Source organism: Serinus canaria, chromosome 2, assembly GCF_022539315.1.
Source record: "Serinus canaria isolate serCan28SL12 chromosome 2, serCan2020, whole genome shotgun sequence".
Taxonomy (NCBI): Eukaryota; Metazoa; Chordata; class Aves; order Passeriformes; family Fringillidae; genus Serinus; species Serinus canaria.
In genome coordinates this window covers 76,035,776-76,324,133 of record NC_066315.1, presented here as the reverse complement: position 1 = coordinate 76,324,133, position 288,358 = coordinate 76,035,776, and the positions used below count along the sequence as shown (strand labels likewise).

Below are 288,358 nucleotides of genomic sequence, written 5' to 3'. Positions count from 1 at the left end.
TCAAGTTGAACATGTGGAAAACATGCATATAGATCTGGTCTGTTTTTTGAAGATTCATTGTCTTAAATAAGCCTGCTGTCTCAAGTCAAAATCCAAACAACTTTCCCATCATAGATATTTTGCAAGAGTAATTTTTAGATATAGTCTAAGATGCCAGAATGTTTCATGGGGCTTATAGGATGTATAAAACTGGTTCTGTTGCATTTCAGGAAGGGTTTTTTCTAGTAGTTCTTACAGACCAGAAAAAGTTTTAAATCCTGATGTTTTAGTCTCTGTCGGTTAACTACTGTGTGTGGCACATACTCTTGTACTCGTTGCAAAAACCTGTAAAAAGACAATGATGGAGTTTTCTTCAGCCTTTTCACGAGTGTATTTGACTACAGAATGTGTATGCCATGATGAAACAGTCCTCGTGTGTTTGATGTGACAGTGTGATCCCATATCCTTTCTCTCAGTACGCCCTGCAGTTAGAGAACTCTGTTTTTTCCTCGTATCACCAGCAGACATGTCAGTGGAACTGTGTGCATACCAAATACACATGGCAACACTGGAATCTCAGCACAGTCCTGACAATGGCAAATGCAAGAAGAATAACAGCAATTGATTCATGGCAGGCACTGGATTTTCAGACAATATTCATGGTCAAATTTTGGAAAATCCATTAACTTTCAATATTTTTTCAGCATATTCTGATTATTTTACTAGCTCTGGTAAACATAAGGATAATTGCTTTGAACCCAGCCACCTTAGAGATGTTAAAAATTTCAGAGAATACAATAATTTGTGCTACTGGGAGAACCAGAGAGAAATAAAAAAAACCCCTGTAATATGGAAATACACTGTTTTAAAAAGGAAATAAAAATAATAAAATCAGAAGTGGTAATTTTATTAAACATTCTTGAAATATTATTTTGTCTGTCACAACTGAGTTATCTGGCATCTAAACAAATAACTGTCTTACATCCCTTTATGAGAACTACTTGCACTCAGATATATAGTGACCTTCTTTTTAGTAGATTTGTTCACATATTACTAAAGAGATAAGCATCTTTATCCACAGATTACAGATTAATAGTGAGAAACAATAACTTCCCTTCTTTTTTTAAGACCCATATCCCAGCCTTTAAAGACACTTGTGAAAGAAATAGTTCAACTAGAAATATTTGTTTAAAACATATTCCTTATGCAAATTTCCTCAAAAGCTGATATCTGGCTTCCAGTGCATATTGTTGCAAGAGAACCTATATTAATGGCAGCATCAAACAATCATTATAGGAAGTACTAAAGACAAATATATACTTGCAACCTTTAAAGGATGCTTTGGATTTTACTTCAAAAATACTGTTGTTGACATGTTAATTATCTACTTCTATGAAAACTGGGTTCTCTTTCAGTTTCTGGCACTTTTTACGTTCTTTAATTTTTTCTTACCTCATCTTCCATTATATCTTCTTTTTATTGAGAAAATAAATATTGCAGGATCTCAAAAAAATTAGCCCAACAAAGACATAAAGAGCAACAATTCCTTAAATGGGATGGATTATTTTATATTGCATATATATGTACTCATAGTTCAGCCATTCAATTAATTTTCCTTTTTTGCAGCCACTTGTTATCTTTTTGGGAATGGCAGACCATGACTTGATACTTCTCTACTGATAAAAGGCAGAGATTATAACAATAAAATATTAAATACACATGTAATATTCATTAAAGAAAAAATAATAATACTTTGAAATATATTGATATCAGATTTCAATAATCTAACATCCAAGAATTCAGTCAACCAACAAAGCTATACAACTAAAGCCATTTTTCATGATCTGTGCTGGTGAGCAAGTTGAAAGTGAATCAGAATTAGCCAATTTTATTGCATACTTTAGAATCATTCCACGTTGTTGTTAATTATTGCATCTACTTTGAAACATTCTCATCCACTAGAAATTTCTGAATTGGAGAGGTCTGTAAACCCCTTTTATGCTTTTCAACTCCAATTCCCTTTTACCAGTAGTAAGAAGGTTTCACTATGACTTGATGAGAAGCCAGGGAGACTCTAATGGTGAGGAGTTTATATACACTGATAAAATGTGTTCTGGAGTCTCCTGCCTGATGACTGTGATCCATCTGCAGAGCTACACCTGAACAATGACTCGTGGTCACAGTACAAGAGAGCATTTTTTTGAGTTAGCAAACCCATTGGATCTGTTTCTGCACTTAGTGCCCAGAGGTACATACAGGCTGTTCCTGGAGCTGTGCTCAGTCTCAAGGCTTGGATAACTGGTCAGCTGGACAGTCTCAGGGCATAAACATTCTAGCAGAAAAGACAAGGGTATGCACTTAAACAGAGGAATAGCTTGTTCTTTACCTCTGGAGAGTAAGGAAGGCAGCTGAGAAATAAAAGTCTGATGAAACACATTCAGCAGCTGGCACGGAGCTAAAGTCTGCTCAGTGCCAAGAATATTTCTGTTATTAATAATGCATGTCATTTATGTGTGCATTTACCAATGTCCTGACAAATTCTACTACCAGTGTTGACTAATGAAAAATAAATTAAGATATTTAAAATTTGCATATTAATCATGTGTAGGAAATACCAAGTAAATGTTGCTCTAATTAATTGTTTGATTTGCCTTTTTTAACATTTTCATTCAGCTGACTTTGGCCTGACTACACATAAAGATAAAAGCTGGTTTTCTGGTTTCAAGCTCAGCAGCTGAATATAAACCCTACCGATAGTGTGTGCTTTCAAAGGCAGGCTTCAGAGTTAATAAGTTGGCAAGAAGGTGAGAACAAATGTGAGACTGCCAAAAGGTGTAATGTCCACTATCATACCCCTAGACAACCTACCAAGCAGTAACATGTCTGACATTAAATCACCATTAGTGTCAGTATTATTAGGTTTCAATCTGTTTGCCTAAAAGATCTCTCTGTTAAATAGCTTTCATACTATTATGCATCCTGATTAAGTGGAGTCTCTCCCTCCAGAGACAGAGTCTGAATTTCTGTCTTTTTTAGGATCATATCCTTGCAACAGTCTTGATCTTGCAGCTTGGGATTAAGGTAGGACACCACATCTTACACTCTCTTATTTCTCTCTCTGTTGGGAATATAACTGACTTGTTTCCCCCAAAGGTGTAACTATTTTTGTACATTTGTTTGTGCACATAATTTGGTGCTTCATGGAAAACTTGACTTAAAATTTAAAGCAACAGTAGATGGATGCTAGGAAAACACTGCCCACTCTCCAATTTATATGTCTGTATCTCATATATATTATACCCAAATATTTGCAATAAAATGCTTGATATTGTTTAACTGTTTTCAAAAAAACAATGGTAACTGTATCAGAGAGGCAGAAAGAAAAAAAGAACCTGCTATAAAGTTCATAATGTTTCTATGTATTTTGTTGCTACCCTAACATTTAAAAGAGATGAAGTCAGATAATACCTGCAGTGGAACACATGAAAAAGTAGGAAGAAGAATCTTTAAAAATTTTAGTTCTACATTACTTCCAAGAACTATTATCAATTAGACTTCACAATGGCTAGAGAGATTAGGAGCCCCTAATGCAGATGCAACACATGATCTTACTGACTTAAGTGAGTCTCCACCAATATATTGAATAAAACAATTTAACACCATTAAAAAGAACCTATGTAGAAATTAAAACGTGATAGGTGGCTAGACTTTTCTGTACACTTCCTGGATTGCATTGAGCAAGTCATCTGGCCTACCTCTAAAAAGAAAAGTACTGTGAACTTTTAGAAATTATAACATTGCCAAAAGTTAGGAAGATTTGTATATAGACAACTGTATAGTAAAACAAAAAAAAATTCTACTGCTGAATCAAAAAGCCATTAGGATGTACCATTTTAGTCCAGAAAAACATTCCTTCTCAATCTATTTCTCCACTTAACTAGTAAACTAAAGAAAATGAAAAATGCTAAACCTTCAACTAGATATAGAATCAAGTTTTTCTTTATTTTCTAGAGTTATAGTCAATCCATAACATTACCAGTGGAGAAACTAAGTTGGTATTCTGTTTAAATGGACTCAGAGTTTTTAATTTCTTAGCAAATGTACTTCGTTATCAACTATTAATTTACACAGGCACTTTGGGTTTGATTAATTACAATAATAATGGTTATTATTCGCATGAAGGTGATGTGATTTTGATGTCGTTTGAAGTTCTCTTTTGTTTTTGTTAAAATTTTTTTTGGAGAGAATATCATAGTTTCTATGATTTCTCCCTTTTTAGCATTCAATGGAAGACTATTTGTTCACATGTCTTAGAGATCTATGGCACAGTTGAACAATATCAGCACTCCTGATGTTTCCAGTGTGTGAATGCTACATTGATGTTTCTGACAAAAACCTGCATGATATTTGCTTTACAGCATGGGTCTACCTTCCGTGACACTTCTGATAATAGTCTTTCTTAAGGCATTTATTCTGGAAATGACATCAGAGTGTATCCAAAATAATTCACTATAATTGAAATAGCAAACACATGGACTAATGCTCCATGCATTCTCTGAGCCAATGAGAAATCTGCTGACAAAGTAAGACTGACATTAGCAAACTTAGCTAATTCACTATGTTGTCCTCAGGGAGTAATATTGATCCAAGCATAGTCAAGTGGATTGAGAGAGAAAGTAGTTACAGCAGTAGGCAGAGATTTCCTGACGTCTCAAGACAATGAATATTCTTGCAGTAATGTTTATCTGACATAAAGGTCTAAACTGCTGCTCACATTTCAATCATTATTCTTCTGACTGGTTGTTTTCCTCTGCCTATGAGGTCTACTGGCCGAAATATTGCATAGACATGACATTAGTGTGAATCTGGAAAAATGTCACACTTCGCACAGGGACTGTCCACGGTAGACCCATTACTGTAGGGAGGAGAAACACAATTTGTGTAGGCATAGAGTTGGTATAGTACCCATTCCTCACAGAATGATCTGCAGCAGTCTCATAGCACATGTACTGGGTGAGGAGAACCGGTCTGCTCACAGTAGTCAGGTGTATCCAAGAGTCTACATCACCAGGCATGTCCATCCCAATGGGGCAGCTTTGAGTCAAGCCAGGAATCTGAGTCAGCAAGTCAGGGTCAGGATGTGCACATCTAGAGCAGCAAAATTTTTTTTGTCGGTAGTGGTGAAGCATCACACTGTGACTTTGCTCTTTTTTGCTTGTTTTGAGCATCAAGACCATAACTCTGCACTGAAAGTAGAAGAAAGAGCCATGAAAATAAAATCTTGCATCTATATTACCTTTTGGCAACCTTCTTTGAGGTACACTTGCCCTACCTTCTGCCCAGGTACAAATTCTTTATTTACAACACCCTGAGCAGCAATCTAAAACCCCTGCAGTTGAAAAGTAGAGAAAAACATTCCATCTGGTAAGATAGTCAGACATCTTCACAGAACCTTTTTATGCTACAGTCTTGTGTTATTCTGCTCGTAAGCCCACAGGATGGCAGAAACAAATTTTGGCATTGCATTGAGTGCATAAAAAAAGACTGCATCTCCTGTTGGCAACTTACACTTGACAGACCTGAGCTTTTTGCTTGTTAGTGGAAAACTCATCTTCAGCTTCTACTATCAGAAACCTGCAACCTGGGCAACCTGAACCACTACTGCCTTACCACCATGGACATATGAATGAGCAGCATACACAATACCTAGATGGGCAGTTTGCACACATGCCTGATGTAATTTTATGTTTCAGCACTCACTGCTCACAGGTCCAATTCTGCATAAGCTCCCTGCCTCCACGACCCCCATGACCCTTTCAATTAGAGAGACCATCTCAACTAGCTGTGGTGGTTTTGGACAGGAAAATGTGCAACTAACATACACACAAACAATCAGAAAACTCAGGCAGAACTTCTATTCTCTGATTAAAAACCATTTCCCAGACTGCATGAGTTTATTTTTGTTACTAGTATCCAAAGAAACACTGTCAAATTCCAAAGAGAGGAGGCATGGAGCCTATGGCATGTATGTACTCAAGCATTTACAGTGTAAGGGAGACGTAGCCTGTCCTGCTTTCTATTTAGTTGGGTCAAGTCTTTGTATTCCAGTCAAACGAGCTCCAACATATGGGGCTGATAATCCCTCAAGCAAAGATGTCTCACAGCTCAGTATTGAAGGGATTTTTTTAAATGCTTCACAGTCAAAATTGCCTCTTTTTGCTTGCCTTTTGCTGTAGCATTCTGTGGGATAACAGAATGAGTTTTCTCTCCTGTATACAGTAGTGTGTGGCATCAGGGCTCAGTGACAGGAAGGTGTTATGGCAAGCAGGAAAAAATGGTAAGGGACTATTTTGAAAAAGTATTGTGATCTTCCAGGGCACCTCAGCCTTAAATACTCTGTAGGATACCAGAGACTTAAAAGCATTCAGTGGGAAGGCCAAGCTCAGATTTTACTTTTAAAGTACTTTCTTCAGGCCAGAGCCTCTTCATTATATGCAGGTTCTGTTACCAGATATACAAATTTGCAATCTGAAAGAAATGTATTCCAAGAGTGACTAGATAAAACATGCACTGCTCTTAGATGTTATACCTTTAGCAACTCATTGTAACTGCTCAGTCTAGTTTTCAGACCTCTGAGTTTGGAATAGTGGAATACAGTAGATGTTTACCTGTGGAATACCAAATGCTTAAAAGTTCACCAAGGTCTGATGCATGATTTAATCCCTGATTACAAATGCATTTGGCCCCAAAAAGAGAAGAAGGAGGGAAGCTTTTGACAGCATATAGACATATCTTAAGGCATATGCCAAAAGGATTGGGTGAGACTCATTTTTGTGTTGCCTTGTGACAGGACAAGGGGCAATGGGTACAAGGCGAAACACAGGAAGTTCCAATTCAATATGATGAAAAACTTCTTTATGGTGAGGTTACAGAACATTGGAACAGACTTCTCAAAGAGTCTTCTCTGGAGATACTTAAAACCTGCCAGGATGTGATCCTGTGCAACCTGTTCTGGGTGAACCTCCTTTAGCAGGGACTTTACACTACATGATGTCCAGATGTCCTTTTCAATCCCAACCATTCCCTCATTAGAATCAGAGAATATTATCACAATCTATTTCAGAGGAATAGGACTCAGTAATTTACAGGCTGTGATTACTATACAAGATTCATTACTGCTGCTGAGAAGGCAAAACTGTAATTTAAAATCTAACAGTACAAAAAGCAGAGCAAATGAAAGCATTTTCCCAAAGGTGCATGATTATAAGATAAATGTACCTTGAGACTGAAATCATGCAGAGTTTTCTAAAACTTAATTAAGTGAAAGTCCAAGTGGTAAAAGAAAACCCGAGTGGATAAATGACCTTTATTTTGGACCCTGCAGTGTTAGCTTACAGTTTCTTAAATATTAGCATTCAGTGTGGTTTGTGTGCTGAAGAGGTGAAAATAGAGACAAACTTCAACAAATCTGCCTTCTCTTCTGCAAGTTAACTATATAAAACTTCCATAAAATCAGCTGATTTTTCTCTGTGACCAGTACTTTTCTGTCATGATTTATTTTTTTAATAAAACATAGCTACTATTTCATCTTCTCTGTATGGTTTATTTAAATAATGTGAACTGTACAAAAGAGGTGGGAAAATGAATAAAAAGAAGGAAAATGACTTTTCCGTTTAAGTTCTAGGGGTCCCTAGGGTTTGCATTTCAATCTCCAATAGGAAAAATTGACTTCCTGTTCCTAAGGGAAACAAGAAAATCCATAATCTTTGCTAGAAAATAGGAATAGCAGAATCTTTTTCAGTTTTAGACTAGTGGTTCATTCTGATTGCTAACCACTACATTGTGCAGCCCATTGTTATTTCTTGAAACTTTCTATCAAGCCTCTAGTTCTGATATTTTATATTCTGTCAGACTAATACTAGTGACAGAGTATTTTCTCATTTTCATCTCAAAATGTGAAAATACTAGATAACAGAGTATTAGACACAACTCTGATGATGTGTCTGGCTGATTGTTGGTTTGGATATTGTTAATTTTGAAATCTTTGTAATTATCCAGGCATTTCTATGTACATTATGTTGGCTATGACTTTGTTTCTCTCAGTAGCTTTTTCTTCTGCTCCCCTTTTTCATTTATTAAGTATCACCACTACATCATCCCATATTTTTATTATACACTGAATATTATATATTGAAAAAAAAAACAAATTATAAAAGCTTTTAAAAAATACATACACAAGTAAGTAACCTGTGGTTGCCTTTGCTCCTTCTGTACAATTTTGACATTGAATAAATCACACATGAGGCTCCTTCCCAGAAGGAGCAGATGTTCTCTTCCATGCACATACCTCCAGTACCCATACAGGTATATTTCAGATCTGGTAGCTTCAAAATGAAGGAATAAACTATTGAGGTGAAGAAAAAACTTCAAAAAAATCCTTGTTAACTGGAACAGATCAGGAACAACAACAGCAGTAAGAGACCCCATTATAAAATGTTTCTATCCAGTGAAATTAGAAGTATGGAAGAAAAGAGATATAGGAGTCTCATATTCTTATTTCAGATAATTCCTCTACACTGATTTTAGGCAGAAGAGGTAGTTAATTCCATGTATCTCTAGTATGTCCTTGACATGGGTGTGGAAATCCATGCCAGTATTCTACTTTTGTCCAGTATTTTCCTTATTTTAGTGAATATATCATAATAGCTCAGTTTATGAGGAATAGAGGATGAGCATATAATTACTTATGCAATACTTATAAATAAACACTCACCTTAGAACTCACTGAAAACATTCTTCATTTTATTTTCTTAAAAGTTAGAAAACCTGCTTATTTTTTCCTTCCCTTCATTGGCTTAACTTCTTAACAAATCTTACCCTTTTGTATAGTTTATCTTTTCTTCTTCATCTTTTTGTTCTCTGCTTTATATCTAGCATCTAATGGTGACCTTCATTTAAAGTCTGTACTGTGTTCGGTCTTTCCCTGACAAATAGTGCTGAGAAGTGGATTTTAACAAAGTAAAAGACTTCCTTTGCAGCAATCCATTAAATTTACAAAGGATACAAAAAGCTGCTTACACTAATGAATGTCACTAAAGAGATAAAAAAAAAAAAGAACTTTTTTCTCCCAATTCATAACATATATGTAGCTTTGCCATCTCGAGGCCACTACTCAAGTTTCTGTCAGAGATACAAAAAAAGGAAATTGTTTTAAAAGGAAAATTGACAGGAAAAACCAGCCTTTTTAGAAAGGTGATCTCTCTAAGGATTGGTATGAGGATTACCTGCATGGCAATTATTTTGTTAATGAGGTGGTATCTTTTAGTATCAAAGGAATCTTTTGTGTGTCAAACCTTTCAATCATAGACTCATAGAATCATTTAGGTTGGTAAAGACTTCTATGAGCACCAAGTCTAAAGTTAACCCAGCACTGTCAAGCCTACCACTAGGCTATATCCCTAACCACTACATCTACAATCTTAACTTTTAAATACTTTCACAGTTGGGGACTCAACCACTTCCCTGGACAGTCCATTCTGAAGATTAACCTTTTTAGTTGATTTTTTCCTAGAATCAAACCTAAATGTCCACTGGCACAATTAGAGTTTGTTTTCTCTTGTCCTATTGCTTGTTTTTTTGGAAGAAACTGACACTCACCTCACTGCAATCTCATTCCAGGTAGTTGTAGAGATCAATAAGATCTTTCCAATATGAATAATAGACATGAAACTGTGCTCTTTTTTTTCTGTCCAACTTGATCTGGGAAAGATTACTAGAAGTTACACACTCAAAATATATATAATTCTGATTAATATTTTCAATTCAATATAGATAATAGACAGCTTGCAATACAAACATTGGTACGGTAAATTCTATGTGGTGTACATTACCAAAAGTACTAAAAAGGATATTTCTTATTTTATTTTTACATATGCAAGCAAGAAATTATTTGAAGGAAAAAAAGAACAAGTTGCAAATGTAGTTGCTTTGGAAAAAACCTTTATTCCTACTAGAGCTGAAATTTAGTCCTTAAATTTTAGATCTTATTGACAATGAGTATGGCTACATTAAAAGAATGATAATCAGACAAAAGTAAAAAACTCAATAAAGTTAACTTTTCTTCTAGTAAATCTTATGTCCTCAGTCACTGAGAGAATTTTGTTTTAAGCTGTTCTGGTCACTTATGTTGTCAGACAAACCTGTATTATCCTCTAGATTCTTCATTTCTGGAGGACTGAAAACAAGGAATCACTTTTTGGATAGGGGGTACATAGAAAAGAATGGAGGACATAGAAGAGTATGGATGACATAGAGATTGCATTATAAGCATTCCTTTTCATAATAACAAAATCTACATCTGCATCAAGCAGTTCTTAGATTTCTTACCATCATGTAAAAACTGAGCAGATTGTACTGTATGGTGCAATTCTTTTTCATGAACTGAACCCCTAAAACGGCCTTAGGAAATCCTGGGTTGATTCAGACTCCAGGATTCTCAGCTTAATATCATCAGTTTAAATGTTTAAAACTATTATCAGAATGGGATAATGAGGATTCCATATTGATAACATAATGATCTGTAGAAGGGAACAGGCTCCCCAGGGAAGTGGCCAAAACACTAAGCCTGGCTTCAGGAAGTGTTTGGACAATGCTTTTAGGCACATGGTGTGATTCTTGGGGTATCCTGCACAAGATCAGGAGCTGGACTCAGTGGTCTTGATGGGTCCCTTCCATTTCAGCATATTTTATATTTCTATGAAATATTTTTCCAGTGTTGATTGGTTAAAGTAAATGTGAAATTACTTGTGCCAAAAAATATCCACCCAATAGATAAATTAGTTGTTAGTGTTTAGCACAGAAAGAAGCTAAGATAGAAAGGAGGTAAGATAGGAAGATCAAAGCTGAATCTAAAATATAAGTCTTTACTAACAGAAGCATAAGACAGTGCTTCCTGAGGAAGTGACACTCAGCTTTACAGGAAAACCACATCCAACACTTTTCAGACATGCTTTAGTTCTGGCTATTTTTCTAATATCTTTTTGAATAGCAAACCAGACAGTGAGATGTAGCTTAATCCTCACAGAAGAGAACCACCAGCGTGAATAGTAAAAGCTGTGAATCTAGAGACAGCACATCATTACCTATAGATATAATTTTAAAATGGTTTGTAAAAACAGCATGATCTTAATGCTGTCAGGAAGGGAGGCTTTGGTTCATAGGAATGCTGGAGTTGATTGGTTCTATGGCAGTTTCATCTCCTCTTCTACACACTTTGTTCTGTCAGTGTGTCTCAGTCTTTCAGCATCCAAAACTATCAGCAGAAGAAGAAGTAGATGCTCTTTCAGCTCTGACTGTTGCTCAAGTGGTTCCCAGTGATCATCTTTACTGGATGTGAGATAAAGATTTTGAAACTTTCCGGGGGTTCCCTTCGTTTTCTACAAGATCATTAATTTTTTTGGTAAATACCCATAAAAAAACCTGTATGGTATCATAAACCAGGGGTCCTTCATTCAGGTACTGAGTAGCAAATCAAGTTACTTTTCTGAAGATGGTCAGAAAGGAGCGGAAGGTATTTCCCAAAAATCTCTTCTAAATGCAGGCAAAATTGCCTGTTTTTCCATAGGACATTAAAAAAGTCTTCAGTAGGTTATTCAGGTCATCCAGAAAAAGTTGTGTTTTAGTTAGGATTGAAATAAAATGTATTTGATCTCTTGTAGCTACAAATAGACCTGAAATGTGGAATTAAAGGAGGGTGGTTCTAAGGAACTCCCTAAAGTATCTTTTATATCATTCAGATATAGTTCAGATAGAATCACTGGAACTCACAGTGGAGATGGTATTTTGCTACTCTTCTCCTCTATCCCTTGGTCTTGAAGCTCATAGCAGGTTTCCATAGGTCCCTACAATCTATAAACTATTTCCAGTCAGTGTCTGTAAAAAATGAAAAGCACCGAGAAATATAGAGTAAGTGAGACAGAATAAGCAATATCTTTGTATTCCTCCCTTACAGAGAAGTAAAGACTGAAGTTGTTCCTGAGGTCCTGACTTCAAGGATAAAGAATAAAATCTCAAACTTAGAGGTCCAGGCACTTTTCTAAAAAGATTGAAGAAAAAAAGTGTTTCATCCACAGAATCTTGACTGAGCAGGTAAAGAGAGAGTGGCTTTTCACCTTCTCTTAAGTATCAGATGGGAATCTAGAGGTAGAGGCAGGGCACTGAGGACGGCAGAATTGCTGGACTGGTGAAGTTCATTAAGTGCTATTTCTTCATGACTCATATTTTGGAAAATGGATAAAAAGAATACTAAAGCATTGAGAATAAAACCTACCTTGTTTTCTCTTCAAAATATCTTTTGAGGGTACAAATAAAGAAAGCAATTTACTGAAAAGTAGCTTTATATGGGGTCATGCTGTCAGACCCCCTATATGTTAAACACCATTGTATCTTTAAAGAAGCTTGAAGTAAGGTATCAAAGACACCAGGTACATGTTCATGTCCTGACACCTCCTTGGGGATGAGGATAAATGAGAGGTTTTGTGGAGACCAGCTGATGTGCCCTGAAAACTGAGCCATAGTCCTGACTAAGATTCTATGATCTGTCCTGATGTATGCAATATTGTGAGTAACAATTCTGTCAACAGATGTTTGTTGAGTTCCAATAAAGCCTTAAATGTCAACAGATTCTGAAAGATTATAAGGAAATTATTTGCATCATGCTAGGCATCTCAGTCAAAATAATGAATATGTGCTGACATCAGTGCTCATCTATGTCATCTGCAAATGCAGTTTTTACACAGAGCTTCTGTATTTCAAAATCCTAGGCAGTCCAATAGAAACTAATATTTTTTTTGCTTTTTTTATTCCTTCTGCAGGAAGAAATTTTGGAACATACTCAAACAAGGATCTACGCAGATTATTTATTTCCACAGAGAAAGAAAGAGAAAACCTTAAAAGTTTTCAGTTTCCCCAAAATGTTTTTATTCAATTGGTTTTGGTTTGCCATCTGTTTTCCTTGTATATACAACCAAAGAGCTTCTCTTATCTAGTGGTAACTTTATTCTTTGACTAAAGTATGGATTTTTAAAAAAAATATTCATTAGAATTTTTTTTTCAATTCAGAACACCAGTCTTTTTTATTTGTCTCTCTTATAATCACCCCTAGAGCTAATAAGCTAATTTTGTAAGAGGAGGCCAAACTATTCACACCCAAAGGAAATTGAATTTCATCCCCATTTACAAAAATATGTATGTACACATTTCAGGTATTTATTGAAGTTATAAGGTGAGATTCCCTTGCTGAACATCCACCTGTCTCCTACATTTTCCTCAGCTTTTTTTTTTTTTTCCTAAAGTATTGTGTACTTTCTCAACTAAGAATACCAGGAAAAATATAATAAATATCCTAATTATATTAAATGACAGATGTTCCAAAATCTCAGTCCTCTCCTGCTGGGGTTGGATCTAGGAAAATGCATCAGTTGCAATGCAGATGCAGTTAGGCAGTAAAGATGCTGTATAGGAAAATATAGAAACCTTGCTTCAATTTCTATATCTTAATTTTAACACGAATTTTTTTTGCAGAACTTGTTTTATCACTATAAACAGATATTTCACTTGGAACTGTTAAGAATCACTTATATTTGTTTTGAGATAGGATACTTTAAAATCATCTTTTCAGGAAAACATTTTGGCAGTGTTAAAGGTAAGAGTAGTGCCTATAATTCATGAGAGATTAGGTATTTACTTGTATTTTGTGGCTCCTCACTAGCAGTGTCATGTCATTATTCTGACTCTAGTCCCAAGAAGCACAGAGGAAATCATTCTGCTCCTAGAAAAGATTCTGCCAGCTTTGTCATAGAGAATTGCTTATGCTTCATACCCTCAGGGAGAGGCAGATTCCTCTAAAGGTCTGATGAATCCCACGTGGTCTTTCTAAGTAGAACAAACCCATTTATGCTTATTGCCTGCTAATTTTGCAGTGGAAACACAGGCCAGTCACCATGGGTCTCATAGACCCGCAAAAACTCATCACCATGATCCATGAACCTAAAAGAAAATTCTCACACTTGGATTGGAAAAGTGCCTCAGCTCAGTACAGGGAAAAATTCTCTGGGATACAGTCACACAACTGCAGCAGCAGTTTTGTCTCACAGGTCAGCAAACCCATAGATTTCTATATAAATACTTGTACCCAGGCTAAATAAATTTAGTTACTGTACATCAATCATCATGTCCAGATTTGTAAAATACTAAGTGAATAGTCAAGATATAGGAAAATTGCCTCAACTAGTAATCTCAAAATGATTTAAGATCATTGTGGCTGGTATTCATCTAATGATACTGGGACTGTTAATGTTTACCATCAGCATTAATGGTCTGATGGAGAAGAAAACAACCTCAGGAAATACAAAGGTAAATCCAAGTTGAGGGTGATAGTGGCGCCCTGGAAAATGCTAAGATAAACTCTGAAATGTCAAGCCTTGTGTTTTACCTGCATAAGTAGTATAATTGCTAGCTGAAATGATTGTTTAGTAATTAAAATAATTATTGTATAATCATAAGAAGAACAATGAGAAACTGTATGTTCCTAGTCTAAGGTGGCCATGCTTGGGTGAAATCTATGGATACTATAGAACAATGTAAGTTTAATAATTAACATGAAAATTATATAACGATAGAATATAAAAGCATATCCATCCCGAACCTATGTCGGAGTCAGATTTGGGTCTTTACCCCTGACACCCAGAGCTCTTCAATAAAAGCATCTGCATATAATCATTTCTCGTGATTATGTGTTCCTGAACGCTAACAAGGGTAGTGAATGATATGCTGAAAAATAGGGCTGTTGTGCAGAAAGCCCTTAGAAGCTTAGGATTGAATGTACATCCTACAATCAAACAAACAAATATAAATTTATTTTATTAATCACCAATTTGTTTTTTTTCTTTGACATAATAAAATTCTGAAAATTATTATTCTTTATGTGTCTATGGTGCCTAACCATAATTATCCTCATAAAGAACCAATTTTATTTCTGTGAGATATAGATTATGGGATCTGCTAATACTTTCCCCAAAAATGTGAAGCATTTGTCCAATTTCTACTGCATTTAGCACAGAAGTAGAGAGCTCACAACTATTAAGTTCCAATAAGTCTCATGAAAACAGGCATAGGAGTATAAAGATTATTGCCCCTACTACAAGAAAAAAAAGTTCAGATTCAGCTCAGCAGGGTTGCCAGGCACACAGAACATAAAAGCCTTCATGGAGGAGAAAAAGAGCTGAGGACAAAAGCTAAGGTGCTAGAAGGCAAGATTGGAGACAAAGTAGTAACAGTTTGAGAAACATCTAAAAAGCCTGTGTAATACATTCACATGAAATTGGACTTAATCAGTTTCATGAAATATCTTGGAGTTGGAAGTTTGAAAACTTGTAGCACAAAGTGAGGAAAAGAACAGACAGAGACTAAGCTTACAGAAAATGAAAATAATTGACAAAGCAGAAACAAAGTATTCTCCCCCATTCACAAAAAAAAAAAAAAAAAAGCCATTGCAATAAAATTGGGTATGAATCCTGATCTTTCATGGAATCACAGAATATGATAAGTTGGAAGGGACCCTCAAGGATCATCAGTCCAACTCCTGACCCTGCACAGAGCACCCCAAGAGTCACACCATGTGCCTAAGAGTTTTGCCCAAACACTTCTTGAGCTCTGTCAAGATTGGTGCTGTGACCACTTCCCTGGGGAGCTTCTGGGGTTCCAGTGCCCAAACACCCTCTGGGCAAACTTGCAGTGTGTGATGACTGAAGAATCCCAGTCCTGGAAAACTTACTGGAAGAATAAATAATTGATGTTACTATAGGGGCTCATTATGATAAAATGGTGTGAAATGAAAGTGGCAACACTTATACAATTAAAATGTCAGTAACTTTGAAAAGTTATTACTGACCTTTGAATCAGCCAATATCACCTCTGCCAACCTCTTACAATGGAAATCTTCAGAACTAAAAAACCTTTGATGTAAATATAGTATTTCTTCTCTTAAAAGAGTGAAATGATAATCCGTGAAAGGAGTAGAATGAATACCTGATGCATGGGATTCTACCTTTCACAAGATGCTACCCACAAAAATAATTGTTTTTTTTTAAAGTATTCAGAATTCTGAAATTTGAAATCCCTTGTTATTTTTCCAGCACACAGCAGCATAGACCTTTAATCCTTTACACCCATCAATTTCCTTTGCATGTCTCAGTTCTTTAGTCTGATGAGAGCAAACTTTCCTCTTTGTGGTCTACTGGAAATGACGCAGCAGCTATGAAAATGTACTGCAAGTATCAGACACCTTTTCTGATGAAATGAAAGTACAGCTTGATTCAAGAAAATCAATGAAGTTTTTTAGCTCTGCCAGTTCTTGTCCTTCATTCCTGGTCATTTATTTATTTCTCAGGAGGAGATTCATCTGTTGTTTTGTTTTTTTTAATGGCATTCTTGGTTCAGTGGGCAATTGCAGGGTTAAAGCTGCATCTGCATCTTCATCCTGGCAAGTGCCCATCCTTTTTCTGCACCCGTAATGAAGCATGCTTATTATTCCATGCTAGAAACAGTGCAGCTAGCAAGATAGGAGAAGCAGATGTTTTCAGAAAGGTCTGGGGACAAGTAAAATGAGCAAGATGGAATTAGAGTCTTTGAAGGAGGAACCTAGAATGAAGATCCTCAATTCCTTAAGGCTTTGTTTCAAAAAAATAAATATCAAGGCTGCTTCTTAATTTAATACTACAGGGTTTGAGCAGCTACCCTTCTCCCAAGATATTTAGTACCATCTTGGCTGATGAGGTCACCACAGCTTGTAAAAAGAAAATATTTAGTGAAGTAACAGATGAGTATACGATTGGACATAACAGAATGTTGGATTGTCTGTCAAAAAAACCATTTTCAGCTTTCTCCAATCTAAAAATTTAACTTTTACTGGTTTGAATTAGTTCTCCAAACTAATGTTTGAGGCAGTCTCTATGAAAGGGTAGGAGATATATTCAGGTGACATAATGGACTACATGATTTAATTTAAAGCTCTTCTTCACTGGACAGGTTTAGATTATCAATGCGTAAAATTTCAGGGGAGGTTTCCTAATAAGAATCAACCTTAGACACATACTTGTCACATTCTCAAACATTCCTTACGAGCCTATCAGGAATATTTCTGTGCTGAATTTAAACATCACCTGCATTAGTAAGTTCACACTGGTGCAATTTACTTGCTGTTGTTCCACAGTGAACCTACACTGATATATTTTAAGCATGCTTACCTAAGGCTTTCAGTCTTGTTTAACTCCCTCAGAACAATATCAGAGCAGATTTCTTTAAAGATAGTAACAATTAATATTCTGCCAGCCTAAGCAGAATAAAATAATAGTTAGGGGAAAAAAGTGATCCTTGACAAAACCCCAAACTAAACCAGATGTTAGCTGAATGAGATAGTAAAGCATGCTCATAATTCTGTCTTTGTTTCCAACACACCATGACAACCTCAGCATCCTGTAGAGGGTTCTGTTGTCGCTGTACAAATGCTCTAATTTTAGATGTCCTCAGTGCTCTCTTTGCAGAGTGTATAAAGTCATGAGCCAAAGAAAAGTTAAGGATGAATGTGGAGAGCTCCCATGGTCTGTTGTACAGGCATTCTAGTCATGAACATGAGGCAGGTACTGCATGAGGTGCTGGAAACACAACTCTAGAAGAGGGAGACGAATGAACTGCCTGGACACAACCTTCTACAAATCATTCCGTGTGTGGGCTGTTCAAGGACTCAGATGAGTTGTACAGGCATAATTTATTTATCTCATACATTTTTAGATGTCTTTTGGGGATGAGATAGCTAACTCAATATTGTTTTTCATGCAATATTCTTGAAGACAGGGAACAGAGATTTTTTTTCTGGATTTGTCTGGATAAAGAGAATATCAGATGACATGAAAACATTGAAGACATTGAGTTTAGGGAGAAAAAGTCAGATATGTTTTTAATATCATTGCACATCAAGGACACAAATTGATCAATCATTTTCCCAATTGATATCACATACTGGGGTTTTTTATTAAAGTAGCGATTATGAAGGACAAAAGAATAAAACAGAAACTCCCTAGACAAAAAGGTATCAGAAAGGGCAGTTGTGGTGAAGCAGTACCATCCAATACTTGCTTGAAATCTTATGGATGAGGCCCATTAGGGAGTGTCAGACAAGTAAGACCTCACCCAGAGATATATGACCTCAGGCAATTTTAGTGTGAATCTTGAGTTCTAAATATAAAGTTCTAAATTTGCTGTAAAGATAACTGAATTACTAAAGCAAAAGTGTAACATCTTCACCCTGTATTCCAAGAGTAAATGATAAAAATGTTATTTAGTATCTACATCAATACTGAAAAATGAGAAACAAATGCTTCTAAATGGTGTGGCTTTCTGCCTCTCCATTAAGTTGCAAATTATAATTGTGTTAAAATGTGTTATGATGCATTAACATGTTTTTATGATTTTTCAAGGTTTCTAACTAGAGTATGAGAGACTGAGTCCCTGAGAGCAGTATTGAACAGTATTTCCTCTGTTCAGTCTTGCAGTGACAGGAATGGAAGGAAAGTGCAATCAGCACTGAAGGTATCATAGGTCTTTCAAAGACCTAGAACAAACAGACTAAGGAAACAGTCTTCTACCAAATAGCAGTTTGTTTTCTTTTTTAGATTAGTAGTAAGCAAATATTTCCTAGGAAACCTCCTGCAGGTTGAAAATTTGGAAGCAGAGCTGCTCTTGTTAGGCTGGCTCTTCCTATTCAAGAAAGAGTAGTGTTTCTTAAGCTATTTTAAAAGCCTCTCTTAATTTTCAACTGCTTCTTTCTTTTGCTCTGGAGGGTCTTGTGTTTGACTTGCAGCAGTTTACCCAAAGGCAGTTTCTACATATAGGAATGACTTCCACTCACAGTGCCTGACAAGACAGTGCAGATTCTGAACTCCCTCTTCAGTGAGTGCTAACCTAGTGCGGGCTTGGCAACAGATGGAAGAATGCTTCTTGGAGAGCTGCCTACCTGCAACCCTATGCTCCTTTGCACATAACACAGATTTAGAAAAGCATTTTATTAGGACTTTAGTTGAAGTGTTCCTTCATGGAGTGAAATCATGTTCACTTGATCTGGTCTCACTCAGATTTGGTTGGCTGATTGTTGTACTCATCCAAAGTTCATATCTGCATGACACTGTGTTGCAATTCCAGACCAAATACATTCTGTTGAAACCATTGAAGGATTGTCAATGTCCTTGTCTGCCTAGGAGATCATTGAGAGAAAAGAAAAAAAGGACAAACAAACAAAGAAACAAACAGAAAAATGCCACTTTTTTACAACACAGGTGTTTGAAGCATTAGCAAAAAAGAAAAAAATATGAAAAACCAAGACATTAAAAGTCCCTGGTATGAACTGCAATAAGGACTCAATTAAGGCTCAGTAGTTGTAAATAAATGAAAACATTTACTAGTTTATTTTTGATAGCTACATTGAAGAAAGCATAAAAGTATAAAGTAGTTAATGTGGTCATCCTTTTTTCGAAGTTACAGGCAGAAAATTGTCTTGCAGATCATTCCATCTCAGGCAGTTCTGCTTTTCTTTCTAAGAAATTATGCCATGCCTCCTAAAAATTGTAGCTTGGGTCTATTTTTGCTTTCTGCTATGTAGGTGGTACTCTCAAAGTAAGGGCTTCCAACAGAATGTGATCTGAAATTGTATGTTTCAGTTGTTTTATATTTGTTTGCTCTAATTCTGAATTTTAGTAAAATATTTACACATTTTCCATAAAAACACACCAACAGAAGGATTCTAGGACATACTTAACTATTTTCAATTTTTACATAAATAATTCTGATGCATTCCTTGAAGTTCTGACAAAATGACATGAAATATGACTATATATATTCCCCATCATGTGAATTAAGAAAATTTACAAGGGCTGTTATTTTTGCTGCAGAAACACACAGCATTCAGTGTTCATCACTACGGGGATTGTCGTTTTAAGGAGAATGACTTTGTCCTGCTCATAACATTCTGAAAACATCTGAAGGATTGTCCCATAAGCACTGATTAGTTACTTCCTTTATCAGCAGTTACTGTAAAAAAACCCTAACAAACAAACAAACAAAAAACTAAGAGGGAAAACAAAGAAAAGCAAAAATCACCCCCAGATATCAGTGTATAAATACCAGCCTGTGTAGACATGTTTCTCACTACCGAAAGGGTTCTTTCCAAAGCAGCTGGTAGGCATTGTCCTATCATGACAACTGTTGGAATCTGCCAATATGGATAAAAAACCAGCTGCAAATGGAGCTTAGAAGTGTGGAGATCCAGCAGGCAAAGGATAGCAAGCCTGGCACTGAGGTGGTTTGTTTCATGTTCCTGTGTAAAGCACTGCATATTTGAAGTTACCTACTCCATAGCAAAGAACAATGTTTTGTCCATTTGCCCATTATAAATGGAGTCACTTTTGCAAAACAAGAGAAAACACAGGATATTTGGAAAAGAGAACTTTGGTGCTTGACCTCTGGTGCCAGAATTGCTATTGCTTCCAGCTGGCTCTCATTTTTATCACAAAATATGTGACAAGAAAAATCCTACAGTGCATGAAACTGGAGTTAGGGCAAAGAAGATAAAATAACTGCCCATAAGGCTCATCATGAGAAAATCTTGCTGTGATTTTGAGAGTGTGAGCTGGATGTACAAGTGAGCACATTTATGGCTCATTTATCAGGTAATGAACCATCATATGATGTGATGAACCTCCTTTTTCCCATCAACTCCACACAAATTGAAGAAGCTCTATAACAGGTCTTGTTTCTCAATGCTTTTTCTTCTTGCCTAAACTTTCTTTACTTTGAAAAAATGCCTACTAAGCAGGACAAACATCTCCTATGTTAAACATGATTACACTATTCATAAAATGAACCTTTCACAGACGGCTGTCATAGAAATCATATATTTAGATTTGAAATTGCTGCAATCAGACTGTACTGCAGTTTCAAATTGAACAGAAGATAGATGCATTTTCCTCCTCCTCCTGAAAAACAGAATTGTGGCCATTCACTGAGATAGCTCTTTCTGTAGCGAAATCTAAGTGCAAAGAACAAGCATGGTTTTGTATACAACATATTTAATTTCCCTTCAAAAACCAATCGCAAATGTTGCTCTCTGTGATGGTGGTATCTGATCTGCTCACAGTTAATCTTTTCTAATAAAAACATGGCTGGGCAGAAGAAATCCTGTTTTCCTTGCTCTGCCTGCTAACCTCTGCATCCAGCAAAACCCTCTAGAGAACAAGGGTGAGCAATACCTCTGCAGAGCATGCCTCACACTGCTCATATGGGTGACTCTCCTATGCATACAGAGTACAGGCAGCAACAGAAAATAAGCAGAAGAAAATGTAAGACCTAAAGAAAGACTTTGGAGAACAACAGAATAAATAAATAGGTAAACGTCAGAAGTGACAGGATGGAAAAACTTTTAGAGAACTAGACAAGGGGTGTGATTTTTGCTGAAACTCAGAAAAAATGGTTAACTCAATATAGGACTAGTTAAAATATAAAGAATGAAGTGAGGAGACAGAATAGTTATTCTCAAGTCATTTTACTGTTAATCTTCCCCCTAATTTGTCTATGTTTCTCTGTTTAGAAAAGTGAAATCCTTTGTTGCAATAAATCTTTATCCCTGGAGATGCAGAGCTGTAGTACATTCAATTTATGGAAATGTGTATGAAAATTTTGAGCAGAATTCTGGCATAGTTCTAAAACCATGAACTTCAATAGGGACTTATTTCTGATATGTTTAGAAGATTAAGTGACAGGAATATAAAAGTCACTTCCCCTTCAAAGGAAAGAGTTAGTGTAAATGCTAATCTTGTTTCTCTCCCATAAATACACCAGGAATAATTGATTATGTCATGCTGCAGTAGTCTTCTCTCTGTCAGACAAGACAAATTTCCAAGTTGTTTCTCAAAATTCATTATCAAGACAAACAGTGTGTCTGACAGTAATTTATAATATGTGACTGTACTACTGTGGTTTGGCAGCACATTCACCTTAAGAGTTTCACTTCCTTCCTCCACTTACCTTTACAGTTCCCCTCATTTTGTTAAAATAGTTTTAATCCAGACACCTGAATTGATCTTGGTTAAAAAAACAAACTCTGAAGAACCAAGGATTGAGGAAGGTTAGTATTTTCTGTTTCTATTTATTCTCACTAAAATATTAACCTTCCCTAAGTATCCATTTGGCCTCTGCTGAGAAAAAGGGATGCAAACTCCAGTGCAGAGTCAGCACTGAGAAGTGGTAAGAATTTCTTCATTTGGTGCTGCTGTTGAGTCCCTTGGCTCATGGAACTGCACTTTGAGGTGAGAGTCACAGGACACTCACTTTGCAGTTTATGAAGTCTTGATCCAGGGCAACACTGCTGGAATTCAGTATCATTCCCAGTATGGCTGTGTGCAACACCTATTCATCCCATCCTGCAGTGACTGATGGCACAAACAGGAGATAGAGGGGGATTATACACCAAAACATTTAGAAAAATTTGAATTTTATGAGAAAAAAGAATGTTTCATTTCCTTTTTCCATCTTAAACAACCCTCAGCTAAATAGCTGAATAGTTTAAGGAGGAGCTACTTCATTCTGATCCGTGATTTCTTTTCAGACAAACATCTGCACTAATAAACCCTTTATGTGTACAGTAAAGCTCTGAAGCCATGATGAACAGTGAATTTCTTGATTTTTTTTTTTTTTTGGTACAGAATAAAACTACCAGTACAAATGGGTCTTTTATATCACCATATTTCAGCTGGGAAAGAATGTATCACTTATAAGACAATTCTGTTGAGCTTTCGAGCCACAAATCCAACAGTCCTTTCATCTTTCTCTCAACTAATTTTTATACCCTCTTGGTTGGCAAGGATGTGCTTCAGAGTGTCAATCTTTGACCCTCTGTTCTTTTTAATTTAAAACAAGGTTTGGTGCTACTGGTCTTGGCTATTTGCCTTCTGTCCTTCGTCCTTCTACAAGAAAATCAGGCATCAAATGTTCTGCCAGCTGCTCCCCAGGGGAAAGTGAAAACATTGGCATTTTACCTGCCTTGGAAGAGGTTATGAGCAGATAATTGTTCAAAATCCCATGCACGGAAGGCACAGTACAGAGATAAATTATGAGTCTAGTTGCAGCAACAGAATGATAAAAGGCAACAGCAAGGAGGGAGCTGCTGCACAGATGTCTAATTGCTTGTATGCAACAGCTGTTGTAATTGAATTTATGACAAGACCCTGGCATTAATGCAATGATTCTAATAACTGGACAGACCAATGAAACCTAAATGAGGCGTTCCCATTGGCAGGACAAACTGAAACAAAAACTGCAATTAAATAACACACCAAACAAAAGAGAAATGCCACATGTACTGCATTTTTAGGAAAAAAACCACAAAAAACAAAAACAAGTTTGTGTTATCAACATCACAAAATATTAGAATTTTCTTCAGTCTCCTGAGATTCAGAGTACCCCCCCCATCTTTTTGAATGAGTATTCTTCAAATTTCTGAAAATCTTAAGTAGAACTCTGTGTTCTGGAACTGTTTTCAGAAGAGGACAAGTCAAGTCCTAGTCATGTAGGTTCACCTAACCTCACCCATCTTAATGAAGCAATCAATAGCTCCTTGCAAAAAATGTACATTGTAGATAACTTTCAGAAAGCTCTTTGTTTTCAATTTTCTTGACAGCTTTAGGTTTATTTTGAATAAAAGTTCTGAAAGTAGTAACTGAAATATAATAAAAATTATCGAAACATACTGGTTATAGAGGTATATTGTCTGATTTTCAGATTATGATTCTAAATGAACACATTTTTTTACTTGATCATAATTGGAACTGGCATTTTCTTAATATAAAAGAAAAGAGGGAGTCAATAAAATGCAAATAAAGAGGAATTCAGTGAAATGCCAACAAAAATGTATTAGGAAAAGTGGATAAGCTGAAGTGTTCCTCCAGAGATAACATCTAGGATGTATTAATTCATAATATTAGTTATTGTTGGTCATGGATTTCCTAGTAAATATTTGCAATATTTGACTATAATTTTACTTTGGTGCTTGATTTTGCTTCATTGTAAAACTTTACTTCATTTTCAAACTGTATCAATAACAGAAGCTGTATCTTAAGTATTTAAAAGAAAAAAGGGAACCATATTATCTCCCCAAAATAAAATCTAGGAATTATAGTTTAATAGTAGCTCTAATATAATACTTTTTTTCCCATTTTTTCAAGAAGTAGTATCTATATTATATAATTTTCTGTGCAAATCTTTTATTAGTACTTATACAATAATGCCTTTACCTTTAGTAGGAGGATGCAGCCTTACCCCAATGCTCAGGGATGTTATGCAACAGTCAATCTACCTGCTGGCAGTACTGCTACTGCACCTAGAGAGGAGCCCCAGTTTGTCCAGGTTCCTTCTCCAAAATGCTGTGTCTGGCACCTATTTTCTCATGATGATACAAATCTCACTGCAGAAAATACAATTTTGATTACATAGGCTGTTTGCCTGCCAATGAGTAATTAATGCTGTTATCACCTAATCAAATGTTGTTTAAGTGCAGAATGCAAACCACGTCCTTGGCTTTGTTCTTTTCTCTCTGAACACCAGTAAAGACAATAGGCTCTCCTATAAAAATTTCCCATGGCTCAGACTCTTGAAGTGTCAGTACACAGAGGACAGGAAGAAGATATATTTTGAGAATTCACTTCTTGCTGTACCTAAGGAATTAAACACTTCAGTATTTTGGTGTATGCATTTCCAAAGCTGTTTCTTCAAGACCTGTGTGAGAAAAAAATTTATTTGGAAGAATTTTTTACTTACTGGTAAAGACTCCTTATAATACAAAATTATTTTAGTAGACACTTCAAGGAACATTCAGCTCATGCCAGGAGACTGAATTTCTTCTGACATTGTGCAGTTAACTTTTATTTTATGCTGCAGTCTTCTCACTTATTTCACTCTGAAGAGCAGCTGATGGATTAGCCATTCCTGTGTCTTTTCTAGAGTAAAACCCAGGGCTAACAAAGTTGCAGTCATGAGGTAAGTGATAGCTGACAGCAGCAGCAGCAGCACTGGGGCAGCACACCCCAGACTGGACACTGGGCTCTCACAACACCCTCAAAATATCTCCTCTGCAGCCTAAGACATTGCCTATCAGCTGCCTGCTCAGTTTGCAGCATCCCTGGCCAGTTTTTTCACTGTGGATCATCCTCTTGTGCTCTAAGAAGCTTTTTCCACTGACCTGATAAAAAAATTGATAGACTAAGCTGTTTCTTTTCCCTTTTATTTTCTCCTAGAAGTAGAAAGACAATATCTGTACAACAAGGAGTCCTAGTTGGCAGTGTGGAAGACCCTGAGGGAAGATCATATTTTGAAGTTTTCTCACATTTTTTCTTTTATCTATTGATCAGTCAGAATTAGGTCATTCTCAATCTCTCATGCTAGAAAAAAAAAAGCAGGGAAAAAAAAACCACCATAATAATGAAAGTAACCTCTGTCATCTGAGAAGATCTGAGGCAGAACCTAGATAACCACAATGACTAACAAATAACCACAATAGCCACAATGACTAACAAATCTATATGCTTCAGAGATAGTCTGTCTCTCTCTCTCATCTATCAGTTAATTGGGCATCTTTGAATAAATGTATTATTATATAGTTTGGAATTTTATTTATTTATTTATTTATTTATTTATTTCATTTTGGTTGTGGGTTTTGGAGGGGGTGGGGGAGGGGTGTGTTATTAATTTTGGTTGGGGTTTTTTTTTTTTTTTTTTTTTTTTGTTTTTTGTTTTTTTTTTTTTACAAAATCGTTTACTATTTCCATCCAAGGCTTTTCCAGGGGGATACAAGCCAGGAGCCTTTTCATCATCAAGCATACAGACAGTTACTGCTGGGAGCCTCAGATCAGATCTGTCTGGATTCTTGGACTACAGAGGTCTTTGACAGCTTTTCACAGTAAGATGCACTTCACCTCATCTTCAAAACCCTACTATGTGCTTCAGTGCAGGTAAGTCAGAAGGTCAGCCACCAGCAACAGGGTGAATTTTCATTCTGCCTGGCCATAGGACTTGACAGTAAGAGCTGGAAGACAACAGTACCAAACCTGAGATTTAATTGATTAGTTGTATATAAACCAGATACTTAAACTGAGTTTTTAAATACTGCAGACTTCCTCAGAAAAGTGACAGGAGTATATTTCTGTTTAACTTCATTACTTATGTTAAGAGTTTATAGCAAAAAAGAGTTTTAATTTAGATGCAAAAGTTAAATACCTAAAATCAGAAATATAATCCCCATACATCACTGCTCCTCTGCACAAATACTTTTACTTTACTCCCTTTATTGAAGTAATGAATAGAGTTCAAAATATTTGAAAAAATCAGATCAATTCAACCACTGCAGACTCCCAGAGCTTAAACAAAGCTCTTAGAATGGCATTGACCAAAAGGACTGCCTGTGAATCTTTCACAAGCTGATATAATTTTCATTTTTATCATCAGATTCACAATTAGAAGAGCTCTTGTTGGTTTATTATTTTGTGTTACAAAAGAAACCAAAATTTTAAAAAATGCTAATTTCCCTATGCATGTTAAAAAATTTATCAAGATAAGTTTCAGTTAAAACACTGGTGATGTTTCTGACACCTTGCTTTTCTTAAAGGTAAGAGTTTAGACTTATGTTGCAATCCCTACAATATTGGAAATTGAAAGTAATTCCTGGAGGTTTGAGTCATATTTGGAGGTGTTAACAAGAACCAAAGGTTTTTCAGTCTTTAAACTATTGAATCTGAATTCACCCTGATACTGTTTTTTTCACATCAGGTCTAGTTTTACATAATGTACATTCTTTCTAGATACATGATTGAAGCCAGGTATGTAACACTGGGAGTTTCTGATTTCCAAAACCAGTGAAAGAAATGAAAGCATAAAGACAGGAGAGTAAAAGCAAGACCCCACTTGTCCACATATACAAGATCAACAGTAAGAAAAGCTTCCATCCTACATGTCTCCTTTCAAATTTCTTCAGGAAACTCCAGCAGTGCTCTATACAACCAGCACTACTTGGAGCATAAAGCTGCCTTTTTTTTTTCAGTCAAAAGACCAAGAGAGACTGAATCATTTCAACAATTCAAGACACAATCAATTAAAATAATTTGTGCTGCAAAAGACATCACACATAGTAGTGTGGAGGCCTGACTAGACACTGTTGCCTTCTATTCCAAAGTGTGTTTCTTCAGTGTAAACCAGGACATTTGCTTTTATTAATGTGGAATGGGTGATAGAAACCCAGATATGATATTTTAACAGAAAGGGTTGCATCTTTATTGGGGCTTAGATTCTGTTCTGCAAGCATATATAACGAGTGATTTGGCAATGATAATATTTGGCCAAATTACTCTTAAATTGCCTAATGTTGATGGGCAGTTACTGGAAGAGAAAGTGTTAAGGAACCTCATAAACCAAAATTGTGTGGACAAAGAAGTAACCCCATAGTACCAATGTGCTTTCATTTTTTTAATTAGACTTAGAAATTCATTCAGAGTTCAGTGCCTGATGTTTGTTAATGAGATAGACTCTATCAATTGTCTCCTCATCATTAATATATTTGCTTCAGACAGATTTGCTAAATTTGAAGAAAGTCTCATGTCAAAGTTCAACTTCCTGACTTTTTAATTTTTCTCCAGGGAGGAAATGATATGTGTCAGGCTCTTATCAGGTTTCATTGATAAGGATCCCTTGGTCAGTGTGCTGGAATGTTTTTGCTGGCACAAACAAGTGGTTATAGAAACAAGTATTTCTATGAACAGTAGGAATAATGAAGCCTGACTTGATTTAAATTTATGTTTCAAAGGATTTTCTTACACACCCAGGAAGAGTCTCAATTGTGTGTTACAAAATGTCCATATACACCTGTCACCGACATGTTTTATGAAAAATCCTTTCCTTAGGATTTTTCCCCTCCTGGGAAGCTGAGAGGCCTCAGGAACAAACTGTAAACAATTCTTATCTGCTGCTGTGGAATGCAACAGGGAAATCTCTGATTGGCCTCATCTGGCTGTTTGCAATTAAGAAGCAATCACAGATCACCTGTCCGGTCTGTCTCGGTCTGAGAAGACCTTTGTTTACATTCCTATTCTATTCTTAGCTGAGCCTTGTAGTGAAATCTTCTCTTCTATTCTTTTAGTATAGTTTTAATATATTATCTATCATACAATTATAAATCAAGCCTTCTGAAACATGGAGTCAACTTTCTCGTCTCTTCCCTCATCCTGGGACCCCTGAGAACGAGGTAACATACACCAGCATTACACTTTGGTGAGCTGGGATGGAATATTTCCGGAACAGGGAGAGTTTAGCTCTATTTAGGGTATGCTCTTGTATCCAGGCTTATAGTGTATAAAGGAATTTTTAACTCCATTTGTTCACTCGTCAAATTTGGGTAAAAATCATCATCTCATATCTCTGATACCTGGCATAAAAGTTTTTCTGAGGCAGGGAAATATGCACAAACAATTTATCTCAGCAAGGGATACAGTCTTGCAGAGACTTGTTTTCTTACTTTCTTGGAGACTCCAGCTTTAACCACCTACCAGTGACAAAGCATCTAATGGGATGCAGAAAAATTGACTTTCTAAAATAAGAATAATCTTCCAACATTTCCTTACCATTAATGTGAATTTTTAAAAATATATAATGCTTCATTTTTTAAAAATTTTCTTTTGAGCTCTTATTCAAAGCTTTCCTGGAGCTAAACAAAGTAATAACAAATCCTCCAAATCCTTGAGTCAAAGTTTTTTGTACTGTTAAATGGATCAAGCAGGTAACTCATTAAGCTAAAATTAATACTAAATATCATATCTAAAAATCTAAGATCTAATTTCCTTATCCTGGCATTCAGAGAAAAAAGCAATACTAAATATCATATCTAAAAATCTAAGATCTAATTTCCTTATCCTGGCATTCAGAGAAAAAAGCAAATATATTGAGTCTCCTGTTTCCATTATGTCGCAAAATATGGAACATGTGGACTCTGTTGTCAGGTTTTGCTAACTTAATTACCATTTTAACTAGAAATTTTGCAGTGCATACATCCTTAAGATTTCATCTGCGAGACACCCTCAGAGACAGAAAAAATAAGGAAATGCCATTTTTTTAACCAAATGTTTAGAGCTAGTTGTTGTTCGCTGTTTAGGCTATTCATTGTCAGTTTGCCAGATCTCAGCTCTGTTTCTGTCCAAGCCATTCAGATATCTTACTATGCAAAACACAGAATCTGGTACCCTTTTGGAGAATATTGTTTTACACATAATTGCCATCTATTTCACCATAAATATTTATAATCCAGCTACTATTTGATTAAATGTATCAACTCCAATCTTTTATCCCCAGCTTCTCATCTTGTCTAAGAAATAAAAGTTGCAGGTAAAAAGAAAATATTGCATCAAGCATTTTAAGAAACATATGTCTGACTAGACAGCATGAATTGCTCTGGCAGTTTCTGTCCCAAAATTACAAACAAACCAAACAGAACAAAACAAAACAAAAAAAAACAAAAAAAAAACCTGAACTGATTTTGAAACAAAAGATATAAACTTAGAATTAGAAATTCAAATTTCAAAAGAGGAGTATTTCCAACATTCCTTTGACTAATTTGCTTGGAATATTGTTATTGTTTAAGAGTTGTCTGCAGAAGAAGCCATCCATTTAAATCCTTATTTCTTTAATTTTTTTTCCTTATGTTCTGTTTTTAGGTTCTGCATTTTTCTTTCTTTATAAGCAGTTGTCTGCATGAATGCCAGCAATTATCCTTATTTCTTTAAATAATACATTTTACAACAGTAGACACAATTTCACATCCTCAGCTTACTTTTTTTTCACAAGCTTCTCAGGCTTTCATTAGAGGAGAGTGTGCAGACAGATTTTTTGAAACAATTGAACTTAATATTTTATAAAAAATACTACAGCCTAAAAGAAATGTTGCAAAGCACAATTTTAGTTTTATTGTGACAAATCATAATGAAAACATTAGATTGGGGAATAAGAGCTTCACACCACCATATCTGTTCTACAGGCACAGTATAGGAAAACTGATTTTTTGAAACACTAAGCTATTTGGCCAACTAATATTTTTCGTAATACTCTTTTGCATGTGCATAAAAGTTCTGCTTCCCATTCCATCCATTAAATAGTCAAGAGCGGGAATATATAGCTCATTTAAATTTAAAATGCAGTCACTATATCTCCATGTCCCTTAACCACTTTTGCCTTCTAACAAAGGCTTTAAAGTTCAGGAATATAAATGTATCCTGAAATGGATTAACCACACTCATGAGGAAAAATCAGTAAATTACTAAATCTTAAAGATGGAGGGTATCAATTTTTTATGTGGGAAGAAGGCTACAAAGGAAAAATGAGCGAGGGGAAAAACAATGGTTGGGTGGATTTTCCGAAAACTTTTATTTCCTTTTCCACATGATGCCCAAATTAAGTGGGCTAAGAGTATCAGACTTATTCTTCTAACTGGAAACATTATTATTACTAAAAATAACAATGCAGAATTTTTTTAGAACGCTAGAATTTTTTTTAAGCAATTTTAAAACTAATTTGCTTATAAAAGTGTTATGAAAGTTGCACTTCATTTCCCAAAAGCATCTGACATAATGCTTAGAATTATTTTAATTTTTATAATATGTTTATTCTAATCTCTATTTCCTCAAGAGGACTTAGAAAGCCAATTTCATCAAGACCTTGTTATTTTATTTCAACCTATAATTGCAAACTGTTGAGTAACTATTACTCTCTCTTATGCAGTCACTCAACTAACAGAATGTACTTTTAAAATAATAAAATCTTCAAGTTTCATTTCAATACAAAATTTGGGATTATTTTATCAAAAGTTTCTTATTAGTGGAAATAATTTGTTAGCTGTATCTGAAATAATTTCTCTGCTTGTTTAACTGCAATCTATTCAGTTAGTGACACTGAAAGTATAGAATAAAAATGCTAAAATATAAAAGAAGAAAACAAGTATGTTTCCATAGTTGTTTTATTTTTTAAAATCTTTATGCTTTCTAATTATGTATTATATATAACAAATCATTTGGTCTCACCATAATAAACAGTATGTGACAGATGAAAACTCTGCATGATCAGAATAAAAGTTGCATCTTACCCAGTTTCATACATGTGAGAGTGAACTATAGTTAGTTAAAGAACTACCCTTCTCCTTCTTTATCTTTCTAACTTCTAGTTTGGGGTCTCCTAGAGCTTTGAATTTCACCTAAAGTTTTATTTGAAAAAGTCGCTGTTTGTTTCTCTCCTCCATGTACGTGTTTAGTGCTTTTTCAAATCAGTTTAGACTAAGCTGAACGTGGGGAAACAAACCTTACAGATATTTTTAATATGCTCATAAATTATTCCTTACTGATCTTCTCCATGATGTTGCCTTTTCTATATCTAACAAATACTCCATATCCACCTTCCATGATGAAGACACTTAGACAGTGCAGGCTTTCCTAAAATAAATGTTCATTAAAAATTTATTAATTTTGTTGCTACTTCCTATTTCCATGCATAATTGCAATCTATACATATGAGGAGGGAATTGAAATGCACATCATCAGTAAGATAGAATCACAGAATCATTAAGGTTGGAAGTGACCTCTGGAGACCATCCAATCCAATCCCCCTACCAAGGCTAAATCCCTTAGAGCAGGTTACAACAGAATGTGTTCAGGTTGGTTTTGCATGTCTCTAGAGAGGGAGACTCCACAATATCCCTGGGCACCCTGTTCCAGTGCTCTGCCACCCTTAAAGTAAAGAAGTTCTACCTCATGTTGAGGTGCAACTTGTGTTTTAGTTTATGGTCATTACTTCTTTTCTTGTCACTGTGCACCACAGAAAAGGATATGGCACCATTCTCTCAGCACCTGCCTTTGAGATATTTGTATGCTCTCAGTCTTCTCTTCTCCAGACAAAACAGGCTTACCTCCCTCAGTCTCTGCTCATCAGAAAAATGTTTCAGAACCCTCATCCTCTAGGGGGCCATTCACTTGACCCTCTCCTGTTGCTCCTTGACTTTCTAATATTGTGGAGCTCAGAACTGGACACAACACTCCAGGTGTGACCTCCTGGCCACAAGGACCTCAAACTGGATTTTACTCCACTGACTATGACCTCTGAGCTCTGTATTCTATTAGTTCTTGATCCACCACGCTGTTCATTCATGTAACCCACATTTCCTGGCTTTGTCTGTGAGGATGTTATGGAAGTAAGTGCCAAAAGCCTTGCTGAAGTCAAGGTAGGCAACATCCACTGTTCTCCTCTCATTGACCCATTCTGCCATGATAGCCAGCCCAGCAGGCTGTACCTGGTTCCCCTGGCAGGGCCCAGTGATTTAAAACCTTGTCAAAATCCATGGTTGTTTGAACAAAGAGAAATTAAATGAAATGTGTGCTGAAATTAACCGGAACTGAAGAGGACCTGTGGACAAACTGAGACAAAATTGATGGAGCCATCTATGTGCTTGACCTGACACAAATCAGAGCAGAAAGATGGGAGCTGTGAATGAGCTGGAGGCAAAATCAAAAGCTGAAATGAGCTGGAGCCATCCAAAAACTGGAGCTGTCCATGACCTGGACCCAAAACAGAAGCTGAAACAACTAACCCAAAGCTAACACCTTGATGCCAGAGTTGATAACCAGAGTTGAATTCACTCTGAAGTCAGTCGTGAGCATCATAAAGAAATGGTAGAAGTCAATTGCTCCCTAAATGCTTTTTCGGTTCTGTGAGTATCACATCAATAGAAAGGTATAACAATGAGCAGCCAATGGACAAGTACAAAAAGCACAGACACTTGTATCTCACAGTCTGGGTTTCTCCCTGTGTAGTGGATTATGTGAAGGAAAGTTCAATATGTCTTATAGAAAAAAATATGGAAACAGATCATGAATTGTCTTAAAGAGACTGTCAACCCGGAGTAGCTTATGATTCTTGTGTTTGTTCTCTAGGGTCAGAACAAGCTACAGACTTAAAAAGTTTAACCCTTCGTATAACATCTATAACATTTATTTGTGACCTTATTGAAAAATAGCCTATGATATTGATTCACTAAATAGAAATAATTCATAAGACCATGCATTAAAGGATGTCTCATTTTCTCACTATGAAGATTCTAAGGGGCTGTTAAATGGTTGCTCAACTTTAAAGCTGACCTTGCTTTGAATGGGATTTGGAACAGAGATCAAGGTAAATTGTTTTGTGACATTGTAGAAGACAACTGTTCTGCCAAACCTCCATTTACAAAATTGGTTTTCTAACAACTCCTAAATAAGACAGGAAGCTGTTAGTTTAGTTAAATGCTTCCCACAGTATATCAACTGAATTAGAGTGCCTACATATAGGAAACTGCATCTGCATATCTATATGTGAGATAGCAGTATCGTATATTCTCTGTCCACTGAAAGTTTTCTCTTAAAACTAGGTTGTTTTCATGGAGAAATAACCCAGAAGATATAGGGTACAGAGTCCCTGCACCAGTGGATTGGGACACAAATCAATCTACACAAATAAAAAAAAATCTTTCAGATCTAGTCGTGGTATAAAGAGTTTAAAGAATGATTTTCTTTCATTTCAGTTTCCAGCTGTGTTTTTGGAGTATAACATTTATACTCAGCTGTCAAATAAAGGCTAAAATGCCACACACCCTTGAAGTTGTTCAGCACATTATAGCTGCTGCTTCAACCTGTGACAAAACCTTTAAGGGGCATACAGGATATCATCAGACCAACATTATGTGTAAAAAACACAAACAACTGAGACTGTCAGATGCTGTATGCAGACAGATAGTATGGCATAGTGAGAATAGCAACTATCTCCAGACAAAAGTTGCTAGAGGCTTTTGATTAGACATAAAAAAAAGAAAAATATTTTAAAAATCAAGAAAAACTGCCAGTGCAGATTGAGAATGGAAGTGTTGATAAATGTAATGCTATCAACAATGACTACATCTTTCAGAGGCTACAGTAAAAATATATCAGTTCAATATACTACAGGCAACTTGAACTCTTTCTTCTCATGTTGGAAAATGGGGTGATGAAAAATATTTAGTTTCTGAATATGATAAGGCAGTCATGCTAACATACCTTGCCTTTCAGCAAGGTTGCCTTAGATTTAATGCCACTTTTTCTGGTTTTTGAAACTCACATAGAGTTTGTTCAGGCATTTTTGTAATACAAGATTTGGACATGTCCTTAATGCCTTTCTCATGAGTAGTCTTCAAAGCAAAAAGACCAGTCCAAACAAGGAGATGGTTATGGTAAAACAATCAAAGGGAAGAAATAAGGAAGGAAATGTTCTTGGTAAGGCAGCAACTCAACATCAGATATAACACAGAAAAGATTCTAATAGTATTACACTGAGATTGAGTTTCCAGTAGGGGAGAGAAGCAATAGCACAAAGGAAAGTACACAGGTAGACACAATAGGTAGGTGTGTGCCTTAAGTTTTACCTTTCATATTTTCCAGATTCTGTACTGCATTAGTATAAAACTCTGAACTTCATATAAAATGTTGGCAAGTTCTCTTTTCAGTTTCCTTAGACAAATCAATCCTTTTCCAGCCTGACAACCAAAGACATCACTGCAGGTTCAGGCCCAAAAAGTATAAACAATGGCAAATTGAGGAGAGCAAACTGGGAGGATGGGACTTCATAACCTGAAGCTGTAACTGGACAATTAACCCCAATATGTAAACAGAACAAAACTTATTAAAATATGAAAACATGTGACCTGTCATTCATCTTGGGTGTAGCCTCAGCTGGGCTCTTGTATTGCCCAAGGTGTCCTTTGAAGACCTTTTAATAAATGCCTACTTTAACTCTCTCTAGTCTCTGTTATAGGTAGCCTCTCAAGGCATCAAGGCCAGAGGAGGAATATTTTCCCATTTGCTGATGGTAAAGTGTCAGTTTACAAGGTCTGTGTGGATATTTTCATTACTTTTGGAAATTTCTGAAAAACAATATTATATTTAGTGAAATCAGTCATACCTTAAAGGAATTTCTTTCAGGCAGAGATAAACAGAGAGAAAGTTTTTCTCTCATCCGTGGGTCCTGGCAGAGCCCTGTGTCAAGAGATGAGCAGTACACACCTTGTATGTGTTCTCGCTCCTTGCATAAGCCTTTTCCTCTTCCCCTCAATCCGTCAGTAGTGCAGTTTTTCTCTTGTGCACACAATAGGCCAGACATGATTTGGGAAAAGTGGTACTTTGGGACACCATGTTTCTTGAGATGAAGGAATGAGTGCTGCAGCCAGGTGGAAAAAAAAATACCTACCTGGCAAAAAAAAATTGGAGAATGTGATATAATTGAAATACTGCTAAATGTTAGTAATAGTAGGAAAAGCCATTAAAATCTACTTGTCCTGCTTGCAATTAATGGGTACCGAAAGCTCAACAGAACATTACAGTATGCTTGCTTTTGGAAATCTGCCAAAGGTCCTATCTACCAGAGAGCACCAAAGCAGAGACTTTTAGGAGTTTTCAATAAAAAGAACTCAACTAGTCCTTCAGGATGCAATGTGATGAGTGGAACTTAATCTGAAATTGGTGCTTTGCTACTATGCTGCAATGCAAAGGCTCTAAGATTTAGAAGACATTCCAAGCTTATCCTTTTTTTTAGGTTATTCTGTCAGAAAAACAAAAATAATAAAGTAAATATGAATTTTTTTTAAATTTTCCCTGTGTTTCTCACTTTAATGAATTTGAGAGTGTCTTCTCACTCTTGCCTTCTTACTTATTCAATGCTGTACAATATATACTATGGAGTCATTCTCCTATTCTATATTAATATTTTTATAATGTCATTGCATCTAAGTCTCCTTTAAAAATTCAGATTATAAGAAAATTCACAGATTTATGCAGGAAAATAACACAGAAGATACCAAATTGCATCCTAGCTCTTCCTACAGAGTTAGAAATAGCTTCATTACAACAGCCAAAATAAAATATCATGCAGATGGAAATTGAACTATATGGAGTTTTTTCAATATTATGAGGAAGAATATTGATCAAACAGGAGAGAAAGAGGAAGAAGATCATTCAGAATGTCTCTGAATTCTTGGTTCCCCAGATGGACTGAAGAAAATTAGTTCAAGTTTGTAGCCTATGAGGGAGCACAAGGGTTTTTGGAAGACATTGCCTTCAGACAAAGGAACTAAGAGCTACTGACAAAATAATAGTCAGGCTTACATTTGTAGTGTCAATATTATGTTGCCTGCCGTGCCTTAATTTAAGAATAGCTAATCCATGCTTTAGAGGTTTTTACTCTCTACCCAATAAATAGAGACAATCAATAAGCCCATATTTACTCTGCTGTTCAAATCTTTTAAACAAAACTAGGGTTTTGAATGAGACTTCTTTTTTTTTTCCCAGTTTAAATTACATCACAAAAATGAGCCTCCATCTACTGTTTCATATCTTGGATAGGTTTGAGTGTACCATAAAAATTTGCCAAAGCCTTTAAAAAATGGTATTTCAACAGGACTTTGTAATTTAATTACTTAGCTTGAACTGATTGGTGTAAAATTTTTCAGTCATATAAACATCTATCTATTCTGCTTTTACTAGCGTTATCCCTGTGCTTCTAAGCACTGCAAGAAAATGAAATTAATAATTAATTATTATTAATTAATTAATAATTAATTAATGATAGTATGTTGGTTTTTATTTTCCCCAATCTTAACATTATGACCAAATATTCCAAACTCATATATTTCTAGTTGAGGATATTTTCTTCACTGATATTCACCCATAAAAGGAAGCATAATCATCACAGGAGAGAAGCATCCTTTCTACCTTCAGTAAGTACATCTGAGAGCACCCCTCTTTGAAATCCTAGGAGGAAAAATGTCAGTGTTGCAAGGCAAAAAAAAAATCTTATCTTTGAGAGAAGGCTTTCTATCAGCTAATGACTGCTTGTTCCAGATTAATATGAGGAATAAATGAATGAGCATGAGATTTTTAAGTTCTGCAAAATATTGGCTTGTATATATTTATATATATAATGGAACACAACTTTTTTTTTAATATGTTTAATATACTGCTTAATATTTTCCCAATAAAAATTACCCAAACCCACATTTATCCTATGCACCAAAAAACTTTTCATTTCTAAGATACAATATCAAGATTTTCTGCAGTTTTTGAGGACTTGAGTGATGTGTGACAGTATTTTGTGTTCTGTGCTGATATCATTGTGTATCAGAATAAGTACTGACCTTTCTAGCAGTGGAAGTATACAAATAAACTATTTTTTTGACAGAATTTCATCTTCTTTTGATCTTGTAAAGATCGCATGATTTACATAATTAAAAAAAAAAAAGAAAACAACAACAAAAAAAAAAAACCAAAAAAAAAAAACCAAAAAAAACAAAACCCAAGAGAGTAGCACCATTTTATATGTACAGTACTAGCAGTATAAGCACATTCATTAATAAAAGGTGCCTTTTTTACTAGTGTAACAATAGCAAAGAACAACCAGAAATTTTGCACAGTTGGTTTAAAAAAAAACCATATGCACAGTATTTCTGCTTGTAATTTTGGATTACATTTTAAAACAGCAACAGGTTTGATACAAATTCATTATTTCTTTCTGCTCTAGGCATGTCATCCTCAGCTACCAAGTTCACTTTTGAAGACAAGAAATATAAGAGGAAAATTATTTTTTTTGGTGGCTGTTTTCAGGTCTCAGCAATTATCTCTTAAGCAATGACTAGTTGAGACAGAAAGCAGCTTTAATGTGTTCCCACTAGAGCATCTCGTTCTGACTACTCTGTGATCCACCTCAGTTAAAGCAGACATTCTTAGTCTTTTTCTTCTAACTCAAAATCAGCTGCCAAGACTTCATGACACATGTATTTAGAGAAAACATCTCTTTTCAGAACTTACAAAAGTATTATAAAATGGATTCTTTGCCTTCTTGTACCATATTTAAAATTTTTGCTATTAGTCTATCTCTCTTGAACTCAGAAGACTAATGCTGAGATAAAACAGAGACACAAAATCAGGAGTTCTGACTAATTGCTTGTCAGAATTATTTGTAGCAGAAATGCAGCAGTTCTTGACTGTATAGTTTCCTTTTAAAAGATGAATTGAGTTGTCTGACTAGTTGATTTCCCCTAGTGACTTTTTTGAGGAAATGTTTTACAAGCAAGAGATCATGTAGCACAAAAAAGTTAAAACAGGAATTGCAGATGAAGAATAGATTTGTCATGGTCCCAAGAGGTTAATTTAGTTCTGTATAAGAATAAGAAACTAGCATAAGAAAGTACATTAATTTCATGAAGTCTTTTTTGAAAAATATTTTTAGTTCCCCGAACTATGCCCTTATTTATCTAATGAGATAAGGCAGATAAAAAATGCATTACCTACTCATAGCTGCATTTTTACAATAGAACCATTGGCTTTCAAATTCCAGTGGGAATTGCAAAATAGTAAGCTGTAAAATAGTAGCTAGACAAGTTGGAAAATTTAGATTTAGACTCACCAGAGAAATCTGAGTAAGTGAGTGGTCTATATAGTCATTGACTGCAAAACAAATTCTGTTTTTTCCTCTGGTAGATGGTATTTGCTGCAGATGACAAGAATAAGATGCAATTACTCAAGAAAACATGCTGTATATTTTATCAGCTACAAAAATCACACACAAAAAAAAAAAGGCTTCTCAATAATTTTACTTTCCGTTCACTAACTCATGCATCGTTGTTGTTTTCTATTCTATAGTCCCAGGTAAGACCCCTAATTATTTCAGAGACTTCAATTTGGAGTCTTTGCCAGCAAACAGAATCCCCTGGGAGCCACTCAGGAAGGACCTGCAATACATCTGCTGATAGGCTACCTCTGCTCCCTACAAACTCTGCAAAATGCCATTTGACTGGAGCATTCGAAAGATCAATAAAGTGAAATAGAAGTAGAGCAAAGAGCTACATTCGTATTAAACTGAAGCTTTCCCTTTGCAGCCTAAACTTTTGACATCTTTAAATATCTTCTAGATATATAATAATTAAATTTTCTTAGAGAAAGAAAGCTCCTTTTGCAACAGAACTGTTAACATTTTCTAGAAGACTAAGAAATTTTCTGCATGAAGGGTAGAATTTCAGGATCAAGGGGCTGAATAAAATAATATACCATGATGAAAAAAAATGTAAAGAGTAATATTTCTCACATATACACACAAAAAATAAAATTTCATCAAGCTGATTTTTTTGTTTGATTGCTTCGAAAATGCTTTCTTCCTTCTTATGCCTTTGCAGAAGCAGAGCCCTGAATCTTCCTCTTCATCCAGTTGTATGAAAAAGTAAGTTTTTGCTGCTTTATTGTTTGAGATATTGTATATCCCAGGGCAGTCATATATACAGTCCTACAAATCTAGAGTGTTCAGTTCTACTTGGCTGCCGTGCACAGACTTGTCCTGTTCCTTATGCCTGATCATGATTCCTGCATAGTGGCAGCCAGAACCTGAATTGCAAATACTCAGCCACCTGTAGTCATGTAGGTGTTAAAAAAGAAACCTTCTACTACTACAGAGCTCAGAGTACAGTTGTCTTTGAGTAGAGAAGGGTTCAGTATGTGGAATCTAATATAAAAAGGGTCAAGTTCTTGAATCAAAAGTTGTGTATGCCCCGGTCATGGGTCATGACTGTTGGCTTTAGAGCCAGCTATCTTCAAGATATCTTCTCTAAAAATACTTGAACTCCTTTGTCTATAATTCACAAATATCAATTGTTCAAAAAAGCAATTAAAATTAACACCACCATAAAAATCCATTTTAAAATGGATTAGAACCCTAGAAATAATAAGAATATCTGCTGGGGTTTTGGGTTTTCTCTGTTCATTCCCTGTTGCAGTGGATCTGCTCTTTTTTTTCTTTATGTTAATATATTATCTGATTTCTTTGTAACAGTAGCTCATCCTATCTCATAAATAAAGGCATCAGGGAAGCATAACAACCCAACCAATTATTATTCCTGGTGGCTAGTCTGTCTAGGACCTATGTATAAATAAGAGAAAGAGCATCATCTAGTGAATGATTTGGGACACATAACTTCAGTTCCTATCTAAAATTACTCCACAGGGGAGCCTCTCTGCCTTTCAGCAGTATCTATGCATGTCAGGCTCCAATCTCACTGTGATTAAAGTGAGCTGGTATGAAACTCCCCTATGTTTTAAGGCAATGCATGAAGCAAAAATCTTCTGCAATCTTAACTCTGCATTTCAGTTTCAAAACTGTGTTTTCTGATTTTTGATTAGTGGCTACCTAGGTTTAAATATGGGGCAGGGGAGTTATTTTGGGGAATTTTATCCAACAACTGCTGAAGTATAACCTGGTGGTTGCCTAATGCTGCTAGGCCAAGAATAACCAAATGGTATCAGTATATCACCTCCACATGATATGTTGCTAAAAACCCCTAGAAGCAAACCCTGCATTTCTGCTGTCAGTATCTAAAGAACCAATTTTGAAGGAGAATTGCACTTTAACCTTGTTTTGTGAGGACTTCACTCCTGCACAAACATCTAACTTATCATTCCTGTAGTTACTTTTAAGACTCTAAATGCCTGGTGAGCTTCAGATCACGTATATTTAATTATTGAAGAACTCTTTTGTTCATTGACAGAGAAATGCTGCCTTTTCCCTTGCTGTACTACAGTCATACTGTGACCTCATACAGAAAATGAGAAGGTGCAGAGAAGTTTTACAGAAGCCATGAAAAAATCATTATGCAGACACAGTGCTGATCTTTTATTCCTTTTTCTTGCTTTTGCTGTCACTGTTTTCTATCTACATTTTTGGCTCTATCTCTTGTTTCTTCTGAATAATTGATTTTATGATATCACATAATTCCAATGTATCCTCATTTCCTGCTTTTCCATTTAGATGCTCTTTCATTTTAAATGTTTTCTTTCAAAATACTAAAAAGTCTTTTGCTTGTTTTTGGTTTTTTTTTTGTTTTTTTTTTTTTTTTTTTTTTTTTTTTTTTGTTTGTTTTTTAGGGTTTTTTTTTTTCCTACAACCTTTAGTCCTAGCCAAATAATACCAACCAGTACTGCTCAGGGATGCTTGGACTAACAGTAAAAAGAGGAAAAGAAATCTTGGAAGAAGGGAGATAAATGCATTTTAATTTTCTGGGTCCTGTAAAGTTTCACCTCTGCTCACATTTAATGCTCCACAGACAAATGTGTTTTATTCCCAGAACCTCTACAAGTGTCTCTACACACAGCGAAGTTTCTGTCAAACATTCCAAGTGTCTGGCATTCCAAACTAGTATGTAAAGGACACTTTCAAAAATTAAGGTCCTTGTCAGCCTAGTCATTTCTAAAACATGTTTAGTTTGACTGCAAGAAAGTATTATTCCATCTCTGCCACTGATTGTGGATATGGCTGTTTTAAGATGCAAGTGTTTTGGTACTATCAAGAATAGGTAAAGAAAACCAAGACAGTGCAGTGTAATTGTGGGTCAGATCAATTGTTTATACATGTAGTGCTATCACATGAAAATCATTTTAGTGCCTGAGTGCCTCCAGTAGTGTATGAGCCATGCATAAATGTTTGTCATATTTGCCCTCTCCGCTTCAAGAGTCTGTCCATAGAAATGTTGCAAATGGGGAAAATAATAGGTTTAAATTTTTTATGTGAGCGATAGATATTTGGGATTTGTTTGTTTTTTAGTTTTCATTTTTAAGAAAATTTCAAGGATCTTAAAATTTAAGATTTACAATATTTTAGACTGACTGGATCTGTCAGCCTAAATTTCATTTACCATAGGCTCTCTTTCTCCTTCACGTATTTAGTCAAGCAAAACTGTTGGGCTAATGTCTCATTTAATTTTTCTAGATAACATCAGGTCAGGCTAAAAAAAATCTAGATATAACTTGCATATAAAAGCAATTTTCAATAAATGCATTCTGGGATTGTTACTATTGTATTATTAACCTTTTAAGAAAGGAAATTAGATTTTTTTGTGCCTTTTCACTGATTTCTGAAAAATACGTTGTCACGTGTACATCCGTGTTCCGACTATAAGAGTTCTTAACTCAGCTCATGTTGCTCCAAAGCAGAAAGCTCATAGAAAATCTACAATATATTTACTTGTCCTATTTTTTTTTAAGTGGGATGATATCTCTCCACAAACATGACATGCAGCTCAATTTAATCCCTTATGCTCTGCATAGCTAATGGTGAATAGTCCAAGTAATTAATTAGTAAACATGTCACAGGCTGAGATTTGCAATTCCAGATAAGTCAAATCTGAATATTTAGGTACTCTCAGTTACTTAGGCATTTGAAATTGAGATTTGAACTCCTGTATCAATTACATGTTGCTTTTTATTTTAGCCTAAATATTTTTAATTCTTTTGCCTAGAAACAGTGTGTAGCTTTTATAAAGTATATTGGTTTTTTACTTTCTTCATTAGCATTTCAATATATTTATACATACATGTTGAAAGAATACTGAACTTCTTCAAAATACAAATAGTTTATTAGAATTCTATGTATTCATTACTTCACATAGGAGGAATATCTAGTTTAATCAGTAATTGCTGATATTTTTGTATTTCATGTCTTTCACTGTGCTAACATAGTTTCTATATCATTACTTTTTGTTATGTCTGCTGACTACATGCTGACAAGCATGAATGTCATTTACTCATTAAAATTAAGAAAAAATAATACAGTACTGTATCATCCCCTATCATTTTTTCAATCTTCACACTGAGTTTTTAGGGACTCTCCTAAATGGAAGAGTTTTTTGTGGTCTTAGGTAAAACTGAGTTGCATAATAAAAGGTAAAACTGAATTCTGGGACACAGAAATGCAAGTATTTGCAGCTACAACTCTAAAGAGATTTTTGGAAGGTTTATGTAGTAGCTCCTTTCAGGAGCTTCTTACCACATTATTGTACGGGAACACAGCACTGTATGAATTTAGATGTAGCATGACACCATAAAAATTTAGTTTCCCAAGCCTAGTACTTTCTGTACTTTCTTAAGAAGCCATATGTCTTTAAAAAGGAAAGAAATGTTCAATTTCTATGCTTGGTAATCATGACAAAATTGAAACACAGAAATATTTTAGGGTTGGACAATCCCATAAACATATTTTATTTTCTTTTATCCTGTTTGATCTGCTCCTATTAGAGCATTAGCTTGCAGGTGGCTACGGGATGCATATATAGCTGTTAAGAATTTTGTGTTGGTTTCTATGTTTCAACCAGTGAACCTATGACTGAAATCAAGAGAAGGAGTTTTTCTTTTCTTCTGTCTTACTTAAAACTTAGGGCTTGAGAGTCTGTTAGAAGAACACAGTAGGTGCACATGGATAGTGATGGGAATTTCACTGCTTTCACTTCCAATATGCCCACAAGCCAAAGGCTGTGGTCTAGCAGAAAGCCAGTCCAGAAGGAAAGGCAAGATAAAGCCCCCCCGCCAGCCAGCAAAAAGGTGAGTCAAACCTATTAACTTATAGAGCAGAAACATTATCCTAGAACAACATTACTGTCTTAGATGATGCAGTCACCTCTCAGCTGAAGTTCCTCTGCTCAAGTAAGTATGAAAAAGCAGTGACAACTGAGTGAAGCTAAATTCTGAGCTGCATTGGTGTTCATCATAAGGAAACCTGCCCATTTGTTTTTTCATTGCCAGACACAGCTTATGACTATGAATTATTATGGGTGACCTTTGTCTAGAAACCTTTGTGATTTTCTGCATACATGTATATGTGTGTGTATATGTATGCATTTATATTATATATATCTTGTGTGTATGCAAGTGTGTAGTAGAATAACTTGAAAAGGGAAAAGTCTGCTTGTAAAAGCTGGGAAGAATAATGTAAGAAGCAACACATGGAAGAATTTTTAATAATTAGAAAAAAAGGGGGAGACTGGGACTTGTTCACCTGAGTCCTAGTACAGTAAAGAATTGATAAAAGAGAATACAAAATAAAATAGAGAAAGGACAAAGAAGAGAATGAACAATCAGCTGCCAGCTCTATTTACATAGACTTAGAACCAGTGCATAAATCTTGGATGAGATGATTTTTAGGACAAAAGCTAAATAATGAAAACTCAGCCTCAAGGAGGCTATAATCCTAATAACATTTTTGTTATTAAAAATCTTGAAGTGGAGAAAATTCCCAGATATTGTTTTTTCTTCATGTAGAAAAAAGATTTCTTTTGAAAATATATTTGGTTTTGAGGAGTGCCAAACTTTGGATCTTTCCCTCACCAAGATGAGAACAGTAAGATCAGAATGAGATTGTTGCACATTAACACACATAGGTAAAAATATGGAATGACATAGTCATGTGTGACTTCTGAAGGTTGAGACAGTTAAGGGGGTTAAAGTCAATTCTGCCAGGTAGCTTAGAGAAAGCATTTCACCTCCTCTTCCCCCTCCTAGTCTTCTGAGGTATTCCAGACCTTCAAAATGCTAGGTGCTTCCTCCATACTACCTCGATTTATGTTCAAAAGTGTGTTATGAGCAAAAACAGAGCATTTCTCATAGACAGAGCTATGGATTTACCAGTGATACTGGTGGCATTCTTGTGTCTCATACTGCCATATGGCAGAAGTCATTACTTTCTGAGGCAAAGTTAGACCTACACAACACACCAGTAAGCAAGATTGCTCCACCAAAATAAGAGGGGAAATTAATCACACAGTTAAATTATTAGCAGTGTACCTAACAGATGTCACTATTGCATGAACTTCTTTCTTGCTGTTTGTTCACAAATGGTTTCGTAACTCCTCAGGCAAGTGCAGGTGAACAGAATCCGTAATGCTCTGTTAACTACAGGTTTATGGTGGAAACTTCTTCAGGTCAACTTCAAATTTTTTTAATTATTTTCTTCTTTTTTGCGTTGGCATTTGTCAATATGCATCTTATCCATTTGGTCTGCAACGCTGTAGTGTAAAAATGCTTTTCTTATCATTGCTTGATGGACCTTTGAGAGAAATGGTACAGGAAAGTAAAAGAAATGGTACTGTCATATATGCTATTGGTAAGCATTAGCTCAAATAATTAAGCATTGGATAAAGCCATTTAATAAACAAGTTTGAATAACTGCAAAGATTAAAAATAGTGAACAAAGTCTTAGTTTAACAACAGTCACCATTTTGTTTTTTGAGTCGACTTTAGCCCCACAAGTGTTTCATAGCTAGTGCAATAAAATATTAAAACAAGACAATTCCAGACTTCAATTTTACTTTAATATGTTTGGCACCTTCCCATGAGAGTACAGAGTTTCAGGGAAGAGATTTCATTTGAATTCACTCAGACTTGTGTTCTGCTAGTAATATGCTATATTCTGTCTTAAAAATTAAAAACAAGTGGATGACACTGTCTAAAGAAATCAAGATTTACTCATAGTCTTTTGTGGGAATTACCATTATAGGGGAAGCATTAATGTTCTGGAAAGTTTCTACAAATATTTCATTTGAGTGTGATATATTTTATCATCATCTGGACTTTAGTAATAATATAATCAAATAAACATTATTTTCTAAAAGGCCACTGCCATCTGGTGATTAATGTCTGTTAAAAGCACAGTGATATTTCTTGTCAAGTGAGCCTTTCCTAAATCAATAACACTTAAGAAAGCCCATCTATTATAAATAACAACCTTTTACTTATTCAGTGTTTTCATTTCATTGAGTTTGTTGCAACTTTACTTACCATTTTAGCAAAACTGGTCTGACATTCCTAACATCCTTGCTAGTGCATGCATAATTAATAGTAAGCAAACAAGTTCAAGAAAATTAATAGTGACAACCAAAGCGCCAAGACCATTTGCTCATCTCTTTTGCCCGTACACATCCAGAAATCTTTCTTAGAGACTAATGTAGACACAACATGGTATCCGAGAATCTCATAAAAACAGATCTGTCTCCAAGAGAAGAAAAGATTGGAAGGGCTAAATGGAAAGTCTATGCTTTAGGTTTATCTGTACATATTGCAGCTCTGGAATAACTTCAATATGAACTCTCTAATATGTTCTTTCTCTGAATTTCTGGCTCCTAGAAAGAAGCCATTGATGAGATATGCATTTCTTAATTTTTTAAATTCCTTAAATCTTAAAATACATGGAATTTCCAGAGTTTTTTTTTTTCCTGACATGTTTGTTTGTTTTGTTTTGAGATTACTGTTTTTGGTTTGTTTTGAAATAATGAAGATTGTATCTTTAGTTCAAACAGCAGTGAAAAGATGGAGAACAGGAAACATTTCCAAAAATCTTAAGATGCTGCTTAACTGCTTTGTGGTTTTAATGGGGGTCTTAGCCCAAAAAAGTTTGGTAAAAACAGTTCATGTGACAAAATCTACTGGGGTTGTTGGAAAACGGTTTTGTGAAATACAAGACAACAGACAGCTAATAAGACACAAAGCACCAGGCATCCAAGACAGACCAGTGAGCAACTACACTGGAGGCAGAGAATTTGTAAAGACATGAGTAATGAAGAATCAGTAGTGAGAGTGAGAACTACAGAAGGGTAAAATCCCTTTTCTATGACCAGACCCTTTTCACGTATTTTTTGCATTGAAATGAGTTATTAAGGAAAGAATGGTGCCAGCAAAGTCTACAGTTTTATATCTAAATGTTCCAAGGCAAGGATGCCCACAGGTTCAGGTCATTACTCCAGTTAATAATACCAACAATCACATGGTCTCATAGATTAAAACACTAATCTCTAGTGAGTGTGTGTAAAGAGCTGGATTTATTTCTATTTTATTATGATTTCTGGGCTACGGCAAAGTATTTAAGCGAATATATTTCATCCAGAAGTGTATTCCTAGAAAAGAACAGATGACTAGCAAATTAAAAACTTTAATCCTTCAGAAGTATGCTTCTATGTATAAAATTATAAGTGTATAAAATTGTAATGTTTTTATTCACTTTCAGTTCTCTAAGTGAAAAGAATTACATGCCATTATAGCCTGTATGCATATATATGTGCCTGTATTTCACATGTAAATTTCATTGTAGCTTTAGAAAAAAGTATGAAAAGTGCTTCACTATAACAAAGAAGAACAAACAGCAAAACATTCACAAGTATCAACTTTAAAAAGAGCTTCTGGGGTTACATATTTGCATTGAAATATCCATCTATTCAGCTGGCTTGTTTTTCCCATACTTTTGAAAAAAGCAACCAATTTTAGACTTGATTTGGATAGCCAAGTGAACATTTTATGAATTTTTAGGAAAACACTACTTTCTATAGTGCGTCAGGAACTTTTACAAGTACCATGCATTTATTTTCTGATAAAAATTTTCTTTGCATAACTTATAGCATAGATGTAATGTCTACATCATCTGTAAACCAGTCTTATGAGGCATTTTTTACACTTGCATCATTAATTTGACCATATTCCAGGAAAGCATCTCTGATCATCAGTGCAGTATATCTGTCACACATTCATTTTCACTTGAGCTGATGACATTTAAATAAATGCACTTAGCATAATATAGAAAGCATGACATAGTGTTCATGTTGCAGAATAACTTATTTATTAGAAATTAGTGGAAATTTCTGGAGTTTAGAAAAAAAGGCAAGTGTAATACTAAATTTTATCTGAGTAAAACTGCTCAACTCTCATCCCTGACACAGACTCCAGGTTGAAGAGATGCATATCCTACTGAGGTAAGCAAGTGCTTCTATCTGGCTCCTTAGGAAAAGATTCAATTTACTATGTTAAATAAGAAAAAGCTTTGGCAAGTACAGTTGGTCTTCCTATAGAACCATGCTTGCTATTTAACATTAATTTTGAGGAAATAGACGACAGCAGACCAATCCATGGCCAGTGACAACTGAAGCAACATATGTGTCCAAAAGACATGTCAAACTATTTGTGGTAGTCCAAAAAGGAAAGAGGGAAGCTAGGTGGTAGACCACAATGCAGGGTGAGAAGTGAGAGGAGTGAATGCTTTTTCTGAAGGAGAAGAGTCTTGCTTTAACTTTCCTATTCAGCTCATCAGCTCCCCTTTCTTCCTGCTGGAGGAGTCTTCATCTTTGTGTGACAGAGGTATTGTTGCAGGTTTTACCTCTTCATATTGTTTTATCCTCTCCATCACTACCACCCACTTTCCAATTAAATTAAATTAATGCCTTCATTGGCTGTGTCAGAGATTTAATAACTGTTCACATTACAGAAGATTATTTTAATTTTTTTTTTTTAATTCTTTTTGTTTAACTACCTGTGCTGGAAGCTGAACAAAAGAATGGTTCAATTGATCAATTTTTAAAAACTATCTTGTTGCCTGGTTTTCAATGGCAAATCACTGTAGCAGAAATAGTACATAGAGTAATGGTAGATAGTCCTAAAGAAAGTATTTTAAATAACTCAGACAAAACTCCACTGTCAATCAGTGACAGCTTAGAAACTGAAGTTTACCAGAATGTGTTTATGTCAGAAGGACAAGAGTGTATATATATCCTTTTTATCCACATAATTTATCAGTTCTTTGTGATTTGATTAGGTATAAATATAGGGAGCTTCTTTAAAGGAATATGCTACTGATTTCATTGTACTATTTAAGAAGTTAATAGCTAATGATCATCCTCTACTGAGTCTCTCTACTACTTTATTTCAGATAATTTCTAAACTCAAGCAAAAAATTCCATATATATTTGTTTCTGAGGGGACAGCAAAGTGGGATATAGGAGTGGAGTATTTTTTGGTTTTGTTTTATGAATTTTGTTTTTATGAATTAGTTTTAAAGATCTTCTCTAAAGAGTTGATTGTCATCAATATTTCTACAGACTTTTTAAACTTAACCCAATGTCAAACTTATATTCTTCATATTCAAATTATATTACAGAAAACATTTCTGCTTCATTTTGCTTTACCTTCTCTTGAAATAAGGATATAGAGATTTGGCAGAAACTACATCCCCTTGACTTCCAGATGGTTCTCAGGGATCAGAAGGGTTGGGTGTGGCTGGGCCTAATTTCTGACTATAGCCAATTCATTACTGCCACTCTGGTTGAGTTTAATAAAACTTTCACAATCACTGATTCATAAATCATGCAGTTTACAAATCCAATACATAAGGTCTGGCCAAGTTCCATAAGAGTGAACACAATCCAGATTCATGAATAGTGCAGTTTATTGAAACAACAGAGCAGCAAGTGTTTCTAATTATTATGCAGCTGTCAAATTGATTGCTATAGATTCTATATATTAGCTATGCTTCTTCCTTTTGCTGAAATCGTATTTCCCACCACGTTTCTAAACTATTTTTTTGCACCTCTATGTTCAAGGCTGTTTAGTGTTCTTTAAATATCACTGTATTTGTTATCCTAGCTCTCACCCACTGAAGAAGAATTTGCACCACATATACATCAAATGCTCCAACCAATCTTATAAAAAGTTTGTTTTTAATAACATTCTTAAATTACTCTGGAAGGATTTTCCCCATGATGTAGGCAGTTTCTTTCTTACAACCTGGAGCTCTAGTTTGTCGTCACAGATCGGGGGGGATTGGTGGGGAACTACAGAAGCTGCAAGCTGTTGATGGAAAATACATAAAGGCTGTGGTTATTTTCAACAAATCAAACAAATTTTCTTTATACAACAAACCTTTCAAGATCAGCTGGCCACTCAGGAGTTTAAGTGAATTAATTGTCTAGCTGTGAGGGAAATGAGAGTTATCTATGTCTGTTCCCCCACAACCTCCCACTCCACTGAAGGGTCTACTTTAAATAACAACTAGCAGGGGTTTTGTTGGGTGTTTGCTCATCCACTGAGGCTTCTGTCTGATTTGTTTATGACTGTTTTGCATAACGTTGTGCAAAATATCACTTGCACATCATTTTTTTTCTCCTTAGTTGATGTCAACATAGAAATTAGTATAATAAACAGGATTTACAGAACACAAATATAGATTCCTGCTATTTTAGCTGGGTTTGCTTTAATATGAATTCTGAATATGAAGATACATGAAATCACAGTTGAAAAGAAGAACTCCATGAATTTGTTACTTTTTTGTATTTTTTTTTTTTTGTGACACAAAATGAACAGATGACTATCATTACCAGCAGAAAAAAAAGGGGAAAAAATACTTTGGCAATTAATTTCATAAAACAAACAAAAAAAAAGATACTAGGAATAATGAGTTATTATAATAGTGTCAATCACAAGCATTTTTTGGTTGCACTACATTTATGAAGGTTTCAAATTATTTAGGCTGTGTAACATAAAGTATTTCCAGAAGTAAACTCAAAAACATAATAGCCCAGTGCTGCAAGTAGTTTGACTAGCCATGCATTATAGCTTATTAAATGCAAGACCTAAGTTCCTGTAAAACATATAAATCACTTTTTAAAATTTTATTATTTATTCATTCATGTTTAAGTGCAAAAGCCCCAAATTTTTGCATTTACCAAAAACAATGACCTTTTAATTTTTCAGCATTAAAGGTGAAATGAGAATTCAATGCCTACCTACATAAAAAGTTCTGTCTTCAGATAATAATTTAATCTGCAGAAGTCTGACTGCTTTTATGGAAGTGATCTTTTAGACAGAATTTGGTACTGTGTTGCTACACAGCTGCCTTTTGATCTTTTGGATGTAAACAAGAGTTCCAACTATGCAGTGATGGTGAGAATGGATCAATCAGAAGTTAACCTGTGTTCAGTGAAGTTCAGAGTTTCCTGAACTTACACTACTTTTTTCATCCTTAGAAATAAAATAGCACTAATATTTTAGACAGCTTTATGACAGTGTAATGCTTTTACACAGATGCTTAATCTGATACAGAAGGAGCCCTTTAGTAGAATAGACACGTTCATGTTTTTTTAAACAGCAAATGATAGAAATAGCTAAACAAAACCAGTCATAAGTCAGAGATAAATCTGGCAACAAACAAAGGCTTCAAAAATAATTCTTGACTTTATGATTTGGAGAGTAACAGAATGAATAATTCAAAATTTAAACATTTGACTTACATATGACAAGGAATTTGTTAACTCTCTTGAGTTTATCAAGTAAATATCAGGTTTTAATTTCAATCAATTAAAAAGAAGCTTTATAATTTGTCTTGAAATCAACCATGGTTAAGGTTTTCAGTGCTAATATTTTTAGATTCAGTGTCCCATCATAAGTATCTGAGGAAGCAAGGACTTAACATCATCCCAAACATCCTCTCTACCGAATAACATTACAGTCTTGGCCAGCTGCCTTCCTGCTGATCTGGGCCGAAACCAGGACAAGATGCCAGGTTTTGTCTTCTGAAAGCAAGGTTGGAAGCAGGCTATGAGCTTTGAAAAATGCAGGGAAAAAAAAAAAAATCCAAAAGAGACACCATTCAAATTATAAAAAGAGTGACCAGCACTGGAACAGATGTCTCATCCACTTCCAATCATGTTTCTTTCCAACACACCATGTATTTTATTCTGAATCTTAATAAATTTAAAGAATGCATCCCCATTCTACTAAGTTAATGAAAAAAATTCAGCAGAAATTCAGTTTTTTGTTGTGAAATTAGGGATCCTATTCTGTTGCTAGTGGGTTCTATATGTATTATCATTTATATTGTGAATACAGTGCTAATATGAATAATAAATTGCTTAGTAATTTACTTGTTGTTTTCTTCAAAAAATATGCCACATTTAAGAAAAAAAACTAAAAGGTAAAACTCTGACTTTTTTTTCAATGGTCTATAATAATAAACAGTAGGTTTTCAGCTGCAGAATGGGATCTAACGCCATGCTCAAATACTAGCATACAACAGAAAATGACACATCATAGATTATTGCTGACTCACTGACTCAAAGAAAGAAAGAAAGAGGGGGTATTGATTAAAACCAGTGATGGTTTAGACCGGAGAGTTGCCAGGGAGGGGGAAAGTATACAGATAGATAATGTCCAGAAGAGCTCTAACATTGAAAGGATTCCTTTCTGCCTCTCTAATAAGAAAATTTGGTCTGTGACAAGAGCAGTCCATTACCTGACATGACCTGACTGGGTTTCTTGGTGCTTCTAGCTGTCTTATTAAGACAAATGAGAGGCAGAGAAACTATGACTGCACAGTCAAGCAGATCACACCTGAGTGCATGTGCCAGATTAATGTTTTTCACACTGCCTGACTAAAACAAAGGTTAAAGTTCAAAAAAAAGTCAGTCAAGCAAATGAGGGGATTATAGCTCAAGATGGAAAGATGTGGGAGAATAGGGAGGTATGATGAATGCTGTTTTACCAGAGGAATTACAAACAAATGTAGTTTTTTTTGATAAAGTATTTGATTTTCCTTCTTGTTTCAGGTCATTTAACAAATAAAAAAAAAAAAAGGGGAAAAAAAAAAAAGCATGTTTTAGAATGACAGTACTTACCTCATAATTTAAGGTATGTGTCAAAACAATTACTGAGTTGGCTACATTTCCCTCAATACATGAAAAAAAATATATGCTTTGAAATTAGTTGGGGAAATGAGTGGAGGAAAATAAAATCTATATTTCTCTAGGACAGTAAAGAAAAACAATTATGATATAGAAAAACTGTAACTGTTAACACTTTTTTCATTATTGATGCCAAATTAAAATAATATTGTAATATAATGCAAATATTACATGAATTGTTGTAAAAATCAAATGAGATTATTGCTTTCTCCCATTTAGAGATGGAAACTTTAAACCAGAGAGAAAAAAGCACAGAGAACAGTGTTATCAGCTTATTCATCAAAAGCAACATACAAGAATCTGTGTATTTATTTCATGTTGCAAGATTTTTGTAGTTTAAGATACACTGCAGGGGTGGTGGTCAGAGCTGCACAGGTGTACACCCTTTTGCAAGAAAGTCCAGAATGAAAAAGGAAATTTTTGAAAAGTTCCTCATAACAAATAAAACTGCTCTGGAGTGAAAAATCATCAGAAACAACCAAGAATTTCTAAAAAGAAACTATATTAAAAGCACAACTTCAAAGTACCCCTTTTTAAAGAAATATGGGAGCCCTAATGAGAGAGAAGATGTTTTTTTCATGAACTATGAACAACTTACAATGACTACAGACAACTTACAAAGTGGATAATCACTTCAACTAAGAAAAAAGTCTGCAGGATAACATGCACATTGGGATCAAAAGTCAAAGTAACCTCTTTCTTCCCTTCATTTGTCAGAATATTTATTAGGAAATTCACTGACAACTTTTATGAGCAAAATCTATTCCACATCTAATGGTTCCAAACATTAATTTCTATTTTGAAATGAATGGAAGATAAGCAATATCTCAGAAAACTAGAAATAGTTCAGCTGGGGGATGAACAAATTCACATCAGTCCTGTAGAGAGGGACTTGGGGGTGTTGGTGGGTGAAAGGATGGACATGAGTTAATCATGTCTTTTTGCAGCCCAGAAAGCCACTGGTGTCCTGGGCTGTATCCAAAGCAGTGTGGCCAGCAGGGTGAGGGAGGGGATTCTGCCCCTTCGCTCCATCTCGTACGACCTCACCTGGAACATTGCATCCAGCTCTGGGGTCCTCTGAGGAAGGAAAGGTGAGGACCTGTTGGGGCAGGTCTAGAGGAGAGTGAAAAAAATGATAAAGGGAATGGAAAACTTCCTATCAGGGCAGTCTGGGGCAGTTGGGATTTCTCACCCTGGAGAAAGGAAGGCACCTTGGAGACCTTTTTGTGGCCTTTCTGATGTGAGAGCAGGCTTTAAAGAAACAAAGAGACAAAATTTTAGCAGGGCTTGTTGTGATAGGATAGGATGTAGTTGTTTAAAACTGAAATAAGATCAATTTGAATTAGATAGGTGAGACACTGACGTATGTTGTCTGTATGTGGTAGATGACCTATCCCTGGAAATGTTCTTAGACAGGGTGGACTGGGCTCTAAGCAACCTGATCTAGTGGAGGAGCACTGGAACTAGATGATTTTTAAAGGTCTCTTCCAACCCAAACCAATTTTGTTTCCAATCAAACAAAAACACTCAAAATACAATGTATCAATCACTTGAGGTCCAATTCACAGCAGAACTCTGAAGAAAATAGTCTTACAACTTATTTGTATCAGCCAAAATTCGGTTGGTGAAGATATTCCTCTGTCTATCCAATATTACACTATCTACAATGAATTGACTTTTATGAATAAGTAAAGACTGGGATGCTCTTTCATGTGATTTTTTTGGGCAGGTTAAGGGAACATAACCTGACTGCAGTCTCAATCAAATGCATGCAGAACTTATCAGGAAACTGTTCAGAGAATAGCCAGCTGAACATCACAGTCAAAAGTGCAAATAATGGGTTGAGTGCTTTTATACAGAAATTGGACCATAACCCTTTACTATTCACTATCTGCAAGCTCCATAATGATGAAATAGCAGGTACTCTTAGCAAGGAGGCAAACTGCACCAAAACAGAAACTACTGAAAGCTGTGTTGGACAATATCCATTTTATTCTGTTGTTTACACAGTTGTTAGATGTTCTGCTTCCAATGCCTTCCATAAATGCTTTGTGCACAGCCATGCCACAGTCACTGATCTGCAGACTGTAACCCTTCTTTTTCCTCTGCACTTTAGTCACTGAATGCTCTTTCTGTCTAAGTACTATACAGAAAACCTATCATTCTGCTTCTGTTTCCAGAAAGGAGGGATATGGTGTGCTGCACATCACTTGATGAACTTTTACTTTACTAATACCTTGTTGGGCTTTTTCCATCTGGTTTGTTTTTGGGTTTGGGCTGTTTGTTTTTTTTCATTAAAAGCCTTTAATATGGATTAACCTTTGACTGAAATCCATACTGAGTCACCATTTATTTTTCACTTGCTTTTCTATATTTAAAAAAACAATAAAAATTCTAGAATTATCACATTAGCATGTAAATTATATTAAAGTACTAGTATATACATGAAAATTCTGTAAAAATACAAAGGAAAAATGCCCTGAAACCTTTTAAAAGAGAACAACATTGGTTCTGATTTGGTTTAGTATTTAGTTGTTCAAATTGGGTAATGGCCAAGAAAAGAGAGGGGGAAAAGGTACCCTGATGACCTGCTAATAAACTCTAAATCCCGAAATCAACGGCAGACAAAGGGTCACTGTCTAATCAAGCCAACTAAAGGATTTTAAAGCTTTCAGCTACTTTCAAAAACATGAGAGGCCACCAACTGCACAGAAACAGAGTTTCAACTCTATTGACAAAATGAGCAAAACCACCGTGTTTCCCATTGGTGAGCACATTAGTAAAACAGCAAGGAAATCAACTGATGTTTCAGCACAGACAAATACTTAAGGAGCTGTTACTTTTCATGACTGTTCTGTGTGTCTATCTGACATGTAATCAATTCACAGTACCAAAGAAGGATATAGCAGGACAGAGGGTTTTTTCAATTTGGTCTTTGCAAATCTGTACAATTAATTATTTCAAAAGGTACATTTGACATATTTGTACTCTTTAAGTCAGTTAATTTCTGAAGGTGGCTATATTTTCTAGAAAATGAAGCATGACCTTTCTTAGGAAAACTGCCTAAGAAATATAAAGCAAGTTCTGAACTTTTATAGCAGGCTATTTTTAAAATTTTTCACAGGTCTGTATATAACCAAGACAATTATTTCTAATCTACTTTTCCCTTGAAGTCTACTTTTGTCTTCAAGTTTAGTTTTATTATAGTGGTCTGTTCAACAGTGGAGGACAAAGAAGCAAAAAATCATAGTCAAATTAGCACAAAACTAATTACTTCCTAAAAGCACAGTTTTATAATGAACTTGGTCTAATTCAAACCGTAGGTGAATACTTAACACTTTTAAATACTGAGTCTTAGAATGATATGGAACTTGAACACTTGACCGGTAAAGAATTTCAGTTGTCCCAGATGACTGTCCCACATAGTTATCCTAATAATGCCTATAAACATCTTTAGATACCCTGGAGATATTGTTCATGCACAAAGAATGAGTGCTGAGTATGGACACCTGCCTTAAAATGCCTAACTGATGTGAACTGAATGTGTACAATTGTCAGTGTTTTTTCAAGGGAACTAACAGAACCGGAAGTCCTTGGAAAGACCATAATCTGAACAACTGCTTTCCTTCGTCAGCTGCAGGGGTAGATGTGATTTGACAGCACTCAACAGGTCATTTTATTGGGAACCCAAAGACTGGTTACAGTCTTCACTTTATCACAGACAGTCAGCAAAGGGTACAAGGATGAAGAAGGATACAACCTGCTGAATGAACTTTAGGGTTAGGGGGAGGAAAAGTATGTGAGTGATAAATGGATGCATCTGGACGTCACCTACCACTGTCTCTCAGCTATAATGTTCTGAAAGTCATTTCCTCTATGGCAGAGGATCAACCCTTTGAATGATGATTTAAAGTACAGAAAGGCAGCCTATATATCTGAGGCTTTTATTTAGCATACTTGCATAATGAAATTGAACTGATCCTGAAAGAAGTACTAACAAATTTGAGTGAACTGGAGCATTTTTTTGAAATGAAAGTTAGAGAATTTAGCTTGAAATCTGAATTTCATCACTTGTGGAGCCACTTTACTATGCATCGTTGACTCTTGACAGTGTTAACATGTAAAGCCTTTTCCCTTCAGGAATACCTGAATTCCATTCAGAGAAGAAATTTTTTATTTATGAATCTTGTTCAGGGGGAAAACATGGACTTTTAATTCAAGCTTCAAATGTGTTGCATGACTACTTTGCTAACACAACACATGGGAATAGTAATCTCCATCAAGTGAAGCAAAAATGACTGAAACTATCTGAAAAGTGTTGCAAGAGCTTCTTTGAGCCTTGATCACTTCTGTGGAAAATATGAGGGAAAGGAAGCAATGTTTAAAATAGACCAAAGAAAGAATTTTTTGATGTCTTGTTCTCTGCACAAAACTACATGTAATTTTATACAATACTCTAAGGAATTAGATTTAAAGGAACAAGAAAATAATTCCTCTTTCTATGCCTGAAGTAAAATTTATGTTGTCCTCTGGCAAACATAAGACAAATGGTGATGTACAGTAACAACTTACTCAGGAATTACACCATGTGTTATGCTCTTATTTTGTCCTTATTTTGTCCTATTTTTATACTTTGAAAGACTGTACAAAGAAATTTTGCAATACATAGGGGTTTTTCTTTTGGGTCATGGTTTTATCATGTTATGTTTTAGAGGCTTCTCTATCTTCATTCACATTAAGAAATGGATCACACTTCTGTTTGTGCTACTTCAGATTCAGTTTGACATTTATAGGAGTGGCAAAATCTAATGGCAAGGAGAGAATGACTTTTCCTCTCTGCAGTTCTGTTTGGCTTTCCTGCCAAGCAGAAAACCATTGAATATATTCTCTGAGCTAGATGTATTAAATCACATCTGCTGCCCTCAAGCTATGAAAAGCAACAAAATAAGAATAGTTAGATGTTGGATGCCAGACATCCACCAAAGCATCTCTATCACTCCCCTCTGCATCTGGAAAGGGGAGAGAAAATATAAGGAAGGATTCATAAGGTGAAATAAAGACAGAGAAAGATCACTCAACATATACCGTCGCAGAGAAAAACAGACTTGAATTACAGATATTAATTGAATTTATTACTAGCAAAAATCAGGATAATGAGAAGCAAAATAAGACCTTAAAAAACTTTCCCCCCTCCCCCCCACCCTTCCCTCCATTCTCTTCTCAGTGACAGAGTAGTAGTGGAGTAGTGGTTACAGGCAGTTCATGACATGTTGTTTCTTTCTGCTGTGGATGGAGGGGAGTCCTTCCCCTGCTCTGGAAGTTCTTCACAAACCTTTCCAATGAGTCCATACCATAGGCAACAGTTCTCCGCAAACTGCTGCAATATGGGTCTCACTTCCATGGGATGAAGTCCTTAAGGCACAGTCCACAAGGACCATTAGATCCTAATTTCTACCTGTAAACCTGCTCCAGCACGGCTTCCACTGTCCACAGGTCTACAGGTCCCTGCCAGGAGCCTGCTCCAGCACAAGTGTCACACATGTTCACAGACTCCTCTCAGACCTTCCCCTGCTCTGGCCCGAGTTTCCTCCATGGACTGCCGCTGGATGTCTGCATCCATGAGCTCTTCCATGGGCTGTGGGAAGACAGCTTCTTTACCATGGTCTGCACCACAAATCACAGGGGAATCTCAGCTCTGGTGCCTGCAGCACCTCCTCTTTCTCCTTCCCACTGAGCTCGGTGTCTGCAGAGGTGTTCATCTTACATGTTCTCATCCTGCTCTGCTCCAGCTGCAATTACAACTGCATAATATTTTTTTCTTAGTTCTTCTTAAGTATGTTACCACAGAGGGTTTACCACCATTTCTTATTAGCCCAGCCTTGGCTGGAAGTGGCTCTGTCCTGGAACTGTCTGGCATTGGCTCTGTTGGACATGGAGGAAGCTTCTAAAAACTTGTTACAGAAGCCACCAGTGCAGCCTCCCTGCAACCAAAACCTGCCCACACAAACCCAGTACACCGGGCAAATGATGCACCATCTGAAGCCATTTCTTGTCTGATCAGTAAACAGGAGGTACTCACAAGTTTACAGAATGCAAGATGTAAGCACACTTAATTCACAGGGCAGCCCAAAAGGCAACAATGTTTTTATTGGCTTTTATAGAAGTTAGCCTGGACAAGATATGAATGAGATGAGACAGTCTTTTGGAAATCACAAAGAAGTCTCTGAGAAAAGAATGCGAGGCATATTCAAATCATGGACAAATCATGGCTGTGTTGTGTCCAGATGTCCAGACTTTGAAAGTAAGGGAGGGCTGCAGGGTTGATCCCTTGGTGAAGTGCCCAGGATTTGAGCCTGAGAGTGGCTGCTTAGTGGTGCCTATGGCCAGGAAGTGTAGGGCTGTGGGGAGAGGGACACCAGCCCTGCTGCAGCATTTCTGGGACAGGGATGACCCCAGTGCATGGTTGTCAAGTTAAATGTGCAAGAACACAATAATATAAATCATTATACAACTGTCTGCCCAAACTTGATAGTAAAAATTAATCATTAAATTTTTGAAAGCCTTTGAGTCGCTAATGGTTTATTTTCCACAAACTGAAGAATATAAGAAAAACAGAATTTCAGGAAGTGTTTTTCTGCTCTAGATTTCCTATTTGCTCATATTTCTGCCATGCCTGAGAGTCAAAACATACAGCAAGTTAAAATCAAGTTTACTTACAAAAAAAAGAAAAACTAGCTAGTGGAATTGTATTAGTGGAGCCTGGACCTTGTCCACCCAGTCTTGAGGCTAACAAATGAAATCAATTCTTCTGTTAGACAGAGGTCTAAGTGCCAAGCCACATAAACAAATACCTCAGCTCCCAGGAGCACAGGAAACCAGAGCTTCTTATTCCCTCATGCTCATATTCCATGATAAGACATCAACAGCTATGACTCCCAGGTGATGAACTGTGTGACTTTTTCATACAGAAACCTCTTTCTCAGTGCTATGCCTCTAACAACAGTGTGAATACACTGCAGTTGGATGTGTGACTTACAGCAAAAATTCATTTAGAAAGCCTGCCTTGCTGGGAAGCAGTTTATCCAACAATATACAAAAGGTAGCTCATCATGCCGAGTTGCACAAAATTTTGATTTCAAAAGAAGAATTATTCTGATGTAGGTCAGGCTATCACTGTGCTTCTGCAGGACAGAAGGACAAAACCCTCTCTCTTTTCACATAACAGCCTTGATGTATAGGAAGTTATGTATATTTTGTCTCATTTAGACTGGTCAAAATAGAAAACTTTTAAATAAAAAATGTTTGAATCTCACATATTAGTCATATTTTTCACATTTATAATATTTTGTATGCTCTACAAGTCTCTTAGGTAATGTAGATACATCAGTCATGATTAAAACATAGATCAGAACTGTGGCCACCTCAATTATTTTGTAACAGAAGATTAACTGCCTCTGAACACACACCACCCACTGTCTTTTCTACCCTAACATGCCCCCAACATCTTGTAACGCAGAACAATTTTTTTCCAGGAAGGCTATCAGGCTGTATTTTGTTCCATCTTTGGGAAAAAAAAAAAAAAAAAAAAAAAAAAAAAAAAAAAAAAAAAAAAAAAGAGCCTATTTCAAATGGAAGCAGTAAAGAAAAAGAGCCACCCCAGAACTAAGTGCTCCCTTCAGTCTTGTGATTCATCCTAAAAAAAAGACACATAAGTATAAATACATCATGCAGAAATAGTCTAGCTCCAATGTTATTTCAAATGGATAAGAAAGAATATCCCAGTCAGTTAGTATGTGTCACCAATCAGAAAGTCTTTCCTTCCACCTGATGGAAAAAAAAACCACCAACTTTACTTCTATCAAGTAAACAGAATAGTAAAGATGATGCATTGAAACTTTTTAGTACAAGAATAAAACCTCTTTATTTTGACACAGGTACACAAAATTTGTTCCTCTGCTATGACTTTGCTTCTCTCTTCAGGCCACTGTTTCTTACTCTTTATTCAAACCAAGTTTGTAATTTTACCATATATTTAATATGTTTAAAATTAAACAGTATATCAGGGGAATGTATGTGGGATGTGACTCTGGGGGAGGGGGTATCTGATTTATTGAGTAAAATTGGATCTGGAAGCAGAACTTTGTAATATAATGCTCTTACCTTAGAATACTCAAACTATTCTAAATGAGATAGAGTTTTTTATTTATATGATCATTATTTTTGCTTGCATTTTGTGCAAAGCATATTACATGCCTTATGCCTAACTGGGTTTTATGACTGTTTTGGTCAGGACATTGGTATGAGTTCTGTATAAATAAAAAAGCTCTTAACCATGGATGATACCTGTCCCATTTGCAAATGACACTGACAGAGCTAATAAAATGCTGTAAGCTATAAACAGGCCTGGGTAGAATGATGAATTTTAAAGACAAGAAACAAATAAATGGTTGACTGATCAAGAAGGAAGGAAGAAATATCTCACTTGATAAAACAATCAATACCCCAAAGAATTTTTGCATATTAGCAGTAAACTTTTAGTAAGCAAAGAATGCAATCTTCATTCTGCAAGAGGAAATCAGAATTATAAGTTTTAATGTATTTATTTGATATGTTTGCACACAGAAATGCCTCCATAGAGCCATTTGGAGTCCCAGTCCCATACATCTATTTTACCATAATCAATATGATTATACTGCCAATTGTTAAAGAAATGCATGCGTTGCTTTTTTTTCTCAGTGAGCAACAAGGTTTCTTTATCTACAAAACAGTCTATTTTTACATAGGCCCTATAAAATTTTATCAGTGAATATAACTGAGTGATTTTTTAAAAAAGCTTAGGCACTGGAAAAAGAGAAGTAATTATAACAAAATCACTTACTAATTTGCATGTAAGAAGCAAATATGTTTTGGCCACACATGTTTTTTACTTCTTCATAATATGAGTAATTTATTTGCTTAATACAATGACCATGTAAAAATTATAATTTTGTACACTTCAAATAATAATTTTCTTTCTTTCAATTTATCATATTTGAAGAAAAAGATATGGTAGTTCAAAGCATTCTTCTAAATTACCACTTTCAACAATGGATGGATTTAAATGGTTAGTTGGGTTTACTCTGAATTTCTCAAGTTTTAACATATATAATTGGAATAATTAATTTCAAAGCTGGCTTTGAGCTATCTTAATACCAAAAAAACACATAGCTGAGTTATTTTCCCAACAGGTATTTCCAACAGTCTCATGCATAAAAGGGAAGAACCCCCTGAGTGTCACAGGTGATGTGATTAACAGTTAAGAAACATAGTGGTTCATATTTCTGCTTCTCTTTAAAAATAATTCTCTGAATATTTTATGTGCTTTGTCTGTAATCTCAGCTCTCAGTAATTTAATTAAGCAATGACTCACTTCAGAGCATTTTGAATGGGATAATAGAAGCCTTTGGACTGTACAGTGTGAGTGGAGGCCAGCAGTTCATTGACTTCCATTTCATAACTCATTGGACTTTAAATGAACTTGTGGGTTCATTTTCCTGACTGGTATTATCTATGGATGAACCAAGTCAGCTGAAAAGGTTCATGAACTGCTTCTGTAACTGGGTGACTGGCAGATTTAAAAGATGCAGAAGAGGATGGAGGTAAGTATTGCAGGGCTGGAAATTAGTTGATGGTTTCTTTGTATTCCAGACTGCTAGGCAGGACAATACTTCAGGTCAACAACACTGTAGACAAAGAAAAAAATGCAGCTGTGTGACTTCCAAAGTCACATCTGTCATGGAAAAAAGACTGTATCATCTCTTGACTTTTATCACTTGGTTATATGCCTTGTGAAAAGCTATCTCATTTTGTTTATTTCAAATCTGTTAACGAAAAGCTTTTTTTACAATTCCTAGTTTTTTTCTTTTCACTTTTCTATTGTGAAAAATAATAATAGTAGTTTTTTATTTATTTCCCACATGTCAGTTGTAATTTTGAAATTTTAAACTTATTAGATATTATTCCCATTGCTCATTTCTTTTCTGTATTGAAGAGTCCTAACTTTTAAAAACTCCCGATATGCATATTGTTTTGCAACTATTAACCATTTTCTTGATTTTTGTGTGATTTCTCTTGTCTTTTGAATGTCCCCAGCCTGGTTTACTGAGTAGCTGAAATATGGAATCACTCTAAATTTTTGAAATAGCATAATGACACTTTTAATTGTTTTTTCTCTTATTACCTGATACATTTTAATACCAGATTTGTTTATATTGGTTTTGGTCACTACCTAGCAGATATTTAGTTAGAAATAGCAACTCAAAATATTCTCCATGAGTAATAAATTTATTCTGAGTTCAAGGAGCAGGTGCCTTTTGGGTAGGTTTTTCATTTGCCCATTACCTTGTATTTTTTTCTGTTTCAACCACAGCTTCAATTCATGTAGTAATGGTCCACTATTGCTTTTCAAGTAGTCACAATTGGGTTTTCTAGATTATCTTTGGCTATATCAGAAAATTCCTCCCCCTAAAAAAAAGCCTAACAATACCTTTTACACTGAGAAACCTTACAAAGTAGTCCTGCCTATTTTCCTGTCTTTCAAATCTGTCTTTAATATCATGTAATTATAAGTTTGAAGAAATATTTTTGATTTTTATCAAAATCCTATTGGAAATCCAAATGAAAAAATCATATTACCTTTATTTAAAGGTTTATTGAGTCCTTCATGAAAACCTAGAAGATTAACCTTCCATATAAACTAGGTTTACTCTTAACTTGCATATCCTAGGAATTGCCATGTCTGCCTGATTTTGCTGTTTGTGGCAAATCTAGACAATTTCTAGATTTTCTAGATTTCCTAGATTTCTAGGCAAATTCTAGACATTTTCTAAGAATATTTTCAAAATAGAATATATAGGTTTTGGCACTCAGGTTCTTAAATTACCTAACAGAAAAGGATTTTCAAAGCTGATCATTAGCTGAGATTCTAAATCACTTAGATTTAAGGTTCCAAGTTATTAGCAGAAATTATGACTTGGAAGCTTCTGCACCTCTCCTTTTTAGCATCTTCTGCTTAGAGTACATTTATATATAGAGAGGATTGATTTCAAGAAAGGATATATGAACAGTCAAGCCTAATTTATTCTCGACTGGAAAAAAAATGCTTTACTAATATGCATATATTAAGGTATTTTCTTAAGGACAGATAAGGAATCAATGACAGAGACAGCACAGTATATTTGTTCGTGGATACATCATAATTTCTTTTTATGGAAGAGAATTTTGCTTTTAGCATACTAACCTCAAGAGACAAGTTTTCTTCTATTGTACTGTTCTTATATACAAAATATTTGGCCTTGACTCTATATCATTGCATAAGAAAGAGATTTTTTTATCAATAAATGAACTGAGTCTCCATGTCTATTATTACTGGATCCCATATGGTTATTCCTCTTTCTTGTATGCATTGTGTAGTTATCCTTTATCAATTTAAAAAAAGTGTAAGAAGGACTTTTGCTCATCCATAAATTTTCCACTTTGAATAACCAGATATATCAAGCCACCCAGAAGCATCAAGTTATTTATTCCACTTCTCTCAAAAATGTTTTAATCTTATCTTTTCCATAGTTCATCTGTCTCTTGGCCTTCAATTACAAAACATCATCCATTTTATTTTATTCATGTTGTTGCTGTCAATATTTGGATGAAAGTGTTTTTCAGTCTCTTGTAGATGTTAAGGTTCCCGAGGCAGCAAATTTCAGCTGGTGTTTGCTCAGCAGCAAGAAGTTCAGATCCTTATCATCTGTAAATTCTTTAGTTCCACTGCAATCTGGGAACAACAGCAGTGATATTGCAAGGGTGGAAGGTGGAAATGGAATGTTGAGCTGAATACAGACATAATGCTTTTACTGAAAATTTGGATATGTCTGTGACAGGATTACTTGTCAGATCCCCAGAGTCAAACAGGAAATTCAGAATATAACTAGGAGCAGACAGGCATATGGTGATCATACTGAGTGACTATTTCTTTGGCACTGCCTTCATGGAGGTTTTCTGCACCACCACCGAAGTGAGAAAAAATTTCCTGTAAAGAAGTAGTCATTTACTGCTACGCATATTTACATTTCACATTTCCATGTCAAATATGAACTTTTGACCTTGAAATGAAATGCTCAGAGTTTCATGGTATTTCTTGAAGTACCTTTACCACCATACTCGTATTAAAAGGTCTGTCAAGAATGGGGTTGTCCTGATCAGTACCAGAGACCACGCAGCCTGCACCATCAACAGGAACTATCCAAAGTACAAAGACAGATTGACTATCACAACCTCTCACATTCAGGACAAATCCTTTCAAGCATTGATAATGTTTGTCATAAAACGCCTCAAAAATAAACAGGATCTTTTCACTTTCAGAGGCCAAAAGTTTTCTTTGCCACAGTAACACATCATAGCAGCATCTTCCTGGCTAGCAGAATCATGTAGAACTCTACCAAGTACTCTTTCCACTCACCTAAATTAGGATGTTTCTGTCATCTGACCCATTTTGATCAAAAGGTGTTCTTCCTTTCTAAAATATAACTTGAGAACACACAGTTTGAGTTCAAGTGTAAACTGCTGTCCAAAGTCACTCACCTTTCAACTGACACACTGCATCTTTGCGTATGCACATTAAAATTATTATTTCATTGACCTGACAGTAGAGAATCCAGTGTGGAGGTTGATGTCCAAGACAGCCTGATTTTGCCCCTTTTCCTTTTAGGGATAAAGCTGGGATAGTAAGCTAAATATAGCATGAGGTCATGTATGGTGCATTTACGTTCTGTGTTTCATGTAATGTCTATATTTTTTGTGGTTTTTTTTTTTTTTTACACACAAGCTAAATAAAGTGTGAGAAATGAAGTCATATTAGACTCACCTAACCTTAAATTTAAATAGATTTGAAAGAAATAGAACAGAGTCAGCAAAGGTTTTCTTATCTACATCATGACCACAGCTTTCTCCAGTGCCTTCTGAGCTCTGACAATATTTTGTATGGACACAAATCAGGCAAAAAAGTAGTAGATTCCTGTAAGTAGGCACATAACTGTTTTCACCTGCAGCCATTTGAGTAGCTTTTGTCACTTTTCCTGCAGTCTATAATCTTTGTCAGAAAAATTAAGATTCTGCTCCAGAAGTGAGGAAGTTGTAGCAGCTTTTCATTAGAAAAGTACAGTCCAAAACTTCCTGCAAAACAAATGAAATACTTTCAAAAATACATGTTGAATTGACAAGACAAAAACCTAGGCATACCAGGGAGAATTTGCATATATATGACTGATCCAGTATTGGTATTCACAATATCAGCAAAAAAAAATTCCATAACCTGAATAATATAAAGAAACACAATAGGAAACATATAAATAACTTTTAGTTATGTCCATTTTTCACTGGATTTTTTCTGTATTTCCTAACCTATCCCAATTTTATATCACATATAACTTATGTTTGTATTAACTTAAAGGGGATTAGTAATAGAATATTACAATTTTTGTTCATGAAATTTACAATAAAGATTGTAATACCCCACTGAAAAATCTGACCTGTATCACTATGTACTTTATTTTGTGATGCATTTCTAAAAATTTCTGTGTAATCACATCTATCCTGTGGTGTTTATTTTCTACTACCCTTCCACTGCTCTTAATGCTTCCTATAATTCTCTTTCCTCCCTTGTAAGTCTTTACTTTGTAACACTGAAATCAGAAATTTTTATAGCAAGCAATTACTTAGGGAAATAATATAATTTTGTCTGTGACCTCAGACATTAAGGTCTTGGGCAATATAAATATTAAAAGCCAGAAAGATTTTTAAAGTTATAAGAAAATTTTTTTGAATTTTGGAATATCATGCAGGAAAAACAAGGTGAGGAATTCAGCTGTGATAAAGTCCAATCTAAATGTTTGTCCCAGGGTACAAAAATGAAGATTAGTACATCTGGCATCAGATACCACTGAAAAGTATTTCCATTTTTTCAGAGAGATAAATTCTTAAATACCCCGGATATTCTTAACCTTAATTATTATATTACAGTGCTCCAAGCACTCAGGGCAAAAAGAGGGCATTTGAGAGTAGGGGAAAACAAAAGAAAAAAAAAAAAAAAAGAAACAATAAAGCAGGAAAGCAGGATACAAAGTGAAAAAATGTGTAAGTCATGTTTTCAGAATCCCTCATCCCCACAAATCTTGACAAAAACCAGAAATGTTGTTTCATTAAAAAATAATCAAAAAAAAAAATCAGTAAAAATAATTGAAACTTGTAATGTGGGATTATGATCAAGAAATAACTGAAGTGGGAGACTCTCATGTAACATCCTGCTCTGAAGTCTATCTTTCACATCCATGATAAAGTGCTTTGACCAGGTAGTTATTGATTAATCCTTGCAAGATTTTGGTGAGAAGTTCCATCTTGGATTTGGTCAAAGAACTGTCCTTTTGATAGTGTTTCCATCAAATTCAAAAGAAGTGATTTCATAATACTCTGAGGAAATCACAAAAAGAAATTTTGTCAATAATTGCAGTGAGTCTTACTGAAAAAGTAAAAAAATTATATTGATAAATACACATGAAATGGTCATTTGTAAAGGACAACATATCAAGTGAGCATTAGAGGCCATTTTTTTTTAGCACTAAATAGGGTGGAATATGTTCATGAGGTGTTGGTCTCTGATACACTTATATAGCCTGAGTTTCTGCTTCGCATACAAGATTTAGAGTTTTACTTTATATTTAATTTCCTTCTCTCAGAAAATTGCATGCTCTACTCGCAGTTATATTACCCATTTAGCCAAAACTTAAGGTATATTTGGCATTCTGAATTTAAAAAATCTGCTAAAAACAAGCAAGAACAGTAACATAATTATTTCTATTGTTATCAATATCAATGGAAGTGACTTGTTTTTCAGAATTGATAATTCAATTTGTATCATAAAGAAATATGTTTTCAAGTTTTCTTCTTTTAAATAGTTGGAGCAGCTAGACATTAAAAAGATTTTGATCTCTCAATTACTATTCTCCATGTTACTATTTCTCAGATGAAAATTTATGTAGCATAAAGCATTGAAACTATCTGGAAAATGCAAGTTTGATTTTTGAAAAAGGTAATATAATTTGCAAATAGTACAGATTATGAGCTATGTTTGCTTCTTTTTAAGAAATACAAATGTGTTTTATATGACATAATCAGGATCATAAACATATTCACTTCAAGCATAGCTTTTGATCAATAGACCTACACTAGCAGAAACAAAATAATTTTAATAGGATGAGCTTTATTTTTCATACACATGCAGTGTTTGATTTTTGTCCAGCTCAAATCCAATAATGAAGCTGGCTGTTAGATGTGTGTGCTTGAGACTTCAAAACAGAGCTTAATTTTAATTGTAGGTTCTTTATACCCAGATTGGTTCCAGAAAATAAAGGGAATAATTGCTTTTAAATCAAGGATATAATTCAGATTTAAAGAAACAATGCATAATCTTAAGATCCAGTTTGTTTCAAGACAGTTAATGTGGTAGGTAAAGTTATATGTAATAACTGCAAATGTCTCAGAATTATGTTGACACTGTTAGCCTGAGAAATGTATTAAGACAGACCCATTCCTGCCCAGAATTCTAGCAGAAGATATGGCAGTTCTGAAATTTGAGCAGTCCACTCTTTTACATGTACCTATACAGAGCTTTCCACTGAACTCACCAGGTATTTGGGCATTGAACTTGCATGATGACAAGGTCCACTATGGTGGGAGTTCCTGTGGACCCTGGTTTTATTCAGCTTTGGCTAGGAATCTACCACTTTCCAAGGTCTTTGTGCCCCATGATCCTCTAAGAATGCTAATCCCAATGTCCATTCTTGCTTTGAGGGTATCTCAGCTGGGTAAGTACATTTCTGCAGGTACTGACTCCCTGCCAGCTCTGTTGCATGTACTCCCAGAACAGACCAGATTACGAGACAGATAGTGTGGAAATTCTGTTGGATCTTTGGGACTTCCTTGGTGGAGTTGTGAGGAGTTGCAAGAACACAAAATGCTACATGGAAACATGAAACCCACAGAGGAAGTCTACTAAACTTACAAGCCAAATGTTCTAGCTTTTGAAGACTCTCTGCACCTAAGTATAAATGATACATTTGCCACATATATAAAAGTAGTATAGACTCCAAACAAAAATCTAAATCAATCAACTAAAAATCAATTTCAGGATAATATAAGATGATAGCATTGCTAAGACCAAAAAAAATCAATATTGAATATAAAATATTATCTAAAATATTTCTCAAAATTCTTTTGAAAGTTTTAACACTTCAACTGAGGACTAAAACAAATACCACAAAACCTCCCTGAACTTGCTTTCAGATTAAGGCTGACAATATTTATCTTGCAAATATTATCTTACCATAATTACTTTTTCTGTGTTTGTGGTGAGGCACATGTGAAGATTGCATAGTATGGTGATACACAATCTAAATTGACTCATGGACAATAAAGTAGAATAAGTAGGGTTCAACAAGAAAATTCTACTTCTGTTTCCTGCCCACCCTCACTTCATGTTTGAATTTTATGACAGTCTGGGAAAGACAGCCTTGCTTGTAACAAGTTTGTTGTGAGCTATGGTGTCATTATTTTCTGAGATGCCATTTGTTGATAAAGACTGTTAATTCCTTTGAGAAAGAATTGTTGATTTCTGTGAACTTTTGTTACAGGTGCCTGAGCTTGAGCGTTGTAAATGTCCTTGTCTTCTTTCACCTTGTGTGTTAACTTGGGATAACAATTATGGCTTTTACCACCAGTTTGGATTCATAGATGTGCAATTCCCCAATTCACTCATGTGGTTAATGTATTCATCCTATAACACTGAATTTCAGTTTCAGGACAGTGATAGTTGGAGAGGAACAGTTGCCACAAGTAGAAGTAATGAACCATTTGGCAACTATACTGCAGTCTGTTGTAAAGTATCTTATGGTGTCTCTCTCCATCCCTATCCATCTGTAGCAATAATCATGTGAGACAGTTTTTGAAATAGGGGCACAACCAAGGGACAATACCAGGAATTTCAGATGCAGTTCAAGTTCCCATACCGTTTTTGACATTGGCCTCATTAATACAACTGTGTCACACCTGGGTCGTAAAGATGGAGCATCTGTAGATGTTCTGGTTCCTTGGTGAGTATAGAATACAGGAGTGAAGGCAAAACAACACATTCTGGTTGTGATGAGGAATACAGTAACCCATCACCGTAGCAAAGAGCACATTTTATTTGAAAAATACGAATAAAAGATTTTGTCCCTTTTGTTTATTAAAAGAAAATGTAACAATTTTCTATCAGTAACACTTGCATAAGGAGGTATACTTTACATTACTCTCTTGTTAAAAAAAATATATATATATTTTTGGAGACTTTGGAAAAATAAGAATGGCCCAAAACTTGTAACACACTTCTAATATTCCTTAGAATGCACTGTGCCATTTATATGTACTGGAAGTACAAGGTCTTAGCACTTTATAATCCACAAAGTAACATTAGGCAGTATAATTTCACATCCTTCTTTGCATTCAGAATATTCCCTTTGTTACCCATGTGTGAGTTTATGAGTTTGGTTCATTCCAGACTGGTCCAATACTTATATTTTCTAAAGGATGATTTTAAAAATTTTTAGACCACAAAAATTTTGTAATTCCTTTTAAAAACCAGAAATAATACTTTCCCATAGACATTTTCTTTCAGTATTCACAATTTAAACAATTGCATCAATTAGAATTAAAACTCAAAAATGTTTGCAGTTATTTTAGTTTTCTAAAAAGAATGCAAAAAACTAAAGTGCATAACAGAGTGAAGTCACTTTCAACTTTTACAGTATTCTATGTGTATGTGATAAATGGTAACACTGATAAACAAATTAATTTGTTTTCAATGTACGAATCTTAATCTAATGCCAGCTGAATTCAAGCTTTTCCTTGTTCTTAAAGTGCATTAAATTACATTTTTAACAAGTTTTAGTTTGACAATTAAGTTTCACATTTTACAATTCTTATACTGACCATTTTTTCAGATTATTTTGACTTGTCGAGATTACAGCATACCGAGTGCCCTCACCATTACAAGAAAGAGGCTTTATTTGAAGGAATGCAGCTAATTATTTTGGTGGAAATGTACTATTAGTTGAATGGTTGTTGTAGAAATCAAATTGTAAATAGAAAAGCCCTTAAGTATCACTTTGCATGTGCCATTTAACTTTACTCAGTATTTTCAAACTGGCAGTTTTCAGCATTTAGTTGTTAAGCAGCAACAGGATTACTATTTAGGCTAATAGGAAAATATTTGAGAATATGGGTACACAAAAGATCCATGAAATCTTTAAGCGTAATCTATATAATCAGACTTAACCATAAATTAAGAAAAAGTGTTCCACAATACTTTCACTGAATATATGCTGTGTTTAAATCAGCAATGCTACAAAAATGATTGTGCCATCCAGTGTTAATATTCTTCCACTTCTAGGAAGGTCAGCATAGAATCTAGGTCAACAGCGAATTTCTCAAATATAGTTTAAATTTGGTTTTCGGATACAAAGGACCAAAGGAAAAAACATGTGAGATTGGGATACTAAAATTTCAAACTTGTTATTTCTGCACTGTGAGGCCTTCTTTTCTGGCCCTGAAGATTTAACATTCTGTTATTTGTCATGCAAACAACACGACATTGTGATGTGTATTTGAATAAAACACAGTAAGCATAGCAAGCATGCAGACATATTGTGATAGAAAAGCACATTTTGCGATCACTGTGGATAGGACGAACCAAACAGGACACACCACAGCATCACAGAAGCAGCGTCTCAATAACCCTGCAGAGTTTTAAAGGATTCAGGTTCCCTGGGGTATGATGCATGTGCAGCAAAGAGAGCGCCAGGAATGGTGAAAAGGGAAATATTATTTCCCTTTGGTGAAAAGGGAAAATGGTGAAAAGGGAGATATTATTAACTTAAACTGACCATTAACAAAAGGGATGACTATTTATTTGTGTCACTGCACTTCTGTTGCCTGTAAGCCTGAACATTCTGTGATGTAAATAAAAAAAATAACAATGGCCCAAACACTGCTTTAAACACAAAATACAATTGATTTTCCCTGCTTTGGTGTAGGCCCAGAGGGAATAGACATAAAGATAACTAATGCCTAGCTCTCAAAACTATAATACAACAATGAATGCAATTTTCATGCAGCTGTGATACAAAGTATTATGGTAGAACACGCTGCTCATACAGTATAAAAAATTTAGATGTTGGCATAAAGCAAGTGTGACTTAAATAAAAAGAAAATTGCTCCTAATAAAATCACACAATACTAGTTGCTTTATTTGGGACAAAACTGAAACATATCCTAGTTCTATTCAAAAAGACAATAAAAGACAACCATTCTCAGCTTGTGTGTAACCCTTACTGCATCTAACATCACTCTACAGTCAGAAAGCCTCCTTAAACGCTTTTCTAAAAGATTTTGTATTTCATAAAAAGCATGTAAAAATTAACACAAATTATTAAACTACTTTCAAATCAACAGCAGAATATGTTAGGGTTCAGGTGTTTTTCCCTACTAAATTTTCATGTGGGTTCAGATTCTGAAAGAGAGAAGAGTAATTACAAATTTTAAACAAAATAGTATATGGAAAAAAAGTCTGGAATTACAGTACAACTAAATGCTTTTCAGAATGCTAAAATTGCTTACAAAGCTACTTGCTATTTTTTCCAGAAGGCTGTTTAAACCAAAAGCAGTCAACTGCATCTCAGGAGCAAAAAAAATCTCTTCAAAGTAAACTGATCAGAAATTTCAGTCATGTCTAGGACCTATCTAACCATAGAGTAAAGAAAAGAAGGCTTAATTATCTAGTTCACCTGTGTGGCTCACAGTAGATCAGCAATAAATATAGACCCATCTTTACTAAACTGAATATAAGTGGCACCTAAAATGCAGAGGGAGGAATCTACTGCAGCATACAAATCTGTATCACTCTGCACACCAGACCACAGAGTAAGGAAAAAAGTACACAGCTTCTACTCTGGATGATTTTCCAATCAAATGGAAGAAGTCAATTTGCCTAAAGTGGATCTAGAATTAGAAGCAGAGGACTGTTGATAGTGATCGTGAGTATTATAGGTCATAATTTCTCATGGGATGAGTTCCTGTTCCTCTCATAGTATTATCACCAGAAAGAAAAAGAAAAGGTTAAAAATACAAACAAAGGAAAGGAAAAATCTGAATCTGCTAGATGAGGCGCTAATCAGGCTGCTATGTTAAGCAGAACTGTTTAGCAGTTTTGCTGCTGCAATGCTAAAAAAAGAAAAAGATAATTGCTGGATTAGGTGTTAAGCAGCTTGCTATGTTAATGAGAACTATCATTTCTGCAATGCTACAAAGTTACTAATGTAAGAAATCAATTTACTTAATCCATAGGAACCACAGTAATGGTATATTTCCTTCACTGACTTAAAATGCTCTTGTTTCCATGATGCTTGAAATAGGGAAAAAACCATCTTGTTCTGCTGAGGTGGCAAGTGCTCCAAGAGAAATAAATACCAGTAGATTGAATTTAAAAGAAAAAAGCATCATCATCTTATTCTCCTTGCTTCAATTTTCGCTATCCCAATGTCTTACCAGCAGCTCTATTTTGCTTTTAGTCACACCAAGAAATAGAAAAAACATTGTGCTTAAGAACTCTGGGTTTTAAACAGACTGTTGTAGCTTCTGGACTCAGACCAGCAAAAGTTTTAAAAAGCTTCAGCTCTTGACATAAGTGAAGCACAGAGAACCAAAAAACCGTGTAGTTTAATGGTGCTGCCGTTGTTGTTTTTATCAAAAAAGCCTGTGCTTCATCTGCTTCGCTGCATAAAGAGTACTTTGGGCCTACTCCGTTCAGATGAATGATGTTCCCACGAAAGGACAAAAAGAAAGAGCACAACACTGGAAACAGCAGTTCCTCCAGCACACAGTAACAGAGCAGGTCTTGGGTTATAGGCTAGAGCTGTGTTTGAGCTACAGATAATGATGCCCTCCATCTGTTAGCTGGTTATGGATGGCAAGATAATGAAGGACGTAATGAAATGACAGCTTCTCAATGCAAGTCAATGAGATTAAATCATCAAAGGACCATTAATTCAAGGGGACAGGTGTGGCTTATCACCTCTGTAAAGGAAACAGCCTGGTAGCATTTCTCACACTGATAGTAAACCTCATTGTCTACCTCATGTTGGGATCACAAGGTCTAGAGCACAGCTAGAAATGCAACATCACAACTATCTGCAAGAGATTTGATCCTCTTTATCTCTCTTCTCAAACAGACATGACCATAAACTCACTGCAGCTTGGAGGTGTATGCATATTGCAAAAAAAATGTCATTTCTTGGCTTTACTTTAGGTATTGTTGCAGATAAAGTACCAGACACTTTAATGAGCAATTAAAAAAAAATACACAAGGGACAATTGATTCTTTTTTCTGTATTTTCCAAAATTTGACTTTCTTTCAATTGGAGAACCCAGTTTCAAATATGAAAAGGGCACTTGTTCTACAGTAACTGCATACAACTTACTCAGTTCCAAGTACTGTATTCACTTTTTTTTTTTTTGTTACCATTGTTTCATTATCTGTCCAGTTGTTTAGGAACTTCTCTGTTCTGGGAATTAAAACTAAGTTGTTCTTTCTGGTTCTATTTCCCCATAGAGTTCAGCTAGCTTCTTGAACTCAGGTCCCCAGTCTCCAAGGTAATTATAATCCTGGTCAGAGTGTGTCGTTGCTGAATCCAGAGAGCTGATAGAGCCAGCTTCTGATCTATGACCCTCGTAGGCATATGTCTGCAGGGAGTCATATGGGGGCACACTGGGGTCCAGATCAGCCTCTGCCAGTCTTTGATTAAGGAACTCCTGAACATCTATACTGTCAAGGCTCAAGGAGGGGTGATGCCTGGACAGAGGTTTCACTTCAGGCCGAACATCCCTCCGGTATTTTAGCTCTTCAGCAGCAGATGGATTCCGCAGTGCTGTGATGTCAAATGCTTCCGTGTCTTCCTCTCCACCTCCCTCATCATCATATGTCACAACGTTTTCCCGGACATCTTCTTCTGAAATGATCAAAGGCTCCTTCTTGCTGCGTCTTAGGGTGATGAAAAGGATCACAATTGCTAAAGAGAAAACTGCAGATATTAGAGGAGGTTTAAAGTTTACATCTGAGTATGTTACAGAAATAGCAGACACTAAGTCAAAAATACAGAGGTGCAATATTTTCAGGCTGGTATTTTCGGTACTGGTATTCGGGATCATCTGCTACTGAGTTTATTAGGGATCTCATAAAGGAGATAAATGGAGAAAACATTCTTTCAGGTAAATGAAAAATGAGTGACTAAAGTTGGCATTTTTCAGAAGCAAAATCCAAGGCTTTCAGTACTTCATTAAAACCAATGTTTAGCATATAAATTGAATTATTATGTAAAACTTTTTTTTCTTATGAATATTCAATTTTGTGTAATAAAATACAAAATTAAAAGATAAATGTATAACTATATATTTTAAAGCAGCCTTCTGACAAGAAAATACTGAAACAAGCTGTAAAGAAAGTATATCTTTGAAAATGTAGTTTTGGGGGAAAAAGGCCTCAAAATATCCTCTCAGTTACACTGCAATTGCTATTATTTCTTTCCGTCTCTGAAAGAATGCAGAAAATCACATGAGTAGCACAGAGTCATGTATGCAGCAAGTTGTGTCTCTGACAGGAAAAAAAAAACAACAAACCAAAACCAACCACAATATTAACTAATGGATAACATTGGAACTGGCCTGGAAAAACAAAAAAAACTAGAAAGAGTCAAGAGGAAATGCACTTGCAATGGCATTAATCTTATGAGTCTGCTTGTAGTCTCCTATGTCCCTTACCCCTCTGGATCATGTTGTGAATTGCTATCAGTTTATTCCACATAGGTAATTAAGAAATGGCCTCTGTAGAGTGCTAATGATGCTTCTTACAGCATAATGCATTTCAAAAAGCTTTGCCCATCTATTTTCTATAATTTTTCACACTGTTCAAGACATGGTATTAGAGTAGTTTCTTTTTGAAATCTTTCCAAATTATGGAAAAAAAAAAGATCTCCAGTGGTAATTACTTGACCACCTCAGAAAAAAATTTCTACTGGATTCCAGATATTCAAAAATGTACTTTAAAGGCACTTTTTCCCTATTAACTCTAAACCTTTACCCTCTAATCACCCCCATGTGTTTCTAATTGCCTCCTACTAGGAGGCAACCACTGTTTCAAAAGCACACCGTATTGAAACCTTGTGCCCTGCCAGGTTCTGAGAGGCACTGGAGGGACAGCATTACTTAGTATTGCAAATGGCTCACCAAGAAGGATGACAATGCAGAGCAGGATCGCAATTAAAGCTCCTGTGCTCAAACCAGCCGAGGAGAGGAAAGCTTCAGCATGGCAAGTTCTCACTCGTCCATCTCTCTCACAGGCACAAACCCGGATGGTGAGGGTGCTGCTGCTGCTGAGAGGGGGCACGCCGCCATCAGAAATCAAAACTGGCAGGTAATAGATATCTTGAGTGCTTCGACTGTATCTCCTTCGTCTTGTCAGAATACTGGCTGTATTATCTGCAATATCAAAATAAAAATAACACTTCAGTGAAGTAAAAAATGAAAAAAAAAAGAAGTTATTTACTACTTGTTTCCCATTAAATGGAAGCATGGGGCTTCCAAAAACTAGCAAGCCCTAATCTATGAAAATGCACAATCTAGAACAAAGATTTGCCTGGAAGCCTTTCTGGTCAATAGAAGAAAAACGGGAGGAGTTGAAAAGTAACTAACAAAATATAAATAAGAGTATTTATAATTCTTCTTTTTTTGTTGGAATCAAGTGAACTTTGACAAACGTTTTGGGCCAAATTTGCCAGTCTTTTATTCTGTGTTGTGCTGTTGGTAGCATATGAACCTTTGTCAAATTGAACACCTGGAATCATATTGTGAAATTTTTGCCCAACACAAAATCCAAAATCCTCTTGACTCTCAGTAGAATATTAAAACTCTTTTAGTAAAAACTAAAATAAGACTTTCACGTTTTAGTGTGTATTAAAGGTTTAATGAGCTTTCAGAAAACATCTGAAAGGACAGTAACCAAAGACATGAGCTTTGAAGAGGTCTGGAGGAAGAGGGAAGGCAAAGAAAGGCAAAGGAAGGGCAAAAGAGTGGATATTGCATGTTCTAAACTATTAGAGTTTACAGATAAAAAAGAAAGGGAAAAATAGTGACATGAGACATTTTCACCTTTCTGTTACCTATGGTTCCATTTGTCATAGACAGACAAAGAAAACCTTGTGCTTATTACACACACATTGCAAGAGCATTTGTAGGACTATAGAGAGTAGAAAGTTGCCATATATATCCTTCAAGTCCAAGAAATTAGGAGGCATAAAGAGCATGCAGGGGAAGAAATGCTGCAAAAATATATAGTTATAGACAATATTCATATATGTAAAATTCATTTTCAGTTTGCTGCCACCACTATATCATTACTAGTCTCTGAATAAAAGTCAGAGATAAATTAAGAAAAAAATTGGAAACAGTGAGAATTTGAAACACAAGCAGTTATGGAGAGAGAGAGAGAGAGATGGAGACTGATAAATGCAAAGAGACTTTAGAAGAAAAAAGCTTTCTTCTTGTATTGCTTGCCACATGGTTTCCAAATTGTGGGGTTATGAGATTGGAGTATTTTAGCAAGCAATAGAAGGGTGATAAGTACTGAATACATCTGCCAGGTTTATCTTCCTACTACAAACAAACAAAGAATAAAAATTTCTTATTTTTCCTTATCACTATAGTTACACTATTTAATGGCTTTATCATAATCTATGGAAAAATTAAATCCATGTCACTCTGTGAAAATCTAGCGCAACAATATAGCCAGTGTGGCATATATTTGCCCATTGGACTGCTGCACACACATTTGAGTAAAAGAGTTAGGTTTTTTGTTTAAACTGGATACAAGATCTGTTTCAGGTGGTTACTCTTCATGCTATATTTTCTGTCAACATCTGTCCAAAATCTTAAAACATTCATTTTAACCCACTTTTGCCAACATTTTTATTTTTGCATGGTGTCTGACAGTGATATTTAGAAAATATCATGGTAATATCATCCCACATCAGCATAATATCACAATACATTTGGTAACAGGTTTCACACAAGAAATAAATATACTAGCTGGGAAGTGATACAATTGTTGATAAGCCAAGAAGTCAGCACTGAAGTTCTGTAGCTTTACCTCTGTACATAAGCAGCACCTACAACACACATCCACACTCTCTCCATTTTCAAAGTAATGAATATCCAGCATGGTGAGTTTGTTAAAAATTCATTAAGTGTTCTTTTCACTTGGAGTGGATGCAATATAAGGTATTTATTTATTTAATTATTTGATGTAGGCCTTGGATATGATAACAGTATGCTGTGGATCTGCAATGCAACTTTCACATTGTTTTGTGAATTCAATAGAGAAAAGCCCAACTGATAATGACATCTGGGGTCCGTTGGGCTCTACAGAGTCAAGAGGAGGTGCAGGGCCGAGTGCTGTGCTTATTGCCTGTGACTTAAATTTTGAAAAGAGTGAATGATCCAGTGCACAGCTCCAGTAGCAGCAATGAAAATGATTGCTGACAGCAAAAGCATCAGAGACTGAGCATAATGAAGAAAAACTGAGGACTCCTGATCAGGGATCTTGCAGTAATTTTAGCACAGAGACTATTGGCAAAGATGTAAAGGAAAGAACATTGAGATGTGAGAATGTATGCTACAAGGGTAAATGTGGACAGATGGGAGGAAAATTGTGAGGAAAAAGATATTAAAGCTAAGAGAAAAAAGAAAAGAAGAGAAAAAAAAAAGAAGAAATGGGAAAAATATGCAATTCAATGCTACAGTGAAAAAATGTGAAAAAAGCTATAATTAAACCTCCCTTCTCTGGGAGGAAGGTCTTGTCAAAAAAAGAACTGATATTTTTATACTGTCAAGAATAAATACAAATTTTTAAAAAATAGACATTTTTTTCTTTCAGTGTTGTATTTTTTCATTCAATAATAAATTGTTTTTCTTCTACTATTAACATTATAGAAATAAATATAATATCCAATGAAATATTGGTGTAAGACACAATTAAGGAAAAAGGGAACCAGTACAAAATTTTTAATTTCAAAGAATAGCCCTGATGAATTTTTATTTTTTGTATTCTCTCGGGTAGTAAGTAGATTTCTGTAGAAACAGATGTTACATGACATACCCAGAAGTTTCTGTAATAACATACCCAGTGATAAATATTCTCAAAGAAACCGTGTAAAGTTTTCCTCTGATGAAATGTCACAAATTTTAACACAAATAAAATCTATGATCTTTGAGACACAGGCTTGGAAATTTTCTGTTCCCAATATCATCAGAGGTCTTATTTCTCATTATTTCTCTATCACAGATGTAAATATGGTAACTTAGTGCATTATGTTTACATATAAGTAAAATACTGGAAAGTATCTGAACTGTCACAAACTATTTTTTTCTCATTAAATTTCTTAGAACATTTTACAAAGAAGATATCTAACATTTTTTCAAAAAAGGAAATCTTGTCTGATTTTCCAAAGGTCACTGAGAATCAAGCATAGCAGAATATTATCAAAGTCATAACTCAGTAATTACATCTCTGGTTTTCTAGTCAGAGATCCAGACCCATTCTTGAGGACAATTACATGCAAAGATATTCCAACAAAATGAATGGAGAAAAAAAAAGTTTATTGCAGCCAAACTGCAATATTGAAACTGCAATATTGACTGCATCCTGAAAACCATCCAGCATGCTGGTGTTCTGAGCTTTCAAATTTCAATTGCTTTTGTTCCTTGTCAAAAACCATTATAGGAACATGTTGAGAGAAGAGCTAGAAAGACAGTAACTTTTAAGGGCTTTGCACAAAACAAAAAAAATCTCTCCATCTGTAAAACCTATAGGAATCCAAGTATAGAGTCTGACAGCGATGACCTAGAAAAGAGTTTATTGAAAAGGGGAAAAAAGTTATATCAACAGCAGTAGTTTGAAAGGGAGCCAGGGGGTTATGCAGTGAGAAATTTCTTTGGTATCTGAAAAAAGATTCAGCAAATAGTTGGGGAAGGCAAGAGTATAGGATAGCAGAAATAGCAATAGGATGAGGAGCACTACAGATCTCATTCTTCTAGACCTGGAAGGAAAGACTTTTTTATATCAATAGATTTAAATGGTGAACTTCACACCTGAGGAGTATGATAAGAACCAGGACACACTGGAGATAACAGGACTGACTGCTAAGGAAAATTAACAATTCCCCCATTAAGAAAGAAATATTTTTCTGCTACCTTGTATTATACATTGCTCCATTTAATGATCTAAACTTTCAAATGACCTAAACTTACTCCTGTTTGGGCTGCTCTTTGCAAATATGTCAGCTAGAATTAAGCTTTATCCTAAGCGAGTTTGAGATTATCCATGGGAAATGCTGGATGGCTCTAACACAGCAACTCTTCACACTCTGAAGATGTCATGGTTTACTAATCCAGGCTGCACACTGTACACAAGGCCATTATCACAGTCTTTTTTCCATCATGTCTGCCATTTTACATTGAGCTTCTAAGCTAAATAAGGAAATGAGGGCATAGGAAAATCAAGGAAACAGAGATACAATGGTGAGGCCATGGAAGCTGACTGCTGGAGCGCATTGGAGGATGCTCATTTATTATTCACAATTTGAGAATTCCTTTGACACATTAAGCATTAAAAGCAGAGACAAGAGAAATGGAGGTAAAAAAAAAAAAAAGTAAAATCCTATTTATATCTTAAGGCATGTTTCAATTTTCAGTTCTGCTTGTGTCAGCAGTTCAACTACTATAAATTTTCTGAGAAGTCATAAACTAATTAAAACCAAAGAAGATATATTGGACTGATTTGCATTTCTTACATTTCTAAAGTTTGAGCTGTTAATTTGTTTATGCAAACTACATGATAGGCATTTCTGTTTCATTTCTTTATTGATAACTCTTGTAAATATTTTTTCTCTTTTGCTGTCTTCAAAGCCATTGCCAATGGGCAAGAAGCTGTTATAAGTTTCTAGTTCAGTGGGTAGCAAAAAACAAAAAGTAACATAGAACTCATTTTTGGCCTGAAATATAGTTATTTGCTTCTAGTTGGTTTTTGAATCACCAACAAGTTGCAGTCCAGAAAAAAAATGCAGAACCTCTACACTATGCACTAAAATAACTTAACGATCAATCTTAGAGCTAAAATTTTAAATAAAAAAATTTTCAAAGATGTTCAGAGGCCTGAAGAGGGAAAATGTCTTCGCTCTACAGTAGCTGCTCGTGGTGTTCTGGTGTAATCATGGTAGAATTCCTTTTTAACTTCCATATGTTGTTTCTGTGATAATACTTACTCAGACACTCAATCCATTTACAGTAACAGTACTTGTGGACTGTACTTACAGTCACCATGTGTGATGCTATCTTTGCACTTTCTCAGATATCATTTCTCTCCAGTTACAACTTGTCTTCTTTTCAGGATGATATTTTACAGAGGGTCAGCAGTAATTCACAGCATCACATAACCAGAGCAAGCACGACTCTGTGATGTAAATGGAAGCCGGAACTATGCAGGCGTTTTCCTCTTGTGATGGGTTTCAAAGTAGGGGCTTCAATCCAATAATTTTAAAAGCCACTTTAGATGTTCTAGAACAACTAAGTCATGGTGTGGTATCTGGCATACTCATTTGCAGCTTGCAAGGCTCTGAAGTTAATTCATAGACACATTGTCCAATATGGTAGGAAATAAGAAGGGCAGAGTGGTAAAGAGAACATTCTGCAATATATTCACACTGGGAGGGGATCAATTACTCTCTGGAGGCTGTTCTCTTTCTAAATAAAAGCAATGATGAAGAAATGTATCTTTTTTTTTTTTTTTTCTTTTTTTACAATTTTTTGATTTGGGACAAAGGGAAAAAGGTTAATATATATCACAGGCATGGGTGGATGAATACATTAAAAACTTCATTTTATACAGATGCCATTGAACTCATCATGCTCTAAATTTTTCAGAAAAACACAACTCCACTTCTGTGGGTGTTAATGGATCTTCTGACATAAAATTAAGAAAATGGAATCTCCAGAATTATAGTATCAGAAAAAATGGCATACCTTTATTCCAATTCCAGAATATTCTCCATCACTGGGCAATAATCAAAGGGCCAGATCTTTGAGATAAGTGGGTAGAGGGGAAAAATAAATTGCAAATGCTTTTGTGATATGAAACCTTTGTCCTGAAGAAATAAAAGAAGAGGAAAACAAATGCTAAGCATTCTCTAGGGAGGTGTTCTTCATTGAAAGTAAGCTAAACTCAGTCTCCTATCAGAAGTCAGCAATCTCAACTTATTGAAGTAAGAGAATGCACAGATCTCACTGGCAGTGTCAGGTGAATGTGTCCATTATCTGCATAAACCCTTTTTGTTTAAGAAATTTACAATACCACTAAGTATCCAAAGAAAGCTGCATATCTCATGATTAAAAAATAGCACCAGCAGAGCAGTGCATTACAGTGCAGAAATTTCTTAAATGCTCTGAGTGAACTGTTCTCTGAGGGGTCAAGCTTTTTTTATCTCTTGAAAAATATTATGTAAGTTCTGAAAGAGAAGTGACTCTACACATTAATGCTTGGAAATATGATAATAATGACACATTCAGATGCATTTTCCATCAAACAAACAAAAAAAAAAAGGCAAATATATCCGCAATTCCTTAGGCATCTGGAAAAATATTATTATTTTTAGGATAAGAAAAAAAATTATTCTAGAATTCATAGAAATGGATCTATTGGGAAGAACTTCTGTTGTCCTTATTCTGATTTCTGATTTCCAAACAGAAGGTGGTTTTAGCCCCATATAGTTATGGGAAATTTTTAATGGGATATGCAAAAGTAGATATTTCTGATTATGTAAAATGCATAAGTTTGTGATATTAGGATTAAAAAAATTATCTATGACAATATCCTAAAAAAGAAAGTGAGGAGAAGAGAACACAGACAAGAATTAAATGAGTTATGTAGAATCTAATTTACAGTGTAAAAGCACAGCAGGAAAAGTACTTGGCTTCTCAGGTTTTAATAGAAATTGTAACAATTTTGTAGGCAAAATAAATTGCAAACAAACCTGTTTTCATTAAAAGAATTTCATAAGTTCAATTCTCAAACAAAAAAGAAAGGTTTCTTCTCTGGGTTTGCTCTCTAAAGCTGCAGAAAATTATTACAACTTAATGCAATTTCTTAGTATAACAAAGAAATTCTATTCCAACTCTTGTTCTGCCTTGCTTACATGAGCATAGATACTGCATCATTTTATATTCTGTCCTCTTGTTCATACTCGTAAGATTTTACTCTCTCTGAACAGTACTTTTAAAGTATGCACTAAAACTTAAATAGCAACAAATAATCTCATGTACCTTAAGAATACAGTAGAGAAAACCTATCATATTCATATTTTCCTTTTGGTTTTTTTTTCAAATGAAGATTGTAGCACAAACAGAATACAGAAGGGGATCCAAGGAACTCTTGATTTTGCTGGATGCTATATGTTGTATAGCCCTGTGACTCTGTCCTGACCTACATTTCCCTGAGGGTTTTAAGCTCTGCATTATGAGGGTGAATATTCCACAAATAGAGATTTGACATTGTGGAGATTTTCATTTAGGAAATGCACAAGTTCAGGCCCAAGAGGTAAAAGTTTACCTGGTCCAATGACCAATTACAGGGACTGAAACTTTAATACCTATTAAGTTTGCTGAAGCCATAGAAGATTATTGAGCTGAATCATACCCACACTGGGATTCTATGTTGCTGCAGTCTGTACAGGTAGATAGGAACAAACTACAAAATCTTATGCTTGTACAAGCCCTAGATTTCAGTCCAAGTGTATAGATATAAGCATAAATATTTCAAGATCTAGTGCACTGCTGTGGAGTATACTGATAATAAATGAGTAGGGGTACATTCATGAAAAGTGTATTTAGGGTCCAAGAACAAAACTATTCTTTTGGATTATGAAAACAAAGGGGAAAAATGTCTATTATGATATTTTTATGAAATGGAACCCTTTTCCTGAAAAAATAAAAGGAGAGGATGACTGAATTAGAAGGCGACTGCAAGAGAAATATAGTTTTGTAGAGACAGATACAGCTACTACTAACTACCATTTCCTGTGTGAAATTAAGAATTTGGGTTTTATCATTCTACAAAACATTTAAAAAAATTTTAATGTTTTGTAGAATAATAAAACCCCTTAAGGCAAGTTTTGTAGGTTTTTTTCTTTAAAAAACATAATAAACAAAAAAAATAAAACCCTCCCAAAATACCAGTCTTTATACAATTTGGAAATCCAGAGCAGCTGTCTTCTGTTCAGAGCATTCTGATTATTTTTAACGCCTGATGCTTGAAAACACGAGTTTTCAAAAGTGCAAACTTGTCAAAGACATAAAAAAAGCCTTTCCTGCCTACCTTCTTTCTGTTATTTCCTATAATAGAAAGCAACAGAAAATCTGTTTCTAAATCGAAGTAGATGAGAAATATGAAAGCTGTAAATGCTAGATAGCTGCATATTGTACATGTACTTCATAGGTATTTTACTAATATTTTATGTGTAGATGGTGTCTCAAAGAAAAGGTCCCAATAAAAGACAATGTTTAAACAATAGATTCAAATTGCCTTGTACCAAGAAAAATCATAACTATGTATTTACTTTTAATAGAAATTTCTTGTTGTGATTTGAGTCAGGTAGTATTTTTTAATTATATGGCCAGTTTGGAAGTTGCATTTTTGGAGTCCCTATATGTTTAAGAATGTTTATGTAAGACACTATAGGAAGTGCATAATTTTGTATTTCCTTAGGTGAAATAAAAACCCAATGCACAACAGGCTTTTGTCTTAAAAGACACTTTTTCCAGTTCCTTCCTCTACTTCCCCCCATAAAATCCAATTTATGGTGGTCCAAACATTGCTTTCTGTTGATTGCTAAGTAATTTCTCACTGATTTTGGAAAAGTGAAAAAAAAAAAAAAAGCAGGAAGGGCTTTTATCCAAAGTTGAATATTTCTATTCAAATTATGATATTGTTGAATCAAATTTTTGTTAGTAGTTCATGACCTCTTATAAATCTGTGTAGTTAAATAATTTAGGTAGCAATGAACAGACATAATACAGACCCAGCTTTAAATATGTTCAAAACCATTAAATATCTACTTTTTCACAAACCACAATTTTAGAAGAGCTATTCGAAAAAACTTCTTGATATACATATCTTGTATAGAAATGAACATGCACATGGTCTTTCACATGAGATCACAGTCACATACTCAAGGAGTTTATTGGAAACACAGACTAAAATACAGAAATATTTTAGTACTTGTCCTTCATTTGAGGAACAACAATCTGGCTTTTTCTATAATGTTCCATCACAATCTCAGTGGGATTGATATATTAATCTGGGAAAATGCTGGTGTCTCACTTAGGGATAAGTTTTAATATATTATTTAGCCCTTCAATATTTATGATATTTATTAGTATCGATATATATTTATTTATCTCATTTAGAACTTGAATATGAAATCCATTTATATATTCTAAATAAATAGCATGATTTTTTTTATTCTGTAAGTATAATTAAACACTGGAACAAATTATTTAGGAAGATTATGCAATCTCCTTCCCTGACTGATTTTACAAACAGATAAAAAAGTCTATAAAGAATTGTTGCAATATCACTGTATGTACCAAATGTACCAATGATGGAGCTAATGCATTACAGAGCACTAGTGATCTGTAAGATCTCAGAATGTATTCCACAGCAGTACTACAAATACATGACTGTAAAACAAAGCAAATCCCACACACTTCCACATAGGTGTGCAAAGAAAGCCCCACAATACACATACACAAATCTCAGGAGGAAAATTAAGACAAACATTTAAAGTTTACTCTTATTTTCATCAGGTTTCAAAGTGGAGACCCCAAGATAATACTTGATCAAGAGCAAGGCTGATTTAGGCTGATTTAGGTTTGAGTTTTGGTGGTTACACAGTTTTTCACTCAAGAAATGTTCAGAAAAACTTGTTTGGGAGACTCTGAGGGCTGTTTTCTGTCTGTGACTACCTGCTACGAATTTCTGATTGCAATGTTGAGGAACAATTTCTTAGGAATGGCATGAAGAGATAGATTACAATCCAGGAACCACAGAAAGATCTTCTCTTGATTTCAAATCTTTAAAAGTAAGCATGAATTCCAATTTTTATGCCCCTTAATTTTTTTTCTCCATTAAGCAATAATTGGCAATAACCTTGACAGTACCCAATCAATGTTATTTACCTAAAAGTAGAACAAATTTACATACTTTTCATTAATCCACTTTTCAAAAAAATTCCTGAAAGTATGAAGCATAAATGCTAAAATAAAGAATAATATAAATACAAAATGCAATCTATTATTATTCATAGTTTCCAATATATTGTGTACACATCTCCTTGATATCCAACAGCTCAGTGATGACATATTACAGTATTCTGTTTCTGTCAGGAAATGCATGGAAATTGCTCCATTTGATTGAGACAGCCCAGATAAAACAGAAGCCCATTTCTTTGAGATTTATGTATTTGATTTACCTTCATTGTTCCTTAGAGTAAAGTTGGGATTCAAAGAAAGCCCTTCATCAAGAGAAAAATGGAATCTTGCACCATTCGCAGAGTTATCTTTGTCTGTAGCAGCGATAGTCTGAATTACCTGAAATAAAAATTAACAGTGAATGTGTTGAAATTTGAACTTGACCCATATAGTGCCTGACTTCAGCAGGATGCTCAAGTTTACCTTATTTTAATTTTCTACTTGACTGCTGCTGAATTCAACAGATTGGGTTGAATTCAGCAGCAGTCATGGGGTCATTGACTGGGTCATTAACTCAATTTCTCTAGCAGGAAATATTTCAGGAAGCACACTTCAGAGCCAGGTAAAATCATCTAAAGGATCTATACTTTCTGATGTTTTGATATGGTCAGGACCTGGTGTAGAGATTATCACCATCTGCATTGTATCCTGCTGACTTCCTGAATTACAGTTTTAGCTAAATGCCTGTTTTTATGGACCCAAAATACAGGCTGAACTGGGACGGTCTGTGTGAAGTGTCATCTGCCTGCTGTCCCAATAATTGAATGTTCTTCAATATTGCTAAAGAAAAATAATTAACTAAAGCATTTCTGCAAACCATATCTCTGCTAAAAATTTCCTGTTAAGAATCAGTTTTTAATTGCCAGAGAACAGAACAGGAAGAACAGAAGCCACTCCTGGCTTTAGTTTAGTTTGCCCAAAAGCAACAGAACTGGATGTAGCCAGAACCATGACTGAGAGAGGTATTTTTGAAAGGTAGGACCTTTGCCTTTGAAAGCCCTGGTGGTTTTTTAAATTTACTTTCAACTAAAATTGATCTAAGCTCTTGGAATGTGGGACCAAACAGTATTTCTACCTCTGCTTTCATTTTCATGCTGGGTCTTGAAACTCAAGTGCTAAAGTGGAATCCAATAAAAGTTGTTCCTGTGATATAGGCAGTGAAGCCCACACAGACTGCTGCACAGAGCTCATAGATATCCTGAGGGAAACATAAAAGTGGGGAGGGAAAGTGCTCTTTTCATAAGAATTTTTCTGTTCAGTGTTCAGCTATAGTCTGTCTGGACTGAACCTCAAACATGCACAGCACAAACTCCAGAGGCTTGGTCTGTTTTAAAACTGAAAGACACCACAGAGATCTCTACCTCCATTCACATAAGAGAAGCAAAACAAATTTAATTTTTTTATTTTTTAAGCTGTGTTCTGGGTTGGGCTGGGGTAGAGCCAATTTTCTTCACAGTAGCTGGTATGAGGTTGTGGTTTTAGTTTGAGCTGGAAAAAGTGTTGATAACACAGAGATGTCTCTGCCATTGCTGAGCAGGGCTTGCACAGCGTCAAGGTCTTTGCTGTCTTGTACAGCCTCACCAGCATGGGGGTGGGGTTCCAGGAAAAGTTGTGAGGGGCACAGCCAGGACAATTGACCCCAATGGAACAAATGGATTTTCCATACCATGTGATGTCATGCTGACTTTTAAAGATGAGGGAAGAAGAAGGAAGGAGGGGACATTTGGAGTAATGGTGTTTGTCATCCAAAGTCAGCCTTGCTACACATGGTGTTGCTCTGCTTTTCCAGAGATGGCTGAAGACCTGCCTGCCATGGGAAGTGTGTCATTTCCTTGCTTTTCTTTGTTTGCATGTGCAGCTTTGGCTACATCCATTACAGTGTCTTTATCTCAAGATAAAGAGTGAGTGAGTGAGTGGCTGTGTGAGGATGAGTTTTCAGCTGGGGTTAAACCATGACAACTCAATAGGGTATAATGCTTATTCCATTTGCTATATAGAATGAAGTACACTGCATTGACTCTACCCATCTGAGACAATTAACAGCACTTAGGATGGTTGCTAATAATATTTTACTAGTTTGTAATAACACTCTTTGCTGAAGTGGAGCAGAGTAAGATCAATCTGAAAAAAAATCTGAAATATCTATAATCACGTGTATGACTTTTACCTAAGTCATGGCAATACTGGTTGACAATTTTGGCAAAAGCTAATTTTTGAATTACTACTGAATTTTGCAAAGGTGACACAACTGTTGGTGAAACTATCATGTCAAACCAGAAAGATAGGATTTTCTTAGCTATATATATTTAGTTCATAATGTTGAAATTATATTTGGCGCAGAATGACAAAAAAAGGGATGATGGAACACTATGTTCAAAATAATTGATTTCTGTTATTATTCAAATACTAGAAATGTAATTATATGTCATAAACATCTGTAAAAACTTCAGGTAAGACCATAAGAAAAACATATTATTTTATGAAATATTTTTTGTAAATCTCCAGAGTTGTTTCTCAGTAAAATATAAGTCAATTTGCCATGCAGCTTCAGCTTTTATTTGACAGCATGGTGGATTAATTTTCATCCTGTTGCCCTATGCTACATAAAACATTCAGTGACATTTTACAGAATGCTGCTTCAAGAGCATGCCATTGTGCAACAAAAATACCTTTGATCAAGGACTCGGCGACACATGACTTGTGTAAAAATTATGTGGTTTTAAGACTAACTTTCTAACTCAAAACATACTGTCTATATTCCCTGATTTCACACATGTAAATTCAAGTATTCATTGAATTCATGAATGTATGTAAAAAGCAGAGCACCACATGTTATAAAAGTTATGCTTTTTCACTTAGAAAATAAATATTTTATGTTTACTATGATAGGTCAAAACATTTTTAGAGACCTGTTTTTAAACAAGAAGTTCACACATTTTCAGAAAATGTTTTCAAGACATTCATTCATCAGTGAGAAACAAAAGTACACATCATCTTGACACCCAAATGTACTATTAACCCATTTCTAATTAATTGGCCAGGTACTTAATAGCCTATTAGCAGACCTTAACAAGTACCATGCCAAGCCTGATTAAAATAAAAGACATAATCTCAGCTTCAGAAAAGCCCAGCTGACAACACTGAAAGGATGAAACTGAAGGGTCACGATATTTTTTTAAAGGCAAGACATGATGAGAAAAGAGAATTTCAAGATCTGAAGAGAACTAATTGAAGAAGACAGAGAGCAGGTGTTAAATTCCACTCAGAATCATTTTAGAATTGAATCAATAAGCAAGCAAATATACACATGACAAGCACATAGCAGAGGCTTTCCTTGCCAGCCTACATTGATTTCCTTTCTGGAAGATGGCAAAATGTCATTTTCCTACACTGGCTAAATTTCACAGTCATTCACAAAATCAGTATATGTCGAGAAGTCAGTATTCTGAGTGTCATTTAAGATCAAATCACAGCTACTTTGTCTACTTTAATATATAATATCAACCAAGCTTCACTTGGAATCTGTTGCAAATACTTAGTCTATCCTCTCAACTATATGATTACTAAGTGACTAAAGCTGTCACTTCAGCCTGGAAATGATTGTCTTCTCATAAATATTTTCTTTTTGACATGACTTAGGTTTGGTCATTTAGGCTTAAGGCTCTAGAATTAAAAACATGAAGTTTTATTTTTTTTTTTCAAAAAATAGAGCAGTGGAGGGAAAAAAGCAGGAGACAGGCTCTGAGATTAGATGATACTGTGAATTCACTCCATAAAAGTTCTTCTGAAAATAAACAAGCAAACACAAAAAGTCTTTCAATGACTATCTACAGGTTAGTTTGTCTCATACATGAAAATTTCAAAATAGATGTGCTGTAGAAAGAAATAGTGAATCTTACAGGAACAGTACAACATGGAAGCAGATTTGTTATTTAGGCATAAATCTTATGAAACATTCTCACAGGATGATGGATAACTCAAAGTTATACTGACTTTTCAGTGATTTAGAACCACCCAGCTCGGAACACTTTATAGCATACAGAACACTTGTCTTTTTCTGCAATCAGTCTATTTGCCCCTCCCTAATATTTGTTGAACACCATCTAATTTTTAGCATTTTTTTCCTTAGATTAGATTATGACATCTGAGCAAGACGTGTACTTTTGTGTTTTGTTTTGGCTTCTATTTAGTGTTACAATTGTTCTGAAACCTTGTTGTGAAATGCAAATAAAAAATATTTCATTATACATATGTAAAGGAGCCCTGTTAGCTGAAGAACACAACATCAAGATGGTCCAGCCTTTGGTACTAAACTGCAGCTTGTAGGGTCCCCCATAGCAGCACTAATCTCAGGTGTTAAACTGCAGTGTGGCTGAGATCGGGAGTCATTCAGACATGCAACAGAAACTCAGGGAAAGGTACAAGGCTGGCCCAAACAGTGAGCAAGGGCTGTTGTATCCCTTAAAGGTCTTGCCCATTAATTATCATTTGACAAACTACTATTTGAGAATTAAAACTTTGCTACAAAACATTAGCTACTTACCAGCACCAACAGCCCCAGCAGCCCCAGCAAAGAACATTTCTGAGATAGCTTCAGATTTGCATGATGTACCTTATTTTTGGTTATAAGAGTTTAACATTAATTGTTCAATAATATATTTTTAAAATATCAGGAAAAGTTAAATCAGTTGCAACTAATGCTTAAAGGGGATATTTTTTCTTATATTAGCTTTTTTACAAGTTCTAATTATTCTATATTTGCATTTATTTGAGGTTTTCAGAACATTATTTTTAATTTAATAAGCATTTAATAAGAGATATTCAATTGACAGACAGACCTACTTGGATTTTCCAGTGTCTCAATAAGATCACTGAAGAACACTATGCAATCATTAGATAAGAGGGAAGGTTCTTGCACACATAATTGCTCTAAAGACAGGAAATAGGATCTCTTCTGTAAATTGTATATTACACAAGGAGAGAAAGCCACAGTGATTTCCTGCTTATACTGGGCCACTTGTTGATCAGTGATCAATAATAAATGTATTTTTATAAAGAGCATGATTATCAGCCCACCAAATCTACTCATGATATTGAATTGTTCAAAGAAGAAAAGGGCTGGCTTTAGACCTTGCAATATTCAGTAGCCGGGTAGTACAAAGACAGAGAAAATTCATTATACATAGACATAAAGTCTTAACTTCACACATGTGATGGTGATCTCTGGTCTAACTGCTATCTTTAAAGATATTGGTGTTATGGCAGGCATAGTTTTGTGTATTCCATGCTTACTAGCGGTTAAAAAGCAAAGTCATTCTTAGAAATTGCTATCAAAGTACTAAAGATCAAAGCAGAGGTTATCATATACTATGAAGTAGGAAATATTATAAGAATTTTAAACCGCTGCATACCCGCAACTTGAATCTTGATTCTCTCTCAAGGTGAATAGAGAGGAATTGGAGAAAGTTTAAAGGAGGAAAAGATTTATGATCAAAAGTCTGGAAGGGCTTTAGCATCAATTGCCCCAGTTAAGTAGGACTGACTCAGTCAGGACAAGAGACAGCTAAGGGACAATGTGCTAGAGATTTATGCATGTCACAGTGATAATAAGGAGAGATCAACTGCACTCCCTCTTTCTCTCCCAAGAGAACTGGTAGATATTGAATGAAGACAGTATAGAAATATTAAAAAAAAAAGTTAAGTCTCATTGAAGCATGCAATTAAACTCCAAAATTCTAGGTGCATGAGGTGGCAGATACCAAAAATTTAACTTTTCTTGTAGGAAAAGTTTTACAGGTTCATATGAGATGGTTATTAAAGGATTATCAAAAAATACATAAACCACATTTAGATCAGGAAATGACCTACAAATGATCTCATACCAGGGAAGAATTTGTGGTAAGTATCATACACATTTGCTCTTTTCTTATATTGTGCTTTAGGTGCCAGTTTTTGGCTACTGGTGGAGTGAAGATAACTTTGATCAGGCTGCAGTCAGATGGTGTATAGCATTTTTATAGTCTCAGCTTTAAAACCAAAAATATATCACTATTCATTTGTGTACACTCTTTTTAAGGATTTGATGAAAATAATGTTATTACTAGCAATACATTCCTCAGGAAAGATCATAATTGAAACACACAACCTGTGGAATAATGCAGAACTAGCACAATGCTGTGCGTAAAACTCAGGCCATGCAGAAAAGGAAAAGCACTTTGCGAAACTGTCAGACCCTGGGCTGCAATGACGTGCATCAATCAGAGGAGCAGTGGCTGGAGTATGATTCAGCTATTCAGCTGCAGTTCTGGCCCTTCCCATCCTCATAGCTGTGAGAAACCCATTCAAGGGTTTCTCTTTTTAAAGGTTGCCTTTTATAGGCGAGGGCAACCAAGAAGCAAAGAGTGAGGAAGGGAGCCATGCTCCCCAGCCACTTCAGTGAGCTGCGTTTGAAACATTGCTACTGTGTGACACTTGGGTGAGAGATTTTAAGTCTGCTGTATTCACTTTGTTCAGGATAGTGGCTTGTCAAATTCTCTCCCTTATCTGACAGGATTAAAGTTTTACCTGTCTTTACAGAAGATAGATTGAGTATTTTTTTTTGCTGCAATAAGAAAGAGATATTGAACAAATGCCAAAATTTTCTCCTTTTTGCCTCATACAATTAAAATTTCAATCAAGTACAAGATGCTAAAGTAAAATCAGAAAAAGTTATGACACGTTCCACACTTCTGACATATGTGGCATTAACAAAGCAACTGTTCTTTATCTCTGGAAGAAATATAGCTGTGAGAGTTACCTGACCAGGCTTTGTGTTTTCACAGACGACTACATCATAATCTCTGGCAAGCTCAGGAGGATTGTCATTGACATCCAGGATTCTAACACCAACTGGAACATGGCTCACTAGCTCAGGATTGTCTGCAAAACACACAGGATGGTATTAAGCCTTTTAAAATACTCATTATTGCATGTCATCCTCAATTTAAAAGTGGTTTCTTAACACAACAACTAGATGAAAACTGGGGATGCAGCTACAGAAATTTAGGTAACAACATAATAACATGTTTGCTGTTCTTCATTACCTGTTTTGAAAAAATAGCAATTAAAATGAGTGGGAAGTATGACATGAGTCTTAAGTCACTTAAACCAAATATAAGCTACTCTGAAAATGAAGTGGGAGGAAGCTGCTGGACTTATACTGTCACACTCTCTGATAAAAATGGTCAATTTCTTGGTAATTAATGTTAAACTGTCATTACAGGGTTGAATTAAATCTAATGCAAAAAATATTAAAACATTTTTCTTTTTCACAGTTCCTCAAGGGGTTTAGAAAGTAAAATGCAAATATAATTTAAAAAAACCCAAATAGACATATATAAATTTCCCCCAAGACGGAGTTTTGGTTTCTCACAAGTTACCATGGCATTTCACACAGTTGTTAGTAGGTGTGGCTTTAGCAGAAGAAAAGCAAGAAAGTTTAGCAGAAGTGAGCCTGGGTTTTTCACAAAGAAAACAATATTTAAGTACCAGTGCCTGAGGCTATGATCTGTACTTTCATGACAGCTCACCCTCAGAAAGATTACACCCTCAAAAAAGCACAATAAATAGAATCCTTTCAACAAGAATACACTTTCCATGAGAAAACAGGAAAAAAAAAAAACCACCCCTACAATTTCTTTCAGTCTGTAAAACCCTTGTTTTTACTTCTGAGTACTAAGGGGATTTTATTTTGTTCAAAGAATTATGTATTTAAACTTTTTATGATTACCTAATACATGCCTTCTGGAGTCTGTAGAAGTATCAATCAGATGACAAACTTCATCTTACATTCACACCAACTAAATGCAACTATCAGTAGAAGACAGTAAAGTCAGTCTTTCAAATGGAACAAAATGGAAGAATGGGGTATTATAGATTGACATTTTAAAAGTTCATATATGTGTTCATGAGAAGGAAAAACAAAAATAAGAGAAACATTAGCAGTCCAAGCTTCATTCATTGGTGAAAATTCATTCACCATGGTTATTTTGATCCTAGTTAATCTCTGCCATGTTTCTGTTTAAAATGGTCACTTATAAAGTGCCTTATATTTATCACACCTTTAATGATCTCTGCTCAGAATTCTGGAAAGCATTGACTAGACACATACTTGGCTTTAAAACCACCAGTGATGTAGGCTCCCAGTGAAGAAATATTTGAGAATGCTGAAGTTTTTTTGACAAATGGAGAGACTTCTCTTTTTCTTTTCTCACATGGTATACTAGCCAAAGGATCTAGGTCTTAGAAGTTCCCTCAGATTTTTCACATTCTCTTTTTAACTAACATGTATATGTTCACACAATGACTTTAATACATTTGAAACTTAATAGAAAGATAAAAAAGTCAACAGAAGACTTAACTATCAGAGGAATGCTATTCCCAATTACCATTAACATTAGAAGTTAGAAGAACATGCTCAGAAGACATTTGTAGGCTTGAAAATGCCATTATCTTGCTGAATTTTTCCTTTACTGTTTTTTTCAGCTTTACCGCAAATCTATCAATATCTTTGCAAGAGGTGAACTAAGAGACAAACTGGACTAGCTCCACTGTTTTTATGCAAGAATGAGGCTCTCTACTGCCATCTAAAAAACACCTCTAGAAGAAGACTTTGAGGAAATTTTAAATGCTAAGGATATATAAGTGAGGGAAGAAGTACACTTGGCTGTCCACTAAGTATTCAGGAGAAGGGAGCCATTTATCTGTCTTTGCTGTTTTTTCTGAAGGAGGCAATCTTCTCTCCAGGAGAACACTTGCAGCATGAGTAGTAATACAAAAAGATGTTTGTTCCTTTCCTGGAGGTAGGTCAAAAGATTGTGCAGAACAGCACAGGCTGTATAGATTTAACATTTCTTACTGCTCACTTAAATGTAGCTTACAACTCGTTTAGGTAATGTCCTCTGTTAATCCAATCAGACAATGAAATTTAAAAATCCTGCAATTACAATTACAGAATATTACATCTATGACTCAAAGGAACTTTGATTTTGAGGCTTTGTTGGGAGGTTCTTGAACATAGCTTGTGAGGAATGTGAACTAGAAAGTGGTATACATGAAAGGAAGGACACAATATACACAGAGAGTACATAAAGCTTAATAAGGAGCTGGAAAGCAGGGATTACTGTAAAGGGTTAAAGATTAATAAAATAATTTTTTACAAGATTCATAAACTATAATGAAGAATTTGAACATTTTAATACTACAGAAAACCTGGAAGAGTCTTAGCAAGAAGGCAGCAGAAGTTGTAATTATCAGATAATCATCGGATCACTGAAAAATCTTATTTGAAAGGGACTGGAAGTCACTGGTCCAATTTCCAGCTCAAAGCAAGGCCATCTTCAAAGGTATCAGAGGGCATAAAACATCCAAGAGGATGCAGAAGAAAGCAGAGAGAGCACAGAGTAGTGGGTACCACAGATAACGGACTGCTCTGTAGGCCTGGCATGTAGTTACTGGGGAAGAAAATAATCGAAGTTTTTAGTCCAGTGCATGACAAAAAGAGTTAAATATTTTTGTTTCAGTACAGTGCTGCAGACCTCTTTGCCCCACCTTGAATGTGTCTTCTTGTATGCCTGTCGCTACTACCCAGAGCAATCTTACTCAGTCAGTTAGATTCAGTAGTTTTGGAGAGATATTTTATGGAGATTCAGAAAGTTTATTTTTATTTCTTTTGAAGCTGTTTTACAGTAGGAAGAATTTATAAATACCTCATCAGTTTGAAAGAGCTCTTTATGCACAAGGTAATATTAGGAACTCTCTGGAAGCCAGTACCTCATGGAATCGCTGACATTTGCAGGCAAATTTCCATTCTGACAGGATACTCACTACAAAACGCTAATGGTGCAGTACTAACACCACTTATCAAAACAGTCTTGAACAGTGTGAATAAACTTAAATTTGCATACAAGGCAAAAGAACAATTTATAATGGGGGAAGAGAATGAGAAGGAATTGAAAGAAATACATTTCTTTTCTTTTTTTAAATTTTGATTTTGAGAATCAACATATACTCCAGTCTTTTTCAAGAATACAATTCACCTGCAATCTCCAAACCAATCTAATAAATGGCACTTTTAATAGTACATTTTTCTTAATAAGACAAATTTCTTGCAGCAGTATGGCAGATTTCCAGTTTTAAGATGATCATTGCTGACATACATTTCAGGCCTGTGCATCACAAAATATTCTGTGACCTGTTAGCATTATGCCTCAAGAGTATATTTTTTGAAATGAGTGCTCTCTGTTTTAAGGGGCAACTGAAGCAGAAACACTGCTCTAATCCACCTATGCTAGGGACTTACTTTCTTATGCTAAAGACTTTTCCCAGAATAAATAGTTCTTCTTCCAGAATACTAAACATCTGTAAAGTAAATAAATTTCATTATCCAGATCCTGATATTCAAAACTTCCATTTGCAAGTCCACTCTAAATATATAGAAGACCCAATTAACAGCCAAAGCCTTGTGAAACCTTGAATCTTCGCTTCTATTAGTTTCTGTGGGCAAACTTTTAAATCCCTATTTAGGATGAAAGATTTTTAATACAGTTACTGATGTCTGAGAGTTTCTTTTCACACTAACAAAACTCCCATAGATTTCATAAAAAAATATTCAACCTGAATGACTTTCAGAATAGAAGTCCTGACATCAACAATCTTTTGTGGGTTTGTTTATTTGCATTTTTGTTTGTTTTGTTTTATTGGTTTTTAATTTTTTTTTTTTTTTTGTAAGTTAGCTAACTGTAGACTGGTTCATAGTGTTTACTGTATAAGCCCATTTGACCTCTTTTCAAGACCTTACAATGCAAACCAATACTTAGGAAATTCAGCTAGCTCTCTATACCCTTACTTCTTAAAGAGAAGTACAGAAGTCTCATCACATTCCTCTAATAAAGCTTAGTTTTAACTAAGAAAAATTTTTAACATTAGAAGAATAAACATAGATCTAGGAAGGATAAAATACACCGCCAGAAAAAAACCTAAGTGATGGAAAAATGTCCAACATGCAAGTGACAGTGGCAATATCAACAAAATACTGGGTTAAATTCAGGATGATGTACACGTGATAAACTAAATTTTCCGGCAAGGAGAAAATTATGGAGAATCTAAGAATAAGTTTAATGTTCCAGGTTTAATTTTAGGAAGTGGGTACTTCTAAATAATGCTACCTGGTGGCAAATGCTTTTATTTTTTTCTTTTAGCAAAATTTAACTTTTTACTGATAAATAAATAGCTGAAGGCACTGCTCACTTCTCTTGTATCACAGTAGTAGTGATAGCAGCAGCAAATACAGAAGCAATAGCAATAATCATAGCACTGCAGTAGACCAAAAACATTTAGAGTTTTCAAGCTGGAAACCTTCTATTGCTGTAATTCAAGCAAAATTCTCACAAACGATGTTGGTGTTGCCTGATTAGAACAGGGCACCCCAAAACATACTGGTTCTGTGGCCAGAAATGTCCATTTTGAAATCTCTGTCACAAAGTTTCAAAAGGGAAGTAAATGCCATATGATTCCAAATTCTATCCCTTCTCTAGAGCCCCACCTTGGTAGCTAGGAAGAGCCATGCTCTACCCCTCTTTCAGATGATAACACAAGAATATCTTCATCTTTGTTTTTCCCAATGAAACAGGAGAAGAAAATCCAGCATGCCTAGAAGCCAATGACTAAGCCAATATAAACAGGGAACAAGCATTGAAATTGGAATTAGATGCATAATTCCTTGAGCAGGCTGGAGAACTAATTGCTTTTCAACAACTGTAAGATTTTTTTAAATAGCTTTTTGGTAGGCTTTCTGTATTGCACTGGTAAGCACATTCAAAAGAACAGCAGATGCTGCTACATCCACATGATTTTTGAAAACTCCCAGAAACTGTTATTCCACTGCTTCTCTGGGCAGCTTGTTCCAGTGCCTGGCCACTCTGTCAATGAAAAACTTTCTCTATATCAAGATGGAATCTTCCCTGGTACAACTTTAAACCATTTCCTCTTGTCCTCTTGCTTGTTACTTGGTAGAAGAGGCCAACCCCCACCTTGCTGGAACCTCCTCTCAGGCAGTGGTAGAGAGCAATAGCATTTTCCCCAAGAGTCCTTTTCTCCTGGCTAAATGGTTGGATTCAATGATCCTAGAAGTCTTTTCCACCCTTGATGATTTTATGATGCTATAAGTTCATATTACTGTGATGCATTAGCAGGCAGCTTGCCAAGCTTGAGGGTAAACTGTGCATCATTGGTAAGTTTGGACCGGGTACAAGTACTGTGTCCAGCTCTCACCAGTAAAAAAATAGCAGCTAGTAGTGACAATTGGTGTAGTGTCAATTGGTCATTGTCACTACACCATGACCAATACAGTCTCAAAACCCTGTAGTTTTGTTTTTAAAATCTACTTTAATCTCTTTCAGATTTAAGGAAACACTTTTGTGGCAGATTCTACTTTCTGGGAAAAAAAAAATGTTACCAATACCAAAACTCTTTCTGAAACTAAACTAGAAGGCAAAATGCAAGTTAGGTCAAAGATAAAGAATGAATGTGATTTTTTTTGCCTAGGTGAAGTAAGGGTTTATGGTAACAATTTTATTTCTGTTTCTGTAGTGTACCTATAGAGATAAACATATATATTAAAAACAACACAGAACACAGTATTTCCCTCTAATGAAAGTAAAAAAAAAAAAAAAAAGTGAATTTAATTCTTTAAGTCCATTCTCTACTGCTACAAAAATTATCAGTTTTGGAAAAAAAAAAAAAAAAAACTGACACCAAAAATTACTAAGGGGACATTTTCTATTTATTGCAAGAAAAAAATCATTTCAAAGAAAAACTGACGCAGGAATCTAGCGAAAAACTCACTGTTATTAAACAATCATCCTGCTGTCCACCAGATACAAATGGATAGGGGTTTATAAAACTGCAATAGCATTTTGTTCTGATTTAGATTATTTTCCTAAAGATATTGTAAAGGAAACATTTTCTAAAAACTGATTATTTGACACAAGCTATTAGAGTCATTCTTGGTTATGTGGAAAAAATTAAAAATGAGAAAATAAATTTTCATAAATTCTTGGTTTTTTTTTTTAGTGTTGTATGCCAGGAAGGTATTTCTCCAAAGAATCATTTCCTTCAGGCAATGCATATGTTTCTTTCATGTATTTCAAAACAAACAAAAAACAATTGTGTATTTTTGTCTTTTGATTTCACTTTTTGTAAAGTAAATCAACTTGCCTCATAATAGTATTAACAAAAATACAAAGTATATTTTTTATCTCCCCTCTAGCTTCAGTTATCCTTCTCCATATGACAGCCTTATGTAGAGCTATCAGGAGTAATATATTTTAATATCCTCCCCAAATCTTAGTAATTTCTTTTCTGCAAATATAAAATGTAAAAAAGAACTGTCAATTCTTCTCATAACCTTGCTGTTTAATGATGGTAATATGGGTAGCAATATCCCTGTGATTCTAAGGAACAGATATAACCACACCTCACTATAACAATACACCTTATCTGTTTATTTATTGTAATTTTAGGACTTTCATTATTTAGCAACTCAAGGGGGTTCATATTTCACTGCTGCATATTATTAGGTGTCTCTGTGGATCTGGTCTTCCTTTGAATTATGTAATTTTATGTTTCTGTTATTGTTTTTACCAAGATTTAAAAAAACCAAAACTTATGCTACAATTAGAAACGACATTTTAACGTTTTTTACTCTAAGTCTTGTAAAATGACTGTTCCAAGCTTTTATTCAGGTGAGTTATCCCAACTTTTCACATATTTAAATTCTGAGCAGGGTTTGTTGGCACTCTATTTAAATGTGTTTAAAAGTTATTTCTTTGAGTAGATTTTTGCAATTTCTTTTTCCTGGTATCCTTTTCATAGCACATAGCATATTGCAGAGTTTGTCAATGAAGTACTGCCCTAACTCAGCACCTTGGCATTTTTTCCCCTGAAGATCATAAGGAATACCCATGGCAAAGTAAATATAGATGATGTGTAGACAAAAGACAAATGTATTTGTTTGGTTGGGTTTTTTTCCAATATCTGATTTTTTTAACACCTTGGAGATTTATAGTGTTTTTTTCTGTAAAATCAACTGCATAATGATGTCTCTTCAGTATTTTGTTTTTAATCCATTACAATGTCAAAGCTCTATAAGTACAGGTTCCTTTAAGGTGGTAATTTTTTGCTCTCGACTGGATTTCATCGAGTCTAGGGGATCTGATAGAACCTGGCATGACACACCATTATTTCAGTTCTCTCTTCTATACAGCCTCTCCACAGCTTTACAAATTAGGAACTCTTTATTGTCCCTTCAATCACAAGTTTTTTCACCCATTGCATTCAAGTTGGTTCTTTTAAGCAAATAGTGGAAAATGGTCTGATTTTCCATTTTCAGGCACTGCAGAGCATTTTGGAGACAATCAGGAGCGCCACAACTTGATCCCCAAACTGCTGATGATCTAATAAATCCAGAAATCCATTCTAGACACTGTTATAATAACCAGATGCATAAGAGAAATACGTGACAAATTCCCAGTTAAAAGGTACCTTTAAAATCTTCAAAATATAAACACTTATCTTGCTTTTAAAAATCATATTTCTAATGAGAAGCCCAGTTATTATCCATCTAAATATCAGTATTTTATGAACTCCAATATCTTTTCGATGTTAACATCACCTGAAAAACGTACCAAGAAGCTGGTTTGCTCCGTTTCCTTCTTTTATTTTCTTCTCCATATTAAAAACACAGTTCCCAGTATCAAAAAATCACAGAATCATTAATTTTGAAGGTGCCTCCATGGTCTTGTAAGTCCAACTCCTTTGCTCAAAGTTAAATCTAGAGTGTACATTGCTCTGGGCCATATTCAGTTGGGTTCTGAATGTCTCCAAGACAGAGAATCCACAACCTCTCATTGTGACCTGCTCCAATTTTTGATCAATCTTATTGTAAAACCATATTTCTTATTTGGTTTAAATGGAACTTTTCTGTGCTTCAATTTATGCACATTGCCTCCTGTCATTTTACCATATACTACTCAGATGAATCTTTCCTAATGCTGATCATCTTTAGTCACCTCTTCAACTCCACCTAACAGTTATTTAAACACATTGACAAGCTCTTACTGAGCCTTCACATCTCCAGGCTGAAAAATCTGAGCTTTTTCAGCCTCTCCTCATATGAAAGATACTCCAGTCTTTATGATTTATGCTCTGGACTTAGTTCAGTATGTCCATGTCTTTTTTGTACTGAGGAGCCCAGATCTGGTAGCATTCCTCGTGTGGCCTCACCAAGGCTGTATGGAGGGGAAGGATCACCTCTCTCAGCCTGCCTGCAGCAGGTTTTCTCACCCAGTGCAGGATGACGTTGACCTCCTTTGCCACGAGCACATCACTGGCTCATGCCCAGCTTTCATCCACCAGGATCTCCTTCTTTCAAATGCTGCTCACCTGCCAGTTGGCCCTGCATGTGAACTGGTGCATAGGATTATTCCTCTCCACGTGCTCAACTTTGCATTTCCTGGTATTAAATCTCTCTTCATTATTTAATTTTCCTGTTAATAAATCCCTTTTCATTTCCTGTTCAGCCATTTCTCTAGCCTATTGAGATCTTTCTGGTTGTCAACATGACAGTCTGATGTACCAGCCATTATTCCAGTTTTGTATCATTTGCAAAGAGAGTGACAGTGGTTGAGGAAGCACTCTGTTCCGCATATCACATCATTAGTTAAAAGACTTTTGTATCCTGCATAAGCCACTGGGAGTACTTCCTAGTGATTGGACTCTACCTGCTGTCTGGGCTGCTGGTTACAGCCCTTTGAACCTGCCTTTCCAGACAGTTTTCCATCTACTTCACCCTTCAGTTAGCCAGCCTATTCTTCTGTGTGTCTTGTTCTTACATGAATGTCTCTCAATCTTCTTTAATTCTTACCAGCTAGGGAGGTAATTTTGGAATTTGAATCACTTCACTTCCTATCATTGAGTGCTATCATTATAATGAATTCTAATTGACAGATTTTATGCTAGTCCTTAAAATAGCTCAGCTTTAAGTTTTTCCACTTCCAGAGGGACAGACTGTATTCTTGGTATTACTATGCTATGACTGTATTTTTTTCCTCTAAATCAGTCTTTCATGTGTTATAAAACATTGTGCTTTTGCTCTGTACTTTTCTATTCTCATTACTCTTGTCAAAGACTTGTTTAAAAACCTTTACTAGAATCAAGCAAATTATATCTTCTCCCTCTTTCAAATAGACTTTTGTAATTTTTTTTCTAGGAATTCTAAGTCAACTAAATGGCAATAATTCTATGTGAATCTGTATTTTAAAGTATTAGTACTACTGTTAGTATGACTGCTCCTTCCCCCAACCTCAGATTTAGTCTCTAGATCCTTCAACATAAACTATAGTATTACTTTATCATCCTGTTTCCTAATACTACAAAGAGGCTTCAGGAAGCACCAGTGTTGAAACAATCAAAATAACTGCTCCTGGACATGAAAGTGCTGCTGTTTTAGAACAATGCATGCTAAAGAAAGAAAAGGATTGCCCAATAATTTTAATAGTAATGGTGTGCTTTAAGAAGTAAGAGCACAAACAGAAAAAAGCCTGTGGATAATTACATTACCATTACTCCCACAGAGCAAAGTGGTAGGACTTCCTCAGATTTCAGAGAGGACATTTGACCAATGCAGACAGTATATATCACATACAGAGGTGAAAAGTGAAAGTAAATATCTTATGAAAGGTTGAGAAAGAAAGAGGTTGAAGCATGAAGATATCACACAATTGGGGGTAGAAATATAATGTCAATTCTAAATTTCATTTACCTAAAATAAGCCCAGTTACAAATCGTGTCCAAAAGGATGACAGGTGGAAACTGAATTCTATCAGTGAAACATAGCACAAAGTGAAGAGAAGAAAACCCTTCAAGAAACTAACTACAGTCAACACTTTATACCCACAGAGCATCTCTTGTCATTGAAGGCACACAATCTTTATAGGCCTTGCAGGTTCTGCTGTGTTCTTGGACAAGCAAATGGTGTCAGAAACTGCAAATGCCTTCTGCTGCATCAGATGAATTTGAGGAATACCACCTCCACAGCTAAATAACACTTTTCATAGCCTTTGACTAATATTTAAACTTTAGTCTTAGTTTTGCAATACCTTGTGCTTGAACGTAAAGGCAAAAACCATAAGACTAGATATGGGATAGAAAGCACTTAAAGGAAGAGCTTTGACTATACACAACATATGGTCCTTGCTCCACCATAAATTCAATATTAAGTTCACAATGGATTTGGAAGAGAAAAGTGTCGTAATTTCCAAATTACTGCAAAAACCAAAATTAATGAGGAAGTAGACACCAGGAAAGGCTGTCTGCCATTTAGGCTACCTATCTGTCTGTCTGTTATCCATCTCTTCCTCACTACTATATCTTCCTTTTTTCATAAATGAAATGTTTCTCCAACTGATGCTATAGATTTACTTATTTTTTCAACCCCAGCTTTAACAGTAACTGTAACAAAGGTGGTGCAAGGGACAAACAATCAGATTCATGTTTTCCTATAGCAAACTGCACCTGAAACAGAGACTTTTAAGCAGAGCATCTAAAAAAAAAAAAAAAAAAAACTAAAAAAAAAAGAAAAAAGAAAAAAAAGAGTAAAATTCTTATAATTTATTCCATTCTGTTTTAATTATAAACATAATCTTCCTTCTTCATACTATTCTCAGCATGATACATCTACCAGCACTCTTTTGATTATGTGAAACAAATAATGTGGAGAAAGCTATGTTTAAGTTTTATGCTATTGAGATTTCTTTCTATAAATAATTATATTTCAATGGTTTCCAAAAAAGAACTCATGAATACATTTTTTTTCCAGTGTCCCAGTGTCCCAGTTTTAATTTTTTTTTTTTTTTTAATTAACACTATACCCCCGTTTATGATTAGGCTTTAATTATATTTTATTTCATGCTGAATTCAATTTTATGGTGAACTGAAATGACATTCTATATATGTCAACACTGTCAAGCACATAGGAGTGTTAATGTTCACTTTTTCAAGGAACTAATAATAAAATTCTAGATCCTATTATTTACTTTAGGAAAGTACTTAGCTCAAAATCTCAATTTATTTGTGAATGTAGGTACAATAATAGGAAAAATTTTGTTGTCTTTATGAAATACATTCATGCTGTTTATTTTGTAGCATGCGTTAGTGCTGTAGTGGCAGAAGAGATTAAATTGTAACCAAGAGATGAAACAGATGAAAGCAGACCAGGCTCAATGATGTCAGTGGAACCTGTTAGAGGTAAAACTTGAAAACTTGCATTTAATCACTGAAATAAAAAAAAAATATATATACATAAAAGCATTTCACCGTTTTGATCAAAATCACTACCACTGAAAGATGGTATGGTGAACAGTGCTTAGGAGGATTGAATATATCAATCCAGAATGGGACTTTTTCTTTCTTCATTTGCCTGGTTCAGTTTTTTAAATTTAAGACTTTGACCATGGAAAAATAAAGTCCCTGCAATAAAAAAGCTAAACTGAAAAGTTCTTTAAACTCTCCTTGCCTCAAGAAGAAATATAATCTCAGACTCCTCAGCCAGATGGCTTTTGATCATTGCAGGGCTTATCTGAGGCAATGGAGATTCATCAAATTAGAGGACTTTCAAATGCACACGTAAGTATTATATCTTGATAATTTGCCTATTAAAAGGCCAGAAACATAATCAGAAACTACTAGGCCTCTGCGGAACAGAAATTAACATGGACATGCAGTTGGCATGCAATTGGCTAAAATAGTTGATAGTCAATGCAAGAAGGAAAATTGAATTTCTCAGACAGTACTAAATAGTGTTAACTCCCATGACAAATGAATTGTGAAACACAAATGGGACAAACTGTTGATATTAGGGGATTGAATGCTTAGAAATATTGCTGGGTTAGTTGGCAGCCTTCTGTCCCATGCAGAGAAATTTGGCAAATTTACACAGGTGGATTCATACACATGTGATTTTATTTAATTGTTCTCTGGAGTTAGAGTATTCACAAACACACAGAAAACTCTCCTTTATCTGGATTAGCTAAAACTCCACTGGTGCTATAAAGAACATAACATATTAAGGTAGTCTTTCTCAAAATCTGAGAGTGATTATTTTCCTTTCTAATATTTATTTTTCATGCCATGTGCCAAATAAATTATTTACCTATCTCAGAAGCAGCCACTGTGATGTTGTACCAAGGAATCTCCTCTCTGTCAAAGATCTTGGCAGTCTTAATGGTTCCAGTACTAGCATCAATGGTGAAATACCTATCTTCTTCTGTGTTATGATCAATGAAATATCTATGAAGAAATATAAAAATAAATATATATTTGTTGCAGTGTATATAATCCAAAGTAACAGAAAGCTGTATAAGAGTATTACTTTCAAGCTTTTAAAATCACAGACATTTATAAAAAACAACCTGAAAAAAATCTATAATTTGGAGAAACCCAAAGTAACACTATTTAATTTCTTTCATAATTTCTTTCATAACCTTTATTTCTTTTGATACATAACAATATTTCCACTGTGAGTCACAAAGATATAAATGGCTAACAGGTGGTATTTTGCACAGCAGCATACAACCCTGTCAAAGGTAAGATACACATGTATTTTGACTAAAAATCATGAAATGGAAAAGCAGAAAAGAAAGCAGAAACTAGGTTATTATTATTCGGCTTATTTGCCTGTCACTGCAAACCAGTGTGATCAGCCTTGGATCCTGTTTCAAAGCATGCCTCTCTGACATTAACTCGATGACAAAGTGACACAAAAGCCATTTGGAACATGACTATTACAGAGAATCTGAAACATCTGGTTCCCAGAGCAGCCACTGACACTACCCTGGAAACAAAACTAAACTTCCCTGCTTTGCTCCCTTGGCTTCTGGGCATTTTGCCTAGCAGGGAAACTAAAAGCCTTGAAGTGGGTAATGGAAGCAGAGGGAAAGAGCACAAGAGAAGAGATTGACAACTTTTCTCAAAGCTGGAATTATGTACAATGGCTTTTAAAAAATGAAGCAATTACTCAACCCTTACAAGCCTTCTTGACTAACTCCAGAAAAAAAAATAAAAAAAATGAAAGCAAATATTTTCTATATCATAATTACTTTTCCTGATAATTTGTCAGCCCTGCTTTCATTTTGTGAAATTACGTATATTTAATATATGAAAGGCATATAAAGGTCAAAATTATTTATTTGTCCCATCTAATTGTTCTTATTTTTTTATCACCAGAATGTAATTTCTAGCTAATAAAAAGAGTGGCACACATAACAGTTGCCAAGCACAAAACAATTAAAAATAAGTTTTAATTCTCTCACAATGTACTTATTAATACCAGCTGTGTAAACAAAAAGCAAGCAAACAATGATTGAATGATATATTAGAGGCAGAGATGATGTGAAAAATTAAAAGCACTTAGAAGGGAAAGCAGAAATCTGAGTGAGTCACCTTAACTGGTCAAAGGATTGGAGACTCAGTGGAAAAGCCAGATAGGATTTGGTGACTTAGGGTAGATCTTCCTTAGTGGAGAGAACCCATCTCTCCTACCTGCAAGAAGTATTTACATCTGCCTTACAGTATGCTACTTGCCTTTTGGAACTCCAGATTTTCTTGCCATACCTCAAGTATTTTCAGCAGCTAAAGAGAGTCTTGTCCTGCAAACATTAATTACTCTGGACAGTCTTTGCTTATTATCAACATCAGGCAGTGACCTCAGTGACTATTCTGTTACTCATTACTGTGCTGTCCACAGAGCCATGAAAATAAGGCTATGTATTTTTCGTAGACAGTAACTTAAAAATAGACAGAATGTCATATTGGGCTTCAATGAGAAAAAAACTTAAAGCAATAAGAATGCCCATTGTGTGTATACGACTTATGACAAAATGTTACCTCTTCCTCTGAGCAAAGTGCAGAAAAAAAGAGAAAAATATCTGTCCCAAAAATGAAGCTTGTGTAGAAAAGCTTTGTTTGACTTTCTGATGAATTGTGATAATCTAATAATTCATTTTCATAGACATATTGTAAAAGATGGTCTTTTTTCTTTTTTTTTAAATATGAGCATCTTTTTTCCTAAATCACTTACTTAAGTGTCTTCCATTTAAAGAATTTAGGATTGGATGAATAACTTCAATTGTATTTTCTGTGTCATTAATGAAAACAAAATAATCTTGTAGTAACTCACTGTACTAACGCTTTTACTTCCAATTATGCTAGAATAATGATTTTTTTTTGTAATTTTTCCACAATAGCACTTCACTTTCATGTGCTAACTTTTACATACAGTTTGAAATATCCACAGATTAACAATTCTTCATCAATTAATGAATAAGGGAGTGGTACTTTCTTAGGTTTTTCCATTATTAAAATATTCAGTTCTCCTCCACTACTCCATATTCTTCCTTAAAACTGGGTTGTGCATCACATCTAAAGTAGGTATTTGCCCTTCTGTTCCCCAGCTTTCATTAATGTGTCAGTAAAACAAGTTACAGAAGATATTCCCACACAGCAGAAAAACCAGGAATGCTAGTTCTGCTTCCAACTGCCTTAAAAATATTTTGTATAAGAGCTTTCTTGGTAGAGAGAATAATTTTTGTCATGTAAGAGGACATTTAAAACAAGTTTCGATGTTTTTACAAAGTGCTGAACAATTTAGACCTCTATAAATATTAGTCACTCATTTATCTACACATTGAGAATAGAGGCCAGATACATCCATAAATAGAGCACATTCTTGAGCCAAGGATGCTTTACTTAAGCTTCTGAATTTACTTCATCTGACTAAAATAATTACTTTCATCTGGATAATAGTGGCAACAGGCAGTCGTTCCCTTCTGCTCCTACCCTTCCCTCCACATCTACTGATCTGCTTTACGATGCTTTTTCTAGACTGCAAAAAGATATAGTGCAAGTTTTGAATTTCAATGAGTAATTTCAAAAGAGATTTTTTACCTTAACTCTGTTGATGGTTTCTGCTCACTTAGAATGCATTAATTCAAAAATTTATTTAAAATATCCATTTGAGATATTTATTTATTTATAGACATTTACTCATGACAATGCCACGTGACTAAGCATGCTTATAACCTCTGCACATTAAACCTGCACATCAGAGCTGCATGACACATGTTAATAAAGAGACTTAATAACAAGACATGCCTAGAAAAACAGCTCTCCAAAAAACTGTTTGCATGCAAACCAGCAACAGAAACCAATCTGAAATAAACTTTATTAAAAAGAATCATGAATATAGAAAACTTAATAGTCACACCATCTGAAGATAATCTGAAAGAAATTAAATACCAAAACTGAATACTGCTAACACTGGGAAACGCAACATGTGCCATGTTTTTATTAGGCAATATAAGTGAATGGAAATGCATTCCCAGCTTCATCCTTATCCTCTGACCAAAGCAAGCCACTGGCTCTTCTGGCTTCATTCCTCACTTCCTGCCTTTTAGTGAAGCAGTGAGTCAGTGATGAAAACTCAAAGCATTTGCATTAAATAGGATGTAAAGAGAAGTATATAAGAATGATGACCCTTCAGCAGAAGGTCACTATGGAACATACAAATCTGCTTTCAGTATTCGACCTGTCAGACTCCAATGATGCAAAGACTGATTAAAATGGAGAAGAACTTCAAGGGTCCTAAAGTAGTTTAGAAATATTAATGATCTCCAAATATTTTAGAATCTATCTAAATTATTGTCTTAGTATTAACATCAGTCTATCACTGGATAGACACCTGGCATAGGCTGTTACTTTTCTGTTATGGCTCTATCTAGTTACTGTGTTTTAAGGATGAACCTAGAATTTGAACTTTTCAAATAGTTTCGAGACTTTAGGTTGTTTCTTTCTTTTTCTTAATCAAATCTTTAACTTATCTTTTCATTATGTTATTTTTAATTTATAACCCTCTTTATCAACTGCAAAAATGAATTCTGTTACATATTTCTACCTTGGCTGCCAATCTCATATTGATAATAAACTTCCAAAGACAAATTTCAGCCAGATGTGAATTCAAGGATTTGAATTCACATACTTCCTTGACTTTTGAGATGTAAGCAAATAGCCAGTTCTCAAATAACAAGTGAAGCTGCTTACAAAGGATTACTAAAAGAAAGTCCATGGGAATGGAACAGAACCTTTACCAACCAATTATATCTTTAAAGACTTATCAGTTAAAAGGCAAATGCCATTGTAAGGAAACCTGTTCAGTTAAAGATTTAAGCAAGAGATTTTACCAAAAAGAGATAAAGTACAGAAATTTTAATGTAATTTTATAAAATGTCTTAGAAAAGGAAGAGTAAGCAACTGCACAGAATGAGAAAAGGAGGTGTACCATGACAAAGACTGAGAGAACCAACCAGCTGACACTCTCTGTGTTTGACCAGCTGGTGAACAACAAGAAATGACCCATGCTGGGACATAACTTGAATGTGTGCCTTTTATCTTCTCTCTGCCTCCTGACAGCAGCACTCATGAGCCTGGGAAGCAGCAGCAAAGCCTTGAAGCCAAATGAGATGGTGGGGAGACATTCTGTTGCCGTGACTGTCTTGCACTACAACACATCCATTCCAGGGCCAATTTATTTCCCCATAGTTCAAACAAATTCAGCCAGGAGAGAAAAGCAATTGTGAAGTATGAGTCAGAAGTCAAGCCAATCAGCAGGTAACCAATTTTCTCCCTGCAGCATGTCTGGTACATTAAGGAGACATTCGATGTTCCAGAGCTCCTTGGCAGAAGGCTGCTGCTGAGAGCTGCAGCCTTCAACTGTGCTTTCCAGGTGTGAAAATTGAATACATTTGAAGATAGCTTGGAGAAGGTATCCCCTCTGTTTATTCTTCCTTTGCTTTCTTTTCAAGCAGATATAGCATAACTTTAAGAAAGATACTGCTCCTCTCACAGCATTTAAAGGGAGCTGATTCAATATGCTGTCCCTGCTGAGTTCTGTCTGGTGCTGGCTGCCAGCTGACATCCACCAGCTGATCAGTAGTACCTTGTTGTTTCCATACAGGGCTCCTGGCTCACCTCTCATGCTGAAATCTCAGCTCAGCCTGAGTGGCGGTGTTCCATGTCCTAGTCCTAGAGATGTGAGTTGCAGGATCCCTGGGGACACAGGAATTCACAGCAATGAACCACTGTCTCTCAGAAATGTCCCTGAGAGGCAGCCACTGCTGGTTTGAATTTCATGAAGAAGCCAGCTTCCTGCTCCAGTCCTTATTCCCATCCTCTAGCACACTACTCACCTTGAACACAGGAAATTTGAAGCACTGTTCAATTGAATTAAATAAATGTCTAGTTCTTTCTAGACACTCATCATTTCTAGCTGGCAGTTTCTGTCTGCATGTGTTAATCAGTGATCATTTTTCCAGCTAATTCTGCCAGTCAGTGTAGGCTAAGAACAGGCCACACCCTCGAAGGCATAATTCAGAATTCAAAGCAAGATAAAGGTTTGTCTTCTTATCATGACTTTATGAATTTCTTCATAGGATTATGACTGTCCAAAATCATTTCAAGTAGATTTGTTGATGGCAGAACCATATCTTAGTATATCCAAGTTGCTTGTTATTCAAAGAGATTAACATTCAGATGCTGATAAGCAAAAAGGTGCAGTCAGTGTTACATGAGAAACACTTTTTTTCCCTACAAGCTAGCTACAGCTACAGCTACTTCTCTACAGCTACGCCTGCTTTTGTACCTACCAGCCAAAAGAATGGTATTCTACTTACTTTTATTTTTTCTATATATATTATACACTAAACCAAATAAAACCAAGATTGATAGATTTATGCCTATTTATTGGAGTTGCATGACCCTATCAAAATGACTATACTCTAGAGATGTTCGTATATGAAGGCTGACTCTAAAACCATAAAAGACTGTTAATGCTTGAGACATTCTGAAGTCAGTAAACATTATAGAAACATAAAGATGATGTTCTGGCATGAAAAATCTGTCTTTCATGGTCAAAAATTGATCTGATAGTGTTTCCTCTCTCAGCTATCAGGGAGGGATGGAGGTGATTCTGGTTGATGAGGGATTCTGACCACTATCCCGAGCTAGATTTTTCCTAGTCAGAAGAACTGTCAGAACATCTTACCAGTTCCTGCTCAAGGACATGGACCTGCTTGTTACTGGGAGACCTAGGACACATAATTTGACAAGAATCAAAACTAATTAGAGGCCTCAGGGGACAAAGCAGCAAGAGACCTCTCACCTCAACACTATAAAGAAAGCTTTTAAAATGTTCTCTTCCTGTGAAGTCAGATGGAGGATTAGTGATGAAATTGAAGAAAAATTCCCATCTCTCTCCCGCCATTCAAAGTAGGGTATTCTTTTTCTGTCTCAGTTTACTGACAGTTTTAGAGAGAATACTGGGGGATTATGATGGTGTTGTGCTTTGAGGTCTCCTTTGAGGAGGGCAGATTTCTGCCTTTGTCTTCTCCATTGCAGGCCTGGCAGAATCTGGAAAATCTCACATGTCCTCCCATAGGCATATGAAGGAGGGATGGTCACTCTACATGATGGCACTGATCTCAGCAAGCTACCCTAAGTACAGCCAAGAAAGAATCCAAGACTCATTTAATCATAGCCTGGGTTGGAAGGGAGCAACCATGGATATCACCTAGCTCTGACCTCTCTGACATGGGCAGTGAGACCTTCTCCTAGACCCGATTGCTCAGAGCCCCATTCCACCAGGCCTTACACATTTCCAGGTATGTGGCATCTGTAACTTCTCTGGGCAACCTTCTTCAACATCTTACCACCCTCACAGTGGAGAATTTTCTGTTAATATCTAAGCTCTTTCAGTTTGAAGCCATTCCCTCTTGTCCTGTCACTACATGCTTTTGTAAATAGTCCCTCCCCATCTTTTGTGTAGGCTCCCTTCAGGTACTGGGAAGCTGTAATTATGTCACCCCAAACAGTCTACCAGTCCTCTCACCCAGTCCATCTCTTCCCAGTTTGGAGAAAATTATGTTGTGGGGGACTGTGTCAAAACCTTCATGGAAGTCCATATAAATGACATCTGTAACCCTTTCCTTCTCCACTGATACAGCGATTCCATCAAGGCCACCAGACTGGTCAAGCAAGACTTGTCCTTAGAAGAGCCATGCTGGCTGTACACAGGACAGCAGGGAAAAAAGTGATTTTATTCCTCTTACATGACATTCAAAGAGCAAGTAAGGCAAATGAAAATAACTAGGAGAAGGGACTTCTGTATTTTCCAGAAGGGGAACAGCCTTATCCCTTCTCTCTACTGAGAGCACAGAGACTGAATTGATCTCAGAGAATGGGGGAGGTGGGGGGAAACCTTAAAAATATAATTTAATTTTCAGCCCCTCCCTTTAATCCTTTAATGCAGTTGTCTTGCACCTCCCTTTAATTTGAATAACAAATTGAGGTTTTATTCTACCTCTAGCAAATTTAAACTTAACATTAGAAAAGAAGTCTAAAACGTGTTTTTTTACCAATACTTTATGTCTTAAGAATTTGAGAAATAATAATAGAAAATCATAAAACTTATGGGTTATGTTCTTTTATCTATGTATAAACATGCCTCTTAAAATATTGTTTACTGAAAATTAAGATTACTTTCTAAAGGCTGATGACAAAAATTATTCACATTCAGATGAATCTAAAAGATGACTACCTTTTACAGTCAATGCAGCAAAAGTTTAAATAAGTTTTGCTACCTAATGGAGGAATTGAAGACAAAATTCCAACACCACATTAATTTTTATAATCATATGCACCTGTAATTCATTAATTTCTTCTTATTTTTTCTGAAAGAGGGAAAGAGAAGTTTCCCAATTCAAATCAAAGTATGACAAGGGAACTATGAATTTATTAGAGCCTCTGCACACAAGATGTGGTGTTGGAAAGCAAGTTTTTGTACTCATGAGTATATACATGTATTATACCCATCAAGATATATCATCCATTTTAAGGCAACAACATAAGACCCTTACAAAAGTGGGAGGCAAAATCATGGCTGAGATTGTACTATTATTCTTCACCAATTTAGCACAAAATTAAAAGTCAATTTTTAGGACAAAAGAAATTTTTAAAAAATTAAAATTAATTTTAGCACAAAATTTAAAAAAAAAACCAAAAAACCTCAAACCAAAATCAAAGTACCAGGTTTTTTTCTCTGACTTGTTTCCTTTAGTTGATCAATCCTTGTGAATAAAATACATTATAGCAAGACATATTACCACCTGATTGGGGTCCAACAGAAAATTTACTTGAATTCCAAAATATTGATATAACAGATCAATCTTCCAAGGACCAAAAGAATAAACAAAAAAGCAAAGTTGCTTTCAGCCAAGCGATTGTAGACCTTCTAAAAAGGGAAGATGCTTATCTTTCTTATCTTTTGACACTACTGTCACAGTCAGAGTCCTGATCAGGACCTGTACCCCATTCACCAGAAATTTTTCATTTGATATAAGGAAAAGAAAAATTCTTCCCAGAATTGTAAGCAACCTTAGTTAAACATAATAAGTGGGTTTAAAAAAAATTACTGGGGTGGGGGGGGCAGAGGTCCTATCATTAATGCTCAAACCAGTGATTTACCTCCTGCATCACTGCATGACAAAGTAGCACTCAAAGGCATGATGTGATGTTACCGTATTTCTTTAATGGGATGTCTTTTTTTCTCAAACACTGCACTTAAGTGTATAAAGTTAACAAAGGCTTTCAGTTCTTCATAGTACATTATCATACTGGGAAGTTATTCTGGGAAAGCTGGTCTATGTCATAGAACTACTTTCACTATTACATCAGAACTGCAGAAAGTGTCATGGTCTTAAAAGTACATCTTAGGTCTTTTCTGAATCACTGCCTTGGAGGTGGCTTGGGGAACAGCTGAACCATTATGCTCCCAAAAAACATTCCACTGGCAACAGACCAGAGGCAGTTGGAAAGCTCCAAGGATCACGTGGAGTATGAGCAGTGCCTGGGTGGACTCACCACGCAAGGATCACCACCTACAGGAGGATGTCAGGGTTTCAAGAGGCGCTGCCCTGCCCTGAGGCAGCACTAACAGCGGGGTGCCTTGCCAATTAAAGGCTGTTTGCACCCCTAATCTCCATGCAGGTCTTCTGACTATGATTTCAGAAAGAAAAAAAGATAACTTCTAAGTAGATATACAGAGATTTAAAATGAATAATGGACTAAGAAAAAACTGTAATTAGAGCATTTAATAGTCATGCTTTCTTCTGTATTGTGTGGGAAGATGCTTTTCAAGATCCACTTGCACATCAGATATTATTATAAGACGTGACTTAACGCTGACCTTTTCAAGCAACAAAAGATATGAGTTTGGAAGCAGAATACTTGACAAAAAGAAATTAAAGAGGATTAGTTTCCCATAAATGTTCCAACAGGACAGTAATACCTGTGAATGAATGACAAATAAAGATGTTTTCTGTTGTTTTAGAAAATATTTTTAGGTAAATTTTTAAGTGATTTTCAAACTACTCAAAATCCCTTTATATTTAAAATTAATACATGATGAAGTTTTACTATTTTTATTTCTTATGCTTTCTATTATGTCTTGCTTTTCATATTTCAGTAGAATCATAATGTTATTCTGAAACAGAGCATTTTAAAAAGTTTCCCTGTAAATGCATTTCTATCTTTTTAAAGAAAAAAAACATCAATCAACTTGAAAAGAAAAATCCTTTTGAACAGTTCAAAGGACCAAGCAGATAAGTACTGAACAAAAAGACCTCACCTCTATTAGCTACATTTGTTGTTACAGTTCTGCTAGGGTTTAAAGACTAAAACACTAGTACAAGCACTGGCAAAAAGTCAGTGCCTTCTGACGACTACTCAGCTCAGGAACAAGATGAAATCACTGTGATGAAATTGCAGTGAGGAAATAAGGACAAAAATCCACTTTGTCTCCCTCTACTGATAGCAGTAGATGATGCTATTTATTTTTGTGTACAGTTCAAATAACTTAAAAAATTTCAGCACTGTTAATTACCCTAACTAAACTTCCAACCATTATTCTGTATACAAGAATTGTTCCTGCCATCAAATTAACTGTTGCTTAATTGGGCAGTGAGCAAATCACAGCACTGTATCTCTTTTAGCAGCTGAATAGCAAAGTGATATGGTTTCAACTGTGTGTGCCTAAATGCTTCATCAATCTCATATACAGCAGCAAGTGTCCTCACAAAGTGGAAAAAGATGCACAAGTAGATTAGGAAAGACTGATAAGCAAATCACTGCTCTGTATCTTGCCCTGTAGCCTCACAGTGTTTGGAGATCTATCTGAGCCATTTGGATAAGTGCTGTTCTATTACCCCCCTGCTGCCCAGAGATCAGCAGGTCAAGTCCTGTCTGTACCCATCTTCCCTGGAGATTGTGGTCTCTGCTTTCTAAAAAAGTTATATTGAATCTTCTTAGTTACATTTTTTAATCACTATTTTCATTTTCAATTAGCTAGGAATTGTGGGGAAACAAAGAAGAGACGTGACCTTGTTTCTTCTGACTGTCTTTCAGACTCACCAGGGTTTCAGACAAACAGTGGGGACAAATCCTGCAGCACAAAAGGCCATAAGGCACTGCATGAGCACTTCTGAGAAATACAGCCCCCTCTGAGTGGCTCCTTTGCTCGTCACTCTCGAGTGGAGCACGGGGAAGGACCCTACCTCCGAGTGGAGCAGCAGCTCAGCCCATGCAGTCTGTCCCCCTTCTCAGGTCACACCTCTTCCAACCCATAGTTTCCCAAGCTGTAGACAGATCTTCAAACAATACAAAGCCCTTCTGTACTACATCAGTATTTCTGTGCAAAGTTGAGGTAAGGGAGGGGGGATTGGAGCTGTCCATTCTCAGACCAGCATTTCTGCTCCCACAGCAGGAAGCTCAAGGAAAACTTGAGGGCACACCAACCCAGCCTGGTGTTTGTTTAGAGTCCCACACAGCAAGATGTTAGTTCAGGCCTCGGAGAATCAGCATCTTCATAAAAAAGCCCCCACTCTCACAAATGATGTTCACTGTCAGTTCCACCAAGACACATAAAGTCTGGCTAGAGGGTGGACCTGGTCACAACATAATGCCAAGGATATCTGAGCTGCCACTGCCCTTGCCAAACCCCACCAACATGTAACTGTGAGAAAAGTATTCTGTGCTGTTCTTGTGAGTTAGCAAAGACCGCCTGAAGATAAGGAGAAGCCCCATATCTCTCCTGAAGGAAGACCAAGATTGTCACCATGGAGACAGAGTGGAGGAAAGTTAGGAGATATGGACTCTGGCTAGCTCACAGAGTGACATGGCTCCCCGGTCACCTACTGGGAACTCTGTTTCTCTTATATGACCAAGGGACACTGAATGTGTATGTTGGATGGGTGTCAGTGCCTTGAAAAAGTATAAAAGCAATGTTCCTAAAAATAAATCACTCTCTCTTGCACCTTCGATGGAGTCGTGTACTTTTGTACCGTGTCGTGCTCTATAACGACATGTAACTGAGTGAGACCTGGCTCCCTTCAGATCTTCATGGTTTGGTATGGTATATTAGCACTATATATTTTTCTCCATTGAGACATAGATATATGGAAGGAACAATTAAAAAATATATGTCAATTGTGGTAAAAACATGACAGACAAAAGTAAGAACAATTTTTTTCCCTCAATTATATGAATAATATGGATACTTCACATTCTGTCTTCAATCCCTGCTTACAAATTCAGGTTTGGCGGGAAAAAAAAGCAAATACACCAAGATCAATATTTGAAAATATTTTTCCATCTGATCCCTCTATCTTCAGATTACTGCCTGTTTCACCTAGAAAATCTACTTCTGGCCTACCCAGGCTTTGTGCAAACTACTGCTGTTTCCCTTTTGCCAGATTTATCTCTTTCTAGACAAAACTGTTATGGGCAACAGACAGTTGAATTATGGACCAGCTAATCAAATATGTACTTACCCTTCCTACTCCAAATTTCCACGACAGTAATTGGTCTGACTGTGTTAATAGCTTCAGAATCATAGTATTAGAGCTACAGGCATTTGGCAGCTATTTTTAGTAAAATTGTATTATGTATGTTACAATCTAGGCACAAATACCATAGTGGAAATTTTTCAAAGGCAATAACTTGCCACTAAGAAATTGCATATATTGATTCTCTGACACAAAACATTTTGAATCTTAGACTATTATCACAAAAGAATCATAAAAATCTGATGTCTTCATAGCTCTGAAAAGATTGTTTCACCTTACTATGACTATTACACATACTTATGAAATTTCAACTCAGTCAGGAAACTAAATATTCCAAACTAGCTGAAGAAAAACTTTCCAAGGACATAATAAAATGATTTCTACAACAGCTATATCATTATGCCATGGAAAGGAAAAGCATAAAAAACATTTTTGTGGATATTTTTTGGAAACTTTTTAGATCTACTGCCACCTTTGACACATAAAGTTCATATATTGTTCCACAAAATTCATTATTGCATGTTTGATTCTTTTGATGCTCTACTGAAGCTGAAGCATGTTACAAAATATTGGGCTCATCCTCAACCAAAGTTTTGCCAAAAACAAGCCTGTTTTTCTCTATAAGGAAGATGTATCTAAATCTGATGCTCTCTTGCACAAGCATCTGGGACAGCTACAGTACAGTAAGTATGCAGAGGGCCAATGCAATTTTGTCAGACAGGGCGAAAACAGTGCTATGATATTTTAAAGATTTACAGTAGGACGCCATTGGAAAATCAGTCCTTTGCTCAGACCAATGATGGGAATTATATTTGGTGCAAACCAAATAAAAGTTGAAGGTTATGTTACTAAATCTAATCTATACTGACTGATCATGACACTGTTCTGACCTATGTTTCCCTTTATGTACTAAAATAAACCATCTTCATTCATTCCAGATCTCACTAACCACTAAGCTTCTGAAATTCAATATCAAGATTGAATATTTAATCCCCATAATTTGGATTTACTATACCTCACTAAACTGTTTGCAGCATCAGGGTCATGTGCTGTTACTGTGCCAATAGGAGTCCCAATCTTTGCATTTTCATAAACTTCCATGACATAGGAAGGCATAGTGAAGAGCGGGGGTTCGTCCACATCACCAACGATGACCTTCAACATGGTTACATCCTTGAATGGTCCCAGGTGCGAAAAGCGAAAATCCAGGTGAGTATTTGCTCCCTCTATGTTAAGTGTATATGATTTCTTTTTTTCATAGTTGAGTGGCTGTTGGAAGAAAAAAAATTCTCAGAGACATTCTGACATTCTGTTCTCCAGTTTAGCCTGCTAGCAACTTAACAACATCTTTTCTGTTTAACTTAAACATTTCTTCATATTACTGGAAAGGGATGATATTCTCTGATATTCTGGCAGCCACTGTCATACCTTGTATGTAGAAGGATATAAATGAAGCAGGATGGTTTCAATTTTTCTCTGCAACAGAATATTGGAAAATATGCCAGTTTTGGAAATAGCCCAGGGTTTAGAATGAGCCTCAGATTCTACTTTCATGATAATGTAGTGTCTGGATTTTGTAACTTTTTGGTTTTAATCAGTAAATCCTATGTCCTGAAAAAGGTAGAGACTGATGTATCCTGAATTAAAACAACTTCACATCTTAAATAAAAAAGTGTCATAGACAGTGACAGGGACATTAAAATTCTTTTGGGCATTTCTTTTATCCTCACTGAATAAAAGCAACTTCTTACAGGAAAAGACTCACTCAATGTAAGAGAGCAGATGCAGTTTGTCTATGTCCAACAGTTTCAAAACACAGTCGTATCATAAAAAGCAGTTGCATATGAGTGGAATTTTTTTTTAGAACCAGAATTTTTATTTCCCTATGGCATGGCAGAATTCCACTGATACCAGTATCATTTGGTGTGGACATTACAATCTATCTAACAAAAACTCTTCATCCAAGTTTAAAATGGTATTTCCTGTCACCCCAAGGAGTGGCAAAGTAATACATTAGGCAAGACATATGAGGAACTCAATATATAGGGCTTGTCACTGTCAGTGTGCATTTCGTAGATGAAATCTACAATAAATTTGACTGATGATGTATAAAAAAAAATAGTTCAGGACTTATATACACTTTATGTATTTGTTTGATTTCTCCTTTGTATACTCATAGACAATTAATTCATTCTCTGAACTCTGAATGCAAAACCAAAAAGTTCTTGAAACTTGGAAATTTACCATAGCCTGGTAAATCTATTACTACTCAAGAAAAAACAGCTAAGTATGCTACTCAAGTAAATTCATAAAGAAATATACATTTAATAAATTCTAACTCAGATGTCCATTAATTTATGGGTTTTTTTGTTATGAGCAGCCAAGTATTGACTAGTGATTTTCATTTCTCTGCAGCATGCACATTCTAAGAATAAACAGGATTGCAACTTTATCTTTGCTGTCTTTTTGGAAAACTTAGTTTCTATTGACAATGACTGAATTAACTTGTTCAGGAAGATTAATTTCTCTCAGAAAACACATGAGGAATGACACAAACTCTTGTAGTAACACAAACTCTTTCTTTTATCTAGTTCTTTGATCAGACAATAATACATTTTTTAAGGGAAAAAAATCTGTTCATATAATCAGAAAAAGCTGACATTTTAAATATAGTCAGAGTCGTTTTTTGCTTTCATTTGCTTTTTTTTTCCTTCCTATAAGATCTCAATTATTAGCTGTAGATATACGGTGAGAGACAGACTTGTCTTGTGTCTCTAAATATGCAAAACATTTTTATATTTACTTAAAATTATCATTGTCTGAAGATCATTGTCTTCCCCAGAAAGAAAGCAAAATGTTTATATTTTAGATGAATTAAAGAGAATTTTTGTTCATGTTTTCTATTTTCCCAATTAATAATATCCTTTCATTACAATTAACAACACAACTTCAGTATGTATTCATTGGCCAAACTGAAAATGCCAAATGTAGCTCAAGTGACCAGTTACTGGGCTAACTGGAAAATCCTGCTCTGCCCTATACTGCACTTTGAGTTTCTACTATGAAACTCCCAAAAGGAATCTCATATTAGGGTAACTGTAACTCCCAAAAAGAGTTACAGCATTTTATGGGAAATAACTATCTGTTTCTTGAACATTTCCAGTTTCAATTTACAAAATTGAAGAGACATGGGCTGTTAGACACTTTTTCTGGGAAACCTGAATGATACTTGGTGACTTGAAGTCAGGAAAGTTCCAACACATTTTTCTGAAAATCATGACAAAGAGGGAGCATGATGACCATTCTTTTTTTTGAAGAATACAGAGAATAATAGCTTTTACTGGGCTATTTTCCTCCAGTTTCTTACTCAAATGAGGAAATGCGGGAGGAAAAGTAGAAATACTTCATGACAGTTTGCAATCAACCCTTTGTGGAAGGATCTTTGAGACTGAAGAATGGCTCTACAGGTTCGTCAATAAGAAAGATAATGAAAGTACTGGATGTTTTGGGCCAGCACAGATTGAGACTAAAAAAGATTCTAACACTCCTAGCCTTTGCATAGAAGGGGAGGCACTGAAAAGTTTTATTTATGCATCAGAATCTTACATAAGGGAAGCTTTAATATTTTTATGAGGATTTCAGGTTATTAGACACTATAATATATTTAGTTCTGGCTTTTCTGACGTGCCTACTGTAGATTCTTCTGGAGAAGTACTAGAAGATAAATCATTCTATGTTACTGTTATAGAAGGCACTGGTACCTAATATACAAAACCAAAATACTTCTGTTTTTAGTTTAGATTATTTATTTTAGGTGGTCTATCAAAAAATTCGGCTTGAAACCCATTTTAAATTAAAAGCAATTACAGCAAACAGCATATAAAATACTTATTAAACTGCATACAAGATCGGAGTAAAAAAAAAGGAAAAAAAAAAAAGGAAGAAAAAAAACCCCAAGATATCTTTTTTAGTACTGTACAAAGGGAAAAGGTATCCAAGGAAATAATGGAGATATTATACACAAATTTATGTAACTTTTAAGTGCTGAATTCCTGCTCAACTGGAATTTTACATTACTCAAGCAAAATTTACCTCTTCTTGTCTTGATGTAAAAATGACCTAAATTTTTGTCATATGTATGTAAAAGAACAGGCAAAATATGCTTTTGTAATACTATAAATAGTAGTGAAAATTTTTTTGAAGCTGCTTTGGCAAAACCAGTAAAAAACATTATTTAAGGGATTTTTCTATGTCTTTCATTTTGTTGCAAATTCTTCCTTTCTGCTCCATATTTTTAATATGCATAAATGTTGTGGGTAATGCAAAGTAGCCATGGTGAGGATACAATGCTCATTTTTAAGAAGAAATAACAGATTATGGTTTCAGCTAAAACCAGGCCATCAGGAAATAAATACAGTGCTATAAAAATACGATATATTTTTATATGGTTGAAAAAGGTGGGTATAACATACCCTTTACAAAAGACACTGAGTTGAAGCTTTTTAAGACACTGAAAGAGATATTTTAAATATTTATAAATTATAAAAATAGTATTTCCTTGAGTTAGAAACTATTTTTGATGTCTTAAATACATATATATCTATTCGGAAGAAAAAAAAATCATGCTTTATAATAGTTTTTTTCTTTATTCTCTTCCTTCACCTTTTCTCAGGATTTAGTTTATCCAACCATTACTCAAGACCAGAATTCATATTAGCAATTTTGAATATATACTCACTTTTAATTTTTAGGGTCTATGGATACATATAATTTATATCTAGAAGACACAATAACAAACCCACATAAGAACTCTCAACTGACTGGGACAAATATGGGAACTACATACAAATGATAACTCTGTGATAGCTTGCTGAGTAACATTTTAAGCCTTTAGAACCATACTGGGTCATTTAGATACCAACTGGAAAGTAAATCAAAGAATAACAGTCTATGAAAACTGAATTACATGTTCAGTTCCACAGATAAAATTTCTATGCCAAGATTCAAGCAGGCTGGGGACAAAAGTATAATTTTCACCCAAATTTTACATCTTCTATGGCTTACCTTCTTCAGAGAGAGAATTCCTTCCCTGGTTTCTTTGTCAGTAGATATGGAGAATACCCCAGCGCCATCACCATTTATAATCGTGTACTTCATGTCTGCATTTGAACCAGTGTCTGCATCATTTGCTTTGATTTTGCCAACTGCTGATCCAACTTGAGCTGACTCAGGAACATACAGCTGATAATGTTCTGAGGGGGAAAAAAAGCAACATAATAGCTTGGATATTTTCTAGTCAAACTAAATTAGAGCACCATTGTCTACTAGATAGAGGTCTGACTCTGGAAGAGTATTTATGTATTTTGTAAATATATTCATTGGCCAAACTGAAAATGCCAAATGTAGCTCAAGTGACCAGTTACTGGGCTAACTGGAAAATCCTGCTCTGCCCTGACAAATTAACCTATGAATTTATTGAGATCCCTGAAAGAATTCAAAACTGAATTCCATTTTACTTGGGATTGCTTCCTTCCCTATTCAAAATCCAAAGTACCTAATGTAGGATTTTAGTTTTCACAGCTATTGCTGCACCCCGCATAATAAAGAAGTTACTACATAACAGTATTTTTACAACAGTATTTTCACAAATTCTCCATAAAATATATCTATTTCACCAATTAAATGCATGGTCAAGTGAGTACTTTTGAATTGAAAAAATAGCTTGCATTTTTTTCCCAAAATCCAATCATTTTTTGCAACATTGCATCAAAATTTTCAACACATGATTTTTACTAAAGAAAAATATAATAAATCTTAACATTTTACCCTTTGCACAAAAAGGTTAACTACCATCCACAGTAAATGAAAATAAATATAATGGGTAAAAAAAAAAGTACTACACATTTGTGCCCAGAAAAACTTTTCTTTACTGCTTTGGCCTCCTTTCAGTGTTTTTGTAACCTGTTGGGTTATTAATTAGTAAGAGTAATATTTTTTGAAAGATAATTTTCTTAACTGTCACTGTGCTTTTGTGCAAAATTTCTACAAGATACAAGGTTTTCTGGTGGACAAGAAGCTGCCACATGGAAAAAAAAGCAGCAAAGAGACATAATGTCATTATGTAAACCTCAGTCTCCATCTGTGACTAGGCCAGAAAAACATCTTAAAGAAGATTTCTCCAATAATGCTACCCTTATAATACAGCAAGGATGATGAAACCTACCAGAACTGAAAAGAATAATTCACACCCAATAGAAGGTGTGCACATACCAACAACATACTCATTTCCCATTTAAAAAACCCCAATCCAAATTCCTCCCTAACAGTCTGCAGAGTTTACATCACAGTCCAACCACCAACATAGTAAAAAGAGAAAAATTACTCCTGTCATTACAGATCTTCTGAAACTCTACCAGGTTCCTTTTATGTTCTTTGAAGGCATTCTGTGGCAGTCAGTGCAATAGTGCAAAGCTGAGTGGCAGGACAGTGGATCAGCACATTTGAAAGGGGACATATAAAAGTTAGCATATTATTATGGTTTGCTGGGTTGAAGCCAGGCAGCCTGACTGCAGAGGGGCCCTTGTTAAGCATGTAGAAAAAGAAGGGCAAAATTTAAATTGAATTCTGAGATTAAACCTGAGGTGTGGCAGAAACCCACTACTGGTTAAATGGATTGAAGAAGTTATCAACCTACAGAAGCTGCAATTGGAAAGGGAATAGATATCATCACTAAAATATAATTGCCTCTATAGCCACCTGCTAGAAAACTGAAGATTAATTATAAATTTATATCATTTCTTGCACAACACTTCCTAAACCTGTTTGTTGTATTGAATTATTTTTTACATACTAGCCCATAGTACTAGTACAGAAATAGTGGTGCGATAAGGACGGACAAGTGGACTAATCTTTGTTTGTCTAAAGGAAAAAAGATTTCACAGGGAAAAAAAAAATTAGTTATTATTAATTTTGAAATCTTAAGGAAAATAAGAAATTTCCAGCAGAACAAGAGAAAAATTAGAACTTAACATGCAAAAATTAAAAATACCAACACTGTAACAGGACAATTACCTAATTCAATTAAAATTCATAGTTAATACTTTGATGCAATTCTTTGATATGCATGTGAAAGCCACCTACACAAATTTCCAAATAAATGTCCTGCAAAATTCTGTGCTTACAGATGATGTCAACTGGCACTTTTATATTGCTGGTTGCTTTATTTCATACATCAAATTATTATAATGGGATGAGATCAATTTCAAAATTTACTTAGTGTTAAAATAAATGCAAAATATGGGGTTTTTACATTTCTGCTCTTCAAAAAAGAAAAAGATTAAGGCCATTAAGAATATGTTATATAATCAAGCCACATCAAGAACTGGACACTATGTTTCACATGATCAGATGAACTAATTGGAGACTTTCAAATAGTTGAGGTTGTTCAAATATATTTATCTACATGACACTATGCTCTGCTTTATAATCACACCATAAGTGTAAGCCATCTGTTTCAAAAAATTATTTTACTGATACCTGCTTCAGACTCTGGAATAGTTTTACTATTTCAAGCAAAACAAATATTTGAAATGCCTCATGAATTATGTCAGTTTTTGTAGAACTGAATTTTTTAAAAATGAAGATAAAATTTAAAGAAAACTGCTGAAAAAATTAAAAACTCTTAAGTCAGAAATGTCTCCCAACAAGTATTTAACCACTTCTTCATAGAAACAGGATGACAGTATCTCATACAGACATGAGCCACATAGATAAATACAAAAAATACTATCTTATAAAACCAAACATGCAACAAAATAAAATTAGGCAAGATGGAGGTTAAACTATACTACAGACATTTTTTTAAGCTAGTGGTGAAACTGGAAACGTTAAACAGTGAAACGTTGTAAGCTATTGCTAGCAAGAGGAACTGACAAAAGGCTCAATCAAGCACTGGAACAGACTTTCCAGAGAAAAGGTCACAGTACCAAGCTTGTCTGAGTCCAAGATGGATTTGGACAATGCTCTCAGGTACACACTGTGAGTCCTTGGGTGCTCTCCATTGGGACTCATATGTGTCCTTTTAAATTCAGCATAACCTGTGATTCTGATTCTATGAATGCTTTCTTGGGCATTGGATAAAGAAAGTTTGATGAGACACTGTAAAATATAGGATGTGCATACTGTGAATTTACAGTTCTGAATTGCAAACTACAAGTCTGTTTCAACCCTCTAAAACAATCAGTTGGGAAGATAGGAGCCCTGAGGATCAGATATGATCCTCTAAACTTTTCCCCCAAATCTGACCATGTTGAACAGATTGTTCTTATTCTTCCAGCATTGCAGACTTCCAGGAGCTGTTGTGAAGCAGAAATCTTTTGGGGATGGTCTAATTTTTCTGGAGGACCTGGCCTGTTTCTTACAGACCAAGAATCTTGGCTGATTCAGTTCTCAGCTTTTATCACATTCACTCACATGCCTTCCCTTTGCTCATGATATGAGGAATTTAATACTCTTTTCCAGGTAATGTACTGTACAGGATACCACTTTGCAGGACTTTAATCTATGCTAATTGAAACATATTCCAAATTCAAGTATAGGATCTTCATCTTTCAATAAACTTTATGGCTTATCTGTCATTTTACTACAGAAATAATTTATTTATCTTTAGAACAATGTACTTTAATTTTAATTAGCCGAAAGGCAACCTCCAATGCTGTATCTTACTCTCTGAAGAGAGTTCTCTCAGTCTAAGACTTTCAAAAAATCAATTAGCATAATATTGAAATTATTGTATTCAATAATCTATTCTATTGTGTTGATAATTTTGATTTACTATTGTATAGGTTACAATGTCTTCTTGAACAGTAGAAATTACCATACAGTGGGAGGGAGAAAAGACAACAAGGAGCACCAACTTGGGAAAAAAGTGTTTATCACACTGGAGGGCAGGGCTGCTTCCCAGAGGGACCTGGACATGCTGGAGAAATGTGCTAAAACAAACCTCATGACATTCAGAAATGGCACCAGGGGAGGAATAATGCCATCCATCTGTACATGCTGGGGCCAGCCAGCTGTAAAGCAGTTTTGAAGAAAGGGACCTAAAAAAGACCTTAAAAGGCTTTACTACACAAGACTCTAAGTGATGTGATCTAAGTGAACCTGCTTTGAGCTGGACTTTAGGTAGGATTATTTTTTCAAGTCTCACGTGAACCTGTGATCCTGTCATTTACAAAGGTATGTCTCATGTTTCACTGCCTGCCATCTTTGATAAAACTAAAGCTGAGCGTCAGCTGTGGACTGTGCTCAATCTTCCTTGGTAGCTATCTTTGAGAAAGCTATTCTTCATTCACAGAGCTGCTTGTTTTCATTGCATGTAATAGATTATTCTTGATTTCTCTTTAAAGACTGCAGTCTTTTTAGAAGCCTATTTGTCACAGTATGTCTTGGACATATGTCACATGTTCCTTTACTATGTTTATTTTTAATGCAATAAATCCAGTTTTAATCCATCATCATTATAAGTACAGAAACTTTTATGATTGCAGAAGTTCAGTAAATTTTATATCTACTAATTTTGATCTGAATATTCTTTTTGATGACAACATCTCTTTCATAAAAATGAACTAAGAAATATTCAAGAGGTAAGTTTGACTTACTTTTCTTCCCTGCCAAAAACCCCCATGCTATTGCACTTTCTTAATGTATTTGAATTATAAGTGATGTTACTTCTTATTTGCAAATATGACAATCAAAAAAAATTCAAAACTCAAACCCTTCAAACTTTTGCTTGTCTTGAAAATCTGAAGAACACAGAAACCTTTGATCAATTTAGACAAAAAAGCCCAAATGTTCTTCTTTGATGCAAGAGTCTATTTTGGCTCAAACAAGATTTGTACATCTCAATGGTTCTGTTTTTTTACACCTCAGAGTAAAACACAAGTTATGATTTCAATTAAGATTTTAGTCTGTGATGAGTTTATATTCCATTACACTTTGCCTTTAGAGACAATAACTGAAAGTTCTTGAAAACTTTTTGACCTCAGAATACTGAACTTTTGATCTTGGAGAACAAAAATATTTAGTCTTCTTGTAAAAATTGTGATGTTGATGCTGCTCATAGCTAAAAGCATAAACATAAAGAAAACTGAATTTCTCTTGGATTTTCAGATTTACTAATTGCCTGTGGGTATTGAATCCCCGAATATATATTTTCTATGCAAATGACATGGGAAAAGTAACATATGCATTCCATAATAATCACTAATTATGGAACTTAATTATTGGGTGTGATCTGTAGCAGTCTCTAGAGGCTGTGCTCTGTTCAGGGTATTTTATGCTGTTTAAAGGGGAGCCATGGCTGCATCAGGCAGCTTGGGTAAAGCAGAGAGCATTAGCAATACCTGATAAAGGGTTAAACTCAATTTGAACTGTGCTTGTTTTGTTGTTTGTATGCTTGCTTTTTTCCTGGCACTAGTACAGCTAGGATTGTGATCACACTGGGGTTTAACATGGCAAAGGACACAAAAATTAAGGCTTTCCAAAAAACACTCATCAAAATGGTGTGGTCCTGGTCCCAATTCTCTGCTCTGAGAGAAAAACAAACAATATTCCCTCATTCCCAAAATCCACTACAGTCTTATTCAGAAACCCTTAGAAAAACAAACAAACAAACCAACAAAAACTTGTGGGTTTTTTTTCTGTCGAGAGTGTTTTGAAATTATTTTGATATGTATGATATAAGTAATTCCTAATGGATCTGGTACACAAAAATCCTTATAGACAATACTCAATAAAAGGAAGTAACACTCCATGGTACTGCTATGAGTAGTGCTGATGCACCTAGGTGGTGCTAAAACTTAGTATGTAGATCACATATTTATTACAAATACTTAATGTGACTTTGACATACATATATTTTTCCCCCCATCAAACTTCCTGTAATATTTGAATTCCATAAACAATTCTGTCACCAAACTTTATCGTCATGAATTTTCATTAAAGGAGACTTTTACTATGATATATTCCATACTCTGGAAAAGAATGATATTTAGTTAATTAAATGTTACAGTAAAAACTGATTACGGAAATCACACTTATTCTGCTCAGGAAAGAGAACAAAATGAGATTTATATTAAATAACTAATGTCAGATTTCAGTGACATATGAAAAAAATTTGTAGCTTTAACTTCAAATATTGTGCAAGTATCAGAGCACACCATTCTTCTCACAAAAAACAAAAAAAAAAAAAAAGGGAAGAAGACAACTAAAGAAATCACTTTAGATAACATTTTCCAGTCTGTGGATGCATACACTCAAAGGTACCTACACTTTTATTTCATATGTCTTAACTCCCTTTTGAACTTAATGAACACATCTCAAGTAATGTGTTTCTCTTATGTGCAAGGCATCCCAAAAAATGAATGATTGTTTCTAGCACATTACAGAGATGCAGTATCTCTCTTACAAAGAGAGAAATTTTAGAAAAACACTCCACAAATCTTGGCTCTTTTGCTACTCCCTAAACCAGCTTGTTGTTGTTGTGCAGTAGCCTTGCTAAGCAGGTGATTCTAAATACTTCTAGAAAATCAAGCCCAAACATACTTCTCTGTTTAAAATTAACATCTTCACCAGGTAATATAGGCACACAATAGCAGCTTTCCCTGTTACATTTACTCCTGGCTGTCACAGTCAGGAGGAATTTTCTGAAAACTGATACCTGCCCCTCATTCTGTTTCTCAGGTAACACTTTAGCCAAAAAAAAAAGTCAGGGTCTTTTGATATTTCTCTGTGAAGTCGGAAAATCAGTATACTGAACACCTACTGTACACACAAAGGAAGTGTCACTCAGTAGGCATCCACTTTGAAACCTGAGCACTGACTTTGAAACCTCAATCAATTCAACATATATCTACCTTTAAGAAGATGTGAGAAGAAAAATACTTTTCAACACCACAGTTATGTTGTGCAACTATTACATCAAAATGCAATAGTCACACAGATGAGAGGTGATGAGCATGAAATAAGGAAAATATACTGGTCTAATTATAATGAAAAACATCTTAATAAATAAACAATGTTTAAAACTAGAATAATTTCTGGACTGAAATGCTTCCTAATACTCACTGAATACTGGAACATTGCTGGATTCATCCACATGTAGAATCAGAGACTCATAGAATGGCTTGAGTTGGAAGGCAGCTTAAAGACAATCTGGTTTTAACTCCTCTACAATCAACAAGGACACCTTTCATTACAGCAGTGTGCTCAGAGCCCCACCCAACCTGGCCCTGAACATTTCCAGGTATGGGACATCCAAAGCTTTTCTGGGCAACCTGATCCAGTGCCTTCTGATACCTAAACTTACTCTTTTTCCCTTTTAAAAATGTCCCTCTTTCTCATATCATTACCTGTCTATGCAAAAAGTTATTTTCCATCTTTTTTATAAGTCCTTTCTATGTACTGAAGGGCTGCAATGAGGTCTCTCTAGAGCCTTCTCTTTTCCAGGTTGACAACCTGAGCTCTTTCAGATTGTCTTCATCCAGTCCTCTCTTCACCTTCAGGGCCCTCCTCTGGACCCACTCTAGCAGTTCCACATCATTCTTGTACTGAGGACTTCAGACCTGGACACAGCACCCAAGTGGGGCTTCACAAGGGCGGAGCAGAAAGGGACAATCACCTCCCCTGACCTGCTGGGTGCAGGTCTTTTGGTGTAGTCCAGGGTGCAGCTGGCTTTTTGGGCTGCAAGTGCACACTGACTTTTCACGTCCAACTTTCCACTCACCAGAACTTCCAAGTCATTCCCCTCAGGGGTGCTCTTGCTAGTTCTTCTATTCTGTTTTCATGCCCAGGATTGCCCTGACCCAGGTGCAGAACTTGCACTTGGACTTCTTGAGCTGCATTAGGTTCATATTGTCTCACTTCTCAAGCCCATAAATGGCACAATGAACAGGATCTAGATTCTACTAGATGTGCAAAAAATCTTATTTAAGAAGGTACAGATGATCAGATGTCAGCAATCTTACGAGAAACCAGTTATCGTGTCCTTATTTTATTTAATATCTGAGTTCCTGAGGACACAAAACTTTTGCAATCCTTTTAACTCAATATTCTCCAGTAATTTTTTACCCTTGTATAGTATCAGGCAAATCTAGCAGAAGGACAGAATCATTATGATTCTATTAGCCTCTTAGCAGAGGCTACTGGGTGAAAAAAAGAAGAAAGACCTGCTAAAAAACAATCAGAGTAAATTTTGCTTTCCTCATCACATTTGGTGGGAGCCAAGTGGTAAAAGAGAAGGCAGACAGCCCTGTACTAGTCACCAGGTAGGACAGGACAGGCTGCACCACAAGGCAGTGGGAAGTGAGAGGGTGCTGACTTTTTATGACTGGCGATCACAACAGTTTTTGTGACAGGAAATCATGAGAACTGGATGTACAATGTGGAACTAGGGATTCAGAAAGGACCACACTGGAGTATGAATTTCAAAAGAAAATTAGTATCAGATACTTTAACACTTAATTAGCTAATGAGTTTTATTAACAAGGCCAGATAGTGGATACCTTACTAGGACTGAACAGAGTTATTGTCTCCTAGGATGTGAATTTACTTTTACAGAGCTAATAGGAGCATCTTCATTTCACATTCCTATTTAAACATGGTTGTGCACGTTTCATACAATGATATTGAAAAAGAGAGGCCAAACTAATCATGCATATCCATGATTTCACGTTATGTTTACTATTGCCATGAAACTATCAAGCCTCAAAAATCAAGCTTTACAAAAATTGTTTTAAGTCATGAGTTGTATTTAAATTCTGTTTTACCCTAAGGAATTGAGCTATTAGTATCAAAACCTAAAATCTATAAATTAGGTCTATTGTTTCTAGGTCCAGCAACAATAGACCTTCTGCACATTGGACAGAATGTAGTCATTAGCACTTGATGTACAAAACATGACTATAGAAGCCTCTGCCTAGTGTGATGGTCTTGATGCTATCGGAATCTCTTCATACTGAACAAAACACAAAGCATTTATTCATCTTAAGCAACACCAGAGAGAATTAATGAAAGAAAAGTATACAGAATATTTTAATGTAGCTCAAGGCTTATAACAGTGTCATTAGAAGACAGAATATCTTCTATCAAATTATGAAATAAATTTATGACTATGAAATTAGGGCCCTCTCTCATCAACCACATGGATCCATCAGTGGTGAAACTAACAAGAACTGAGAGATGCAAAAATCTTCCCATGCAGAGCATTGTCTATCAACTTACATTTAATAGATAGTTCATTTTTTATTTGTCTCTCAAAAGAAAAGAAATTTATGATGATGTAGGAAAAATAAGTCAGTATAATACAAGAGGCACAGGATACAATTGATAAGCAAAAAAAGTGTGAAGTTTCAGGCTATTCTCCTGCTGAATTCACAACCCCCTTCCTACTTTTGAGACATACTACTGTTTTGCAATCAGAAATTTTCAGTTGTTTCCTATACCAGAAATCAGACTGATAAAATTATCCAGTCCTGTTTCATATTATTCCTCCAAGATTTTCCTCATAAACTGAAAAACTGTTGCTCTTTTGTTAGGACTTTCTTTGAAAGAAAGTCAGGTCTTTTAGAATTAATACAGAAAAAACCCACAATAAACCCTTTCAAGAAGATATATAAGTAGAGATTTAAGGTGTTTCTTTAAGGGCAAAATTCCTGCATATCTTACTGCATTTTGCATGTCTAATGAACACTGATTTACTAAAGCCAGAAAGGTATATCTTTTAAATATATACAGCAAAGTGTATTTAGAAATAAAGCAAATAATAACAGCATCAATCAGATGTACTTCCCAGCAAGTTCTCAAGTAAGGTACTCATACAGTTAGAAGTAGATTCAAAACTCACAAGCATGTAATGGAGAAAAGGAAACTAACCAAAAGAAAGTCTGTGGTTTAGCTGAGGCTCAGCCTGTCCCAAGGGTTATACACTCGATATAGGCAGTTTTGGTTAGCACTTCCCTTGAATTCAATTCTGAGTGTGACAAGCCTCAGTAAGTCTCATTTAGCATTCCGTCTAATAAGGAAATTGAAGAGAAATTTAACTGAAATTCATGGCACACAAAGGAAAAAGAGGAAAAATAAACAAAGAAGTTATTTCTTTTAGGGTAAGACTCGTGTATAGCTCATGATGGTAAAATGGCCTTTTCAAGATCAACTGCATTTTCATTCCTTATTATTAACATGTAGCTACTGCTTATTTGCAAAGGGTGTTCTTGAAAAGGAGTAAAGAAATAACGTCACTCATAACTGTGTATAGGAATCTTCTGTAAGGAAAGAAAGCAATGTTTGTATTCTACAAGACTTGTTTTAGAAATAACATTTTATGTTAAAAAAGAGTAAATATTAAAATACAATTTTATTCTGCCTTAATAACTTTTCATTAAATGTGAAATGTTTTGTCATATTAGAATCCTTTAGAACGCATATATTGTAACATGAACATTTTATATTTCTTTTATTTCTGAAAATAATATTAATACAGGTAAATAGATATGGCAATGTACATTTCTCCCTGACAATCAGTTTGACATCTAAGCCCTTCCATTCAAAATAAAAGAGGCCAGTTCTTGAAACCTGATAGACAGGGATCCATTCCTGCATCCACTGAGATTGCAGAAAACTTAGGACATTCTTTCTTTTTAATTTAGCTCTTGTTCAGAGATAAGTCTTACCTTTTGCCTTTCCAATAGTTAGGAAGTATTAAATAGAATGATGGATGCAATGAAGAATTTGTGGAACATAAAATCAAAAATATTTTACTTCAGGGTATATTTCAAAAGCTTTCTGTTTTCAAGCCTTTGTGAGGCACAGAGAAGATACTCATTTCTGCAACACTCCTAATAAGCTTACTTACTGTTTTGCCAGATTTTATACAATGTGTATTACCAGGGAGCTCTGTTTTTCCTTGGAGCCTTGTGATCTCTGCTATTGTTTATAAATCTTTTAATTCAAACAGCTTAAGGCATTTCCTGGTGGATGTACCTTGACCTACCAGCCCATTATGTTGTACAATAGCTCATGCAATGTCGGAGACCAGATTACAACATTCTTGTTGGCCTTGAGCCAATGTGTAGAGAAAATGCATTTATGTTCCAGAAGATTTTTAAATAAATTATCGACTGAATTCAGAATCCCCACAAGATTCCAGGTACTGTGTCAGATCAATGGGTACCCAATGAGCTGGACAGAAATTAACTTCCTTTTAGTGGTCACATTAAGATATTCTGTTCTGGTATTTACTCTTCATATATTCATGTGATAATATTGTTTGAAATCAATATCAGCAATTCATTTAACTATGACAAAGTCAGGTTCCACTATTGCTCAACAATAATGAGAAACATCTTAGATTTTGACCATCTGAAATGTAATAATTTATCTTAAAAGTTTGGTATAGAGAAAGCAGAAGAAAAAAAATTTGATCGATACATATGGAAGCAGCCAAAGGCATGTTGGGTTAAGTATTTTAATGAATTGCCTTTTCCTGTTATCTACCATAGGAACATCATAATTCCCTCATGGGATCAAAATCACACAATTATTGAAATATGCCTTTAACAAGGGCTGGAGAATAACCCACATATGAGAACAGCATACCTTTGTAAGCCATATCAATATTATTCAATGGTTATTATTCAATATTATTCAATATATCAAAACTATTCAGTGAAAGGAATCTTTACTAGTTTCAGTATATTAGCTATGGGTTTATCTGGAAATGCTGGAAAATTAAAAAAATATTGGTGAATCCAAAAGCTTTCCAAGATGTTTTTTTCCTATGAATTTCACTACCAACTGGATTTCGCTAATAGCGCCTTACTTCACTGAAAATCAATGTGATTTTCAAATCAGTTATAGGTTGAAATTGTACATACTCTGAGGAAACCTGGGTGGATTGTCGTTGACATCTGTGAGTGTGATATTTACAGTTGTGGACCCTGACAGCCCTCCGACCTGCCCAGCCATATCTTTGGCTTGAATGACAACGGAATAATGCTCTCTGGCTTCCCTGTCCATATTGTGCAAGGCAGTCCTGATGACTCCTGTGAGGGAAAGAAAACAAACAAACAAAGGATCAGTCTTAGCTTGTTCTGTTCAAGCAATGTCATATATATATAAATACATACATAAAACACAACTCCAGATGCAGCTAGACAATAAACGTACTGGATAATATGAAGAAATTGAAACAATATTTATTAAATACATTTTTATATTATTCAATAATTAATACAACTTATAACATTCGTGACCCAAAGTTACATTGACAAAATACCAGTGTTTTCTCATATAACCCTTCAAATAGCAACTTAATAGACAAACCAATGAATTGGAACCCTTACCCCAAGGAATAAGACACAAAGTGTTTTTTAACAAAAGGTAATTTCTTAATTAATATAACACATATCTCTTAAAACTACCCAAAAGCTAGATTTTCCTATTTAACAAATCTCTAAAAAAGTATTTTTGGTTTTGATACATGTCATTCATATAGATTTTTGTTTATGTTTGACTTAATTAATAATTGCAAAGTCAAAGATAATATTTTTCTTGTTGTTACTATCTTAGAGGGAGAAAACCAAAATTGAATTATCCCAAAATTTTATTACTTTTTTATCCATTATCATGAGAATTGTGTTTCACATTTAGTTCCTATACATGTAGAAGCAAAGATTAAAATAAAAATAGGGAGAGACAACATGATAGGCATAGCTTCAATTAGGAGACATTTTCCACCTATGATGATAGCTGTAAATTAAACCTGGCAAATTTCTTTGATCACAGACTGACAGAAAATCATGGAATTCAGTAAAGAGAAATGTCAAGTGCAGTGGTAGGGAGCTATTACATTCTGTGGACCAAGCAGCTGGGAAGGAGCTTTTCAGAAAAGAATCTGGTGTGGTCCTCAGGTTGAGCATGAGCCAGCGTTGTGTCCTTGCAGCAAAAAAGGCCAGCATCTTCCCAGGCTGCATCAAGAAATGCATTGCCAGCCAGTTGAGGGAGAGAATCCTTCCCCTGTGCTCATCAATCTGGAGTGCCAGGTGCAGTTCTGAACACACCAGTACATATAAGATAATAATAGACTGGAGTGGAGTTACATAGAAATAAATAAAGAAATATGTAAAATGCCCAATTCATTAGCATTACATTTTTAAAGAGCTAAAATTTTAGCATAACTTTGATTGGACTCTGAAAGTGAGCTCTTGCTACCAATAAGTAAATAGCATAAAACCATAAGATATTGCTTCTGGGTAAATTTTAATCATGTAATAATTACTAATGCAAAGAATCTTAAGAAATAGAGCCTTACTCTTCAGGAGAACTTCATGTACAGCACAATTCTCAAGCTTTCTTGATTCCCACAGATTCAGATCATGTAAAAAAGTATTTCCCAGAGCATTATCTTTCTTGTATTTTAAAATTACTTTCTTTGCATTTCTTCAGTAAAACCTTTAACCACTACTACACACAAAATGGAAAGTTTCATGTAGCTTATACCATTGCTTCCATTCATTTCTGAAAGCAAATCACACAAAAAAAAGATCTGTGCACAAATAATTGTTTTCAGCATCCACAAAGTTTTAGAATTATTTTAAAACAGTTTTGTACTGTAAGTTACTTTCCATCAGAAGTGTAGATGGAGACAAACTGGCTAAAAATAGTATACAAGTCTGGTTTAGTTCATCAGTGCTTTTTTCATCAAAATGATACCATTTGAAACAGACATTTTTTTCAGAAATCGCAAGATGATATATTGAAAATAACCACAACTTATACACACTATAAATTTAGAAAAGGAAATTTAAAGAGTCATTTAGATAAAAGGAACTGCTATAGTTTAAATATGCATTTTTATAAAAATAAATATGCCTAAAGAAATCTGGTACTACTTTTCTGAAAATATATTTTACTGATAAATAGGAATATGGGAATGTCCTAGAATGGAGAATGTCCTGCTTTGACTTTTCAAATGAATTGCTTTATTTTTTTACATTGAAACTAAATGTATCCTGCTTATGTATATATGCAAATGCATATAAGAAATATAGGATTTTTTAAAAGAACCTTTCATTTCAACTTGTAATGGACCAAATGTAGCATAGCAGAACATCCTTTCTACACTATTCTCCCTAGTATTAGCCACTTGCATTTTAAAATTAATTTAAACAAACAGAAATTCCCCTGATTTGTGATTACTTTTCTTTGTTTTCTTCAAGGAGTATGACACTTAATCAAGGCTTGTAGATAGCTAATAAGGATTTGTGGATGACTAATCATGACTAATCATTTCATCTCTCTCACTTGCAGCAGGTTCCTCTTCTCTGAAAACTGAGACGATGAAATTGGGCAGGCTCTTAGTTTCAAAACCTTGTATGCAAAGTCTAGAAAAAGAAAATTAATTTTAAAGTTTTGATGGGCTGAAGGCAGGGCGTGAGAGAAGATTTAGCTCCCTCTTCTTCCTGGGTCTCAGATCCATTTATACATCCTGAAATCAGATCATCACTATGAGGTACTAACTACTGTGAGGACTCTAATGCTCTGTCCTTGTCCCTCGCAGCTCCACCAACTCCTGGCAGCACAACCCTAAAGTCATGCATCATCTCAAGTTTCACTATTGATCCCACAATGTGTTGGGAGAACTTAGTTGCCTTTTTCCCTAAGATAAAATTAAATGATCTGGCAGTTTCTTTTAAAGCAGGAATTGCTCCTGAGTATCTTCTGTGTGCTTGGCAGGGGTTGGTGTACATCCCACAAGAAGACAGGAAGTTAATCTTAAGGAAGACATTTTCCTGACTAAAACATTTACCATAAAAAAAAAAAACCTGAAAAAGAAAGCTGTCACAGGTTTTTTAAATTTGAACACAGCCCTAATTTTGCCTCATACATTTTAGGCAGCACTGTGACCCTGTTAACCAAGTACTTCTCAGCTATGCCTTCAGTATTTATCCATCCATGACAGGAAAGGACGACAAGAAAATTAAAAAAAACCCAAGATGTAGGCATCATTACAGGTACATCCATATTATTTCTGGTCTTAAGTAAAGAATTTCTACAGAAGTTTGACTGCTATGTCAAAAATCAAATACAACATATGGAAGGGTAAATCTATTGGAATGGAGCTGAGAAGAACACACAGGTTTGGACTTCTGCCCTCACAAATACTCACACCTATTTCCATCTTAAAGTTATGAGAGATGGGTTTTTTTTCTGCACATGGAAGGCTCTCCCAAGAAAACATATTTTCTTCTAACTTCTTTTTTAAGTTTGTTCAGCTCTAAAGCACACGAGTTCTGATAGGACTTTTAAATTTTATTATTTCTTTTGTTTGTGAGTGGCAATTTCAGTGGTAGTTTTGAGAAAGCTCATTTTCCAATTTGAATTTATCTTTATTGACCATGTATGATGAGAGCCCTACTTACTTTCCAATTAAGTTTTTAATACTGTCTTTTTTCATTGCAACATTTTTATTTTTTATATGGAACACTTTACATTTATGATTGATCTTTAATTGACTAATAAACCCATGGCATTTTTCCCCAGTGACATTTCCAAATGAATGAGACTAGAATTACTGTAGAACCATAGAACCTCTTAATGTGAGTAGGACCAATAAGGATCAAGTCCTACCCCCTGTTACTCACAGGACTAACTAAAATGAAACAATATGTCTTATAAGTACTTTTACTATCTAATGCTATTAAATTTGGTTATACTTTCTTGCTCTTGCCCATACCCACATTAGCTTCCTTCTCAGTACTGACAGTTCTTCATAATCTTTTGCAGTAAAGAAATTTCTTCATTATGGTCCTGTATTTATTCTCAAAGTATCAGGTAAAACTGAGAAAAAAGAACTCTGAGATGAAATATTGATATACCTACTACTGGGGATAGCTCCTTTTCTTTCCTTTTCCCCAACACCACTGGATTTGAGAAAGCCCTGAAAATAACTTCATTTTTGGGAAGTTTTACTTCCCTCTTAGGCTCTCTGAATTCATTCCTATTACTGAATTGCAGACAATACCTTTTCTTTTATACCAAATTTTCTTAAAGATACTTACATGCTCTGCAGCATCTGACAATGTGTTATGTTGTCTTTTTTGGCATTCTGTGAAGAACCATTTAACTTACATAAAAGAAAAGCTACAACAGAAGGATCCACTGTAACTGAGACTGCAAAAATCAAGATTTTTCTAATTCAAGTGCAGACAAATAATAAGAAAATATCTGCCACAGCCAGGTGCATAGCTATGCATTTACTAAAGTATTTTATTATGTACTTACCTATTAGTCTGGTACACAAAAAAAAAAAAAAAGAATTTATCTTATTACTTATATAAAATAAGAACTCATTTACATTCAGTAACCACCTCAGAATTTTTTAGTCATCATTATTTTACAGCCTACTCCTGCATGATGTCTGAATTGTCCCAGATAAAACATGGTCTATTTTAATATTTTGACTTCAGAGGTTTTCTATCTAGTGGGGAAAACAAAAAGAAAACAGTCACATCACTCCACTTTAATGGCAAACTCTTTTGTCATGGGGAAGTAAGTATTTTTTTTTGATTGGAAAATTTTTATTCTGTTGTTGAAAGCTGAGTGTGGTCACTAGATATTTGATGAAGAGCCAGTAGGTCACATTTGATCCTACATTTTCTATTTTCTTATATATCTGTCTTGCCATGATCAAATACAATTATGATTCAAATGCAATTCTAAATATCTATTTAATAGCCAAGTAAATGTGGGAGTTTACAATTTTCTGAGAGATTTGAAGTATTGCAGATGGTAATTTCATTAATATTATTCTTTCTTTTGGAATAAAAGCACTATTTTTATCATTGCTTTTTCTAGGGTATGAATTTACCCTATTTTATTGTAACTTAATATTCTGAACATCTTGTATGTATTAAAACACATTTCAAATTCTAATCTTATTCTACCTTAAAAGAGAAACACAATTTTTCCATTTTAAGACAGATATTGAAAAAGTCAGAAAATACTTTTTTTTCCTTAAAATTTCAAAATAAAATTAAAATTGAGAACTCTCAATAGACATTGAGTTGAATTTGTTATTTACTTCAAAACACAACTGTAAACAGAAATCTGCAATATAAAGCTTATGGTCCAACTCCACATTCTGAATTCTTCTATAGAAAAGATGCTTTTTAATCTAGCCCTTTGACTCAGATCTGCTTTATATAACTCACACTTTGTTCCTTTATAGAGTCATACCTACACACTTCATGGATGAAAGTCACAGCGCCGTGGAAATGACAATTAGTGATCAATTTTCTTCTCTGGTCATGACTACAGTACTGAAAGACAGTATATCCTTCCTAAGAGAAAATTAACTTTGAAATGAAACACATCAATCCAACATTTAAGGACAAATGCTAAAAAAAAAAAAAGTACTGAAGAATAAGAATATTTTAAAAGGAAAATAGTATTTTAAAGAAATAGGCTAGAATAGCATTCATTTGGTATTAAAAGAAGGGGTGGATTGACCAGATTGACTGTACTACAATGAATACCCCCAGAAGAAAAAAAATCTTTTTAAATAACTCTTAGTAAAAATAACCTCCTCTAAAATCTTTACGAGTAACAGACAGAAAGTAAAAAGTGAAAAAAAAATATTTTGCTGATACCTCCTAAATTAAAGAATCTGAAGAAATTGTCTCTGAGTGAAAAATACACCAATTTATGTGGCAATTGCATGGATACCAAATGTAATCACACCACCTCTCAGTTTTCATAATGGAACAATCACATTAATTTAATTAAAATTTTGCTGCCAAGACACCTCCAGAAAGAAGACAATCAACCCCAATGTGCAATATGCAAGTGCTGCAATCAAAGGGATATCTGTTATAGAAATAGTCATCCAAAATTTTTGCCAGTGGTTGTCTTTTGTTTATTTTTGATACACACAGAAAGGAGCTGAATGGAATTGGTTTTACACCGATCCCTGTAAAGCCCTGGAGGAATCTCTTCCTTTCATGACAATTCTGTCTTGGTGATAACTTTTTTCCTACCTCCCAGGTAGCCAGTTCATAGCCATTTAATATGTGCCTTGTTGCTACTACTAATTGCTGTCTATCATTGCCAACTAGAATTGGGGGTGGCATGGCAATTATCTTTTTGATATAACCTGGCATTTCACAGAACAAACAAATCAGATTTCTTTAGCATGGTCTATTTACCAGAAAAACACATGGAAAGATATTATTGCTATTCCGATCTTTTTAATTGGCTAAATTCTTTATATCCTCTCCTTTTTTCTTTTTTACTCTTTGTCTAAATTTGCCAGCCTCATATTGCAAATTGGTTTTGCTTGGCCTTGTAGAAAACTGGCACATATTTAAATTCTGCAAACTTGTTTACCTTCTTTTGGAGAATCTAATACCCTACATAGATCTGGAACTGAAAACAATTATAGTTCCCCCATTAATCTAATTCTGTTCCTAAAAGAGTCAACAATTCAGGGTGAAGAAAAGTGGAAGTTCAGGTGGTTTTTTTTTTTCATGTGCAGATTCTTAAAAGACATAAAAAAAGTATATAATTCCTCAGAAACTATTTATCAATATGATAAGTCCTGAAAAGGTACAAGTAGTTTCTTTTGGAGTATAAAGTACACATAAATTCCTATGATTTTTCAAACATAAAAATACAGTTAAGCATTCTTTCAAACAAATCTCCTACTTGAGTGGTTTTTACCTCTTTTAAAATTACTTTTCCATTTTTGAATAAACATTTTTTCCACAAAAAATTGTTGAAGATGTGGTATGGAGAAGCAGAAGAAAGCCTAAGGACAGACTTAGAATAAAAACATTCTTGTGTCTTGGTACCTGCTGCTATATATTATTTATCTGCATAATTGTGCATGATTAGATAATTCAATTTTTATAGAAGACATCTTGGTGATTTTGCACAGCCTTATGAATTCTTTGGAACTGGAACCCAAATTACTGGCATTTCTATAGTTTTGAAGAAACATGTGGCTAGGAGCCAAAAGGGATAAATGGTCAGATCCTCCACCTTAACCAATACCATGCTCAAACTCTGATGTGTGCCTGTTAATGTAGTAGGCATGTGACTCAAATAAAGCCTGCAGAAGCATGATGCTACTGCTCTTCTGAAAATGTTTTCTTTTGAGAATTAAATTAAAAATGTACTTAAAAAGAAAAGAAGAACCTGAACCTCAAGGGAAGGGGAACAGAATTATTGTATGCTCAAGCTGGTAACAAGTGATGGATGATTGGATAACACAATGAAACGTCAGGCCAAGATAGCTGTGGAACCTACCTAGATACAGATATACTTAAATATCATTTATCTTAATGCCATTTAGACACTGAGGCAATCTCCACAACAGTTTACATGTCAGATATGCAAGCAGAGTAACCAAGCAAATGATATCACTCTGGAGCCAAGGGCAAAGAATGCTGGAAGAGATTAAATTACTCATTAAGTGCAATTTCTTCAGCTATAAACTTCTTACAGGTGTGTTTAATTCCTTGTGAGAAGGAACAACCTAATGACACCTGATGAAAGAAGCAATTAGGGTAAAAGGGGATGCATTCAGTAACCTTTGAGCATAGCAGATTGGAATTAAGTACAAGAGTCTTCTCAAAGGAAATCACATTTGACAAGAAAGAGCTTAAAACAACTTTAAAACTAATGACTTATATTCACAAACACGGAAATCCTGCTCTCTTAAAATAGGATAGACTGCTAGACTGCTAATATTGAACATTTCTTCTTGTAATGTCACATATCTTCTGACCTACACAAACGTATATTTAATCTGTAGCTTGAATGAAAATGAGAAAGGAAGATGTTGATGAAGGTTAAAGCTGCTAATATTCCAGTAATAATCCAAAGCTCCTTATTACTTCCTTCAAAAATGAAAGAAAATAAAGATGGAGCCGCAGACTTCACTTCATATTTCCCACCTACTATTAGTAAATAAATTTTCTTTAAAGAAAATTAAATTTTTTGTCTTTAATAAGTACATATTAATACATCTAAATAATTTGGGATAATTGACATGATTACCCATTATTTCAAATAATATTTTGGCTTCTTTTCAAATTAGATCACCTTCATAAGAGGTCAAGAAGAGAGACAATGACTATAGGCATAAATATTCCCTTTCTAATAGGTTCAAAATGGTGTCCAGCTAATAAAAAAAACCTGAATTCAACATACAGTCTTGAAAAGAATCCACATCAGGACAAAATTTCTTCTGTTGAATAATATAATTACAACTGACTGCCAAGGTCAAGACATATAATTCAGATCATTTGTTAGTAAGAAAACCTGCTCAGCCAACACACCAAGCATTTACACGTAGGTTGTGCTCTTTTCTCCCTGTGATGCTCACTTCTTGCACACTCATGGAGCATTCTTCTGAACTGCAGTGCTTCACTGGCCTTTGCATACCTTGTTAACAACAGGATGGCATAACATATAATTTTTATAAGTAACTCAGGGTGCAACCTTACTGAGCACTTCAGCATGCTTATCTGCCATGTGCGAATGAATTACATCCCGACTGGTGTCAATACACGAATGTGAATCATTTTTCCATCTATCCCAAGTACCTGGATTACAAGGAAAACCATGCAGCTAATGTCCTATGGCAGTGGTCATGCAAGCTAATCCCTTTTTAAAGAAAAACTTTAATAAATGCAATAACCAACAGGATTCCATTATTAAAAAAACTTCTTAATTGTGGAACATGCTTTAGTGCTAGATTTAGTGCATCAGAGTCTAAATATGTACATATGATACAACAGCTACCTTAAAATACATATAATTGGTTTCCTTAGAGATCCTTGAAAGAAAAAATCTAGAAAAAATATTATCATAAGGTTCTCTTATAAAGGAAAATTAATGACCAAAAAATTTATACATTCTTTGAAGCTTCCATACTTGTATAAAAATCCATATCTATTCACACAATAAAAAATATTAGTTCAAACTCTGCATAAGAGAAAAATCTAAGAACTGTGCTCTGGATAAGCAGAAGGCTGGCCAAGGAGCCATGGCAGGTAATACATAGATATTTTTGAATGCTGAAAATATGTCTGTGGAAGCCCTAGATGAACCATGATTTTCAGAATTTTCTTACAGACACAAAAATAATTATGATATATAAATAAAATTTAAAGGAATCTTATAATAAAAAATGTGAAACGTTCACAAATGTTGTTTTCTTCCATAGACCTGACATCCACAAAATCTTTGTGTATTAGGTGACATAATAGGTAGCTATTGACTTTTGTAGAGATTCAATCAGGAATTATTGACCTGAAGACAGATCGATCTAGTCAGAGAAAAGATAAATCTCTACCTGGAAGTACAATAAATCTTACAATTGGCTGAAAACAGCAGTCTTTGTTGTTCATTTGTTACAGTACACTGCTATCAAGAAAATGATTACTGGATTACTGAATTACTGGTGTAACTCGTTGAAAAGAGGCACTCTCACACTACAATAAGTTAAAAAACTTCACAATAATTTCACACAGAATATAAAATATGACACAAATCAATTTTATACAGCTGTTTCTCTTTTTAATTTGAGTAAATTCATTATTCAACAAAGTGCTCAACTTCTGCTGTACATATTAGCATTGAACACCTCTTGACTTGAAACAAGCATTGCCTTAATTTGAAATTATTCTGAATTCAGAAAAATCACAAATTTGAAAACATTAGCTCTGACTCTGAGAATCTCTTACCGGAACAAGAATTACTTAGGAATAACTCTGCATACATTTTGTTATTTGTCCTGGAAAAGGCATGACTTTTGCACCCAGACTGAGAAAAATTATACAACTTCATGAATCTAATCACAAGTACCATGATTTCAAACACCATCTCTTATGAACTTCCATGCTGGGTTCTGTAAAAAAAAAAGGGAAGGGAAAAAAGCAATCTTTCCTTTTCTTCTTCCTACTTACCATTCTCATTTAAAATTACTCAAAAATCCATCAGTCTTTGTTTTGTACCTTCAGGTTTAATTTTCCCTTTGAGAAAAGAACCAAACCTATCAACTTAAGACTCAACTTACTTGCTCAGTCATCAATAAGCTTAATAAACAAAGTGCAAGAAAACAGATCAATAGCAGTGTCAGAGAGGTTTTTTCCTTCCTTGGGGTTTTATGTTGTGAAATTTCTTGCCTTCTGAGGACCTGGAATGATTTTAAAAAGTGGACCTCAATAGCCTCTGTCTGTCGTTTCCAAAACAAATAAAATTTTCTAAAATTATTTTCAATTTTTCCATTTAATATTAAAAATTCACAGTACAAAAGGTCAATGATTGCTCTAAGTGCATGTTCTAAATAATGACAAGAAGACTCGTTGAAACTTATTCAAATGTGCTTGTAAAACTTGTAAAAAAAAAAAAAGGAAATAAACTTTCAATTACAAAAAGCAAAGCCATATTCCTTTACATGGCTGACCTTAAATTAATCTATTACAGCAGGTTTTAAATATAAATGAAAAATTAAAAAAAAAAAACAAAAAAAACCAATTCCCTACTCTACTAACATTTATGAGGAGTAAGATTATTTTTTAATGCTCATGAAGAAGGCTGTTTATTTAAGATCCAATCACTCACTTTGTTTAACTACTTATTGTCAAGCAAAATTATTATTTCTGGCCTAATTGTTCTTGAATATCACTCCACAAGCTATATAAAAATACCCTGTTTCTAATTCTAATGACAAAATGAAACAGCAATTCAGAGCACTATACAAGTTTTCATTCTGAATTCTTTTCAGAATTCTTCAATTGAATGAAGTACAGAAACAGTTTTTATCCAGTGCTTTCTTTATATATGTCTGTATAAATCTATTCCCTAAACTGAATCTCCTATAACAAGCATTTCTCTGAAGGTGTTGTTCCATTTTCTAAACCTCTAGAATGACCTGAAGTAATATAAAACAGCATAAGAAATGTACATGTATCTACATATCTGATATGTAACTGAAAAGAAATATTTCATGTACTAGGAAAAAATGTAAAAATCCATAGTACCAGGATGAATGGGGAGTCCCAAACAGAGTGGGCAGGGGTTTTTCAACTGCAGATATTGCACCTATTATCACCTGGCATGTTTGGAACTGTCAAATACTTTTCTTGTCCATCCTCCTTAAGATCTTCTTAAAGCACATACCCAATGAGGGTGGGCAGGACTTCCTATTGCCAGTCTTGAGAAATCCCCATACTTCATATCAAGGTAAGGAAGTGATGCTGACTGACACCAGTAAAGAATCTTATCTATTATTTTTAGGCAAAAAGCTTCTCAGTACGATTAGGACTAAGTTGTCAATCCAGTAATCTAGTTGAGCTTTTCCTCTACAGGTGTTACTGGAGATGGAAGCTCATATCAGGGAAGAGTGTCTTATATGAGCAAGATTGCTGTTACAGCTCCTGAGACTCTGGATAAAAAATTATGCTTTGTTTATATCATAATATTAATAAAATCACTGGTAAAGAACAAAATGCATTTTTGAATCAATGTTTTGAGGTCAAGAACAGGGTACACAGACAGCACACCTATTTGGGCTATTTGCTTCCTCTTAGGAGCAGGCAACTGAATTAAAATCTCTCTACCTCTACTTTCCACCTTATATTTTAGACTCTCCAGAGTCTTTTACTGTCTTGTGTTACTGGAGAAAGTTCAGCATGCAAGTGAAGCACATTATCTGGTACAGGGTCACAGTGATGCTCCAGTATACAGCATGCAATAATTACAGAAAGAAGCTTTGTGAGTTGTATACTTCAACCAATGAAGCTCTCATGGAGAAATTTAGAACTGCACATTTTGAGAAAAGATTTAAGTAAACAAACAGCGTGAGAGTGAAATAAAATTCTGACTTCTTAAAACTCAGCTATTGTAAATTCAATCAAATATTGAAAAATAAATAAATCTAAGTCAAGAGAAAACTACAGAGAACCATGTATTTCCTGAATCTAGGAGTGTTATTTGCAAAAAATTAGTTGTGGTAGCTCAGGAAATTGAAAATTAAAATGGAGCATGAGTATTTTAAGGAATTTCACGTTTGCACAAATATTGTAGATATTTTTCTGCTGTATTTAAGTAGTTCTCCTGTTTCTGTAAGAAAACTTCTAATATTTATTGTCCATGCATGATGGTGCATGGTAGCTGTTTTAGCATGAGTAGACATTGCCCACTTGTGTCAACAACAGTTTCTTAATTTTGTTTGCAAACTCTAACACTTATAAATTTTTTTTAGTGACAAACATTCACCTGTGTATGAGAAAATCTACAGCTTGACCTCAGAGGAGATACTGTCCTAATAAGTTCTTTTAAATACTTCCAAAGACATAACAAAGAGTTGCATTCTTATTTTCAGGAGACAAAAAATTAAACCTTAATATTATATTTTGACATGCAGAAAGCTTTCTCATGGTGATCCATAACAGTAATACAATATCACATAGGGTTTTTTTATGAAATGTGTTACATAAGTAATTTACAGAAAGAGTGAAGAACAGAATTTTAGTACCCTCTTTTAAAAATTTCATTCGTTAAAGGAAAATGGCACACATATCTTCAGGATCTTAAAATAATTTAATGCCCAATATATGCACAGTTTGGAAAAGACATTGCTATATTTCTCTGCTTGTAACAAATTATATTTTTTCAGGACAAGATATTTGAGTTTTCTAAAAGTTTTCTTAGAGCATTACATCTCCTATTTTTGTTCTAATTCTGAAAAAAATTAAAGTCCTAGCAAGATAATTTTCTTTACACAATAGCAAGATAATATAGATAAAAGGTGCAATTTTCAACTGTAAATGCCTTAAAATGATCATTTAAAAACATGGCCTGCAATTAAGTGTGCCCATTTTTCTCTGAAAAATCAGCCCTAACCATGGACAATGAAATTTCAAATAATTTTCTTTGCCCTTAGTTTATTGCATCTATAAACCTGATTTGCAGAAGAATAGAAAGGATACAGTCTTTCTTTGTAAAGCAGGGGACAGCAATTGGATGAGGGAGAAAGAGGGGTTTGATCATTTATTATGTCCTGGCTAATACCACTGCTTATTTACTACTGAAAATTTATTTGACCAAATGGCAGAACATTTAGGTGCAAAGTTCCAGCTGTCCAATGTTGGTCTATTTTTGGTCAGTCAGTTCATCTTCCCTATAAGTGCCAGGTGACAATCAAAACCAGGAACTTCCATGTCCAGGGAAATGAATGCATGTCCACAACAAACCCGGTGCTTCCCAGACCAGTAAATGAACTGACTACTTAGGGACACACTTCTGACCCAGAGCTACTTCCAATTTTTATGTGCAATACATATCATGATGCATAACAAATATTTAGGTTGCAGCTCTGTGCCTTTTACAAGTTCTCACTATTTATTTGAGCTTTGCAAATCCAGCACATAGGGAATATTTTTTGAAGTCAAGGCAATTCCACATAAGTTTTTTAAGATATATTTTTGAAAGCTATTTCTAGCAAAGGACTGAAGGTACGTCTGTGCATATGTCTGTGTATGACAGTCCTGCATAAACACTATAAATTCTCATAAATCTGTCAAAATGGAATTTTTTAAAATTTCTTTTATAAAAGTATTGTTAGTATACAGACATATAAAAAGACTTACTTGTCACACCAGGGATTTATGAATTAAATTCATACTTGATAGTGACACAAAGGACATCTTGATAATTATGTATCTGTTTACTGAATTTACTAAACACTATATTCAAAGGGACATATTGAGCAAACAATGAGAAAATATATCAAGAACTTAACCTTTTCTCATAATTCAAAATGTGTTTAAGTTTTTTTTTTTTTAAACTGCCAGCCCTGCAATTATGAAGTCTTAAAGCTACACAATGCTTTTTTGTATTTGTGCCTCATTATTAAGGCAACATTTCCTCTGGAGGAAATATTGTCTCTTTTTAGTGGTGCAAAATGGAAAACAAACAAATATATGAGTATACTATACAGATATTTTAATGAGTAATACAAACCACATGATAATACCTGATGTTCTAAAAGTGCTTATGAAAATGCCTATGAATTTCCTCCAAATTTCAGTGTCCTTCAACTTCACACTGAACAATTCTTGTGTCACTTAAATGAGCTTGTTCAGGAACACCTTTCAAGAAATCCTATGAAATATTCAAAACATTTTAGTACAGATTTTTTCACATAAGAACACTTATTAAGGTTGTTTAAACACTGCACCACAACATCAGCTGTGAGTATTACTGTATGGTTAAAAGGACTGGTATTTTTTCTTGTTCATTTTATTCTGTGGCTATGTTAGTTTGCACTGTGATGTTCCCCCTTCTCTGTTTATGGACGATAAAATGAGTTTAATAAAATAAGCTTTTACTATTGAGAGAACATTGACTATAGCATAGAAATGCAAGAGTTGTCAATAACTTATCCAACAAGGACTCAAATAAAAAAGGAAGAGGGACAGAAAATAAAAGAAGGATATTTCATGCCCCTTTCATGCTTTATATGTCTGTGTACCTGCGAAATGTTCAATTCTTTGCTCCCTCCTTTTGAACTTTTGAACTTTTCAAACCCTTTGAAGCAAAGATTTTGAAAAGAATACATTAATCATGTGACAACCTAGCCTCTAATGTTCAGATTCACATAAATTAGAATCTTACACTCTAAACAATGACATAAAACTAAACTAAAAACTTAGACAAAAATAAAGAGCCAATATCTAACCAATGTTTCTATCCTGCGTTTTTTTCCAAGGTACATTCTGCCTAACCTATCCAAAACTTTTTCCTGACAGACTTCAGGACTTCTGTGCATTTTTCCCATACACAGCAAATCTAACTTGCTGATGATCCCAGTGAAATATATTCCAGTTAGGATTTACTGCTGAGGTAGCAAATAGATGATAAGCACCTACACAGCCAGTGTCATACATGCAGGGAGCAAAGAGATCTTCCACTGTAAATTGAGTCTTTAGGTGCTCCATGGTTTGGTGCATCCTGAAAGTAAGGAATTTCCTTACAATGCACAGAGCAACTGCAGTTTGTACATGTAGGTGTTTAATACAGGTGAATATGTACTTCTGAAAGTACCAGCTAGAAACAGGAGACTCCTTCCTCTCACTGAGGATCTCACTGGGTGAGATCTGGGTTTATTGTCTCCTACTATATCTGTGTTTTGTTCTTTAACTGCTTTTCCCAGAAATCCATTCAGCCCATTCATTAATGATATCTCAGGAGCAAGTTTGTTCTTTCCAGGCTACGCTAACTCTTGCATCTTGAGAGAATATTCATTAGTCTCCTCAACAGCTCTTGGTTGATTTTTTTCTGATATGTTATAGACTTTAAAAATATAGAAAACTTTGAATGTCACATTTTTAATGAAACAGTTACATTTTCCTAGAAAACCAACCCCAAACAAAAAAAAATCACTTTTCCTCTGAGATGAGAAATAATCATTTTACTGTGAAAATCATTCTGGAACCCATGAAATTATTATAGTCTCTAACATCCCTTCTCCAATATATTTACCACCATGAATTAATCGTTAATTTCTACATGAATGCACTCTACAAGGATATCAGTTTAATGCATTAAATTTTACTTTTGTAAGTGTATCTGCCCAAGTATAAAGTAAAAGAATCACGGAGAAACAGGACTTCCTCTCCTAAGGAAGGATCAACTGCATTTGAACCATTATTGGCACATGTTGATCTAACAGGTTTTAAAGACATCTTTTAAGAAAACTGGCATTTCTTAACAGGCAATGCATTCCAGTGCTTTAAAAATCCCATTAGAGTTCTTCCTAATGACTAGCCTTAACCTGTCTAGTTATAGTGCAAGTTCATTTTATCTTGTTCTATCTTCCTTGAAACTGAAATTCAGTGAGATACAGATGGGTTAAAATACAAGTCACTGACAACAAATATATTGTGTGGGGTTGTTTTTTCAGTTTTTAATTTTTATTTTTTATTTTAAAAGAGATTCAGAAAGATGATTAAGTTTAAGATAAACACCTTGCTAAAAAAATCTCTATATAAGCATACTATCATTAGATAGTATTACCCTCTTTTTAAAATGAGCAGAAAAGCTACTTTTATATGCTTTTTTTACAGTGCACGATCTAAAACTACATTTCACCCCATTCATGGCTGTGTTAACTGCCAAGAATTTACTGCACCATACACTACAGTGTCACATACAGCTTTTGAGCAACACTGAAATAATTTTCCAGACCATTAGGTGCATTCCCCACTTAAAAGACTGAGATGCTCATAGTAATGCAGAAATAATTCAAACAAGTACACACAGCTGCAAACCCGTCAAATGGCAAACCACCGGAAGGAAAATGAGTTTTCAGTCATCACTTATAATCCTCTACTTCTATGCAGCATTTGTGTTTACCATATGTATTTCCTGATCAGCTGGCATAATATTTCTTGACAACAACAGAGTATTTGCAAGGACTAAAGAATGGAATAAAATTCTGGATAAATAAACTGACTTCAGATGGAATTTTGAGGGGAAGTGAAGGAGGAGTCATCACATGTTTCAAGTCTAAATGATATGTTTTCTGTGGTTTTCTGTGGTTTTGTGGAAAATTCTCAGAGTTTCTATGGAATTGCTTTAAGTTAGTGAAGACCTGATAAGGCTTCTTGAGAAAAACATGAGCTGGACCCTTGGTGGTCTCACACTAGGCTCGGACAAGGCCTAATGTTGGAGGAATATCTGGGGTGAAGAGGAGGCCTAAAAGTCTCTCAGTGAGGCACAGAAAGCACCCACATACCTGTACCAAACATCAGCCTCACTCCTCCTCTCTGGGCGCAACAAGAGTTTAAATCTGGTCCTTCAAGGAGATTGGGATTCTCACAGACACACAGTGGAGAAGGTCAGAGAGCCTTTACTACTGCTCCAGCAAGTAGAGGAGGACCAGTGTGTTTGTTTTACCTTTGTATGAACTGTAAATTCTGACTGAAAGTAAATAAGTGAGTAATGAAAACCCTCATTAAGCCCTATTGTTATATTAACTTTCACACTCTGAAGAATGCAAATGAAAAGAGAACATGCCTTACATGTATAAATCACAGCCACCAAAACCCCACCTATAGCATGTGATTGTTCCATCCCTTTGGGAAGGGTCAAAAATTATAATAGAAAATAAGGAGTTTAGAGTAACAAGACAGAGAAGGGGAAAAACATCTCTGCTGGATCAGTATGAATTGATGGACTCTGTCTCTCCCCCTCTTCTAAAGGGACACCTTTAGGTGAGCTTTGTCCCTCCAACTGTGTTAGAAGAGACGTGTATATTTATTTATTTATTTATTTGTAGATATACATATAGTGCTAATAGATCTGTTACTATATTTTGTCTCAAGACATATAACACACTAACTGTTGTTAGTGCATTTATCACCAGCACTCCTCAACCAACCACTCTGTGGCTTCAATAAACTGCAGCATTTGTGAACCTGCATTTTGTCAGTTCTCATTGAACCTGGACACACCTTTGGCATCAGACTGGCAAACTGCACTATTTGTGAATCTGTGATGGCATGAGTTCCCATGGAATGCAACCACACCTATAGTGGCAAAACTGTGGTATTTGCAAATCTGTGGTTGTGAAAATGTGACTGAACTCCAGGAGACTTACAGTATGAGATTGGCTGTAATCAGAAACTAAGCCCAGTTTCATGCAGCCCCTCTCATCCCTGAGAACCAGGTAAATGCAAAAAGGTTTTTTCTGCTTTTTATACATTTCTATACCCTTAATGCAAAAGGTATAAAACATATGGCTACTTTATGTGAATAAATTATTAAGGAAGTCAACTAGAAATGGCAATCATTTGTTTCATACACAATTATGTCTTTGTGTCATTTTATCCATTCACCTCTGCAGTGATTCAAAACATGAAAAGAAAATGAAATATCTTGACATATACACTTATGAAGAAACAAAGCAACAGCACTCAACTTTGTGTATGTCCAAAATGATGAGGAATAAGAAATCCCCAAAGGCATAATTCTTCTGAAGCTTTCTCAGAGATAACACCTCCTTAAACTGCTTTAACACAAGGGGATTTACAGATTCCTCCAAATTTCTGAAGACCTAATAATTCATGTGCAAAACATCCTAATAATTATTTTGCAAGGGCTATACCAGAAGTTGAAGCACTGAACATTTTAGGCAGAAACATAAATTTATGACTTTAAAAACGATTCCTTAAAAGTTAAAGAAGAAAAAAAAAGTTTAATGACTGTAGCCTTTACTCCCTTGTTTCAGACTATGATTTCTGCTGCCTGTGGGTAAAGGATTTGGGGTGCTTGTTGACAGACAGCTGAACATGAGCCAGCTTGTGCCCAGGTGGCCAAGAGAGCCAATGGCATCCTGTTCTGTATCAGCAATAGTGTGGCCAGCAGGAGCAGGGTAGGGATTGTTCCCCCATACTCAGCACTGAGGAGGGCACCCATCAAATTCTGTGTCCAGCTCTGGGACCCTCACAGCAAGAAGGACATTGAAAGGTTGCAGCATACCCAGAGAAGGGCAATGGAGCTGGTGAAGGATCTGGAGAGGGAGTCATATGAGGAGCAACTGAGGCATCTGGGCTTGTTCAGCCTGGAGAAAAGGAGTCTGAGGGGAGCCCTTATCTCTATCTACAACTACCTGAAAGCAGGTTCTTCCTTAAACCAAAATTAAAAATACAAATGGAGCTGCTTTCTATTGAATTTAATTATTTTCCGCTCAGCAAGGAAAAAAAAAGTTTGCTCCCAGATTCAGAGGATTTTCAATCTTCCTTTCTCATAAAACCTTTATATTACTGCTCAACTATGCAAATATATTTGAGTGAAGCCATTAGCTAGATATGTCAGAAGCTGTAAAAAACATCAGTTATCCATACTTCAGTTACTGACAACTAATCCTTTGTGGACATTGAGAAACATAGGGAAAAAAGGGTCTGGCTACGACTCTTGAAGTCCTGTCTGATCTATATCAAGTATATTTAAAAAATATTTTTCAATGTCTGTCAAAGTTTGAAAGAGCAAAATATTTCCCCATTCCTTTCCTCAGTCAGAATGAAAAATAAAACAGCTTCATGAATCTTTATGAGAAGAAAAAGAAATCCCAAAGATGGCTAATATTGAAGATGTTCCTTTTAAGCCCTTCTTTTAAAATTAAATTGGATTCCCACTAAAAAACATACAAATAAAATATTTTAAAGACCTTTAAAAAAAACAAATAAAAACAAATTATTCACAGAAAGAGTGATTGGACATTGGAGTGGGCTGCCCAGGGAGATGGTGGAGTCACTGCTCCTCGAGGTGTTTAAGAAAAGACTAGATAAAGCACTTAGTGCCATGGTCTAGTGGACAAGGTAGTATTAGGTAGTATTGGCTGGACTCAATCATCTCAAAAGTTCTTTTAAACCTAGTTAATTCGGTGATTCTGTATGAAATGTTATGATTTCAGTTATCCAGGATTAAAAAAAAACCCAAAAACATATCTTCTAACATAATCATTGTCAACTGTGACAGAAAATTGTATATACCCAAAAGCTTGAAAGTGATTTTTTTCTTTCACAAAATTCTTATTTTTACATCTTGATGACTTTGTGGGGGAAAAAACAATGTGTGTGTGCATAACTAAAATGCTTGACTATTGCAATATCCTTCCAGAGGTGACTGTTGGGAGCTGTAAAATTTTTTTGTGTATCTAGTACAGAATGTAACATGCAGCCCTGAAAAATTGTCCAATTATTATGCCTGTCTTTCAGGCTGACTGCCTAGAATTGGTAGAATAACTTTATATTGTTCAAGTTATTTTTTGTTAAAAGCCTTTGATAGCATAGCCCCTAGCAATCTGTCATCCTTCTTGAGTCGTGTCCTGAGAAGGACCTATGCTTATGTAAACTTGCTCTCTACAGATCACAGCTCAATCTCCTACTGTATAACAACAGGTGATGTTATCTGTGCTGACACATTTGCTTAGATTTGATATTCCTATCACTTCCACTTCCACTCACCCTTTTTATAATTATAATAATTTTTGTTACCAACCATAGTATTTTTTAATAAGCCATCTCTGACACTGAAGTGTGCTGATTGTGAGTTTCGCTTAGCTTTTAAATGGTTTGTTAAAACTGTAAAATCATCGACACATTTAGGTTGGAAGTGACATTTATAAATCATATAGCCCAATGTCTCTGCAATGAGCAGGAGATTTTAACACAGATCAGTCTGTTCAGAGCCCTTTACAAAATGACCATAAATGTTTCCAAAGGTAAAGCATTCACCACCTCTCTCGGCAACATTTTCCAGTGTTTCTCCACTCACATTGTACAAAATTTCTTCCTTATATCCAACCTGTATCTACCCTCTTTCAGTTTAAAATCATTGCCACTTGTGGGACTCAAGAGTTTCTGCTAAGAAGTTTTTCTCCCTCTTTCTTATTAGCCTTATTCATGGACTGGAAGGTTGCCGGAATCTTCTCCTTTCCAGCCTAAACAGCCCTATCTCAGCCTTTCCTCATAGGAGAGTTGCCCCAGCCCTCTGATTATCCTGACTCCTCCTTTGGGGTCATCCTAACATGCCCATGTCCTTCCTGTGCTGGGGATGCCAGAGCTAGATGCAGTACAGCAGCTGCAGTCTCATCAGAGCAGAGCAAGATGCAGTACAGCAGCTGGAGGTTCAGCAGAGCAGAGCAGAGCACAGCAGAGCAGAGCAGAGGAGCACTGTCACCTCCTTTCACCTGCTGGACAAGGATGGTTGGTTTTTTGGGCTGCAAGAGCATGCTGCCAGCTCATGTCCAGATTTTCATCCACCAGCACCCCCAGTTGAGGAATACATTGTCAGTGCAAAATATTTTTCTTACAAGAGGTGAGACATTATAGAAGTTGCACTGGAGCATGCAATATTGGAGAAATATAAATTTATAACCAGAACTTAGCTTTGCAGCTAGATCCCATTACTGTCTCTGATAACAAATATATTTTAAAGCCAGAGGTCCAAGACACAGTTGAAACCAAGCTGGTGCAATACCATTCAAAGTGATTCTATTAGGAATAAATCCAGCATAAGTGCACAGACATACAGCTATATAAGTTTTGAAAAAATAAAACAAAATGAAAATTCAAGGTCTGCATAAGCTTACTGCTTACTGCAGAACTGGACATGAAGTGCTTTACAAATGCAAAAGAAAAGACAACTTTGACTTTTCTCTGTCAACTTAAATACTGTCTGTAGAAATTAAACCATGTACAGGTTTCAAGTGGGAGGGAATAGACTTGCAAAGTCATTTTATCTTGTTTATTCCATTAATTAAGTCTAATTTTAACAACATTTGGGTTTATTTTAACATTCCTTGGTGATATATGAGTACTTAGCCAAAAACATCAAGAATTTTTTGTGTTTTTCTGTTATTAGCAATGGTCTCATGTTATTTATTAGAATCTGGAAGTATGCTAATGAGAAAATTAATGTGTTACCCTCCACCCCATCCTTTTTTCCCTCCCTCACCACCCCCCACCTATGAGTACTTCATCTACAGAATGCATTTTCTTTTTCATCCATTATAAGGGCAGGGATGAAGAAACTATAGGTATTAGATACTGTCAAGCACACAGCAAGAGAAGATGATCTTTTAAACCAGCCAGATCAGTTCACAGAACTCTGCTCTGTACAGTGCAGCTATTTTATGTTTGTCAGAGAAAAGGAGAAATGAAAAGGGATTAATGAGGCATGGATGAATTTACGCATTCTTCACTAGACCATGAGGTACTGGAACTGAGTTTTTGAACAAGAAAAATTTTGTATTTGTTTGCAGAATACATAGCATCTTGAACAGGTATTGGGTCTTATATAAGCATCATTTGGATAATACACAATATCAGCTACTGGTTGCTAAACAATGCTGACAGTAATTTTGCTTAGAAAAAAATGACTTTCATTTTCTGATACCATAGTGATAGTTTCCAACTAACTCTTAGTACTGAAAAACATTTTTTTTTTACTATTTTCATTCTTTCTCATCTATCCTCTACTTTTCCTCCTAAGCCACTAATGCCTTTACTCTAAAATCCAGTAAGTTAACCAAAGGCAGACACTGGCAGGTACATTCATCATACTAATTATGTGTTGCAGGCTATGTTTCTCCCATCAAGAGAAGTGTGCCTCCCACACATTTTACAAAAACCTTTGAAATGAAGAAGAAGAAAAATGAAAACAAGTCTCAGAGCCAAGCTGCGTGATTGAGAAAATCACTTAACCTAGTGTCACTGAACTACAAAATCAATTAATGTATTCTATCATCTTCAGAAAGTGCTATCTAACAGGAAGACTGCAACAAATTATACTAGATTTCAATGGAAGTAATTTCTTCCATTTAGGATTAGAATGGACATAAATTGACTCATTCTCTACACGTTCACAGCATAAGGAAACAGGTCAGTTTTCTTCTGCAAGCCTTTCAAAAAGGTTTTGAATGGCATGCTAGGACAAACCAAGGTGTAATTGGAATTCTGGTTCAGGAATTCACAAAGGAATATTTAACTGAGGTGTAATTTCTATGTAAAGTAACTTTCCCTAGATGCATTATTTCTACATATAATTGAACAGTAGAATTGACCACACATCTAAACAGATTTAAAGAAGAAGTCAACCCACACAGTGTCTTTACAAGTAAACAAATCTTCACAATTATTTCATAACCATATTCAGTATCTCTGGGTTTTTTTCTGCTTTGGCTTTGCAGATATGAGCAATCATATTAGTATCAATTAGATGTTTGATTCCTTTTTCACACCACTTTGTTAAATTTCACCTTACAGTGTATCTAAGCTTCACAGTGCAAACCACATTGTATGGTTTATCCCTTGCCCCTTTTCTCTATCAATTTGTAAATATAGTTGTTTTTATGGTAAGCAGAAGTAGATTGTTAATATGGCTTTTAAAAAAATTGTCTAAAAGCCAGGAAAAGAACTTTACTGGACTCTCAATGGGGGTTTGTGTTAGATGCTTAGCTCCAAATTTTGAACATGATTGTACTTCTATTTTATTTTGAATATTGTTAGAAGGTTTTTTTTTCTCACTTGTTTCTGAATGGAACTCAAGCAGATAATTTTTATCTGTAACTCCTCACAGCAAAGGTACAGACCATCTAAGGAATACCAGCTTCTATTTATCATTTTAGTTTGCTGAATCATCTAACATAGCATTTTTTAACTTGAATAAACATAGGAAGTTAAAAACTGGTAGTTTTCAGGAGGAGATCTTGACTGAAAGCTACACAAACCAAATGTGGTTTTGCTGATGCATATAAAGTGCTTCAAAGCCGCTTGAAATAAACTTTCCTTCAGTGTTAACATATCTAAGACTCTGATATCTAATTTACACTGTGAAGACCAATATTCTGTTTGCAAAAGAGAAACTATATGAGCACTGACTTTGCATTCTTTTCTTCCAAACAGGGCCTAAACTTTTACCTCTTGCCAGAAACCATTTTCTTGCAGTCACTTCTATATAATAACACTGATGAGATGGCCATTGACAGGTTTCATGTTGTTCTTCAGCCTTCACTCTCTCTTAAATAAAGAGAAAAATAAAATACCACTGCTTCATACCTTATCTTGGTAGGCAGGGCAAAGAACAGAATATAGATTCATTTCTTCTCCTGGGTCCTTAAGTGCCACACCTGGGTATAGCTTAAATATATGATCCACTAACATTGTATATGTCTAAACTCATTGCTAAATAAGGAAGTACATCATTCCACCTTTGATTAGTTTAAAAGGAACAGCTACCTCACTTGGATTATCTAAACTAATATAATAAATATGCTAAACATCCTGATACAGACCAAAAATACATCTGTATAAGTACAAATATAGCAGGCAGAAATAACAGAACAGACAGTAGATTTCAGAAACCTTTGTAGAAACATTTTGAATACTTATTTGTGTGTTTGGTGTAGTTTCCCCTTGTGAAGACAATACATTACTATTCCAGGAATGGAATATAAGCAGAGCCAAAACAACTTAAAAATTCTGAAACATTAGATAGTCTTGAAGAATGTCGCAGGGGAGAAAAAAAGAAGACCGTATCCAAAGGAAGTGTAAAAGTGCAATTTTTTGCTTACTTCAAAAATAAGCAATGGTTTATGGAGCTCTGTAATTCCTCCTTCACTCTCCTTTCTTCTATCCCAGAGGCCCCATATTACTGTGACCACCGTCCTAGATAAAAGAGCTTTGATACAACTTCAGGTGTCTGCCAGAAAAGAGCATTCCCAAGCTCCAAGGATAGATTCGATTTCTTCACAGTAGTGAATATTTATATGTTCAAAGGGGATTTGCTGCAGTGGAACAAGGAAGGAAATACTGCTATATATTTTTTTGGGTTTTGGAAGATTTTTTATATTCTGTCAAAAATGATGTTTACCAATCTGAATGAATTGGTAAAAGAAGCAATGCATTTTAATTTATGCGCAAACTCAGTTCATTCACTTTAGTCCCAATCACTCCTGCATGAAAATCCTGTAATTACATTCCATCCTATTTTGAGCCATTGTATCTATTCTTTACATACATACATACATATTTAGACACAAGTCTCAACACACTTCTTTTCCTTCCTTTTGATACTGTTAAGATGTACCCTCTATAAACCTTTACATAAGTATGGAAGTGTGAAATGGTAACTGTGAAAAACTATATTAGGATTAAAATCCTTACATCTTTGTGTTTTCTATGTGAACATCTGCAGGAATGCAAAAACGAGGGATATGAAAAGTCTATGTGATTTATTGCTTAACTGTGAAGTGGATGCCACCCACATCAACAGTTGGCAGTGAATTTATTCTTAGTACAAATAGCTTGCAAACCACATTTATGTCGGGCTGTTTCCTGTGTAGACAAACACTGTGCTGAGCTGATCTTGTTTACCAAGACCTAATGCCCCAAAATTTGTTTGTTGTTCGTTGTTTGATTTTTGTTGTTGCTGTTTCCATTTGCTTATTTCTTTTCCTTTAATTTTTAAAGCTGTGATAAGATATGAAGTGACACAGTGGGAATCTTTATCTTAAGAAAACACTTTTCCTAGTCAGATGAAGCTCCATCTTTTTGAGAACTAGCTACTTGACTCATTCATGGCCAGGAATGAATTCTTTACTCACAGGGATGTACACTAGAAAAATCAAGCAATAAATCTAAATGCTGTCCCTTGATATAAAGAGGAAAAAAACTCAGTATTAAAACATCAAAAGTAAATTATTTACTTTTGTGGTTTTATTACTGGTAAATGCATACATCTTGGATAGATTAGCTAAAGAGAACAGTGCAGCTTACTGGTCCTATTCTTTTTGCCAGTGAAGGTCTGGTCTGTAATAAATCATCAACAAATTGACAATCTCATGGTGTAAAACTACTTGATGGATCTTTCATTTTTCCACCATGCTGATGGAAAAGTTATTACTATGAACACAAAGCATCACTGAGAAAACAGAAACAAACATAAATTTATGAACTATTTTTAAAATGCCTATTGACAGAATACACTATTTTTTTCTTAAAAGTTAGCTATTTATGTGGCCATAGCATAGAAGTGAAATAAAGATATGCTTGATAGAGACATAAAATATCTTTAATTTCCCTTCCTGTCCTGCCTTTATTGGCATATGGTAAGGTGTGTAACACCGTAGGCTGGTGGGCTTCTGTGCAGCAGAACTGGGCTTCTGCAAGAAAACTCTCATTATAGAGACATCACTCATACTGTGAGCAGCTTAAATACTTATTCCAAGTAAATTTTTCTTGTGTTCTTTATGATGATAGCTAAGATAAACCTGGAGAAACTATGGCATTACACATGAGTAACCATTTTCTCATTTCTAATGTTGCTATTTCATGTGCTGCCTGATCATTGCAAAAAGCACCCCTACTACCAAGCAATCTAAACTGCATACAACAAATCATGTACTTGTTGAATTAATTTAATTTATTAATCTTTCTATTTTATATTCTGTAACTTTTTTAGTATTTTAATATATTATTCTCAATTTTTTTCCCATGAATGTTGTTCTTAGTCTGTTTTTCCTATCAATGATGATATTATTGTCATATTTAATGATACATTTTAAAACTTTTATCTAAATGACAGTTGAAAATATTTCTGTAAACAGCATGCCACTTTTAGCACAAAACATAAATATATGTAAAGTTCTTCAAAGTTTGCCCATTGCTAGTGTGGCCTTTTTTAATATTTGTAGCAGAATGCCTCTTAGCTATTCCTTTATTCTACAAGTACTAAAAAAATTTTGGTTGGAGAAGAGCTCTAAGAACATTATGTTCAACCATGAAGCCAGCACTGCCAAGTCCACCAACAAACCATGTCCTTAAGTACCATATCTACATGTTTTTAAAATACATCCAGAGGTGGGGATTTACTGCTTTGTGTCCTATTCAGTGAGAAGATTTTTCCTAATGTCCCATCTAAACTTCCTCTCATGCAATTTGAGGCCATGTCCTTTTGTTCTGTTTTTTTGTTGTTTGGAAGAAGAGAATGACTCACACCTTCCACAACCTTCTTTCAGGTAGTTGTAGAGTCTCTCATCCTTTTCTCCAGGATAAAGAACTCCAGCTAGGTAACTTGCTCTGCAGTTCCCCCACTAGCATCACTTTGAGCTTGTGTGCTGGTTTTATCTGGGTTCCAAACCCTTTTGAATAACATGGATAACTTGGATACTGCTTGGCTGAGAGGATTTTCTCGTCCCTGCAAAACCTAATTTGTTGCAGCTGTTGGTTTTGGATTTTTGCTTATTTGATTTTTGTTTTGTTTTCTTGAATGTGTGGGGTTTTTTATTTTTGTTTGTTTATTTGTGGGTTTTCCCTCTTTTAAACCCATGGAGCCATAGAACAGCTTGGGTTGGAAGGGACCTTTGACAAGCCATCTAGTCCAAACCCCATGCAATGAGCAGGAGCTTCTTCATCCAGATACTGTCCAACCTGATCTTGAATGTTTCCAGGGATAGTACATCCAGCACCTGTCTGTGCAACCTGTGTTAGTGTTCTAACACTAACACCAACCTCAGTGCAAAAAAAACCAAAACAAAAAACAAACAAAAAAAAAACACCAACAGAAAACCCTTCCTTTTAGCTAATCTAAACAAAAGATGACATTTTATGTAATCTGGAAATCCACATTAATTAACACCTCCATACGTAACAGACACAGAAAACAATTTTCCTTTTGCTACAGTCTTTTTTTGGATATTTGAGGACTCTTATGATTTATTTTCCCAGTCACTTCCTTCTGTGAAAACAAGGACAAGTCTCTCAATATGTCTTTTCAGGAAATGTTCCCTGAAATCTTCATTATGCTTGTTAGCTTTACTGGACCCTCATAGACCCCATCATTTTTTGAGCACCAAGAACCTGGTTGAAGACTCAAGCTGAGGATACACCAAAGTCAAACAAAATAGAAAGATTATTATGATGTATCTTCTAGTCATGTAATGAAAGATTTAGCTAAAGGGAGTGTTACTCTGTAACACTTGCAAGAGTGCCCCATACATCTTTCAGTCACGATTATATTCTAAGTTTCTACTAAAGTAATATTTTGTAACCTCTGTATTACACACTGATATTTTAGGTTTTTTTTTCCAAACAGGAAATTCCAACTAAAATGCAGCATATTGTAAGATATTTATACAGGTATGATGAGAGGTAACTTTTACATTCTCATTCAGATATGCAATTGTGCTATCTTCAAAGCAATGAAATATCTTTTCAACTGATGAAGAGACACCATGCCCCTGGGATGCTGTAGACTTTCCAATGGGACAAAAAGCAACAGAAGTACCCATTTCCCTCAAAGAACCATAAGGAAGTTAAGAATGAGTAGCAGAGATGCAGAAGGATATATTTTACTAGATGAACATAGACAAATAGCAATTTCAGAAGAAATCTTTCTATAAGAGAAGGAAAAATGGACTCAGAGTAAAAAATGGAAGCTATGCTGAAAGACTTATGTTTTTGTGGATTTTAAGTTTCATGGATTCATCAGCTTGGGAATGAAAGTGTACAATTTTAAGCTTTTAAACATTTTTTCCTTTGGCATCTCTAATGGGAATTTTCTAAAGCCTTTCAAAATAGTACATTCTTCTAAGTATAACAAGTAAATGTGGAAGAGGCAAGAAGTTCTATTTAAATTACTAAATGAAATAATTAAACTTGTTTATTATCTAGGTCATATTAAAATTTCTTAAAGTGTAGAAAGCTAAGCTGTAAAGTTGTAGAGAAGCCATGGAAAATAAGAAACTATGAGCTTAATTTGCTAAAAAAGAGTAGGCTGGAGATCAATGTTACTCATTCATTCCTTGAGCTCCAGTAAAATGTAATCTATAATGAAGTAATGATTATTATTTTTTTAAACTCATTAAAGACAGTTAAAAGATAAAGATTATGGGCTGTTGCATATCTCCGAGGTATTTTTTATAAATAGGGTTTGAATTTCTCCAGCAAATTTTGAAGCGAAAAATATTATACTTCAGTCATTCAAGAGAAAATACACCTGTCACCAAAACAAGGTTTGGACCAGTGCATTCTGAAGCCTATTATAATTCTCCTCTCCATGTTAACTGGGCATTTCTGTACTCATCTGATTTAACTTTAAATACCTTCAATAATTAAGCTTGAGCAAATTTATCTAGATTTTCTATCAGACTAAAAGAACTAGATATTCTAGAATTCTTTAGATGTTTTGATGAAATAAGAACTCACAGAAATTCCCATTTTCCCAAAACATAAAAATTTTTGAGGCTGACTAGCTCAGACAAAGAAAGGTGGACTTGAACAGTATTTACATTCTGTGGTATTTTAGCATATGGCAAGTGTTCTCAAGTGTTCTGGATCACTCTGTCAGGGTCCATTCTCTCTGTCATTTCCCATTCTGTTTGTTAGTATTAAGCAATATTCAGTGGTAATTACACAATTTATTCAATCTACTGATAAGTTTTTGCTAATTTACTGCAAAAGGATCATATAAAGATCTGACACTCAAACAAGATCTAGCACCATGCTGTCAAACCTACTCGTTTGTTGCAATTGTACCTCCCAGAAACAGCTAAGGAAATCTGAAAGGTCAATAGCTGAGGTTTGCAGGAGTATGGTAAAACAATTTTTATTCTACAGCAGCAATAGACCAAAGTTCCTACCACAGAGTATAGGAGTCTCAATAACTGAGGGTACCCAGCTGAGAAAAAAAAATCAACCCAGTGGTCAAGGTCTACCCTGACACTGAAATTTATTTTCTCTTCTTTCTTGCAGGATGTTCTTTACATAGAGATGCACTTCAGAGAAATAGAAACAAGCACATAGTGGCTGTGGAAAGATTTAACTATTATAAACATAGGTAATCACTTCTGTGACATCTGAGAGGTCACAAGTTAACTTGTCTGCCAGGTGTGAATGTTACACTGGTCTCCTAATATGTCAAGAGAGCTGGGAGGTGAAAGGGAGGACCCAGTAGGCACACTTCATGTTGTTATCAGGGATGTAGAAAAATGCAAAAGGGATGCTCTGGTGGATTGCTCATGGCTTCACAGCAAGGAAACTCAAGCCCAGGGTCTCCACAGAAAACTGCCAGGTTGATGTACAAAACCTGAGATGCAGGTAGGGATTTATGGTCTCACTATGTGGATGATAGTGCAGTGTAGAGAGGAAGAATTTTGCAAACTGGAAGTAGGGAACCTTTTGAGACAAGAGAAACATGGGCAAAACCATCAGTCTATACTTCAATAGTAATGGAGCCAAGCTGCTGGCACTGGAAACTAAAAAGGCCAGAGAACACAACTCCTGCAAGAAGTTTTATATAAACATTCAAAAAACCTGGGCAGAAAGTTGAAAGACGAGCTTTACTGCAGAGAAAAGTAAAGTAATAAATTGCAGGAAAATTACCTAAATTCTGCCTACGCATACTTGTGGTTAAAACTGAGGAAAGCAAACGTTACAGTTAATGTTGGTGGGCTTAGATCACAGGAATAATGGCAGCTGAAAAAGAGAATTAAATTTTCAACACATTTGGACATGTATTACAAATAGAAGAGAGGATGACATTGTGTCACTCATTAAATCTTAATGTGTCCATATTTTAGGTACTGAAGAAGTTCTGGCCTTCAAGTACAAAAACACACACCCTACAGTCCAAGGAAAGTCAGGAACAGAAATGAACCAGTAGATTGATTGTTTAGTGTAAGTACTTTACAAGGAGGTACTAGAGAGGCTCACATTCTTTGATCTATTGACTGAGAACTGCAGGAAGATACACTCAAGGTTTATGAATGTGAAAGCTAATGCATTTTGCTGCAAGAAAAATAGGATTGTTATATAATTTTGTTTGCTTTTTTTTTTTTTTATTGTGCTGTTATTCACTATTTCTACCAAAGACAAAGGAGTGTTCAGTGAAATCTCAAAGTCAGAGGACAGCACTAAGTTCTGCTGGGTAATAAAATGTAAGAAAATAAACACTAAACTATTGTTCAGCAAATTCAACAACATCATAATTGAAGACAGCAAATGAAACTCCTAAGAGGGGCTGGTTTGAAAAAAGTAGAAATTCCTTTTTTAAAATGCAGGTAGTGAACTTTTGGAACTTGTTACCACAGAAGAATAGTAGCAAGTTCAGAAATTGCCAAAGTTACAGACAATAGATTCATTAAAAAATATTGTAAAGACTAGGGCAATGTGATAAACCCTTGCAACCCTAATGCCACAGCTGTGAATGCTGGGAAAGTATTATAAGAGCAAAAGGTGCCCAAGTTACCCTACATTCACTGTCATCCCTCCTGTCAGAGGCATGATACTGTGCTAGATGGACCACTAACCCAGAAAGTTTTCATAATACCTTGATCATTTAAGATGGCTTTGTTCTATAAGATTTTCTATTTTACATCTTCTCAGTCAAGACTGAATTACTCATGCATTCATGGTTCAAGTAAAATAAAATCAAATATATCTACTAAAGTACAGGCTTAGGTCTGAGAGGTAAGTTCCGTTCTAAGAGATTATGGCAACTTTCGCCAAAGGCAAGACTTACATAGATTTTAAATTCCACTCACTCAGGAATCAAAAACTCTGTGACGTTTTATAGTAATGTAAAAAATACCAACAAGATACAAGATAAAGGAATACACACATACAAAAAAAGAGAAAACAACTGAAGGTTTAAATGTCATGAGTGGGCAAATAAAGAACACTAGAATACTAGAAACAGAAAACAATCTGAAAGAAGATTTGATCTAACTCTTTCCCTTGGGTAGCTACTACGTGAGAAATGATAACCCAGGAACTTTGTTTTCCAGAAGCAGCAGAAGTTGGTACAGAAGCAGTTGAGAATAAAAACACAGCACAAAATTACAGTAAACATGGCAGAGTTGTTATATAGGACTTCAATGCAGAAAACAGTTATTAATTTTGTTGAATGATGTACTTATTTAGTTCACATGTATTTAAGTCTTCACTCCGTCAATAATCAATGCAAAAGACAGAATCAGTTTAATCATAAAGAAATTAATTTGGCTGGAGGTGAAAATCAGAGTGTGAAATGATATTGAATTCAAAATAGAAATAAATTGTACTCTCTCCTTCTCTCTACATTTTTCTGTTTACATGATTTAGTGAGGCACAATCCTATTATTGGGAACTGAAATTTCAAAACCATGTTTTCTAAAAAACGTTTTAATCCTAGGGACCCCTAAATTCATAACTTTGAGGAGCACATCTGTCATGAAGCAAAGTCCTAGAATTTCTTGCATTCTACAGTTCAGAAAATGAGTTAATGACAAAAGCTAAGAAATACTGGAAATTTATTATGTCAATTTTTGACTGTATTATAAACAAGAAAGACTAGTTTATAATTATTTATTTTACAGTAAATTGCTTTTTTAGGATGACTATGACTTTTTTAAGGAGTACTACATCAAGCTGTGGAGGTCTCAATACAAGACATGGAACTTTCGGAGTGGATCTAAAAGAAGACCATAAAAACTACAAGAGGGTGGAAGCACGTCTCCTGTGAGGACAGGCTCCTAGTGTTGAGATTGCTCAGGCTGGAGCCTTACTGTGGCCTTTCTTGAAGGAGGCCTAGAAGAAGGGTGGGGACAGATATTTTAGCCAGGCCTGTAGCAGCAAGGTGCACATAGCCATGGGAGTTTAACATTTTCACAAATTCAGAAGGAATAGAGGATACAAGAGAATAGAATGGATTATTTCAGTTGGAAGGGACTTGTAATGATCATCCAGTCTAACTGTCTGACCAGCTCAGGGTCAGCTAAGTTGAAACATGTTATTAAGGTCATCATCTAAATGTGTCTTCAACACTGACAGGACTGGGACATCGATCACCTCTTCCAGTCTAAACCTTTCCTTGGCCAGTTTTGAACCATTCCCACACATCCTGCCACTGATTACCAAGGAGAAGAGCTAAGCACCTACCTCTCTCTCTCAACTCCTCAGGAAGCTGTAGAGAGAAAAAAGGTCACTCCTCACCCTCCTTCTCTGCAAACCAGACAGAATCTAACTTCTCAGCTGCTCTTCACAAGGACATCCCTTCCAGATCTATCACCAACTTTGTTTCCTTCCTCTGGGCACCTTGAAAGACCTTCACATCCTTCTTAAATGGTGGGGCCCAGAAGTTCACACTGTACTCAAGGTGAGGTCACACCAATACTGAATAAAGTGTTATAATAATAGGGATAATCACGTCTTTTACTGGCTGAGGATGACCCTTCTGATGCACCCCAGGATGCAGGATCAGTCACCTCTGGACTGCCAGGGCACACACTGCTGACTCAGACTGAGCTGCTGCTGACCAGCACCCACAGGTCCCTTTCCAGAGGACTGTTCTCTGGAAAATCTTCTCCCAGTTTGTACCTGTGTCCAACATTACTCCATCCTAGATGCAGAATCTGATATTTGAACTTGTCAAATTTCATCCCATTAACCACAGCCAAAAGCACCAGTCTATCTAGATGACACTGTAAAGCTTCCTGTCCCTCAAGAGAGTCAACAGCACCTCTCAATTTGGCATCACCAGCAAACTTGCTAAAGGGACATTCATTGAAAATCATTGATAAACAGACCAAATAAGATTGGCCCCAGAATTGCACCTGAGGAACATCATTGGTGACCATCAATGAATCACCAGCCAGATGTAACCCCATTTACCACAACCCTTTGAGTTCTGGCCTTTCATCCTGTTCTTCCCTCTGTGAATTCACACATCCCACAACTGGGCATCTTCTCCAGAAGGATGCTGTAAAGGACAGCATAAAAAGCCTTGCTATGGACACATGGACTTGTCAACATTCATTTGATGCAGCTGATCCCTTAAAATTTCAGTGTCCACAAATGGACAGTCACTGTTCCCACACTTGTGTGGCCCCCTCTCTTCTTCCTTTGACTGTCCAGTCTATTTTTCCTTCTGTAGCTTTCATGACCACACTTCCACAAATATCTGAGGAGTTCTACTTTTTAGCAGAAATGTTTTCTTTAGAGACATGTTTTCAAGGAACTATACTTTGAAATGTTAAAAATGTTACTCTTTTGAAAACAATTTCATTAAGGATTCAAAGCAAATGTAATTATCAAATAAATACCAGATCTTTTTCTGAGGGAAGGCTTTAAAATTATTTTTAAAATTGCAGTTCTTTGTCGTGATACTTTTTTTTAAATTGCATTAAAAAAAAAAAGTTTTCCACTTTGCTGTCTGATTATGGTTGTGTCCAATCAATTATTAATAATTCACCACTCATTTCAGTCTTGTTTCAGTAATTTAAAACATTTTCATTAAACAGTTCATTTTAAATGTAAATATTATCAATTTAATTAATATTAGATATTTGGATGCTCTTTCTGAATATAGAAAATATGTCACATACCCACTGTAATAATAACAGTAATAAATGGTTCTAGAATCAGGACAGTTTCTTATAAATGCCACAAATGTTCTTTTCAGAGAAGAGCTTATTAATGGAGGAGAAAAAAAGCCCATCTTTACCGTTCAATATAAAATATTACATGAATAGAAAGTAGAAAGGGAATCTGAGTTGGGACTTCCATCTCGTGGGTATATTTTAGTCACCAATAACAGAGCATTTTTTGCTGTTAAAACTCTTCTAGTCGGTATGGAAACTGGCAAATCAATTTAAACAGCAAATAAATTTTAGTAAACAAACTTTTAGATAAACTAATTTCAAAATGGAGTTAAAAAATTCTTTCTGAAGGTATCAAAACAATAATAATGCACTTTAGAATATTTTCCTTCATTTCTGGCAAAAACAATCATTGCTGCTTCCATTTTTTTTACCTGAAAGTGCAGCTAAACAATAACAGTCTGGTCATTTTAATGATATTCTTCATATGCAAAGCATAGGCTCGAACACCCTAAGCATAGAAAAATATGGAACTCCATCTCATAGCTAATTGCCTACTAGATAAAATGGACAATGAAATCGTCATCTTTCTATCAGCAGTGTTGCAATCCCAGTCCTAAATTTCTCAACCTTATCATGAATGAACCAAAAGTAACTGTATATTTGGTGTCATAGGCTCTGAACCAATGACTGAACAAAAAATATTTGATGTTTATTTCCACTGAAGAATAGTGTTGAAAAAAAATCGGTTTGACATTAATTTCTTCCATTCTCTTCCCAACTAATTCTGCAAATCAAACAAAATAAACAAATAACTCCCTAAATGCCAAATTATCAACATTGGAAGGACCAATCTTTTTCCAGGCTCACTGCAATGTCCTGCTGATTCATTGGTGGCTACAATGACTGCTGATATAATTTGGAGAGGCTAAACAGAGACACATGATCTATGCAAGTGTAAAAAGTATTTAATGCGTTCTTTTAGAATTGATTGCACAAGATATTTTTCAAAATTAAGCAAAAGTGTAACTAAATGAAAGAGACAACAAATAATACATTATTGCTCTTGACAAAGCAGTCAAGCCAACTATCACAGCACACAAAAAAAGTTTCATAGCTGAGAAAAAAAGGTTTGATTCAGCTCCAGCTTGCACTGCCGTAATACTTACCATTTAACACATAAGCTAGAGTTTTGTCAGTATGAGATCCCACTCCTACTGCCTGGGATGCACATCCCAAAATAAAGAGATTTCTTCATCAACATGCAGTGATAGCAGCCAAAACCACTGCTCCATAGCAGAGAAGAAGAATTTCATTTTGTTAGTGGTATCAATTCCAAATTTGTTCTCTATTAGATAATTTGGCAAATGTGCAAATGCTACAACATTTATTATCTTTATATCAGTGAAATAAGAAACAACAAAGTGGCAAGCTAAAGGTCTATGTATAATCATATTAAGCAACAAAACACCCTGAATCATAGAATCATAGGATGATAAAATGTTGGAAAAGGCCTTAAAGATCATCCAGTCCCAATCCCCCTGGCCTGGGCAGAGACACCTCCCACTAGACCAAGTTGATCAAGGCCTTATCCAACCTGGCTTTTAACACTTCCAGGAAAGGGGCAGCCATAACCTTCCTGGCCAGCCTGTTCCAGTGCCTCACCACCCTTACAGTAGCAAATTTCCTTCCTAATATCTAAGCTAAATTTCCCCTCTTTCAATTTGTACACATTGTCCCTTGTCCTATCACTACAGCTCCTGAAAAAGAAATCCAAGCCATTGTTTTTCAATGGTCTCATTAAAATTGCCAGTCATTCACCTGTCTGGTTAACAAGAGCCACAAGATGAAATCACCCACTATTAATATAAAATATGAGTGTTAAAGACGATGGCTGTCATGAGGTTTTATTGGAGCATGTGTACTATGATAATTAAGAGCAAATATTGTAAAATCGGAGTAGTCAGATCTTTTCTGGGATATACCAGCCTGACTGCATTGGCTTTATTAGTATTGTGAGCTTTTTTTTCTTAATTGTCCATGTGAAAATGGAAATAAGTCAACTCTTTTTAATGCAAAAATAATGAGACCATTTTGTACTTGACACAAAAAAGACCCACAGAAGGTGGTGTGTGAGAATGATGATGTTCTAACACATTTTCCAAGAAATCAATTATCAGTGATTCCTTAAAATGTCAGACAAAATCACTACCTGGGTATAATTGGTGTAATCTACTGTATGTTCCAATCATACCAAAACTTTTACTGACCTGCTAAGATTCAAAAGAGTATGCAATTGCTCATTACCAAAGATAAGACCAACTAAGGCCATTTCTGAAGAAATGACATTTGAATTATTAATAACAGAAAAGGAGAACATTTATAAAACATGTTTAACAAAAAATGTGCTGGGACTGTCAACAGCAACACATAATGTAAGTGTCTGCAATAAAATAATGGATGCTTACATGGGCCTTCCCACGTTACACAGCCAACACAACAGCGTCCTCTCACACAGTAAGAATGAAAATGGGGTATCTGGATTTTGGCTGTGTATTAAATACACTTCCTGTCATCAGAGAATATGAATATGTCAGGAAATAAGATATCAGAATATTTAGTATGATCCACTTTGTGTCCCTATAAGGACAACCAGAAACAGGAACAAGAACATTTTTTGGTACCAGTGAGATATTTCTTTTGTACCAGTTCTGATAGGAAGAAATTTTTTGAGGGTGCATGGTTTCAAAACCAGAAAATAATAATTTCAAAGAAAGGTATTGCTTATATGTAGACAGTCCTAAGGTCCTCACAGATGCAAAAATCATAGAAATTAAAATGAAATACTCCAATTCTACTATAGATACAATTGTCATCCATTATTTCATTTTGTCTTGACTAGCCTAACACAGTAATTTCTTTAATGGCTTCTGCAAATTTCAATTTTTTAATGCAGATTCTCAAAAGATACACAGTTCATATCTACCTCCAAGATGATCCTTATTTTTCTTCCATATCTCATTAAAGACAGTTTTAGCTCTTGCAGCCCAGAAAATAATAGCTTTCTAACTTTCTCAAAAAATTAATTAGATTTTTTTTTCCTATCTTCCTATTTGCTAAACACCCTTTTATTCTTAAATATGGTCATCTTTTTACTGGTAATAAATATCTGATATTCCACCTTTTTGAAAGGGCTTTTGCATACTTTTGAACGTCATGATTTCTTTATTTTTTAAAATGCATAGTGTTTTATCTCCTTTTAATAGCTTAGAAGGAAAAAATTTCAAAGTCTAATAAAAAAAGCAGCTTTCTCTTGAAAGATATCAAGACTTCATGAAGTGTAGGGGTTCACATGTGTAAGACCACAGACTGAAACAGTAAAAAAATCCACTTGCATTGTCTTAATCCATTTCATATAAATTAGGGCATTAGCTAATGTAAACACAGGCTAGCATTAAAGTTAAACATGCATACAACTGTTTACAAGATCAGAGTTTTATCCTAGAGTTGCAGAAATTAATGCACACAAGGAACAACAGAACAAAAAAAAAATCTACATTTACGAATTCAAATAGGTCTGGATTATGAAAGTCATGAGCTATGACTGTTTACCACTGATAATCAGAGCTATTTTTTATTTTAGTTGTTGATTTATTCTATCATGCTGAGTATAAATGTAAACACGCAATCTCATTTGAGAGAGTAGTTCTAGGTAGAGATTTCATAGTAGGAATTACAATCACATTATATTGTACTGCAGAGTCTCTAGTAAGGCCCTCTGATTTTTATCTGTTATTGGCTGCTCAAGCAAGCAGCATCAAAATAACAGAGTAGTCTGAGGGAAATCAGAAGAGAATTCAGGGCTCTGAGATGATTGGTTGAAGAAACAGGAGCATAGATATCCTTTAACGAGGAATAATATTGATAGGAATAGGCAAATCCATCAGGGTAATGTGTGGCTCTGAGGCTGATGTAGGCAGAAAAATTGGGGGGTTTTTGAGCATGGGATGATCTATTCAATACTGACTGGTCCACTGACAGCATGTGGCTTTCTTAGAGGAGGAAAAGAGTTTTAGCAAAAGAGTAACAGAGCTCATTGATAGAGCTTGGAAGGGGGAAAGGGAAAACACCAGGCTTGCTAGTGATGAACAAAAGGATGATGTGGCAAATCTTGAGCAAAATAGCACTAATGGGATATCTCAATCTGCTGCACAAGGTGTTGTCTACAAAGTACCACACCTGAAATATTTCTACACTAATGCACACGGCATGAGGAACAAAGAAGATGAGCTCAGAGCTTTGGCCCACTCCTTGAGATTTTATATCACTGATATAAGTGAAACCTGTGGGGATGAGTCCAGTGACTAGATTTTCCTGTTGGATGGTTACAGGCTCTTTAGGAGAGAGAGACAGGGCAGAAGAGGTGGAGGGTTGGCATTGTATGTAATAGAAGGGTTAGAGTATAGGGAGCTCACAGCTGGCAATGGCACAGTTGAGAGCCTCTAGGTAAGAATCAAGGGACAAACTACTAATAATTTGGATGTCTTTGTGGGAATCTACTACAGAATTTCTAGCCAGAAAAATGGCACTGAAAAATTAACCTTTGAAGAACAAAGGGACACTTCCAAGTCAACCATTCTTGTCCTTATGCTGGACTTGACATCAACTGGGAGCATCACACTGGCTGGTGCAACCCAGGCCAGAAGATTCTTAAAAAGCTTTAAAAAAGCTTTTATGGAACATGTCCTAAAGGAGCCAATTTGGAAAGATACCCTTGTCAACAGAGAGGCTCTTGTGAATGAAATGGTGGTCAGCAGCCATCTTGGCCATAATGACAATAAAATGAACAGGTTTAAAATCCTTGGTGAATGGAGGAAAAGTGCCAGGAAAAGTTCAGCTCTGGGCATGAGGAGAACCAACTTCAGGCTGATCAGGGAACTAGTGAACAGAGTCCCTGGGAAAATGTTTTTGGAGTTGATATTGTCCATCAACACTGGTTACCTTTTAAAAATCACCTCCTAAGGGCACAGGATCAGGCTATTCCCAGATGTCAGAAGTCAAGCAAGTGAGGCAGAAGGCTGGCTTGGCTGAACAAGAATCTTCTCTTGGAAATTAGATGGAAAAGGAAGATATATGTCCAGTGAAAACAAGGTCAAGTGCCGGAAGAATACAGAGATACTGCTTGTCACTGTAGGGAGAAAATTTATGCAGCCAAAGCTCAAGTAGGACATTAAGCTGGCCACAAGTGTGAGGGACAATAAGAAGAATTTTTCAAATATATTACTGCTGAAAGACAGTGTAGAAATAACATCTGCCCATTACAGGATGAGGATGGGCATCTCACAAATAGGGACACAGACAAGGCAGAGGTGTCTAATGCATTCTTTGCCTCTGTCTTCAACACAGATCGAAGACAACCAAGAGCATCTCTGCGCCTTGAGCTGGAGAACCATGGTTGTCAGAACGACCAGCAAGCTGAACATGAGCCATCACATGCCCAGGTGGCCAATGGCATCCTGGCTTGTATCAGCAATAGTGTGGCCAGAAGGACTAGGGCAGCAATTTTTCTTTGTCCTTGGCACTTTGAATCTTGTGTTCAATTCTGGCCCCCTCACTACAAGAAAGACTCAGAGGTGCTGGAGCCAATAAAGTTGGTGAAGAGTCTGGAGGTAATATATGGACCAGTTGAGGGAAATGGGGTTCTTTAGCCTGGAAAAAAGTGGTTGCCCTCTACAGCTACCTGAAAGGAAGTTGTAGGGTTTTGGTCTCTTCTCCCAGGCAACCAGTGATAAACAGGAGAAAATGGCCTCAAGAAAGTGGCCCATGCATCATGGGGGGTTTTGGTTGGATATTAGGAAATTTCTTTGTGGAAAGGGTTTTCAGTCTTGAGAACAGGCTGCTAAAGAAAGTGGCTGAGTCACCATAATAAGTACAGATGTGTCACTTAGGGTCATGGTTTAGCAGTGTTATGTGAATAGCTGGACTAGATGTTCTTATAGATCTTTTTCAACTTAAAGAAATGCATTATTCTAAAGGATTCTAGATAATTCTATAATCATATACTAGTGTCTTTCCCATTTTGATTTTGGTTTTGGAGTTTTTTTCTTTAACAGAGGCAGAAGAGTTATTTTGAGCATCTTACAACTTGAGCAAGTTTGTACCGGGTAGATTTTGTCAATTTTTCAGATTCATCTCTGATTTCTAGAGCTGACCTACTGCAGTTTCTGAGTCATGTTATCCATAAAGGCCTTCATGAATAGACTTTTATAGATCTAAATAGAAAGCCTGTAGAGCTTTTGCTGAAATAACACAATCACCAGACATAACAGCTATATAGCAGACCATTTCAGCTTAAATAACAAAATGTATCAAAGACTATATGTCTCATAGTGGAACTGTTACTTAACCTCAGCTACAGGTATTGTTATAAGCTCTTTTCAGAATACAGTACAAAAACCCCAAACATCTGAAAGCTGATTCTTTTTCCCAGTTTGGAGAATTTGTACCTTACATAATTAATTCAGAGTTAACAGCAGTCTAACCTACCACCTGCCACTAGCAATTCCTAACTTTAAACATCTTACTTCTTATGTTCTCAGCATTACACCCACATTTCCAACAAGCAGAATAGCAAAATTAGATCATTACGTGTTACTTCATCAACAGATACTGAATCATGGAACACAAACTAAAAATATGTATGAGAATGGCAAGTACCATAAGAAATATATTATAAGACAAAACATGAGTTTGTCTGAAGGTTTTCTGTAGAAATTATTTTTCAAAGAGAAATGCACTTTCTAATGCACAAAAATGCTTTTCTGCTTTTTCTTTGGCAGGAAAGCAAGTGGTTGAGTGGAAAAACTTCTTCCTTCTCACTTTTCTGCGAGACAGGAATCCCTTCTACTTAACATCTTACACTAAACTATCTAAATAACATTGTGACTGCCAATCTCAACAAAAATTAGTGCAAATCAGAGCTTTGATGTCGGATCAGATAAACTTTATTTTATAATTTTATAATTGAAAATTTATACCTACTAAGCACACCACTAACAATTCCATTTTGATTCAGAAAAAAATCATTTTTTTACCACTTCTTGTAAGATAGTTATTCAAATTATCCTCAGCAATAAACACCTAGTTTTAGCTAAAATTATAAGAATAAAAAACCACTCCGGAATATTTCTTAAAATATGTTATCATGTGATATTTATAAAGAGATTGGGAAAAAAAAGGTTTTTAAAAATATTTTTCTTCTTCAAATAGGCTTGCCTTTTTTTCTCTTTGTTGGTACTTTTATTGACAGGCAGGAGACACTGTAATAAACCAAACCACACATGAAGGCAATAAAGTACACCTAGATCCTGCATTTTTGTCTTAAAAATTTTTGCTTCAGTACTGAAAGGTTAGACTTCAGAAGTTTAATACAAATTTCACTGAATAGCAAAAGAAAATCCCTTTGAAATGAACAGAGTTTAATCAGATTTTCTACCACTGACTTCTGTTATAGCTAAGTCACTGAAGCAGGCCATCAATGGGCAATGAAAAAAGAGCATCATATTATATTTTGGATTATACCACAGTGTACCAAGCCATTCTCTCAGAGCAGTATCAATATTTATCTGTCATCTATCTATCTGTCTATCTATCAATCTATCTATCATCTATCTATCTATCTATCTATCTATCTATCTATCTATCTATCTATCTATCTACCTATCCATCTAACCATTGTGGTGAAATTAAATCTATCTGAAACTGATTTGGACTGGAAATCAGAAGACCTTGTCTAGAACCAGATGACATTACAGAGTTGCACAGGCTCTGTGATGATTATCACAGGAGAGAAGATGCTTTTTACCATGGATATGAGAACCAGTGATCCTCAGACAGACTCCCTTGCCATTTGACGTATGCTGAAAGTCAGATGTATGCTGAAAGTTCGAGTGTCCATGTTATAAGAAACTGGCCAGCACAAACAACTGCTAACATGGGGTGCAAAAATCATGTAGGTTGGGAGACCTTTAAGACTGATGATCTTAAGACCTTTAAGACTGATGATCTCAACATGACCTGCTTCTCTCCACTTTGACTGGTTGAAAAGAAAAAGGCCATCAAAGCCTTTTTCTGCACTTCTGTTCACTCTGTACTGGGCAGGGTCTGCGAGCAGAGAATGTCCACAAAAGCTCACAGCTGCAGGGAACACCAGTTCAAAGCTGGTTGGTCCCTTCACAAGTCTCTGCCCCCAGATGCTGCTTGCTCCTGAGGAAAGGAAGTACAGATGTGATCAGGGGACACTGACTGGTTAGAATGTGCTGGACCATCCTTATGCGTATGTAAATTGAGTGAGCCCTAAAGAAAGTCCCAAATATAAAGTGAATTGGGATGACTATGGCACTCTTGGAGAAGGTACTCTGATATTCTTTGGAGCTACAGGCAGCTTGCAGCATAGCCAACATCATTGGCTGGGTTTTAAAAGTACCTCAGAAGTTGCAAGTACTGCAGAAGGCATGTGTCTGGATATTCTTCCAAGTCCTACATCCTGTAATAAAAAAATATTTTCCTCTCTACATTTGCACCATTTCAACTCATGCTCTATGAGGAGATGTTATTTGTCCTAAAATGAATTGTGCAAAATTCCTAGCAATCGATAAAAGGTAGTAATGCAGAGAAAACTTAAAACTAAAGAGGTAGTCTAAAAAATCCTAAACCCAACATGGATTTAAAACCACTGCTACTTTTAACCTAGTGCTTTTTATGCTCTTACCATGTAGTACAGCCCTAAAAACCATGAATTTTTTACCTCTAATTTAGAATCTTTGAAGTAAAATGGCTGATTTGGGAGAAAATGTAAAGGACATTTGGTGTTGATTTGTTATTCTGCTTCTACCTAGGAATATGTGTCAGCAGCTACATGAATAATTTTTCATTTTGAGGCCTTGAAATTCACCCTAAGGATTCCCATCAGAAAAAAAGGATCTTCAGAAAGAAAAGAAGAAAAAAATTTAAAATACCACAGCATTATGGCTGTCGTTTGGCAACACCTGTAAGTTGTATTATTAATTGAAAATTATTTAAGAAAAAAAAATCTTATTAGATTTTTACAGGCAACCTAATGCAGTACTTGATGAATACAGTAGATAACCCAAAAACAGATTTGTGGAGGTTAGGGTGTTCATAAAGTCTTGACAGGTGGACAAAATTCCTGTGAAGCCAAATTAATCCGCTTTCAAAGGAAATATATTTATGGGCATTTCACCTCTTGTATGGTTAGCTGGTCAAGAATAGCAGTCAGTTCCATGTATCTGTGTTTGATTTGGTGTAACATGCATCTGATATATAAACCCATAACAAGTTCCTACATCAGGAGGCCATTCCTATGAGAAACCAGAATTTATAACTCTTCATATCTTTAAAGAGCAATGCATCCTAGAGAAACAGCTGGATGGTAAATATGTATCACCCTCTTTTCACCCTGCACCAAAAAGTCACAGACTAAGCAACCATATTTAAATTTTCATTTTTTTAAAAAATTCATTTCATATCTGCTCTTATCTGAAAAGAAGCAATGCCACAAATTTATGTTTCAAAATTTATTCAAATTAACAGATCCTGATTTTAGGTATATTTGCTTGAAGTTTTCTCAGCAGTCCAGATTAAAAAATCTATTTGCAAGATCTTCATCATGGAAAAACTATCAGCAAAAAAGAAGGTTATACCTCAAGAAAAGCAGAAATGCAGAATTTACAAGAATGATGACTATTCAAAACCTATGTAAAGAAAAAAAAAATTAGAAACTCTTACACAAGTCAAATTAATTTGTACTACAAATGCTTCATATTACATTTTGCTCACTCTTACTTTCCTGAATTAATGGGATATTAGCTGAACAAGAAGATGGTGTGATATGTGTTATTACATTTTTTAATGCATTGCATTATTTCAAGAGCTCAGCATACATTGCAACTGCTGCTTATCAGAGTATTTTGAAACTCCTGGACAATGTACTGCACTACATAAATCTCAGGTTTGAAGAAAAAATTAAAGTACTTTAAAAAAAAATTATTTTACATCAATTTTTTTCAGAATCAGAAAATGCAATAGTTAATATATATCATCAGGATTTTTGAGAATCTCTTGGAGACAGTATCAGACCTGAAACAAATCAATCTACTTACTTAAAGAGAGGATTATAAGGAAAAATCCAGAAGCATGATTATATAGGAGTGCAAAGTCAAAACTTAAAGCTTTGTTTAATTTGCCTAATTTAAAGAAGTATTCTTTTTTTATTCTCTTCAAAAGGGCAAAATAAACCAGAAATTTGCCATAAAGATGTCTACTTTGAAAATGAAGGATTCCTCTTTAAAGCACAGAAGAGCATTTTAGCAAATGCAAAGGATCACACAAATAAACACACTTGTATGTTCTTTCACTGATGCAGTTATTTTTACAGATGATTTTTACAGATCCATTTTGTTATGAAAATAATTTTAAATCAGAACTGGCAATAATTGGATTAAAGGGACATCCATTGAAGTGAAAGGTTCTAAGCTGTGATACCCACTGCTGCCATTTCAAGTTGAAGACAAAGAAAATAGAGAAAACCTCATCATAAGAGAGATTTCTGAGAAAGAAACAGCCTTTGCTTCTGAAGTCCCTCATTGTATTTTCAACTTCAATTCAAGTAAAGTGAAGTCGAACTGACATGATGGTTAGATAGACAGGGAATTGTTGCATTTTCTGTTTGGACACTTTAGATGCAATCTATTGATCTAAAATGTATTTCTTGAAAGAACAGTTTGGGAGAGAATAAAATCTCATTTAATCTACCCACTTCCCTTGGGATTGCTCCCATGATACCTATATCTGCTGCTGGGACTGCAAGGGCTCCACCAATTTCCAGACAGGTTTCTATTCTTGCACCTTTCCTAGAGTTACAGATAGAGTTGAACCTTTCCATGAAAATATCATAGGTATGTTTTGAAAATACTGTGTAAAAGAAATACTGAGAATTAGATAAGGAAATAGGATGGAAAGGTCCAGCTAAGGAAATAGAAAGAGGATCAGCACTTTTAGAATACTTTAATATTGAATCATGGTCATAAATACAATAAAAAAATTTCATGCTTTAGTCCTGAAGAGTGTACCAAGAGAAAAACAAGACAAAACTATGTGGAAAGAAAAAAAAACATCCTTAGGGACCTAATCTATAGACTGCAGACAGGGCTTCACTTTTCTGCAATGGGCAGTGAACACAGATCTGCTTCTGCCTCTTCTAGCGTGAGAATTTTCAGCGGCTTTACCTTATGCTTAAAATATTGCATAAGGAATATACTGACTGCAAATTTGAAAAGCTTTGGGTTTTTGTTGATTTTTTTTGTTTTGTTTTGTTTTGTTTTGTTTTTTGACCGAGGGATGGATTTTAAAAAAATGTGAAGAAAAACATCCACCTTACAAAAATTTGTCCTTACAAAAGTTTGTTGACAAGCAGCACTTGCAACACTGTCAGGGCACCAGAGGGGCTGGCAGCTTCTAGGGGCCAGGTGACAGGGGGTCCTAGGATGGTGATGGCAGGGCCTGGCAGCCACAGCCTGTTCCAACCCCAGTCAGGGGCACTGGAGCAGCCCCAGACCCAGGCCTTGGCACCTCCTTGGGGGCAAGGACCTTGGGACAGGGACAGACCACCTCAGCCAGGCTGACACATGCTGACTAATCTATATCTTACAAAAAACCAAACCAAACAACTAACTCTTACTATCATTCACAAATCAAGTCACAGTATGTAGGTGTAAGCAAAGATAAGTAAAAAAAAAAAAATTATCCTCTACTGGAAATACACTTACAGGAAGAGTCACAGGAAGTCTGGTTATAATCTCTCCTAAATTTTAAATTTAGAAATATGATGGCAACTCATAAAGGCAGTTACAAATAAGTGAATTTGCTGGTTACTGTGTTTGATCAGAGCCTGTCTTCAGTCTTAGAGACCAGGGAAAGCCTATTTGTACTGCTGCTGCTGCTGCTCCTGGGCTTGACATTGTTGGCAAGGGAATGAAAACACACTCCAGAGCACACTGGGAAAAGATGGACACCACCAAGGGAAATGGACTAAATTTATTGCAAGACTTTGCATTTCCCACTCACACAGGCACTGATGGTGGGAAGGCAAAGTTGAATATTCAAAAGAAAAAAATGCAAATAGAGAAGACACAACTGGCAAATGTTGAATTTCCTGGATAGATCACAAGTTTCTTGATGTATTCTGAAAATAATTTATTTTTCCCTTTCTCATCAGATATGAACTGAATTATGACAGTCCCCAAATATCATCTTGGTGGTTATCACTGTAAAACTGCTGTAAAATTGATTTATATACATGTTGCACTTCTATTTTCATGTAGATGGTCAATAGATATGGAGGTTTTGTTAATTTTACAAAGTTTTTGTGCAGTTTTTCTTGAGAGGCATCTCATCTGCAGACAGATTATTTTTGCTGGTTAAGATTTCTTGAGGAGCATTTTCTTTATATACATACTTTGGCAAATCATTGTAATCATAGTAGTTTTTTGTTCTGTATGGTTTATTACAAGGTAAGATGTTATCAGACACATTTATTCAAATTGTAACTGAAAATGTATGCAATTTTCTAAAAGATGGGACTGATGGGAAACCAGATGCATACATATTTATTGACCTAATGTAGATTATTCATGAATTCTGAGAGTAGCTATGCTTTTAAATTACAGGATTTATAAGAAATACAAAATAAAATAAACCTATTAATAAAAACTATATAAAAGAAAACAGTATCCTCAATAGGTTCTATATTTATAATTTCCTTTTCACATGCCTACCACTACTGGTCTTGTCCACTCCAATGTAAATTAGTATAAAATATTAAAATATGAAAGGCAAAAATGTAACTTCACCAAAGCTTATTATTAAAGCAATAACATTATTAACGCAATATATCTGAAGAAACTCCAACAAATAAACCAAAAAACTAAAACAATATAAATCAGAACCACAAGAAACTAGGTCCATTAAATTATATTTAACCAGTGTACCACCAACCATAAGCAGACATTTTAACACTACCATATTAGTAGATAACAGTCCCAGGAATGGAACCTCAATGACACTTTGCCTCATTTTCACTGCCACTGCAAAGTTCCATTGTCACCTTAAACTGCATTTCTGAAATTATTATTCTAAACTACAGCAATATCCGTAACAGTTTAGGAAAGGGAAAATTAAAATGGAAAAGGGAAAAGTGGATCAAGAAGGAGAGATAAGTATGAATTAGGATGCCCGTAGTCAAACTTAATGCCTGGTTCTGTATCTTCATGTCATTGCCCTAGCCAAAATTTTAAGGGTGTGTGTGGGGAGAATTTTTTTCAATGCCTTGGTGATTCTTTCTTCTAGAACAAGAGATGTAAATAATAACCCCTGGTCTAGAAAAAGGACACCTGTTACTTGAATTAAAGACAATAAAGTCACTGCCTTATTTCACAACAATAAAGACTGGTCTGTGAAAGTCTTGTCAACAAGTGGACTGGGGCAGAGCCTTTTAACAGTCTAGTGCATGAATCTTCTCAGTCAGTGTCCTGATTCTCATCCCAGATGAGCTAAAAATTATAGCAATGTATTATTTGCTTTAGGGTGAAATCATATTCATTCCCTTTCCCTAATGTTAAGCACATTTTGTCACACATGTAATTTTCATACTTTGTTTGGATAAATAAGCCTTCTATGTTTAAAAACAAAGAACTTAAATTATTCCTTCAAATCTCCCTTGTGTAAAGTTCAAAGACACAGAGATAAACACATGCTTATAAAATAGTTCTACTCTAGAAAAACAGTCATTTTACATGCACTTACAAGGTAATGTTTTCCTCATATCAAGATCTTTAACTTTTTCTAATAGATACAGGATGGTATTTTAGATCTTTAAAACAGAGCAAACTCCTTACAGCCTTCAATACCTCTGAAAAGATGTGAATGTCTGGAAGTATGAAAAGCCAAGCCTAGCTAACATTAAGATTAGGAACCTTTCTCCATGACTAATAGAAAGTAAAAGCAAAGACATTAAATAGTGGACAGAGAGCAATTTCATATCTAGCAGAAAGGCTGTAAAGGATGTGACGACAGAATCTATCCTCCATGATCATGGATGTCTCACTGCTTTCCGTTCAGGACTTTCAGTCTGATATCACAAATAAAAACAGTGCTTCCTCTGTGTGCTGGTCTTGATTGGGATAGATAATTTTCTCCACAGCAGCTCATATGGGGCTGTTTTGGATTTGTGAAACAAACAGTGCTGATGACACAGGGATGTTTTAGCCTTGTCAAGGAGTGCTTACAGCAGCATGGACTTTTCTGCTTCTCACACCACTCTACCATTGACAAGGCTCGGGGTGCACAAGGAGCTCAGAAGGAACATAGCTGGACCCAAGGGACATCCCATATCACATGAAATCACAATCAGCAAGAAAAGTAGGGAGAAGAAGGAGAAAGAAAGGGCATTTTTTGTCCCTGGTCACTGTAATATGTGGTGGAGTTATGATTTCCTGGGGAGAGCTGTACTACTGCCTGTCCATGGGAAGTGGTGAATGAACTCCTTACTTTCCTTTGCTTGTGTGCATGACTGTTACCTTCCCTATCAAAATGTCTTTATCTCACTTCCATCAATCCTTTTCTCTCTCCCATTGCATTGTGTGGGGAGAGAGTAAGAGGCTGTGTGTGGCTGAGCTGTTTATTAGGCTTAGCCCAGATTAAGATATCATGTTTTAAGTGGAAAAATATGTTTGTGTATTTACAGATGAAAGATTAAAAATATATACATATATAAATAAAAGCATATCTACCAACAAAATGAACACAGTACAGTAATCGTGGTTAGGAAGCCAAGATGATATTATAATCTGGAAATTGCCAATTAATGGCTACAGAAACACAAATGGTTTCTTTTTTTTTTTTTTTTTCTTTTTTTTTTTTTTTTTTTTTTTGTGGGGGAGGTGACATCTTGTTTTTAATTTGAGAAAAACTTATGGCTGAAGAGCAGCAAAGATGTTCCATCAAGCAATCTCTTTTTCCCAGCTTGTCTGCTTCCTATGCCTGTCCTTTTTAACAATATTACTGATGCTGGTACAGAAAGTGTTGGATATCTTTGTTAGATATCAAACAAAGAAAATACAGTGCCAGAACACTGTTCCTGATGAGTGACCAATCCATCTTGTACCATGCAAAGCCTGCTCCACAAAGTTTCTTGGAGGTGGATACCAAAAATTACATAAGGATATATAAAAGGGATGATATACCACCAAATATCATCACCCCAAGAGAAACTGAGCTAGGTGGAACAGAGCATTCTTCCCCTCCTCTCTGTACTTGTTTGATTAGCAAAGGACTTTCTGCATTGTTTTCATAATAATGGAAAACAAGGTCTATGTAACAAGGTTTTTAGTTGTACCAATGCCCTCACCAAGGCTCTGACTATATCAAAATGTTGTCCTCAGAAACCTAAAGGAAGCAGTAGGTTGCTCTGCTGTCTAATGGCCTGACTTATTCTTCAAATGGCTCTTGGGAAAACAGTAAGAGTATATCAATACTTTGAACACAAAAGAAAACTGTGAGAATTAAGTCCATTGTTCAGAGAAATTTTTTATAAAGTGTCAGAACTGTAGGTGTAGAAAATCCAATATTTACTTTAAATTGAAAGCAAAAGACATTACAATATTTACTCTTAGCTGAGAGCTGACAGATGACACTCTCAAACAAGTGTTCATGACAATATTTTTAGATGATGCACATGTTTCTGTTCCTGTAGGAATGGAGGAGTGCGCTGTACAGTACCTGGTGGAATTAGAAAAGCAAGGTAAGACTCTTTCAAATTTTGAGTTTGAATTCCTAGTGATCCTCTTGTCAGTGAAGTACAGACATTGGGAAAGGCCTACACTAGAGATGTAATTCTGTTACAACATTTCAGAAATTCCTTGAGGGAAATCAAACCTATGAAAACCTGAATACGAAATACAGTTATTAGAACTTCAAGACAAAATTTCAGTACCTATGCACAAAATCATGGTTTTTTAATCCTACACACTTTTAGAAACATGCATCACTCATTACAAAACTAAACTTTCAAACTGATTCATCACTGTGAATACTGAGTAGAAACCCTTGATACTGAGTAGAAAGCAATCCCATATAATGAAGTTGGAGTTTTGACCAAAAACTATAAATAAGTGTTCTGCAATGCAAGCACATGTAAAATTCTGAAATTTCATCACAGGTATTTCTTTATCTAGCTCAAGCAGAATGTGTCATTAGCAAAATTTTATGCTTGAAAACCCTTTTGGTGAAGAATTTTTTCCTAATATCTAACCTAAACCTTGCCTGGCCCCTTTGTGGCCATTTTCTCTTGTTACTTGTTACTTGTGAGGAGAGACAGACCTCCACCCCGCTACATTCTACCTCCTTTTGGGCAGTTGTTGAGAGCAATCAGATTTCTTCTGAGCCTCCTTTTGTCCAGATAGGACAGCCTTATCTCCAACAGCTCCTCATAGGCCCTTCACCCACTTCACTGCCCTTTACACACTTGGTGTCCAGTTACAGTTTAAAAGCCCATCTGCAGCTCTGTGGACAGATGAGGCTAATTTCACTATAAGACTTCTAAGGAGCCTGGGAACTGGCTGTGGTGCCTTAGTCGTGGTTTTTGGGGGATGTCATAAGATATTCCTTCAGAGTAGAAGCATTCAATTTATGTAAGATAATGCTATAGCACTGTAAGGTCATTTAAAAATTATTGGAGCCTCTGAGCAGAAAGCAGTGAGAGAGCCAAACACTCTTCATTTTCATATTCACTTAACAGTCCAATACGAACTAGCCTGCATTTCAGCAGGGAATCACTAACCCCAGTAAACATGCTATTAAACAGATGTCACTAAGATATTTCAACTAAAAAAGTAAGAATTCTTCATAGAAAAAATAGGGATGCGTGTTCAAGAAAGTGGCAGAAATTGATTTCTGAAATTATTTTCTTAAGTGATATTATTTTCTATGTATGCAGGGACATAGGGTCATGGAACATCTTATCATTATTTTAATTTGGACTGTAGATTCTTATCTGGAATAACATACCAGGCTGTTCCACTAAAGCATGAAAAGAGTGCTCTTCTTTTTTGAACTGGAAAGATTATTCAATTTGTCTTTATATAAATTATATTGTCTAATTTAAGGAGATGCAGTAGGCCTTAACTCAATAAAATAATAACTGATATCTCACCACTAAAATAACTTTATTTTAAAATATTTATTAATTATATTTTTAAGTAGTCACGCTTATTTAGCAGTATTAAACTTGCAGATAAGTTGATAAACAATATATTTCTCTTGTTTTGCAGAGGAGTACACATGGAACTTTAAAATTACACTCTAATTATTATAATGCCACAAAACCTGCCATTTCCTTATGAATGGCCAAGACGTTTAAAAAAATGTATAAGAATAGTTACAGATGTGGACAAAAGTCTGGAACTTCCAGGGTGGGTAATTGGTGTTTATGAGGCTCATCTCTATGTTTGGAAGCATCCTTTCAGCCATTGACTGTGTTTATTTGCATTTGTATTGTGCTCTCAGTCAGGAACCAAACTAGATAATCAGTGAGTAGGTAATTTCTGGTAGGGATCCTTGAAGCTATTGCTCATATCTTGTGAAGATAGAAAGCAGAAGGAGATTGACACTTTTCTCACACTTCATGATTACCCCAGACTAATTTGCAGGGACATCCTTTGATAAATAGGAATTCATTTTCTTTACCATTTAACATCTTAAAGTAAAACAAAAAAATCAAACAAACAATTTTATACTTTACTAAGATCTTTGAAATATTGTTGGTGCAACAGCAGAACATTATAAATACAAACAGAAATATCTGAGGTTTTTTTCCACATTCAATTCAACGACAAAATGAGTTTTCTGTCCTGCCAACGTCTACACTTAAATTCAAAACTGTAAAGAATAAAGGTTTTATCCTATATTTTATAACAGTTGCAGCAGAACTGCTGACTTGAAAAGACATATGCCCTACACATTGCTTCACTCTGTACATGTGGTTCAGAAAGACAGATGTACCTGCAAAGAGCTGTGTGGAACTGACACACTTCAGATAGGATTTTCCATGTAAGCAGTGGAATTGGACTACAGGTTTCACTTTCATTCCCAAAGCATGTAGCAATAGAAAGTGTGCTGCAATAGCTGCAGCTAAAAGCACACAGTCTAACTTGAGTTTTCCTCAGAAAACAAAAGAGCTCCTGGGGCTGGGTTGCCAGTCAAATGTTGGCTGCTGCTGTTTAACGAGATGTGCTTGACATAAGCAAAGAACAAACAAGGACTGATCCTAGATCAAGTTTATGGATCAAAAGACCTCATGGTTTGGGAAAGCTGGAATATTGAATTTGGAGTTCAAAGTCCCTGGAAAAGACTTCATGTGGATTTAGGCATTTCAAAAGATGCTCAAAGTTTGAAGACAGGTAGTGGAAGGCATGCATATGTGAAAAGTTGGGAGTAGGAGAAGGGAAAACCATATTAAAGCACGAAGTAGCTGAATAAATTATTTGCTACCTGTTAACTAAAAACTTCGCTTTTTATTTTGTCTTTACAGAGAAATTAATGATACTCTAAAAATATAAGCATTTCATATTTTCTAGGGTTCCCTGAATATTTTGGTTTAAGAAAACATGCAATCCTATATGTATAATCTTTGCAAATGTACATAAGATCTAGACATTGACTTCTTCCCTCTCTTTTACCCTAATTATTAGTACATTATTATTTATAAAATTTCAGCAGAGTGTTTTGCTGCAGTTGGGGAGGAAAACAAATAGTAAACACTAGAGGCTATTAAAGGTAATTATTAATTGCATAACTAGCTACTATTACACTCCACAGCTAATTACCAGAAGTAATTAATAAACACAAATACAGAGCAATTCATAGAAAGCCATTCAATATCAAAGGATTTTGAAAGTCTTAAAGCTTTAGATTATGCATTGAAAGTAGTTTTGACATTCACAGCCAAAATTACATAGTTTCAGCAAATTTCTCTGCAGAGAATCCACAATTTTTCCCCAGGGGAAAACAAAACAAAACACAGGTCTTAGAGCAAATCAACTGATAAACTAGATTGTTGCTAGCCTGATGGAGATGGTGTTGCTGCACCTTCCTATTTTTAATCCATGATTTCGAAGCAATGTGAGGTCAAGCGCTGTTCCCACAAGGCATACACACAGACACGCAACGGGCGACACGCAAATGGGATGGCTCAGCACTCAAACACAAACAGCACAAACTGCCTCATTCTTCTCCAAATGACCAGAAGGAAGGATGATTTATAATCAGAAATATAGTCACAAACTCAGCATGGATTGGTCCTGTAATTTGCCACACTTGGTCTATCCAGTAGCCAACACCTTGTACTTGGTGCCATCTGGACATCCAATACTGGGACCTTCAGCTCTCCTCCAGCTCCAGTTACCCATCCCTTTTTTATCCTGGACATAGTCCCACATTTCCACTCCACCCAGTACACTTATTGATCCCCCACAGCCTTACACACCAAGCACATTCAGTAGCAGCACCTGGACCCCTTGGGCCCTCAGTTCCCAATGCCATCCAGCTGGCTCCTGGCTCCCTGGTCTCCCCTTGCCTCATGCACAGAGATGCACAACCACAAAGAGGACTATCAAATCACATACCACACAGTTGCTCTAAACTGGTCTTGGCTCCTCCAACAGCTGACTCCTGAGCTTTCTAGTCTGGTCATTTGGCCAAATGGATATCCATCACCCAAAACACTCACTCATCCAGCTTGCTGACCCTGTAGTAACACCATACTGGCATAGAAACACGTGTAATACACTTATAGTCTGCATTTTCCAGTTTGCTGACACCAGACTCACACCAGACCCCTTAACTCATTGTCTTGCTACAACTGCTAGCACTCACATCTTCACTCACACATGCATGCAAGAGAGACCTTTTACTCAGGAAATGGAGTTGGAAACGGAGCATAATAAAACACAGAACAGACTGCTGATCCAGGGCAGGGCATGGCCAGATAATAGCGCTGAGAAAAGCCTGTTTGCACATGGCTGGCCCCTTTTATCCTCTTACCTCTCCATTCTCTCTTGCTTTTCTCTCCCATTCCATCTCAATCATTCTTTTCCCTGTCTGTGGTCCTTCCTCTAGATATCCAAGAGTAAGTCTGTATGATTCCCATTATCCGCATCCCATAATGTGTCCCATAGCCCTGGTAGCAGTAGCTTTCTCAGCTGGAAGGGTCATCAGGACAGTGTCTCCTTTTGATTGCTCATGATGGCTTTCAGCCCTGGCCCATAGGGCTGAGGCTGTCCTGGGCCAACCCTAGGAGAGCTCAGACTCTGTTCTATTTAGGGCAGGGGGTTTTACTCTCCCTGCACTGCTCCTCTGCCCCACTTTGAGTAAGTGGAGAAGAGCCTTTTATCAGATAAGCTGACAAAGCTCTTCTGCCAAGAACACAATTTTTTCCTGCTTCAGTTGTTGTAATTTGGGGCTGTTCCCTCATCATACTTTAAATGTATGAATTCTAGAGCCTTATTCTATAATCTTTCTTAAACTATTCCAACCCAAGCTTCTAAAAATCCATAACTTTAAAGTCTTCAGACATTAAGTTGTTTAAAACCAAGTATAGGCAGCACAAAGCTAGAAGTAGTAGATTTTTTAAGATGAGTATTCACACTAGAGCTTGATATAGATTTCTAATAGCTTCAAGAAACTTCATTGATTGTGATACCAGATCCTTGGGCTACATGAACAATGTTCAGTCATGAATGTCAGGACCTTTCTCTTTGCCACTTTTGGACCTCCTTTGTTGTAAAGGAAATTTGTGCATGTAAGTGTAAATTCAGAAGACTTCCAGATAAAGTATAGTTTAGCTGAAATTGAACAATTGAGGTATTAGGAAAAAAAGGTCACAGAAATGCTTGCAAATTTAGAAGAGTGATGTTTTAAAAAATGAGTCTTAAACCCCAAAAATTCAAAGTGAAATTTTATACTGAAAAACATTATTCATCAAGATTTTCCCATCTTTTCCATTATTCTTCTTCCCACTTCATCATGTGAAATAAAATTAACTGCTATTCTACAATTATAAAAAGGCAACTTACAAAAGCAAGATCTTCCTCCTGCTTTTTTCACTGTTGCACTATTTATCTCATTTTCACTTTTGCATAAACTACGTTATCAGAACAATTTTCATGTTCTAGACAAATATCAAAAAGAGCTTAAGTTCATAAAGTGTTATTAAATCCATGTCAAAGCCTAAGGCTTGAGGAGGGAAAACACACTACCATCTGTTGTTTCATTATAACAATACCATTGCCTGTGTGATACAGATTTGATACAGAGAATATCCATTATGATTCTTCACTTACTGAATAGCAGCTCTAGACTACAAGTTCTACACCATATAAAAATAAAAAATGCAAGCTATTGCTTCAGAGTGCCTTAATAGTTTTAGAAATATGAACTAGTTATATTTCTAAGGGTAAGGGAAATGTGAGGACTGCAACACAGATTTGCCATTCCAGGCCTTTCTAACATGACCCCCTCAAATTTATAGAAAATTTTAGGCTGAAACAGACCTTCCTCTGAGGGTCATGGAGTTTGGTCTCCTAATCAAAGCAGCACTAACCTCAAAGCTCTCTGAGATGGCACAGATACACTTCCCTTATAGTGAAACCAGGGTACATCTCCAGGTACCACAGAGATCAATGCACACAAAGCAAGAAACTTAAGTGCGAAAACAGTAAAATGGAAACTTTTTACACCATAGTTATTTCACTTCAGCATATTGAAAAAGTCATTATTATTCCCTACAGTTTACTAGGGAAAACCACACTGTTCAGTGTGCTTTATTTTTTCCCCTCAGTATTAAAGCTTTGATATAGGCAGGGAAAAACAGATAAAATATTAAATAAAAATATACTCTCCTAAATTATATTTGCCAATTATTGAGGACTTCAAATACATACTTAAAATGCATAATCATGATAATATCATTATCATAACAATGCTCTTCAAAAAATCACAAACTAATAACAACTCCCATTCCCAAAAGAGATTTTTCCTCTCTTTAAATAAAACATTTTGGATACATTATACATGACTTAGAAAAGAAAAAAAAAAAAAAAGAGTGATGCATAGAGTTAAGGCATAAATATTTCTGTTCATTCTAGTTCTCAAATCATAGAATGAATTTTCAGTTAAATGGCAATCCTGCAGTTTTAGAAAAAACACAAATTGTAATAATTTATATTGGCACATGTGTTCATGTGTTGAAGCACACACCCATAACCCTCCCAAACCTATTCTTCAGACAAAAAAAAGGATTGAAAATCATGTGTTAGACATACTTGAGTCACTTCCTAAACAGAGGCTTGAAAAGATGAAAGAGTGCTATTGCAGTTTGGCTGAATGGTTCACATCATGACATGATGCAGAATTAATTCTGTACACAGCAGGCTCATTTTAGTACTCAGCAAAACATAGCAACTTATAGATTCCATAGTGCTAAAGTAAGCAGCAGCCTAAAGAAACACTAAGAAAAAGAAGTCCACATATCTGCATTGTACATTGCATTTCACCTACCAGACTTAATTAACTGAAACATAATGGCTAAATCATTTCAACAGAAATATAAAATACCCACCTGTTTTGGGGTCAACAGAGAAATATGGCTGTCCCTGAAGAATACTGTACACTACTCTGGCACTGTTTCCATATGTGGGGTCATCTGCATCTGTGGCTGTCACCTGTAGAACAGATGTACCTGTATATACAGGAAAATAAACATTACCTTGCAAGAAATAAAATTTTCCAACAAATATTTTCAAATACATTTTAAAAAGTTTCTAAAACTGAGAGATTAATAACATGTTTTCACCACATAATTTTTTAAGGAAAAATAGACTAATTTAAAAAAATTACATTAATTTGAAAAAAAAAATTATCTTTATATGTGTATGTGTAAATTGATTACACACATACAAACCTAAACAGAAATTACAGAGATGTAAATGCAAATAGTAACTACATAGCATGCATATTTACATATATTCACACACATAGATCCCAAACATGGGATATATAGACTTCTAAATAACACAGATGTATGGACTTCAGGATTATCTTTATCCACAATACAAATTAATGTTAAGTATTAAAAGGAACTTGTATAAATGCCCCCAAATGAATAAAAGTTGCTAAATGAATAAAAAAATCTAGCTCTTGGAAAGCACCAAAAATGTGAAAATGAAATAACTTCTAGAACCTTGTTGGGGTTGCAAATTAGAAAGATGAGTTCAAAAGACAATTATTTTTTATGTTAGTAATGAAACCCACTAGAAGAATAAAATCACAGTTTCTAGCACATCACTAAGTGGGATAAGTTATGAGTAACCCTTTTGAGAAAATAAAATGCATAAGTAGTGCACAGATAGAATGGGCACTAGTGATTTTTTCCTTTTAGTGTATTTTTCAAGGCATGTAATGATGAATCTTTGCTGTCAGTGCCAAACACTTCCCAAAAGAAATCAGTAAGTGTAAGATTGTGAGTTAATAAAGGCTCAGACTTCATTCTATTTGTTTATCTTTATGCAGACAGGGCTTAATACAGGCTCCTTGGTTCAGCATTAAAATATCATAATAACAACAGAACAGGCTGCTCTCACATAACTCTGCATCTGAAAGCAGATTCTCATCTAAATGAACCACTGAGGTATCACATGGACTCTGAGGGGTTCAGTTTCACATTTAGTGGAGATGAGAAGTATGTTCTTGAATTGAAACCCTTGATCACCTTCATTTGTTGCACTTTGATTTTCCTTATAGAACTGTTTCAGAGCATGCCAACTAGATTTCTTCAGATGCAAATTAACCAGGAGATGTGCTTTAGCAGCACATCTGATTTATTTTGACTGCTAATAAGCACGTACTCTCAGAAACCAGGCAAGAGAAAATCTAAAATAAGATTTCACAAATGCATATGGCACAGACATCAGTTTCTCAGTTCCAGTCATTCAGCCTCTTAGATCAATTTCTATTGCACAAAAACATTTGTTAATGTGCACACCCTCAGTATATTCCTGATTTAGAAGTATGTAAAGTCATGGAGTCTCACTTCAGGTCCAGCAAACTAAGCAGCAAACCTTCACAGATTTGGTTTCTACCCTCTGAGAAACTCTTAGCTCACTTTCAACAAGCTAACTTGAACACCAAGAGCTGCTGCTTGTATCTCGACTGGAGGCTTAGTTAAACTGTATGCAAATGTTCTGCTTACTTAAATACAGTGTTTTCTGGTCTCTGAAAAGCCCAAGTGTATACAGTCTCACAGATAAATGTATTAACAAACCAAGTGTAAGGACACTTGGATGACTTTGAAGTGGAATATTGTAATAGAATCAAGCTGGAGCCAGTTGTATGGTCACAATTATTCAGATGTTAATGTTATAGATAACTAAACTACTGTGCTTGTGTTCATGTGGAAAGGTAAACAAATGTGAATGAAAGTTTGTATATTTTATTCTTAAAATGTTCTAGAAATCAGTTCAGGCCTATTGATTTGCTATGAAAACATAGAAAAAGAGGTCACTTCCAGGAATAGACATTTTCCCCTGCTAGCCCATGTCACTGAAATGCTCTAATGATGGATTTGTGTAGCCCAGTTTACAAATAATTTCTAGCTTGAGAGGAGCTTGTATGGTTCAGCCTTGTGGAATCACTGAAGATTAATAGGTTAGGATGCAGAATGATTTTATTTTATTTTGCAGTTGTGTAAAACAAAAGCATATTCATTCAACTGGTATAGCCAGTCACCTACCAGAGTTTACTATCCAGAATGCTGGGCAACCTCAGTACCTTTTTGTCTATAGTTTTCCCTTTTTCCAGGAAAACAGTTACCAACAGTGTGAGTTTCCATTAGCACTTTTCCCCAGAATTCTAGAAAATCAAGATAGGTCTCGAACTTGATAAAAGTATTTTGGCTATTTCGGAAGAAAAAAAAAAATCAGAAATATTTTGTTTTCATAATTCTCTCCTTCTTGAATACTTTCTTCTCTCTCCTCTTTTTTAAAAAGAATCTTAGTGCTTGTATAACTCATTGATGTGAGAGAAAAGAAACAGAACCAGTGAAAGGCAGCATCTGACATAAGCAGCCAGCTGGTCATTTTACCATGGATGGAATGCCATTGCATCCAAAAATTAGCCACAGTGATTTTTTAATACAATTGTATCTCTTTCTTAAGAAAACCCTGATAATAGCAATTTAGTGTTGAACAGTGGCAAAGTGTTCTCTATCTACCTAAAAGAACCCTTAAACTCTTAAATTTTAACTCAACCTGCCACCCTACCTCTCAAGCTCTTATTCAGGGCAACATAGCACTTCAGAAGCTTCACTTCTTCACTATCTCACACAAGCACACTCAGCCTTTTATAAGATATCCCCATACCAGCCTTTTGCCCGATTCTTGCCTCATTTGCTGAGCACCTAGGAAAGGCAGCTTGTGAAAACTGTAGGTTAAAATGCCTTGCAAAGAAAAAAAAAAAGGTAAAGAGGCTACTTTTGTCCTCCAACTACTCCTTTCAAAATTAGCATCGTTCAGGGTCGTCTTCACGACAGGCAAATCAGAGTTCTGGATACATATATATCATTTAGATGCAGCATAAGTTTTTGTGGTTGAGTTAGGTATCATAAAAGACTTAGATAGAGAATTACACAGTAGTGTGCTCTTTCTATTTTAAATGTTAAGAAGTCAAAAAAAAAAAAGTAATCAGCTACAAAAGATAAAGATCTAATTTCTCTGGATACCGCAGGAGAGATATGAACATCAGACCCATACCTTCTATTCTTCCTTTACTAATTTCCTGTGAAAGTTCCTGTCAAGAAAGTTTTGCTATGAAAGAGTTTTGTCAGTCCAGTTAGGAAATAAAAATGACATTTTTCCCCAAACTGGAGTCTCTGCTTATTCAGAGTACAACTAGCATTTCATATGCTTTCCAGCTACGTTTCAGAGCTTACATTTTGGGCATTCTGTTTTCTTAGTTAATGCTTTATAAAGAGCTGTAAAACATGCCTGTACGCTCTGAATACCACTTTTTATGTGGTGCCCTTTTTTCTTCCCAGTATTAGAAAAAAAAATTATTCAATTGGGTAACAAAATTGTATTTTATTTAAAAATATCTCAATTTTGTTTTTCTCTTTTTTTTTTTTAATTTATAGTTTGCAAGAAAAAATTTTGTGAAGTTGTATCTCAAAGAAAAGCTGAAAGGGAATATTGCAATTTGTCTCTCTGAAGACAAATTTTTAATTTTTAATGAGGCAGTTCCATAAAATACATCTGTTGAGAATGCAAATATTTATGCATTACTTTTCTTAGTTGTCTATATTATTGAATCTCAAATGGATCAATATTTTAAAAAAATCTTAAATGAAATTATAAGAAGGTGAAGTTTAATAAATGCCGGGATTCTCTACCTAACTAAAGTTCTTAGTACTGTCTGAAAACACTAACAAGTCAACAAAATGTGATTTAATTTCACAATACATTAAATTAAATAGGCACTTCTAATAAAAATCATATTTATGAACAACATTGTCTTCTAGATTATCTGAAATTATGACTACCTCCCATTGGAATACTCTCAAAAGGACCTGAGAAATGTCTACTGTGCCTAATAATTTCTTAAATAGAATTTATTTGGAATACTCTTCTTAGCAGAGAATTGCTAGGGTTGGAAAGGTTATCAGGAGATCATCTAGTCTCACCTCTAAACTATCTCAGCACTAAAAATTTAGCATGGAGACTTTCACTCATTGTACAGCTGACAATTAACACATCTGGAAGTCTTTTACTGATTGAAAAATATTCTTATTTTCTTTTAATTTACACAAAGATGACTTTCATAAACCTTAAAGCAGACTACAGAGATCTTAGTGGAACTGAGTTTTTCAAACTACAGAAAAAATAATTTCAGATGTAAATTTTGGTTTTTGAGCCAAATGTTATGGAAAAGTTTCATTGAAGGCAAGGAATAGACATTTTCTTTCATCTCTCCCAAAAGTACATAAAGCATAAAGAGTATGTTTATTTTGTGTCCCAATGAAAACTGTGGTCTAATATTTGCCAAAAAAATTAACAAAACTTTTCTCTACTTACTTGTCAGTGACTTGAAAAAGACAAGTCATAAAGGTCCTACAGATTTTAAAGTTAGATTCAGTTCAAGCTGTGGGGAAAATACCAGCTAGGATCTTGAGGAGATAAACAAGAACCTGCTGCTGAAACTAAGGAAAATAATGGAGATCAAAAATAATTCCACTTAGCATGAGAGCTGTTGCAGAGAGACAATAACTTTGAAAGATCTTTAAATGATAATGTAAAAATCAGAAGAAATACTCAGAATGAGACCTCCTTAGAAAATCGCAGAATAACATCAACAAGTTCAGCTAGGTATAGACTCCACAGCTAAATGTCAGAAACTGTGCTAATAATAGAACTAAAAAAGTGACAGAGGTATCTCCATCATTTGACAAAAAGAATGTATCCTGTGGAAGCAGTACTAGAATTAGTCTTCCTGAAATTGCAGACAATAAAAATGCTTTCAGAATGTGAAAAATACATACAAATCAATAGAAGAAAAAAAAATAGAGATAATAAATCTGCAATGAAAATATAATGTGTACCTACAACAGAATACCTGTATGCTAGGATATGAAAATTTAGATTTATTCTCACAACACAAAAGCCTTGTGGAATAGATATTGTAATGATTTGCTTCAGGTAAAAACAGTAAAGTATTTTATTTATAAACATTGTAGTGGTTTTAGTTTGCTAATTTGAAATTTTATTAATTTTGAGGTTTCCTGATTAATGTAATAATGAGTGTGTTGGTTTTCAGCATCAGCATCAAAATGTTTTATGCAAAACATAAGCATCAATTCTCTATTTTACTAGTAAAACTTTATTGGTTTACCATAATCCACTCTGTTTTACAACACAAAATACCATCCCAGATTATTCAATTCATTCTTTGGAAAACAGAACCATGTATGATGTAGCTGAATAGTAATACCAGATTCTGATTACTGCAGAATTATGACTAACATTTATGGAAGAATGCTCAATATTGAGAAGATGAAAGAAAAATAAAACTTTCATGAATATAATACAGATAAAAAATTATTACATCAGCCACATTTGAAGATAATATTAATCTCTCTTCCATTATTTTTCCTCCAATGCAGAAAATAAAATGCCTCTAAAGGTGAAGGAAATAATCAATTAAAATGGTTTCCATTAGAGAAAAAGAAAACCAAAGAAAGAGAAAGATGGAGTTACACATTTTTGGAAACAGCTGGTAAAGGAAATTAATTCCTCATTAAGACAGCTTGTGGTGTAATGGGAGATAACTGAGATAAAAGCTTAGATGATACTGAAATTAACTGCAACTCTAGCAGTAAAGCTTTGTGCCACAGTGAATTATCAAAGACAGTTGAAGAGGTTTTGTACAGAGACAGAATAGTCTTACTGGAAACTCTATGCATTCACTGTAGTAATTCACACAAACATGTATTGTTTGCGTTGTCCTGGATTTATGATTATTACTCACAGAAATGCTGCAATTTTGTCCTTCTGAAAAATTCTACTGGCAATTCTTCTATTAGAGGAAAGTTATAAAATAACATCAACACCAGAGAAGTATTAAATGAAGAGAACTGATTGCATAATGCAGCAGCTCATAGAAGAATATCTGAACTATGTAACAGGGAAAACCAAAGATTGGTATCTTTTGGAACTTCAGCTCACTTTATAAGAAACTCTATAAATAAACATATGTCTAAAATAATCTAGGGAACTACTGTTCTTTTGTGTTTAATTCCATGAATTGTATAGACCGCTTATGGAAACCTAAGGGAGAGCCTTAAAATTTGCAGTTGAATGAGGATATATGAATACTTTTTTTTTTTTTTCTAGAATGGAAACTACAATTTGACAAAGAATATATGTTAAAGCATTCAAGATTAGAAGTGGCTCTTCTCTTACAACCAACATGTGTGTGTGCATACTGTTTTCTTACTGTGAATGTCACAAGTAACATATGGGTTGTATTTCATGTCTTTTTCTCATCTCTTTTTAACTCCAATATATTTAACATGCACTCAATGATGTGATGATAACTTTGACAAACAGTATGTGGCATTTGCACTTGTTAAAAGACTGTTGAATAGCACAGTTTGTTTTCCTTACCCATTTCAGACATCTCTGGCACAGTAACAATGTATGGTCCATCTGTAAATTTCGGGGCATTGTCGTTGATATCCTGCACTTTGATAATGAACTCAGATTCGGGCTCGAGTGGCTTGTTGGTCCGTCTGTCAATAGCTTGGGCATGAAGCACATAGTGGGTCTTCTGCTCTCGATCTAGGCTTTTGGTTGAATGGATGTCTCCAGTTGTGTCATCAATAATAAATATAGTCCCTGCCCCTTCTCCAGTAAGAATGTATTTGACTGATCCATCACCTTTGTCAGAATTGGAATGCAGCTGTAGAATAAAAACACATAAAATCATATAAAATTATATAAATATTTCACTAGATATAAAAACTATAATATTACAGTCAGCACCCTTCTATTTTGTTTTCAGCTCTCCCAGTTATTGCCATAATTCCTCATATGCTCTTTCTGGCAACACAGTCACTTTGTTGAGGGTAATTTTACACCCAGCATAGTTAATTTCTTAAACTGGGATTTCTTGAGTTATATATCCATTCTAGAAAACTTCCCTAAGTCAAGAATATTCTAGTAACTGCGATGGTTTTTGTTTTTTGGTTTTGATTTTAGTCCTTCTCATTGTTATTATACAGCATGCATTGCTTGAAACCCTGTCATAACTACTAAACCAGATGCATTCCTACTGAGAATGCCTACTGCAATGATGGTAATCCAGTCCCACCTACCAAGGACAACATCATTTACTGTGAAAGGAAACTGCACACTGTGCCAGTGGCAGTCAGTCCAGAATTACTCTATTCCACAAAAACATATTGACATTTTCTTTGGATTTTTTTGGGGTTTATTTTTAGCTAGAAAGTTATCTAATTTTCTTGTTGTTAATTTTCTAATTTAAATTATTTATAGTTAAATGATGAAGTTTGATAGAGATTTTCAGCATTTTCATTGTTCATACCACCTTGTGCTATGAAATATAAATTAAATATATTATACTCTTCCTTTAGTACAGTAAAGTTTTATTTTGCTAGGGCAGTGGAGGGTGGGTGGAAGGAAAACTCAGTAAGTAGATTGGTGTGTTAGAAGATAACATGAAATGGCTTCCCACTGTCTCACTGTTCCTAACCTGACTTTAAAGAATTGCCTGTTCATAACCAAATGAACATGTGTTCTTTGATAAGAAAGGGTGATTTTTATATAAACTGAGTTTTGTGGATTTGCTTTTTTTTTCCTTTGAAACAACTTTAAGAACATAATGTATTTATTGAGGAGCATAATAAGAACAAAGTGATAATGCAGAAATGAACAGCCTCAGGTATTGTGCAGTAATACTGTGATGTGAAATCAGAAGGGAAAATTTCTTATTTTAAGAAGACATACATTTTAATCCTTATCCTACTGCCCTGAATATTTTTTAATATCTGCAGTGTGTCATTACGAAATTTTGATATAGAGCCTCAGCAAAGCAGAAAGAGAATGACAGATATTTTTAATTTTTAGGATGCAAGATGTTACCTTCCTGTTTTAATTTTCAATTCAAAAACCATAGACTGTTGAATAAAAAGAATATAAGATTTGTATGGTAGAAAATATATTGTTTTTTAAACTTAAAACACAAGATACAGAGGTGATGGTGTTTACTCACACACTAGGAGTATCTTTTTTTTCTGAGTCTTTGTCTTGCCTTTGAAACTATCTTCCTTGTTTTTTCTAAAATGAGTAAGAATATGGTGCTTGATGAGATTTTTCATCTTTTTTAGTAAATTAATGAAATTATAGTGTTGCTCATAATTTATATTTTTTATGGGAGGGGGCTTGGAACAGGGAAATTTAATAAATTGAAGCTTTTCAGCTCATATAAATTTCAGCAATGCACTTCAGTCAATGCACTATATACTTATCTGAGTCACATGAAGATTTAACTGAATAACCAACACAAAACTGGGTCACTACTGTGGACCCCTTTTTATTTTTTTCTTAATCAAAAAAAGAAATCAGTAGCAAAACGTTCTGTTTGGCATGCTTTTATAGGGCAGCAGAACAGTCTTACACATTTCATTAACAGTAGTCATTGGGAAAATTAATTGCTTCCTATCCTTAGAATGACACTGTATTAACAAAGGAATAATTCACTCTATAAAAAACACCAAGAATCCAAACTTCCTAGAGTCAAAATGTTATTTGAAGTGATTTATTTCTAAAAACAAGAGTAGTGGGTATTCTGGGATTCTAGAATATGTTTACTGATACTTTAATTTCTCAAAAACAATTAGAATTGTAGGATGCTTTTGGGATAAAATGAGCCCTCAGTGTTAGTGTTTGCAAATGCCAACAGTAAAATGACAAATTTGATGAGTTTATAAGGAACTCAAAACTAATCCAAACTGAAAATGATCTGAAAGCTTTCCATTGTACTTCTTTCCTTTTACCTCTACAGGGATATATGTAAAAGTATATTCAGATATACCAAATGGAGATCCCAGAAAAAATCACCACATCTATAACTGGAATTATGAACACATGAATCAATTAAAAAATTTCTAGGAAAGAAATACACAGAATAAGGAATTGCTGTAGAATATAAAAAAGGGATGTTCTCCAAAACACAAAATAAGCAAGCTGTTCCAATACCATACTGTAGAAAGGCACATTCACAAATTATTTATGATGGCACAAAATGCATAGACCATTTTGAAAATTAATAACATTATCTATTTTTTTATTGTGAAGAAATCACTCTTTGTACTTGTCATCAGTGAAGAAAATACATATTTATTTCGAGTCAGAAGGTTTTTACATCCAAAAGCAAAGCTAGGAAACATAAAAGATACTCAGATGCTTTGATGGTCAACAAATTATCCGTTATTCCTGCAAAACATTATGTTACTCAATAAGCTTCAACTGAAAAATAGAGGCAAGAGTGTCATCAGAAGAAAACCATCTGCGTATTAATAATCACTGAAAGCTTTCCGTTCACAACTAGCTATTTTAAAATGTAGCTGTAATGCAACAGCTGAAAAGAAGTAAAAGCTTAAAGAAGTTCCTGCTTCCTTACTTCCTGATATGTCTTACACTGTTTGAAATATAAACTTTGATTTATGCCTTTTTACTCCTAATGCTGAATTTTAAACTCACAGAGGAGGATTTTGCATAGCAGAGTGATATTTTCTTCGTCAGTTGTTTATATTTCAGTTTTCCTGCAAAGTAAAGATTAAAGAACTGTTTGTCTTCTTTAATTCTTCCATCTTAGTACAAATTGGTCCAAGTGGAAAAATATCAAGAGTTCCGTCAAATGCTTATATGCAATATGTGTTGTGCTGAGAGAGCCCCTGGGAATCCCTACTTCAGACAATGTTTACTAGATTAACAAGAGATTTATGTCCCTGAGCACGGTGCACTTCTCTCTTTTCTCTCTGTACAATGAAACCACTTCTGCAACAAGAGGTTTACTCCACAAAAACATTTCCAATTAGAATAAATGTGATTCACCTCTTAGGTTACAAATACATGGTTTGGGAGAGTGTATTCCTGCAGTGCTGCTCATAATAGTTTCTAAAAGACATTGAGGGGGCAAAATCTAGCTGAACAGTAGTGGCCTTTCTCCCTCCTTGGAACTGCTATAGTTATTTCTCTTTCAGATTAATTTGGCACAGAGGAGAATGTCATTAAGCAATGCAAATGCAAGCCAACCCACATTTTGTTCAGACCTAACTCGTGTGACCTGGGGAATTCTTCTCAAACCAGATTCCTAGAAAGGGTGTGCCAGTCATGATCCACTGGGGGAGTCTCCAGTATCCCAGTCCCAGGGAGCTTCCTCACTCTGCTCATCTCTGACAGCAACATCTCCAATTCTCCAAACTGCAGTCAGTGCACATTTCTGAATTCCCTGGGGAAATGTGGGCTCTATTCTAAGTGATGGGCTGGCTTCTGCAAACATTAGCATTGGTTTGGTTATGCTTCCAACAAGAATATATCTGTTTAATATTCTGAATCTCTCCACAACCAGAAGCTGCCAGAAAGTATTCAATTTTCATCCCCTTCAGTCTTTACTCCTGTCTTTATTTCTCTGATTTTTTAGGGAAAGAAGAAACTGAAAAGGATAGCAAATGGGCATATCTGGAATATCCCCTTTGTCAACCCAGTGACCTACACTTCTTGACATATTTAATAGCAAGTTGCATCCAGGAAGATTTATGATGGTTCCTCAGTCTTTAACTATCCTATATCAGCAGTGTATGACTGATTTTACAGAACAGTAACAAAGGTGTCCCTGTTTTGCGAAGACTTTAACATTTTTCTTCTATCAGTCCATTTAAAAGCTCATTTTCTTTTCGAATTCCTGCAGAAGCTGCAGAAGGGCTCCATTAATCAAAGGCATGATTTGCAGATATATGAAAACATTTCAGTTAATAAGTATTTATATTCTTAGATTAATTTTGACACTATGAATCTTTAAATACTTTTTTGATGCACTAGCATATTAACTGCTGTAAAATGAATTCACGGATTGAAAGCTAATTACCCACCTAGTAAATTGTTGCTACTGTTTGTAACTGAAAAATGATCAAGTGGCTAAAGCCTAATCACAACCACAAATGTCAGGTGACTGCTGCTTAGTCACTGGCCTTATTCACTACCAATCAGCTTCATACATCTGCATTGTATTAGCTGATGCTTAGCCACTTCATACATCCAAATATTTAAACATACCTGCTTGTTGAGCAACTGACCACACACAGGCAGAAACTACCCGACAATAAGAAAGAGGCCCAATGGGAAAAAAACACATCAATAGGTATTATCAAACCCAAAACTCAATCCAAAAATTGAGAGGAAAGCCAACATCCTACTTCTCCTGGGAATGCAGAATGTTAACAACTCACAGTCATCACCATGCTCCCCTGCACTTGCCTCAGGAAAACAAGCTGCAACCAGGAAACCATGCATGGCCAGAAGAGAAAAAAGCCTGGGTAAGAGGGGCAATTGTAAAGCAGAAGAGTTGTCTGTTAGTGATTTAACTGCATGACTGCTTCCTCCTGCTTGCTTTAGTTGAAAAATCTGCATTCTTGGAGTGTAATGTGGGTGGCATTTTAAGTGGACTGCTTATGACTTTTGCAGTATTTTTAATTGGACTACCAATAAATTCTTGATATATGATCTGGATATAACTTGTTCCAGAAACAAAAAATATTATTAAGAGATTGCCTTATATGAACTAAATTAAAATACAAGGCTGATTTGAAAAAATCAAGAACTTGCACTAATCTAATGAATTTAATCAAAGTAGAAGTGGTTATGTACATAAACACTTGAAGTATTGTGAAATAATTGCAGATAACTAAAATTATTGTTGCAAAAACTTAAAAAACAAAAATAATTTGTACAAGATTCCAAAAGAAAAGCCTGAGTTACGGTAGTAACGACCATAACTACCATTATGTCTTGAATAAATATTGTGTTCTGTTCAGAGAGCACCACATTCTTTCAAGGAAAGCAGCAGAATCTCCCCTTCTTAATTTTATTGTCAGTGTCAATAGTTTACCTTGACAAGAGGGACCCAGCCCAACACTACTGCAGTAATGTCTACCAATGAGTGCTCAGACCAGAGGAATGACAAAATTAGCTCAACATGAGGTATGAGCTTTAGCAAAACAGAGAATTGTATCAAGTTCCTTTGCTTTTTTTACACAGAACGGTTTATTGCCTCACTAAAAACATCAAAATGTAGAGAGATATATAAAGAATTAATGGCAGAGCACTAACACACTGAGTAAAAATATTTTAATCTTCCCTCTAATAAGAACTACAATCATACTGACTTCCTTTGACGTTTATATAGACAAAACATTTAATTTAAAAGAAATGTTACAGTAACTTATTAGTAGTAAAAACTGCATTTAGAATTTTTCTTGATGGCACGCACTACAAAAGCAGAGTCTAACTGTAATGTTCATTGTGTCTATGCAGTAAAAACATTTTCAGATTTGCTGCTGACTTGCTTCCCTTGGTCTGAGCTACAATATATGTTTTAATGAAAGATGTTGCTCTGGGCAATGTCACACATTTTGATGGAATTTTCAGAGGGAATCATTAGCCAAAGAGATAAGTGCACTATCCGTAGCAATGTCCACAAATTGACAAAAAGTTATTCCAAACCCTTGTCAAACAGAGGAAGAAAATAGAAAACGGCAGTTTCCCCCATCTGCTGAATGAGTTTTCTGAGATAGAAGAAAAATAATTGCATTGCAATCATCCAGGAAAAACACAAGTGAAACAATATTAACTTCACAATATAACGCTGTAGCACACAAACATCTGTTCTTGCAAGATGCTTCTGTTTGCAAGCGGCTTCTCTGAAGTCTGCTCCTTTGCTGCAGCCATTAGGGAGACTGCAATGGCAGAAGTATGCAGGTGCATGAGCAATCACATCTGAAACAACATCAGGCATACTAAAGCAGCCACAAGTGGTCAACATTAGCTTCTATTTTCTCTCTAAACAAAAGAACTCCAGGGAATGAAAAAGAAAAAGGAAAAAAAAGAAAAGCAATTCTAAAACAACACAATAAATTTTTATATACAAAAAAACCCTGTCATTTTGTTTTCAAAGAACACTATATATTTTTAAGAAAAATCGAATCTCAAATTGTTCTTTTAATGTGCTATGTGTCCATACTATGCATCTTCCGTGTGGAAGAAAAACAATTACACTCTGGTGAGGTTTTTATCTGAGCTTTCTTCACAGCAGTAAGCTTTCATTTCAGACATCTTTTACTTAGGCAAATGCTGTGATGGGCATAGAATCTATTCTAGTTTTCTTGGGAACTAGGATTTACATAGTACACGGCTTTTAGAGGTTTTTAAGTTACACAGACTTGAACAGAAGCAAATTGCCAAGAAACAAGAAAAAAAATCATATTTGGTCCTCAGTTTTCAGTGCCTATTCACAATTACTGTCACTAAATCTCACTTTAAAATCAATAAATTTGTGATCATGGTGATAATTTAGATTCCTAGATCCATTCAGGAGGACCATAAATTTGACAGTTTGAATCCAAGCACCTTGATGATACATTGCTACTCAAATAAGCCTTGAGCACACATCATCATCATCGTAAGAAGAATGTTTTGCTTCTGTTTGTGTTACTAAATCATAATAAAGTGATGAAATGCCAGCATAAAACACTTCTAAAAATCTCACCATCCCTACAGATGGGCACAAGCAGTAGTGGGAAATAGAAGCTTTTCAGTACATGGAAGTACTCTTGGGCACAGGTTCTGCAAAGCTCTCACTTACTTAGGCCACTGAAGCTCTTCTCTGTCTGGGAGTGCCTTAGAATGCAGCTATACAGGAACAGATGCATTAAATCTCAAAGATGCCAAAAAGCAGTCCTAGGTACCAATCCCATAACTTGCATTACCTGCTCAAGTCAGCCTGCTTTCACATGAAAGGATGTTTGCTTAAGACATTTAAGAGGTCAAGGTCAGAGAAACAGTAAGTACTTAAAAAAAAAAAACTTGAAAAACCCCAAGAGATGCAAGAGTTCAGGGCTTGGAACGTCACTGATGCAGTGAAAAGCCATTCTTCACTGAAAAACATTGTACATTTGTGACAATAATGGAGTAAAAGCATGTGTAAAAGCCGTGTGTTTCCACACACTCTTTCTGCAGACTTTCTACAGGTGATTTTGACCTTCATTTCTGGTGCTTCTTTGGTCAAGCTACTCTCATTGCACATTTTTGTTTTTCCATGTGTACAAAGAGAGACTCAAACTCTTTTGTTTCTTTCCATTTCCAGTACAAAAGGCAAAAAGGGAAAAAAATCCCTTGCAATAGGGTCTTTCAAAAAGAAAATATGTATGACTTTTACTGAATGCCAACGTAAGGATTATTTAGGATTTCTCAGTATGTGAAAAAGCTATTAGTTCTCTAAAACCCTGATCAATGAATTTGGTACTATGTGGGATCTCCATGCATAGAGCTTCTCCTGATATTGAGAGTGACCAAAATAGCTCCCTGCAGCACATAGGTATAAGTGTAATAGTACTCAAACTCTTCTTGAAAGTACCATTTATTTTTTTGCTTGTTTTTTTGACAGTGCTACAGCTAATACTGTTTGCTCTATGAAAGATCTGATGACAGCACATTAATTTTTAAGCTCTGGGAAAACAACTCTGCTATGTACTTTTGTGATATTCTAAATTACTTCTTTTTACTTTGCTCTTCCTAAGAAATACTGTAAAGAGAAAAAATAAATGTGTGATTTTATGATGTAGTATTTTTGAGCCAGGTAAAATCAGCTAGAGGAAATTTTTTTTTTGCCAGGGACCTGAGTACTTACTCAATTACAGAGTTTGATTAGGAAAAAAAATATTATGAGGAAAAGATCAAGGAGAGATAATTAATTTACCAGTTTCCTTTTATCCCATTCTTCCACAAAACGTTCACACATTTTTGAGTTTGATGTCTTTGAAGCTAATTTGCTGAGAAATTTTTAAGATTGTGTAAAGAAAACAGGTTATCTACTGTCCAATGGCTTGTATTTCAGGTGAAAAAGTGATTTCATTCTGAAGAAACTGAAAAGAATGCACAACTATGTGTCATCAAGGACTGCATATATCACTGTTTAAGAAGGATTTAATCTCCATATTATTGTGAACTCACTATCAAAGCATAATAATGCATTTTCCAGGTAAAATATATATATGATTTTATTATTGAGATTATTTTTTTCTTTTGGTCACTTCATTTGTTAAGACTTCTTTTTTATATACTGTTGAAATATTAGGAAATAGTATCATAACATTGAATATCAGAATATTTACTTATTGGGGTATTGGTCCACTGCTTATGCTGGATTAAACCCTTAAAATCATGTTCTAGTTTTGCATCTGGAATGTTATTTCATCTCTTTCATTTGATCTTCAGCTTTTCTTCTTGTTGGGTGAAATTTATGTTTGTAGATAAACTGCTTCTGTATAGAGTTTCCATTACAACTCTTACATCTGATCAGTCTTCTTCTGAACCTCTCTTAGAAGAGAGTTTTTTTTTTTTTTTTCTGTTTACAGACACTTTCCTTCTTCCTTTAATGTAGAACTCTTCCTGTTTGCTAGAAACAAAAAGTACTACATGACACAGCAAAAAAACAAACCAAACCCAACATCGTGTTGAGGGAATGTTTCCATAAATTTGAAAGATCACCTGTGCCTCAAAATCCATTGATAATGAAAAATCCCAGCTCTGCTACTTTGAACATCTTTGTTGTGTAAGTCAGAGGGTTGATGATCAGAGCAGAAGCTTATCACCCGCCCTTTCCACAGGTATGTCATGTCATGACTGCAATAACAAAGTGACAAAGTAATCCTGACTGTTACAAAGATGACTATACTTTCACAAGTAGGAATAAAAAAATAGAAACATATCAATGCCAGCGAATGGGGATGTAAACACCTTTCCTTAACTTTACCAAGCTTTTTGTGGGCTGTTACAAAATCTTTTTGGATCTCATATGCATGTAAACTGGGGAAATTTAAGAATCTTTTCTGTGTATTTCCCTACTTCACACAAGCATTCCCAAGAATAAGTAGAATTTCTGAGCTCAAGTGTTTTTAATCAGGTAATTCTTACCTATTTGCACATTTATTTCAAAGTGCTACTGCTTCTTTCTTTCTAGATTTACCATGACCCACTGCAGTCCATAAAAGCTTGAACTGCCACTAATGCAGGTTTTTGATTTTAAGACATAACAAACCCTTCATTTTCACATTTACTTCAGTACAACTTCCAGACTAGTAAAACAACAGTTCTGAAAATGTTTTAAACCAGTTTTATATTACAGTTATTGACTGACTGGTGTTTTGAAACACCACTCATGTAGAGGCCTGTGTAATGTGCAATGTTTTGCTGCATTTCTCACCTGACAATATACTTGCAAGTTCAGCATGAAGTTTTTTCAGCACAGTACAGACAATTTCCATCTTTTCGTGGACAACTGCCATTCTTCATTGTGACTGACAACACACATTATAACAATGAGAATAAGAAAAATATGCTAGACTTTTGAAATAGCAACCAAAGAGGCCAAGCCGTCCAAATTTCTAGAGACTCACAGTTAAATTTGGCATATACCTAATCTGTTCTGTGTTCTATCCATGAAATATATGTTTTTAAAAAGAGCTGTAGTGTATTTTTCTATAATGGGATGTACAATTTTCTCTTTCTGTACATGTAAAGAATCCCAGATTTGATGTTTTGTTCAGTGCTATCCCTTACTAAAGTAAGGGATGAAAAGAAATCTGTTAAAATTTGATCCTTCTCCAGAACCAGTATTCAAAGTATATTAAAAACCAGAACCATACTATTCACACTTCAAGGCAATATATTTCTCTCCTTAGTGTTTCTTATGGTTATGCTGATACATCAATATAGATGTAATTTATCAAGACCATTTCAAAGATTTTTCTTTTCAGAGATGCTCTGACCTTCTCCCCTTCAAAAACTGCTCAGGAAGAATAGGATTACAGTCGTTAAAGCTATTGGTTGCCAATAAACTGTTAAGTACCAGTAATTCTTAAAAACAATAAGTGTATAAAATGACAGGGAAAGTAATATAAAAATAGTTCATTCTAGGAAGCCATTAAAATGACCATTAAAAGATGGTCATTTTTTGCTACACATTCAATTACTACACATTTTTGCTCGCAGTACAAGAGAGTGTCAATACAGAGCACATATAGTCTACTTTGTATGTATAGTTTATTCACTAACACATTTTCCATAACAGACTGTTTTCTTTACATTTAAGCACTTCAGGAAGAAGTGCCCATATGTCCCAGCAGAAGATCCAGGGCTATGATTCTGATCTTCCAGTGTCTTTTTTTTCCTAACCTAATACTGTGAGGTCCAAAAATATTTATTCTTTTTCAGGAAAAAAATGAAAATAATAAAACCATATTGCTTGATATTTCAAACACCCACTGAATACAAGTTTTCACTTAGTCATCTGAAAGTGAGTAAATATTACTCATATTGCTAAAATCCTATGTATTCCATGTAAGGAATAATCTATCAGGTTGCTATATTCAGTGGTGCTACACAGTCCTAACATAAGAATTCAGGGCAACAAAGATAACTACTATTTAGGCAGCAGAAATAAAAATCTTATTTTGACAAGAGGCCAACTTTTTTTTTCCCCCCTCAAAACATAATTTTCAAATTACATAATCAACTGGAAATATGTTCCTTCTGACCCAAATAATGTTGTGCTCTTAGAACTAAAGAAAACTCAGACAAATGTCAGAAATGTAGTAAACATCACATTCTCTGAAGGCACGCTCAAGGAAACTCTGGGTGAAACCAGGAATGACTCCTCCTCCCACCTCTTCTGTTAATAGAAACATAATTTTTGTTCAGACACAAATTCTCATCTTGGAGAATTTCACACGTGTGAGAGGGGCAAACTATAGAATAAGTACTCAACATCACAACAATACTGACAGTAGGAGTAAAACAAGAAAGATTGTATCAAAAGAGTTCCTCTGTAAATGTCAATGAAGTATATTTTTTTTTCCTAAGAAGGATAAATTCCTGACTTAATCTAACTTGTAGAGAGAAAAAAATCTACATTCTGAAGAACAGACACTTATTATTTCCCTTAGAGATAAGTAACAGTAGCATTGAAGTAGTTTTACTTGGGAGTAACTTTTTCATCTATCTGGCTCACAACTAATTCTAAAAGAAATTATACTAAAAATGCTGCATATGTCTTCTGTGACTTGTCATAATGGGTAGGAGATTGGCTACAAAACTACATTTTCTTTCATTACTTAATGCCTGACTTCTTGTACAATACATAAAATCAGAAAAAATGTTTTTAAAATATTTTTATATATATTATCATCAAATCGATGCATTTAAAAAAATCATACTAAGAACTTATTAATACAAATATCCTGTTGTCTGAATTACAAAGGTCTTTTTGGCTTACATACAGGAGAAGAGTGGTTTACTCTTTAGACTCAAGTTTAGGTTCAAATTGTGTGAAAATAAACAAAAAGAGATAATGCATTCTATTCTGAAGATGAGACCTATTGAGCCAACCAGTGATGCTCCTTCAGCTTCTAATGACACCTGCAGACATCACGTAGTTAAAATGCTACTTAGGCAATACCTAGTACAAGTCTCCAAAGTTTTAATTCACACCAGGTCATGAATGGCAGGGTAAGATGGTTCTCAGAACATTCAATGGTTATTATTTAATGAATTGCTTACTCAAGCTCAGCTGTCTGTGTAAGGTCAGGGCAGGAGCAGTGAGCACTCAGGAAAGCTGCAGAGTCCTCAGTGGTACAGGAGATCAAAGGGAGAAGCTTTCTGAAGACTTCCGGTTTTTAGAGCAGATTTACTTTTTGATTTGTTTTTTTATTTTATTTTATAAACTGGAGGTAGATTGTTGTATTGAACCTTTAGTCAAAACAGGGAAATACCACTCCTCAGTCCAGAATATCACATCCTTATTTGATCTTTTCCTCAGGCTATCTTACATCCCTCTATGTTTTAAAAAGTTCCACCATGCCTCTTCCCTTTCCCTTTTTACGCTATGTTCTTGTATGCATCCTAGCCTGTAACACCCTGGTTTGCATGCTCCATGTGCACTGCAGTTCCTACAATCCCACCTCCTGCAGCATTCACACTGAATGCATTGGAAGACTGTCATGTCAAGGACATTTGAAAATATAAACATAAGATTTTGTTAGTTAAGTTTTTTACTGAATGCTATGGAGAATTTTGGAAAGATTGGGCGCAAAACTCTGCAGGGAATAGAAAGTTGTAGAAATATATGTGTGTTTTCAAATAGAAAAAAGTCCAAGACTAAAGGTGTGTGTTCAAGAATTAGGGTAGCTAATGTGGAATTTTCATTAGAGTAAGTAATTCAAAGTTAAGGAGCCCTCTGTTTCAAGATCACCTGTGTTTCAGCCTTTTCTAAACAAATCCAAAGGCTTCATGAGCATGCAAAAAATGCATTTTCAGTTTAAAAATATAGCCTGCCCCTTCCCACCAAAATATCCACATTTAGTTCTGTGAGACAGGTGTAAGCATATTTATATTTACAGTGCACATATAATCTCAGTGAAGTTGAGAAATACAGCTTAGATATACAAGTGTTTTAGAATACTTCACTCCCATATTGTGGGTTTTTTGGAATGGGCAATTAATACATTTTCCATAATTTTACATAAATTTCTAATATAAAGAAAAAAGCTTCCAGAAGTCATCTTAAAGTATATGATATGGCTGTGATAACAGCTCTGCAGAAAAACACTAAGGACACATTCAGTAGAGCCTGAATTTGCCTGCCATTTATTTCCTCTTTGGAAGTGGTCCTTTCAGCACCATGCTGTTATTCAAATTAGCATGTGAGGGGAATAGTTGCTTGCAAAATTCTGAAAATGCTCAAGGACAAGTGAAGTCTTGTGAAAGCATAATTTAATTAATGATAACAATACAGAAAGTGGTTTCACAGCCCACAGTTGGGATTTGTACACCTAATTTCTGATTAATTCCATTTATATCTTACAGCAGTAATGTTGTTGTTTTACCTCTGTCTATGTAGCTTTACCTCTTACATTGCATGCACCTCGTGCTTTGTTTTACAAGTTTTTAAATTCTTTTCCCTCTCATGTAAATTATTATTTTTCAACTTCCATTTGATTTTAAAACAAGTTCTAGAGAAAATTGAAGGCCTGTGAAATAGGAAAAAAATTCTACCTGATAATAAATCAGTACATTTCTTTCTAGCAAAAATGAATTTTTCCTACTCTCTCCTGACCCATTGCAAGCACAGTTTACTGTATACAAATGCATCTAACAAAAGATTTCTCAGCTGGCCTTCAATATCAGTTCTAGTATGTATTTAAAAACCAACAAAATATTTTTTCCAGGGTAGTCTGATCATGAAAAATACCAATTCTGGACAATATCTCCAATAATAATGACACTATTGACAATAAAAATTTTATTCTTTATGGTAGAGGAATAATTTTTTTCACAGGTCTGTTCCCCTGACTCATATAAAAGGAGGAGAGAAATGATATTTTAAAACCTTGGCTGGTGAGGTATCTGGGCCAGATTATCAGAAATACTCCTTATTAACCAAGTATTTAAAAATAGCTTTTTGTTTTTGACACTCTTAAAAAGGACTTCTCCAAGAAGCCTCTGCATGGAAGAGGCACATCTCTGAGCAAAAGACACATTGGCTTGGGGGTTTCAGAAAAAAAATCAAGTGGACCCTGGAATGTCCGGCATTAATGTTACCACACCAGGGAATCTTGTGATATTTTCTGACATCCTAATAATAACTATAAATCTAAAAATCATGCTAAAACAGATAAAAGTTTCAATTTGATTAGTTCTGGATATGATTTAATTTTAGTGTGCAAAGATTCTCCTTATTCTCCTAAAACATCCCCAATTTGATAATGCAGTTTTAGTAGTTAATATACAAGTAACTCTGGCTTATGGACAATTGCCTTAGACATACCAAACAAAAAAAACCCAACAAAACAACCCAAAAATAAATCACAAAAAACCCCAAGCAACCGCCCAAAAGAAGCAAAAAACTACCAAACAATAATCCCAAAATAGAACAAAAAGCAGAAAAAAACAGCAGAACCACCCCCCCCCCAAAAATCCCCACGAAAACACATACAAAAATGAAAACATAAGAGAAAATTAATGAACAAATGAATAAAGAAATGAACAAGATGATGCAAAAGACTACTGATTAAATGAGACAGAGTAGACAAAACTCTGTTAGAAAAGGTTTAGTCTTAGCTGATCCCATAGCAGGCTATCATTATGGAATGAATGATCTTTTGATGTTTCTTCCTGACCTAAAATTCTGTTGCTTTCTCATTTTTAAAAAGCATTTTGGCTATTGCATGTATAAATCATCTCTTTTCAATCTGTTATCCTTCTTGATAGGGAAAGGTAAAGGTTCAATTCTATGAATAAATTAGACTCTAACTTTTAAAGGTAGCATTTATAAAGGGTAGAAAAGGGGTCTATTTTTTTCAGGGAATCATTATTTCATTACACATCAGCAACATTTAATTTATTTTGCAGACAGGGGTGCTGAAATACTACCACAACACATTTTCATGAATCAAACAAAATTGAAAAAAAACCTCAAGCATAGAAAGTAGGTAGTTTCTACTTCAAATTTCTAAAGAGGTGTAAGGTTTGAAAAATAACAGATTTATTCATTTTCTTAGATTTCTTGAAATAGCTGTTTATATTTTATATTTTATATTTTATGTTTTATATTTTATATTTTATGTTTTATGTTTATGTTTAGGATTAGCCCCATATGAATATGGGGCTTAAATACAAAAATAATGTGTGATCATACTACTAATATAGGAGTATAAGAGAATTATGCATCATGTGTTAGTTCTCAGTTAGAGAATTTATCAGATGTTATTTATTTGTCTTTCTGAATCATATATATAGATATCTATATATATATATATATATATATCTACACACACATTAAAGGAAATATTCTGCTGTACTCTGCAAACACACAATACAAGGTCATCAGAAGAAATTCATCATTCATGGAAAGGACAACAGAAGTTTTTACTGAGGTGACACTTAGTTATGGAGGAACTTTCAAATAAAATAGTATATTTTGAACCCATAGAGTTACATACTTGTTATATGTATAATTTTATCTCCTGCCCATCATTTCAACAAAGTCAGGAGACTTTCCTAAATATTTGGGGATTCTCCCATTTCAAGGAATTTCATATTTTCTCATTTTTAAGCAAATCATAACAAAAGCTTCTTTCCCTTTAGATCTACAAATCAGAACAGAAAGGAAAAAATCTAAAGTTCTTGCATATTTGCACACTGCTTAATACTCTAAACCCAGTATTTTATATTTTTTTAACTTTTTGTAAAAAGGCAATATTAAAACTGTGAAAGGTAATGCCAGTCAGTAGAACTAATTGATACTCAACTAATTAATACTAGTGAAAATGTAACAGTATTGAGTCTTATTTAATTAATAATCCTTTCCATTGTTCTGAAAATCTAAAGATCTCAGAGACCATACAATGTAATTTAAATTATGGTTCAATTATGGTTAAATTATGGTTCAAAACTGCAGTGGGTAACTTAATGGTAAATAAATAGTGAAGCTAAAACTGACTTGAAGCCGTAGTCTCCTTTCACAGTCCTCATGCTTCCAGTTCTGGCTGTTATTTCCAACTTGCCAAATTATTTTGCACATAATTGTTCTCTCTACCTGTCTTGTGCAATGACTCTCTATTGATCAGTGTGGAGCTGTCCTGGCTGCCCTGAGCTATGAGAGAATGCACTTCTGCACTGCTCCTCATGGCAGTCTGAGACCTGAGTCTGCTTAGGTTGGGACTCAGCAGTACCACCTTCTGACTCCAGTTGCTGCCTCCCTCCGCTACCACTCTGTACTCAGAACACCACATAAATCCTCAAGGCAGAGGAAGAGGAAAAATATTAACAGGCAGTTTAACTTATTTCAACATGATGAGCATTTGTGAAAACTAAAGAGGAAACAATAATAGTAACCATCCAAAATTTAAAGACACCAAACCACAAAATAAAGTAGCTCTACAGAAGATAATCCAATGTAAAAATGTCATCTCAGAATCCGACCCCTAAAAATATTATTGACATCTTTGATAGAAGGAGAAACAAAAAGGAACAGTGGAACCTATATAAAATGTGACAGTGGCCTTCTTGCTGCACATGTCTGTTTAGTTTAGGCAGGAAAAGAAAAACTCTCCCCCTAAAATATTAATTTAATTTTGCTCTCAGGTACATGGTGTGACTCTTGGGATGTTCCTGTCATATAGTTAAATTCAGAGTTGAATGGGGGCTTATTTCTCCTCCCTCATGTAGAGGTTCATCAACATGTATGAACAAATGACTTTAGTTCTCAATTTCCCTCCCTGTCAGGAAACAAAGTTTGCTATCAAAGGCCATAAATCAAGACATTTGCAACTCTCTTAATCAACAAACATGATAGTTAATTAATTAATCAAGTTCTATTTGTTGTATGTATCACATGCATAATTAGTCCAGCTGCACAGCTTCTCAGCGTGTCCTCTGCTGGGCATCCCAACTCTGCAGAATGGGTGAGAATTGTTTCTTTACACTCTGAAACTCCCAGTGTATGAATAACACAGATTCTTTTATCCATTACCTCATCCAGATCCTGCTACTGCCACATAACAAAGACCTATCAAACAAAAGTCAATTCCAAATTTAGCTTTTGACTGTCAGCTGAATGTTAACAAAACCCATAAATCATTGCTTTGATGCTTAGAAAATTTTCTGAAGTTAGGGTTCTGTGAAATTCTCAGAAATACTGATTATGATAAAGCCCAAAACTTTAATATTTTAATTTCATTTTTTCAGAACTCTAATATCTCAGATTTGAAATTCTTTTAACTTGAAAAGGAACAAGGAAAAAATTAAATCTTAGTAATCTGCAGATATGGGAACTTCAAAAGAATTACAAAATTGTTCTCCATAGATGTTAAATAAGAGCTAGCCATTTTATTCTCATAGGTAAACATTTTAATCTGTTTCAAAATTCAAACATCTCCTATAATACAAAGTCTAAAGACGTCTTCTGGCAAAAGGGACAGAACTTAAAGCACTGACCCAAAGCAGAAGGCATTCAAAAAAGTGATGGAATATCTTGACCAAACAAATTCACTGTCATTTCATGCCTGAAATCTGGCTGATCTGAGATCACACTCTACAGACACTGCATAGTGACCCCTTGGGTCTTTCTACAATCGCACTTTGTGTTCCCCCTGTAAACTCTGTTCTGTATTTCCAATGCACTTTTGCTCCACACAAGATATTATTCAATGGCTAACAGAAGAGAAACCAAACTCTACATGTCACCTTGTAACCACATATGCTTCCATAAAACATCTTACTATACAAAGCTAAGTCATGTTTTGCCCTCTGGGAGAGCTTCACACACAAAATTCATAACTGGTTTCTGTCAAAAATTCTTCAGAGGGTGCATGAAACAAACACCAGCTAGGACATGGAATTCAGCAAACAATTACATTGTATACAATTCCCTACAAATGTGTCAAAATCATACAAAACAATTTAGTGAAAAAATCCAATTATTTACTATTTACATCAGCTGAGAGGAGAGTCTGTGAAATTCAGATTATTGTCACATTAGTGTGGTTTGCTGGAGTTTTCTCAGAAACTCAGTGTAACAGCATAAACGTCTATAATATGTTAATGTTACATTAGATGCTATTAATTATCATAGGAGATGCTACACCTGCTCTCTAGAAAGCTGCAGATCTCCAATGCTTTAGTGTTTATGTTCTCTTAGCAAGACAATAGAGATGCATCTTTCTCTCTGCAGAAAATCTGCACAAAGAAGAAGAAAACAGGGAAATGGGAGGTACAGAGCTCCCTTTTATGCTGCATGACTACCTGTTAATTATAGGCTTCAGCAAAGTGATGAATATTTCAGGGTAAAACTCTGCTTGTTAAAAAGTCCCTTGTTTTGTGTTCTTGGTTTATGCCTTCAGACTTCCTAGAATAGACACTGGTAGCAAGTCTACCTCTGTCTGGTGTAAAATACATTTGTCTATTGTGGTGACAAAATCCAGGAAAAATTAAAGACACTCCATGTGTACACATGTTTTAATTTTTTTTTTCCTTTTAATTTATATATGCTGGAATGGGGAGAGGGGGTTTCTTGATAAATGGTGAACTAATCTTAAAATTAAGATTCAGAAAAATGCTGTGAAGGTGGATTAATTGATAACTCCGATGAATCTTTGGATGCAAGACTGTAGGTGATACAAACCAAAATCATTCACATTTTTCCCATCTTGCTCCCCATTAACAGTACATGTAGCTGTTATATATTAATGCAATATAGAATCTTGAAACATACATTATCTTCCTATTTAGTACTTTTCAGAATGAAAAAGATTTGAGAAAGGCGCATTGAATAGCTTTCTTCTGCTTCAAGTACCTACATACATAATGCTCACATACTTATATAATCTTCTCTAAAGTGCCAGTGGAGTTGCAGTAATGTGAAGACTGAATCCTCTTAGCTTCCAAAGGACCCACAAGAAGTTAGAGCAAGGTGATCTTTTGGAGTGACACATGAAACAAGGCAAAGAAAGATAAGAAGAAGGAAACACAGCCACAGATCACACTGCAATGTGAGAAATTTCAGTAAGCAAGTGGAATCCATCTGGATAATGAAGACTGAGGAGAAAGCATTTCTGCAGATAATGAACAGATTTTAAAGTTTGCCTCCACTTCCTTTATAGTACTGACAATGGGGGAGGAATGCAGGTGTTAGAAAATACAGGAACTGGCAACAATTCAACAGAAGGGAATACCATGAGAAATTAGGAACGTTTCTAAACAAGTTTATTCAAGGTAAATCAGAAGGGCTGAGAAAATGGAACACCCTCCCACACAGAAAAGATTCCTTTTCTGCAGTTGGTATTCAAGAAGTGAAACATTACAGATAATTTTTTTTTTAATAAGAGTATTGTCTTATTACAATTGTAAATTCTCAGGTTGTTGGTTTTATTTTGTTTCTGTTTGGTTTTGTTTGGTTTGGTTCAGTTTGGGTTTTTTGGTGTGTTTTGTTTGTTTTTGTTTTAGTTTTGGGGTGTTTTTTTTGAAGCGGCGAGGGGGGAGCAGGGGAGGAGGATGGGAAAGATACTTATTATAGATACCAGAAATGGATCTTTCAATTTTCAAGAAATTTGAAGTGAACTTACTCAGTATCTACTGGGTCAGAAGGGAAACTCCTACATTTCCTCTGGGATGCCTGTGTGGCTTGATACTTGCACCACATTTCTACCTAGGGCTTTCTAAATTATGGTTTGCTACAAACAGCTGACAGAGAAAAACATTTCTACCTAATTAGAAAAACAATGTTAGAGAAACATTACTCTAACCATCTGATTTCCACTGAAGTACATTTGTATATGCTGCCTTATTAGGTCATATGGATTCCTGCTGAAACTGGAATGGGGAAACCCTGGATGTTTAGACAGACTAGGGAATGAGAGGCTGGAAATAAGTTCTGCAGAAAAGGACCTGGGGGTGCTGGTCGATGGCAGGTTGAACACGAGCCAGCAGTGTCCTGGCAGCCAGGAGGGCCAACCCTGTCCTGGAGGGTTATCAGGCACAGCATCACCAGCCGGGCAAGGGAGGGGATTGTCCTGCTCTGATCTGGGCCAGCCTCACCTCGAGTGCTGGGGGCAGTTTTGGGTGCTGCAATGTAAGAAAAACATTGAGCTGTTAGAGATTGTCCAAAGGAATTTACGGAGATGGTGAAGGGCCTTGAGGGGGAGCCATATGAGGAGCAGCTGAGATCACTTGGTCTGTTCAGCCTGGAGAAGAGAGGAGAGATCTCCTAGAGACTGAGGAGAGATCTCTTTGCAGTTACAACTTCCTTGAGGGGAAGAGGAGGGGCTGACAGTGATCTCTTCTCTGTGGTGACCAGTATCAGGACTGAGGGAATGGCCTGAAATTGTGTCAGGGGATGTGTAGGCTGGATATTAGGAAAAGATTCTTCACTCAAAGGGTGTTTGGGCCCTGGAACCACTCCCCAGGGAAGTGGTCACAGCACCAAACCTGACAGAGTTCAAGAAGCGTTTAGACAATGCTCTCAGGTACATGGTGTGACTCTTGGGATGTTCCTGTGCAGGGCCAGGAGTTGGACTTGGATGATTGTAGTGGGTCCCTTCCAACTCAGCATATTCTGTGATTCTGTGATTTTATTAACCACTGTAATAATTATCAATATCCCTATTGAAGTTAGAGAAATATACTTGAGGCATGCAGAGGTGTCACTTTAATAAAAACTATCACTTTCTGTAATTGATTCACCAAAAGAAAAGTAATACATAATAGATTAATGACAGTATAGTCCAAGATAAAAAGTTAATAGCTCTATAAGTAAGGAAGTGGCCACAGCTAAGAAAAAATTACACAATTTTCCGCTAAAAGTGTTTTTATTTTGAATAAGTGTATAGAAGGTAGTGAACTCCGGGTGTCTCTGGTTTAGGGTTCATACACAGAGGCTTCGCAGTGGGATCAGATTTTCTGATAGTACCTATACCCTAAAGTCAAAACTGGAAAGAAACAAATCAAAAAAGACAACAACATAATTTAATTCCTAAACAGTGCACTAAACTGGAGCTACTGAGTATCACTAGCCACTTGTGAGAGAGAAGAGTTTTTTCCGTTTGGGCTGGATATTTTTTCCCCAAAAACTTTTATTAATATTTAAAGAAATACTACCATATACTGGCATTTTTCAGCTTTTACCTGTAACCTACATTAAAATTTTACATGATCCTTATGATTAATGTTTTAAATAAACTTTGAATACGTAAATTGTCAGTTTTCTTTAAGAATGAAGACAATATCTTGTTATTGGAAAGAATCATGTCTCTCTGATTTCATGCAATGTGGACAGAAAATTGAGAAACTATTTCTTCCTAGTAAAATGTAGAACAAGACTTGATAGTGGTCTTTTAGACATGTAGAGGAAAGGTTTTCTAAGAAGGGAGTATGGACTGGAAATTCTGAATTCATCACTGATATTCTCTGACACAGTCAACTTGGAATAATGATTAGTATCACAACAAACCCTTGTGTATGACAGGCAAAAGTGATTTTTGTTAAAATTTATCTGTGCTATCTATATTTGTAGATATACTGATCTGATTTATCAAATGCATGGCTATTCTGTCAATATGCCATAGTTTTTACCGATTAATTACCTCAAGTCATTATTGAGAGACTAATTAGGAGCACTGATGTGGCATTAAGTATCAAATAATGCTATACTAAGCATTTTCACCAATTTCATACCTGAACAACTTAAACAACTGCATTGTTTCCTTTATTTTTTGCAGTTGGTCCTTTTTTTTTTTTTTTTTTTGTTTTGGGTTATGATTTTTGCAGATTTTTTTGTATGGCTTTTACTGCTTATTGGAGGGAAGGGAAAGAAAGTAAAAGAATATTACTGATTCATATTACTTAATACTGTGTAGGCCACTACCCAACCCACTTCATTTTTTTTCAGCCTGAAGAGTCCTCCCCTATTCAGATGTTTGTTATACTACTTCCAAAGCCATTCTTTCCCATAAAAAATTCTGTACCCAGAAAGACAACAGCTATAAAAGAATATAAAAATTCCAGAAATGAAGTTGTAAATTTAAATTATGGAATTTATCAAATAATGTGGCTAATAATCTAATTAGTATCTTCTTATACAGAGACTGTCCTGTATTTTACATCAGCCTGGTAGCTCTTCTCTGAAATATTTCTTTTGCTGTGGAAACAGATAAGAATATGAAAACCATGTTCTGCATTTAAGGTACAGGTGCACTGTGGTTTTAAAGAGTAACTAGTGGGGTTTTTTTCCCTTCCCAGTGATTTCTAATTCAGTTTGTTCACTGGATTGTTTCCAAATGCTTAGCTGATGTAGTTTTATCTTAGAGATCAAAGAACCTCACAGTCCTTTTAATGAGTGGTAACTGTTAATGCAGTTAAAACTACTCAACTCAGCTGCTGCTCATGTGCCTCATTTTATCCTTATCTGTACTGAGTTTCAGTCATTCTTGGAAGATCTTTCTGCTAGACTTCATTATGGTTGGTCTTTCCCTTTTTCTTCTCAGGTTTATATAATTAATAAAATTTGTCACTTACCTCCTTCCACAAATAGTTTAAAATGCTAAGAGGTATTTCTTTTCCTCACATCAAAGTTTTGGGGTTTTTTGGAGATTGTTTTTTGTTTGTTTACTGTGTTGCTATAACTGCACACTTTGGTCCTCAGGTACCAAAGCAGTTTTACATACCAAAGTGATTTGGTTAGGTGTTTCTTCCTGGATTACTGCAGCAGGATGTGTGATAATTACTGTTCATTTGTTGATTTTCCCCAGAGTGTCTCCCACAACGCCTCTGTTTGAGACTTCACCTTTGATGCATTGCTCATAAAATAACTGTTCAAGGTCTCCTAAAGAGATTCAAAAGCATTATTTTAGCTTTCCTACAACAGTCTTGTTTTGTTTCCTTTACGTGTTTTATGTCCCAGAAGTGTCTTCTGTTATGGCAACCTCTGGTCGGCTTCCAGATCCTCAAGTTTCTAAAGAAGAATTTTATATTGCCAGTTTTTCCTCAAACTCACTTTAATGGGTCATTTTGCTTTACAATTAACATGCAACATTTATCAATCCTTTCTACTTCTCTCATTTGGAAACAGACTTTTTCTAAAGTCTATGCCTTTATTTGCCCTCCCTACTCTATGCTTTGGTCATTCCAACCTCCTTTAGCCCTTCATGTCTTTCTGTCAGGTATTTTGCATTAGCTTCATGCATTACTTAAGTTTTGATTTAGTTCCTCCTTTTTAGATTGATGACAAAATAACTCCTGAGGCAGACATTTTTTATGCTTAGAGCCTTTGGATATTAGGGTTCAAGCTCAATGTAAAATTCAACCTGTGTTCCATGAAGTAAGTGAAGTCTCCCATCATTGCTGCAATTTTCCTGTCTTAGCATCTATCTGAGCACTCAACACATCATTAGCAACTTTGTTATTTCAGTCAGTGGGATAATGATGATGTTCTCACAGTTTTAATATTACATCTGAAACATCCATACAGATGTTAGATGTTGTCTGAATTGCTGAAAGCTATGTTGCCATGATTTCACCCAAGGTATTTAGATAGAAAGTATTCATATATCAAGAGTGTGCAAACATTGCTTCTGTAATACTTCCAAATTCAGAATTATACTCCTTTAAGTCACGACTGACTTTTACAATTAAGATTTATAATTAATACTAAGTAGTAATAAATAAATAAATAAATAAATAAATAAATAAATAAATAAATAAATATGGTAATAAACCCTTTTAAAAAGCTTACTAAAAAAAAAGGTAAAAATCGACCATGCATTTCAAAATGGATTTTTATTATGGACTATTATATTTAATAGAAATTTATATGATTTATAAAAAATTCTATTTGCTTTGCAAATGTATACAGAAACCTTTTTCTGAACAGGCTTTCCTAATGTAAAGGAGGGTGTTTGTTTGTTGGATAGCACCTCTTTTATCATTATCACAAGGATGGGATGTCTCAAGTGGGACCTTTGAACATTATGAAAAGATCCCTTCAGTAGAACTGTAATTATTAGTATGTCTTTCATATGAAACCTTGAGAAGCTCTCCTTTTTTATACTGCTGGCTTAAATACCCATTATTGAAATTCACAGAAAGACAAAAAAAACCACCACATTTGGGCAACAGTTAAGGCTACACATATTTGACAACAAAACAGATAAGGACATACAATGATCTCATGCCACACAAATTAATTGTACACTAAGCCTGACTTAAATCCAAAGTGTATGTTTATGAATACAAACTATTAACTCTGATGTTTGGATTTTTTTTTTGTTTGTAATCTGATGAAAAGTTTAAGAATATTAGAAGAGCTAAAATGAAGACATGATAAAAACGTTTAAATATAGGTCATGTACACCACTATTCTTCAGAAACAGACTTAGGGCAAGCTCTTCTGGTGAGTTTATTCCCCAAGCCCTTTAATAACAACCTTTTACAGAGAGACATTTCTGTAACAGTTCTATCTCCTGTGTTGAATAGCTCCATATAGGCAACCTGTCTTTTAGAAAACCCCAACAAAAGAGAGAACAGACTTTTTAGCAAATGGTCCCAAGATCACAGAAATACAAAGATGACTTTAAAATTATTCTGCTCTAATCTCAGATGTAAAGATTTATCACTGCTCAGATTCTTGACCATAAACCACTGTGCATAATCTGAATGCAGACCTCACCTCTGCACTTTCTTTCCAAACAAAGATGCTTGAGTTCTTCTTATTGTTATTTAAAGTATATTTAAATTGCAGATGATAAACTTGAGGGAATAACTATTTAAATGAAAACTAACTGCTTGCCAAAGACCAACCAGAGCTAATCCAGCTAGGCAGAAAAAAAAATCCGTTCTGAAATAGTGTTTTCATTTTTTTACAGGCTGTAGTTTTCCACTACAATAAGGAGAAAAACCTAGTGTATTTTAGAAATTAAACATTTACAAAGACATTTCATCTCAATATTCATCACTGTGATTTTAGTTCCATAGACTCTGTGTTATATGATTAGAAGTGACAGAGAACTTTAGATTTAAACCTTAGTTCTCCTGCTTTACTTGTTATTGTCTCACACATTTTTGTTGCCATTACAAAATGTACATGTGTTCTAGAACAAAAGAAATTACAATTTGACATTAGATACAAATTTTCTGTGAGACTTGAAGGATAACATCTATCCAGTGTAACTTCTGAGGCAGAGAAACAATTGCTGAGAAGGCACCACATTCAAAATCAACAAAACTGAGTAATTATCTTTACAGCTGTACAGAATATGGTATACAAATGACCCTTTGCTACCTCTGCTAAGTCTAGGAATATTGCAGTCTCATAATTGTCTGCTTCTCAGACATTTTGAGAGTAATTAATAAACTACTAGACCTGGAATTCCTATTGTTTTACAGTATCTTCACCTTAGAAAAGCAGGACAGAAAAGCATGTTCTGCATGGTTTCATTTGTCACATAGGTCTAGATGAAAAAAGGCCTAATTTTGATGTTTTCAAACTTTTGTAGCTTGTTATACACTAAATGAAATTATTTAGACTATAGTTTGAATCATTCAACAGAAGTGTTCCTGTCATTGTTTAAACAAGCTGCTCACAGATATTATGTAATTTTACAAATATACCCTGAATGAGTTGATAAACTATACTGAATAACAAATTGATGCAACAAAACCTTTTAAAAGACAACAAGGAGTGTGGGTGTTGAAAGTTACATTGACAATGAGCATGAATGAGCACCTCTCTTAAAATAAGGTCAAGAAGATACTTGAGAAGTAACTGACATGCTAATTCACACTGGAGTTTATCAGCATACTTTCAGCTTCATTATCTATTGATTTACAATTAGATGGTAAATATCCTTTAAAAACAAAGTTACTAAGATCATAATTAATATAAAACATGCAGAATTATCTTTGTTTCCTCATCTGTTTTTGTTACATCTGATGGATGCAATTGGTGTAAAACCTCTTTTTTATGTTTTTGTTTATTTGTTTGTTTTTTCTGTTTTGGCATGGGTTGTTTTTTTTTTTTTTTGTTTGTTTTGTTTTTGTTTTTTACATTTTTTTTTTAAACAGGCACCAATTATATGGGATTTTACATAGTTTTCATATAAAGACTTTCAGAGGCGAAGAGGCTTATATGATAGAGATAATTCATGCTTTGTAACTATAAAAATCATAAAGATCCAACCATGCCTCTTACCCCATGGCCAGAAGCAGGGCTTTCCTTTCAAAAGATTTCCAGGACTTGCCCAGATAAAATCATGGCCATTAACGAATGAATGCGTCCTTCCTGGGAAATCATCGACCATTTCCCAGGAATGTCCAGAACATTCACCTAACAACACCTGGAAGACATCTTGGCTACAACTGAAAAGAAGGCCATTTCGAGGAGCCCAGACAGCCATCCAAACCTATGGACTGACTTTTGTACAGGACTGCATCTGTATAGTCCCCGTTATACATATGTAGGGACTTACAGAAATCTTAGGTTATTTTTGCTCCAGGCAGAATAAACTGTATATAAGCTGGCTGCCTGGAGCAGTTGGGGTGACACTCTGGGGAACTGCTGTCACTGCATCAGTTTGGACCAGGTTCACCCAGCGTCAAAGTCCGGGGTTGACGCTGTCTTGGCTGTGGTGGTTTTATAATATTCTACTTTAGTTGTCGATCTAATAAATTTATAATTTTTTTTTTTACAAATTTGGCTGCCGATTTGATCACTTACAACACTAAGCATTCAAAGTATGGCATGAGTTAAAGACGCGATTACAGAGCAGGCGTGTTGTACCACATCAACTTCATGGTGAGTCAGTCTTGGCTGACTCCTAATCACCAGCCCAGCTGCTCTCTCAGTCTTCTTTCTGAAGATCACAGAGGGAGAAAATGAGATGAAGCAAAGTTCATAGGCTGGGAAAAAATTGAGAGATCACTGACTAGTACCTATAACACATTTAACACGAGGAAATTGAATTAAATTTCCTGGCAATTAAAACAGAGTTGCATGTTGAGGAAAAAAAATGAAAAAAAAAAAAAAATTAGAAACAGCCTCCCGCCGCACCCAGCTTTTTCCCAAGTTCACGTTCAGCCCTCACTGGTCTCTCTCTTCTCCCCCAGGGGGACAGGCAGATGGGGAACGGGGCTCAGCGGGCAGCCCATGGCAGCTCCCCTCTGCATCCTCTCTCCTCACATTTCCCTCCTCCAACGTTGAGTCCATTCCAGAGGCCGCAGGGCCAGCCCAGCCCGGCCGGGCTCTCTCCAGCCCGCAGGGCCATCCCTGCCGGGTCTCTCCCGCCCCGTCCCTGCTCCCGCTGTCCCCTCGGGGATCCCAGCGCTGTTTCTCGCTCGCTTCCCCTGGCTCAGCCCTGGCTGCCGGGCAGCGTTTTACCCTCCCTTGCCCAGGCTTTCCCCGGGGCTCAGGGGCTCAGCCGTGCCCTGCGCTGGGGCCGCTGCAGCCGCTGGCACCGCCTGGGGCCGGCCCGGGCAGCGCCGGCACAGCCCCGGCACGGCCTTGGGACAGGCCCCGGCACTTCAAACCGATTCATGACCAAAGTAGGGAAAAAAAGAAAGGCGGGAAGAAGGCTGGATTTTCTCTCAAAAAAATACTGCTAAACCATTTAAGTGAGAAGCGGCAGTTCCACACAGAAGATATTGGTTTCATCGTCGTTGTTCAGTGTAAAGAAGATTGGGTGGTGGTGTGGCAAATTCATGAAAGAATAAGAAGTAAAACATATAGTTAAAAAAAAGAAAAAAAAATCAAGTTCTTCAGTCCATAATAACTTCAGGGAAGATTAGATCACCTTGACAAAATTACTTTGAACCATTAATTTAAATAACAGCCTTCACATAGAGAGCTGATGTTTTGCAATATAGAACTGACAGACTCTATAAAGCTTCCTTACAAAAACAGTTATTACTTTGACATATTGGACTTAATGTAGCTGTTTTGACATAAAAGAGCCAGTTTCTTTTTGGTGCAATTTCATGTTGGCTTAAATGAAGTTAAACAAGGTAAACACTTCATCCTATGTCTTTGGACTAGGACTGAACTTCAATATGTTCATTCTTTTCTATTTCTTTGGTTGTTCTGTCAAGTCAAAGTGCCCCTCCCTGAGAGTACCCTGCTTCAGGAAACCTCAGATATAGCTGGGCACACTGGAAGAAAGTCAGACTGATCTGGCTGATGAAAGCTCTCTCTTCTCTTGGATCTGATTTTCCCCCAAATGACTTTTAAATATTTAGAGATGCCACTTGAAAAAAATCCCAAACCTAAAAATGTAAAGGTCCACAGAATTTTGTGACTTGTAGAATTCAAGTACTATGCCATCAACTTTTAAATGTGAAACCAAATGACATTTCTCAAATGAAGATAGGAGGCAGCAAAATTGTGCAAACAGAACTCGGAACAAAAAAACTACATGTGCATGTCTTTTTATTTGGGAAAGCTTTGGGTTTGGAAAGAATATTGAGTTAGCTTTTTTGGTAAAAATTACAATAGAAAAGGAGATGGCTAATATGATGTAGGACTATATAGTGTTGTGCTATACTGACATCAGGTTTATTATTCATATTGTTCTTGCAACTACATTTTCCCTAGGTGTAGAGGAAAATTATTTTATATAAATACATTATTTGTGAAACTAGCAACCCAAAAGGTGGAAAGTGAGATGCATGTTATTTGAGAAGTTATTTTCATTGCTGATGACACTTGTCTGCCTTACAGAGGTATGAAAATGGCTAACAAATCATGTGCAAAATATTTAGACTATGTAATCCAAAATTTCCTTTCAATTTTTTCTACGATAAAATAAAACTCCTATTTATCAAAATAAATTTTGGAACTATTTGTTTGTGCTAAAAATGCTGGAACATCTGATATATACATATAATGTAAACCTCTAAAATGGAATAAAAATGTTTTAATTGTTAAACTTCAATTTAGTTTTTTCCTTGGCACTTATTCTGAAACATGTATGATGTCCTGTTACTGTCATTAAATCAGAGATGGGAAATTCTCTTGATCTGGTCAGGGAAGATTAGATTCACTGTCTTGTATTAGAACTAACTTATTGTAATAACATGTCACATATTACTTTGAAAAAATAATTTTGAATGACAAGTCTGTTATGCTGTATTTATGTTTTCAAGAATAAAATGATGAATTAAAAAAACTGCTATCTTGTAAATTCAATATAACATCTGGGATTCCTTTCCTAATCTAACTTTCAATACAAACATTTCAAGACACATTAAAAATTGTTACTTTCTTGTCCCTTTTCCTATATTCACACTCATTTCTAACTGTTCCATACTCCCTTATCTCCTACATCAACATTAATCTGAAACTGTTTTTGCATTACAGGTAAACATGTAAGAACTAAGTGAAGTGCCATCCCCCAAACTAGGGAAGAAAAAGCAGTTGAAAACCAATGCAGATCTGAATACCTGAACAGTCATTCTTATTTACTCTTCAGAAGTCATCTGAAGTGGATTAAGAGGTATAGGTTTGGTATTACAGAGATCCAAAGGGTTCACAGAAAAATTTTCAGTCTTGTGCATCATATTCCTTTGCTATTCAATCTTAGTAGCTTGACTCACTCAGCCCCAAATTCACAGTGGCCTTCATTTTATCACTGCTTATTTACTTCCCTCTTCAAAGAAAAAGAACGGCAAATTTGTAGTTATAACTTGCTTCCAGTGCAACTGATTTTTAGAAATATCCTTTTAAGAAGAAGCAGACTCTCTGTAGACAAAGGTGTGGAGGTTCAAAATTAAGAATGTTATGGAAGGAAACACGTAATCTTCTTCACTTATTTCCTAAAATGTTTTATTTGCTATTTTTTCCAAATGTTGATACATGAGTTATCTAACCTAGAAACATGCAGAAAATGCAAGAGAAATGTAAATGATATCAGCTATGACAACTGAGAGATGTAAAAGCTTGCAGTACTACAGCCTGAATTTTTCTAGATTTCTGCAGGAAAATCTTCATTCCTCTGAGCTGGTGCAGTAGGTAAGTGACTCATTATCGTGTCCTAGTGCATTCACTAACCCTGCCCCTCTCTGCACTCATGGCTATAATTTCATTACAAATTTACATCAGTGACATACAAAAGACAAGAAGTCTTATATAACTGAAAGCTCAGTCTGTGCATTCAAGATACTTCTCTGAGGCAATGATATTTTATCTCAAATTTCCACAGATTCTGCATTGCAAACACACACACACACACACACACAGACACACACACACACATACTTGTACCTGCAGGTGATCTGGACTAACTTCCAGATACCACTGATCACTGACCAGAAACTGTCCAGAAATAATTATTAATTTTGGTGAAAGAAGTCATTGTGGTTTTAAACACTTTAAAGATACCTTTTAAAATACAAAGCTATTTTTTGGGGGGTTCTTTCATCAGCGAAACATACTTTGAAACACTGAAGACTTAACCCACATGAAACAGCAGGGATCCAGCTCAATAATCTGAGAACCTCAGACAATATCTACAAAAGGATCATTTTCCATTTCTGCAATAAGCTAATCTTTCCAGGACCTGTGCCTCACCATGTTCCTAGAAAAACCTTGTGAGGATGGTTAATAGGGATTAATTCTATACAAAATTCTCCAAATGACATTTTCTTGGAGAAGAGGAAAAATGACTGAGGAATAGGGGGATGCTTGATATTAAAATATAAAAATTTGTTGTATTAACACTGTTTTTATGATGATGGCAGTGAATTAATCCATCCTCATGACAGTCATTTCACAGAAAGAATGAGAAAGCTTACCATCTTCATTGCAGGCCTACCCTATTCTTTTCCTCTGTGCATTTCCATGACAATGACTGTGAGCATTGTAACACCATTGTACATAATGACTCTGCTTTCTGTGATGTTACTCCCAAACTGGGTGTGAAATATGTGAAAGGACAGATCTGAAATGGCAGAACTCTCACCAGTGAAGCAGAGTAGTCCACAGAATAAATAATTGACAGAATTGACAGCATGGTGCCACCGAACAGAAGCCTGGAATTGAAAGGCATTGACTTCCTATATAACTGAGGGGCTTTGTGTGAAAATTACTTGTCAAATTAAAGGCATGTAAAATGAGACCTTGGTAAGGTGTGTACAATTTAATGCAATATTAGTAAAAAATATATTTTTCTAAAATATCTGGTTTTCATGGTAAATTACCAATACTGAAATCCTGCTAATTACTGGTATTATGACAGTCTCAGTACAGGCTTCCCCTGCCCCCTTTTCTTTTTTTTTTTTTTTTTTTTTTTTTAATTCAAAGTTTATGCCTTAGCTAATATAATTGATCTTTTCTTCAAATCAGGTCATCAGAATAATCACACCAAATGGAAAATAGAGTACAGTTACTTTCAAGTTCCACAAAGCTTTTGCAAAGACAAGCTTACTAATGTTGTGAAGTACTCACAGTAGAAAATTATAAGCACCAGAGGGAATTATTTGAGGAAAATGGGAGAAAAACTGGTAAGTACAGAGGGAGAAATGTCCTCAAACAAGGCATGCAGTCACATTTTGACCACAAAGGATTGAAAGAAATTCTATTCATTGATCTCTGTAAATGTGGCATTAATAGAGTGGTCAGAGGATGAAAGGAAATATATAATAGCATCATAAGAACATGAAATTGAAAGGGACCATGTTTTAGCTCACTGAATCCAGGCTTCTGTTCTGGCATGCAATCATGTCTATAAATGCTTTCATAAAGACAAATATGCTGTACTCTGAAACAACTTCAGTTTTTATTTTTTCTCTTCCTGTTAGTAGCCTCTTTCAGAGTCTGACTTATTCTTGTTTTCATTCTAAAATTACTAAATGTGAATTCTAAATTAACTCACGGCCACCAAAACCTTATTTTTTCAAGTAAAATTGCAATCAACCTAAATAGCTTTTATTTTTCATTGTGGTTTATTCAGAGGTGTATTTATAGAATATTATGCGCCTTCTTCTATTATTTGTGGAAATAATTAAACAAACATATTTTATCCTCCATTACTATCCCAGCCATAATGTTCAATTCTTTCTGTACAGCTTCACATATAAATCCATTTTTCTTGGCTAAAAGTAACCAGAATAGCAAATAGGTCAACATTATTTTCCACAATGGCTTCAGTGCCCTTTATCCCCTTTTTTTTAATATATCAGTTTTTGCAGCTTAGTATCACATTCACCTTCTTTAAGAAATGACACTAGATCTGGTAACCAGCTCTTTCTCTTCCTCTCTCAGTTACAAAAAATCACTAGAGTAAAACAGAAATTCATTTCATTGTTCTATATTCCCAAGGTTTACTCTTTATTTCTATAGCCAAACCATATTCATAATATCTAGCTCATTCCAGACAATGTTTTGATTCTTCTGCAAAGCTTTGAATCAACAATATTTTTGCAAAACTTTTTCTATTCCAAAATCATTTATGAAAATGGTAATCAGTGTAAAGCAGTTGGAAGGCATATTTCCTCATCCCCTTAACCTTTTAACAGCTTCTCTTTCAATGCAAATCATTACCTCCATTTAGAAAGGTCCTTTCACAGTTTACATTTCTTTCACATATCTCAATATTTTTTGGCATTCTGAAATACTTACTATTTTACTAAGTTTGGCATAATAGAAATTTTTTTTCAGCCTTTGTGTTAACAGTTTCTTAAATACAGTTGTTCCACTTCCTATTTTTAGTTCAGAAGATACTGTTCAAATTTTGAAGCCCTCACTACCAGACATCTGTGATTTCAGAGGCTACTGGTTCCCTTGCATCACTTTCTGCAATATAATTTTCAGAATTTCTAATTTCAAGGGAAACTAAAATGAAATAAGTCTTTTTTTCCATCTTTTGCCCTCTTCCTCATTAACCATCTTACTTTACCACTCATATTCTATGTATTTCTCTGATTTCATTAATGTAATTAAGACTCATGTAGGTTATCTAATAAAAAAATTCTATCATAATGGAGCAAGACAGTCTTCAAGGAGAGCAAAACTTCCTCTGTCATATATCATGGGTTAAAGTTATATGGAGAGTCGCATGTTATTTAATGCAAGTTAAAACCCAAGCTCTACAGACAGCATTACACATGATGAATCAGACTTCAGCTGGCCAGGCTTCAGTTCAATTACATTAGACTGAACATTAGGTCTGAAGCTCACTCTATACATCAGAATATATGTGCAGGGCTTGTTCTCACAGACTTCTGAGGAACTGTAACAAGTAACACACCTTGTATTTCATAGTATGAAAAAAGCCACAGAGGATTTCCTTTTGGAGGAGACCTTTTCCACCCTACACTCAGAGTGGAATGAATACCCTATGGAACTTAGACTGCATTTGTAATATTCCCTGAAGCAGAACTGAATATAATTCTGAAATATTCTGGAAAAGCCATTAGCAGTGACCCTATGCATTTAGGATTCTGGAAATTGAGGTAACAGGATCAACTGCACACATTCTGTTTAGCTGACCTCAGAACAAAAACTGTTTTATCATATTTTAGAATCTTCATCCTATATACTTTTATTTATCCCTTTGATAATAAACACAGTATTCACAGGCAACTGGCAAGTTCACTGTAAATATATGTAGCAATCCAAGAGGTGTCTTCCCTTAAAAGAGGAGGTGCCGTCTGAGGAGATAAATGATCTGCCTCTTATCAGTGCCACATTTGAGGGAATGGAAAAAAAACAAACCAAAGCCAAAAGAGAACCTTACCTTTCCTACATACTGAGGATCTGGTCCCATGTGTTCTTCTAAAACAAAGAACTGATTCCACACCCATCCACGCTTTGGACGATGATGCACTTCTGTTTCGCCTTCTATGTGTTTGGTTTGATTTCTGGTCACCTTGATGGAGCCATGGTGAGCAGCTCCATAACACCTCTGTACAAAACAGAGACAAACTAGGACTGGGCAGATACAAGATGTACTTGTAATTCTCATTGTAGGATAGGATTCCTGTTCAAGGTTTTCCTTCTCTTGTCCTTTTCAGCTGTAATCCTTCAATAAGTTCCCGAGAGTGAAGGTGAAGTCTGCTTCAGAAATACAGTCCAAATTAGCTTTTTCTGCTTGTTCATGGTTTAGCTGCCCAGTTGGGAAAGCTCAAATTATATTTACATTATGAAAAGCTGACTGGAAAAAATGATATTTCTTCTGAGGTCTTCACAATAGAGTTCCACGGCCGACCATTTTCTATCTAATATGAAAAGGAAAGAAAGATACTTACTCATCACTAAAACCAGCAATTTTCAGGTTTCTGACCTTAGATTACACTCAAAGTTGTACTAAACACTCAAAGACTCTCATACAAACTAAAATTTAATTTCAGTGCTTCCTTTAAAAGCATTTCCTGATTGTTTATGTTAAAATACAGTAAGACAGCATGGCTCCCACAAGCTGTGAAAACGCTCGTAATTAAAACCTGGATGATTCAGAATAGTCCCTTTGGGTTTTACCTGCAAATCACTGACCTGGTCTGGCAGTAGAACAAAATCACTGATACAATGTCATTAAGTAATGATTGCTAAAAAATTTCACATGAGTTTTTGATGTTCTCTACACCACACAGATATCCAGCTTGATGAAAAATACCTAGTCTATAAAGGGTTTTGAAAGAATGCCACCAAAATGGGATTTTAAAATTCTGAGTCAATACTAGAGCATACTGACAGGAAGCTTCAGTTAAAATGTGCATTTTTGCGTCTTGTTCTTTATATAAATTCAAACCAATATAATCTAGGACATCATAAAATTATGTCATACTGAAAGGAATTTCATGTTGTTTTGATGTCAGTATTTTCAGTATATTGACAATATTTTCTCAACCTCAAAAAGGAAAATGTAACCTCTTTTATTACAACAACAAAATGTGAATATATGCAGAAGTTGAACCTTGAAAGTAAAATACTTCAAGTACCTTGAAAGTAAAATATTTCTTCAACCTTAGAGAAACAGTTACATTAAAGTAACCATTTGTTCAGTTATCTGATGACGTTAAAGATTATCCCCAAATCAGTTAGTCCATCAGGAGTCTGAAAACATGCAACTGAAACTACAAAAATTGGACTCTTCCAATACTGGTCTTCTTTGAGCATCATAAAGCTACATAAACAGAAACATAAGCTACAGAAACAGAAACAAAATTAAAATAATTTTGTTTCTAAGTTTCATAGGAACCCAACAGAATAAATTCAAAATCCCTAAAGAAGAACCAAAAAAGAATTTAGAAATCAGACAGAAACAATACTGCAATGGAAGAAAATTTATTAGGTGTCTTTAGGCTGCAATTTTTTGAACTAATGTTTCTCTCAAGTCCATAACAATAATGGAATCCCAAACCTCTTAGCTGAAAACAATTCCTCATCAGAACAATGGAAGAATACTTCAAGACTACTGTACATTAGAAATAGACAGAAAGGATGTATTTTCCATTGCTAGTACTCAGTTCAGGACAGTGGGGTTTGCTGAAGTGAAGAAAGAACTTCAGTCTCTTGTGGTTGTGCAGTAGCTCAAAATGAAACTCTATATGGCATTTTCAACTGAAGAAATGAATTTTTAGACATCTAGCATTACCCTGCTTCTTGCTTCCAAAGCACTTTGGTCTCCCCTCAATCCCTGTGAAGTCCAAGACACCATTCCCTTAAAATTCTGGCATTCCATCTCTGAAAAGATTTATACAACATGAAAAATTATTGTCTCCTCTGAGTTAAAATGTGATTTAATAAGATTTTTTTTTACAGTTAAGTGTTTTATGAAGTCTAAGTTAGATCAGGTATAAAATTCAGCCTTTCTGGGTCTCACATTTGTTCCTGAGTATATTATGCTTCTTTCTCAGATTCCTTGCCTTTCTGCATTCTTTGCTGATTCATGTTAGAAATAATTTTTTACCTTGAGGCATGCAGTTTCCTTGTATAGATTTCTATATATACAGATGTTCTATTTAAATAGATTAGTCATCGTAGTTTAGATGAACATTAAAATTAAGGATTGTCTCACAAAATATTAACTCTTCAGTTTTATCAATTCAAGTATTATTTTTCTTCGCTTTGTTTCCATCTTGAGAAATGCCTGGGAGGCATTCTTAAGACTACAAGTAGCAGGTAATACTTTATAAATGGTATGTAAAGTTCATTGAGATTTCTTAAAATAGCACATTTGAAATGTATTTTAGATTATTACTACTAAACTTTCTTTTACAAAATCTGTGGGAGTAGTTGTGATGGAAAATTCTTGCCTCATAAAAATGCATATATGAGTACAGAAGCTATCAACAAATCAAGATTTATTAAACAGAACTTTGTTTCTCTTCCCTCTCAGAAGTCCTTCATAGGAAAAAAAAACCAAACCAACCAAAACAACCCAAAACAACCAAGATGGAGCTTGCAAACTGTTATGTCGCAGTCACATTTGAGCCAGAACAAATATTAAGGGCATATTATATTAATAGATATAGATGTTGATATAGATATATAGATATATGTGTGTATATGTGTATAATATATATTATAAATAATATACATTTGTATTATAATAAGAAATATAATATTCAAATATATTGGAGGGAAAAAAAGACAAAATACCACAGCAAAATATGAAGGGCTTTTTCATCTTTAAAAATATCTGTTCATCTTAGCATTAACATTAACTAGGAGTCAATGCATTTTTATTTAGTAAAACCACTATTTTATTAAATTCAATTAAGAGATTTTATTTTAAGCACCCGAGCCCAAAATTAAAGTTTTAAAATCCTATATTCTGAAAAAAAAAAAAAAAATAAAGACAGCAGCAGGAAAAAACATTGCAATATATACTTCCTGTTATACTCATACTTAGAAGTTCATGCCTTCAGCAGTTCCTCAACTGTACATGAAGCCTAAAGGATGACTTCCACAAAGACAAATTCAGCAATGAAAAGAGGAGGGGGTTTAATTTTCGATTCTTTGAAGTGTTACACCTCTGGTAAACATCTTTAAAGCCAAAGCCTAATTAATGCTCAGTACAAAGGTCCTTATTCAGCAGTCTCCTACTAAATGTCTAGAATAAGCATTTAAAAACCTGACACCTACCCCAAAAGAAACCTCAAATCTACCTTGAAGACAGCAGGGTGTGTCTACAGGGGAAAGTTCAGATGGAAACAGCTCACACAGTTAACACAGAGGAGACAGTAAAACAAAGACTAGACAAGAAACAGAAGAAAAAACAGAGGAAAAAAAAAGAAATTAACTTTCTGCAATCCCTTGAATTGAAGCTAACATCCTGAGATGCTGCCTGCTCATTGCTCTTGTCTGCAGCTTCAGAGAAAGTGTCTTGATTTATGGCTTTTGTTATAAAGATTCATGCAACTGCAGAGTAGACGTGTGTTATAGCCATCTCCTGGGAGCCCTCATGAAAATGAGTTGTGTAGCTTGAGAGACTGTCAGAGTGAGCTAAAATTGAAATAAATGATTAAATAAGATGAGATGGGAAGTTCCACCAACATTGCTGGAAATCATTACAGCACAGTAGTTACTGCTTAGTGTAAGACCCTATAATGAATTCCCAGGAAATTAACAGGAGCATAGTGATGCAAAATGTGTATGTTTCACGACCATGAGGAGATGCATCCTTTGTAATGGGTATTTGCCCTGAATCTCAGTGTCCTCTGTCTTCCATCAAACTGAACCCCATTTGAACTCTTCTAAACAATCGACTTTTGCAGATGCACATTTAGCGCAATTCAACCTGTCTTTTATACATCCTTTTTAAGTTCCATGGTGAAAGAGTGACAATTAGCTATGGAGCTTGTAATAAATTAAATTGCTTATATGCTTTCTGACTTCTCTCTCTGCCCCCTGCCCAGTAAATCTCCTCCTATCAGAAAAAAAAAAAAAGATTATCAAAATCTTTTGAACAGATTATCAAAATATATATACATATATATATATATATATATATATATATCCAAAAAAATCTTGCATCCTGGATTGCATGTGTTTATTGTTTATTGCCAATATTATATCTTTCAGCAGTGCGGAAACAATGGTGTTTTCACCTGGAGACCAAAGGCAGAATAATGCACTAGTGTCAGAAAGGAAAATTGAATGTGATTTTTTGTTACATCCTTTGAGGAGTTTGACAGATTGCCAAGAGAACATACAGTATTCCTGAAGACCTCAGGTAACTGCCAGATAAAAAAATTGACATTTCTAGGTAGATGAAGGAAAGTTGTTTTATCAGTAGTTGATCTCCATTCACTATTCCCAAGGCTGGTAGAGCTGAGCTGTGGGAAGTTACACAATAAACTGAAGCACCAAGTTCTTCTCAGCCTAGGTAATAGAAACACAATATAAAATTGTCTGTCTTCTGCACATGCTACTCAATCTGATAGAAGTAGTGACAAAACTGTTTTGGAATGCATGTAAAACTGTATTACATGTTACTGCTTTGCCTTTTTGTTGTTTTAGTTGTACCTATGTGTATGAGACTGAAAACTAAGAAAACTCTAATTAAGAAAATGCTCTTGAAATAGTTAAATAGCGATTCCAACAACCAAATATGTTTTAAATATAGTTCTATATTGGCAGACCTTCTAGAAATGGGAAACTGGACTTCTTTTTTACTTCAAAAGCATAAGGAAATTTCCATAAATTGCTAAGATATCATGAGATATCATTTGCTAAATTATTGCTAAATTTATTTGTAGGTATATTACTATTCTGAAACATAGTCTTTATCACTCTGGAAATTGATCAGTTTCCTAAAGAAATATAGAGAAAAGAGCATTGAATGCCCCTCTCCTCACCTCTTTAAGCCAGCAATTTTAGCTGATCACTGTACAGTGTCAAGGGGTGTTATTTCTTGTTATATCTTGCACCACTCTTTCACATTTACACACAGCATTTGGTAAAGAGCATATCTATTTGCAAAAACCCAAAAAGCATCTATAGCAATCTAATACCAACTATTTTCTTACCCATTAAATTATTCTACATAAACTCCCCTTCCCAAAATAGAAACAACAACTACAAGAAAAAAAATAAAGGCACCTCCATGAAAAATAAAGACTGTTCTTTCATATATAGCAATAGAAATTCTGTTGTGGGAAGAAAAGGTGGATAGGGGAATCAAAAATACCAACAATCAGACATTATAAAAAAATAGCATGAGAAAAAAGTAGAAAAATGTATAAAAGACTGAGAAATCACTGGAAAACAAATCAAGACAGAGAAGCAGATTGGAAAGTTCAAGTGGAAACAGCTGAAGCTGTTAAAGAGATGTGAAAAATCCAGCAACACAATGTCTATGAAATCTAAGAAATATATTTTATACAATTCAAAATAAAGACAGTTTAATAAAGAAAATATAATTACTAACAAAAATCATGGACCAAAATTCCACAAGGAATTTATATTTCTGGGAATTGGTATGCTGAAAATGGCAAGGGAAGTACAAAGCTGGTATATTTTTCCCTATCATTTGTACATTTCATACCCAAAAAACTCTTCTAACTTCCATATTTTCACATATAATTCAAAGACATAGCCAACTGCTGACACATTTGATATCAATATTTTTTTAAAAATATATATACCATAGAAATAAATAAAACAGTATAAGGACAACTGTAGAGGCTTAATGACTACAGGTTGTTATGCAGTGTATGCAAAAAGCTGGGATATTCTCAGATTCAGTTTACAATCAGAGAAACACATTATACAAAATTAATTACTTAGATGAGTACATCACTCTTGTTGACATTGCCCAAATGAAAATCAAGAGGAGGAAAAGAAATGCCCTCCTTTTTTGTTTTTTCTCACCCATTCTCTCCTATCTACCTACAAGGAAAGAAGCAATTATACCAAAAGCTCAGAAAGAAACAAAAACCAGCAGACATATCCTAGAATACTATTAAAGAAAGAGAAATCACATATTTTTGGGCATTCTAAAACAGCAAAAACAACAGAGAAATCTTTCTCGTGGTTAAGCAATCTAGCTGGTCCTCTGAAAAGAAGTTCACATAACAGAAAGACAATTTAGCATTACAGATGTGGGTTTTTCATTCCCCAATGTTGTAATTAGATACCAAAGAATAGTCACTGCCAAGGTAAAAATAAGTTTCTCTTCCCATAGGATTTTTCAAAGGTAACAGTAGCATTTAGCTGCAGAGTTAGCATTAAGTTGTTTTAAATTATTTCAGAAAGCAAACTGTGATGGATTTTTCAACACCATCCTGACTGACATACACACATCAAATAATCCACACTTATGAGACTCTATTCCTCTTACTGGCTTTGAGCTCCACAGAGACAATACCAGAAAACTCCATTTTTCTACAGGTTATAGCACCTAGGATATTTTCCAAAAGTGTTCACAATCCAGGCTATTTTTTAAAGTGTGAAAGTTTCTCTTTTTCCAATTTTTCTTTCATTTTAGGCGTATACTATTTTCAAATATTCCTTTTACCTTCAGTTACATATTACATAAGGTTTATTGATATATTTTTCTAAATGAATATTTCTTGTTTAGTGACTCAGCTCCAGTAGCTTTGAAGTAAAAGAAACTGATATATTACTATTCCGTAAAGACTACAGAAAATAAAGTTTAGCCATCTTTTTGGATTAACAACTGCTGAATAAGTAATTAGCTCATAATTATTTCCCTAGTTTTCAGAGGCTAAATTGACAGATAGTGGGTTTGTTCATATTTGCGTTTTATGTTTTTAGACAGCTTGTACCTAAACCTTTAACCCAGCACAAGTATGGACTCTTCTTTATTTCTAGCACATAGGGTTAATCAGATCTTTTCCTTTATAAAAATATTATATTGTGTTAAATCTTGAGACTGGAAAATTAAGAAGATAAGACCAGAGATGACTTTCCAATCAGCATTAACACCCTGAATTTTCCAGGGCTTTTTGTCTGTGGTTGTTGGTTTTTTTTTTTTTTTTTTTTTTTTTTGTTTTTTTTTTTTTATTTTTTTTTTTTTTAAGTTCTACTATGGCAAGATGAAATAGAGAATTTCAAACTTTCCTTTAAAACCTAGCTGCAGCCCTAGAAATTAACCAGCATTGGTTTGATTCAAGTCCTAGATAAAAGTTAATTTTCCATTTATTTTTTTATCTCCAGTATAAGAAATAATTACACTATTCAGTGTCTAGACTGCCTGTTAACTTAGTAAGCATTAATAATTTACCTGATTGGCTGGAACAGGTTGCATCAGTTAAAGCTGGGGTCACAAAAGAAAATAGACATCATATGAATTAGAGCTTTTGCAACCTCATTACTGTCTACAGCTTCCTCACAAGGGGAAGCAGAGGGGCAGGCGCTGATCTCTTCTCTCTGCTGACCTGTGACCTGAGAAAATGACGTGTACTTGTGTCAAGGAAAGTCACAACTACCAGAGGGATGGTTGGCACTGGAACAGCCTCCCCAGAGAAGTGGTCACAGCATCAAGCCTGTCAGAGTTCCAAAAATATTTGGACAATGCTCTCTGGAACATGGTGTGACGCTTGGGGATGTCCTGTGCGGCGCCAGGAGTTGGAGTTTGATGGTCCTTGTGGGTCCCTTCAAACTCGAGATACTCTGTGATTCTACAGTTATTAATAGAAGGAGTGTCACATTCCTCACAGAAGGAGGCGTGAACTGTGGTTCTGATTTTGTTATGGAGAGAATTTTAAGGACATCCTAGCAGCACGTGCAAATAAAAGAGCACAGAAATGCTGAACCAGTGCAAGCAGTTCTGGCCAAACACCTTCCCACCTGGATTAAAGGAGATTAATCATGTTTTTTTATCTAGATGGACTTCACTGGGAAAGAAAACCCACTGGAATCCTACCTAGCTGTACCATGAAGATGAATGAAGTGGGAAAAGCAGAAAGAGGCTTAGAAGGTAAATAGTAACCAAAAAACATTTGGAAGGTTTTAATGTTGGCAAAAGAAACTCCTGAATATTTACTGGGCTAGCATCTGATTTATCATTCCTTTAAAAAAAAAAAAATAGACGGTCAGGTTTGTTGTGTACCAATGTCTTAAAATAGCATATTTAACAGGAGTTCATGGAATTTGTAAAAATAAATGTGAAGTCATGATCAGGGTACTTTCTTCTGGGACTGTGCATAGCTTATCACTAAACACAAGCTTTAATGGATTTCTCATTGGATAGCATTAACTGAAGCACCACTCACAAAAAATGAAAACCAGCCACATAACAGTAGGTCTAATCCAGCACCTTACATGACCAAGGAGATTCATACTAAATGGTCCAAATAAAGAATTCTAGGCACACTGAATCCAAATATGATAAAAAATTTTAAAACCAAACCATCACAAAACAAAACAAAAACCACAAAACTATAAAACCTTCTAACTGTTTCAAAAAACTGTTATCCAAGAAAAGATAGGGTTTTTTTAATCAAGAACAATGATTTTTTTTTAGAAATTTACGAGGGAGTCTAGTCTTTTTTATATACAAAAATATTGATTTTTTATATACAAACAATCAATGTTCCATAACAAAACACTATCAGCCCTTGAGATTTGCATTAGAAGAGAGTTTATCATTGCCAGAACTACAAACAGATTGGTCAGATAAGATCTTCACCTGCTGAAAATGTATCAGAACCACTATGCAGTCAAAGTCGTATTGTCACAGCAGGATTTTTAAAAGTTTATCTAATTGATGCTTTGGTTAGAGGATGTGTTAGATGAGCTGAGTTCTGTTATGCTGTCTTTTACACTAAATGTGAGTGGTTAACAGTAGAGATGATGTAAGGCTCTGTTATTTTTGAAAAAAATGTTGAAGATTCTGGATGCCATGGGACAGAGAAAGAAAAATGGCAAATGTTTCTCACAGTGGCTTGTGAGAACTTTTAGGGAGTTGTAAGGATGGGATTACTTGTTAAGTATAAACAATCTGCAGGTGGTGTTTTTCTACTTCATCTTTCTTTTCTTCTCATGGACGGTATATGAGGAAGGTGTTTTTGTTAGTTAGCCAAACAGAATGCATTGTATCACTATAAAAACCATGTGGATCTCTTGAATAAAGCTTTCCTTATACTCTCTCTTAAACATTGCCTTCTGCCTATTCCTGTGTCATTCTTGGTGGAAAAGTGACAGAAGAAGGTTATTAAAAAGCATTCCTATATTCATAAATCAGTACAGGAAATTGTTATTAAAAAACATTCTTATATTCATAAATCAGTTGAGGAAATTATTGAACACTACAAACCAATGAATTACGTACCCTGTTGACCAAACACATTTTATGAAAGAGTGTTTGGTCTTTTTTGTTCAAGAAACAGATCTTTCTTGAACAAAAGGGATCAGAAAAGTTTGCAAATAAGACTGAAAAAGTTCTTAGTCTGCAAACAGCACTTCATGTACACAGGCAGATAATGAGCGCTGCATGTACACAGGCTACAATGAACAGATAATCTAAACATGACATTATAATGAGATTAAGGGATTCAGTGCCATCCCCAGTTGGCATAAGAAATTGTTTTGTCTATCATAAGCAGGGATATGGAAACTACAGCATAAAAAAAATAAAATGACATAACCAACGACTGAAGAAATATTTTTGCAACTATACCCAAATGATTTGCACAGAGTGGCTGTCAGAAGCACAACAAAGTAACAAGACAATTATTCTGATAAAATCCAGCCACTGTTTCTGTAAATATAATTGCACACACAGTCATGCTAGCCATTACCTGCTGTGAAAGGAACAACTGTGAAACACAGAGAGATGATTCATTAATCTGACTCACGTCTCTCTCTGTTCCTCAACCAGAGGGGAAACTATCTACATTTGTATCTGAGGTCCATGTACTAGTCAAGGGTAATACAGGTACGCAAGGCAGTGCAAAGGCCCCTTTATATTCCCAAAACAGCAGAGGCTTTTATTCTGTGTTATTTCTCTTCCCAAGGAACTTGCTAGCAGAAAAAAGATCTCACTGATTTCTTGAGTCATTCCTCCCGTATATTAAGGTCAGGTCACCAATCAGGGAACAAAGCAAATACATGAGACACTGATGAGCAATTACTTAGTTTAAATAGAAAGAACTTGCAATAACCCACTTGTGTATAGTCCACATGTACTGTTTGTCCTAACAAATTATTTCTTAAAAAGGAATAGCAAGAGCTCCTCTGAGCAGTATGGTAGCATCCCATTGACTAGCAAAAAATGAAGAAATGGAAGAGAGATCTAATGAAGATGTTTGAGGCTTCAGAATAAATTAAAGATATTTACCTCTTGTTCTTTACTAGCAGTTCAGCACTGCGCTTTAAACTCCTTAAAATCATGTACACTATTAATGATAATCTTGTTACAGAAATCCTAATAATACATAATATACAGTATTTTTTGTGGGGGGTTTCTAGGCTGCACACAACTGTTTAACTGCAGAGAAATTTGTTGTCTTGGTTAGGCTAACCGAATAACTGTTCATAAAACAACAAATATGGCAAAAAAAGAGGCAACAGAGAAGTTAGAGACAGAGCCAAGAGGAATGGCTCCGTTTCACAGAGACCTGTGAGAGAAGCAGATGCATTCCACGGATCATGCCAGAAGCATATAGGGAGGTCTATTGGTCAGTCAAGTCCTACAAAGTCCACAGCGCCCAAATGACTATCTGAGTAGTACTCTTTAAAGCTGAGACTACCTAGGTAATGGTACCAGAAATACTGAGCTTCGGTGTACTTGCAGAAAAACTAAGGCAAATAAGGAAAAGGTAATTAAAGGCACTGATTATCACATCACACCACACTTTAACTCAGATGTCCTTAAGTCTGTGATTGCTCCTGTGACATTTTTTCAGCCAAATGTACTAGAATCAGTGGTAACCACACAAGCTCGCTACTCTGATGTCTTCATGCATATTGTACGTGTGTAATTATGTGAACAAAATTTCTACAAGCACACATCTTTCAGTAGTCACAGTGGTCTGTTTAAATTTATAACTAAATCTTCCCTGATTAATTAATTTTTGCTCAATTTTCCATTTCCAGTACTCAAAGCTATGGACAGGGAAGAAAAAAAGGAAAAAAAAAATTCCTTAACCAAAAAACTTCAATCATTAAAAATTGTTTATTTGCAGTATCAAGAAGAACTTCTTTACTATGAGGGTGACCAAGCACTGGAATGAATTGCCATGGAGTCTGTGTCCTCTCCTTCCCTGGAGATATTCAAGAACCATTTGGAGAAAATCCTGTGCAATGTGCTCTGGGATGACCCTGCTTGAGCTGGGAGGCTGGACCGGGTGACCCACTGTTCTTCCTTTCAACCTGGCCCAGTCTGTGGTTCTTTAATCTTGCAATTTTTTTCTATCAGAAAGTGAAAATTCATTTGTATGCATGCTGGTTTGCATTGCATGCATATATGTATATTTCTTTCTTTCTTTCAGGGGAGAGTAATCCAGAAACAGGATGAGTGGAATGTCTTTTCTGTCTTAAGATACTGTGGATTACACAACATGGTATTTGTAAAACAGGTAACAATATCTATAAAAATGACAGTGTACTTGTTAAATAACAATGTTCAGTTATCATTGGAAGTCAATATTGACATGAGGAAGACAGTGACATTTCCATGTGTTTGTCTGACTATTTGATACCTTGTTTTTTTTAACATCTATCCATATCATCACAACTTTTATTCTCAGGAAGGCAAAAGGACAACAAAACAACGACAAAAAATTCAACTCTTTCAATTTTGATTCATGTACCAGTGTCTTTGAACACAAAATATTTCATTATAATAATTAATGAATGCTGGTACATTAATCTTTAAGAAATTAGTTTTCCTCCAATATTAAAACAAAGTCATGTTCATTCTCACTCATCTTTTCAGAGCAGAAAGACTTATTTCCATTCTTTTATTTCAGATTGTTCTTTACTGTTTTACGTAAGCTTCTTTTCTGAGGCAGAGATCTTGTTCTTCATTCCAGCCAAGGTAGGTTTTTATAACTTTTATGTTACTCCTCCTTTTTTTTATTTGTCTAGATAAAAGTCATCTCTGTTCTTCCTTAAAAAGTTCTCTGTTATTCTAGAAAAGCTATTTTGAATTTAAACCAAAGTCAGACCTTATTATTGGTCTTAGGATTAATTTTAGTTTCATACTGTGGACATTTTTCACAAACTAGTTTAAGACTTACAGAGCAAACTGTGTTAAATATACTAATCCCACTGATGACTGCAGACTTTGTATATGCAACTTTATTTCATGCTTGTGGAAATTTTAGCTTTCATTCTTGTCCTGACACTTCACAGGAGTGTATAAACAGGTAGATAAATGGAGATTTAGTGTTCAAGCCATACCACCAGCAAATTCTCAGAAACAGAAGGGGAAGGAGAATCTAGGTTAATCAGTAGAATCATGTCTTAGGTTCTGATTGAGCAAACAAAAAAAGAGTCACTTAACTCTAGGCCTATTAAAGAAAAGCTCATTAACATTAATTGGCTTGTGTGACTAAAACTTAGCTTAAAACGGAACATTTTAAATATTACGTTATTGATGTTTTATGGTGCTAGAAGAACAGCTTCAATGCACAGAAAAGATTATATGTATAAATTCACCAGGAAAACTTAAGAATGTAGAATTCAAGTTTCAAAATAAATTTGTCTTCCATTATCACAATAGTAGTCTAATGAGAGGTGAGACCTTGTAATATCATTTTGAGATTGCTCATATATGCATGGTACTGTTCATAAAGGCATGATATGTTATGCAAGACTTTCTACTGTGAGTTGAAGACTTTCAAGAAATCATTCATCATGTGCTTAATAGAAAAAAATTGGATTCTTTGCATTGAGAGAGAGCCTTGAATCGTAACTTGCATGTTTTCTGGAGTTAGTTTTTTTTCTACAAGGAGCAGGATGAGGATTTAGTGATGTTGAGCATCACTAAAAGAACACCAGAAAAAGAACTGAATGACTAGCAAAATAGCACTCTCACTTTAAGTTGGAAAGCATTTCACGGCAAGGATCCATATCTGAGCAAGGACTTGTATCTCATTCCCATTTCGAGCCTTGTTTGACAGTTCTTACACTGTGTCCAGAGTACTCAATTCAAGCAGGTCATGAAAATGGTAGACTGAGATACCTAAATAAACATGAAAATTATCTTTGAAAAAGTTTTAGTAAGTTATGTCCTACTTATGAAAATAGTCATTCAGCAGAGTTACTAGAGAGAGAAATTTTGAAGTGCAACAGATTCCAGGTTTGGTTTTGATTTTTTGGTTTTTGTTTTTTGGTTTTTTATGAGTCTTGGAATGTACAGAATGAAAGCAAACAAGACAAATAATAACTAAAATTGTGTACTTACAATTTCATCTGTAACCTGCTACTTTTGATTAAAGTTAATAAATATTTCACTGTTAAGAGTACATGAATTGCCACATATTCTAACATAGAGCTACTGTTACTAGATATGGATTGGGCTGTTTGTGAGACTACTAGGAAAATCTCATCAGCCTTTAAGAATAAAAAGGATTCGGTTATCAACAAGCAACAATCTTCAGCAGAGGACAGATCATTATCAAAAAAAAAAAAAACCCAAAAAAACCCCAAACCAAACAAACCAAAAAACTACCCACAGTGATTAGAAAAGCTTTAAAAGCTAATAAAAGTTCATAAGCCTGATCTGATGCAGATTTAATAGCATTAAAGAAGCTTTAAACCTCTTCATTCTTCATAGAGAAATTGTTTGCACTGGAGGCTAAGGCAATTTAGCAAATAGCAGACTAAGGGGCCGCTTTTTAACCTTGGCTGATCTTTAACCCCAGGTGATGGCCGATGGAATATGAGCTTGTATAGCAACTATCTTCCATCCCAAACCCCATCCTATATTGGCAAAACCGCTGTGAAATATTTTGTTTGTTTATTTTCTGAGGCAACATCACTTTTCAAGGAGCAGAACAAAGCTGCATTTTTTTTCATGGTTATGAAATCACCTCCTACACACCATCTTAACCATCATCATCAGGCAGCTTGCTGTAAATTTAAAACTTGAATATACATTTTTTTTCTAAAACTCTGAATTTTGAGGTGCTGACATTATTGGGTTTGTACACATCTTGAGATTGAACAGTCTGTAAAAGATACCTGGGCCAGATTTAAGCAACACTGACAGGGGTTAAACACTTGTGCCTTCCCCTTGCATGAAAATGAAGGGCTCTTATACGATTACTGCAATAATGCAGATTTATGCATGAGAAGGAAAAGAGACACATGGAAAGATACACACACTCTGAACAAAATATCCAGTAAAGAATATTCCAGTAAAGAATATTCAGTGCTTAATCCAAAAGTAATGAAAGTAAATAATACTGAAGAACTAAAACAATTCTGAATTGACACTGATGAATTATTAGAGCAATAATATTTTGTAGTATTTCCCCTAAATAATTGAAAGCAAAAAAGGCAGTCATCTCTTTTACTGTTCCAAAGAATTAAATATTCTGGTTTTGTAATCTAGAGAACCTATTTCTATAAGGTATGAAATTTTAAAATAGTGAGCTCTACATTTTCTAGATTGCATTAGTTTTGTAGCAATTTACCTAAAACTTTCTACAATATTTCATGAAAACAGATATTCTTTACTTCCATTAATTATACAAGTAGAGAGAAAATAGTAAAAAAGAGTTCAATGTTATGCTACACTACAAACAATACTCTTGGAAAACACTGGGGAAAGGACTAAAATTCATTAAACTGCAGTCTAATCTTCTACAAGTGTTTTCATAATCAATTATATTGATCAGTTTGGACTCCAAATTTTAAATGAATAAAAATGTGTGGTGTGGTTATTTTTTTAGATTTTATATTTCAAAATATGAGTTTATATTTTCTTTAGAATCAGACAAACACCAATTGAATTACATAATGTATAAATAATTTAAAAGAAAAAGGGCAAAAAATAAAACAAAGAAGAAAAATGTAATCAGGAACTCAAAATACTTCCAACATAACTTTTTGATGTTTACATTTCCAGTTATTCTGTCTGTAAACAAGAAATATGTAACAGAGCAATTCTTTTTATGAACAACAACTCCAGCTCTGACAGCAAAGGACAGAGCATGGGCTCCACAACATGACCAGGCATTTGGGTTAAAGGCCAGTGCTGCCTGCATTGTGCTCAGATACCACATGTACACTCATACACTGTAAGCCAATTTTCTAAGAACTCATCCCAGTGTATTTGCACTATACCAGGGATTTTGCCAATTGGGGACATTTCCCTTTGTATAAAAAGGTCAAGAACAGACCAATACATTTTCAGGAGGCAGAGTTCAACCCTGTTCATTTCAGCATGTATTCAAACAAATGTCTGAGAAATACGGCCTGCTATGAGGAAACAAGAGTTTTAATGCACAAACAAGGACATTTGGTATGTAGTTTTCCCATTTAAAAGAGATTATTAAAGGATAAGTATATGCTATATATAGACTGTTAGATGACCTTAACATACCTTGGATAGAAAATCATTCAAATATGCAATGTTCATAGACTACTGAAAGCAACAATTAACTTATTTTAGCTAACAGATACAAATGCAAAGCACTAATATGTCTCAATAATATTTGGTCCTAAAAACTGCCTAGCCATAATTTCTTCTAGAAAATATCCTATTAATTTTTACCATACCCTTCAAGTCTTTTTAAATGAAAGAAAGCCAATTTTCTACTGTCAGTAACTAAATTTTGCCAAAAACTCAATCATATAGCTAAACATCTTGTGGATTGTAGTGGGGTTTTTCCTCCCTTTCATCTTCTACCCTTCACTATTTTTATTATATGGACTGTAATAAATCAAAATATTTTTTTCATGCAATCTGGTTATATACATACACTATCTTATTCTAAACACATGCATTCTAAATACAGGGAAAAATCTCTCTGCATTTCTAAAATGCAATTTCTGCTGCACATCTATTTTCTCTTGATAGCAAAGAAAAAGAAAAAAACCCAACACCATCTCTTCATAAGCAATATTTTAGAATAAAGAAGTTATAGACAGTTGGAGTTCCATCTCATCTACTACAGCTGCTTTTAGCAATAGTGTTATGAAAGTAAAGCACTAGAGAACATACTTTTTTCTAATTCATTTTTTACTGCATTTTCACCAGGGAGAAAGGAAATGAGACTCCAGGGAAGCTGACTACACATGCTAGTGGTAAGACACAACCTACAAGATGCTAATCATTTGATTTGTACAAAAATAAATGACTGAAAGCAAAAAATTTATGGGACAATTCTACTTCTATCTATTTTAACACTCAACCATAAAATCCAATGCATCAAAAATTTACATGTCAAAATACCACCACCAGAATAATAACTTCAACACACAAAAAATCCAGCTCATTTTAGTTTATCGGTATTTCTTAAATAAACACAGTAACAGCTATGTACTACTGATGTCAATATACTCCCACTCTGCACAATTACAGACCATCAGAACAACTGTTCATCACTGACTGAACACTCTCAGTAACCATGAACCTTCTCATGTGCACAGACAAGGCCTCAAACAGCCAATGTCAAAATAATCAATCTTTATCCCTGACACAAAGTCACTCATACGTGTTTTGTCCTGAAAAATAATCTTTAGGGAAATACAGGAGAAAATATTCTACAGGCCCATAGCACAAGTACTTTGTAGCATCTCTTCAATTAAATTCCTTAATAAGAGCGTAATTAGTGCCAAGTGTGTAGGAAAACCCTTAGATAGCAACTCCTCTGATCCTGCTCGGCAGGGCGAGATTTTTACAAGTAACTTAGGATCAGAATCTTGTTTCTGAAAATAAGATCATCAGCTATTTACCACTCACAAAATTCTGGTAAAGGGATTATAAATACTGCAGTCTTCATCATTGTCTTCAACATATTACTGAAATCTTTTGGTTTCACTTCTATGACACTTGCAATTCAGTGACTGCTGTGTATGACACAGCCTTGACATTGATTACTAATACAGTATTGCAGCTACATCCCCATGGCAACTTGCTTTCAGATAATTTCTTACACCAAATTTCTACCAGCCACAAGAGATGTCCTGTAATATCACACTAATTCCTAAAATATGTAATATTTATTGAAAAAAAAAAAAAAACAGCCAAACATACCACTTATTGTTCCATTAAAATCCCACAACCCTTCTAGCTTGTGTCATTTATCAATTTTCTCACTTTTTCAGTTCCGCCCTTCCTCTCTAGCAAACCAGTATTCCTTCTCAGGAGCTGAAGTTAGCTTCCATCCAAAACCCAAGGAGACAGCAGAGGAAGGTGTGCAATCCTTCAAAGGCAGTAGTATTGAAACTAAATTTTGTGGATGGAAGAAGTTTGCAGCTAGGCAAGACAGAGGATTTCCTTCAGTGCTCTGAAATGGTCAAATTTGTGGTCCACTTCCTCTGGATTTCCTCTCATTTCCTACCATCTCAATTCAATCTAGTTCACTTAATGGACAGAAAACCCTTCATCTTTTTTAGCTGAATCAGTCTTTCTCTGGCTATTGTGCTGCATATGACTTTCCAAGGAAATAAATGAGCATCAGACATGGCACAAAAATGAAGAGAGAAAACATAGCTGAGAGCCATAAATATACTAACAGTGAACAAGAAGATTGATTTGACTGGGTCTAATCTGCTTCCTAGGTACATCCACATTAAGAAAAAAAAAAATACTCTAGGCTCTTTCCAGCTAGTCCTATTCCACTAAAACATGACACTGTTCTTTTAATTTCCTACATGATGTTTGCTGCTCTAAAAGGATCAATATTCTGTGTATTCGAAAATATTCAGGGAGCAGTTTGTTCCACTGTCAGGGAGGTCTTGTGGCATTCTCCTTCCCTGCACTTCTGTATAAACAAAATACACTAGAGTATATTAAAGTCATGTTCATATTTCCTCAGCTAACAAAAGTACAACCTAGTGCTATGAACTTATGTCTCAGCTGCTGAAATATTTTCAATTGCAAGAAAAGAAAAAATTTCATTTTAAACTAACTTGTTCCATAATCATTTTTTAATGCATTATATACTAAGTGTAAAGTTTAAATATTTTTATTGTGTTACTATCCTCGAACAACAGCTTAAGTGCATAATACACTCACAAATACATTTAAATGCTGCTAGAGCCAAGCTGCACTCATTAGTGGTCATTAGGATAGCTCAGCTTCTCACATCCAAAGCTATCCTGTAATATTCATTATTATATAGTGTTTTTTGCTACAGAGATATTTTCTGCTGTGGACAAATTGAAAGCAGTTAACACCTGCATTTTGAAATTGAAATTTTAATTTGACATGAATCAAAAAAGCATTAAAATTAACAGACAATCATGCTGCAAACAAAGCTGACAGTCATTTTTAGTATAATGCAGAGCAGCGTTTTTAATAGCATGCAAATACTGTTGACAGGCATCTCTTTATTCAATTAGTTCCTAGTTTCCAAGGGCAGAGTAGTGTGCACACATCCAAACTGCGTTTTCTAATTTTAGAGGCTTTGTATATTGAATATTTCAAACTACTTAGTATCCAAATCAATTTAACAGAATGCCACTTAAGGTACTTTTCAGTTTTGGCTTTCAATAATTTACGTGCTATACCTAAACACTGCTCATGACCTGATCCATAATTACATCCAAGCAGATCTCTCAGCCTTCTTTTTGAAGTATTTCAGAGTAGCTATACTTCTAGGTGAGCACATTTTTGTATGCCTCTCAGAATTATAAAAGTATCGTGCCAATCCATCTGCATATCCTATCTACTTCTGTGGCTAAAATAGCAGGCAAAACTGGCACTTACTGTTCAATGGTTACAGGGCACTTCTCCACTCCTCCTTTTCCAAATGGTTTGCCAAACCAAACCGACTGCCTCCTTAGCTGCTGGGAAACAAAAACAAAAAACCCACACACATGTCAGAATTCAAGGAACTGAGGGAGAGGGCATTTTGCTAAAAAAATCTCTCAGGGAGAGGAAAGAGCAGTGTAACGGTGGTATCAGCACCAACTTTTTCTCATAACAGCTAACGAGAATGTGAACGAAAAATCCCTTCTCAGGAGTGCTGTAGTGGGACAGAGTTAACATCTTTAGGTTACAAGAACAAAAAAATACTAAAAAATTATATTAAAAATATAAAAAAAGAAGAAGAAAACCAGTTTAATTGTTTGTCTTTTTACTAAACTGTGAACTATCAATAACTCAACAATTAATTCTATTTTTTATAATGCATTCTCCACTGGTCAACTATATTAAAGGACTTGATACAAAATAAAGCTTCTTTGAAAAGACTTTTCCTTTTTTTATTTTTTACATAAAACCTGAAAATTTCCACTGGAGAAAATGCAATTAAAAGAAAGGCAATTGTAAGAAACACATTTTCTGAAGTACCTGAAAGCTGCTGATTGCTTAACATTCCCCAGAGGCTTCAGTAAGCAATGCAGTGCTAACATTGGCTATTCAACAGTGTTATTAATAGCTGTGATTCTAGCTCAAATAAAATGTGCTGGTATTATTCCTATAGCACTAGTGTGATGAAGGACCTACAATTTACAGTAAGCCTCATTTACAAAACACCAGATAGCATCTTAAAAAATTAAAGTTTAAATAGTCATTTGAAACACAGTATATATTAGACATGCCACTGTGTTGAGCACAATTCTGTTTCACAAGGTATGTGAAATGCATCATGACTAAAACATAAAATAGGAACAATTTGCTTTCTAAAAGTCAGTATCATTCTCACACCTCTTGTCAAGACCACACCAGCTACAAATCGTTTTTCTATTCACAGCACCTGGTGGCAATACTGACAGACAACATGAAGACAGACCCCTGTTGCACTGCACAATCACTCCTTACACACTGCAAAGAGACAGCCCCTGTTCTGCATAGGTGGAAATGCATTAAAAATGTATTTTTGAAGAGAAACCTTCCCTGGATGAAAACGGCTATTATTTCCGTGTTACAAGCAGAAAAATGAGGCACGCCAAGTTTCATGGGGTAAATTCCACATGCAAGCAGCAGTAAGATAAAATGAGATCTGAACCTCTACTCACTCTACTTGAGTAACTTTGCACAAGACAGAAACACAGATGAGCTCTACCAACTTCATATCCTTGCAAGGCTACAATTAAATTTTAATCAAGAAAATAAATTTTTATTTAATTTTCATTGGCAGTAATACTTTTTTCAACTTTCTGTTATTCACATTTGTATTCTTGCACTGCAGGAAACCTGAATTTAGAGATGAGAGGTCCTGTAAAAAAAAAAAAAAAGCCTCTTTTCTGAAGATAGAGTACTTAATCAAGTGCTTAATTAATTTGCCTTCCTCACCTATTTCAATTTAATGTCATAATTCTTATCTCCAGAATGGCACCTGCCAGTGCCACTGTTTTACTTGGCATTTCTGTGTGTGCTCAAGTCCTGCAAGATGAAAACAGAGTTGGAGTAGGGACAAAATGGAGGGGCACAAACCAGGACATTATTGGAGTTTTTTCATGCTCTGATTCCCAAGGCTACTCCAGGAAAAATAAAACATTATTGCTACAATATTGCAAAAGAGACCTGGGAAAAAATGTCAAGGAAAAGAAAGGGTGAAATAATTTTGTATCTTCTTTTTCAGAACTCCTAGAGAGAAAAAGGAAGGAATTTGCAAATCACCAACAGAAAAACAGAAGAAGCAAAGTTAGGCCATGGGGCTACTGACCAGTTTTGGCATTAGATCACAAGGAAAGGCACAAGTGAGATATCCTGCAAAACTCCTTTCTTCTACTCTACGTAACATAGGGTGATTATAAGAAAGGTGGTGACAAGTCTTTTGCTAGGCTGTGTTGACATCGAAAAAGGGATGGTGATTTTAAACTAAAAGAAGGTAAATTTAGACTGGATGCAAGGAAGAAGCTTTTTACAATGATGTGGTGAAACAATGGAACAGGTTGTTCAGAGAGGTTGTGGTTGTCCTAGCCCTGAAAACATTCAAGGTCAGGTCGGATGGGACTCTGAGCGACCTTACTTAGTTGAAGATGTCCCTCCTCCTTGAATAGAAGTTGGACTAGATGACTTTTAAAGATCCTTTCAAACCCAAACCATTCTTTGATTTTATGCTTCCATGATCTCTGTGGAAACAACTGTTTACCCTTAAGGAAACACTTTGCTAACAAACTGGTTAATGGAAATGAAGGGAAAAAAAAAAAAAAAAGGTTATCAGAAGAGTTATCAGGAAGATCAGTAGCACATGAATTGGTAGGACATTAGAGCAGCTCAATGGACTTAGAAGGCCAAGACAAATTGTTTGAATGACAAACTGCAAAAGAACAATCCAAAAAGGCATTTTGGTATTTTCTTCTTTTTTTATATCACCAAATAAAGAAAACAGAGTGGTCTAAGCAATCTACTCAATAGAACCAAGCTCTTAACACTCAATCTCCAGTGGCTGGACCTCATCCACCTACATGTCTGCCACCTTCTATATTCCAAATACTGTTGTGAATCTTTTGCAGTAAGGGGGCCTGAATGAAGATTTGTAAACAATTTTTATACTGTATAACCTGCTCTTCTTTCAGCTTTTAAGTACAAAATACTATAAGGTTCATTTGGCAAATTATTTTTTAAAAACCAATTTGTTATTGGAAAATTAGTAATAATGAAAAGAAATTATGTATTTATGTTCTTGAGCTCTAGTAAAATAAAGAATGCCTCATTACATCAGTTACTGTAACTATGCTTATTTCAGTCAAATAGAGAAACACTCGCCTTCTTGCAGTGACAGCAAATGAGTTTATAGCTGTTTACAAACATTGGGGTAATTCCTGCAGGTTTTTTGGGTTGAGGTCAGTGATTTATCAGTTTTTTCTAAAATTAGAATGGCTCCACAATTTCTATTAGACACTATTGCAGCATCAAGCATCGTCTGTCTAGTTTTTAGAACAACCCACTAACTTTGCTTATTTCTGTCTGGTCTCCAACTTGCCTTCCTCATCCTGCATCCTTTCTCTGTTGTGTAAGGGTTTACTGATATTATAATCAAGACTAGACACTTACCCTCCAGAAATGGCTTAGATTTACCAGTGCATATTTCATTCTTGTGCAGAAATAAAAATCTTATTAAGTAATTTCAGACACCAATTATTTTCTTTGAAAACATCCATGTGTTGTGTCTCTTAGAAGATGCTGAATGTTCTGTATTCCTACAGATGTCTTTCATAACCTTGCAATTTTTGTAATTCCTAATGTAGAATATAGTTAGTATGACCTGTCCATCTGCTTTGTATAATTATTAATATTTTCTCAATTGTTCTGTTAAAAATTACCGTGTAACATCACAAATCCAGTTACAATATACCTAATTACAATCTCTGGTAACAGAATGATCCAAAATGATCCTTTGAAAGTCTAAAATGCTTATAAAATTTGGGCACAGGAGAAAGGAAAACAGTTTAACTAACAGATGTATTTTCAGTGCTTGTTAAGGAAAGGCTGCTTATATATTCATCAGTCCCTCCAGTGACTGACAGAGGTAACATTTAGGAAACAACTTCTGGAACCCAAATTAAATTGCTGAAATGCTGTTTCTGAAAGGGTTATTTAAATTATTTCTTAAGTCATGTCTCCCACTATACAGGAGTTATTATTGCTAGGGAGAAACAAAGGCTGTATGTGTTTATTCCTTTCACTTATGATTAAAGAAAAAACCAAATGTCTGAAACAATTCAGTACATCTTTTGACCAAGTGCTAGACAAAATAGGTGCAGGCAAAGCCTTGACTTGAACTGTGAGAGGCTTCATTCCTTGAGTGGCTTCTGTAATTGCAGTGGGCTTACTGGAGAAACAGGCTAAAGCTCATTTTACAGAGCAGAACCCACAGCACTAAATTTTGTGGTCTGCTACACACCCCTGAGCAGAGCAAGGAGTTATAGTTTAACTCATATTCCAATTGTGCCAACAAAAACAGCTCCTGGTAGATTAAGAAAAGAAGTAAAGTTCAACACTACCTTCTGTGTCTTGAAGAAAATAAAAGATACAGATAACAATTTAAAATAATATGACATACATTATCAAGTAAGTTTGAAGTGGGCAAGACAAGGTTTTTCATTTTTCTCTAATTCTTGCCTGAGATACATCAGAGTAAGATCACTAAGATAATTTTCCTTTAGCAAAGCTTAAGGTTGGAACCTTTCAGGTCTCTGTTAGGTGCATACATCCCCCAGTGTGATGTTCTTGTTTCTATACTTAGCTGGAATCCCACTGAGCAAATGGATTGTATGTGCAAGAGCAGAACAAAATCAGGCTTTTAGTGTGACAGCTTTTCTCCCTACACTGGCTGGGAGAAAGGAAAGAAGATTTAAAGTATAAAAGAATAACTATAAATCATTTCAGGGCATATATTTGCCAAGCAAATCTGCAGCAGGTTTTAGAAATCCATTATCTAAGGTTTACACATAATCAACATTAACTCTATACTCACACAACATAAAACCAATAAATTTCAAGTACAGGAAATGAACAAGTCACTTACAAGCTAAGTAAGTCACTTAACTCTCTTTTCAGTATAGTTTAGTCACTGTGAAAACAGAACAAATAAAATTAGCTACCATCTGACATCAGTATTTTTAAATTCTCAGAGCAAGGGAAAAAACCAAAGTACATTGATGCAAAGTGCACTGTAACCTCTGAAACCTTCAGACTGTTTTTGCATTCCATGCACAGGAATCTTTAAACCCAATGGCACTTTTTTTAGTGCCTTATGCTATGACACTGAGACATGAACACATGGCGTAGGCAGACTTCTAACTCCATGGATATAACACCCACATGGCCTGGAAAACCTGTGATTTACAACACTCTAATAGAAATTCAGGCAATGGTCTACAAAAACTTTCTATGAAATGATTCAAACCAAACATATTTCTGATTAAGTATTTTGCCTTGAGGTACTCAATGACTTCTGCAGCTCTGTCTTTTTTGGAAAACTAGTCTTCAGGAATCACAAGCCTCTTTTTCCAATTGTAAAGTTTGGGATAAGGAAGACATTGGTGGAAGAGAACCATATTAGGGAAATTTTAAATAATCTGAACATACATGAGCCCATGAAGCCTGATAGAAAGCATCCACTAGTACCGTGGGAACTGACTGACGTTATTGTGTAGCAACCAGAAGAGGTTCTTGAAGACAGAAAGAAAGCAAGTATCACTACAAAATTCAAGAGGTACAAGGGGAAAGATCCAGAAATCCACAGGTTGATCAACCTCATCTCCACCAGTGGGATGGTGATGGAGCATCTAATACTGGAAAATATTTCCAGAAACATGAAAGACAAGAAAATTATCAGGAGCAGTCAGCATGGATTTATGAAGTGGAAATTGTGGTTAACCAACCTGATTCCCTTCAATAATGAAGAGACCAGCTTGGTGGCTGAGGGGGGAGAAGTGGGTGTTGATTACCTCATCCTCATCAGGGAGGCTTTTGACACTGCTGTAACATCTTCCCAGACAAGCTGATGAAGTATGGGTTATGTAAGTGCAGTGAGGTGGGTTGAAAACTGGCCCATGGGGAGGCAGAGAAGGTTGTGGCAAGCAGCACAAAGTCCAACTGGAAGGCAGTGCTGTACCCCAGGTGCCAATGGGAGCCACAGTATTATTTAGATCTTCCTACATGACCTGAAAAATGAGACACAGTCCACTCTTCTGGGGATTGCAGATGATATAAAACCAGGGGTGAGTGGGGGGAGTGAGGGATGAACCAGATGGTTGTGCTGCACTCAGTAGGATGTCAACAGGCAAGAGAAATGGATAGAGAGCAATGCTAGGAATTTCAGCAAGAAATACCACCAAGTTCCGCAACTGGAGAGGAATATGTTCATACAAATGACAGATCATTCACAGAAAAAAATATATTTAATGCCCCAAAAAAATATATTTAATATATAAATATATATTAAATATATTATATATTTAATATATATTATATAATATATAATATATATTAAAATATATTTAATATATAAAAAATATATTTAATGCCCAATTCCCTCAGGTAGGTGCACAGAATGTGGTGTATGCTACAAGTATGCTAGATGGTCTCTTGTACAGTCCACTGTTATCATGCTTGAATTCAAACACAGGAAAGTAAATATTGGTTTCTGCTGTTCTATTAGGGTTTTTTTTGTCACATATTGAAAGTTTTCAAGTGACCAAAATCCCTCTGGTAATGAATGTTAATGAATATAATGATTCATGTAATGGCATGACTTAGCTTTACCCTTCAAGGGCCAGTGCTGCTCTGTCTACAGACCAAACATATGCATTCTCTTGATACAGAAAATGTAAACTAAATGTGCAGCCTTGCAGGGTATTCCAGGGACTTATCAACAGGTAAAATCTTCTGTATAGCTCTGATGTTGCAAACCCTTAGTGGAAAATAGACTATGGCTGAACTGAATGATTTCTCTATATTGTAGATTTTAGACCTTCAAGAAAATATCGTACCAAGAAAGGGATTGGTGAATGGTTCTGTTATTAACAGTACAGTTAGGTAGTAATTCAATCAAAATGCTTCAAGTTCTCTGTTTAAGTTCTTCAGAATTAGACATCCTGACACAGTTCAGGCAGGCATTCTCAGCAGTAATAAACAAGCACAAACAATAAACAAGCACAAACTGGTAATTTCTTTATCAACTTTTTTGCACATTTTCATATATCATGAAAACTTGCTGCTGTTTCTTGTGCTCCTGTTAGTTTACTTTTGCATTATATGTAGATAGGGGTGATCTCAGCATGTAATACATCGGGTCCCAATGAAATGTTACCATTCAGTTATTCTACAGAGATCTTTGCAACACACAATTTAAAGTACAGATTGTTATACAGTGTTAACTCATATGCAAAGAAATGTAAGAGGCCACCAAGGGTGCTTTGTAAATTACCTTACAAAGCCTTTTGAGAAAGTGCAATTTGATATTTAATACAAGCAGAAATAGTGTAAGACTGCCATTTTGACAGCATAAATATAATTCAGCTTAAGGAGCGAGGAACAAATAATTTGATGCAAGGCTTGTGCAGCAAGGATAACTGCAACTCCTCTCACTTTAGCCTAATTAAACTATGTGATCTAGATTGTTTTGAATGCTATAGACAGATGCTAGCACTTGAATTTAACCTTAACTTTGTTTTAGTTGCATTTGAATAGTGGGAACTGGGTAACAAACTAGCCCTTACTTAAATGTGTCTAAAGTCTATGAACTGCATCCTGGAGCAGCCTAACAAGAACTCCAGACATAGATTTCTTCCTCTTTCTCTGGGGCTGCAGTGAGGATGGATACAGAAAGTTGCTACAGTGGAAACAGAAACATCTCCTGGTGACTGCTGTTGACCTTGAGGGATCTCTGGGACACAGTAAGATTTTCTATAAATACTTAAGCCTCTGGCTTTATAAATGTATAACTGTAATGGATTTTGCATTGAGGTTTGACATCTAGATGCTTTAAAGCAAAAATAGGCAGTAAAGGTTTAAATCAGCTGCAAATATTATTCTTTTACACTAATCTCTACTTTCCCTAAAACAAGATTTACTTCAAAGAATTCAGAAAAAAGTAAACAAAAACTTATTAATGGGCATAGTCAAAGGTGGCTTTCTAAACTTCTTTCAATCTCAAATGCACAATTGTTCTGTTGACAGAAGCTTTTCAACGAAAAATGTTGATTTGATACACAAAAATTGAATGTGATAATTTTTGTGTTTATAGCAGGGAAAAAATCTTTTAAAAAATGTTCTTCAGTGGTGTAAAGTTTTAAAAGATCTTTGTGTAAATCCATGAACCATATACTTACACTCTCAAAGTTCTTATATCCTGCTTTCACAGGGGCTGTGATGCAGAAAGAAAGGACTACTCATATCAATTCAGGCTTGAATAATTAGGGGACAGGCTCTAAAATAATTCAAGGTTATTTTAATAAAGATCACTTAGATAATAACTAAATAACATTATATAAGGTAGAGCTAAAAAATGCTTTCCTGTTGCTCGAAAAGACCATCTGCAAGGATAGTTAACTCACAAGGGTGGCTGAGATAGCTAACTAAACACAATTAGTCATTAAAGAGGTTAAGTTCTCTTAAGTCCTGCTTACTTATTTTTCCTTATTATTTTATAAGGAAAAAATACTGTTTGGTTTTCCCACCAAATTATTAATTTTCCAATGTTTTCCATGCAGTCCTAAAATCACATGAAAAATAAAGATTTGCAAGGAAGATAGTTCAGTGACTTGACAGGGTGCTTTCCAATGGCAGTCACCATTCTGATCTTGAGGATTGGAAATAGCTCTCGTTTTTGTGTTAGGAAACTGCCATTTCAAACAACAGATGAGATTCCTTGTATGCTCACTGTATTGCTTCCCTTTTCTTTGCCACAGTCATGACACATCCTCTTCCTATTTAAAATATGTGCAAGTCAGATGGAGGAACCTGGTAATGAGTTTTCCTTTTAGCTGGGCATAGAGTTGCAGTTGAGATGCAAACAAGATATTGGTTTGAATCCACACCTTGGAAGTTAACCTATCCTCCCTCATAGTGTATATTCTAACACAGAGACAGCCCTCAGGAAAAGCAAATGCTTTTGCTCAAACAGTTTCTTAAATAAGGATCTTAAGACATTATATCCATAATTTATGATCAAAAAGAAGGGACAAAATGTTGACCAAAGACTTGAACAGCCAGTAGCAAAATATGCTGTGGAAAAAAAAAAAAAAAAAAAAAAGAAAGCAAAAAACCCACACTACCCTGCAAAATGTATTCATTTACCTCTACATCATGTCTCAATTCACAATTGTTTAGTTGGTTTTTAAGTTAACAGGCAGGGACTGCCATTCCTCTTCTGAGTATTTTAACTCCATCAACAATTTACCCCCTAGACTGAAAACAATAAACCACACCAAGCTTGCTCCAGCTTCTCTTGCTGTCTGGGTGTGTTTCTCCATGAAGTGATTCTCCATCACTGAAAATCATCATATTCCAGGGTTTAGCCTTATAGCTCAACAGAGTAAAAAAAATTCAATCCTAATTTCCCTCCTAGGGCAGATTCTAAAGGCATTCCCTGTTTCTACCAAAAATGTAATTCTCTCTCTGATCCAGAAAACCATTCCTTGCCCTCAGCTTACATCCCTGTCAGAACCGGACATTCCCATCTCTCAGTATAACTCAAAGATAAATGCCCTGGAATTGCACAGCCACATTTTTGCATCTGTGACTGAAATTGCTCAGGAGAAGAATTTGACATTCTTTTTACAAAAGCCAGAGAGGCTGTGGTTCACACAGCGTGAAACTGACTTGAGCTCAATGAGAAAATCTTCTGCCAGTTTCAAAATCTTCCCAACCACGGACTAACTCTTCCTCTCCACCCCACCCTCAGTGATTACTCCAAAGTAGTTGAGTCAATCAATCAAGTTTAGCATTTTGTAAGAAGTTATTAGAGGATTCTCAGGTACACCACACCCTGACTATCATGTCTGAAAGTCATTAGCCTGCAATGTTTTGAGCAAAAGAGTGCAAACTGAAAATTGCAGAATACATAAGAATAAAACTGTAAAAAATAATTATCACATGCTGCTTGATGTTAAAATAGCCCTTCAATATGTATAATTATGAGACTATTTCTCATTTCATCTATGTTTAAATTATATTCATCCCATGAAGGGCATGTTCTTAGAAAATTTTCGTTCACTTATCGAACTAAGTTTCATTGGCTTCAAACTATTTATTTCCTCTCAACTGTATCATTACTTTCATGTAACTGTCAGCTGAATATGTTCAAATATGTAATTTTAGGCTGTACTATAAAGAAATCTGTGAATAAGACATCTTCCCAGCAGATTTTTTAACTGACAGCTAATGGGAAGTAAAATTATAGCTACAGCCTGGTCCCCTGTCCTGCACAAAGTCTTACAGCAAATCTCACAGTAAGGTCACCTCCCTCAGTCCATCTCTAGGTAGAAAACAAGAACACCACAGCCATTAATATGTCCCTGGCTAATTTTGACAATTTTGACAGTCAAGCCTCTAAGTTTTATCAAGACGATGTTGAAGTTGCAGTTACCATTCATGTAAAAAATTGTATCTCCTCTACTTCAGTATCAAGAATTATCAAAAAAATTCTATAAATACTTTCTTTTTATTGGCATAAATAATGCCTATACTCCTTTACTGACATAATGTGAATACATATGTGTACTTCAGGCACATTGAAAAAAATCAGGTTTTGTTTACAAAACTGTGAAAGGTTGGAGACTAAGTACAGTACAATTACTAGAGTTAAAGAGAAACAGTCCTGTTTTGTTCTTCATAGAGAAATAAACCTCTGGTTATTATTTATGTATTTCCTTAGAGCCCACAAATCCTGGAAAATTAACAGCATTGGAATATTTTCTCCAGATAAGAATATATTACTCAATTAAATTGATTTAAAAAAAAAAAAAGAAGAACAAACAAACCAACAAAAAACCCTGAATGCCTCTGTTAAAACCCATGTCAGCCTTAATTACCATGGGGAGTTTATTTATTTATTTATATCCTCAGATATTCAGATATTTCTACTAGAAGAAAAATGCATTTATACTGCTAGAAATATTAGTGACTAAGAATGTTTACTGGAAATTCACTTTCAGGTTTACCAGGAATATTTTTGTTATTTCTTTCTGTTTAAATAGTGCAGTGAAACGACAAAGTGATATTAAAATCCTGGCTCAACTTCCAATAAAGTCATAATTTTTTTTTAAATAAGAATGGAGGAAATGGTTTTCACTTAATGATGTTCTGATGTAACAAAAATATTTGTCATACAAAATGCTGTATTGATCTTTTAGCAACTGTGAAAAATCAAAATATGGTCAAAACCCCAGCACTGTATGATTGGTTTTCATTCCATTAATTTGTGGACCCATCATAAATTATTAAAAAATATTGATTTTTTTTCACAGTAGAGTTCAATTCAGATAAAGTCAGAAGCATCTTCAGTGCTTATCTTGATACTTCTGCATACAGCTCTTTTCTGAAAAACAGAAGGTAAAACTCAGGAGCTCCTAATAAGAGCTTTTCCACACATCTTTTGTTATTTGTGCTAAAAACAAAGTAGCAGTGCTGCGTTTCAATTTCTATTTGGTTTATCAGAAATACAGTAAAGTTTTACATTCAAACAATAAAGCAAACTTTAAGATTAAAAGTTAGGTACTTAAAATATTTATTTTATACTCATGGTACTTTGTTCTTTTTTTTTTTAATGGTCTATTTTATTTTAAGCACTGTCTATAGGGCAGTAGAGTTATGTAGTCTCATGGGACCTCTTTTCAAAGTAAGTACAAGGAGATCAGGTTATTCAGGTAGTTGTCCAGCTAAGTTTAATATGGAGACAAAAAACCATCTTTAATATGGAGATTGCACACCACACTGGGAATCCCGTTCCACTATTTGATTGTTCTCATTATATTTATGTTTTTCTCACCAAAATTTCTCATGCACCAGTTGTACCCATTGTATTTTGCTATTTTGTCATGTACCATTAAGAGTCCATCTCCATCTTTGTACACTTCTCTGTCATTTAGTACCTGAAGAGAGCAATAAGACCCTCCCTGCAGCTTATCTTCTGAGGACTGTACAAACCCAGCTCTCTTAACCTCTCCTCATTCATCCTGTACTCCAATCATCCCCCTCATCTCAGTTTTCTCAGTTTAGCTTCAGTTTCCTCCAAGACATCAATGTATTTTATGTAAATGGGGTGCTCAAACCACACACAGAACTCCAGATGCAGTCCCACAAGTGCTTAATAGAGGTAGAGGTTTACCCCCCTCAGCCTACTGGCTTCTTTCTTACTAATATTCTGCAGAATGCAGTTGTTTTTCTTTTCTTGGCTTTCTTTGCCAAGACCTGCCCATGACCTTCTCTGCAAAGATGTTTTCTGCCCTGCTGGCACCAAGCCCATACTGCTGCATGGCAAATTATTCCAACCTAGATCCAACATTCAGCATTCACCTTTGTTGAAATTCATGAACTTTCTGTCAGCTTGACCTTTTTCATGTCCTTTGTCATTAAATCCTCTGCCCCACTGAGCAATGGGCCCAATTTTCCTAGTCTGCCTTTTGCTGCCAATGTACTCACAAAAGCCAGCCTTGTTTCTTTTATAGTTCTTGATCCAACTGAGCTACTGCTTTCCTAACCTCTCCTCTACACGCTTGGGCAATGCCTCTGTTGGAAATAACCAGGAAGTCCATCCTATATTCTATGGCACAGACCACTCTAACTGACGACATTGTCTTTAAAGGCCAGTCAGCTCCCCATGGTGCTTCTGTTCTCCAGTTCAGACTCTTATGGGGTCCTGCCAAGAAGATATATATCGGTATATAGCCAGTTCTTCCCTTTTTTTTTTTTGGTGGATAACAGGTCTGCACAACATCTGCTGTAACTGGCCCACCGATTGCTTGGGTCAAGAAATTGCCTTTAACACACAACAGGCATATCTTTGCTTGCACTCTGGCATGGTATGTTGCCCTTCCAGCAAATACCAAATTTGGAAAGATTCTCCATGATTTTTCTAGCCACAAGACTTCCTTAAGTTGGTCAGAGAATTTATCTGCTCTCTCCGTTTGGGAGTGTGGCTTGTAGCAGATGCTTTCCACTATGTAACCGAGGCTGGTCTGTCCCATGGCCATTACTGATGCCATGGGACAGCTCTTTACTGGCTTGTAACTGCACCAAGATGAAGCTCTGTGCAATCAAGCCACTCCTTAGCACAGATGATTACAGCTACTGCTAACATAAAATGCCACAGTGCTCATTCGTTATGAAAAGAACTATTCCTGCACTAATTAACTTGTCTGAACCTCAAAGACTGTTCTAGCTTCCAAACACTTTTGCAATTCAAACAATCCATTTTTATCCTATAACTCTATGGGAATAGAAACCTCAGTGCTGGGTTTTTTCCTTCTTTTAGATCCACAGCTTAAATACCATGAAATAATGTATATTTTTTTCTTGTCTCTCAGTGGATGAAAACATCAAAACTTTTAAATCTATTTCACACATAATATGACAGGTAACATTTCACTCAGAGGTGTCATATGGTTAAACACAAGTGACATTTGTATCTGCTTCTATGTTCGACTTAAAGATATAGAACCATTCATTTAATCTAAACCGGTTTGCTAAATCCTGCCAGGTACATCACTTACCTAAATCAACTGGCTTTTTGAAATTTCTTATACCACTTTATTTTTTTTATTCACTCAACCCCCTCAAGTGGCAGGCAGATGGTCAGCTCGAGAAACAAAAAGGACGATGGACGTTTATTTTTGCTGGCTTGCTTATTTTACAAATAAAATATTTTTCAGTTTATATATAATTGGGATGACAAATTTGGATTTGTATAACACAAGGGAATAAATAAAGGCAAATTAAACAACAATAAAAAATGCCCCACTGTATCTTTATACTGTCTCATACATTGCATGTGCAGATATTCTCCCATGAGAAGAGCACATCGATACTTTTTTTCAATCTTCTCTTTCATTCCCGTTTGCACACTAATTTATAAACTACTGATGCCTTTTGCAATAGAAACATGGATTATCAAGATGGTGACTTTTTTTTGATGCCTTGAAGTTTTTGTAACTCTTACAGAAGCTAAACTAACTCAGAGAACTAAATTATCAGAGGTCAGCTTTGGGAGAAAAAAAAATAAAGATGACTACTTTTAATTTGGTTTCTGAGTCTGGAAAGTACAATGAAATAATGTTTTAGATCTTTCTTGCATGGTAAAGGAAAAATTCTCCTGCTGCTTTTTTTTACATTTAAGCTGGAATTCTAAAATAAATTTTTCATTGCCAGAAACTGGAGCTAAGAAAGCACACATAGCAGAGGAAGAAAGCATTGATGGAATGTTTTTCTCTCACACACTTTCAGAAGTAGCTGACTGGCCTACAGACCAACTGATTCTTCCAGAAAAGCTATTTTAAAATAAAAAACAAGAGGAACAGAGTGACAGAATGGGAAAAGGCCACAAAAGGGAAAAAAATGTTTATATAAAGTATATAAATACATCACTTCCTCCTTTCTTCTGGGGGTTGCCCCATATTTCATTTGCTGTTCACTCATCTGTGCAGGCTGGAACACATAGTCTCAGTCTTTGCAGTTTGCTCACATTCTGTCTTGGATGAACAAGACCCCCTGCATATGGATCTATACAAATATACAAATATTGGGATCAAATATACAAATATTTGGTTCAAATATACAAATATTTGGTCTGAGGACTGGACTTTGCAGCTGGGCTAAAGAGATAGTGAACAGTTTTAACTGCACCCAAAATACATGTTTAGAACAGAGAAGTCTACTCTGAACTCTAGATGCAGAATCGGTGAACCCCATTAAGATCCTCCCTGAGGTTCTGCAGCACCTTCAGAGGCATTGTTAGAGGATAAGAAGCAAGAAGATCACAGCTGAAGAAGCTGGATTGATTCAGCTCAAAAATGTTGACTAGGGAGAGAAGAATCTCTACAAGTTAGCTCAAATAAAGCTGGAACTTTAATCAAGAATGAAAGAAAAAATGTTTTGCATGCTCTTCAGTGCACTTTTTTACCATATCTGCTAAAGACATGGCCATAAGCAAATCACCTCAGTCACTTTTGAGTCCACAGATTTACAATTAACATAACTTGCATGACTTGACATGTTCATTAGAAAGCAGTGTACAATAACAACCTCACAGAAGAAAATAAATTATCTCACATATACATTACTTAATGAAATACATTGACTTTTTCAAATAATAAAGAAGCTTATCAAATGTGAGATGCAAAGTGCAGCAATCATGCAGAGAGGTCAAATTATGTAGGCTTAGCCTTCTGTGTGTTTGTTTCTTTGGATTCACTCTAAATTACAGAAATAAAAATTAATAATTTATTGTACCTATACAGGAATACAAGTTCTCATTCAACTAAGCTAGCACGCACTTCTTGTGGTTTCCTTTATTTTGAAAAGGTTTATAAAATATTAACAAAGGCATTAAAAAAAAAAAGCAGTTTTATTTTTAGGTCTTTGATATACTCACTTGAATATTCCACAATAAGTAAAGGGTAATGCTAATCATGTTTTCCCTACTTAGAAGAGACTTGGGCATAATCAAAACCATATGAGTAAGAAAATTTTCTCTTGTTCTTAAGGCTCACCATTAAGGGAAATTTTAGGAACAATAGTGTTAAAGTCTTCTTTAAGGACAAATTTCACAATCTGCTGCTGTCATAATTCCAGAAACAAGGTATATGTAAAATAAGAAAATTCCTTCAAGAGGTAATTTTTTTTTTTTTTTTGCTTTAACTTTAGTTTTTCCCCAGATTGTATCCTTTTACAGAAATAAATATTTATTTTGTCATGGTAATGTCTCTTTATCATCTAAGTCTGCATAACAGCAAAATAATCACGTTGCAGGACAACACCCTAAAATACAACAGCACACAAGATTCTGTTCATGTATTAACCCTAGCTCACAAAACGAGTTCAAGACAAAAATATCCTCCATCAAATAACCCATCTCCTCTCTGCAGCTTTTCTTATGTGCATTCATCATATATGACTTGAATTTGTGTGACAGCTGCTGTGAAATGAGGTTATTAGAGAAATATTCTCAGAAGTGATGCTACTTGCTGAGGGAAAGCAGCACGGTATTTTTGCTTATTTGGACAAAGCAAAGTATCTTGTGTGTGTAATACTAATTCACCAAAGTTACAAAACATAGATATAAATAAATATTTGTTTGGATTAATGTCAATTACTTGGATAGGCTGAAAGAGTCCTTCAGATTTAGCTGTACAGAACAGAAACTACTGAATCAAACTAAAATTGTAATCTCTCTATGTACAACAACACCCGTCTCCTTGTTGTGCATACACGTAATAGTGGAAAACATGGAGCTGGGAAATAGTCACAAGAGAAGGAAAAAGTGCACATTTTTTAATAAGCCACTTATTTATATCAGAATATGCACAAGTTTCTATCCATCTATGTGTATCCATGATATATTCTACATCAATTTTATGCAGATTTTGCCTTCAGACTCTATTTATATTTCTGCATATAAATAGCTTTTCTGTACCTTAGAGTACTATTCTCAGTACTCTCTCTCCATTTCTTCCATTCAAATAGAGTAGAAAATATAGGGACACTCTGCATTTGAATTGGAGGGCTCAGTTACAGGAATATGTAATTGAATTAAAGATACACTTTTTCCAGTTAATTCTGATAAAGAGGTTCAGTTGGGACTCCAGCAGTGTGTTTCATCCACAGTGTACCCTGCTGCACTTTTTGCAGCAGAAGGTTCAGGAGGTTTTGCAGCAGAAGTCATCCTTCTTCCTCAGGGAGCTGGGTCTTAAAATCAGAACCCCGGGATCAAAAGGGGTTCCTTCCACTGAGACCCACCTCAGGTAATTTAAAACCTGTCCTTTGTAAAACCTGTCCTTTGTTAGTCATTTCAGGAAGCTGAATGAGCAACACAGATCCTTAACCTGTTTCACCAGTGACCCTTTCTATAAAGATGTGGGAATCATTACTACAAAGGCAGCATGGCGTGAGCAGTCTGAGGCACAGACCTCTTACTTTAGTGCAGGGAAGGCTTTTCCAATGTTCTTTTTATTATTACTACAACTTTACTTTTTTTTTTTTTCTCCTATTACTTAATATTTTAAGGGAATTAAAAAATTAGGACGACTTTTATACACATGTACATCATACATCAAGGGCCAGTAGAAAAAGGTCTTTCTTCTCCTCAGGCCATTGAAGCAAACTCCTCCTGTGTGAAATGCAAATGGAATCAACAAATTCAAGCATAGGATCAGTAAGTATTTGACACTGTCCTTATGACAAAAGGATCAGTATGAATCACATTCTATAAAAACATCTTTGATGATTTTGTGTGGTGAAGGTTTTGGGTTTTTTTGATTTTTCCTTCTTGAAATATGTAATCTAAAATACAATGAGATAATCACATAGGCTCCAAATAATCCTTCATCTTTCCCTGTTTACAAATATGCATTGCAGTTTGTCTATAGACACGCAAAAAGTAGCAGAGAGAAGAATGGAAAATGGTAATAAATAAGGGTCTGTGAGAATCAGATTTCTACACAACATCAATAAGCCTCCTTTAATGCCTCAATACCAGAGAATCAGAGAGTGGGTCAGGTTGGAAGGTACCACAGTGATCATCTGGCCCAAACTCACTGCTCAAGCAGGGTCATCCTAGAGCACATGGCACAGGATTGTGTTCAGACAGTTCCTGAATTTCCATAGTTTCTTGGATGGAGTTATGGAACTGCAAATTCTGGACAATCAATTAAGTCAATATAGGGTAAATAGAATTCCAGTGATGGGGCTGCCAAGAGACAAGCATCTCTTTAATGAAGGGAAAGAGCAAGGTGACAGCTTTGGTTCTGATGCCTATAATACAGGGGGGGAAAGCTTGTTTTGGGACAATTATTTTACAGGGTATTTGTATGCCCAATCATTGTAATTGATATGATTTAGGAAGCATCTTATTTCATTTTTTTATATATAGCCTGTAACTCCAAAGAACTTGAGAAATTTTTCTATGAATATTATAATAAACATGCTATAAAAAGAGAAAAAAATGAATTAATTTGAATTTTATGAGCTAGTGGAGAAAAGCAGGAGTAAATGCTTGTCACGTTGTAATCAGTTTTATTGGTATGATTGACTTAAGTAACATTAACCTAACATCCCTATTTCTTGCAAGTTTTGTTTCTTCCTCCCTCAAACAAATTCTGAAGATAGCTCACAGCTTTTTAATAAATGGAGAAGGAATACACATCAGAGCAAAATAAGTTACCTGGGTCATAAAATCCTTGATTCCTTGGAGAAAAAAAAAGGCATGCAGATGAGAAGGACCCCTTACTTTGTGCTACTAAATGTAAAAGAAATTTTGTGTGAAACTCAGGAAAATATAGTGCAAATAGTCAGGGAAGTCCTAAACATTTCATGGATATAAAAGGAATTATTTTTGAGATTTTGCACAGGTAAAATCCCCACTTTCTCTTTCAGTCATGCTCACACTTCCAGGTGGACTGAGGAGGGGATAGGAATGGGAGGGAAGGAAAAGAGTAAAATTTGAGAAAACCCCATGTTCCCCCATTCCATGGTTCCTCAGGGTTCTAGGTTAAAGGAAACTGTTCCTGTGATGCCAGGAATCATGGCTGAATGTCCTGTGGTGCCAGGAATTTTGGAAATTATTCTTGGCTGACAGATAAAAAGGAGCACATCTCATATCCCACTATAATCAAATTTCTGTTCATATTAACAAAGAAGGCAACCTGCCTAGGTGTTTTCTTCTGTAGGAGGTCCTGCAACTGCTTTATCACACGTGGGATTTCAAAAAAAAGAGGAAATGTTCAATGAAGCTTACTATAACGAGCTCAGAGAACTTGCATAGAACTAAACTGAGCAGATGGAATTTCAGCTCTTGGCTGAAGACAGCATTTCAATTCAATGGTCCTATGTTCTTCAAATGTAATTCTATAATATTTAATCTTGTGGTTCCATGAATTGCAAAGAAGGTATCTTAAAACATAAGTCTGCAGCACGTATAGAATTTTTGCACACACAAATTAGAACACACATTATATAGCAATAATTCATTACTTTTTAATTGTAGTGTACAATATCTTTTACTCTTATCTGCCTTGAAATATTTCTGATTCAATCTGGATTATAGGGACACAAAATCTAGATGAGAAGCTCAAAGCATTACTACATAAAACAGCAAAAAGTACCTACCTTTCAAGACAAAAAACTGTTTCATTTAAACTTCTATTCACCCTTTCAACTGCCCTATTTCTCACTAACACATTAACACTGTTCTAAAATTAAAGAATATGGTCTCTTTCTATAGAAAGAGTGAAAAAAAAAAGTGAGGAATGTATATGTTTATATCAGTAGCAATTTTATCATTCCATCACGTTGATCCCTGTAATGTACTCTAATATTAAAAAAAATATTTTAGTATTAGGTGGAGGCTGAAAAAATTTTGCTTCCATGCCTGTAAAACTGTAAAGTTAAGGGATTTTAGTTTTCTCTTCATTTGCATGGAATACCATCAACCTTAATAGTTTTTAAATAAGCTTGCAATTTTTAAGTTTTTTTTTAATAGTAATTAAATAAATGTTGTTCTATTCTATATTTTGAGATATTGAGCAACATCTTAAATAATCATGAAGGGTCATAGCCAAAGTAAATTCATTATTAGAACACTGTATTTTGCCAAAGATAAAAGTAAATCCCACCACCTCCAAAAGAAAATAACTGCAGAGAATAGGTCCCAGGTCACAATGGGTCCCAGGTTCCCGGTCTTTCTGTTTTCCACTCGCATAGCCACCAGCTGAATCAAGTGAGATTTTTTTTTGCTGTGGAATGCTTGAATTCTGTATAAAATTGCTGTTGTATATATCTACATTAGAATGTAACCTTCTTCATTTCTTTTTTTTTTCCAAAATATTTGAAAATATATTTTTAAGCAAAAATCAATCATTTGATTTTTTAAATGATAGAAGCTACATTTTCCAGTTTTTGCTTTGTTCTAAACCAATATTTTCCCATTTTGACCATCAAAAACTAAAAAAAAAAAAAAAAAATCTAATGGTTCTAGTACCAGACACGAAAACTCAGAGTATTGATTTGGCACTTGATAATTAAAAGAAACATCAGAAATTTTAAATAACAAGAAAAAATATCTAATTCTCTATAATATTTCAAATCTCTTATGCTTGGAAAGCCCTTCCTCATTGAAGTCTTATAATACCAAGTAGTTCTTTTGTCACTGGCTAGACTCAAGGTTATTTTTATTTATTCATTAATGCACAAGAAAGTGCAATAATTTTCAAAATAAATAGTTGTATTCGGTTAGACCATTGGAAGGCAGAGAAAAAGGTAATAAAATAATACAAAGTGGGAAACATGTACTCCATTGTAGACATAGCTAATCCTACAAAACAAAACTCTATTATTAGGAGATGAATAATAAAAAAAAATACTATCTACCTACTTTGTTGTTTGTATTTGAAGCAAATATTTTACGCCCATATATAAACTTAGAAAAAGAAATTATTTTCAAATATTTTTTCTATTGAGAGCTAGGATGTAACCTTATAAGAAATGTTCTAATTATATTGATGTTCTGATAAGAGAGAAAATTGGCTTCCATATGAAAATAATGCAGTGGTAGTTTTCTGTCAGGTTACAGGAAAACACCTGCTTTTTCTATAAGTGACTCCACTGACGTTAGGCCTCTCTACTACAGCTTGGGATTTTGATGGTGATCAGAGCACCTTACCACAACCCCACAGTGCTCCATGCTCCAGAATAAATGGCCCAGCTGGATAAGTGCCCAGAGCTTAAGGTATCTGATTTCTATCTTCATGATTAGTGACAAGGCACAAATTGAATACTTAAACGAGTGCAAATGTTCTCAGACTGATTCTTGGTATGCAAAAATCATCCTACTAAATTATCTTCTTGGCTGACATTGTGAAATGTGTGATCTGGCAGAAGGTACAGCTCTAGCTTTGCTTAAATGAATGCATCAACTTTCACAATGTTGTAGGAATGGAGCTACAATATTCTGTGATGGTTCTGAAGATAAAGTGTGTCAGTGTCACCGTGAGTTATTTCATGCATAGGATGCAGAAAAGAACAAGACATTTGTACAAAGTGCTCAGTTAATTGCGGAAAAAAATTCCACTCTCCAAAATAGAACAGATTATTTTAGCATATTTATTGAGGAGGCTGATAATTTTACTGCTGTGATATAATTCACATTTTCTCAAATAATAATTCTACAAATGCCTATTTCTGCTCTCCCATTTTGCTTTGGAAGGAAACATACCTGCACAGAACCATGCACTTCCTAGAACAGTCATAGTAAATAATCAACTCAGCTATGGATAAAATTGAGTTGCACAATGAAGAGTTTTCTTACAGTACTAAATGCATAGCCCAAACTTTAACTTTGTTTTAACTTGAGAAAAGACTCAGAGATAGCATAAGCCTTTAGAAATATAATAAAAATATTTTTAAAACCAATGGAAGCAAAAGAAAAACAACAAAACAACAACAGCAGCAACAAACCAAACCAAACCAAACAAAAAAAAATGAAGCAAGTAAGCCTCTGGTAATTTTGGAACACGTGATATGCTGGCTACTCTCTGCAGATGTTGTGGCTGAGAAGTTTTTATAAAAGCCTGAGAGAATGTTGTAGAAGTGATAACTACAACTTAGCCCCTCATATTCATGAAAAGATGTGATATATAACATTGAAAAAAAAAAAATCCACACAGAAGAATATCCCCTTGTTGATATCTATCCTTCCCTTAAAAGTTTCCACTGTCACTACAAGATAAACCATGTAGACTACATTTCTGACTTAGTGTTAGCTTGGCTACCCTGTCATTCAGTAGAAGAACAGTAAATTGATGACAGGGGCTTTTCAAAATTTGGTTTAAGTGTTGCAAGTAAAGGCAGAGTAGTTAATGATCTCAAAAATGTAGCTGAAACACTCACTGACCTTAATTCTCCTCATTTTAATATGTTTGTTTCTATTTTATTTAATTTAATACAGAACTAGCACCATGACCTCTCTCTAGAATCTTCGTTTCTCTCACCTTCAGTATCAAGGACAATAACTCATATAAGTAGGAATAATTTTCTCTTTCTACAATCCTGATAGTATTACAAGGAGTACTCAGAAATTAATCTGTTTTGAAACACAAAAAATACATTTTTTATATGTGTGCATTTTATAGAAAACCATGTTCATAGTAAGTATTGAGGATAAGAGGATTTCTCTTACCTTTCTTTTTTTTTTTACTAAATGAAAAATATTGAATTTGACCTTACAAGTTAAACTCATGAGTTGCAATTACCTAATACAAACTGCAGGTAAACACTTGTTTTTATTAGTTGCTATGAAAATTAACTGGCAGACTTATTACATAGTCCTTCCTGATTGCTTGCCTCTTTGCTTTTTTCTTCTTAATAAGAAAATTGATCATAAATCACAATCATTCTGCAAGCTATTTGTTTTTGTGTGGTGACAACTTCTGGCTGACATAGAATTTGCCTATTTCCTTGTTTCAATATGTCCATTTATTTATGCTGGACAAAAAACCAGCATATCCAGGACTATTCTTAAACTTATTCATCTGAATACTAATTATTGTTTTGTCTTTGAAAGAAATATCCAACAAGACTTATACTCACACATATCCTCTGATCATATTCACTTGCTAAATCAGAAGTTTCTATTTATCCCCTTTTACTTACCCACTTCACAGTGGCTCTCACTAATCTATCTTTAACATACTGTGCAAGTACAAATCCAACATCCATTTCTCACCTCCTGAAAAGGAGTCAATGCTATCACTCAGTCTGGTCAAGTAGAACTATAAGTTCTTTAACAATGGCAAGGAGAGGAACCTGAGGGCTTTATAATACTGTCAAATGATAAGGAAAAAAAAGGAACAGTCCAAGATTTACAAAAAATTACCTTGTTTTCCGAAGAACAAGGAAGAGTCTCATAAGACCTATGGTGGCTGCAGATACACAAATAATTTTTTGAGCAAGGGAAACACTTTAAACTCCTTTCCTGTAACACCTTGCAGTCCATTGCAAATTTGCAGGGTAACCTTGTCAATAGTCTCAACGACAGGAGATTAAACTTTGTGAGGCATTAAGCTCAACACTGTAGGATCCAGAAAGTGTTTCACAAGCAGATTCAAGTGCAAGTATATTTGGGTTAATGATAGCTGGATATCATTCCGAAAGATTGGGATATCACACATACACAAGAATCCCTAACAGCCATAATGCTGTTTTGTTTATAAATATATACTTAAATAATTATGAAAAGCACACTCACAGCAAGTTGTTTCAGGGGCCCTTACAAACCAAACCAAAAACATAATTTACATAAGCCCATGTTCTTTCCTGAGACATAGAAAATAAAGATTGAAAGCATGGCAAGTCTACTACCCCCAAATAATTTTCAAAAACCTTAAATGCATCTGTTGAACACGTCATCAGAGTGAAAATGAGCACTCTGGTAAAAGTTCAGTAAGTCAGTCAGACCCTACTGAGACAGACTGGAGCTTTCAGTTGAAATGTACCTACTACCAAAAATTATGTTTATTTTATGTTTATTATGTTCTCCAAACACTTGTACCATGTTTGTCAAAGCTATTTAATGTAAATCAACTCTTTAGGAGTCAAAAGCACAACCAGAAAAATCTCTAACTATACAGCCAGCAATAGAGTTACACAGCAACTGCCTCAGTATTTGTAAATCAAAGTTGTAATGAAAGACTTAAAAATTAATTTGAAGATATTGCTGTTGCTACATCTGCAGCAAGAAGAAAAATATGGAGCAATACAGAGATCTGCTGAACAAATAAGCTCATGAAAAGCCAAGTTCCTAAGGTAAGCCTGATAGAAAATATATTCTGTCCAATGCTTTGTGCATTAAACTGATTGCTCTCTCTATAGCAGATGATCCCAATCACTGAGGCTGCTCCATTTTGTACACTGCAGTAAGCTCTTGCTGCATAAGGGGTAGCACTGATAGGCAACAGGCAAAAAATAAAAATGAACTACAGTGTCTTTATGCAACTATTTATCTCACAGAAAAAGCTGAGGGTTTTCACTGTTTATGTTCTGGGGAAAAAAACAAAGATACTCTGTATGAACAGCATTTGTACAAGGGGTGTGGTAAGACTGACTCTAGTCAACGATGTCACTGATGGCCAGAAAGATCACCTCTGTCCTGGGGAGCATGAAGCATGGTAGAGCTGACCAGCCGAAAGAGAGCATTGCTGTGCTCTACTCTGCACTGGCCTGACCTCACTTCATCTCTGTGTGCAGTTCAGGGCTCTATAATATCAAAAGGATAAAGAAAAGCAGAATTTGTTCAAAAGAGGGCAACAAAGATGGTGAAAGGCCTAGAAGGTATGACTTTAGGGACTAGGTGTACTCTCCTTAGAGAAGACTGAGGGATGCCTCATCCCCCTGCTGTGACGGGGAGCAGAGAGGGACTTGGTGATCTATCTCTTCTCTCTTGTCCAGTGACCCAGTGTGAGGGAATGGCTTAAAGCTGCATCATGGAATGCTCAGACTGGATATCAGGAAAATGTTCTTTATTGAGATGGTGGTAGAGCACTGGAACAAAGTCCCCAGGGGAATCAGTCATGGCCCCAGACCTGTAAGTATTAAAGAAATAGTTGGTCAAACCCTATAGGTATGTGGTTTAAGTTTTAGACTGCCAGGAATACTTTCTGTTTTGAGTCAGGAGCTGGACTTAGCAGTCTCTTCCAACTCAAGATATTTCCTGATTCTGTGAAATATAATGATTTTAAAACCTTATACTTCCTTTCTTAAAATGCCTCGTGTGGTTGATAAAATTTTGTGCTCTTAAGACTTTAGATTCTTTTTTTCCAGACACAGGCTTTACTGACTCCTTTGAAAAGGGTGCTATTTCACATGAGTAGAAAGCAAGATACTTTCATGAGGTAAGACTTCTTATTTATTTATGGAAACCTCCTGAATAAACAGTGTTGATACATTTGATTAGAATGGATAGTTCAACAATTGCTGTTAAAGCAATATTCTCAGATGCTAAAATGCTTTACCAATATATATTTTTTTTGTGTTTTTACCAGAACATTCAGTTCAGGATTAGAAAGGAAAGCAGGCAGATGTTCCATTTCAATTCAGATTGAAATGATGGAAGTGATATCATTATACAAAAGTCTAGTTGGAGATTCTAATGAAAAATATTCTAACACTCTATTGAAAAAAAATTCCCAAAACAGAGAAATAAAATATATGATCACAAGGACAGTCAAGGTTTCTGCTCCCTCAAAACCAGACTGCTTATGACCAAAGAAAGAAGTAGTTGTTGTAAAGTACAGTGAAAACAAAAAGGGAAAATATCAGGTACATATTTTACATACAAAACAAACATCACGCTCACCTTCTGGCTTAGAGAAAGTGCTGGCTTATTGAAACTACTTACAACAGAATCAACACCAACCGGCCATTCAAAGAAAAATTCAAAATTTTGTAGGAGAGTGTTTCCTGGTTATATAATTTAAGTACAAAATAATGAGTAACCATGACAGTTTTCTTTAAACAGAAAAGTTTCAAAGTCCTACTGTAGTTAGGAAGATAATAAATAAATAAATAAATAAATTAATTAATTAATTAATAGTGGTGTTAATGTTGGTAAACTCACCTACAAGAAAGTAGTGGTGGAAGATGTTTTTAGGAATGTCAAAATTAAGTAAGTCCTTAAGTCACGTTTTCAAAAAAAACCCAGCTCATTAATCGAATTTGAATTTCAGAGCTTGGAATTGTTTCAATGTCTGATACTCTTTGCTACAAGTACAAATTCAGATTAATGATTAGCAAATATTTATATGCTGAAATAATCCTAAATCAATGTCTTTTATAGGACAAAATTCCAGCTCTTGGAGTCTGATTTTCTGCTATTTTCATAAATATTTGTGTCCAGGCCTTAAAATAAAAATATATCCACTCCCTACACAACCTTATGTAAAATCTATTCATTTTTCATTCTCTATCCAAAATAAGACTTTCAGAGCTTGATTCTGGTACCTGAGTCTTTCTTTACTTGTCAGCCAGTCAGTGAACCATAGTGTGGAGTCCCATCTTCTGCTTGTGCATAACCTATCACTGAAGTGTTGAAAAAACTAATATTTAAACTAAGCTATGTGTAACTTCTGGGCTACCTACATTTGGTCTTTAGGAAGTGACTATCAAATAAAGTTTTCCATTGGTATGTTTGGGTGATAGTGCTATGTTATGCATGCTATCAAGACATTGTTAAGTAACTCTTGTCTATATTAACACAGAATATTTATAATTAATTGTATTGAATATTGAACAGAACCTTTTGTTTGTATCTAAGAAAAAAAAATTAAAGAAATGACTCTGTAAATAATATGTTTAAATAGGTATTGACCACAAAATTATGTTTCTCATGATGTAAATAATGTTTCCCTAACATTTTCCATAAGATATAAAAATTCTTATTTTAACAGTCCATAAATTCTCACATTTCTGGCAGATTCCATCTGTTATATCCACATTCACTCCCTTCAGCTGGTGTCAAAGATTAAAGCATTTCTACTTTTTCTGAATTTTGAGTTTTGTTTTCTGTATTTAAAACACATTAACACATTTTCTTACTGTGTTCTCATATCAGAAGGCTCTAAACAAGTTCCATATCTAGAATTTGATTTTAGTTATCAATATTCCATTCAGAATTATATTTCTCTTCAGCTTCTGAATGATAAATTCTAATTAATTCAAATTACAATTCTAAAAGTTGCTACATAGCTTTTCAGCTACTTGTAATGCAAAAACATACTGTAAAAGAAGAAAATAATCACAGTAGTACTCCAGAAGTTTCCACAAAGTCCAATAAAGGAAATAACAAAATCTCCTTCCATGTGTTCTTGCATAATTGAGGAACAACTTTACCATTTTGTGGAAGCACTCTGTCATAACATTGAATGGCTTCTAGTCCAGGGAGGAATAAGAAAGAAAATTCCTTTCACAATTTTTCACTGATAAATTAAAAATGACAAGAAGAAGAAGAAGAAGAAAAAGACAAAAAAAACCCCAAAACACGCCAAAAAACCATCCCCCCCCCCCCCAGGCAATGTAAGATATTTATAAAATCATACTTTTACAGGAATAGTAAAAATGCATCATTTGAAGTCCTTTTTAACTGCCAACCATCTTAACTTTGAAGACTGTCCCTTTGTGATGCAATTAACACCTTTTTTACAGCAGCCCTGGAAAGATCAGAACTACATAGCTATATCATAATATATAGCTAAATCAAAATAACTCGAGTTTTTTCCTGATTGTGAGATATTTAGTAGAAGGTGTTATCACACAGCAATCTTTTCTCCTAGAACTAGTACTTATTTTTGTTACATTGATAGGATATTTTACATCTCTGAGCCTTCTAGCCATCTGTGAAACTTGGCAAGAACTGGCCAATGGTTTAAAAAGTTGTTAGCAGTGGAGGAGGGCAGGATAACAGATAGACATACAGACTATATATTATTAGATTAGGTGTTAGACCATACCTGAATTAGACTATGTGTGTTTGCAATGGTTTTATTACTTGAGACTTTTCCATGTCTGTTAGGAATCATCTCCATATGCCAATAAAAAGTAATTTTAACTAAAATACAGATTGCATCTCTTGTATCTGAGTGTCATTGTATGTGTGGTTCCCCTCCTTACAGAAGAAGCTCAAAATAAAATCCATAAAAGGAATCCAATTGTATTAAATTATCTCAACTCAGGTATCAATCAAATGTGTGGAGCATGCAGCCACATTGGCTGAATCAAAATTAAGATTAGGTCTTTTGGATGCATTCCTTTTACTGATAAAACACCCTCCTGTGTACAACTAACTACTGTCTGATCATTACAACTGCAAAATAATCAGAGTATTGCTAAGAGCTGCAATACTCAATGAGCACCAAGGATGCCTGGTACCTAAAGCAGTCTGTTTCCTATCCAGTAAAGGACCTAATTATGATCTTTATTATGCACAAGCTGCTTCTAGTAAGTGACATTTGGAAGTGGGATTAACTAGGAAATTTATATTCAGGTCCTTGCCAAGAAACAAGTTCTGCTGGTAGAAGAAACGTCATCTGAAATTGTATTTCAATTCTGCAAAACAGTCAAACAAATGATAATACTATCTGCCTCACTTTGTTCATTAGCCAGTACAAACCTCATAAATTTTATACAGTTATTTGAGCAATCAGTACACACTGTCTCAAGTTATAATTACCCACTAGATATTAGAAGTTTCTCTGTTCCAGGCAATTTAATTGGTTGAATAATGTTGGCTCTCTTTCATAGTGAGGATTCACAAAATTTCATCCTAATACACTAAGACAAACTCTGTTGTTCTTTAATATCCAGGACAAAAGGTAAGAACATAGTATAAGGGGATTTCCATTTTCCTGTTTCTTGTACTAATGTATAGACATATTGTATATGTGGAACACCATATTATTGACAACACCTTTTTTTTTTTCTTTCTAAGAAAGAAATCATAAAAGTATAAATGGAATAATTTAAAATTTATTAAGAAATAAAGAGGGTTAAGTATGCAAGGTGCTCCTCATAAATCAAGTCTCTATAAAGATGTACGACTGAGTGACTTGAAGAAGATGCTAACAGAAGATAGCATCAAGAGAGTAAGAAAAAGAAGACAATCCATGCTGTATGGTTAGTCCAACAGCTCAGGTGCATAACCCCAATACAGATTTACACACACAACTTTAGTCTAATAAACTGTTCATGAGCTGTGGAAAAGGAAAAGCAGTGTTATAAAAGAAAATAGGTTTTTAAAGGGTGCCAGGATATGCCTAGCCTTCAAAATTTCTCAAAACAAAGATATGTTAAATCCCAAGATTCCGTAGGAGTGAGGAACACTGACTTTAACTAGTGTCTGGAAAAGGCATTAAACTTCTCTCTCAAATGCCATTTCAACAATATTTTGTATCTACTCTCAGTGACAAAATATTCTTTGAAATAAACACTATTTAGGGTCATAGAGAAGAAATTTGCAGAAATAGCAACTACAGCAGAGCTAAGTTAATAAATTGGATGTTCCTGTAAATGATTTTTAAGCTTACACTTTAATTTTCCACCTCCAAAAACTGACATAATTTGCAAACTTTTTCTGCCAGAGAGCCTGGTGGTGCAGCTCTTTTCATGTAGCAGCATTTGTCACAATCACAAGCTTTTCAGGCAAAACAAACAAACAAACAAAAAACACCAACAAAAACACAACAAAACCAAACTCCAGTCTGTATGACAAATAGCAGGATATTTAATGTGAAAAATCTGCAAATCACTTCCTTCCTAGATCTGATGACTCACAGGACACGAGACAAAACCCTTTTCCCAAGCATAGGGGACACAGCAAATGGAGAATAGCAACTTTGAAAAGGTGCAAATTAAGTGTTTTCATTAAGATCTGCTTATCAGAAGTAGCACAGTAGAAAATGTTAGCATAGATTCTGGATATCATTCAATACACCCTCAGTGCCTTTTCATAACTCACCAGTCTCTTTCTGAAGGGAACCAACAACAGGTCAAGAGGAAATGGGCTCAGGGTGCACCAGGGGTGGTTTGGACAGGATAGTGGGGAGAAGTTCTTCACTGAAAGGGTAGTCAGACATTGTAACAGGCTGCCCAGGGAGGTGGTGGATTCATCATCCCTGGAGGTATTGAACTGACCCATAGATGTGACATTCAGAGAGATGGCTTAGCAGTGTCAGGGTAATGATTTGAGTCAATGATCTTGAAGGTTTTTTCCAACATAAATCACATTTTGACCTTTCACGCCTTTCTCTAAGTTATATACATACCATCTGTGACCAGAGGCAATACAATGAAGAAATATTTTCAATTAAATAAATAAAAAAAACCCCAACAATTTTCCACAATCTTCTCAGCTAATTCTCCCATTCACAAATTACAGAATTCTGTAATGTCTTTCTGACCAAGGCCAACCCTTCCAGAGACACTTCTATCCCTAGATCAGTAAAAGGTAGCCTGTTCCTTTCCTTTCACTGAAATTTTCATTTTACTGCCATGCTAAGAGTGGCACCCTGCGGCATCATGATGACAAAAAAATTCAATTTTCTGTTAATCCTGATTCCATTGAGAAACATTTGTTTTCCACACCAACTATGCAGGTGATTTGGTCTCACTCAAAAATTTTCTTTCAAACTCAGAAAAATTGGAGTTTTGATTCATTTTATCACTGTGCTGTAATTATGACAATAATATCAAGTCCCAATGAAAGCATTAACAAGAGGAAATGAAAGGAATTTTAAGTTTTCAATTGCATTTTATCTTCCTAGCAAAAGGAAAACTAGCAAATGATGCAATGTGGCACACAGAAATTAAATTATCAAGAAGCCACTATGGCTTTCCATTAGTCATTTAACAAAGGATATGTTGGAAAGTTTCAGAGTTCTTATTAGCAGTAATGTGGCTGTTTATAAATATTGACATTATAAGCCATTCATTAGTTTCAGTACTAGGAGGGTGTGGGATCAAATTACCTATAAACTTACTTAGACTGCAAAATTTTGTTAAGAATTTTGTATTAATTAATTCTAAGTAGCGCCTTTCACAGCTTTAAAAAAGAAATTGTCTTCTTTCTTGGCTCCATTAAAACATATTTACTGAGTTATGGACTCCACAGCATGAAAAATTTAACTGATTGAGTGAGTTCAAATTACTAACTATTGATTTCTCTTGACTTTGAAAACATGGTGACACCTTTGGGCAGACATTTCCAGCTTTGTTATGTTGAAAGGGGCTCTGCAAAAGGAAAGAGAAAAATCCTGTAATATCACATCCTTATTTAAACTCTGTCATTGTGTTGCCAGTAATGTTGAAGGAGGTGATCCTTTCTCTCTACAGAACATTGGAGTGACCACACCTGGACTTCTGGGTCCAGTTCTCGGCTCCCCAGTACAAGAGAGACATGGACATATTGGAGAGAGTTCAACAAATGACCAAGAAGATGATGAAAGCACCAGAGCATCTCTCCTACAAGAAAAGGATGAGAGAACAAGAACAGGTCAGATTAGAGAAGAAAATGCTCAGATTGGATCTTACCAAGGAGTATAAATAGCTGAAGGAAAAGAATGAATAAGAAGGAAACACTATTCTGAATGCTGCCTGGTGACAGGGCAAGAGGCAACAGGCACAAACTTAAAACCAGGAAATTCCAAATGAACATTAGAAAACACGTCTTCACTGCAGTAAGGCAGGCTGTGCAGTGAGGTCAAAAATCTTCTTCTGTGGAAATATTCACTATCCAACTGGACATGTTCTGGGCAAGATGCTGTAGCTGACCATGGTTGAGCTGGGGGAGCAGACTGGATGATCTCAAGAGGTCCTTTCCAACCCACATGATTCTTTGACTCCCTAAATTTAAAAGGTCTTCTATCAAAGGTATTTCCAGGCACCCACTCACACAACACCACACTAAGGATTACATTTAAATAACAAATGCTCTAACACAGCAAACAGAGGCTTTTTAATTTTAGTTTCATCAGTACATTACCCCTCTCCTTGCATTGTACTAACAAGGGCCTGTAGGTGGTATCATAGTGCAAACAATGTATAAAAGAAGATCTTAATGACCATAAGGTGAAATATTAAAAAAAAAATTCTTGGTCAGGTTACCATCTGTCTGTGCATGTATAGAGGCAAAACTGTGTGAATATAAGTTTTTACACTGTTTGAGTTTTCTAATTTTTTAAGAACATCTCTATAAATCTCTAAGCAATAATGATCCAATGATTATGAGCATGCAGTATAGTGAAGGAAAAAAAGTCTTAAAAATTTCATCAGGATTATCAGAAACCAGGTGAGGTTGCTCTAAGCTTGGTTGGCACATGCCAGAAGTTTTTCAAGCCACGCAGGCAAGGTTTAGAAGTATATTTTTGCACAATACTTAACTGTACCACAGATAAAGCATCAACAACAGCTCCTAACTGTGAGCTCAATTAGATTGTGCCTTTGGTATAATTAGGCTGTGAGACATCACAGAGCAGTTGCAATAAATCTAATGTATACTATCCCAGGCTAACAAATCAGGAGTAATCATTCTGATAAACCTGACTCTTCAGACAAAAAACATTCCTGAGTTAAAATAGAGTCTAGAACCCCAAAGAATCTGTACATTTGAGAGTTTGATGTAAAATTCTCCCCATTTAGTCTCCTAGATTTCAGGCCCACATTTGCAGTTCTACTCCTACTTTTCTAGAGGAATACCTAGATTTCATTTTGATCAGGTGACTATAAAATCTGATATATGGTGTTTGCAGTAAGTGATAAAACAAAAGAGAACAACATTTAAAATAAAGGGGGTGAATGGTGAAAAATGTTAAGAATTGTGGCTAGATATGTCTGTGATCTTTTGTGACTAAACAAACTTTTTTTAGCATAAATATATCTCATTTGTATACATGCACATTGAAATTTCCATATGTGAAATTCCATGCAGTCATTGACATAATTTAGCACTCTTTCTGTCATACCAATCAAAAGAGACAAGAGCTTCAGAAGTTGACTCAAGATTCTATACAAATATTTTACTCTTGAACTGGATAAATCTAATCATCTCAGACGCTTCTAATCATGAACATACCCATTGTTTTTAAATTGAAGTTTTACTAGATGGGGGGATAAAAAAATCCACATAATTGCCCTAACTACACTTTCAATCATGTGAATATATAATTAAAGTTGTATGTTTATGCAGTTTTATTATAAAGCCACTTCAAACATGAGCAAGTTTTCCTTTTTGGTGGGGAAAGAGAATTAAGTAAAACAGACAACTTACTTAGGTTACCACTTCTACCCACGCTTGCTAAAAGGCCACTTGCTGAACTATCAGAGTAGTGCAAGTTATGTACTTATTTTCTGTCTCTTTATGTGTACACAAACACTGCATCTCAGACACCATTTTGTGACAAAAACAGATAAAGGATGACATGAAGTGTTGACACCTTTCCATATGGTATTTACCAAAAAAAGATATGCTTTTATATATATGGAAAATATATCCCATATACATAGACTAGATTGTTCTTCAGAACCAGCAATCAATGGGGCTAAGAAAATCTATTTTACATGTGCATGCCATCCTAATCAGTAGGCCTTGCTGACAACATATAATAAAATTGGGGAATGAGAAGAATGTAAATTGTATAAAAAAAATAAAAGTTTTAAGGCATAATAAAATGCGCTTCAAAAGCCAAAACATGTAAACAAAGGTGGAGTGATTAATTAGAGTGATTAAGAGATGACTTTGAACATTTGGTATAGACTGCATCATTTTGCACAAACTGGCCTTAAAGCAAAATTTGTATAAATCTAATCTTAATTTGTACACTAAAATACAAATTATTTTTATCTTAGTGTTTATCTAAACTCAAAAACATACTGTTTTCAACTTAAAAAAAAAGAAATAAAATACAAGTGTCTGATTTATGAGCACATCATTGCACTTTTGAGAAGACACAGTCAATTGGGAAACTGTTAATGTGTTCTACAAGTTAGATAAGAATGTATTTACAAACCACAGAATTGGTTAAGGCAACAAATTGAATTTAGATAGACATCCTTTCCAAATGTCAACTAGTAAATCATGTCAGGATATGTTTTTCACAAAGAAAATGAGAGCAAGGTGCATTTTTGAAATGTTTGTCTTTGGCTATACAGCATGTAATTCGAAAGAACTGTATTTATTACCTACATTCAAGCAGAGAGGCAAAAAACACCATAAATCATCACAATTCACAGTAGTATGTATCAAATCTCTGATTAACTTCATTACATAAATGCTGACTGCCTTTCTTTCAATATTCAGTTCATTTTCATGATGGAGTAAATCCATACAGTGAGTAAACACCACACAAGATTACAGAAGCATTGACATATGCTACTGAATTGCATCACAGCTGTGTGGCACCAACACCTGAGAGTGTTGAGCTAGAAGCTTGCCTCCTGTTCCACAGGCTTACCTGAAATATATATCTCCATCAGTTTTTCCTTTCATGCAATGGAAAATATCTATACAAAGCAAAAAAAATCTGCAAGAATGTCTACAGTGAACAAAATTCATATTCAGTCTTTATTTACCCATAATTTAAGATCTGCTGATAATAGATCTGTGACGCAAAAGGCACCTCTGATTTGAAAAACAAAATGTTGCATTCTATCATAAAAGGTGCAGTCCTTTATTTAGATGTATCTAACACATTTAGTATCAAATTATACCCTAATGAGAAATGTTCAATTTTTTTTTTTTTTAACAGTGGTGGGTGCTAGTTACTCAAAAATATAGTTTGAAGACTTTTGAAAAAAATAATCAAATGATTGGGCTAAATCTCCTAGTTCTAGAGTTTTTCTAGCACATTTCAAACAGCACAATGGTCTGATTAACCAGCACAATAAAGGAAGAGATATTTAAATGAAGAATTATCCTTGTAATAGTCCAATGTGTAATCATCTCATTTATCATTAGTATAAAATATTAATTACTTTTTTAAAAACACTATTAAGAGTTATTTGGGTGATTGTTTTGTGGTTTTACTTTTGTTAACACAAGAAGTTCTTCACAGAGTTACTAGAAAGCAAATAATGTATTGGTATTTCCCCTGGAAGTGCCTCGCACAGCAAGTCCTAAGGCTGACTCTAAGACTGTAACTAAAATACTACAATGTCATACCAAAATTTTATTCCCTCTGCCATTGGGTATTTATGATAAAACAAAAATAAATCAGAAATATTCTGCAGCCAAACCCTGAAATAATTACTGCTTTTAAAATACTATGAAAAATATTCTTCCATGTACTAAATTTCTTTTATGCAGCAGTGAGAGAATACAACAAGGTTCATTTTTCTCCCTTTCTCTTTTTTGATTACTTTGCTGCTCTTACTGACACAGTCTAATACATACTTTATTAATGACTTGACCAAGAAAAAATTTCTAGATTATTAGTTACTTTCAGATTTTGAGACATACTTCTCTTTTTTTGCTTCTTACACAGAATTAAGTTTCAAAAATTTGTGTAGTTTGAATTTCCTCCAGTGCTACCCTTAATCAAGACATTTTTTTTTCTTCAAAATATCCTATATCACAAGACAAGTGAAGTGTACCCAAGACAACCTATGTTCTAATGTAGTGAGTCACATTCCTTTTTCTTGACCACTTTGACCAAAAATTAAGACAATGGAAGTGGATAGTTGTTTAAACATTAGAAGATTCTAGAGAAAAGTAAAAACCTCTTCCTATGTCCTGACTACTCACACAAGTTGTTGTGTGTTTTGCACAAATTTAGGTAGACTCTTAACAATCACTGCAAGACTTTATTCCCCTGGTAAAGTTTTTTATACAAGTCCTGAAAGCAGTCTACATGATTTTTTTCATTTCTGAAAGCTCTAGAGAGATCCCTTCTTGTGGTAATCCGCAATCCTGAACCAGGACAACACACTCAACAAATCCAGTTTCTTCTTTACTTTTTCAAATAAAACCAAAACAAAACAAAACCAACAAACCAGTAACAATAAATCTAATTATAAACATTGAACTTGCAAAAGAAAAAATGCTTAACCTCTTTATGTCAACGTTAAATCTCAACTACAGCTGACTTGCTTTAGGCTCTTCTTACATTGCTGGTTGTTTTTCTCAGACAAACCCCTGCCACTGTATAAGCACTGCTAGTTTTCACAGCCAAACTGTATTTGGGACTTAGGTCCAACAAACTTAATTTCTTTCCCTCTCAATATGTACTCTTGAAAATATCTTCTAACCTATCTAGAAGACATGTTCGACATCCTGACATTTTTCACTCTGGCATTCCTTTAAGCATTGTTTCACCTCTTCAGATGTGACTTTGTTAGACAAGGTTGTCCTACAACAATAATCAGCCACTTCAGGATTTGGGATAATAGAAAAGGAAAAAGAAGAGCCTTTCTTCTAAAAGATATAACAACAAAAAGATCCCCCCTGGAGGAAAGAAAAAAAGCAAGATTAAAAAAAATTAATTTTTTTTTCACAAGTTTTAGTTGCTAAACCACCTATAGTTAAGGAACCATCCATTTGAGAAGAAAATATGACCTTTCACTCTGTGCCTTTTATCTTGGTCATGCTTTGTGGGTATTTTTATAGATCTAACAACTGAACCTTTCCATTTCATGTCAGCTGTGTCACATATATTGTAAGGAAAGAAGCTACAACACTGAGTCTTAGATGCACTTTTAGCCTTTGTCACCTACTTGCCAGCAGGTTACCCAATTCTGATTCTCTGCAGCTTTATCTGGATGTCCAGCATTACAGACTGACTTATTCCACCACTGGAACAGAATTAGACACACTACATAAAGTTAAGAATCCGTGAAAGTAGAGATCAATGCCAAGATCTTTCTCTCTTTATGATTTTCAGTAAGCCTGTAACACTTATCAAGTATGATCAGTAATCACTTTTACAAAGGGAATCTCTCAGATCTCTGGTACAAAACTAAACTCAATCTGTATAGTAAATTTTCTGTGATTACAGTGATTGTCAAATGTTTGTGTTCTGAAAAACTGCAACCTGAGTGCTAACATAAACCCTGCTGTAGCTAAGTAAGGCATAAAAGAGATCTGAGCCAGGAAAGAAATCTCCTATGATTTTATCAGCTTCAACCAGTTACCTGTATCTACTGTTAAAATAATTGAAAGTGTTACAGTCTCTCAAAAGTGTACTTTTTTAAGCTTTAACTTTTTTTTTTTCCTTTCCTTTAATAACTAGACTGGTACATGTAGCTACAAAAACTTTTTTATTATTTATTGGGTCAACTCTAGACCCATTAGAACATGGAAACTATACATACAAATTTAGTGATTGAATTTAAAGGATTCTTAGATGTATTAAAAATAACAATATTATGGTGAGATAAAGACATACTGCGCCTGTTTTTTTCCATATATTTTTTGTGAGAGTTTATCAGAAAGTCAGCCTTCATATGAGCACATACAAGCATATGTCCACCAAGGTTTATACCCCCTATTATCTTCCACAGTAAGCATGCATTTCTGGAAGACATGGCAAAGAACATATTGCCACCACATCAGTGGAAGCAAACCATGACCAACACCTCAATAACTTCCAGGGAAATATCTGACTAGACATTTTTTTGAGGAGGAAAAAAAGTAAATTTTTAGATTCAAAATTGCTTCAATTGCCCTGTGACCTACAGACACAACAAAGGCTTTTGAAAACAAAGTTGCAGAATTTCAGGTAACACCAGGAGCTACTCAAAAAATAATAATTATTAAAAAAAAAATGAAGACAGATTTCTGACCATGTTCTCAAGCTATTTCCAAGTTACATTCTATGCAGCTGTTTTGACCTCACTGATGTTGCATCAGGAATTATTCTGCAAAATTTCTGGCTCATTATCTTCAGAGTTAATTTTTGAGAGACTTGTTCATTAAGCAGGCTTCTTTCCTCAGTTCTCTAAATTTATTTAAAATAAAAACTAATCTCCTATTGAGGCATCACTGCCCACTTGCTCACAGGATAAAAATATATTGTTACAAGGAAGAAAACTTTCATTTGGATCCAATCACAGCAAGACAAAAAGCAAAAAAGAAAACCTAGAAAGAAATATTTTTATCATCAAATCTATGACATATTTTGCTAGTTTTCCACCCATCTTTTCACACTTCTAGAACTACACAGTTGTTGCTAGCTTTCTTTTTGGCTGACAGAGTCAAAAAGCAAAAAGTTACCATCCACAACATGCCCCAGTTGCTCATTAGCATCTTTCTTCTCATGGACCCTCAGGTCCACTAGCTTAACTTCATGCACTGTCAGAGCTGGTGCTGATCAAAATGTTTAGTATCAAATTAAACTTGGCTTTTCAGTTCAAGATATTTGACAGAAACACAGTAAGGAGAGGCTACAAAGGCAATTCTACTGTCAGACAGGTGGCTATAATAATTTCTGGCAGGATGTAGTGAAGAGCAGCCGAGGCATGCTCAGAGCTGCAATCTTTCCACC

The 288,358-nt window shown here is 35.2% G+C and overlaps 1 protein-coding gene across 2 annotated transcripts; it reads right to left on the bottom strand.

Annotated features, from left to right (window-relative positions):
• Nucleotides 1-74,212: 74,212 nt before the first annotated feature.
• On the bottom strand, nucleotides 74,213-231,605 carry CDH18 (cadherin 18). Of its 2 annotated transcripts, none has more exons than XM_018926918.3 (11): nucleotides 231,378-231,605; nucleotides 197,416-197,710; nucleotides 190,824-190,943; nucleotides 134,016-134,183; nucleotides 122,152-122,339; nucleotides 118,103-118,356; nucleotides 105,291-105,427; nucleotides 92,841-92,962; nucleotides 86,266-86,383; nucleotides 75,917-76,168; nucleotides 74,213-74,715 (listed from the first exon to the last, which is right to left on the bottom strand). In XM_018926918.3, exons 1-11 carry the CDS (start codon nucleotides 231,603-231,605, stop codon nucleotides 74,213-74,215), a joined length of 2,385 nt encoding a protein of 794 aa, XP_018782463.1. The 2 variants fall into 2 exon arrangements, with proteins under 2 accessions (XP_018782463.1, XP_009093487.1); XM_009095239.4 differs by having other exon boundaries at nucleotides 74,213-74,703.
• Between the last annotated feature and the right edge of the window lie 56,753 nt (nucleotides 231,606-288,358).

What these genes read in the sequence shown, in the direction of transcription:
- CDH18 (XM_018926918.3), bottom strand. Translation starts at nt 231,605, where the DNA reads ATGAGAATTACAAGTACATCTTGTATCTGCCCAGTCCTAGTTTGTCTC. An exon ending in ATCCTCAGTATGTAGGAAAG is followed by an intron (nt 197,711 to 231,377) that starts GTAAGGTTCTCT and finishes TTTATTCTACAG; the next exon opens with CTGCATTCCAATTCTGACAA. An exon ending in GAATTCTCTCTCTGAAGAAG is followed by an intron (nt 118,357 to 122,151) that starts GTAAGCCATAGA and finishes TTCTTCCAACAG; the next exon opens with CCACTCAACTATGAAAAAAA.